At 40.2% G+C, this 212,882-nt stretch overlaps 2 protein-coding genes across 4 annotated transcripts; both read right to left on the bottom strand.

Moving 5' to 3' along the window:
• Nucleotides 1-206: 206 nt before the first annotated feature.
• Nucleotides 207-9,243, bottom strand: tmem51a (transmembrane protein 51a). Its single transcript, XM_085444623.1, has 3 exons — nt 9,083-9,243; nt 3,641-4,109; nt 207-3,172 (listed from the first exon to the last, which is right to left on the bottom strand). The coding sequence occupies exons 2-3, from the start codon at nt 4,057-4,059 to the stop codon at nt 2,764-2,766; spliced, it is 828 nt and encodes a 275-aa protein (XP_085300749.1). The 5' UTR covers nt 4,060-4,109; nt 9,083-9,243; the 3' UTR covers nt 207-2,763.
• A 3,253-nt stretch (nt 9,244-12,496) lies between these two features.
• On the bottom strand, nt 12,497-212,591 carry kazna (kazrin, periplakin interacting protein a). 3 transcript variants are annotated; one of them, XM_085442894.1, is made up of 19 exons: nt 212,505-212,591; nt 209,220-209,640; nt 187,870-188,027; nt 149,450-149,639; nt 71,993-72,100; nt 43,601-43,792; nt 29,285-29,421; nt 28,715-28,885; nt 28,298-28,381; nt 27,055-27,244; nt 25,384-25,520; nt 24,871-24,994; nt 19,097-19,299; nt 18,864-18,982; nt 16,548-16,779; nt 16,152-16,253; nt 14,274-14,440; nt 14,037-14,178; nt 12,497-13,434 (listed from the first exon to the last, which is right to left on the bottom strand). In XM_085442894.1, exons 2-19 carry the CDS (start codon nt 209,293-209,295, stop codon nt 13,276-13,278), a joined length of 2,691 nt encoding a protein of 896 aa, XP_085299020.1. In that variant the 5' UTR covers nt 209,296-209,640; nt 212,505-212,591; the 3' UTR covers nt 12,497-13,275. The 3 variants fall into 3 exon arrangements, with proteins under 3 accessions (XP_085299020.1, XP_085299021.1, XP_085299022.1); XM_085442895.1 differs by lacking the exons at nt 149,450-149,639; nt 187,870-188,027; nt 209,220-209,640; nt 212,505-212,591 and adding an exon at nt 113,285-115,530; XM_085442896.1 differs by lacking the exons at nt 25,384-25,520; nt 28,298-28,381; nt 28,715-28,885; ... (5 more) ...; nt 209,220-209,640; nt 212,505-212,591 and having other exon boundaries at nt 27,055-27,149.
• Between the last annotated feature and the right edge of the window lie 291 nt (nt 212,592-212,882).

The following is a 212,882-nucleotide window of genomic DNA, read 5'->3' as shown; positions in this document are numbered from 1 at the left end:
AGTTACAGAACACCAATTAACAAACAATTATTTTATTTTATTTTTATAAAATATTAATGTGATAAATTTGTTCAGTCTTCAGAAAAAACTCATTATCAAAAAACTAAACAAAAACAAAAAAATACAAATTATCAGAAATGCATGGTTTCACAGTGTATCTACAATAAAAAACAAAAAAAAAAAAACCAATCAAGCAATAAAAAAAAAAAAAAAAGAAAGAAAGAAAATGCAATAAATGAAACTGACAACATTTTTTTCCAGGAACTCATCTATATACAAGTATAAAAATCAGTTATGTAGTTAATTGGTCATTAGCAAATGAGGTACAGTGTTCATGTCTGCAGCAAAGAAGGTGGTTTAAAAAACAAAAAACAAAAAACAAAAACAAAACTGTAGATGAATTGCAATAACTGATCTCTAGTGACATGATAATTGTGCTGTGCAGTATACTGTATAGTCAGTTGGTATCCTTATGCATTTATCAGAAACAATATAAAACTGGATAATGAAGAGTCTAATTGAAAATGTCACTTTCCTTACAAAAAAAAAGTGAGCTGTGCAACTTCACAATATTAGTAACACTTAATGCAATTAATAAGTCATACAATTAAGCTTCAGCTGTCTGTCACGAAGAAGATATCAAAGTGTTTATACAGCTGCTGACCAAACCATTCCCAACGCATCGGCGTGTCTTCTATTTCGGCACCTTTGCTGCACACTTTTAAGGGAAGGCAAGTATACGAGTCGAGCTGCGATCAGCAAACAAGTGAGAATAGCTGGTGTTATGTTGGCACAGCTGCACACAGTCACAGAGTCTTTCTGTTTCCGTGTAGAACGCGAACAAAAACAAGCCCAGAGAAGCAGACTACACAGCTGCCTTCACAACTCGCCGTTCACCATGGCTACAGGCGAAAGCTCTCAACTATTCACATGTTCCATCAGTTTGCCTCAAACACTCCCTACTGTGTTTGCTGTTAGAGCATTGCAATGCTACGTTAAAAGAGCAACACTAGAGCTGAATCGAGTTCAACCAATGTGAATGAGATGTTTTAGGAAGTGCTGTTCTGAGTAGAAAGGTGTTTAAACTGCACTTTACTGCATACAGCTGAAGGGCAAACTTGCAATTAGCTGCCACTGCCAAAAGACTCCATAAAACGAGAAACTTTGCGTTTCCCGGAAAATTTCTTCTTCCTAGAAAGTCTCTTCTCTTGAACAAATCATGACTTTAATGCCGGCAAATCCTGCTGCTTTAGTGTAAACATGAGTTTTAACGATTACGACCTCCCAAGGGTTAAATTGGACCAGGGCCTTGTGCTCTTCCCCGTCACCGGACATCCTCCCATCCTCATCCTCTCCCTAAAACACATTTAGCCAGTTTACGCCTGAAACACCCATGGCTGTACCTTAGCAAACAGTTTAGTCCAACTTGTATGCCAGCTGCACTGGACATGACTGGTTACGTTTGAGAAGTTGTTAGACAAGCACATTTTTTAAATTTATTTCTTTTTTTAAATGGTTCCTCTTCTAATCAAAATTCTGATTAATACAGTTCAATAACTCAGTAAATGATACTAAAATCCAGCAATGCACTGATTTTGGACCATTTCACAGTTGGTAAAAGAAAAAGCAAAGAACAAACAACCTGGACAACTTAAAAAGTCAAACAGTATCCTTCAGCAAGCCTGTTTCACCTGCCTTGGGTGGAGCAAACCTGCAGAGAGTTTCTTTCAAAGGAGCCTTTCAAAAGAGAAAACTAGGATTTCTATTTTGCGAGAAATAAACATACTACCGTGGAACCATAACCAAAGATTCAACAAGGGATGCTTGAAATGCAGCAGACAGACGCTAATAAAGCTTTGTTTCATGTTGGTTCAGTAGAAAAGCTTCCGAATGAGTATCGTTGAGTAGATGCCTCACTTTAAAATGTGTAAAGAAACCCCCAGTACCAGGTTTCAGCTTTTTGAGGCAGAGACATAAAAGAAACCCTCCAAATCAAAGTCCAGTAAAACAGAAGCCATCATTACAAATGTAGAGAGACTGGATCTACAAAGCTCTGCAGACCCTCACACACACGCCAATTAAGACACATCGAAATTCATTTGATCCTAACCTCGAGAGGGCCGGGGGTGGGAGCAATACTATTGATAATGAGGGAGAGTTTCCGTGCAGCCTGATTCAGGTCAAGTCACCAAAGTGCATACAATACACAGGCGCTGTGGACCTTACAATTGGTAAACTACAGGCGGTGCTAATCCTAAGGATTCCAAGTCCTAAATGGTAGCTATATCTATTTAAATTCTCAAAACTTCACCCCACCCCCCTCTCAGGCACGTCTTAGGCTCTTTCACCATCAACTCACCCATACAGTCAGTGTACAGTGGAGGCCAGTAACATAAAGGTAATTTATTAACAGAAACCTACAATAATATTAAAAAAAAACAACAACAACAAAAAAACCCTGCATGTGCAGTTTCCTCAATCCAATGTGGCACAGTCTGATAAAGATGTGTCACAGTAAGCAAGGATGCAACAAGTATGTCCTTTACTGCCTGTATCCACTTCAGAGATCCAAAGTTTTCTCCCGTTCAGTGCTTTGGATTTCTTTGGCATGATGATTACTGTTGAACAGAGAATGTATTTTAATGCCGCTGGCCGCATTCTTCAACAAGTCATATTCCAGGTCTTGGCTTGCAAAGGCTGATCAAAATCCACAGAAGATGATCGAAATCCCACCGAATCGTTCCAAACATTATCAGCTCCATCTTAAAGCGGCGGCACTTTATCCTCATACTGCGGTGGGGGGGTGAGTGGTTCAATACTGAATCCAGCTGTGGGCTGAGAGTTATCAATGTTTTTCATGTGCAGCTTCTCCGATTTAATCCTGCGGATACTGATAGGGAGAAGCTTAAGGTTATTTTTCCCAGGTCTATGGTTTGATGCAGAAACAGCAGCAGCAGGAGGACCACTCGAATCCACGGCAGGCTGAGATCTGCTAACTGTGCCCTCTGACCCCTCGTTCTCGTACTGCACACCATCCACTTGCACCAGGTCGTCATAGGAAGGCAGCTGGGAGACGCTCGGGCGAAGGCTGCTCTGAGTGACCGGGTACTGGCCACTGCATACCGCCTCCTCGTAGGTGGGCACCGCGTAACGCTGGGCTTGCTGCTCAGCACTGTAAACATTTATGGAAATGCAAGAATAGAAATGGTACACTTTAATTACACATACTATTTAAATGCACAAACACATTATAGTCACACAATGACCAGTCCTGCACTAGCGTTGACTCACATGAGTGAAAATGATACAGCTTATATCAGGGCTGACAAAGTGATTGCCCTGATGTCTAACCCTGAGATTTACACTGCTGAAAAAGAATTTCAGCTACTGTGAGAGTAAATGTTGCTGCCTTTAAAGAAATTCTTGAGCAGGCAATAAAAACCACAAGCAGATCTCTCTCACATGTTTTCAGGTTAAAAGGAAAAAAAAAAAAAAAAAACTCTCTGGGAGCGTGCTGAATACAATTAACTGAATTTGAGATTCTCTTAATAGACACAAAAAAATGAAGAAGTCATTTTGGAAAAAAAGCCCTAATTTTTAAAAGAAGTCAAAAAGTGATTTAGTCAGGCATGAAACTCACGTTTCCCTTTGCTCCTGGTCCCTTCCTCGTGCTCCGCTGTGGTTCTGGGCCTCCCGGAGTTGTTGCTCCCTCCGTTTGTTTCTCATTCCCAGACATAATGACAGCAGGAGCATAGCCACTCCGCAGCCCGTCAAGACGAAGGCCACAGAAGACGCCTTATTTTTCCTGCCTTCACCTGCCGGGTTGCCGCTGCTGCTGCTATTGCCAAGTGGTGTTGCAGGTACCACACTCCACACAATCATCACAATACCAAGGGCGACAAGCCCAACCCCCAAAGCACACAGGGCATACTGGGAACCGGAGTTTCCATTGATTTCGCCGCTGGTGTTGTTGTTGTTGTTGTTGCTGTTGTTATTGTTACTGCTACGAGCCTGTTCGTGGCCAAGAGTGTCTGGTGGTCCACCCACAGTGGAACGCATCTTGGCAGTCCCTAGATTTCAGTCAGAGCAGCTGCAGACGAAGTCAGAAACTGTAGAGAGAAAGATACAAGGGGGTGGACACAGAATGAAAATCCCGAGAGATATAGAATATGTCAGAGAACAGGGGCCTGTTCTTCGTACCTCGCTAAGTAGGTTAGCCGGATTAGATTGTTGACGATTCCGCGTGATCTTGGATCGTTCGGTTCCCCGAAGCTCATCCGGGACTTGCTGTCATAGCAACAGAGCCGTAAGCGTAAACCTGCTCGGGAGCAGGTTTACTTTATGTAAACAGGATTAGATCGCGGCCACGCAGGTATGTCCGCTTCATTTATACGAAAGCAACAGCGATATTTTTCCACTGTTTCACCATAAATAAATATTATCAATGTAACTAAAGATAATGCAGCACTTGATCCTTTTATTGATGTCACACAGATACATACAGGTCATTTCCTAAAAAAGGGAAATGTACTATTAACATTCTATTACATGTATGTGATTATTACAGATGTAATTCATATTTCAGAGTAGTAATTGTAAATTACTTCGTGTAATCAAGATGAGAGACCACGGCTATAAAAGCGAAGGTGGATTTGGGAAGTCTGTCGCAGCCATGTCCTGTCCGTATACGCGAGCCACCCATTGCGGAAGGTGCAAGATTGATAAGGAGAGTCCTCAGAATTCAGCGTATATTGCGGGACAGACAGGATCCTTTAGCTCAGCGCGACAGTGTGCTCATAGAGAGATATCGATATTCCCGTGAGGGTATTATTTACTTAACCAACTTGTTGACGAGGGGGTGCAGGACCACCACCTGTCTTTTTGTTGCTCCGCCCTTTTCTTGGTTGCTGTTATGAACAAACTAACAGAGTATTACAGGCCAGTATTACCTTGCCAAGAGACGCAAAGCAATCTAAGAGATAAATATTACCATTCTGTAGAATACTCCTGTATTCCACTTTTACTTGTTCCCATGTTCTTGTGGGTCCTGTTGTGGCTCTAATGTGAAAGGGGATATAATATAACATATTATAATATAATATAATGCCATATGATATTGGACAATATAGTGTCATATGATAGATCTACCCTACCGCCTACTGGTGTTGGCCAGAGGGGCCGATGGCGCGATATGGCAGCCTGGCTACAACCGTAGCTGCCTCCACCAGTGTGTGAATGTGGGAGTGAATGAATAGTGGTATCGTAAAGCGCTTTGGGTGCCTTGGAAAGCGCTATATAAATCCACTCCATTATTATTATTATTATTAAATTACCTACGAGTTTGATTTGTCAGCAACTTTCTGCCAGCCCTCTCTCCTTGCTTTTGCAGCCTTTGCAGTGTTCTCTTGCGTTTTAATTAAACTCTGAAACTCCTGTAATCCCTCACTCATGAGTTCTTGCTCTGCTGCCGGAAAATACCGAGCACGCCCCTTCGACATTTTCGCCGACCAATCAGCGGGTTGCCGATCAATGTTTCTACTATCGATGCGTAGCCCCTTTTACGACACCCAGTGATGTCACATTCCTGCGTCCAGCTGTAGTAATCGTCAACAGCAGGTGTGTTCGGGGAACCGGATTAGCGAGCTCACGGTTAGCGCGATGATTTGATCTTGGATGTGTCATTTGATCTTGGATGTAGTAAGCGACGTACGAAGAACGGGCCCCAGAAGAGAAACAAAAACACATTTAAAGTTTCTAATGTGGAAATGGTTTCTTTAAAAAGTGGCTGTCTGTGAGGTTGCGTTTCAGTAACATCAGTAGATGAAGTCTCTAAAGGATATTGACTATGTTTTCCAAAAGTTAAAAGCCGAGTCTTGCAGAGGTAAAGTGTGAAGAAAAAAACAAAAAACAAAAAACAAAAAAACCTGCACACACTTTTTGATCCGTCGTGCTGAAAAGGCAGCTAATACAAACAGAATTTCTTTCCTAAAATTGTATCCAGACTCAAAGGGATTTTATACTTTGAGAGATATAAAATGTGAGGCACGTCAGCATTCAGCGCACTGCACATATTAGCTGCCTGACAGAGATACGCAAAGTTAGGCAGGGCTATTTGTCCTGATTGCTTTGGCCTTTGCACAGCTACAAAGAGGTCATTTTCCTAATCAATAGTGGCACACAGTATGGGAGGGGGGGGGGGGACAGCATGGATTAAACAAGAGGCTTGCACTCCAGCTTTAAAAACTGTTAGCCTCATTTAGGGAGATGGTCAAATTCAGATCAAAGTGTTGACCCACAAGTAAGTAATAAGGTTATAGATTGCACTCCTGAACTGAAATTATTATATATATGACAATATATATATATGCATTTATAGTAAGGAGATCAGCATCGTGAGGGTTTAATTCATAGCCTCACCTTACGCCAAAATAGTTGAATATAATGGAAATTTGGCAGTGACCTAAAAAAGAAAAATCTGACATGTAAAGGAGCTGATCATCATAATTTCTGGACATATTAAGTTCCTCACCAGCTCTGAACACGCCGTTAATGTGTTCCTGAGAATGAATTACGAGCCTCCAAAACTCCCATAAGTTCTAGTAGCAGGAAGCCTAACTCAACTCTCAATAGTTAGAGCTCTCCTTAATAAATAAGCGTCATTTCGTAAGGTATTACCGAACATGTTACTTCTGCCCAGAGATTTGTTCTTTATATGCATCCATTTTTCAAAGAAACCCACAGAACATAAAATTCACTGAAGCAAGATTCCATCAAGGCCACTTCCAGTAGGTGTGCTGAATGGAAAAAAATAAATAACATTTACAGCAGACTCACAAAGTCATAGGGCTGCTCGATTATGGCAAAAATGATAATCACGATTATTTTCACTGAAATTGAGATCACGATTATTTGACGATATTTATTTAACCCTTTAAGACCTACTATAGAACCAAGTCCACCAGAGCTTATATTATTTTTATTATTTTTTTTTTTTTTTTACATGCTGTAGTGCCATTTGTGGGAGCATTTCAAGTTGCTATACATCAATACAACTGTTATAGCCCATATTTTAATAATATGTATGCATTAAGTGCATAGTAATTACATAAATTGCAAAAAAGTGCAATAAACTACAAAAAAAATTGAAAATCGCTTTTGTTTTGTTTACATATATTTCTACTTGGAGAAGTTTAAGAGGTTTATCCCTCAAAACTTTAAATACAATAAAGTTGCAAAAAATAGTTTCCCACCACAGGAAATTTATTTTGAGTGTCTTCATAGTTTTATTTTGGAGATACAGCAATTTTTATATACTGCAGGAAAAACAAAAAACAATCCTATGATGCAAATTTGCAAAGAAAACAGCATGTGCATCATTTCACTGTGGGAAGCGTTACGAACAGCTGATAGGAACGGCAAAGCGTGTTTCTGGAATATTATGTTTTTGTTCCTGCAAGCGCTTTTTATGCAATTTTTGCAAAGCTATATGTGGAACGAAACCGTGACCGAGGACAAGCTGATGGCATAAGATGTAAGTACAACTCCTCCGGTTTCATATGCAAAACAAATTATTGCGCTAGCTTACATGGTTCAGGTTCTACAGGGATTTAAAAATAGTTATGCAAAACGGAGCGTGCTGCTCTGACGGCTTTAAAGGGTTAACAATGACTTTAAAAAAATAATATAAAATAGTGTGCAACACCACTGAAGTTTTTTTTTTTTTAAACTCTTTTCAACCAACGGCAGTCACTCTCCTCTCCAAATAACTATAGCTTTCCGAGCTTCCCTCGGGTCCTCTTAATCAGCGGTCTCCACCCTTTTTTGCGCCACGGACCGGTTTATGCCCTTTCACGGACCGGCCTTTAAGGTGTCGCGGATAAATGAGGGAGGGGCTAATAATCGGCTCAGTCATTTTTAATGATCGTTGAAAGCCCAGATCGTAATCGTGATTAAAATTCGATTAATTGAGCAACCCTACAAAGTCACATCATAAGGAGCTACACTCAGCACTTTAAATGGGCAGATAAAGATTATTACAGCCCCTGTAAAAATAAATAAATAAATCTGTACAACATTATCATCCCGTAATTTACAAAGAAATATACAGGGTTTCTGTGTCAACCTACTTTTTAATAATTCAATTATAATAAATAAGCAGTTTTGTGTTCATATTTAAAACCATAACCAAACATTAAATCAAACACTGCCCTACAAATTAAAATAATTCTCTGAAGCGCAGTGAGCATGACCAATAAGCACACTTGCACATGTGCTGCATGATTTTATTTTGCATGCTTTAGAAAGTGCAGGACGACTACTACTAGGGACTGTAAATAAATTAGGACAAAAGCGCAAAAGAAATAACCTCGAACCACTCAGGAATGTCATCGCGAAATACCCATACTATGGATCCATCCATGGATACAATAATAACAGTCTGGTTGGTAAACGTGCCCAGACCTGCTGCACTCTAAAGTGAGCCCCCCCTCCTCCCCATTCCCGTTCTAAGGAATGCATGGCATGAGAGTGAATCCAGCTCATCATGACAGCTGCAAACGCAGATACCACGTCCTACTTTTCAAAAAGTTGTGCAGTTGAGACGTGCAAAGTGAGGTCACATATTATTGACTTGCTCAGGGGTAGTTACAGTCCAATCTAACAGGTTTATTTCACCAAACAACGCAGTAACACATTAACAGGCCTGCCCACTTGAAAAGCAATCCCTCCACAGGCCCGGGCACAACATATTTCTAGTGATGTTGTCGTCATTGTCACCTAATCTAAAAAAAAGTCAACTCGACTCTAAACTAAACTAACTCAAGCTACTAGTATAACTTCAGCACTCGGGTGAGTTGTACTAAATATGACTCACAGCTGGGGGAAAAATGCCCGCGTTCGTGCCAACAATGGGACTCTTTCTTACTTTGAACCCGGGAGATAAGTAATGAGGAAAACTCAAACCCTCGGACAAACACCCTTTGAGAATAAATGATTAAATAATGAGTCGTCAGTGTAACTTTTAGTAACATTCAGCGATACATACTAACACTTCAGCGAGCAACTTTAACGACGTTCCACTCACCTCTGCATCCTAAGTGACTCCTCTTCGTGTTCTGCCTGAACTTGGGAGCTGCGCTGTTTATTATCGCACACTGTCGACACTGGCACGACTTTATGAGGCATAATTTGGTGACAAATAACGGTTAACGACCGGGAAGTTTTCTCTGAGAAGGATGGGCCCGGTCACAGAGAAAGCCGGAAGGAGGGGGCTCCAGCCACTTAGACTTCCAGTTTCATTAACTCTTTCGCTCTCGGCGCGTTAATAGACGGAGTCAGGGTGGTTCTTCACTGTCACACACGCTGTCCCCTCCACTTATCTGCTGTACAAAAAGCCGGGATATACACTTTGACAGTTAATGATCTATTATTGCTTGCGACATAAAGCCGATGGGAAACATTTGTTTGCAAATGCACAAAAATATAAACCGGAAACATCTGGCCTTCGCACAAGTCCTTAATGACTTAAAAGACAAAAGACCTATTTAATACTGAAGTCAATTTGATTTCAGTTTAACAGATAGGCGTTAAGCCAACAACAACAGACCACCTTGTTGTAATTTACTAACACACAATCAGAGCTAAATGGATAAAAACATACGTACACAAGGTAGAAAACTAAGCTTTCAACCCAGCCCAGAGTAATAAAATTAATGGGTAATAAAATTAATGACGACATTTACAGTTTCAGGGTCCAGTACAAGGTTTAGGTTGATTTTTTTCTTAACAGACTTGCCCAGTTAGACATGGCAGTGTGATAATAAGCGTTCATGTGCATAATGTCCCTGGAGTTGAAGCATTTAAATGAAATTGCATTTTGCAGTTTCAGTAGGTAGATAGATAGATAGATAGATAGATAGATAGATAGATAGATAGATAGATAGATAGATAGATAGATAGATAGATAGATAGATAGATAGATAGATAGATCTAGCCATCAATATCAGTCATTAGATCATTTATCTCCTCCTGTGGTCAGCTGGGATAAAAACAAGAGGAGACAGATGTCACTAATGTCAAGACACTAAACCTTCTCACAATGCACAGAGTGCTCCACCCTAATTCAAATGCCCTGAGGTTATATGAGCAATGGAAAGAGAGAGGGCGTGGATTAGTGAGTGTGAGCCATAATCCCAGATGAAGCACGGAGAATTCACAAATACATCAGGAATATTTCCCCCTGAGATGAGCTGTTCCAAGAATGCTTCGGGCAGCTGAAGACAGATGGTGATTAGGAACAGGAAGGGGAACTATAACAGAGGACCTGAATGGGATGTACCATCAACAGACAGAGGAAATGGCTGATATCAAAAATGGCTGGAAAAGGACAGCTTAAAGGACAACACAGAAGTCTGATCATGTCAGAACAAGAACAGGCCCCATGCCACAAATCCACAGACACAGAAGCCAACGGGACCCAATTTGCAGACTGTGCAAAGGTGCCCCAGAATCACACACACTGATAGGCACAGCCAAGTAGCTGGGATAGTGTACAGAAACATCTGTGCTGTATATGGAGAGGTCCCCAATTTCCAATATGAAACACCATTAAAGATGGTAGAGAACAACAGGATTAAGGTCCTGTGGACAGACAACAACTCCTAGCCAGCAACCAGACATAGTGGTGGTTGACAAGGAGCAAAAGACAACAGTTGTGATAGGGCCTGCAATCCCAAGGGACAGCAACATCAAGAACAGGGGGCACGAGAAAACAGAGAAGTATCAGGGGCTGAAGGAACGAGTGGAGCAGACGTGGAAGGTTAAGTCCAAAGTGGTCCCAGTGTCACAGTGTAAGAGCTGTAACCCCCAAATCGGAAGAGTGGCTTCAGCAGATTTCAGGATCTCGGTCTGGAGTCTCAAACTACCAGCATGTGTATGTGTGTGTGTACTATTAATAATAATCAAAGCTCAAAGTCATTTTCAAAGACAAGGCCTACCTGTGTAACTGTTACCTGTGTAACTTGCCCTTTTTTATCTTCAGCATACACAGTAGTTTGTATGAGTCATTCCAATCTCAAACAGATTAAAAATTATCTATAAAAATGCAAATGATTTGTTGTTTTACAACCAGTGAGATTATTAAACGTCAGAGACACAGCCCTGTTTCAAGTCCTGATAATCAATGACTTTTACTTCTTTGTAAATTTACCACTTACTGGCAGTCACGCCTTTTTAGCCCTTTGGACTGGGAAATGCAACCCTGAAGATTTATCCTGCCCACACTGGTGACGTAGATGGTCTTTGACTATTTATTTAGTCATTCGTCTGTATAATTGTGTATGTGCAATATGTCACTGATATGTTCAAAGATAAAAGATGAAAAAAACAAAGGGTTTCACGTTGCTCTGCTTCATTGTTTCAGTGGTCCCCCTGTCTCAGCTTACTAGAATGAGGACTGAAGCAGTCACTGCATTGTTCCTTTGTCATTCTGGGCTCCTGGGAAACATTCTTCCTCCTAAGCTTTTGTCTGGTTCCTCTGCTTCATCAAATACACACTCACACAATGCAAGGACAGAAATATATGTGAACAAATTGGGACTTAACCTGGTGGTCTGAATTAATCCCTTATCACTGCCAGTGTGTAATCAAATATGATGGCAGAGAAATATCACTGTAAACTGTACTAATTTATATGGCTACGTAGGCTTGAGTGTAGCAAATGAACCACACTGGCTTAGACATAGCTCTAGTAGAAATACCAGTATTTTAATTTTTCCCATCAAGTAAAACCATCCAAATCTACTGTTGATCTTAGTTTAATGGTCCTTGTCCACTAAATATTTCAAAGCAGGTAACTGAGTTCCCTCATCATTATCTTTTAATGTCTCACATTACAAAATGGCTTTACCCAACCAACCCTTGGTGGATTACAGTAAAGGCTTTAAGTGAGGCAGTGCATCTAGCCTAAGGAGGGCGTCTTTATTTGTGCTGTGTCATGCAACTATGGTACAAAGGTTTGAGTCATCATGAGTAAGAGGAGGAAATAGCATCATGAGGAACTGTCACAGCTGAGACTTGAGTTAACGTGTCTGACAGGGAGTGCAGAGCTGGATGATAGCTGCCCAAAATGCCATCAATAGATCAGTAAAATGCCAAGGTTATGGCAGATTTTATTGCGGGCACTGTTTGAGTTACAGTGGACGCTGCCTCTTGGAAAAGGGAGGGGGGGGGGGGTTTCTCAGTGACACTTTTACTGTAACAATGGAGACTCACTACAATATTATTAGCTTACTTTTCTCTGATCTTTATGGATCCTTTCATTTCCTTTTATTCCCACCTTTATAGTGCAGGCAGCCATATTATTCTTTGTGCTGAGCAGTGGAGCTTTGCAATTTATTGGGAGACCAACCCTCCTTCTCCCATCATCAACATGTCTTTTTTCTCCCCAGATTGTACTCTGGCGTTCATTGATATTCTGATGGATGCAACTAGTCACATATATATTTTAGACACCATCTTTATTTCATTTCAGTGAGCACTTTCCTTTTCACAAAAAAATACACGCTCACACATCACAGCTCAGCGATCTTTTTCTTTGTTGTTGTTGGCATTGCTCAGATATTTTATGTTTACTGCACAGTATAAAACATCAGAAGAGGTGCTACATATGCTTTGACAGAACAGTGTAAATGTGCGAGATGAAAAATGACTATCAAACATAGATTCTAAAATTTTTAAATTCAGTTCAAGTCTTTTTTAAGTTGGTTTTTTTTTTAATGCTAAGTCACATTGACAAGGCATCACAAATGGCAGAACTGAATGACACAAGAGCCACTTACACGGTTACGAAATATGAAACTTTGTTTTTTTACATTTTGTCATCAAGTGCTCTGTATAAGACAAACAGTCATTTCCCTCACTAGTCAAAAAAAACGAAGAAAAAAACCCATTTCAGTTAGTTACCTCCTGGTGTACACACAAGAATAGAAAAATATATAGCTCGAGTCGTTCATAGTCATCTTAATTCTGGCGTTGGGGGAGGGGCGCTTACTGTCCTCAAAGATGCTAAAACTTCCCCAAAAAACAGGAAACTTGTTAAAAAAACAACAACAAAAAAACAACATTTTCCTTGTTACAAAGTGCAAGCTGCCCTGTAAAGGCTAATTTTAAGATAAAAAAAAAATCACCATCCCATGTTTGCGTGCACATGGATGACAAATGTCCATGTTGTACATTGTCATGAAGTGAATGACTGGTATTGGTAGAACTCTGATAACATCACACATTGGTGACCTCGATGCTGGTGTAACCACGGATGGGGCTTCCTTCTGCCCTGGGCGGAGTGTGATCTCGAACCTCTCTAGGCAGGGAGCCATAGCTGCTATGGCAACTCAAGTCCCGCCCATTGCGAGCTTTGGGACTAAATCCTGCTGGAGGCTAGAACAGAAACAATGTATCCATTACTACAAATGACAAACAATGTATAAAGATGAATGCAGCTTCTGGGTCTGAAAAGTGAAATTGGGGTGTAACTTGATATAGCATGATGCCTGTTTTGCACATTTTTGCCCGATTTAGAGTCAATTAGCCTTAGGGCTTAGCTACTTCATGACTGACAACTTGCTGCAATAGTTGCAAAGCAGTGTCTGGGGTTTCTCATTCAGATCCACACCTTGTTGATGATGTCATGATGTCAGGGTTAAAAATAAATCCAAGACAGCAACAGCCAAAATGCTCAGGTGGAGGGTTCGTACAGGTATCCACCTTTTATGTACAGTCTATACTTTCTCATTAGTTGTGGTCCCCCTGATGACATATCTTATACTTACAGTTAATTTAATAATCAATAATTGATTTGGTTAATCAATCAAACCTCTCTATCTTCCTTCTTATTTACATGTCTTGCAGGCTGCTCTAGCAATATATTCAATACCCAAGTAATGCTGCAGAGCTTCATTATCGTCACTGTGTAATTTGTCAACACTAAGCTCTTCTGCGCTACAATTTGGCTAAAATTGAGGGAAGAACTTTTTCCCCACCTTCACAGCCCTCCTTCTCAATGAGCCTTCTTCATCGGTGTGCCGGGCAGTAGAGGTGGGAGGTCTGCCCAAAGAGTTCTGACGAAGGAGGACAGGTGGTGTCCCCAGACCTAAATGCTCGTATTCCTGTTTGGCATCCACGCTGCAGAAAGCATGGGGAAAGATCAGTGTGACGGGGGAAGCCAAAATAGTAATTAAAGACAGTAGAAAACACATCCCTGTGAATTTTCCTGTCACCTGGCTTGGCCAATTAGTGTTTTCATCTCTTCCACAAGGTGTCGGCGAACCATGTGTTTGCTGCTGGAGATTCCTAGCACCGTTGCCATCGTGTCAGTGTTGAAAGTGGGGTCTAGCACCATGACAGCCCCATGAACGCCACTGTTTAGGAGACTCTCAGCAAACTCCTGCATAGGCAGAAAAAGGCAAGTACAGAATAGTAATCTTATTTGTTCATAACATCAGATCTAAAATTCTTGGTTGAGTCAAAGAGGATATTGATATTGATTTTTTTGTCTATATCAGTAGAAGTTCCAGCTCCCTGAGGAGTTTAACCGGACGTCATCCAGACATGTTTATCTGTACACACCCGGAGTGTGATGGGACAAAGGCTGTAATCTGGCAGGTGTTGTAATCAACTGGTAGCAGTTCAAAAGTAAATGGCAAAGACCTGCTATCACTTTGTGGAGGTATGGAGCACAGAACAAACAGTCTTTATGTGGTAGTGCGTTTATACAACACAAAACAGTATTGTTACAGCCCCAGCAGGCCTGCTATGTTTTATTGTCTGAGAGTCCTACTGTTTGCTTCCTTGAATCAGGTGCCTCCCCCTTTCTGCTGTGGGGCTGGTTAGATATGCACTCAGCTGACTCAGCTTAGCAATTATAACTGAGAGTATAAAAGCTGAGGGGAGCCACAACTAAGCACCAGTGGTTCACCTGTGTACACAGGGTTGGCTTTGATTTATTGATTGATTAAACGCTTTTCTTTGCCCACCAAAGGCTTTGCTTTTCTCTCGTTTGTATTTTGTCCTTGACAGAAACAGCACTTTACCCATCTCTTTAAAGTTTTTAGTATAATCTTGTTTTGCCTCATTCCAGAAAAGAAATGCAGTACAAATACCCAGTTAAGATACTGAAGTGGAATTTTCAGGTGTCATTACATAACTTGAATCTTTATTTTTCTCACCACTTTTTACTTTTATTCACTACATTTTTACACAAATACCTCTACTTGCTGCATCGTACATTTTCATAACAGCCTTATAGGTTCAAGACATTTGAAGGGTGTTACTATTCCACATCACTGCGCATCTTCCAGATTTAAACCAATTTGAGGCTAAATTGAGGAAACAATAACACATAAAAGGCCATTTTATTGGTCTATCCATCACTGGTGCTTATCACACACGACAAGTGGTACAAACCTATGCATCATTTATCACTTTATATTCAGAGGTTACCTAAGCACTTTTATTTTACATTCAGATGGATGGATCGGGTGTGTGTGGGGTGGGGTAACTTGGGGTTCAGTATCTTCCCAAGGATGCTTTGAACTGGGGAGGATCAGTCAGCCCACCATCCAATTGGTAGACAATTTATACAATTTATTTCATAGTGGTTATTTTCTCGTACACTACCACAACAGCTGATATTAGGGTTCTTTTGCCTGCCAAATCCCACTTTAACCCCTGACTATATTCATTTTCCTGTTTAGGTGTGCAGGCCAACTCACCAATCTACAATGTGGGCAGCAGCATATGTTTTTTTCTCTGTTTATGTTCAACATACCAGATGTAATCTAACAAGTACGTTCCATAATATGACATGAGGTTGTGTTTCCTCTGCATAAAAATAGATGGTAGATATGTGCTCGAAAGAGCTACTTTTAAACCTTAATGAACTTTTATCAGCGTATTTTTAACACAAATATCTGGAAATTAACTATCACATACCCAGGACATTCTGAGATTCAGACCCAGAACCTCTCTGATTTGTTATGGCGTAACGGTAAACTCTTTAACTTTGCTAAAACTATACTTTTGTTTGCATACAAGTTTGACCTGTAAACCTATTGGCTGACATGTGTTCAAGAATTTTAAGATGAACTTTCTCTCACCTTGAGGTCAATATCTCTGATCCATTTCATGACCCGATGCATGGTCCATACCAGAGGATCCACATTGTGGTGCTCGCACTGTACCCGGCGAGCCTGTAATGCCTGAAAACCATTTTAACAAGAACTTTTACAGATCTGATCTATTTTCACCTTTACTGTGAACATCCCAAAGTACAAAGGAGTGACAAAACTAAAAGACTGAAAATCTAGACCCTTCACCCCTACAGTTTGCATTTACTTATCCTTTTAGGTGGAAGGATCACTGCCAATCAATAAAAGGTAAACTCAAAAGTAAAATCAATGTCAAGCCCCAACACCTTACTATAACCCCTCATTGTTATTTGTTTTCCTTTAATTTGTCACCCATCAGTGTACTCACTGCCATTTCTCATTTACCTCCTTGTCAAAATGAAGCAACTGCAGCAGTTCGATGCCTAGCAGCAAGCTGACCTGATGGAACTTCTTGGTGATGTTTAAGTGACGTTCGAGGTCCCGACGTGTCAAAGAGTTCAGGACCCGCCCATCTATCAAGTGATTGTGAAAGGCCTGGGAGTACTGAGGCAAACCCACATCGCTTAACCAGGCTTTTGCCACCCAGTGGTGGTCCATATCCGCAGCCTTGGACAGCCTACAGACAGACAGCATGAAGAGTTCCTTTACCTAAGAAATCACATTTTTATCATCACGTGTGGGATTTAGCCACAAAGAGTTTGAATTGTACTGACCAGCTTACACCCCCATTAGGCTGAAGTTCCTAACAAGCACTGAATGGATTGTTGCTAAATTCATATTGTATGGTATAATAATAATAAGTTTGCCATCTCTTGATTTTTCTTCTGATTTCATCATCAGGTTAAAAACTACCATACTAAAATAAGACTGTGAACATGCTTCACCACATACCTGATAAACAGTAGCATGTTACTTTTGCTAATGTGGACACATTATGTAGCTTTAAGAACTACTGAGCTGAACTCAATTATTTTTATTCAATTCATATAGCACCAAATCACAACAGCAGTTGCCTCAAGGCACCTTATACTGTATGATAAAGACCCTACAATAAAAGAAAGAAAGCCTTAAAAATCAGATGACCCCCTATGAGCCAGAACTTTGCAACACTGGGAAGGAAAAACTCCCTTTTAATAGGGAAAAATCTCCAGCAGAAGTGGGCTCAGGAAGGTGCAGCCGTCTGCCATGACCGGTTGGGGGTGAGGAGAAAAGAAGAGAGCAGACTGAGGTAGGATAAAAAACACACTGTAGAAGAACACCAGAGATTAACTATGACTAATAATGCATTGGAGCCCATCTACATCAGCAGGGAGTGTGTGAAGAGGGTGCTCAGCTTCAAGTTCCTGTGTGTGCACATGGATGCAGACCTCCAGTGCTCCAGCTTGGAGGTTATGAAAAAGGCCCAGCAGCATCTCACTTACTGAGGAGCCTCAGGAGGACTACCCTAAAGAGGGAGCTGCTGCTAACTGTCTTCTACCGCTACTCCACTGAGAGTGCGCTGACATATTGCATCTCTGTGTGGGTCTCGAGCTGCACCATAGCACACAGGAAAGCACTACAAAGGGTCATTAACGTCACGAGAAAAATCACTGGCCGCCCTCTTCCCTCCCTGAAGGACCTCTGCAGCACATGCTGTCTCAAAAGGGCACACAAGATCTTGCGGCACTGCAATGCAAATACCTGACACCGGGCCTTGTGCAATACACAGTGCACACACTGTATATTTCATTCTGCATATATGTTACTATGTATATATTGTGATTGCTGCTTGCCTTTCATTTAGCACCAATGCAGGACAGTAGTCCAATTTTGTTGTACTATTGTAGAAAGTATAACTGTGCAATGACAATAAAATCATCTACTCAAACTGTAGCTATTATTTTAAAAAAGAAGCTGAAATTGTTCACAACTGCTGTTAACAAATCAGGTAGCTGTGCCATTATTATTGTTATTTATTCTATTATTCTATTTTACTCTTTTACTTTTGATTGTACTTTTTATCTTACAAAGCATGCTGAACAATTGTGTAATGCCACATAAATAAACTTGCCTTGGCTTTCATCAAAAATTGACTGATCAATCAATCAATCTAGTTGGATTAGATTATTGGATAATGATAACCACATGCAGCCCTAAATATCACATATGTAAAGGAACTCACTGCAGAAAGTTTTTGAAGGGATTATTTCTTTGCTATAAAGCAGTTTCACAGAGAATTCTTCAAACTTTGCACTTGAAGGCCAGAGTGAGGGGGGAAACTGACTCGAGAAAGACATGCTGCTGCTAAATTTTTCAAATGCAATTCTTCAGTGCTTTAGGGTTACTGAACTGAATATTTCAAAACCCAGACACCTTGATCTTAAACCTGCTACTTGGCTAAACTGCCATACAGTGTAACTATTGGTTAAAACAAATAAGCTTATACTTGCCACATATGTGTTTATGATTCACACAGGAACAATTTAGACAGTCTTCAGTTTAGCTGACCTGCATGCCTTTCATGCCCTTAGGAAGCTTTCAAGAGCTGTAACAGCCTTGGGACTCTTGCATTTGTTTAAACTTCATGTGTGGTAAAAAGCCAGAAACGAGATCCTTCATGCATTAGGTAAATGCATGTACAATAAATCACCGACAGGTGGCCCCCATACGCCATCAAGTAACAGGCAGTTTACAATAAGGACCACTATGGCCCTTCCTTACCCTCTGCCGTTCTCAACATCTCTGTAATCTTCAATGGCCAGGCGGAGTTTCCGACGATGCATCAAATTGCTGACACCTAGACCCAGCTCCAGGTCTTCATCCGTTAACCCCAGTAAAACCTGCAAAAAAAAAGCAAAGAAACAACACTTCACAGGAGGTTAAGCCATTCAGGCCGAGAGTGCTATAAAGTAAACAATATGGAAGCATGTAGAAACCTGCAGGTGTTGCCATACCTTGCCGCTTTTGACGTTTTCTGAGCAGGTGCGGATGTACATGGGCATCGCCATGACAACCTCCAGCCAGGCCTGCACGGTGCCTGCCCTCCACAGAGACATGGGCGTTGTCCTGGCCAGCTCCACCTGCTGCAGACGGTCGAGCTGGTCCTCTGACCCGTCTGACAGGCTGAGGCGAGTGGGGCTGGAGAGGCTATCCGAGTCTGGGTGGGTAGACAAATGGGTGATGCGGTTGTGGTTGTGCGTGAAAGCAGAGGTGAGCATTGTGAGCAATGAAAAATAAAATAAAAACAACAACAACAACGTTAATGTGCTGCAACAACAACAATATATACATATAGTTTCATATCAAATCAGCCCATTTAAGGGGAAGAGGGAACAAACAAGCTTTTAACGACATCCTAAGCTTTTGGCTGCATGACAGCAAGCCAAGCGTTTGCCAGTAATGCTGTAAACAAAGTTGCAACTTTTATAAACAAGCTCCTCACTTAAGAAGTCCATTAAACCAGCAGCTGTTTGAGCTGTTGAATTAACATGACTCATCTGTCTAAATTAGCCCGCAGCTAACAGCTCTGTGGAAATATTAAAACATGCAATTAGGAGATGCATGAGAAATGTCGATGCATTAAAAGCACGTCTCTCTCACAATGTTATAATCGACTGTGAGTAAATCCTGACACTTTGAGCGCTGCCTGAATAATTCCCCGCGGTGTTTCAATGTTACCACGCTAAACTGAGCCAAATATTTTGCCTTTTTTTAAAAAAAATTATTGTTAAATTTAAGTTCTCAGTATTTCACAAGTGGTGGAGTCACAAACGAAAAGAAATATTGGCCGAGAACATGTTTTGTTTCATTGTAAAAATGTGAAAGCCATTTAACTAACCCCCGACCAGCGGGTGGCAACCTGGTATCAGGTTTGGACTCAGATGTTGGTACAGCATCATGAAATGCTCATCAAGAACTTACTGCAGCACTTACTGTGTTTTTCTCCCTTTTTAAAATCTTGTGATACAAATGAAATACTTCAAAGTATCCTGTCTTATTCCATAGTTTCTGAAAACCTCAACATTACCCTCAGCACTCAGAATACAGCCATACTTACAGGCTTACCCAGTGAGTGAATGAATGAACTTCAACCAAAACTCCTGTGACCCTAATAAGCCTTGCACAGAAGCATCCACATGACAGCTCCATGGTAACATGACTGTTCTCCTTGATGGTCACTCCAATCATCACATCCATGGTTGCTTTTTTATGTTTGTTTGTTTGTTTTTAAAGGAAAAGAAAGTTCAAGATTCTTTTTACAAACTACACAAAAACGGGTTCTTTGTTCCCTCCACCTAAGTGTCACTTCTAGCAAATAACATGGAAACCCTACTTTTTGGCAGCCTTTACTATGCCCATTGTGTGTTTACTCAAAGGAGATTCACGACTGGATGGTTCGAGGGTCTGAGTAAACTGATTTTTATTAAATCCGCCTTCGGTAATTCATCTCAACCTGGATGCTTTCATGTGCTCTCCGAAGAGAGATGCATGAAGTGACCGTACACTTCTAAGTGCCCTTCTGAGAGCAATTCATATTAAGTTGAATAGATCTGCTCTTTTGGTCAAAGATGCATGCTGGTCTGCGTACAAGGTCTGTTTTTCCTTCCGAACAGAGTCCTAATAAAGGAAATATCAGTGAAAGCAGAGCTAGCTACGGTGTGGTATTTATGTAAAGAGTTTTGTGTCCTTTATGAGAGGAGGTAAGTTTTGTATGTTTTATAAAAACCACAGTGAATTGTTTGCTTTTCCTTTAACTACACTTTAGACGAGACACTGAGCCTTAAGTGTGCTCTTCGGTAGCTCGTTTAATAGACCTTATTGCTATAATATAGCAGCATTTCTGATACCATGACTGGGAAAAACAAATGGATTACAGCTGAATGGATGACATCACCCATGTCATCCATGAAAAGCGCTATACAAATGCAGGCCATTTACCCATGGTGGCTCTTCGCTGCTTCGAGGGAGGATAAATAGAGTAGATAAACTACAAGGCCCCTTTAAGTAACAGTTTGGCATTTTGATTAATAAGATTATTTGCTATCTTGAGAGGCAGATGAGGAAATCAATGCTCATGTCTGAATGATAAATATGGAGGTACATACAGTCTGTTTCCTGTCTTCCAGTTAATCAAGGAGTAGCTTCAGCTTGAATTCATTAAAAGAATATTAAAGAAGTCATTTAATGTTTGGTAAATATGCTTATGCTTTACTGTCGTGCATCAGACGAGAAGGCTTATAAATAAGCTTGTATAGTAAATCCATAAAGTCACAGCCAGTCTTCTTATAGTCCATGCAAAGCTATGATGAGCACCCCTGCTTGTAGATTTATGTTAAGCATTTTAGCAGTGAATTTCCCCCAAACTATACTTCAGCACAAAATTAAAAGCAGCCAGTGTTTCTGAGCCAGTGACGCTGAGTATGGAGCTTTACTGTTGGAGTATACAGGAAATAAAAGAAAAAAGCCCTCAAATGCATTTTAGTGTATCTGTTAGCACTCAACTGTTTCCAAATCCCTGTCATTAGAGCTAAATTCAACTTGAAGAAGTGCTTAACTCCAAAGGTGTTTTTTTTGTGATGTTAGGAATTAAAAGACATCTGCAAACACAGTTTGCAACCCAGCACGACTCATTTTTAAAGCCACAGGAACTGGTGCACCTCGGTCCCATTGAGTCTGACTGATCGCTTCTTGGGTCGCCTCACTGTGTCGACAGTCTGATGGAGGTCAGACAAGAGGGGTCAGTGTTAGAGGTCAGGAGTCATATCAGAGCAAAACATTATTGATGCCATGTGCTGACACATATGAGATCAGATTCAACAATATGACATGGCCACATCTCCTCTGCACCAATGTTTTGTTTTTCTCTAATTATTGATTCTAATATAATACAAGAGGAAAATTTCATTTTGGCTTAGTGAGGAGTTGAAATTGGAAAAGAGAGGAAAGGAGGCCATTGGGAAGCTTTTGGGATGCAGTCCTCTCACAGATGGGAGTTGCAGGGCTGAGGGAAACTAAGGCACATGTTAAAAATGGTAAGTCCCCTCCAGCATAACAGGACAAATCTGGATTAGAGCCATATCACAACAAATGAACACGCACACACACGAACATTAATGAAGGGAAAGAGAGGAGAGCCACGTGGAAATTAAGCATTACTTATTTTATTTTAAAATAATCTTATTTTTTCTCATTTAGTTCTTTAGAGCGTAACTTTGTTGCCATGCCTTTAAAAGTTTGCTACGATCCACTTCTAAACATCTCAGGGCTTCAGAATAGAAGTCCTCCACCGAGGCCTACATCTTTGACTTTAAATAAAACTCTTTAATAATAATAATAATATTCATTTCATTTCTGCAATGTTATCTCATTTACAAAAAGTAAAATATACGTGGGAAATTAAAAAAAAAACAAAAAAAACAAAAACAGAGCACGGATCAAAAGATAAAATTACATAATGTTTTTTTTCTCTTGATATGTTGTTTCCCCATCAGCAGAGGATCATAAAAATTAGCTGAATGAAACAAAAAAGATAAAATAGCATAGATTTTATACATTTAACTGACTGTTCAGTGAATTTTTTCAACATGAGACGTTGTTCCTGTACATACAATTTGATTCATAGTGACTCATCTCTGAATTATCTTACTGATTTACCTGCAAATTCAATAACTGTGAACTCAAATGTAAAGGACGATCTCCTTACTGGATACGTGGACACGCCACGGTAACCTGGCACTCTAGTGTCTCAGGCGAGGCCAACAAATACCCAGTGTTAGTTTAATATCAGGGAGAGAAAAGATTTCCTGGGGCGTGGCAGTGCAGACTCCGACTCGATCCAATGAAAGATCGGAAGTAACGTGATGTCTGTGGAAATTCTTTTGCTCGGATTAATGCCATTAACCTTTAGTCCAAAGTTAATTGCTTTATTTTTTCCTTTTCCCAGCTATGGCTTGAACTCTACATTGGAATTTTTGCTGAGGTCATGGGGTCATGGGAGAAGGTACGCCTTTGCTTGATTGGGATGCTTAAATCCTGATTTTTAACCTTCAATTGTAGTTCATGTAATTTCTGCACCTCTTAATTGAGGTTCTGCTCATCTCTTAAGTCGCCCTTAATTCCAGAGGTCTAGAAATATTTTGACTGTCAGTTGAACACCTGCAACGCAAGAATAATTGGTGTTTATGCTATGTATTTTGTGATGATAGCTTTCTTATTTTAACGTTTCCCAGAATAATCCTGCTCCCAGTATTCATACACCAATGAATAAAAGCAGCTTAGATCCTAAAAAACAAAGAGAGATAAAAAGGCACAAAGCCTTGCAAATAGTGTGGAATAATATTTAAAAATTCAAAGTGTAATGTTCAGTTTTCTTTCTTTGCTGACCTTTGATATTTCAAATGTAATTTCGCATAAAAAGCCCTGCAGGTGCAGATTAAAACGAAACTGTGCGCAGTTCAGGATGTTAAGATCTTAAGCATTCAGCTGAGCGCTCCTTGAACAGCAAAGGTTCAAGTTTACAAATCTTATCAATTAATTTGAAATGGGGGCAAAATCATGAATGAACATGAAATCAGTAACTAACCTCTCTTTTAAATTAAAAAGAAAAGCAAACAGTTTATCACCTCTTCGGAAACATAACCAGGGAGAGATTTTTCTTTGTAGTGGGGTAACCAGGCATGCATGATTTAGGGACCGGGGCTACGTGCATGCATGTCACACATGTACCTTCTATCTGAGGAGATAGAAAACACATTTCTCACATTTCCTGTTTGGCTTCAAAATGCAGGGGAACAAACTGTTCTGCATAGAAAGTTAATTCCTCTCATAGCAGCTTCTTTGAAGTCTCTCTAAGTAAACATCAAGGATTGCCTCTGCACAGACTTTTTTTTTTTTTTTTTCAGCGGTTGAGGGATATGCACCCGACAACCGACCCAGCGGTGAATTTCAGGAGTCTGCATGCCGCCTACAGGAAACTGTTCTCATCATGGCAGTGTGGAAGAAGGGGATGGACCAGGCAGGACAATAAACAGGGAGGAGATAAAGTTAAGAGGCAGTGGGAGGGAGGGAGGAGGGACGGCGGGGAGTACGTGTCAAAAATAACAAAAAGGCATTCAGGACAAGGAGACATTTACACGCACAGAGTGCACATCAACTGTTATTTACAAGTACAGCAGTCCTTCAAGTTTCCAGTTGAGTGAAAACAATAAAAAAAAAAAAAAAGTAAAAATGTAGAGAACAATTCAAAGATCAGATAACACAGCTGTTTTGGAGGGCAGATACAACATGACATGTCCACACTGCTGCTGTATTACACTCTCCACGCTATTTACAGGGCTGTACATATACATACATACATACATACAGGTGCAATTTGCTCTTTAGGTTTACACTTCAGCGAAGCAAGACGCGCCTCCGGCTCCTGACATGGCCGTTGACCATGGGTGGCACAAGCACGCGCACACTCTCGCTCCCATACAAACCGAAGCATGCGTGCATGTGAGACTACATAAAAGGTACACACATTATTTTATCTGTACACGCTTTCGTCACACACACACACGCACACAGACGCGCACGCAAACACGCACATTCTCTCACGCATGCGCTCGGGCAATACAACGTTGTCCTCTGATAACTGCCAAAAAAAGGCTCTCCAGGTGGTTCACTCGGACGTGTGTGCTTTACCAGTCTGCATCCTCCTCTATGTAATAATCAGGTGTTGAAGTACCATCAAACAAACCGGGGTCGAGGGACTTGCGTTGCTTTCCTCGGGCGAAGACGCGCGACAGAGACCCCAGCCCCATCTTTTCTTTCTTCTTCTTACGCTTCGCCTCCTCCAGATCTTCTAGGGACTGAAAGAAGAAAGAGAAGGAGAGAGAGAGGGAGCGAGAAGGAGGAGATGAAGAGATGGGAGAAAGATGAGAGACCAGAGAAGTCGGTGAAGTAAGGGTGCAGAGTGAGCGATAAAGACCACAAGATAAAGATCACAACACACAGTGACACTTGACATGGTGCCAAGGCATGCACTTATTCAAACAACCACAGCTGGTTTTCACATACATTCAAGTCACTGCTGCGAGTGAGTGCACAACAGACTGCGTGGTGGGGGGGGGGAGGACGACATGGATTCAGCCAGAACGATGGTGGAAGGAAACAACAGCAGCCGGGCAGCAAAGGGCAAGTCAACAGTTACTACAGTGTGGCGACTACTTGGGAGGGTGCGGTGGTGGGCAGCTCTTACATTGCAGAGGGAGTGAGTCCGATGGCGCGGCGAGTTGATGTCGCTGGGTGTGGACGACCGGTCTCCCTCCAGCGCAGAGGCGTCGGAGATGATGGAGGGCTGGCGCGAGTGGCACGGGCTCACCCGCACGGCAGCCACTAAACGGGGCGAGAGGGAAAAGAGAAGAGGCTTGTTTCTTTCTTGGGTGTTTGGGTGTACCAGAAGTAGAGAACAGGGACAAAAAAAAAATCTGTTTTCTTTAAAATAACGCCACGATGCCTTTAAATAAAAATGTCTTTTTGAAAAAGAAAAAAGAAAAAAAAAAGTCTGTAACCAAAAAGCCTGAAATTATTTGCAATCAGCTGCAGTTGCTAAGCAACAGTGAAAACAGCTTCACAGAGGTTTGAGAAAGTGTGTGTGCGTGCAGCGGTGAGACTGATACATACAGTGCAACCAATTGCATAGCAATTTAGGGTTCGTGACTGTTCACACATTTTTCCTGTTTTTCTTTTTTTATTTGGGGGGAGGGGAATGTTTGCTTCTGTCCCCAATTAGTCAGCAACCTATGTGAACCCTATAACTGCCCTTTAAAAGCAACCTCTGAAAGGACTGAGATGGACTCCAACTCTGGTGGCTATGAGGCTAATTTGTCCAGAGCTTTCTATTTTAGGGTAGCAGGAGGTGACACTGCTACACTTCCCTTCTTTTTATTGCTTTTTTCTTGCTTTTAAATTTAGCAGAGCCTCTCAAACTGATGGCTCACGTTTCTTCTACAACTCCCATAATGATAGAACTTCTGTATTACAACCCCCCCCCCCCCCCAAAAAACTTGCCTATTCTTTGTTACATGCTATTTGGCCTACATATTTTGCTTAGATAACACATATCATTGCAATCCTTCGTGCAGACATCTGCACTGAAACACATGAGGATGAGCACTGAGTGCCAGCTGAATTTACCAGACCATCTTGTTTTGCAGAAGGGTTTTCGGCACTGTGCTGGCCGCTTTGCTAAAAACACACCACTGTTTTCTAGCGGTGACACAATTCAAAGTGAGTGAGCCAAATAAGAAAAGACATTTGCTTTGAATTTTTAAAAATGTGGTTCTGCAATGCGTCTCAGCCATGAACGTCTCCGCACAGAGCGGGAGCTGTGACAGGAGAGGCTGTTTCTTCTCTATCTCGTGAGGTGTGTGTAACTCAAATCAAAAGGATACTGCGGAAAATGTTGTGAGGGAGCTGAAAAGTAGAAAAGGAGGCCAAGAAAAATTAGGTACGAACAAGAAATGAAAAATGTAAATGAAATTTAAAAACGGGGCCAAGTTACTGTTTGAATTCCATAAAACTAAAGCAAACCTCAAACAAATAGGTTCTTAACACACAGCTGATCCTCAGCTGCCATAGCTGTCAAGTGCAGAGAAAACATTTGTGTGCAGCAAAGACACATAGAAGCTGTAAAGCCCCCCCAAAAACAAGAAATCTGCACTTGAAATCATACAGAAAGCGCATGACACGTCACAACTGGAACGTCGTCGTCGGGCAACAATGTGGTCATACTAAGCAGATGGTAGGAGTGAATGTGTGTGAAGCAGGTTCACATGAGCATGCAAAGGGTAAATGATGGTCAAACCGCCTCATGTCAGTCAGCTCATGTGCAGGATGAAGGTGTTATTGGTGCTCCTTGCTGGCTTACCTTGCCTGTCAGCGGGATGCCCCGTGTGGACATAGAGGGTCTGCTGACTCTGTCGGATGGCAGCAGTCAGAGGGAGATCGGCCTGCATCACCCACTCCTGGTTGTTTCCATTGACAACCGCCTCCGTGGGCATGGCCAGCGAGTGGCGCTTGGGCACATCCTTGGTCAGGGTGGCTAGCGACTGTTTCGCCTTGAGGAGGCAGACGGAAAGAAGTCATCAGTCAGAGAGCACAGTGAGCCACAATCAAAATTCTTCACTTCAGCAAACTCACTTTTGAGTGGGCTGGTAAATCTCTATTTTTTTCCCCATGTGTGTGTGTGTACATATACATGTTGTGCTCAGATTTCTATTACAAGTCTCTAAGCGCATGCAGATATGCGAGTTCTCCCCTGGGCTCGTTACGTGGCGCTTGTCTCATTAAAAATGCAGTTATATTCTTGTTCTCCTTTTGTTTGTGAAATCTTTCGCTACCACTCCTGAGAGCTCTGACAGAATATCTGGATGAGGTGCTGGTTGTTTGTATCCACGGCGGTGTAAGCTGGGGGTGTTGTTGGGGTGCAAAAAAAGAAAATAAAAAATGGAGACATTGAAAACAATTAAGCTTTTCTATAACTTTAATGAACATATTTGCTCTGTCGCTGCTTTTCTGCAGGAGTAACAATGAGCTGTACTGGAGCCTTGGACATTGTGTTTGTGCATGTTTATTTTGTGTCAATAAAACCTTTTTCTTTGTGTTCATGTTTTCTGATTATGCTTGACATGTTTTTTTTATTGCTTATTGTGCGAATCGTATCATCATGCCAAGCGGCGGCGGGCTGCAAATCACCAGCACAATCAACTCCACTGCAATCATCTCCGTCTACCAGCAGTCAAACGGTTATCAATCACAGTCTCTGTCATGCAAAACAGAATACAATCCCAAACCTTCAATGTAATCATTAGTTGTCAGACTACTGATGTTTTTGTTGCCTCCCCCAAGCATTTCAACGTTCAATTAGACCTGAAACACATTCCGATCGATTACAGTGGAAATCTGTGGGACCACCGATGTTAGGATTACTGGGATCAGTCAGGGTGGGCTGAGGGTTAGTTTAAAAAACAACAACAACTAAAAACACTAAATGAAAAACGTGCATCTGAGGAGCAGGAAGAGGCTTTCCAAAGCAACAAACAGGTCACAAATAGGAGAAAACTCCACAGGGGGCAGGAGTGGAAAGATTTAAATCTTGGGGCCTGTCTTACCGCCATGACCCTAGGAGAGTAGTCCCTGTCCACAAGGCGCTCAAACACCCGGAACTCCATTCTCTGATTGACACAGTTACTCATCTGGTGGGGGGGTTGGAGACATGAATGATGGCTATGCTGTACATTCAAAAGGCTTTCCGTGTTTCGATTAGATGCAGTTTAGGCAAAACAGTGCAGAGTGACCAAAGAGATGTACTGTATATCCCTGAACCAGGACTCAAACTATTTGTGCAATATCTTTGTTTCTTTGACTAGTCAGTCGACATTGTTATCTTAGAAGGAAAAAAAGGAACTCTAACATTAGAAATGTTCCTAAATATCTGATTCCAGAAAATGGAGCCTATAAAAAGCCAGTAATGCAGTGCTGACTCACTACCTGCCTGTCAAGTTCCCTCATTTGCCTTTCTCTCTCACCATGGCAAGTTCAGCCTCCAGCTCCTTGATGCGGTTCTCCTTGAGATCAAGCTGGGACCGCAGCATCCCCGTGTGCTCCGTGGCTTCCTTGGTCTGCCGCCGCAGGTCCCACTTTTCTCTCTCTAGGAGGTCTTTCTCTTTGGCCAGCGCCTTTACTGCATCCTCGCTCTCCTAGTAGACACACAGATCCTGATGGATTGGTTCACACATCAAGCACGACTAAACAGAACGATTCAAACAGAAAGGCAGTGGCTCTTTCTGTGCTGCCTTGTTAGGGCTTTCAATATTTCATTTGATTTTTTTTTTACCCTGAGATGACAGGAATAAAAAAAGTGCTTCTAGATGTTGGGCTTACTATGACATATTCTTGTGGCACCACATACGCACCAACATCTAAATCTAAATACCACAAAAACATTTTTTTTAAACTGTAAACATCCTTTTTTGTAACCAACCGTCTTTTTAATTAAGCAGATTAGAGCATGCACTACAAAAAAACCAAACAAACAAGAAAAAGTGGGTCTGTATGGATGCGTGTGCCTCTATACTGTTAGAAAACGGGTGCCGTACTTTTCTGTGCTGCTCATAGTTGCGTATGAAGTCACGGAGCTGCTCCTCTCGGCTCTCCAATGTGGCATAAAGCTGCTGCATCTGATTCACCAGGTCTGCCTTCTCTGCTTTCAGACGCTTACGGTCCGACTTCATGGCTGGAAGACAGAGTTTGTGGAGGGTCAAATAACTTGAAGATTTACATACTTCTATTTAGTCATAATCTACAGTGTAGATGACTGCACTTCAGTGACAAACAATAGAGTTCAGAGGATTATTACCGTTTTATCTACAGTAAGTTATAAGTGGCTTTATGTCCATGTTCGTGGACCTCCCCCATCCTACCAACGTGCATGTGGTGAAAACTGGAGGTGATCAAGAGCAGACAACATGATAAAGTAGGAGCTGGGGTAAATGTGGGTTGCAAAGAGGCTTCCAGATGTGTAGCAAATATAGACAGGCTAAAGCTGTTTAGCATCCGATAATGAGCCTATTATCTGAACTTTCAGCTGATATGGGTGGTGCTGGGATTGCAGACAAGCTTGACTTGAAAGACTTTAAGGTCTAATGCTGTTCTTAATGTTTTGACACAGCCATGAAGAATGTTGCACATTAAGAGGTGGTCTTCATTAAGGAGTCTTCTTTAATCTAACTAACAAATCTTTTCCTGATTTGTTAGTTTGTTCCTGAAGCAAATAACAATAAAAACACCTGCTGTTGCCGCTGACTATACGTTGATAGAGAGGTGGATCAAGCATGAACCCTTATGTCAGTCTGCACTCTGTTGCTGGGTTTGTTAGAGACCGAGTCCCTTTTTTTTCCTCTCCCCCCGTCTCTCTCTGCCACACACTCTTTCTAATCCTCTGGCAGCTCACCCACGCATCATGATAAAGAATATGGTTCACAGGGGTTATTCAGAGAAGCTCTAATTTTCTCAAAGACAAACATTTTTTGCTCTTCTGCATCTGCCTGTTCTCCTGCTTCCTCTTGATCTTTTTTTACCTCCTCGTGCAAGATTGTTTTTCAGAGGTGTTTAAAGTCGAGGTTCCCTCCAGCTATCATTTGAAACTGACAATACATCATTTATTTATATATTATTTATTCATATTGCATCTTTCTACTTTTGTCTTCTTCACATCAAACTGCTTTTCCTAAAAGCACAGTACTTCTCATCACGTGTTCATCTGCCTTTTTCTGCCCTCTTTTTTTCTCCCCTTCAGAACCAGCTGTGTGTCAGTAATGAACTTATATCACGGCTTGGTTAACTGCGTGACAGTCACAAGTTGTGTCTGGCGAACATGCTTGGGCAAGCGGAAATGAAGGACAGATTCAACCTCTGTTTTTTTTTTTTTTTCAACCGCCCTCATCATCCTTTCATATCTCTCCCTTTCACTTGTTCTTACCAGAGGAATCCCCAAGCCAAAGGGATACGCAGACCACATTAGCTGGCGAATGAAGACAAAAAACATCCTTCACTGACCAAGAGAAACAGGAAACCTTCCAGCACCTGCCTCAGGAAGTGAAATCAAAGCCGTCTTTGAGATGAGCCAAAAACACTTCTGCTGCCTCACATCCTGCACCTGTGATCGTTTGGCAACAGCGACCCTCCTGGTGCTGGATGCAAGAAAGCACTCACTGTGACTCTTTGAACGGGTTCATTCACACTTGCAAATCATATTAGCACTGTTAGTTACTGCTTCTGACCTACCTATGAACATTTTGAACATACAATTGTGCTCCGGGGGCTCAGACTGTTACGTTACACGCACGAATGTAGGAGAGATGGGGAAGCACTCCTGCTGACAGACATATTAATGACTAACATACTCTGTTGCTCAGTTCAAGCCTCCAAGAATTATTACCAGTTGAAACAACCAGAGAACCACCTGGGAACCATACAGAATTGAAGCTAATGTGTGTGGAGGTGGAGGAGGAGGATGACACGGGAAGGAAGCAGTTTAAGAGACTTTTCATAAAGAAATGATACACATCTGTGCAAGCATCTGTCTTATTCGCTGACTGCTGCGAATGTACTTGAATAGCAGATAATTTGAATCCAATATCACTCAGGAAAAATTAATTCATGGGTTTGAGTTAAAAGTTCAACTTTTACATTGATTTCCCAATACCTTAGTATGCCTACTGTCCATCTACTTGATTTGCAAGGACATGCTAAACCTGCTAACGCATGTTATTCCAGCCCATTTTGCATTCTCAGTCTTCAAGGGCCCCCCATAAATGTTCAGCTGGGTTATGGTTAGGTATCTGTGGACAGAAAGCCAACACTCCCTGGATTTCTCTGGTGATCAAGTAGTCCTTTCAAGGCTTTGAAATGTGTGGTCATTATCCTGCAGTAGTATGAACCCCTGCACACAAAAAGTGCAAGTCAGAGAGCATGTCTCTGAACCTGTCAAAGTGCAGTAGATTCAGTACAGGTGTCTGACTCCAGAGTAACAAAACATTCCCAGACTAAAATATACCCAGCAGTACCTTACATTGTTAGTCTGATGCATTGCATTATCTTCCCTCTTGTGTTTTGCTGCTTTCCTGGGGAAGTGGTTTAGATGCTGCTACAGGCCCACTATGAACACTACTACACAGCCTTCTTTTAGCAATTCAAACCTAAACCTTCAGTCTAGCTATGCTCTTAACACCGACAAAGCTACTTGTTGCCAAGAATAACATTTATTTTTTTTTGTATTTAAAAAGGCACCTAAATCCTTCGCACTGAAGAAAGATTTTTTTCTTTGGCCCACACTGCATTTTACAAATGTTTAGCACTTGCTTTGCAAATTGTTTGCCTAAAATCAAAAGAAATGTTTGCCTTTGTGAGAAAACTGTATTTGTGCAAAAAGAAATGTCAGCCTGTATAAGCAGAAAAGAAGCGAATCAGGACATCTGCAAAACATTCCCCTTAAAAAGTCCAACCCAATGTGGAAAATCACAAACACCTGATTACAACATCCCTTTCTACATAATATATATATTTTTAAAACTCACGGCACAAAGGCTCTTCTGATACCCGAGTCCTTGCAATTTCAAGTAGTTCAATGTGAACATCTATTACTAGAGTGTGCTAAAAGCTTTTGTCTGCCGGGCTCCTCTATGATGCTACTGAGAGACGTAATGAGTGAGCCAAGTCACTGGTTGCTAGACAGAAACACTGGACTCCTCAGGGAGCTTGTGCCAGTATTAAAAATAGCTAAGAGCAGGTTATTAACCTTATTAGGAGTGCAACCCGTTTTTTAGGATGAAAACATTTGGGGTCTGTTTCTAGCATGTTGACAACAATTCATTCAAATTATCATAATGAGCACTGACTGGCTGTGTAATACATACCCCCCTCCCCCTCCCCCCTCATTCGGAAGAACGGAATATTTTGACATTTTCCAAACTATGTATATTTGCTTTCTTGTGGATAGTTAAATAGGAAAAAAATGGATACTTCTTTCACCTGCAAGATTTAAAAAGTAGCCTCTTTGCTTAGCGCTGTGACAAGATAAAGTGGCATTTGTTGGAACAATCACACAACATATAACAAGTTAATGGGTGAGCTTTATGAATCTTGGGAGGCATAGTTTGAACCTCTTGGTGAAGCCAGGTGAGCTGTTTGTAATTCAAAGCTATATGAATATTACACATTAAGGACGAATATTTTCTTGTTAATTCTAGAGGCAGCAAGACTTTATCACCCTTGATTATAAAAGAGGGGGAAAAAAACAACCTCAGCCATGTTGTTGTTGCTCACACAGTTTGCACCGATTACTGTGGTGTGTTTTTCACATCCCACTCATTGCATCCTTCTGGTTAAATAACATCCCTCATTATCTGCTGTGCCCCATCTATGGTGGCTCACATAACAAGATTTAAGCCAGGATTACATACAAATAACATTTCCTTTCTATGTGTTGCCAGCTCACCCTTAACAATCACCTTTTCTTCTGAGGAAGACTTCTAAGTGATGGAAGTCTGCAAAAAATACACTGAATCTACAGCACTTCTAAAAAAAATGGATATCAGTAAATTTCAAATTGTGATTGTGCTGTGACCTTTAAGCTTAAGTTCCTTGGATAGCATTTTTAGCTAAAACACAAACACGCGCTCCTCTGTAAATGACGATCGCTACATTAACATTAGCCCACGACTGCGTATAACTTCAGCTCTAAAGAGAAGGGACAGGCTTTTAGTCAGCTCTTAACATAATTATTTTGGGAGAGAACAAAAGAGACATCGGCTCATTGGAGGGAGTCCATTGTTCGCGGTTTGGGATTTTAAATCTGCCAGCTGAATAATGATGTAGGAGCCTCAGAGCAGCACAGTGCACTCACCTCCTCAATTCCTCAGTAAAAACAAACTCATGGGGCTGTGTGGCGTTGATATCACTGGCATTATTTAACAATCCTCGCTGTAAAGCAAGGCGTGTTACCGTGGGATCAGACATCTTTGCGGAGAAGATATCTGACCTTTGTAAGGTACAGTGGGGCAAAAAAGTATTTAGTCAGCCACCGATTGTGCAAGTTCCCCCACTTAAAATGATGACAGAGGTCAGTAATTTGCACCAGAGGTACACTTCAACTGTGAGAGACAGAATGTGAAAAAAAAATCCATGAATTCACATGGTAGGATTTGTAAAGAATTTATTCGTAAATCAGGGTGGAAAATAAGTATTTGGTCACCTCAAACAAGGAAAATCTCTGGCTCTCACAGACCTGTAACGTCTTCTGTAAGAAGCTTTTCTGTCCCCCACTCGTTACCTGTATGAATGGCACCTGTTTGAACTCATCATCTGTATAAAAGACACCTGTCCACAGCCTCAAACAGTCAGACTCCAAACTCCGCCATGGCCAAGACCAAAGAGCTTTCGAAGGACACCAGGAAAAGTATTGTAGACCTGCACCAGACTGGGAAGAGTGAATCTACAATAGGCAAGCAGCTTGGTGTGAAAAAATCAACTGTGGGAGCAATCATCAGAAAATGGAAGACATACAAGACCACTGATAATCTCCCTCGATCTGGGGCTCCATGCAAGATCTCATCCTGTGGGGTCAAAATGATCATGAGAACGGTGAGCAAAGATCCCAGAACCACACGGGGGGACCTGGTGAATGACCTGCAGAGAGCTGGGACCAAAGTAACAAAGGTCACCATCAGTAACACACTACAACGGCAGGGAATCAAATCCCGCAGTGCCAGACGTGTTCCGCTGCTGAAGCCAGTGCATGTCCAGGCCCGTCTGAAGTTTGCCAGAGAGCACATGGATGATACAGCAGAGGATTTGGAGAATGTCATGTGGTCAGATGAAACCAAAGTAGAACCTTTTGGTATAAACTCAACTCGTCGTGTTTGGAGGAAGAAGAATACTGAGTTGCATCCCAAGAACACCATACCTACTGTGAAGCATGGGGGTGGAAACATCATGCTATGGGGCTGTTTTTCTGCCAAGGGGACAGGACGACTGATCCGTGTTAAGGACAGAATGAATGGGGCCATGTATCGTGAGATTTTGAGCCAAAACCACCTTCCATCAGTGAGAACTTTGAAGATGAAACGAGGCTGGGTCTTCCAACATGACAATGATCCAAAACACACCGCCCGGGCAACAAAGGAGTGGCTCCGTAAGAAGCATTTGAAAGTCCTGGAGTGGCCTAGCCAGTCTCCAGACCTCAACCCCATAGAAAATCTGTGGCGGGAGTTGAAAGTCCGTGTTGCTCGGCGACAGCCCCAAAACATCACTGCTCTCGAGAAGATCTGCATGGAGGAATGGGCCAAAATACCAGCTACTGTGTGTGCAAACCTGGTAAAGACCTATAGTAAACGTTTGACCTCTGTTATTGCCAACAAAGGTTATGTTACAAAGTATTGAGTTGTATTTTTGTTATTGACCAAATACTTATTTTCCACCCTGATTTACGAATAAATTCTTTACAAATCCTACCATGTGGATTCATGGATTTTTTTTTTCACATTCTGTCTCTCACAGTTGAAGTGTACCTCTGGTGCAAATTACTGACCTCTGTCATCATTTTAGGTGGGGGAACTTGCACAATCGGTGGCTGACTAAATACTTTTTTGCCCCACTGTAGCTAATGAAAACAGATCAGACATACAAGCTATTTAAGCACCAGGGGAGAGAAATCTGTCGTCGGTGGATTCAACATGAAAGCAGTCTAATGTTACTGTGGAAAAAGATTTCAGCATTTAGCAAACATTTCAACACTGACTAACTGTTGATGTGGGATTTTTGCTGTTGTTTGGGGTGAAAAAAAAGTTCCAAATTGGACATTCAACTGGTTTGAGGTTCTTCTTGAAGGCTGTCTCTTTGCTAGTCTTTCTAGCAAGAGAAGCTTTGTATTCAAGAGTTGCTTTCTAATGTTTACTGATTGGAATAAAATGAAAAAAACATCCTCAGGAGAAAGAATGAGCAAAAAAATATATACTTCACTGATGACTTAAACTCGTGACCTCAGGGTTTTTTGAGTACATTTCCTTTCATGCTGAGCTAATTGACTTCCCACTCAAGCAACAGTATTCCTGGGTTTATGATGCTGTCGTCACAGACAGAAAGACACAGGCTCTAACAGTTTAACTGTTCCCCATGAAACAAACATGAAAGAATTTAGATATACATACATGATACATACAGGACTGACAGATTGCTAAGATACATCTAAATAACACAATGGGCCTCTATGAACCAAACAAGGTTTCTTACTTAATTGTAAATGTAATAGTTTTAAATGGACTTGTACTTATAGAGCTCTTTTCTACTATAACTGAAAACTCAGTGCACTTTTTACTACAACCTTTATTCACCCAATCACATAGATTTTGTGGCTGATGTCATTTATGCGGGCATTTATGCTAGTACTGGTGCATTATGTGCTGGGATTCTTTCATATCTATTCCAACAGTTTCAGCAACCTCCCCCTGGGAATTTGCTGACATTTGTGAGTACATATTATTGAGACAATAACTGTTATTCTCTCACTGATAAATTCAAAGACTGCAGCAAAAAAACAGCTAGAAACGCACAGGTGGAATCGATAATCGATGGCTGCGTCAAGGCGATGTGCCGTTACACCAGCACACATCGAGTTATGCCATAGGTTACATCATACGTTTTCAGTGTGGCTTGTGGTTACAACATAGCAATGGTGTAGATTTCCCACTTAAGCATAAATCCCCACTACCCGGGCACACCCAGGACCTTTAAGTGCAAGCTAAACAAAACTATCTGGATAAAAAGTTGTAAAGGTGTAGGTGCATTTGAGGAAATATGTCACAAAAGCTCTGACTGTCCCACTAGCTCTTAGTTAAGAAAAACCTTATTTGCTTAAAGGTCGTCGGGTCAAGAACCTGAACCTGAAACCTGAAGAGATTCAGTGGTGCTGAGAGTGTGTGTGCTTTTGTATGTGTGCACTGGTGTTTTAACACCTAACAAGGAAAGAGGCCTTGTAGTCAAGGACAGAGCTAAGCTAAGTACAGTGTAGCGTGAAATGACACTAAACAGAGCCGGCAGACTGTGCTTTGATGATACATAGCTGTCTACTGCTTTCATATGAGCTCTGGCTTGACTTGAAGTCCCTCAGTGATAGTAATAGCCAAAGTGAAAATAGCTAATTAAAAACAGCAGTGAGGGCCAACTCCACTTTGAAACTTCATTAAACCAAACTTTGATGAGAAATGAGAGTTGCGTAAACGTATAAACACCTTTTGAGAACTTCCTGGTTGCATTCACCAAGCTGGGGCTTAGTTTCTCTTTGTAACACCGCTTTATGATTGGCAAAAATGAATCAGGTCATTGTCATTTGTGTGAGGGGCATTAAATGCAGCTCTTGGGTTGAATTGAGTGCCCATGGACATCATAACAAAACCTGCAATTGTAAAAGGTTGGCAACTACCCTCGATTACAATTATAGCGTTCACACACCAAAGCCCGGTTCACAGTGGAAGCGAACTCAGGCCTTAACATTTAAACGATGTGGGCATCACACCAAATAAAGGCAGAGAGGGAGATAAAGGAAGAGACCGCAGAGAGGAAAATGAAGAATAACTGGAGTGCAAATGCACTGAAAAGTAGCGTTCACCTCTTCTTTATTTCGTATTCATAGGCACAAGAAAATCTGCATGCAATTTAGCCGCAAACCATCTGAACCGAGGTAGGAGTGGCAACATAGCTTCAGTGATCCATTCCCAAATTAAACAGGTATTATCTCAAGTGGCAAAGAGCAAAGGAAGGAACGATCCATCTCTTTCACGCTACTTCATCACTTCAGCCGCTTGCTTCTTCATCCAAAACAAAACCACACTAAAACAAAGAAGAACTAAAAAACAAAAAAAAATAGGAAAAAAAAAAGACAAAGCTTCTCTGCTTCACAATAATTGTTGGTAGCACTTCAATAAAAAAAACCCAGGGCTCTCATTCTTCTGGGAAAAGCACTCTGCAGGAGCATCTGGTGGGATCCTCACAATATGCCAGCCTTGTGAAAACTGAGGGAAATCAAATAGAGTCAACATCTCGGCTCCAATCAACTGGCAGCATACGGAAATTGCTGTAATTAATGAGGTATTCTTAAGAACATTTGGCCTATCTTCTTTTTTTATGATCAGACTCTCTAAAACAACTATTTCCAAGTCCGTCAAGTCTTTTTTTTAGCGTTGTTACAAACCCTTTGAATAAAAGTAAAAAGAAAAGAGGAACTTTTTTTTCATACATATAAACATTTTTATTTCCTTGCACCTAGCATAGAAGAGACTTGTAAATAATTGCTGATGTGATCATTGGAAAAAGCCAATACCTGACAGAAGACAACATTTTAAAAGTGGGCCCCCTTGCCCACGATTAACACTTGAGTTACACCTAAGTACTTTAAATCTACCAAATTCCAAGATGTAAAGGAAGGCATCAAAGTCAAGCACACATTGATTACTAATGGACTCAGTATCTTTTAAAAAAAAGCGCTTGTTCGGTTGCTTAAAAGCCTGATTTAAAAGAAACTGAGAAAAAAATGATTGCGTGCCTCTATTTGGACAATTCATTGAATTTAAGACCTTTAGCTCTGGGTGGGTTCTCATGCCAACAATGATTCTGACCATTCAGAGCTGCTACTGTTTAAAAACGTGTGCCTTCATGCACTGCATAATAAGACCCAGAGCTTTTTTGCAGTAGTTTTTCAGGCAGAGATGAGATGTACTCTACACACATAATGAAAACTGAAATTACTTGTACATTAGTAATCCTCCATGTATAGAATTCTGCAAAAGTCTTGAGTCACCCCTCATTAATTTTAATATTTCCTCAGAAACTGGAAATACTGAAACATGGGCAATCATATGTGGAAATATACTCATTACTGAGTTGATGTTTGGAACTTTGATTTCTGGGAGTTTGAGTTTGTTGGAGGTGTGGTCTTAAACTTTTGATCAGCTGTAAAACAGCCTGTTTCAGTTTACTCGCTGTTTTCAATAAATTGCATGCTCAAAAGAATGTTATGTCTCACTTCCATTTCTTCTTGTTGCATGTTGGAGCTCTACTTGGAACCTTGTTAAGATCCAACCATGCAAAATATGATTTTTCCCATTTTTCCAAGTGGTCATAAACCTTTGATTGGGACTGTAGTATGCAAGGAAAAAGCAGACTTTGTACAATTATAATGAGCTTGAAAGTTGAGATTTTGTATAACTATCTTTATTCTTAAGCACAGTCTGAACCCTCTAAGCCAAACCTTCTTGTAATTCTTTTTAAGTAGTCTTCAGGAATCGTTCTCCAGGTTTCTTGAAGGACATTCAAAGCTCTTCTTTGGAGTTTATTGCCTTTTTCTCTAGAGTCCAGACCTCAATGATGTTGAGGTCTGGAGTCTGGGGAGGCCAATCCATGACTGATAGTGTCAGTCTATAGTGTCAGTCTTTTCCTTCATCAGGATGGCTTCTTGACATGCATCCTTTCGGGTCCTGTGTAAGGCCTTTGCTGGATGTTTTCATATTTTCAATGGTCATGACTTCAGATGTTCTTCTGTTGTAGATATTGTTTTTTAAAATCCTGCCACTGCAGTCTGAAGAAAAAACTTTGAAAGACCTTCAAAGCATAATTTTTTCTGATAATTCTCTGTTTCTTTCCTTTTAGAAATATTTTGTCTATTTTCTTATTACTAATTTTCTGTTCATGCTTTCTCATAACGGTATCAGCCTATTAAGATATTAATACACACAAAAACATCGTCATCAGTGTGATCCAGTACCATGTGCCAACATTGGCAGCAAGAAACTTGAATGCATTGCGAAGCAGAAGTTGGAAAAGGAACAAAAACAACAAAAGAAGGATGAAAGATGTGTTTCTACTTTCTACTTAGAAACAACTGTAAATATTGCTGAGGCCAGAGCCAACATTCACTAGCTGCTACCCACCCCAAGCCAACAGCACAAAAAGAAAAAGCTAGGAAATGCAGTTGCTGGCCTTTCACAGCTGTCTTCAGAAATTATACGTTTGGAGTGTGCAGTAGTCTCAGTGCATGAAGATTGAGAGTGACAACTGCAGACTTACAAAAGAGCTGAAACGAACTTCTGCTGTAAAGACCAGGCCAGTGGGAAAATAACAATAACATGTAAACAGTTTTGCTTCGTTTACATGTGAATGCAAATCTCATTCAATTTTCACGTCAATGTTATTTATATTGTGCCAAATCACAACAACAGCTGACTTAAGGAGCTTTATATTGTAAAAAGCAAAGACCCTACAATAATAGAGAGAAAACCCCACAGTCACACCCTGTATGAGCAAGCTATTGGCGACAGTGGGAAAGAAAAACTCCTGTGGCAGAACCAGGCTCTGGGAGGGACAGCCAGTTGGGGTTGAGGGGAGGAAGATGGGACAAAAGACACGCTGTGGAAGAGCTACAGATAAATAATAACTTGCATTTAAATGCATAGTAATTGAAAACAGGTGGCCCAGCATCCTAGGCCTATTGCAGCGTAACTATGGGGGGATTCAGGGTCACCTGATTTATCCCTACCTATAATCTTTATCAAAAAGAAAAAGCTTAATCTAAACAGTAGAAATCCAAACCCAATTCAAGTAGAAAGAGTGGCTGAGGGTCATCTAACTGACCAAGAGCTCTGACTGAATATCAGCTTGTCCTTCTGTTCCTCATAGGAAATGCCTTCCAGAGGGGGAGGGAAAACACAAAATGAAAAATAGCAACAGGAATGACTTCATACTCAAGTTCACAGTCACTTCAATTCGCCTGGTGAACTTACCCCAGCAGAACGAAACCTGAATATGACAACACCCAATTTCCTCTTGTCCTCCCACATACCCAGCTTAATTGTAGACTAGATCCACCCCGCTTAACGTTTCTGGCCCTCGTAAGCCAACCAAAGTCCGCTTTTATAAAGCTTTCATTAGCTGCCGATTACCGTCAGTGCCTGCTGGGGCTGGTAGGTTTTGGCCTTCATTAACAGGCCTGAGTCATACAAATGACTGTATGAGCCTGTGTGCACTATGTTCAGACAGCCAACATCCCGCTGAAGAAGAGATAAGTATTTATTTGATGTGTGCTCTATTCTACTCTGCCCCAGTCCATTTTGTTTTCGTTCAATTCTTCCAAAAAGCGTAGGCTGCAAGTGTCAAGTGAAATGTCGCAGCAACAAAATCCCCTGACAGCATGTCATGCTTTTGTCTGATACCAAATGGTAGTTTTTGTGTTCTGCCTCATTCCATGGGCGATAATTCTTTGAAAAAAATAATTCACTGCCACACTGATGACATCTCTGCTTGATGCCCTGCAATCCACTCTAAACTGCCTGGCAATGTTCATTTCTTTACTAACTGCAGACTCTCTGAGAAAGCAGCATGTAAGCAAAGACAGGTAGCAAATTAAAGGAAAAAAAAAAAAGAAGACGTCTGCCCGCACTGCAAATCAGTACCAAGTTGTCAGTGACCACCTTCATTATGTGATGAAGCACATCCTTCCTAATGAGAACATTTTTTTCCAGGATGTAACGCCTTTGTTCACAGGACATAATGGGTCAATGAATGGTTTGACAACGATGATCATCTTTTGACCAACATGTTCAACAGCGCTCTACTTGGACCATCAAAGCACCACATTACACAATGTCTTAGAAGGCTGGTGGGTCCATCCCTCCAGCAGTGTCCTAAAGGCTTGGACAATCAATACCAAGACACCAGTACGCTGTTTTGATGGCACACGCTGGCCCAATGCATTAAAACTTTATTTTGTCACTGGTGTGCATATTCCCAATTCAATCCTAGATAAAAAGTTAAAAAGGCTTATTTTATTTAATGACCTGCCCTCACGTTTTAGTTAGATATATGACCAAGCCAAAAACGAGACTTCAGGGAGATGAAAGATCTATGTGAAGCTAGCTATTACAGACACCTTAGTAACGTTATTTATTTTAATATCACCTTCTTGAATCTTCTACATTATGTTGAGCTGTATTTGTGTCATGCTGCACAGTTGGAGAAGAGCAGCTCGATTTGCCAAAAGCGTGGAGAGCTTTTTCTTTTTCCTTTTTAAATAGTCCAAGCATCTGCGTCTCCTCTCACCCCGAGATATAACTCCATCTCTCTAGCATAACACATGCTAATGGACCATAATGCAACTAATGGGCTGCATCAACCACACTAATACAGACACTTATGTTAACATTATGATGAATAGAAAAGAAAAGCCCGATGGAGCAAAAGGCTGCACAGGTTTTGTCTCAGCAGGAGCGGGAGCAGCAAACAAGAGATTTAAAGCAACAGGATACTAAATTGAATGCTTTGACCAAGGAAAAGGGAAATGTGCCACTTATTTTTAAAAGTTGTGTTGTGTTGTTTCCCCCAACAGGACACATTTACCTGAACCTACACTTGTTCTGCATTTTTTTTTTCAGGAGTAGCGGTGAGGAAAGGACCAAAGTGTAGAATATCAACGACAAAAAAAACAATTCCAAAAGGATGAACAGAGTCCAAAGAAACACACACACTACCGAAAATACAAAGCAACAAAAAAAAAAAAAAAGATCCACAAAAAAGGTTAATCACAGGACCGCAAACAGAGAGGCGACGCACAGGACTATATGTACACAGAGCACTAATTAGGGAACAGGACACAGACGAGGGCGAAAAAGAGGAGGAAGCAATTAGCAGGTGAAAACACTCAGGGAATCAGGGAAAGAAACAGACAGGAAGTAAAAAGTACGACAAGCACACTAAGAAAAGTAATTAGCAAAACAAACTGCGAGGTGAAGACACAAACACAGAGGGATCAAAGACAGGGGAGCACTGGAAAAAGTAAAATATTCAAATTACAACAGGAACCAAAAGACTTATATTACAATATTACAGAAACTCAGTGATACTTATTGACTAATACACACATGAGAACATTCTTATCCTGCACAAAAAACAAGTGCATATGCAAAGCTACCATTCGGTTTATGAAATATGCACACCGGCATATTTTCTTCTTTCCACTGTGCACATGTTAATAAATCAGAATCAGTTCAAACCAAGAGGCTTGTGCAATCTCCTTACAATCAGCCATCTGCATTACTGTCCAGCCCCCATTTTTCTATACAAGGAAACATGTTTATATCCACGTGAAGCTGAGCAAGTGGTGATGAGAGATGTTGTAAGAGAGAAGCCTGCACTGGACTTTAAAAACTGATACAATCGTGTACAATGAGGAAGCCAAAACAGGCTTTTTAAAGAGTCTCCATAGGAATGATGAAAAAAAGTGAAAATGCGTTCAGGCTGACATAACAGAGGTTCTGAATATTGCTTCCCCTGTGCTTCTAAAAAGTGAAACAAGTGAAAAACAAGTTTGCTCATTGAAGCTGACATGTAAAAAAGACTACATGAAGAAGAAGAAGACGGGTAGAGCACATAATCTGTCAGCCCGAGATGAAAACTTCTTCTAGAGCATCAGTGGAATAGTGCCATGAAATCAGACTGTAAGTGATGATGTCCATGTTCCAATTTTTAATGAAAAACAAGATCAATTTAAAGGTTAAGACCTACACCTTTCCATTTAGTATTTTGTTTTCTTTCACCCTTCTTTTGTTCGTAGAAATATAATTTAATTGTTCTTGTAGGCAAAAGCTTGTCACTAGATGAAACGGTCAGGAGGTGCTTGTCTTCACACAGTGAGCAAACTCCTGGGCTAAATGTTACCTACCTGTATTATTAAAACTGGTTGCTACTACCGATCAGAAAATGTTGTAAAGAAATCGAATTAATAACAAGAACTTTCCACATTTCTTCTTAAATAAAAAAAAGTCTGTGTTTCAAACAGCACACACAGTTTCTTGTTTCCTGACAGTCCTTACCTTGCAGAGCCTCCTTGGCTCGATCCAGCTCCTGTTCCTTCTGCGCCAGCTGCACACGGAGTTCAGTGGCAGAGAGCACGTCAGCCGAGCAACCTCCCTGGGTCTCCTCCAGGTCCTTATTCAACATGTCCTTCATCTGCCGCAGCAGGTGCACCTCTTCCTGGAGCTGGGCCACCTCTTCACGCAGCAGAACTGCAATTTGCAGAAAAGGAAGAGAGCTTTACCACAACGTTGCCCAAATTAGTGCAATTGTGAATCGCTGCACAGTTTTAACAGTGAATATGCATTTAAGCCAAAATAAAAGTGTTACTTCAGCAGAGAGAGAAGGGTCACATGCTTGCTGGAATTGGGTCTCATACTGGTGCATCGGCTTTGAACAGCTACATGACTGCAGAAATTGTTGTGTGTGAAATGCTAAACTGATTTAACATCACCACGGGAGGCTGCAGTTTTATTTGTTATTGAGATAATTGCAGAGCCAAATTACTGACAGTAATAAGCATCACAGAGATAGGTGCGGTCCATCAGATGAGTAGAGACAAGGCACTGATTGTGTAATGAAATTTGTCTTTGAAGTCGTCTGTTGAACCTTCTCTGTGTTGACAGGATTGACGAGTAAAGGCGGGAGGAGTACTCATTTAATATTCATTGAATGGTGCTTTAAAGTACTCCTCCCTGTCGTTGTGACAAAGACGAAAAACGACAAAATGAAAAACAACAGCACAGACTATTGTTTTTTGTTTTTTTGTTGTTTTTTTCCCTCGCAATTTGACTCGGGGTAAAAATTTTTAAAGTGCTTTCAAAGCACCAGCAGCAGTGAGAGGATTTCGCTCCCTTTTAAAACAAGCCACAACAGACAAATGTCACACTTCAATTTTTCACATTAAAACGAAAAAATAAAATCCAAAATTGTGATTCTTGGCACACTGAACGCGGGTGTCTAGGTGTCCGTCATTTATAGTCGGATGAGTAGAGTCATTCTGCTTAATTTCATGCATCCTCGGGGCAAAGGGGGAGGGTGGGGGTGAGGGGAACTGCTTTACCCCATCTCGTGCAGTTCCAGTACCAAGTGCCATGCATAAATCACACTTCATACTCTGAGACTCCAGCTCCAACTCACACTGAAAAAATAAAATCTGAGATGAATGGGACAACTAAGGATGACAAATGTCCTCTGTATTTCCTGGTCATTGTTGCACATTTGAACCAAGAATTTCAAAGATGTAATAAGTGATGCTTTTCTAAATTTAAACAGCATTACAAAAAAAAGAGAAAAAAGAACTGCATTCAGTCAAGGTTAGGATTTCTGGTCATGTAAAATTTGAACGTGGAGAAGATGATTGCAAGTCCCTTAATCAGAACCTAATCAGAAGTTTCCATGTGGAAGCGAGGCAACTGTCTGTTATCTAAAGAACGTGCTTCTGTAATCTTGTTACAGACAATAGCTCTAAGTCACTAGATGCACAGTAACAGCACTCTGCACAATGCGCTTTTAAACTGTCTTTTTTTAAGGCATTTAGGCCTGTTTGTCATAGCATTTTATATTGTTTTAAAGCATTTTAAATTCTCATGGTATTTTCATCTCTTAAGTAGACTGTTTTATACTTTATGTACTTAAATTAATTGAGCATGTGTGCAGTGCGACTTTCTTTCATTCAACTTCAAACCCTGTTTGGACCGGATCAATTAAATTAGGTGGTATATTATATATACTATATATATGTACCTATGTTTGAAATTACAGAAGTGATTGCTTGAGAGACAACAAATTTTGTTATATGTGTCACATCCACGGACAGTAACATTATTACAAACACAATGCAATGCCTCCAAATAAAACCATACTGCGTTTAAATGCTGCCATAGTGATTCCTGACATATATGATATTATGAAACATCAGAAACATCAGGGGTTCACATCAATTATTTATTTTCATTTACTTTTTTGTGATTAATGCACTCCATCCATCCATTCGCTTCCGCTTATCCTTTTCAAGGTTGCTGGTGTTAAACTGCATCATCCCCTTCTGCACCCATACCTATGACTGATTTCTTACATAAGGACACTAGAGACCTTCAAGACTACAATAAACTATGACAACAAACCATAAGAGAGGATATGTGAGCCTTGCTCCGATACATTTTCGCGCAGCATGGATCACTTTAGGTCCCATCTTGCCTCCCCTGAAACTACAATTAGTCCCACTGCTTTGCCCATATGACATGTACCTGCTTCCCAGGCCTTTTGACTCCATTAATTTGATCACTGGCAAAATGTAAAGTGGCTGAGGATAAGTGCTGCCCGCTAAATAACGAAAATGAAATGTAAAAGGGGTTATTAGGAGAAGGGTCGAGAGAGAAATGTTGGCCAGTGGAGTGTCATTACACAGAGGTATACTTAATGGACCTGATAATAGAACCACATTTTACGGAGCAACTCAAGCAGCAACACCCTTATTGGCAATCCGAGAACTGTCCCGTTCTGGAAACAGCCGAGCGCAAGATACAGTTCATGAGTTTTTAAAAATCCTATAATAGCCACAGACTCAGTTTAATTTCTTATTCATTAAGTTTGCATGTATTGATTGTGCAAAGGCAGCAACACAAGGAGTTCTATATAATGGGCAAGTATATTGAAATTGTGTGTTCAGTCTCCAATAACCAACCCATAAATACAGATCAACATTCTAATATCTAATTCAATCATAGTTATACATTATAGATGGCATCTGAGGATTAATATAGTTTATATGTATTTTTTGACTGTAAATAAATATGTTTTTATAAATGGGAAATTTATGTATACTACTCAAAATAGAAAAAAAATGTGTTTTAAACAGATGTTATGGAACAACATTGTAATGTAGGCATAAACAAGATGTTTAATATGAGGTATAGCCTCTTCTGGACATGATGCAAGCAGTCACCCATCTGTGTATGGACTGAACAAGTATCCAGATCTGCTGTTGCTCAATTGCTCAACAACAGATTTGAGTGCAGCCTGCAGCTGCAGTGCAGTAGTCATTGATGGTGGCATCTGATGATCACGTCGACCCAGGATTTCCCCAGCACGTTCAATTGGAGACATACTGGGACTAAATCCTAGCCAAGGAAGTCCGGATATACTCCTAGTTTAGAAATGTCTGTGCTACTCTGGCAGCAAGAAGGGTCCATGTTGGAGCACCTCATGACCATTCAACTCAGAGATAGCCCTCTTATGGACATAGAAGGCTGGGGCTACAGTTCATATAGGCATATAGGCAAGTTGTGCATACACTGTTTTTGTGTTCAGTAAACAAATCACTAGTTTTCTAAGAGATTACAATGATTTACTGAGAAGCAAAGACTGAAAAAAATATTTCTCGACATAAAACTTATTTCTTTTCTTCCCAGCGCAACATGGAGCTTACACAAATATAGAACAATATAGCTGTCACTCTGACTTTATGAGGTTAAAAACATGTATAGACGTGTGCACTGTATTCGAGCATTCACAATTCCCTATCTTACACTTAGAGTTGTCATGCTCTAAATTTACACCGTTAGGTTTTAATTTCTATTTTTAAGCAATGTGTTTTTAATGTATTATGTAAAATATTCACCTATACATATGAATACCTTTTGCTTGCCTTACTGAAATCCATGACTGGAATTATTTTCTGTGTGTCCATTATAAAAAACAAACTATAAGCACGTGCAATCCTGCAGTACTTTGAGTTTACAGCTACATTTTTTTATGTTAGTTAAAATATAATTTGTTGTATATACTATACTTAGCAAGAAGTAGGTAGTGTTGAGTGGTTTACACAGGTATAAATGAGAAAGACTTTGAGTCTACATTCTACTGCTAATTTGAATTTGGTGAATTAATAAATCATCATCACATTAAAAAAATACAACAATGGTTACCACCAAAAGGGCGCTTAACATAAAGAGCGTAACAGATATGTTATTGTCTAACCCTGCACTCTGGAGGCAAGCTCAGTGTGGAGTGGAGCACTCCAGATATGACAGGGTTTGAGTGTGGGGGGCAGGATGTGGTGGGGCGAAGACTATCACCTATTTTTCAGTGTCCACATAGCCTCTAGGTTAGCAAAAGGGATCAGGGTAGCGCCGCATTACAATGACAGAGTGGGAGCTTCCTGATAAGTCGTATCTTTTCTGCTCACCACTTCAGGACCCCATACAGTTCTAGGTCCTGCCTGGAAGAGGTGCCAACTTCTATCTCAGGGAAAATGTGATGCCCACAATTTACAGTGTTTATGTATGTGTAAATTTAAATAATTGGGGTATTTTAATAAATACTTTTTAATAAAACTTTAGTAACTTTTTTATATTGTACAAATACATTTGAAAATACTGCATACTTAATTTCTTGAAGTGATTTCAGTGGGCAAATGAAGTGTTTTAAAAAGCATTTAATATGATTTATAGATTGTTTAATAGAAAAGAAATAGCTACTTTTTTCTTATAAAGCTTATTTAAAAAATGTGACCCTCAGCAAGTCCACAGCATTGTGGAGTGTAGTGACCCTGAATCAGAAACAACATGATTACGGGTCTGGGGTTTTCAAATCATGTCAATTACATCATCCCACTTAGCAGCATTCACAGTCACATGAAGATATCGCGCACAAAGCTGCACTGCCACACAACTGTCAACAAAAACCTTCTGGCCTTAATTACTTCTCTTCTCAAGCAGGAACAAAGACATACAAACTAAAAACAATGATTCTGTCAGTATGTAGGAGTGTAAGCACAAAAACAGTTTGGCAACACAGAGTTGTTTATTTGAGTTTGGATTGGCGTGACTGTTCCCATCACTGTGACGAAGGACAGCCTCCTGAGATCGACTAAATTGGCTGTTGAGTATCTAATCAGAACGCTGCCCTGCTGGCAGTTGATGTGCAACAGGAGTGGAAAGGGAAGGCTGATGAAGAACTGTAATCAGAGTTTGCTGTGTGGGTTTTTTATGTATATTACCAGAGGAAATTTTTAGAACACCCCAGTTCTTCCAGTTCTTATTGAATTTCAGTTCGAGTCCAATGAATAGCTTGAAATGGTACAAAGGTAAGTGGGGGATTGCCAGAGGTTAAAAAAAAGGTAAGGTTACACAAATCTTTAAAAAAAAAAGTACATTTCAGAATTATTCAAAGAGGCAGTTTTCAGGGAACAAGAAATGCATTAACAACTTAAGCTGTTCTGCAGCAACGCAGGTTGATCAAGTCTTGAAAGGTGGTGCTACCAATTTCTGGTAGGTGTCCCAACTTTTCTTGAGTACTTACAATTTCTTCTGTCTGCATAAAAGTATAGTTGAAACACACTGTGGTACCATGCCCTTGTAAGCTTTATTTAAACAGTGATGTACTGCAGATAGTTGTGTGCTACTATAAATATAGCGAGGAAAAAGGTAGGTAACAATGAAAGAGATACAGAACATCATAACCCTTTAAAGGTTAGGTCTTTCCTACAGAGAAATCACAAAGAAAGGCAAAGTGTCAGTAAGTATAGTCTTCTTCAGCATCCAAAGGCACTAAAAAACTCTGATAGGAAGAGATCCGGTAGACTCAAAGCCACAAAGAATCACAAAACAAGTTTCTGAGAGACAACAGTTTGTCCCTTGGCCATGAAACATGAATTGGCCAGCACAGTCTGCGAACTTAAACTTCATCGAGCTGGTTTGGGATGAACTGGACGGAAGACAGAAAGCACATTTATGGGAACTTCAGCAACAGAGTGGAGAAAAACTTTCTGAAGAATATTTGGTTTCTAATTGAATTCCATAAGTTCTTTTAAACTTTGGTTATTTCTTCTATGCTTGCATTTCATAGTACAATGAGACATTGAATATCTTGATTTTCAATTAAAAAACAGGAAGAATTTGGGTACTCTTAAACTTTTGACCAGTACTGTACTTCAGATCATGTGGCTTATCGTGTGTGCAGGCAACCAATAAGCAGGCGCTAGTTTACGTCACTCTTTATGTCGCGTTTGTCACATAGTAACTTTCTCCAACTTGACTGCTTATCTGTGTTTGCTATTTTTATGATGGCATTGTGTGATGGTTAAAGTCCAGTTTATTACTTGTAAATGTTGATATTTCTTTCCTTGTGCAGTTGAGGCAATATCGCTGTTGTTGCTATGTATGGATAGAGATGTAGAACTACATATTGGAGCTAGTGTGGCCTTGTTACTTTTGGGTTACGTTTATCTTAAATACTGATTTCCAAGCTATGATTTAGTTATTATTTCATGTCATATTTCAATACTCTTACCTGTGATGTGCAATACATTTAAGTATTATGCTGGCAGAAATATAGCTGGATATATGTTACACTGTTAATGTGTTTATTGTGTTTATTATGTTATTTATTTCTTTTTAAAGTACCACACACATGCAGACAAGACTAGAGGTGTAATTTACACATTTTCAATGAAGGATCATCTGCACGGCCGCCTGGTGATCACATTGTTCATTAACAGGCAGAATTACACACTCCTTATATCCATTCCAATCATAACCTCAGAACTAGATGGGATGAGATGATGTATATATATATCAGTGGTGGCCGTCGGTTACCTCTAAGACTGGGATTTTACTCTCTTGCTAATTTGCACACATACAGCTAGGGGTCGTAGTTGTTGTTATTATACTACTATTATACTACAACAAATTGGAGAGTACTACAGTGGCAGTGCAGAGCCCACATACCCCCTCTAATGACATAATCTACATCTCTTTGACCCTTAAAGACCCTCTCATATTTGCAGATGCATAAAATGTAAAATGCAATCAAATTTTTTTCTCTTTATTTTCTTTTTCCCCCAATTACAGTTAACATCTAAGCCTAACATACCAGATGTATGACACATTTTATTTTTCCTTTTACATTATTTCCATCTGTTTTCTGTCGCTTGACTTTGTGACCCTACATCTGGGTGACTGATTACTTCTTTGTGAATAAAACTGTAAAACTGTAACTGTAAGCTAAATGCTGAGTCAAATAGGGCATAGAAGACAAGTGGTGATAAAAAGATCACGCAAACCAGTGTTGATTGCACCAACACTGAACAAGGGGAATTTGCGGCTTGTCAGATCATAAATTATATGGCACCCTCAGTTCAGACACATAGAGAAAGAAACTAATTTTGAAACAGTAAACGTAATACATAATTACTCACTTCACCAAACAGCCACCGTTACTACGTAAGTGCTGTTTAACCAGCATTATAAAGGTTGCTTCTTCCAAACTACATGTTAGCATGGTTGTTACTTCACTGCCATTTCAATTTAGAGCTAAACACACACACAAACACACAAAAGCACGCATGCACACACACAGGCAAACACCAGTGACCACTTGCAGGTTGTAACAAGATATGAACATTTATCTACTCCTTGAGAGGAATTTGCAAACCTGACCAACAGTTATTTACTCAACATTATCATTCAGCTGGACTGACTGATTTACGTTTCTGGCAAGCTGATAACTGTACTGCAACATTTACTCCTCTGTTTTCCCTCTTTTTTTCTTCCTTTGTTCCAACCAGAATATCCTGGAGGACACATCTGCTTCTATAGCTGTACTCCACTATGTTTAGCGTCTGGTGTTTCAGAGCTTTTTGCTGAAAACGGTTTCCTTCAGTGGCTGAAGGTGTGTTTTTTTCCTCTTCTCCTTTAAAGCTGCCAAGCTGTTCACCCACAGATCAAACTTACATTTTTTATTCAGAGTGGTCTACAAACACTAAGGGTCATGAACAGGAACCATTTATCTCTGGTTTGAGTTCTTAAGTGGGGCACAAACCCTGCAAGCTTTGAGGCCTCTTGGCATTTGGCAGTCAAAAGCTAGGAACATGGAATGTCTAGTTTGCACCCAATCATGGTTTGCAAACATAATCCATTTGAGACTCAAGTGACAGACGGAACAACTGAAATAGGTCATTGGTCAAACCAGCAGTAAAGCTGTGGAGAGCAAGACTATGGACAAGCGGTCTGAAAAGAAAAGCTGTTTATGGCCTTTGAAACAGACCAGAAAATCTCTGCATAGCCTTTTATAGTTCAACAGACACTCAAATGAAGCACTCAAACTCACTGCTGTTTACACTAAGACAATGAAAATAAAAAGATCTGAAAACTATGGGCTTCATCAGTCTAATAACAGAGTAAGTAATACTGTAAATTATTAGGTTTTCATGTAATCATATGAGTCTGTTCAGCTGAACTTTAACTTCATAGTAAATAAATCCTATGATAATAGAACTAAAGTAGCATCCCTGGGAGAGTTACCACATTTTACATCATTCTAAATCATGCTAAATCAAAATTAAAAATACAATTTTGAACATTACAGCAGAATAACCAAGAGGAACATGTAAGTAAATATCAGTTATGACAGCTCTTAAATGTTCTTCTTGCCCTGTACTGGGGTTGTTTACCCTCCCTGATATTTTGAATGTTTCAGTCTCTGGACTTGCAATTGTATTGGGCCTACAGCTGAGCTGTTTATAGCTTGTGTTTGTCTAAATGCTCATGTTTCTCACCCCATGGGGCATCTCCTTACTTTTCTGATATGATCTATACAAACATATCCCTAGGTGCAATAAAACTGAATTATACATTTATAGAACTCACTGGATTAACACACTGATGCAATCTGCTTTTGCACAGGTTTATCTGCCAGTTGTTAGTCAGCTTAAACTCACAAAAAAGAAAAGCTTTAACCTCCTGAGACCCTTCATCCTTATATAGGGATACAACATTTAGACTTATCTGCACTTCATACATTCATTCTGGTCAATAAAGCAATTTGTTGCCTTCTTAAACACTGGTGACTTTATTTTAAAAATTAGTTTCTGTTAAACAATGATGCTTAGTTTTCACACTTATCAGGTCCAACTAATCCTAAATAGCTGGAGACTTAAAAACATGCAGCTAAACATGCGCTCAAGTCTCAGAAGGATACATTGCAGGAAACTATAAAGTGCCGAGAACCGTTTAGTTTAATGGTTTTTGCAACGCAGCATTTACTGAATTCTTTAAAGAAGACAAATGTACAAAGCTGGATTTTAAGACCAAAATCCTTTTTCACTGGCACATTCTCAATTTTCCTAGTAAAAGCATTAACTTGGGATTTTTTTTCTTCATGTTTTTTCTCTACCTAGAAATAGTCAAAATTGTAAACAGAAATTCTTTAAATAGTAACAGTTTAAAGTGTATCTCTGACTTAAGCTTTATGCAACTGTGAAGAGCCATAGGGATTAGACCGGGGCTAATGACGACTGATCTTTGTCTCTCACTCGAATGGTGAAGGAATATGTGCATTTATTGACCTCCCTCCATCTCTGCAGTCGTTGTGTTCAGACTCCCTGAACGTACTCGCCTCTAGTTATTGTGATTCATTGAAACAGTAAATAAAATCTCCATCCCCAGCCGCTGATGGAAATGACTGCTAAAGTGTGTGCATTTGCATAAAAGCAGCAATGCATCAGCTGACGTTCAGCTGGTCCCACTGAATTATGAATTTGATCAGTGTCATTTCCTATTTATGTGATTTAAGCAAAATGTCTCAAGCCGTCTTCCTAAATAATGCGGCAGCCTAGGTGTGACAGGTTTGGTATGGTGGAAAACAATCATAAAACACCAAAACTTCTCTGGGGATACAAAATCCATCATCCTTTCTTCATGAATGGTGAAAAAAAGAAAAAGAAAATTGGAGTAGAACAGAGACCCTCTGAAAATTGAATTAGTTTTGAACTCTATTATTTTTCTGGGCCTACAAGAACTATTTAGCCACTGCACTAAGTAGATCTCCTTCCACAGGAACACACCGTGTTTCCCAGGGGATTACTGTTGATGATTATATGTCAATACAAGGCCATCTCCATCTTTCTCTGTCTCCTTTCTTTGTATCATCGGCTTACTCTTCTTTCCTGTGTTCTTCTTCCATGCTGCAGTTCCCATTTCTCTCACTTGTGCCAAAACTGCAAGCCTCACAAAATAAAGTTGAAAAAAGGGTCCAGCAATCTGTCAGAGAGTCCTGTGGCCACGAGGCAGCTGAGATTGGACCTGGCTGAAACAGCAATGGAGGTTGAAAATTGATAGGGAATGACAGTAAGTGTCTAGAGGGGGGTAATTTTTAGATTGGTTTTCCCTCTTTAGAGTGAATGGGAGAAAAAGACAAGGTGGGGTTCGGTTTTTTTTGCCTGATACTGGAGACAAAATCAATTAATGGGCCAATTGTTCCCATAGAATTCTCATTCAGCCAGCTTGCAGACTGAGGACATACAGACCCACGGTACAGCACAGAAGATGGTGTCGTTACTGTGACAGGCAGCTTTACTCCAGCACACATAGAACATAATGGCTCCAACTTATTGTGTGCAGAGAACCATGTATAAATATTGGACCAGGAACACTTAGAATGGAAATTCTAGATCGAATGTTTATTTGATATTAACTATGTAACTGAGCACATTATTATTATGCCACTTTGATTTCTCCAATATGTCTCATTTCCCAAGTCCAGTCATAGTGCAACATAATCGTATCCTTTTAAACCCTTTGAACATGCCATACTGTATGACAGGAAAATGCTGTAAAGTGCCAGTAAGCCTAGATGAAAAGGTATATGTGTAGTTTGGAAGCATAGCATACTTTATCACAGGACTAAGGGAACAACCCAAATAAGGAATGTGTTAAATAAGAAAAGGAATGAAAGAGCAGCTGGGGTCAAGAATGTGACGGAAGGCAACAGCCCACATCCTCTTATTTGTTCGCGCTTGGCAGCTAAGCTATAGCCTATGCTTGAATAATTGCATTCAAACAAACGCTCTCTAAAATCCATTCAGAGATGCTTTGCTGGGTTAAAAGCTTAAACCTTCTTTTGAATAGATTTAAAAACAAATACATTTACGATAATGCAATTAAGGGGGCTTTTTTCTGCAGGTTATAAAACTCATTCTTTTGTATCTAACTGACGCACACAACTATGTGCATTGTGAGCACCATTACAAGCCAAAATGGATGCTCTGTGGGCAGCAGTGGAGCTCTTTGAACACTTTTCAGTCCTGCCAACACTTTTGCCAAATGTCACACATATTTCTAAGTGCTTAATCATAGCAAGAAATAAAACCACTCAGATGTTTAATAAGTTAACAACTACCTAATGTTTTCTATATAAATAATATATTTTTGAACCCTTTTGACAAATTAAGCCCCACAGACTTGATGTTCGTGTTCCCTTTAAAGTCTTTGTGACAGGGCAACACTTAGGCTCCTATAAAATCTATAAGGATCAGCAGTGTTACTCCATGGGAAACTACATGCACAATACCCTTAAGGCTAATGCACCTTCTCAAGCAGAGTTTCATTTCCTCATAATGATTTTATTCCAGGAAAAAGCACTTAAGTCTCATATCAATGGCTGCGCTCTGCAGCCAGAAAATCAGAAATGAGAGATACTGAAACACCTGTGCAATCAGTGGTGCTAAGGATGCTTTATTGCCATTTGTTTCATCTAAGCTCAGCAAAAAGACTTACCGGGAAAAACTCATATGTGCTTATCCCTACACATTAGCGAATGCATGGTGGGATAATAATTCATGTTTGCTCTTTAAAAGCAGCCATTATCTTACCTTTCATTCCTATGACAATCTGAGTCCTCTGGGAAAAGTAGAGCCTTATAGTTCATATATATATATGTATGCCAGTTTGTTTTATATTATGCTATATATTTTTTGAGATTCGTTCATCACAAATATCCATTTCTATTTGAAGGCACCTATTTTTGTAATACTTCCTCTATATACCGCCACAAAATTCAGACCATGAGCTGTTCCTTTTCTTCTCCATACTTTTCTTATCCTGCCATAGTGGTACAAGTTCATTTTAGTTTCATCTGTCCAAACAATTTGTTTTTCCCTCGAGAACTGTGCGGGCTCTTTCAGATGTTTTTTTCTGGCAAAGTTTAATCTGGAGTTCTTGAGTGTATCAAGTGGTTTGGACCTTTTTGAAAACCCTGTGTAGTTAGTTTCACGAAGGTGTCTTGTGATTGTAGACTGATAATGAGACACCTACTTCTCAAGAGTCACTGACTTGGTTAGATGAGTGAAGGGTTCTTGTCCAGGTGATGACCCACCTTAGTTGTTTTCTGTGCTTTCTTTTTCTTTGGTGTTGCTGAGCTGGCCAGTGCATTCCCTTTTTTTAAGAACATACCAGATTGTTCATTTGAAACATCTGAAATGATTTTCAGATTTTTGTTTTATCTGTTCCAACTGTCAAGGAATAATGAGGGAAAAGGCTTCACTTGGCCATGAAAGTGCTTGGCAGTCAATTACCCAATTACTTTTGAGCCTCTGAAAATTGGGCCTGTGTTTAAATATGTCTGTAATTCCTATTTCAAGGGGTTTAACAATACGTCTGTTGAACCCCTTGAATTAAAGCTCAAAGTCTGAACTTCAATCACATCTTGATTGTCTGATATAAAATCAGCTGTGGTGGTGTACAGAGGTAAACTTAAATATCTGTCATTTTGCGAATACTTATGGACCCAGCTGTAGTAAACACCAACTAAGCCTAACCTAAATCAGTCCGCAGTTTATGCATCCACACAGAGGAAACATTTGCATTAATAAAGTCAGGGAAATTACATGATCATGAATATGCTAAATGATTTTTTTATGACGTACAAAAAGAAAAGAACCCAGCTGTTGATCGTGGAAACTCTGTATATAATATATAGGAAAATTGTATCAGCTGATACACATAAACTGTAGAAAGGGGACTAAATCTTCCCTTTAATGTGGTTTCAGCTGTCACCCATGATTTATTTAATATTTCAGTGTTAAATACAGTATGATCGCCAGGTACAAATGAGGTGTTAAACATCTGCCAGAAGGGCAGCAAAGGTGACGTACGTCACTTTCACACGCAGCTTCTCAAGCAAGTGAAAACACGTGCACATTTCCCATCTGGTCCCACACACATCACTCAGGGCAGACTGCCCGCATTTATATGCCTTTCATCTCAAATGAGATGCTAGAGTCATTAATAAAAGACTCTGTGGGTCTCTGTCTCACATGTACACACAGACACACACACTCAGTTTTATGGACCATTGATAGCAAATTCATCAGTGGCTCATGACGGTTGTAATGCCTAAGTCTGACGAATGAAGGCGGCCTGCAGTGTCTGCTCTGTCTGGCAGTGCTTTGCTCTGGATTAGCTAGTCAATTCTCATGAGCTGAACAATCTCCCTGCGTTGCCTGAGGAGATGACAGGGTCACGGCTGATGAAAATGAAAGGGAAAAAAAATAAAAAATCACACCTTGCCTTGGGGCACTCCATCATAGAATTCAAACTCTAATATTATATATTAACTGAGACAATGATGGAGAAAGATTGGTATTCAGGATAAGACATAAGGGAATAGGGGTTGCTATTTATTGACAACCACACCAGCATGGAAGCTTAAGCCTCCACTCCCCGCGATCTTTAGCCTCGCAAAGTATGAAAATATCTGATTTTTTAATGAGTGAGTGTTAAATGAGAATGTTTCACCCCCTATGAGGGTTCACTGTGCACAATCGATTGCTTTCACTAAACAAACTACGACCCGTTCGAATTCCAGGAATTCCAGGTTGTCATTGTTAATTCAACTCAAATGCATATAAATGACAATGTCGTTCACTGCGTGGCTTCCTGCCTTTCATTCCAACAGTGTCGATCAAGTAGTCTCTGCTTCAACATCCAAGAATCTGACATCCACATGCTGGCAAGCCCATTTCATGCTTCAAGTCCTTGGAGTAATGGGGGCCGAACTTGTGTGAGAGTGAGGGGTTAGGAAAAAAATGATCAGAGAGAAAGATAGGCAGTAATCTCAGCCGCATTCCACCACAATCTGCGTCCGCCGGTTTAAAATCGTCACTGTGGATGGTACCGGCCACAGTTTTAAGAAAGCCGCAAAATGCAAATACAGTCACTTTGGCATATGAAGCTACTACAATGTAACTGTGTCTAAAAGAAAAAAGATGCATATTCTCTCAGTTTTCTTTGAGGGGCTTTGGCAGGGGAGATTTAAAACGGTCTTTATTTTGGTGCCCTTTAACACAGTTACATAAGCAGCCCTCTTATTTTCACAGTCTGTATTCGTACTAAAGTGATAGTAATCCATGGGTTTGTTTCAAAGGCTGCAGTCATCTAAGTTAAAAACCCAAACAGTGAGATTATCATCCTTCAGAAACCGCAGATGGACAGATATATGTGAGAGCTCTTTGATTTTTCTTTTTTAATTTTTCAAATTAAGAGCAGAATTTCCATGACACGTGAAAGAAAGATGGCTTAGGTCAACAGGGACAGACGATTAGATTACTTGGTAAGAGCCTGAACTGATGGAGCGACTGGAGGAGTCCAAGATTGCAAATGTGCAAAAATGTATATCCTTTCACAAACGTGCAGAAATGACAAAGTGCAAGCTAGCAACTATCCTCCTGCCACAAATTCCTTATTAGACTATTTATCGTCCTCCAGCATTTTGTATTAGTAGGCAATCGGGTAGTAAATAAATGCTGCTGAGTCCAACCAGAGCCAAGTCTAAGTTACTGTAATTGCAGAAATGTGCACTATTTGCTTATTCATGGGGATAACTAATTAGGTGTACACTGCTATCTAAGGTGGCGTATAATGAATTGGTGCTTTGCTAAGGTGGCTGTGCTAGATATACACTACTGTTTGTGGTTTTATTCTTGGACAGCTTACACCAGACACGATGGGCATGTTAATTAGTTGCACCGGGCCAGGCAATAATAACTGTCATGTTTATGCTTGATGAGCTGTGCTGGTAGTATAAGATGTAAAAACATGCCATTCATAATGTCATGATATGAAAAAGTCTCTATCAACAATTAACTTGTGTTCTAACATCTATTACAACTATCTTCCTTTTGGTTCAATTATATTATTGCACATTGTGAATGAACACTGTGCTATTGAACTTTATTTTCTCCTGGGTGTTGCTGCTAAACACACAGCAAACAAATTAAGAATTAATTTTGTGCATGAGTGGGATAGCTAGTTAGATGATAACATATCAGATTCTAATGACACAGGAGGAATACATTTTTTGGAGATATATTGTTGGGGTTTTTTAGGTAAGCATTCAGAAGAAAATGATTCCTCCTAATGATTAGGTGGACAAATGAACTGAGACAGGTAGCTAAGAGGTGTCTGGCTGTTATTACGACAAAGCAGGTGTGAAGTGCATGCATGTGTGTTTGTGCGCATATTGTTAAAAATGACCTTTGGTCCCAAAGGCTCACACTATTCTTATTAATAGTCTGGGCCATGTGAGAGGCCAGACACTGTGTCACCATGGATATTTCATCAAACTGTTGAGTCTACAAGCACACACACGCATACACACACAAAGTCAGAGTACCTGCATCAGGTTGCCATTGTGATGAAAACCAGCAATCTATAATTTCAACAGAACACACACACACACAGACACACACACACACCAATAAACAAACAAAGTGACAAAAATAAAAACAGCCATCTAGAAATGTCACGCCAAGATGACAATGATGATTTGGTAGCCAAATTAGGATATGGAGCCACCAAAACAATCCCAGTTGATTAGATACTGGGAGGGAAATATGTAGCTAATGGTTATGGAGTTACATTTATTCAGTTTTCAAACTGACTAGCGACTCAGCTGACAGCTTCTGCAAACAAAGCCACGAGATTGAAAAGACTGTCACTGCAAATGTGTGGCACCTTTTCAGTGACTTACTGAGAGCAAGTTCTGTCATCCAGCCATGTATATTTGATGAGCTGTGGAGGAATGGACAGTGTCTGAAAACAGCACCCAACAGAGGGACCAATTTGATTTGTGACAGTGACAAAACAAGCGGCCAAATTAATCTCAGTTTTTATTTAATGCTGTGGAGTAAATGTGATTAGGCACCAAGGTGTTCAAACAGAGAAATAAATGCAAGATAATAAAAGCCCCAATCAGACCGCCTCATTGAAAAACAAAATTACCTCTCGCGCTAAGATAGTGGCAAATCAGACTTACCAAGGCGCATGATTATTATACTTTCTTTACCATTATCCCTGACTTGATTCCAACAGGCAGCTGATTATCTGTATCTTGTTCCAAATTGTCATCTGTCTGCCACAACGGGAAGAAACTGGCTGGTACATGCGAGAGCCGCTTGCTGCACTCACCTGCAGCACAGGCGCTGAAATAACTAGGACAGAAATCAGCTACAATTACGCTGTCAAAATGAGCTGACTGAAAATACATGCAGGCTCCCAGGCATAATGCACTGATTGACATAAACGCATAAATGGACGTGTGCAAGCCTTTGGAGGCACATACAGGCATCAGCACACAAACAGAGCTCACCTGATCCTTACTGAGTGTCAGGTTAGTCAGACAGCAACAGCCTGTCCTGTTTTACAGCTAGCTTTATAGAGAGTACCCATCTACGGGGTTAAGACCAATCATGTCACTCCTCTGAAGCACATGTTTTCTCTCTGGCTGACAACTGTGAGACAAAAATGAGCAGTGTAATCTGCAATGATTGGGGGTGTGGATGGTCGAGTGCTGGCAGAGGTAAAGAACACAGGTTTGATGTGGCGAGAAGATCAAAACCAGAAGATTGTGCTGCTATAAAAATTATCAACAGCTACGACCACACAAAATCTGCTGCTATGGTTATAAGTAGAAACGTCTGCATGACTAATGCTGTCCAATTCCAGTTTACAAAAACCGGCCGCAAATTACCTACGTGGTAATCACAGGGCACGCTGGAGAAATTTGAGACGGAAAGCTGAGTAACTGTGCACAATTGCAAATACATAACCACACCTGGGATAGTAAGGGTTGGGCAAAGACGGCCTTCCATATCCTCTAGGTGTTTCTTTTAGCGTAAATGCACCTCTTGTGTCACAACCGCACCTTGAGGTTAAGAAGATTTACATGACACGCTTGAAAAATATACAAGAACGAAAACAAGCTTTGCTAATCTGTTCTGTTATGTGAACTTTTACCTCTGTGCTTGGAATATCTTTAGTCCAAGGTTGAAAAGCCGCTCAGCTACCAGTATGGAGATGCAATGCAGGTATTTGGAAGCAAAACAAGAGGGGGGAAACATCTATAGTTCTTCCCACAGTTGCAGCATTTTTCAGATGTAAGGTAATTCAATACTCTTCAGTTAAAATAGTCAGAAACCGTCCTCGCTGATGCGGCGAAAATTTCCTGTGTTAATGAAAGACGTGTATTCAGAGTAAAGTGGCAACTAAGAATCTGAGACCGCAGCGTTTACATTAGAAACACAACACACTGCCTTGTTTACATGGAAAAGAAGGTTATGTGAAGCTCCCCAAACTTCCAAGACTGTTATCTAGTTATCCGCAAGTAGCAAAGCCTCAGTCACACCCTGTTCTGAGACATCCACACTAATATAATAGTGTGAATCACTGTCATATTTTTAGACTTTTGATTTCAGGTTGAATAAAATCTCTTCAAGTTTATTCCATGCAAGTCAGCTAGGAAAAGTAAAACAAGGATGTCTGTTCCCAAACTCAAACAATAGCAGCTACTCTGAGGTCATCTCAGGTTAAAGTCTCCCAACGGCTTAACACTAAAACAGGTGACTGACTACGTATGGCACCAGGCGACATGTCAGCACGATGTGCTTTCATGTTAAACAGCACCACAAATCTCCGGCGATCTGGCAAATTTCGTCAAGCAGGACAAACACAAAGAAACACTGTCTTTTCAGTGTAAGACCTTTGAATGACTGAAACGCACTTCATACTCCAGTCTAACTCTGGCTGCTGCACTTGTTCCATTCACTCACCAGACTTTCCTTGCTCCCTGTCTGATTTCATCCCCTCCCCCGAGGGGAGTTCACCAGAGGACTCCAGGATCTGACGTGCGTCCTGAGACTTTCAGGACAGACCAAATCCTAAAATTACTGTTTCTTCAGCTTCCCAAACTCAAACCCTGTCATTCTTTAATTTTCATCCCCTAAAGTCAGGCTCAGTTGACACCAGGAAATAAATCCAGGAGTTATTCCTCTGTCTTTCCCCTGTAAGTGTACCTGTTCAAGGCTACTCCCATGAATTCAATGATACAGTGCATTAGGCCCCTCCCACTTGGCTCAAATAGTTAACTAGGTATGAAGGAGGAGCTCAAAGGGGCCATGACTACGATTTTCCCACATTATTCTAACACAGAGATGCACCAATGAGGGAAAGAGCCAAGCCAAGGTGTAGTCTTACAGGCAGGTGGGTGTTAATTTGTGTGCAATCCAATACCAGCAAGCTGGACAAAACCAGGCCTGTTGACTCGCCCGAGGCTTGAGTAAGCTAATGCTTTTAAAATAACACTTAGATCATAAAAAAGATCTTTAGCACCATTAAAACCACTGCTGCTGTGGGAAACTTTTGCACAAGAAAAATATCACGTGAGTTTTCTTTCTTGTGGTTGTCGAGCAACTTGAACAGTGCAAACTAAGTGTGCTCTGCAGAGTAAAGTAGAAGCTTAGGCAACACAATAATGTTTGGATTTATGACCAAATTTGTGGGATGTTCACAGGATATTGTCGTCATTTCTGGATTAAAACATAAATCCACTTTAAAATGTAATAAACTGGATGTGTTTACACTGAATTGTTAAGGCAGTCTTTTAAAGCCTTCTGCATTGATTTTATATGCTTGTTAATATTCTGGTTGACAAGGAATGTGTACAAAGTCACTGTGACTTAAAGCAGACACAGATGCGTGCCATTTGTAATCTTTTCTTTTTGTCCAACCACCCTTGCAGTGACACGATATTTGAGGCAGGACGGTGAGTGAAGAAATGCTGATGGCCTAGTAGTTAGACAGAAGGAGCTTAGATTTTAAAGAAAGTTGATAAGCCCATGCATTAATTAAGGTTTATTCATCTTTCCGCAAGGAAAAGATAAGACCTTTACAAATGAGCAGAATGATGACGATGACTATAAAAGTATTTCCTACAATTAAAGCACACATAGGGAATTAGTCATAAAAAAGACAAAACAGTAGAACAGAGACTAATCAGAGAATAACAACGAGGATGTTGAAGTTATTTCCCCTTCATTCCACATAGTAATTAGGAATAAATCAGCAGTTTCTGTATGCCACTCTTTGCACAAAATTCATATTATATCAGGTGATTCAAAGTCAAATTTTAAGGATTTAAAATTTCTCTTCTCACTGTTAATCTCATGAATTATTTATTTATATGCATTTTAAAAACCTTACTGGCCTCCTGGTGGTGTGTTGTCAAAAACCTTCTTAAACCATAATTTAAAAGTCTACTTTATGCTCAAATTAGAAATCAAACATGGCAAAACAATGCAGCGTGAAATGTGATCAAATATAGAACAATAACTATGGAATTGCTCTTTATTATACGACATCCATAAAGTATGTTCTGGACTCAACAATAGCAAATCACAAGACTTACTTTACAGACGTGTTTGTAAAAGCCCATGTGTACATTTTACTACAAAGAGCAAATATCACAAAAGTGTCTGAGATGTCTATTGCACCAGTCTATTTTCTTCTGTTTATTCAATTCAGGGCTGGAGCCTATCCCAGCTGTCACTCTGAGTACACTCTGGACAGATCTCCAGCCTACAGCAGGGCTAACGCAGAGGGACAGACAACCATTCGCACTCACATTGAAACCTACGGCTGATTTAGAATCACCATTTAACCTAAGCTATACATGCTTTTGGACTGAAAGACAGGAGAACCCAGAGAGAAGCCTCACAATTATGGGGAAACTATCCAAACTCCACACAGAAAGGACCCACTGACTGAATCTGAACCCCAGACTTTCCTGGTGTGGAGCAGGGCTCCTAAATACCGCACCACCTTGCCACCCCCCGACTTCTATTGGAAATATTTCAAGGTCAATTAACATCTATGGCAGAAGCCTATGTTATCCACATATAAAGCACAAAGTAAAATGAACTCAACTGAATTAAATAAGCATAAATACTGACAACATGGGCACATAGAGGAACTATTTTTTGTGAGGCCACATCAAATACAAGACTTTGTACTGTGAACATGTGCTAATGTGATTTCACTTCATGATAACACACAAGGATGTTCAGCAATGCGTGGGAAGAAGTCTCCTGAGTTATATTGGAATCGAGCCACTGATTTTTTGCTGTAACTTATTTTTCCTGTACAGCCGTAATCCCATTCCACAGGATGGTAACCAATACCTTTTAATGCCAGTGAAGAGGAAAGATGGAGTTAAAGTAGCTATAAAGGAAGTCATGTACCTCTGCACAGTGTGTAATGAATCTACGGATGAGACATGACTCAGCTTCCAGCTCTGGAGAAAAGTCATTTATCGTGTACAGATGTTGGCTGTAAAAATTTCTACAATAATTTTAAAGAAATACATGGGGTGGGGGGGACCTCAGTGCAGTACCAAAGAAATTATTGCTCTGCTGTTCTTGAAATGTGAAATGAACTGGCAATTAGATTGGGTTTTACCATATAAAACAAAGGCAAGCAAGTTGGATACATCATTTTTATTATACTGTTCTTGCTTAAGATTTGTTGGGACATGCTAGAAGACTATAAGGTTACTAGTAAGAGATCCAACTGTAGCTCAAACTCAGACACTTATGAAGACAAAGTGCTAATCAACAGCTCTGTTGGGTTTCCTAATTAAAAGAATGTACTTGGCATTCACTGGCTATTTACACTACATTAAGACAGCATCAAATCACTCTTCAGGGACTGAGGAACATGGGGAAAATTAGCTATCTGTGATACACATTGCTCCACTGCCTGATGATAAAGTGATTTCCCTGTATTTTATGTGAAATTATGAATGCGAAAGAAGCTTTTCTGCATGTCCTGGATGCCTGGAGGTGATTACCTCGAAGCACAGTCCTTTAAATTAAAAATAATTAGAGCAACCAGTCTCTTTGTCTATGTGCAGTGAATTAGGTTGGCACAATAACTCAAAGAAAAGCAAGCAAAAAACTTCAAATCATGTATGTGTGTACATATAGCATGTGTGCGTACACAGTATATAAGTATAGATCTCTAATGTCAGCAACATGGTGCGGACAAAGTCCACCAAACTGGCCTTTGTTACAACACACAGTGCGTGTGTTAATGGACTTCATGTCCTCATAAATTCTCACTTTCCCTTTTCCTTCTCTCCGTGGTCTTTCTCAACAACCTTCAAATAAATCAGGATTAAATCAGTCCATAAGTCACAAAGTGTGAACTAATGGAGTTAAAAGTAGTAGTGAACTGTGAAGAAGACCAAGTAAAGAGAAGACGGTTCTAAGCAGAATGTGATACAAAAAGTAATAGAGGGAGATGTCTCAGAAATAAAGTTGTCACGGCAGTCTGAGCCACTGTAAAACACTGCAGAGGGTAAATGATCTCACGTACAGCAGAAAACTGCTGCAGCGCTGTTCTCTGCTGCTTAAAATTTCAGCACTGCAGCACTATCCACAACAAAATCAAGCTAATCAATGTGTGTCTTCTGCTGCACATATGCTTTTGTGTATCACTGGCTTTTTTGGCACTATTTCTTGCATTTTTCTATTTGTCCGGCCACAAGAAGTGGAACTGGGGACTCAGCTGCCGAAACATTTTAGCCCATCTGGTATGTGTACAAATCAGTAGGGTCAGGTGGAGGAGTGCATGGTTGTTACCGTAAGTATGAGGGACTATCAGCTCAGCAGTCGCCATCAATGATTCTTAACAACAGTTCTTGACCTGCCTCATAGTGCATTACAGTGATTGAGCGGACGTGACTAAATGTTCCCTTTAAATCCATTTGGTGCAGGGGTTTCACTTTAAAAAAATCTACAAACTATGTAATTTCCCCATAAATGCCCAAATGTTTGGATACATTTGTAACCCAGGGGTTGTAACAAAGAAACATAAGTGTTTATAATGTGTGACCTCAAGACAATATTGCTTCTTTCCTATAATTTTCTCCACACACCTCACCTTTTTACTCTTTTTTACCACAGGCAAAGCACACAAAATGGGGACAGAGATTCAAATGGAAAATTGTAACTTGAAACTTTGCATGAAGTTCTAACGACTACTTAGTACTTTTATTGACCTATTGTGTCTAAACCTAGAGTTTGGCCCACATTATCTTGAACAACACAACTGTTGTTATTTTAAGTAGAGGGACCAAACCAAGCTCGTGTTGCAGATATAGGATGAAGTGATGACCATCAGCTTTGATTTCAGGAGCTTAAAAGAATATGGTTTCTAATTGTTGAGAAATTAATATGAAAGCTGATTAACAGAAGAGGGTTATTTCTTCATTACGTTGTTTTCTTCTACGTTTTGAAGGACAAACTGAAGGTGGCCAGCTGGCTGTTCATTTCATTTCATTTCATGATCCAAGGTACAATTTAGAAATTAAACAAAACACACACACACATTTAGTATCACCTTGGCACAGTGCTAGGCTAAGGTGTAAATCCAAATCCTAATGAGGTGTAGGTGTGGATTTTAAGACTGCAAAACAAACAGAGAAACATCTCAGAAGGAGTCAGACAATATATAATCTGATTAAGAGCACAGAGCGTTTAAATTCTGGAATGAAATTTTTAAAACATGCATTTAATTCGGTCATTACAGGTTTGAGTAGATGGCACAGCACACCTGAGTGTTTCTCAAGGTGATGACAGACAACCTGCAAACTAAGTTTCTTTCTATTTGGGTTTGTTTGTAGCTCAGGAGTCATCTAGCCAGGTCATCTACTAATCAGAAGGTTGGTGGTTCAATCTCTAGTCTTCAGTCTGCACACCTAAGTATCCTTGGGCAAGATACTGAACCAAAACCTGCTCTCTGATACATTGAGTATGAATGTGTGGATGTTAGCGAGAAAGCACTAAGGTGTAGGGAAAAAAGCACGTGTGTCGGTGACTCAGGCAGTTTGTATAAAGCTCTTTGACTGCTCAAGTACAGCAGAAAGGTGCTACACAAGAATCAATCCATTCATCAATCTACATGTTATGTTTTTGACACATTTTAAAATGAATTCATATTTCCTTATCAATCAAAACACAATATTCGTTAGTGTCGTAGCAAAATAAAGTTTTGAAGTGTGAACTGGAAACTCATTAAAAAGCTGTCTGTGGCTCTTATACTTTGCATTAAACTAATAAACGGTCTGATTATTTGGCAAGAGCAGAAATCTAAATCTTTGTAGCGCCACAGCTAACGCAATGGGTTTTAATTTACACTCCTTGAACACTTTTCTTAAGAACTCTTTAAACCCATCTTAAAAATGTTTTGAGAAAGGTCTTAGCTATTACATTACTCAGTAAAACAGATGGCTGTACTGTAACCAACAAAAGCCCTGCTATAAAGTCTTTGGTCACAGATTTTCATCTGGGATTCTGAAAGCAGATGTGACTAGAGGGAAGGGTGGCGGAGGGGAAACTTAACACCAACACAAACGTTCCTGTTGGATCCCTTTTTTAACCTCTTAATGGATTATCTATGATATTATGGCTTGTTGAGTGGTAAAGACCACCCAGAAGTCTGTGCTTCAGATTTGTTTAGTTGTTTAGTAACTCAGTCCGTTGCTTGGCACTAAGTAACCAACATATGTGTTGTGTGTTGCGCCCATTCAGTTTATGACTGCAACTGCTAACCAAACTTGCTGGCCTCACCTGACAACTTGAATCTATTTAAGATAACTTCTTACATGGTGGCAGCTTATACATCAACATTGAAGCTACAGTGGGGCAAAAAAGTATTTAGTCAGCCCCCGATTGTGCAAGTTCCCCCACTTAAAATGATGATAGAGGTCAGTAATTTGCACCAGAGGTACACTTCAACTGTGAGAGACAGAATGTGAAAAAAAAATCCATGAATCCACATGGTAGGATTTGTAAAGAATTTATTCGTAAATCAGGGTGGAAGATAAGTATTTGGTCAATAACAAAAATACAACTCAATACTTTGTAACATAACCTTTGTTGGCAATAACAGAGGTCAAACGTTTACTATAGGTCTTTACCAGGTTTGCACACACAGTAGCTGGTATTTTGGCCCATTCCTCCATGCAGATCTTCTCGAGAGCAGTGATGTTTTGGGGCTGTCGCCGAGCAACACGGACTTTCAACTCCCGCCACAGATTTTCTATGGGGTTGAGGTCTGGAGACTGGCTAGGCCACTCCAGGACTTTCAAATGCTTCTTACGGAGCCACTCCTTTGTTGCCCGGGCGGTGTGTTTTGGATCATTGTCATGTTGGAAGACCCAGCCTCGTTTCATCTTCAAAGTTCTCACTGATGGAAGGAGGTTTTGGCTCAAAATCTCACGATACATGGCCCCATTCATTCTGTCCTTAACACGGATCAGTCGTCCTGTCCCCTTGGCAGAAAAACAGCCCCATAGCATGATGTTTCCACCCCCATGCTTCACAGTAGGTATGGTGTTCTTGGGATGCAACTCAGTATTCTTCTTCCTCCAAACACGACGAGTTGAGTTTATACCAAAAAGTTCTACTTTGGTTTCATCTGACCACATGACATTCTCCCAATCCTCTGCTGTATCATCCATGTGCTCTCTGGCAAACTTCAGACGGGCCTGGACATGCACTGGTTTCAGCAGCGGAACACGTCTGGCACTGCGGGATTTGATTCCCTGCCGTTGTAGTGTGTTACTGATGGTGACCTTTGTTACTTTGGTCCCAGCTCTCTGCAGGTCATTCACCAGGTCCCCCCGTGTGGTTCTGGGATCTTTGCTCACCGTTCTCATGATCATTTTGACCCCACGGGATGAGATCTTGCGTGGAGCCCCAGATCGAGGGAGATTATCAGTGGTCTTGTATGTCTTCCATTTTCTGATGATTGCTCCCACAATTGATTTTTTCACACCAAGCTACTTGCCTATTGTAGATTCACTCTTCCCAGTCTGGTGCAGGTCTACAATACTTTTCCTGGTGTCCTTCGAAAGCTCTTTTGTCTTGGCCATGGCGGAGTTTGGAGTCTGACTGTTTGAGGCTGTGGACAGGTGTCTTTTATACAGATGATGAGTTCAAACAGGTGCCATTCATACAGGTAACGAGTGGGGGACAGAAAAGCTTCTTACAGAAGATGTTACAGGTCTGTGAGAGCCAGAGATTTTCCTTGTTTGAGGTGACCAAATACTTATTTTCCACCCTAATTTACGAATAAATTCTTTACAAATCCTACCATGTGAATTCATGGATTTTTTTTTCACATTCTGTCTCTCACAGTTGAAGTGTACCTCTGGTGCAAATTACTGACCTCTGTCATCATTTTAAGTGGGGGAACTTGCACAATCGGTGGCTGACTAAATACTTTTTTGCCCCACTGTATGCCCCTCATTCCTATTCTCTATGGATGCAATCAGAGGAGTCGCCCCCTGCTGGTCATTGATAAGAACTTCATTATTCAGACCAAGAAACTATACTCAATGAGATTAGCTTTATTTGGCTAACCTGGATTTCTGGTACTAGGGTTCAGTCTGAACTGAACTGAACTAGCAACAACTAAACATCACAGCTTTACAACTAAATTTATGTTGTTTTGTGATGACATTTCAGTCATTTAAATATGACAACAGGTTAGACAAATACAGCCTGCCTCTGACTGGATTCTGTGGGATGTAGAAAGAAGAACAAAACAGGATTTTTATTGGTAAATGGTCTAATATAAGCTTGTGTTTTACTGAATTTTCTTCTTAAACTGTTTGTTAAAGCAAGCCAGCCATGCACACACATTGGCGCACACACGTAGGCATACACCCACATGTACTGATATGCATATTTGGGTTTTTTTTCCCCCTGTAACAGTATTTCCTTTGAAGACTGCTTAAATAAAGCCCTTCACAGCAGACAAGTATGATCTAGACCCTTTGAAATCCAGCTTTTAGACTTCATGACCTTTGAGTTCTACTTTTCAGAAGCCTCCTTTAATGAAGCCGTTAGAAAGCGACAAAGACCGAAGACAGTCTCACTGCTGCTCTGCTCCCTCCGTCAGCTTTAACCTCTCTGTAGCTTTTAACAGGAAGGCCAGAGGACACACAAGCACACAGATAAGATCGTTGTCTGTGCAAACTGCGGCACAATTTTCTTAGGATTCATAAGATCACATTTCTGTGGATCGACGGCTCAAAACTCCATTACAGGGATATAATCATTATGTCCAGAGTAATAAGTCTAAATTACCATTTCCCTTCCTTTCTTTGGTCATACTAGCCGGATTATGTAAAAACTGGCCACGACCTTGTGATCATGGCATACAGCATGTAACATAATAATATTGCTCTGTCCAGTTACTGCACTTATGCAAATGAGTCACATTAAAATGGCAAGCCTAGCTACTCTTGGACAATTGTGTCTAAGCATTTCTGAGTAGCTATTTCTGATGTGTGTAAATTACAATGGAGAGGCCTGGATATTGTTGCTGAAGGCAATTTAGCTGCCACTCTCCCACTGGCTGTAAGAGGGCTTCGATTGGGGCAGGTGTTTTGGAAAGTGTCAGCACATGAGAAAAATGGAAGTGCTCAGCAGAGACCGCTCTGCACAGTCACCCCCCCACACGCACAGCTTCACATTCTCCCGTGCTTTATTAATCGTTTGTTCTTTTCTGTCTCCGCCCGCTTCACCGGTTGATTTTCTCGTGTTAATCAGAATATGCCTGCAATAACGTTTCCTTATGTAATCCCTCACCTAGTCTTTCTCCTTCTCCTTGCAGTGCTCTTCAACTCTTTTATCCTCCACTTCCCCCTTCCCTGTCTGTCCTTCTCTCCTAAGCCAGTTTTCCCTGGAAGCCCTGTTTGACTCCTTCGCATTGACCTTCCTATCTAATGTGGCGCACATACCAAGCCTTGCCCGGCTGGTGACATCAGTGCCACTTAATGTGCCGAAGCAGCACCTGTCTTCATTATGATCCAGCACTCACTGCTTACATTGGTCTCTCCCTCTCCTTCCCTGTCTCTCGCTCTCATAGCACAGCCTCTTAGATCCCCGTTCTCATTCTGATGAAACTTGTGGTGATATACGTGGCCTTGGCCACTGCAGGGGTTTGGTGTGCCTACGTGCTTTTTCCTGAGTCTGCACATTTACAGCACCCAGGAAATGTCTATAGAACTAAAGGACCAGCTGCTTTATGCTCTGTAGGAGTGACGCACATATAAAAGGTTTAAAAATATGACCGAATCTGTCAGTATATCTGCTCGCTTGAGTCTCAAAAGCAGAGTTTATATGTTATCATGTATTTTATGTTTACAGTATTGAAGTGTTAATAATTTATTAAGCTGTCGGTGAATGCAGTGAAGAATGACAGAAATACAAAAGTAAAAGTACCTTACAGTTGTAATCAGGCACAAGAAACTGCAAAAAATGATTCTCGTGTGACCATTTGTGAGTGCACTCAGTACCATCGCCACACTGGCACACACTATTAGGAAGAGACAAGAGACCTGGCATTCAAATAAAGCCCTAAGCAGGATGCTCTAATGAATAAAGGCCCTGGGCGGCTGCCTGGATGACAATAAAGATCCATACTGGAACTGGCAACTTTACAAGACACACTAGTCAGGACACACTTCTGGACTGACGCCGTACTTAACATCTTTGATCTTCTATAAAAGACTCCAAGCTTTAGTGATGAAAGTGCTGGAACATGGAGACGGACTCCAGACAAACTACTAAAAGTGTTTGTCTGGAGAGCGGCTGGCGCTAATGTGAGACCCGTCTGACCACCCAGTCAGATAAGCGTCATGGGAATAAATACAGTCTTTAAAGTTAATAGGCTGCTTTTCCAGATGGCTCTCGGTGACACAAGTGACTAAACACACAGGGCAGACTGTGGTGACGGTGAAGCATGAGCTGAAGTTGGGTAACCGTTTAATAAAAAGTAAAACAATCATTTTCTAAATTGCTTCTAAGTGCATAATATTATAATTACTATGAACTTCTGACCTCGTTTAAGTGATTAAAAAAGCATCTCTTTTTATAACACATAGAGCTTAAATAATATAGTACACTTGAAACAACATGGTGGAATCAGTTCTTAGTAGTTTAAGTAATACACACTCTCATTTCTGACAAATGCAAGCCGACACTGCTGAGACGGGGGAGTAAGTGATGCGCTTACTGCATTACAAATCCTCGAGTGCACATCTTAAAGACCCTGAACCTGACATGTTTATGGATTTAATGCATTTCCAGCTGCATGTGTGTGTACATACACTATATTTGCATATGTGTATTTGGGCGAATCTATATGAACTTTCACATCCACCAAAGCTTTAACAGCAAAGCAAGCGCAGGAAATGAAACATATTTCACCTGATTAGAGTCTTACCTTTGTCCAGAGAGGCATCTGGAGAATTGAAGTCCATGAGACTGCTGATTTCAGTCTTGTAACAGAGTTCGGTAGCCGGGGGCTTCTGCCTCTGGTGGGGAGAGGGATCTAGGAGAAGAACAAGCAACCACCGGTTTTAACTTGATGAATAACATGTAAAAGGATCAATGAATACAAAGAACAATTCATTTGTATGATATGCAGTTTGCACTATAAGTATTTGGATACAACAAAGTTTTGGTAATCTTGAGTCCGCACACCACCAAGGTAGACTTTAAATCAATAAAGCTGCGATTCAAGTGCAGATTTTCAGCTATAAATCAAAGGGTTTCACAGAAGTACTGCTTTAACTGTTTAGGAATTACAGTCATTTTTAGTCTTCCAGTTTTAGAAGCTCAAAATTAATTGGACAATTAACTGACAGATGAGCCCTGTTCTCCCGTCATTCCTTGGTAAATTGTGCAGATAAAATATCTGAGGTTGGTTCCAAGTGCCAAACTTGCATTTGGTAACTGCTCACTGCAGCTTTCAATATGAGGTCATAAGGTGTCAGTGCAACTGAGTGAGGCTATCATTAAGCTATCAGAGGGACAGCAGCCAAATCTATATTCTGGATCTATAAATTCATGGACCAATAGACCTAAAAGACCACAGATGACGAGTAAAGTGGGACAAATAATTATTCCTTTGGCTAATAAAACCAAAACAAAAGAGGTAGGCATATTGTTATCAAAATCTACAATCAAAAGAATTCTTTGGATAGATGAAGCAAGAGAAACTTACCAAGGCAATGGGAGAAAAAGAAAAGTATGGCAACGTAAAGAAAGAAATCATAATCCAAAGCATACCCCATTATCTGTCAAGCATGATAGAGACAATGTTACGGCAGGTATGGCTGCCAGTGGACCCAGGTCATGAGTGTTTATTGATGATGTGACTGCTGATAGAAGTAGCTGGAGAAGTTGTGAAATGGGCTATACTCTCTGCTCAGGTTAAGCTAAATCTGCAACACTGGTCACACTGACAGCACTTTGCACTGCAAGTGGATAACAACCCAAAGCAAACTGCAAACATTTCTCAATGCAACTAAGCTGGATATTTTTCAAAGGCCAAGATGACCCGATCTCCACCCAACAGAGCAAGCATTTCAGCTTTGACTACAAGGCTGAAGTCAGCTGCAGCGGTCGGTGACGTTCATGGGTTCTAAATTTCACTGTCTGCAAGTCATTGTCTACTAAGGATTTTCATCCAAGTAATAAAAACAATCTTAAAAATTAAAATCATGTCAGTGTGAAAGTCTCTGAAATGTGGGACTATGTTTGAAAATGGTTTGAATTAAAGCTGAAAGTCACCTCAGTCAATCAAGATGTGACTGAAGTGCAAACTTATTAACATAAACAGACCGACAGGCATTACAGGTTGCAATGTGTGTAGGAACCAGAAGGATTAATGCCGCACACAACACCAACAAGTCCACAAAATCCTTCCCAGTACACACATAATCAACTTTTACTCCTCACTCCTTACACTGTAAGGAAACTGAGAGACTGATGCACACACATAAATATTAGCATTTTTATAACCCGAGTGCATTTGATTTCATGTGAGGTTCAGTGGTTTCTAATATAGTTTTTGGTTCCCACCAGTGGCATGCAGTGAATGCATATTGAATGCATTGCTCCAGGTTAACTCACATAAAAGTGTTTGCTAAAATGACTTTGTCACTTAGACGTGTACAGTCAACTTCTGCTGTCCTCTCAGTCCATCACACTCGTGCATGCATGAAGAGTTTTAGACACCCAACACTCCAAGAATGACAATTGCTACTTCAAGACGAATAATAAAGTTCTCTTAGCAAAAAAAAGTTGAAATATTTGAGATTCTCCTCTGCTCACACATACAATAAAATTCCCATTTCTGCAAACTACATCTTTTCCACTTCACTCTTCAATCTCTGCTCCTCCCTGGCCTCTACCCGTTCCTTCTGCCATCACTCCACCACCCACCTATTAAGATGCTGTTTGCTGGTTGAATTATTTGCAGTAATTGAGCACAGATGTGTCTGGGAGCTGAAGTTCCAGGGGTGGTGCTGTCATTACGGCAAGATTAGTCATCTCACTTTTTAAAATGGGTTTTATAAGGCTACAAATAACAGCCTGGCTCCCTGTCCCCCACCTAAGGTGATTGGTAAAACATGAGGGCTGTTTTTAACTGCGCATAACTCTTTGCCACCTTGCAAACGTATAATTTTTCAAACTCGCCCGAGGTGCAGCCTTTGGCACTGGGAACACAGATGTCAGTTTTTTGAATAATGTATAAATTCAAAGCTCACACTTATCTGCCAAGTTCAAGCCGTTGCTGCCCAGTAGCCTCGTGAAAATGTTTTATCTTCCCTGCATAGTACCTTTGACAGGCCCTCACCGACATTTAAAACCCAGGCAAAGGCTAAGAGTATGGTGGAATAAATGCCAAGGAAGAAGTAAACCATGACAGCTGTTTGATGACGATAGTAAGGTTAAGCCGGTATGGAGGGAAAAAAGCATAGAAATATGATGCAGACTGAGCTCAGGTATGACTTGACAATTTAAAAAAAAATAATAATAAAAAAAAATATATATATATATATATATATATATATATATATATATATTTTTTTTTTTTTTTTTTTTTTTTTTTTTTTTAAAACTGTGAATACCATCATGTCGAGCTAAAATAACAATTTCCACAAATACCTTGAACTCATTTACTCCTCATCTCTGGATCTCTTCATCTCTCTCTCAAGTTTCAAGTGTTATCCAAAGGGTATTTTGGTCATTTCAGATTACATTAGATTTTTTTTATAAGATTATGAAATGATCAAAATACTGCTAATGATTGAACAGACTTGAACACCTTTATAAAAAAAACTGGTCTGAATATCCACAAGGAAATGTTTAATAATCGTATTATGTATTATAAGGAGTGTATTAATCAAACAAAATCTGCTTACTACTCCACCATTATCTGTTCAAAAGATGACTCAACCAAGATACTGTTTTCACTGTTCAACTCTTCTTTCAGGTCACCAGATTCTTTACCTGCTCATCTTTACTGAACCTCCTTTTGTGATTCTTTAATGTTATTTTTCATTGAGTATATTCACAAAATACACCAAGAACTGGTTTCCAATGTTCCATTTAGCTCTTCCTGTGTAATTCATCTCCCATCACACTGTTTTTCTGCTTTCCAGCTCCCCTCGGTTACTGATATTTCAGATTTCATCTGCAAGTCAAAACCTTCTACTTGTCAGCTAGACACCATTCCTACAGTTTTGGTTAAGGCATGTTTACCTTCTTTGCTTCCCCTCATATCTGCCATCATCTGCTCTTCACTTACCACTGGAACTGTTCCTTCTTCCCTCAAAATTCCCGCCATCACCCCAATATTGAAAAAAACTGGTCTAGATCCCAACAATTTTGAGAATTTTTGGCCTATTTCCAATCTACCATTCCTTTCAAAAATTCTTGAGAAAAGAATTCCACTCACAATTAACTAATAATAATAATCTGTATGAACAGTTCCAGTCTGGTTTTCGCCCCTCCCATAGCACGGAAACAGTACTTATAAAAATAACCAATGATCTTCTTATGGCAGCTGACTCCGGTTCACTTTCCATTCTTATTCTCCTCGATCTGAGTGCTGCTTTCGACACTATTTCTCACTCTATACTTCTCAGTAGGCTAGCCTCTATCGGTCTCTCCCATACTCCACTAGCCTGGTTTAAATCATACCTGTCTGATCGCACTCAGGTCATTCAACTCAAATCCTTTACTTCTCAGCCCTTCCCTCTGACCACTGGCGTGCCCCAGGGATCTGTCCTAGGGCCCCTTCTTTTCATTATCTACCTTCTACCGCTTGGACATATTTTCCGTAAATACAATATCCATTTTCAGTGTTATGCCGATGACACGCAGCTTTATCTGTCCACTAAACCTGATTCTGCTCTTCACCCTCTGTTTAGCTGAACAAAATTCATGGTTCTCTTCTAATTTTCTCAAACTCAATAGTAATAAATCCGAGCTCCTCTTGGTCGGCACTAAATCAACATTATCCAGAACCAACAGTTTCTCTATTACTATCGATAACTCACCGGTCTTCATTTCTTCCTCTGTGAAAAGTTTGGGTGTCATCCTCGACAGTACTTTACCTTTCAATTCACACATTAATAATGTTACTCGGTCTGCATATTTTCAATTGCGCAACATTAATCGTCTCCGTCCTTTTCTCACCCCACATGCCACTGCCATTCTTGTCCATAGCCTTGTTATTTCCCGGATTGATTATTGTAATTCACTTCTTTTTGGTCTTACTCAAAAATCCACCCACATGCTCCAACGCGTCCAGAACTCTGCTGCTCGTATCATCACCAGGACCCCTTCTGTCCACCACATCACTCCTGCCTTGCAGCAGCTTCATTGGCTCCAATATAAATATCGCATCAATTTCAAAATACTCTTGTACACATTTATTAAGGCTATTCATCATCTCTCTCCTCCATATCTCTCTGATCTGGTTAAGATCACCGCCCCATCTCATTGTCTCAGATCTTCTTCTTCCCTTTCACTCTCCGTCCCTTCCCCCGTCTTGCAACCATGGGGAGCAGGGCTTTCAGCTGCTCTGCTCCACGACTCTGGAATTCCCTACCTCCTAATCTAAGAAATATCTCTTCCTTCTCACTCTTTAAGTCCAAACTCAAAACCCACTTGTACAAAATAGCTTATCCCACATAACCTCTCCACTCTGCTATTTTATTTGTTTATGTCTTATGCTTTTATGATTCTGTAAACTGCTTGCTTTTATGTTGCTTTTATTCTACTGTGTACAGTGACCTTGAGTATTTTGAAAGGCGCTTTCAAATAAAATGTATTTTTATTATTATTATTATTATTATTATTATTAACACTGGTTCAGTTAGTGCACACTTAAGTCAAAGGTATAGAGAGATTTCTGCTCTAAGGATTTTATAAGAAATGCTTTTCAAATTTACAGGTTTAAGATAAAAAACACATTTAACAGTAGGGGGAGAGATCAGTCAGTCTGCAGCTCTGAAAATATAAAATGTCATTTTTTTAGTCAAATTGATTTATCAGGGAGGTAGATGTGTTTTTTCGGTCACTGTTCATGCCCTTTGAATCAATGCGCTTTTGAAATCGCTGAATATGTGGGTCTAGTGTGGTCCAAGTGCTTCATATTGATCGTTAAATCTTCAGCTCAGCTCACCGAAGTCAAACGTACACTATATCAAAAGGCTGATAATATTGGAGTGCTGAAGAAACAATGAAAAATATCATCTTTTTTGTTGCTCTGCATCGCTGCATTTGCTGCACTGCACCTTGAAAGAGAGTGAAGCTTTCTGTAAACCTTTCCCTGTGCATCTTTTAAATCATGTTTGGTGTGATCTATTAAGGATTTGAGATAAGAGCATCATTTCATCTCTCTGTTTCCAGCTTCCTGTTGCTTTTTCCCCATTTCCTCATGGTCCAACCGGAATATTATCTGAAAAAAAGTATTTTTTTCCTTATTTCTCTCAAAGTGCACATATACACCACACACTGTTAAAGCATATAGGGTTTGTTTTTTTTTTTCCAATCGGGCATAAAAATGAAGAAAGCTGCACACTTAATGTGATGCATACATTATACACCATCAGAGTGCATGTCATTGCATGCCATTATTGCTCGATTTTGAACCGTCTTTACCTCCTGCACCTTTGGATTTTTTTAGGTTTCCCAACCAAAGGTCAGTCTTTCAGACTTTATTGAAGCATAGGTATGAAAATATATAACATATAAAGGCAAAAACAAAGTCTGCGTAATCCTAACGAGCTTGACAGTCAATATTTGTTATGACAACACAGCCTGAACTTCTTTAGGCATGCTCTTTCATTCCTTAAGGGAAAAAGACTTACCATTCATGTCCTACAGACATAACATGACATAAAAATACTTATTTTCACCTTCACTGTCCAGTTTCCTCAGTTTTCTTAAGGACACACTGCACACCATGTTGACATATGTCACGTTTTCCTCTAATTTCACCTTGTTGGTGAAAAAAGTCTTATAATATTTAATGCCTGTCAAACTGTGTTTAATTTGGCCTTTTTTTTGTAGACTCAACTAAAGAGCTGTGAATCAATGATGTGTTTTAGTAACATTATGGATATGAAAAACGGATAATCAAATTCTTTGTCTCAATGCATGACTAATGATTGTTTTGCCTGTTATGCATATAAGTGAATGAATGAATGGTTGCCACGTTACTGCTAGTTGCCACCTGTCTGTAAGCCCCCTTTCGAGTTAGAAGAAACTGCAAGAAAAGAAAAGCGACCTGTGAGGCTTGCCAGACTAGCCATTAGGTGGCCACCGTGCGAATATGGCCCATGGATAAATAACCGAAGCATTTCATGCAGAAAGCTGTGTTTTCTGTGGGAGAGAATAACATATTTTGGTGTGAAGTTTAGGTTCCTGAATTTCTGCAGACAGAGGACAAAATATCCAAATACTCACAATACTGAGGAAGTTCAGAAATAAATAAGGATAGTATGCAAAGTTTTGTTGTTGTTGTTTTTTTTTACCCATTTCATTTAAATTCCCCCCAAAATGAATTTCAGTACATCACATCAGAATCCAGCTCTAGCCTCATTTTTAAGCTACAAAGAAAGAAGGAGGTTTGGGGATAATAATTTGACATTCACAACACTGACTCATCAGCTCTGTCTTATTAAGTAAGAAGCAGCGTTTGTGTTTGCAGAGAGGTTTATACACAAACATAATAGCTGCAAAGGGGTTGCAATATCTCTCAAAATAAAACGTTCACGAGAAAGCAATAAACTGCGTTGCAGCAAATATGTTTTTGGTTTTTTTGTACAACTGATGAGAATTTATGACACTCTTTGACTTGGTTCCATTTTCCCATCAAACGTCCTCGGTTTGCTTTATGAATAACAAGCAGTTCAACTTAATATTGAGCACACAAGTGAGGAAAAAGGTAATTGTTCTTTGATGAAATAAATATTGATTTGGCAGAGACACTAAAACAACTGTTATACTTCATGCAGTAAATATGTACGTAATTATCAGAATCACTTTGCCGATCCGCTTGTGCCGAAAGCAATCCGACACGCACAGAACGTCACCTACGTGTAATACAGGTCCTCGCAGGCATGTTAATCACTTGTGGGAAATTTCTCACTTTCTGACACACACAGTCTGTGTTACAGAGATTTTATTCAGTTGTATGGCCATTTTTCCTTATTAAAACAATTCTTCCCATGCAATTACACGGGAATAGCAGAAAAGCAAGGAAAAAAGGCAAAGATATGCTCATTTGAAAGACATGCATCATACTCCAAAAACTATAATGTCACAGAAAAAAAGAAACATCAATTCTTCAACTCTGAAAAATAGAAAAAAAGACAGCTCCCGTAGTGAGATCAGTGTAGTGGGGTGTAGCTACAGGAAGACTAGGATGGTGGTTTTTCTGAACATGTAAACACATTTGCTTTCAGGAAGCATGTCTTAAAAGGCCATTGCATGCCAAGCACACACTACCTGCTATTATGTAAAATTATGTAAAATTAAATTAGCTAATTAATAAACATTTAAAATTTTTAACTAGAAACTAGATATTTTATTGGGTTTATTATATTTAATCTTTCCTACAAGACGTTTGAAAAGAGTTAGGTCATAGGCAACAAAAGACTGAGACAATTAATTAGGTTAACTGGAAGCAGGTCAATGACGTGACAGGGTATAAAAAGAGCATCCAAAGAGGCCGGGTCTTTCACTGTGATTTCACTGTGACAGGCTGCTTTAAAAGAATAAGAATAATGTTTCCTGTTATGAAAACTGAATGGAAACATACGGGGATTTAATCACCTACAGTTGATAATGTAATTAAAAGACTGGAAAAATCTTTGTATGAAAGGGAAAATGCTGACAACCAAAAATGAATGAGTTTAATCATACTCTTAAATAGCAGCTAACACAGCCACTGAATATCTAAACCAGTGCAGAAATTATTTGCAGATTTATCAACCGACTGTTCTGACAAACACGCTAAATATTTGCTGATTTGTCTTCTCAGATGTTAGGATTTTGAATCTGGGGAATTGTTAGTGCCATATTTCTGTTCATTAGTTATTTAAAATCATTCTAATTATCCTAAACTGTAATGTTTGAAGCATATACTTACTAATTTTTACAATGTTTCTCCTTAACCATAAAAAATGCTACAAAACAAACACAAAAAACCCACCCACCTGCCTCTTCAGTAATGCCACCTGACTGCTGATACCCATAGGTGCCTGATTTACCTTCATACATCTGCAGTAAAACTTGCATGGACAACTCAGACAACAAGAACCCCCTGTTGTTCCCCTTCTCAGCAGGGATGAAACAGGTTGCATCTCCCAAAATAAACTGCTCCCTCAAAATACAGACAGCCAAGCTCCCTTTACATCACCGAGGCTGTAGGAAGACTTACTTCAAACTACAGACATTGTGCATTTTTAAAAGACCTCGGATGCTTGCCAGCAGGGAGCCAAGTATTTCACACCAAAAACATAATCTGTGAAGCTGAGAAAAATATTCATAGAGGGCTTCAGTGTTTTATTTTGTTGTTATTATTGCTGCTGCTACCATGAATAGATGATATAGTCTGAACATGGCTGGAAGTATACCATGTTTTTATATATGAGCACATACAGCACTGCAAAAGTCTTAGGCCAGCAGTCGGTTTTTATTTTTTACTTTCTCAAGGTGCCAGCGCTTCTTGTAAATATTTGAAATGGGCTTGAGCAATAGTTCTTTAAGCTTTCTGGAGTCTTTTCAGAGGTTTTTCTTTGAATATTGGTCACTCCAGTCTTTGAACCCGATTGTTTTCAAGGGAATCCTTTTTTTATTTGTTAAGCCACTTAACACTTATGAATCATTCAATGAAAGCCACTTAACAGATAAGATTTCCAAAAACGACTAAAAAACTATCAACAGCAGATGAACAGTATCTGAAAGTCATGTCCTTAAGCAATAGGAAAAAATCTAGCAAAGACTATTGTTCACCAAAGCCTCATCAAAAATGATCTCAGTGAAGGTTGGCTGTCAAGAAGCCATTTTCAAGGAAGGATAACAGGGAGAAAAGGCAATAAAAATCAGTTATCAACAGCTCTTATGTAACAATAAATGCAAATTTAAAAAAGCAAGAACTTAGTTTTTCGACATGGCAAGGATCCCAAACACAATTCCAATAAAAACTCAGTTTTTGCCTTATATACTGTGTTTCCAAGTATATTTCTATGTATATTCAATAAACTGCTGCACCTATTACATATTAGCAAGATAAAAAGAAACGATGGGAGCCTCTAGCCTTTTGCAGTACTGTATGTCCATCACTACAGCATGTATCTATCTATCCTGCTGTAATCAACCAACACATTGATTTTGCCATTTTAACAAATTAATTGATTTTATGGTTCAAAGCTGCCAAAAGAAATGTTGGATCCATTTCACATCCTCTTTTTTCTAGCCAAAAGGCTCCATCAAGTCCACCCAGGATGGCCTCACTCTCAATGAAACACATTAACCTGGCATCATAATAATAAGAAAGAGACTTCATATAGCGGAAGACCTTATTACATTTAGTGACCGAATCGTTTATAGCCAGTCACTGTAATAGAACACAGCGACACTCTACATTTACAAAGCGTTCAAGTTCATAGTTTTATGGAGATTACTGTAGAGGTCAAGTCAGGGAGTCACATTCCAATATGGTGAACTCTGTGAGGTTATGATATTAAATGTTCTATATTCTATCAGTCCTACAGGGGAGACCAAGTGGAAATGCTAATCTCTATGGTTGGACTGTTCCCTCTCTCTGTCACACACATTCCTGTCACTCCCTCTCTACCTTGAGCCCTCTCTTCTTTCTTACTTGGCTGACTTCACCACTCCAACATCACCTTTTTTTCCTCCTGATTTCTGTCCTTTCTCTGTCACTGTTTAATGGGGTTCCCCAAGCTCTTCTTTCTTCTGAGCCTGCCATATTTTATCAGCCGGCACAGTGCAGGGAAAGGCGACGGCTGGAACAAAAGCAGACCCTAATGAGTAGTGGAGGTGATTAAGGAATGAATAGACGGCTGCTGCTGGAACCTTCACCAAGCTGCCCGTGTGCCCCTGCTCAGTCTGCAATCTGCAGATAGACACTGCCTCGCTTTTCCTACGTCTGCCACTCGCCTTTAATTTCGCTGACATTCTCTGGTTCCGAGAGTGCTGGACTTGTGATAAAGCTCACGTATTTATGCATTAATCATAAGCAGCCAGGACAGGCCTTTTCCCCCCACTGCTTCACCTGCATCGAGACCCCAATTCAAGGCACCGTATAAATGTTCGGAAGATTAATGGAACTAATGGACCTGGGGTTTGATTGCGGGGAGCCGGTGCTTAATCTGTAGCCGCCCACACTAACTACCCCAGATCTCAACATGCCTCGTTCTCAATTCACTTTGTAATGAAAGGCTGCCGAATATGCGAGGCAGGCCATTCAAGGAAGCGTGTAGGCTAGGGATGTTATTAGTTGGTATAAGGACTTAGGAGAAAATGAGCTGCTGCCTGAGAAACCAAACCGAGGAGAAGTGGGCTTTTGTTAACGCGCGAATGTCATTTTCACAGCAGCCATCTGAGGAATGAACACGTCGTCACTGTATGTAAAGTGAAAAATGTCCTTTCTGCTCAGCTCTATTACAGACAAGAGACAGGTGCCTGCCAGCACTACAGTATTTTAAAATGGCCTGAGCACGGCCACTTCCGCACTTTATCAGGAATCAAAGTACTTTGGGAGATGGAGAGCAGCATGACAGCTCATATCAGGAAACTGGATGGGGATGAATCTTGGATCCTCTCATTTGATAGGCTTTAAATAATAAATAACTTATAGCACCAACAGTTCCTCATATTTTTCCACAGTCTGTTGCAGCTGTAAACATATAGATTTCATGTATATGTAATTATAAATAGATACAGTATGTCAACTACAATTGGCTCTTAACCATTACTACACCTAACTACTAAACTATAAGCGTTACTACGACAACCCTGCCAGCTGTTTTACAGGACAATCCACATGTGGTGAAATAGTTCAATGTTCATAGCTATAGTAAGTCAAATTTTTGGAAAGACCGGGATAAATGCATACTTCAAACTGTATTAAAGAAATAAATAATTTGATGTCTTCGGGAATCCTGGAATAACGTTTTCCAAAGGCTTGCCGAAGGTTGGAGGAAAGGACTGACATCACAATCACATCTGTCCCATTATGCCAATAAGCGTTTACAAAAAAAAGAAAAAAGGTACAGAAATATTAGCAACCAGCTCCCCAAGTCCAGGCATTATAACCATATTACATTAACCAACTATATTTGAATAAAAAACAGAATCTGCGGATACTTAATAAACTAATTTGAAATTTGCCTCGAGAATGAATATGAAGATATTTGAATAATTATATTCCCGATGCAATTATGCAAAAAAAAAAAAACCTAGAAGGTAAAATTGAATGTAAATCCTCTTCAGCACCCCTCGATTTGTTCAGAATCAATTTAATAAATACCATCTATGCCAAATGTGTATTATGAACAGCTTTTAACACCAATTATGACTCAAAGAAACAGCAAAATGACTAAAGTGTAGTATTCTCTAAAGGACTTTGAAGGCTGTTGTTTCTTTTTCTTCCCATCTCCTTTTAGACTGGCAAGGCACAGTAAAAGACAATATGATGAACACTGTTGCAGTCTTTTAGTGCCACACAATGCATTATTGTATAATGCTATAATTTGCAATCCTTTCATAACATTTTATGCCAAAAGCTGCTTCAAAATAAGGCATTTCAAGTGAAGTTTTAATATACTACTGGTGTCAGTTTTATGGGTTTCTAATGGAGCATGCTACTTAGAGAGACAGATATGACAGGAAACAGCTAAGTAACTGAAATTAAATTGTTATGAACTTTTCTGCTCTCTAAATGAAAAGGAAGGTGTTTGTCAAGATTATGGAGGGATGAATATGCTTTATCTACTAGGCAAAAAGGTAAAATGATATGACTCTTGAGAAAGTATGAGCGATGCTTGCAGGGTTTAGTGCTGATTCAAAGCTATGAGGTAGTGAAAGAAAGAGGTTGACAGTCCGTAAGTGTGGGTGGCTGGCCAAGATGTGTGAAAGCTTTGGATGGCATGAGTTAGTTCAGCAAGACCACCATCACAAACATAAAAAAATCATAACGAAAGCAATTAAAGTGGTTGTTTATAGAATTAATCAACAGTTAAAACTTACTGAGAAATCAACACGGTAATCAGGACTAAGACAAATAATATTGGTGAAGAGTAGGGTCATACTAAAATTAATACTGGATTTGATATTAAATTGCAACAGTACTGAAATCACCAATGGCTGTCTTTATCTTCTCCAGTTGACACACGTATCAAAAGGGCAGTAAAGCTTCTGTTTGAACAACACTGAAGTGTTCAGCAGTTGTCATGAATGTTAACCTGCTCGGTGCGCATGTTAACGTTAGCTGTTCGACCATTAGCAATTACCCAACAGTCACATTAGCCGTCTGTTATCACTAAGGTAGTGGCTAGCCGCAATGGCTCATAATAAAATGATGACGTTAATGTGAGACCTACGCAGCCAACCTCATACAGACAGTGATAATTTAAAAGAAAAACACATCTAGAGTATGCAATTTCTGAAAAAACCACAGTGGGATTCTTGCTACTGGCAGACTTGGTCTGTAGATTGCCTCTGGTGAGAGTAAAACGAGGAAGGTAAAGAGGTTGGCTAACAAAGCTGTAGGGCTCATAAACACATGTACACATAAGTGTGATGTATCTGAGACAGCAGCTACTCTGTACCTAATGCAGTATGGAATTCTTTTGTACACTGGAAAGTGTTTACAGTTTTCTTTTCTTATGACCTTAAACATACAAAGGAGAGGGGGTTACTCTGCCAGTAAGCCACAGGTAAAAGAGAAGGCTAGCTGTTCATTCAAAATAAATGGGACTTTATCAAAGGAAATATTGGAACATTTCAGAAATAGTATGAAATGTTGAAAATCTGAATAGAAACACGTAGTGCAGAATCGAGAGGGTCGTTTTAAAGTATGACCAGTCTGTCGGTGTGAGACTAGCTAGCCAGAGAAGAAGAAGAAAAATGGCAGATGACAATAACACGTGTATAATAATTCTGCTGGAATTATTATTTTTGTCTTAAAAATGTTTCTCAGAAAATCCCAAATTGAAGCTGAGGAAAGTCTCCCAGCAACCTTATGAACTGTTTAATTAGCAATGAAAACGCCAAGTCACCAGAAACACATCACTACATCAGAACCTAAAAATATTGTTGCTTTTTTACAACATAAAATAATTGCAACATATTTTTTTATATATTCGTCTCACATTTTATTTTTGTACTATTTAAAGATAGTGATGCAACTAATATTAATTTTTTAAAAAGAGCATAAGTCATATCAATAAAATACACTAAATGAGAAGAAGACGAGAGACAAGATATAATAAGAGCTACTTTATATCTTAATATATCTTGCTGCATATCTAGTCAAGATATATCTAGTTATATCCTATTCTCTTTTTTTTTTTCATCTTTGTTGCCAATCACCATTATTTTTTATGTTACTAGCGGAGCTACAGTATTACTCACTACAACTCATCACAGTCCTCTGTCTTATTAGAATTTGCCTTTGAATGTGATGTACTGAGCATTTATCATTGCATTAAATGCCTGAATAAAAATTACTACATAAAAGAATTTATTTTGTATTTTGTATGAAAAACAGACAGAATTTGCCTTGTATTTCCTCATAACAAAAATCCTCCCCAAACTCATCACAGGCAGCACAGGCTCTCCAAACCTTGTCAGATCAGAGGCTCTTTTCTGGTCCACTGTCTCACTTCACTTTAAAATACCTGACAAATACCCATCTCTGTTTCACACTTTTGCTTTTATCTGCTGACTGTGGATCATTTTGCTCACACTAAGTCCTCTCCCCCCAAAGTATCCTTACTCCTGCCTCCAGCTTTCCCCTCATTCCTGATCTCCCTCAGTGCTTTTCATTATGCTAACTTATGCTGCCTCATGTCCGATCTGCTGCCGTGACCCGGAAATCTCATCCCCTCCGCTATCATGAAGGATCTTCCAATCCCTTAATCACGCATGGAGGAGTGAGGAGAGAGGGGGCTTCTGGAGTAGGTAAAACCAAGCAAACAAAGGTGTATCCTATGCACTGTGATGGATAAATATAACGCATCCACACATGACCCTTGTCTACATGCACTTAACACAGTTTATTCTAGTAGCTCTAGTAGTTTTAAAGTGTCACGCATAAGGATAAATGGGAGCAGTATGTCACAACTAACTGACATCATTCAAGAATGACATTACAGAGGGAAGATATCATTCATCGGAAGCTTTTGCTCCTGCGTCTGCATTTTTTCCCCTCTCATCTCTCTCTCGCGTCCTCGCTGGGAGGAGTTGAGACGTGAGGAACAGTGAAGAAAGAGCATAGAAACATTAGCCTAATGAAAGGCACCCTTCATCCGTCTTTCCAACCTTTTTTTTTGCACATTCCTGCCCTCATCCACTTTCTCCTTATGCTCCCTGAATGCTCCCTCTCATTTCTGCCATCATCTCAATCGAACTCTATAAACGACTCATTAAAATGTGCGATAAAATAATGAGGAAAATATACTTTGATTCAACTTGGGACGGGGCCATGCACTAGCCTTCCCTCCCCTTCTTCCATAACACAAGCACGAACAAGCGCAGGTATCAAAGGGCAATATTAAAGTGATGACAACTCACATCCAGGCGAGAGAAAGAAACTCAAGATCAGAAATACTGGCCATCTGATGAATTCCGTACTGTGTGAGCCATTTGTTCAGTGTTCATAGTTACCTGCTCCTTGTGGTGTGCACGAACGCTGAATTTGTGAACCCCGGAGAATCTTTTATGCCCCGAAACTGTTGCTACTGACAACCACATCTGTATTCAACATAGTGTTATTAACTGTCCTTAATCGCTGAACTGATTGCAGCATTTGAAGAAACTATGCACATTGTTACATAAAAAGCCACTAAACTGAGGCAAAGTTGAGCCGAATGCTGATTTAGCATTAGTTTCCACAATGCAGTTTTTAAATCCACATCACTCAAATTAAGTGGTTTAGATTATCATCATGTCTAAAATTGAAATTACATCTCATACATTTTATTTTCACCATCACAATTAAATAAACAGTTAGTTTGAATTCTATTTTCTCTTTTACAACCAGCTGTGATATTGCAGCTGGAATTATTTTCACCTTTATAATCGCATCGTAGCTGTGACAGACACAGACACAAAACTCGTGTGCAGCTTGTGTGATCAACATGAAGTGATGATGGATGAGTAATGGGTATGTATGTGATCATTTATTAATGTAAAAACTACTCACTACTTATGGTCCTGAAAGTCAGCCTGTTGTCAGATACGGAGGCTGCTGTGATCCTATTGCATGACGGGCTCACAAGGTTTTAATATGCAACAGTTTTTGATTTAATGAAGTATATTCCAAGGTCCACTTTGTAAAAGCAACCTGGTGCTGATGTCCTTAGATGCTCTGTTTTAACAGCTCGGTGAATGTTTTTTAGACTGCGATGAAAATGCTGTGTAGTCTTAGAAAAACAAGCCAGTGTGATGTGGCAGAAAGATTTGATGCCATATTAAAGACGCTGACTCCTGTGCAGTGGCTCTGAAAGTTCATGCACATTACATGGATATTAGTTATTTAGAAATTCTGTTAATGCAAATCGTAGCTTCGCTTATTGTTAATTTAAGTGAGTTAATGCTTTTCTAAAACTGTTATTTTAGTGTACTGGGTATATAGCTTATCATTATTGTACTATATGTACTATATACTCAATCCTTAAAGGTGAGACGTCACAGACAGACTAGTTAAGTTACCATCTCCACAAATTGCCTTAGTGAGGTATCAGCTCATAATCCAAAACAGAAAGAATAAAAGAAGCCAAACATTTAAAGCAAACCAACAAACAATAATAAAAAAAAACCCACATGCTGGTAACTGTATTAACTCTCACTTTTGCTAGTTGTTCAAATCACCACGCTGCACATAGCCAATTCAAAATGCCTCAATGTTAAAAGATTTTTATGAACGAAACGATGCAGAGGTGAATTTGACTCAATATTTTTCTCCCTGAAAATATGTAGTAAAAATGTGATATCATGTCAGAAAGGGAGACTCAAATAGCTGCCAAAAACTCCAGCCCATGTGTCTGCTCCTGCTTTAGCTCCAGGGCCACATTTCGCTCAAGTGACACACACACACACTGGCACAGGACCGTGTCAGTGTATAGCAGTGATTTAACCGCTGTTATACACAGCGCCATCCTTTGGCAGTGCAGCTGTGGAAGCAGTCTGGTGAGACTTCTTTATCAGGTTTTCTTCACTTGATTTGAAACAAACATGCATAGAGATGCACAAAGAGAGACAAAATCTACAAGTAAAATCTACGGCCTAACAGCTACAAACCCCCAAAAGGCGTGGCTCACAATGAAAAATGACCATGTGAAGTTTGGGTAAATGCATCTTTGCTTTGAGTGATGCATTTTGTCAATATTCACATTGCTGGATTGCACTTGTGAATTGGATTTTTTTCTTGCCAATTAAAGCTGTTGAAGGCAACACAAGAGTGTGCTCACTGATGGATTATTGTGCCTGAGCATGTGTGTGTGTGTGTGTGTGTGTGTGCACGTGCATGCACTGATGTGTCTGGCACATGTGTAGTGTGATAAATGTGCAACAGCATTGCCCGGAAGCAGTTACAAATGTTCCTAATTGCAAGACAACGTGCCAAAACTGACAAGTAATGGATGAAAACCAAGTAAGATAGAACAAGAGGTGTGTGTGTGTGTGTGTGTGTGTGTGTGTGTGTGTGTGTGTGTGTGTGTGTGTGTGTGTGTGTGTGTGTGTTTTCTTTATGTTTTTGCCCTATATTTTGATTCCAGTAGTATTACCTTACTGAATGTGTATTTGAAGGTGTTATTTCAAACTAGTCTGCTCACCTGAGAACTGCTGTGCAACAGAGTGATGATCTGTGTTTATACTGCATGTGGTTTCCTTTGGTGATGAGCGACTGGCTTAATGAGTGGGACACAAACAGTAAAAACACCTTAAACTACCCATGCTTCTGTTCATCTGATAGCTGAATGAAACCGAGGTGTCTGTGGCAGCTTAACAGACTAAAAAAGTATGGAACATTTCTTTCTCAGATGCCTCGCTGTGCTGTCATAAAACAGAATCAATGACATGCCACAGAGATCTCTCTGTTACCTTCTGTCCCAATGTGTGTCTGTTTATTGGTAAATAGTAAAAGAAGAAGAAGAAGAAAAGTCATTTACCTGACTTGGAATCATGCTGAATGGATAAAATCAATTAAACAATTTCACACAGCATAAATCACAGTAGACCAATTGAAATGTTTAAAATGATTAACTTAACTTTCTTCTTTTATGTATATATTTTTTAAATAAATGACAAATATTTAGTTATTGGGGTTATTGTTTTAGTGCTTGGTTGTCAACAGTTTATGGTGGCAAGTCCTTGAAAAAATAATAAAAATTAAAAGTTGATCCAGTGTTGAAATAATGGTGCACGATGTAAACTGGCTGTGGTAAGAGTAAACCTTTGTGCTGGCGCCACAGTTTACTCTACTCATGTTTTTGTAAATGATGCGCAACATACACAGCATTAAGCTTATGGCCAAGTAGACACTGAAAAGTCCGTTTGTAGGAAATAATACGTTCTCTCAGACGGTCTATTAGCTCATATCTACCTTTGTTCCAACTTCTCTCTGACAATTCCTGATAAATAATCATCATTCTTCATTCCTTTGAACCTGCTTAGACTCCTGCAGCTATAATATCATTATTATTCATATAAATAATATTTAAAAAAACAGGTTTAAGTTTGTTTCTTTCTTTATTTTATATAATGAGGTTAAAGTGATATATGCTGTAAAATTCTAGCACTAAAACGCTCTGCACTACACAGACATGGCACAGCTCAAATCCAATCCAAATCTATTTGGAACTGTTAGCTAAAAGATCTACCTTGGGTACATAGATAGAACCTGTGCCGAGATGCACATCAAATTGGTCACAGAAGGAAAGAAGCACACTCCACCCCCAGAGAGAGCAAGCAGCGCAGATACAACAAATCAAACAGGTTGCCAATGTTCCACGGAGCCCACAGAGCATGACAGCGCCCAGTGCTACACTACTTATTCAATATCTCTCTCCGCAAAACAAATTGCTAGAAAAGCAGCGCTTACCCCCACTTCAAGGCCAACCAAGTGTCGGACATAAAACTTTGGTGGGATGTTACACATTAAGCTAAATCTTTCACAACTCAGCGGCTTCAGTCATCAACTGGGGAAAATTCTGCATCATGAATACTAAATGATGATCCTGAGTTGTGGCGGACATGAGATATGGATAATGGAACAAACTGCTCTGCTCAGTCTTTCGCCAGCTAGGCAATACATTTTTCATACAGCTTGTGTGTAAAAACAGTGCAGCCTACACGTTATCGCAGTCAAAGCTCTATAGCAGAATTTCGTTGGTCTTTTGAAGGCAAGCTAAACAGTACGTGCCAACAAACATGTTTTTTTTTATTAAAAAATACTTATGTGATTTGAAGAATATCTAAGCATTTGCTCATTTGTTAAGTTGGTTAAAGTAACATACTACCCAGCTGCAACATTTAAATGAAAAGGGAAAAAAGAGCAACACCGACAGATACAGGAACATGTCTCTGACCTCGCTCAAATGCCAGATTTTATGCAGTGAGATGAAATGCCCTTGAAAAAGAGTGAAATTGCCAGCAGGCCCACACAGGAGTAGAAGAGAGCGGATGACGGGGATCTGGGTACCATGTTTAGGAAATGTGGGTGGGAAAGGTTCCTCCTCCATCAACAGCTACAACTTAGGTGGTATTCAACAAGCCACTTAACCTCCCGCCGCTCCAGTAGAGGTTCAACAACTGCAGCTAGTTGAGGAAACGCTGGACAACTCCCAGGCACAAAGTAGCAGTGGGTATGTGAGTGGGGAAAGCAGGAAAGCACAAGAGTGCTTATCATATTTACCCAGGTAAAAGAAAAAGACATCAAAACAGGCATACCATGAAAAATAGAGTCACACCTGCCATATTTATAATTTATTTTTTGGATTATCTTAATTGATTCTATTATTTTTCTTAGCATTTTTATCTTATCTCGTCTCTTATCTTCTTTAAATTCATTTTACATAGATTCACTGAGTGCTACTCGTGCGCCAAATATTCAGTTTTGCCAGAAAAGGATAAATCCTCAAATTCCATTAACTCCCCCCAAATACACAGACTCAGAAGGTCAGTGTGTCTCATAGGTCATCTCTCACTAGCCATGCTATAAATGATTATGTGTGTGGACTGACTTGATGTGAAAACCATTAAAAAGACCATTAGGAATGATTTGGCCCATGGATATGGAAACTGTCCGGTTGGATTTAAACAGTCAGTAACTCGGCTGCCTCATTGAGGGCTTCTAGCTCGCTTTAATATACACGCAAATAATGACCCGAAAGCCTCTTTAAGTTTGGCCATAACCTTGCGGCATCTCCAGATGCTTGCGTGACAGCTATTAGGTTTTATAAAGCCTTTTCATCACTCCACCAAAGCACTCAACAGCAGCACTGGGGTAGAAAACCATTCAGGTGTGTTTCAGAGATTTATCGATCTGCTAATGAGGAAAAAGTGAGCGGTGAGGTCGCTCTGTGAAAATCTCTGTGGGGGGTAGTGGGCTAGGACGAGCAACAGTCAGCACAAATCAGCATCTAAGCTTAAGCAGCGTTCTGAGCTATGGTGGATGCAGCGTGCCTACCCCTTTTGCTAAAATGTTATATTTTCTGCATCTGCTGACATATCTGTATTTTGAGCTACATGACTAAAAATAATTGCTGCTCGGAGAATAAGTAAAGACATATTTTAATTTTTTCAGTAACTAGAAATAAATGCCGGCTGTTTATATACATCATGGATATCAAGGTGTCTATTTGTCCAATATAATGCATGTGTGAGAAAGAATGGTTTCCTTCACACGGATTCTTGTCTTCCACCTAGAAAACGCAGTTTAAGGAAAAGAGAGAGGGAGAGAGAAAGTTGCTAACTTTTTCAGCTTTCAGGGAAAAGGCGAGGGTGTCTAGGTCAGTGCAGGTCGGTGGCTAACAAGCTCCTAAGAGACATATTGGTTGGGGGTTGGCGCTGAAGTGGTCACATTAGTCAATGTGCCATGAGAGAACAGAGTGGAAAACTCAGTGGCTGTAAAACTTTTCCTTCCAGCAGGACGAATGTACAACAAGACTGGGCATTAACCCTAAACTCTGGAACATCTAGTGTCCCCATATAACCCTTAAACATTGCCCTGTGCTAAGAATGACACAGTATAAATACCCAGAGGGAGAAATATATGCAAAATATACCAAACTCTATTATACATGTACCGTTTATGTAATAGCTGAAATTGGCTGTACAGCTCAGCGGTCTCATTTTTAAAAGAGTGCGTAGGATCCGTATTAAATCACAGGTGAACAGAAGAGCCAAAAATAGCACGCCTCTACCACAAAGGGAGCATTGCACGGCCCTTTCTAAATGACACTCTACCTCTCAATGTGTACATGTGGAGAAGCTTTGAAGCCAATCTCCTAACCATAAACACTCAATACAAAGCACCTAAAGGATGTTGGTGCATAGAAATGAGGCTGCTGATCAAGGACACGTCCAATCATGCGGTCCTCTTCTACTGACAATGCAGCAGCTATCCTGCAGCATTACGCACGAGTGGCACCGTGGTATTTATATGATCCGTAACTTTCCCAAAGGATCGTGATAAACTGATAACCCTCAGATACCATTTAGAAACGAAATACTGCTGAATGCATTTATTTATTTATTTATTTTTTATAATAAATTGGGTCTAGATTATTATGAGCACATATAGAAAGATAATTCTGGCAGAGCATCAAGACTGTAAATTCACGTGATCAATACGTGTTGGTGGTGAAACTGTTACAGTAAATGTAGATTTCACATACAGAATCTAAATCTAAGTTAACATTTATCTTGTTTTTATGCAAAAAAATACAAGATAAATGTTAAAAGAATTGCTCTGTTCTGCAGCTGAATGCCTGAATAGTTGATTATAAATATGATTATGATTTTAACATGAGGTCAAAACCATTTGCTTAATATTGGGGAAAAGCTAGATACTTTCCTGAATCTTGGCACCTTCAACATCATAGCATCATCTTGCACTTCAGCAGCTGAGCTGACCCTTAGCCTCCTAAGACCCGAACTCTTCCACGGCATGCATTTTTAATTTCTCTTTGATATTTGGGCATATTGGTGCCCGATGAATGTAAAAACAAAGAATTACCAGATTATTATTTTTTACCTCATTTTTGTTTTTAAGAAAAATAAGAGCCACATCTGATATTCGCTTAAAATTTTTGATAGAACAGTAGCAGTATAATGTCCTTGTAAGTGGATATCAGGCCCTTGCAGAGCAAAATTGAGTATTTTGGTCTAAATACCCCAAAATGTGATGTCCACATATGTGAATGCCAGGTCCTAGGAGGTTAATGTTGGCAGCATACAGAGCAGCCATCTCTTCTGTGCTCCCAGGTTTAGGAACGCAATGGATAGACGGTGAGCGGAATTTACTTTGAGATTTAATTTGGCTTATAACTATAGAGTCATGACTCACTGGCACAAATAATGTGAGGTGAAATGAAATGTGTGAGTTGGGCAGTTGTGATCCCTAGAATTTATGTTTACACTCTGGCTTCAATTCACTACCTCGCCATCTATGGCACTGGTTTCCTTTGTCTCAAAAATGTTCCTACGCCTCTTTCACGCTTCTTTTTGTGCATTCGACACATTTAGAAATGAGATCTCATGCCCTTTAAGTATATCAAAATTACTAGAGGACATTCTCAACCTAATCCTGCACGCTTCTTATTCACACATCCGCTAACAGTCATTCATGTCAAATTTTACAAAGCAAATGCTTTCCTCTGACAGTGACATCACCAATTTAAAAGAGTTTGTGAAGGCTAAAAGTCTAAACAACCAAAAGGGTTTACCACATGATTGCAGTACAAACACTTCTATTTGTTACTACAAAAACTGAGTACATGGAGTCGTGAACTGAAATGGGGCAGGGTGTAAATCATTTTATTTATTATTAACATTCAGTGGATTTAAGACAGGCTGATATGTCTATTTTTTTAAATATTGATGTTCAGTTTTAATTAATATGCAATAAAGTTCCTGTTAGCCAGAAACTGTAAATGTCTTTTTCAAATTTACTGAAAAATTCTGCTTTTCTTTGAACATTGACATGACTATTATTGGCTCACATTGAGATGATATGATTTACACCCTTTATTGGATGCAGTACAATCTCAAAACTGTAGGAGGAGCAAACTAAAAAAGCTACTAAAGCTACATGTCATAAAAAAAAATGCTGCTGTCGTGGTAAAAAAGATGCAAATTTGAACTCAAAATTAAAATCTTGTGACAATTTCTATTTCACAAATATAGCAGAGTGAGTAGGAGAAAATGAAGAAACCCTTTCGGGGAAGTTTGTTGTTTCTGTAAAATTATGTGGCCACAAGCTGACAGTTAATATTGGAAATTATATTGAGCAGACAGACAATCACAGGTTACAATTTAATTCTAAGTAACAATAGAGCACACGCAAACACCAAGACCATACCTCCAAGCCAGGCTCCAAGTTACTAACAATGCTCAGAAATTTACTCGTGGTGCAACATGTCTTGTTCCACAGCAGCTGGGAACATCGTAACGGTAGTGACTAATGAACGTGTACCACATGCTGGTGTATGGAACATGCTTACACTTGTGTTCGCAAACACGGTGTCACTGAAATCTATCATTTTTAATTTGGCTTTTCATGCATCTCAATGTCTGTAACAACTATTCCACAGCACATCTGAACTGCACACACTGAAATCCAAACACAATGTAACTATATTGCTCCAGGTGCACATTTTGTGCCTTATGGCATTGGTGAGTCTCTGTATAGTCTGAGTCTCCGTATAAGCAGTATAAGATTATTAAATTGCTTCATACAGTAACATTTTAACCATTCCGTATCATCAGGGGGCTCAGAAAGAGGGCGGGGTGGTACAAATTAAAGTCATTCTGTAATATTAACCATAACACAGTTGTTTGGGTAATGATCATGTTAACTGCTACAATAATATTTTCACCCTTTTGTTGTGATGGCAGATGTAATATATTCATAATTAAAAGCAAATTAAGTGGTTTTGTTAATCCTTGAAGGATAATTATGCTCTCTATTGTCCTAATGTAATAAATGACACAAAGCTAACTTCCAGTCGTAGCCTTGATACAAATTTCACATTGTCTTATGAGTTGAGGATTAATCAATTTTTTTTTAAATTATTAATCCTTTATTTATCCAGGTAAAAAATCTCATTGAGATTAAAAATCGCATTTCCAAGAGAGACCTGGCATCAGGTAATGAGAGGTGTCTTTTACAAATGACCACAGTTAGATTCATGCCTGCACAGGGATGAAGTGTACATCTACCCTCACATCTAAGTCAAAACTTGAAGAAGAATTTTTTTCCCCTTTCTTCTTCTAAACATAACTTCAGGCAATAACGTCCTTAACTTACACGAATTCATGTCTGGTTTCCCACTGACAAAACAATATCAAAAAATTAGCTTAATTGCTTTCAGCGGGAGACTGTTCCAGCATTTCCTGTCGTAATCCTTCGTATTCTACGTTTTTTCCGTTTCCCGTTTAGAGATAGCCAATGAGAAGCTTCCAGTAGTCGACTATGAGAGCAAGCTTGGTGATGTAAGCTGTCACAGCAATGTGTTACTAGGCAAAGAAGTGGAGGGAGTTTCTAAGTGCTGCGGTTACTGGGTGTTGACATTTCTGTCTGCCTGCCACCGACAAGATGGGCTGTTCTGAGTAAACACTGCCAACAACAGCAGAAGATTGATATGCAGGGGCTGCTGCTCTTTGAACCTTGGCACAGTCTGGCTTTTGACCCTGCCAAGTTGCTCTATTTCTCCATATGTCTCCATGCTATTCTGCAACTATTATTGTCAAGCTAGTGTCTTACCTTGTCAATTATTTGGCAGGGCACAGCTGATAACTGACATAGAAGCAGCTTCACAGAAAGAAAAAAATCTCAGCTGTCTGCAGATATTATGTGACATATTCTGCAACTTGTGACACAGAACTCAGTATACGGGGAAGACCAGAATGAGAGATCCCCACCACTGAAACAATCTGTTGAAAATCAAAGAAATGAAGCGTTGAAAGTGACCAAAACGTAATTAATTTACAACATTACACATCTTGTTCTTTGACTCAGTAAGGCCCCAATCACACAGGCCTAGAGACAGGTTCCTGACCATCTGGCAACCACCGGACATTTGGGCGAAAAATGAATATTTTCTGATGAGTTTCTGGATGTTGCTGGCAGCCTGTCTAATGCCCATTTATGTAAGCCAAGATACCAGTCAGTATCATTACCCTGGTATTCACAGGTCTGTAGGGAAAAGTGGATATTCTGCAGCTTGTTGGCAAATTATTGCTGAAGGTTGCTTTCTGTTGCTAGAATGAAACTGGTCAGAGTGCAGTGTTGCACTGAAAAGCTCCTTGCAGTTTCTTTGAAATTAACAGGTCATTGTGGTCACCTGTAGGTTGTTTGGAAGATGTTGACTTGTCCTTAAAGAGTTTGTTGTATCAAAGCAATCTGAATGGAACCAAAGCAACACAGGGGCATTTTTGATCCAGCGCCCTCTTTGCAAATGATTTCACCCAGAAATAGCCAATAAATTCCAATAAACACTCATCAAAGTACACATTTTTTTCCTCTAACAACCACCTGGAGGTTGCCAGGTAGTCACTGACCATTCTCTAGGCCTATGTGTCTGGGGCCTAAAATAAACTGTCATGACAATGTCAAAATTTGTGCAGGTTAGAGCAGGTTATCCCCCCCCTGTGTTTTACTGTATTATCCTTGCCCCAGTAAATATCTTCCTCGCTGCTCCCGAGTTTCACCTCCAATCCGCAATGCTGTCACCATGATGCGTTGGTTATTAGTCAGCAGTGTCTGATGTTTTGATTACTTTGAAACAAAAATGAGATCTGTGGCGTTCTAAACTATACGTCCAATTAATTTACAGTTATAATTCACTCAAGTTCGACAATCTGCACATCTCAGGGATTATTAAAATAAAAAGGAGCCACTTGAGAGGTACGGGAAACATTTGCAAATCACATATTTTTATTTAGGATGTTATATCATCTTATGTCACCTTGTCTTTCTGAGTTACTGAGTGTAGTTTAATGAGTGAAATGGTTATTCATATCCATTAAAATGTAATCTAAGACACAATGAAATCTAAAAAGGTGCATACGTCTAACTACAATGACTCAACTGGAAAACTTTGCACATTTTATTGTGGCTGGAATATGTCTGTATTAAAGATGTTTGCAGGACGTAGGGAGAACGGGAAGCATGGAAAAACAAACAGGGGAAAAAACACAAAATAAAACCAACACAACCAATAACTGCCCGAGGAGACAGAAATATGGCATCGCGGAGCTGAGTGAGCAAATCTGATCTGTGTCCTATATTTGAAATAGCGTAGTGGGGCAGTCAATCCGGCGGTCCGGTCACAGGTCACCAATGGTAGTGTCTCGGCTAAATAAAGTAGGCCCTCTTAGCTAAAAACAGTTTCTTGTAACGGATACTCAAGCAGCTCGGGTCAGTGTCATTAATACACACTATGTGGTGCAGTGTGTCTGTTTTAATAACACATTTTCACAAAGAAACAAGGCATCCCCCTCCCTACAGCCTCAAATTTCTGAGCAGGACATGTGTGGTCAAGGTTACACACAGAGCACATCACCCTCTGGGTAAACCCAGGCTCTGTGGTGTGCATTTAGTAACACAAGCCTGTTCTCTACATGCAGTACACCTGTGTCCTAGTTGGTAGCCCCAAATGTGTCGAGCAAATAAGTTCGCAGTATGGAATGCAGAGGCAGTTTGCCTCAAGAGCCACAGGAGACCCCACCCCTCATCTCCCAACAGGCCATCTTTCCTCCCATTTTTTATTTATTTGCTCATTTATAATCTCTGAGCGAAAGACTGTTAACCTGTTCCAAAGGTGAATTCTTAATGTAATCTTACTTAAAGTTTGAAATTTTAAAAGCCATCTGTCTTTGAGTGCATCTTTCTTGTTGCATGTTAAGTACTGCAGTGTTTAGGCACGCCAGGATGGCAAAGGGAACCAGAAGTAATAAAACAGCTGTGTGTCTTTGTAAACAAGCTTAGGGCCCGACCCGGCATCATTAATCCCTCTGCTGTAGGTTTGCGGGCCCTGAGGCAAGCCTGCCCCACAAACACACTCTTTTCAGGTTTGTCGTAGTCTCCGATACGGTGCCACTTTGCCTTTCTTACCTCTCAGATCTATCACTCTTTTACTCTGTCTCTGGATGTCTCTCTGGGCTCTCCTTCACTTCAAGGATACTCATCCACCAAGTCAGCATATTGTGGCAGACAAAGGTTTCTTGTGTGAGTGTTCGTTTTCTGCCAGTTTACCTTGACAGCGGAGAAGCTGTCATTCTCTGTCCCTTCAACCTCCCCCTGCATGTTCATCTGTTTCTGTTGGCACGAGGTACCAGTGCAGGCCACCCGCCTCCCAAGCAGTCAGTCTAAGGGAAAACTGATACGCTTTCACTTTACAGTTGTGAATTAATGAAGAGCTTTGATAGCAATTCGATAGGTGATTCAGAGCAGACGTAAACCATTTTTGCCTCTTTTTTATTTTTTTTAACCGCTTCTCACCTTCATACAAAAAACGAATACCCCAAGCTTTTCATTAAAGATATCATGTTACTTTCATGCTGTACATAAACGTTTCTCATGGGAATAAATTTACACAGTTCAACATTTACATTCCACAAAGTAGTATTTTAGAGGGCATTAACTTTAACTTTTTTTCAGCACCTTGGTTATATTAATTATTACACAAAAGCAAGGAGGTAGTTCAGCCAAAATAATAATAAAAAGAAATACATACAATGATTAACTACAAATAAAACAGTTCAAAACATGCTGATTACAGCTCATTTGGGACATATAAGGTTATCCAGGTAAATCTAAAATATTCTACTTCAATTCAAAACAGCACATTTAAATAAAATAGTTCCCTCCGTGCTTGTGCTTACGACACATAAATCCTTTTTTGACATTATATCCTCTCATGTAGGACAGGCAGTGTCTAAAGGTAATGTTTATCTACTGATCAGAGGATTATTTAGCTCTGGTCTGTCAAACACCAACAAAAACAACACAAATTTAGCTCTTCCAGCTGTCCACACCTCAGATAATACACTTCTACTGTCATATTTGAAAAGCAGAAACATCTGAGACATTTCAGAATAGTAAAAGTGTTCTTTTTTTGTGTGGGTCTGTTTTTGAAAATCGGTGATCTGCACTGTCACAATCCTGCGCCACTTGATGATCCTTCTATCAACTATTTCAATAACACAAACACCAGATCAATCATCAGATGCGATCTAAGCGCCCTGACGCTGAATTAAGTGTAGCATGTGGTGAGATTTACAGACAAAATCGACTTCGAGGCTCCTGAGCTTTGTTATCTCGGTGTTTGACAGATCACTTCTTTTGTGAATGCTTAAAATGAAAACCTGGCTGAGTCTGTCAAAACGCAATCTGATGCATTGTGTATAGACTCTAATTTTGTTTATGCCAGCTGACAACTTCTAAGAAGAGCAGGGAGAAGCAGATAGGTGGGTAGATGATTTGCTGAATAAAGCTCTGTTTCTCAGCTCAATATCCTGTATGTAGACTTTAAAGGGATAGCATGAGAGGGAATAAGGGTCTAATTCTTTAAGCCTCAAGTTCCAAAATCACAATCGAGATATCTCTTGTTGTCTCAGGCAGTAAAATCTCAAAGTTAACAAAGAATTTGTTTAATAAAAATTGCATACACAACTAATAAATGTCGACCAAAGGGCTCAATCCTGAGCATTAAGACCTCTGATTACCGCTTTTACCAAATAAAACTTTAAAAACCGTAATATTACACTTTTGATTATTGAAAGCCTTCATTCTTTTCATGCTTCTACTTTGCTTGTAATTGGGAGATTTGGTATTTGGTAGAGTTCTTTGAAGACATTCAGAGTACTGATGAGGGTAAAAGGACACTTTGCTCTGGAATAAGGACAAAAGGCTGAACATTTGTCACGTACACACAAACAAGATTAATATTCTAAAGCCATACAAGCTCAGTGAGGCTGTATTTGGCACAGTAGTGCTGTGATTTAATGCTAATGTCAGCATGCTATCATGCTTAGTAATAGGCTGATTTTTAGCCTGTGAAATATTTACTATATTCACCATCTTCATCTATAATTTTAACATGTGTAAGTGACTTTAACAGTGTTTTATTTTATTAAGTAAGTTAAGTTTTAGTAAGTAAGTAAAGTATACACATCAGGGGATTACAAACAATCAGCGACAACATTAAAATACTGCCCGGGTCCCCATTGTGCTGCCAAAACAGCTTTCAATTTTTGGGCCAGAACCTGTGGAATCCATCACCAGGATGTTATAAATGGTTACTTGGGGTTCTGTCCTGTGGGTTGCAAACAGGACCTGTGTGGATTGGGCTAGATTGGCTTGGGATCTGGGGAGTTTGGAGGCCATGTTAATGCATTTGGCTCGATGTCAAATTTCTTGAGCTATTCTCTGCAGTTTTCTCATGGTGTGGTTGTGTTCACCGTCTCACGAACAGAGCCCACTACTGTTAGGGAGAGCCTCGTGCCATAGGGCAGGGGGGTGGCAGATGCCAAAGTAAAAGACACAAGAACCCAAGGGCTTCCCACACAATGATCAATATTATTAACTTCCCTTGTAAGTGGTTTAATATTGATGACTGACAGTGTACACATCTAAAAGCTGTCAAGATATTTCACTCAGATAACAAAAGTGGAAAACTCATAAACTCAGAAAAGCAAATACGCCCAGTCTGTAGGAAAACATAAACTGAGACCATCTATACAGCGCATGTTAAATATGTTTCACTGGATATAAACATCAAGTACTCCAACATCATCTGTACCAAAGTTGGCAGAGATATTTCAGGACAAAAGAGTCTGACAAACGCCATTGTACTATAAACCCACGGCACCAGTGAGAAGCATCTATTTAACATAGTACAAACCAAATTCTTAAAAAAGCTGGGATGAAGTGTAAAATGATAATTAAAACAGGACGGAATGATTTTCAAATCTCTCAAACACGTATCTTACTGACAATAATACACAAAAAACATATCAGATGTTTAAGAAAAATATGGGCAAAGAATATAATGGATCTCATTTAGGTTAACTGGCAATATGTCAGTTGCATGACTGGGTTTAAAAAAGTGAAAGTGAAAAACTGCTCAGACAAACTGACAAAATTTGAAATTGTTTTGGGAAAAAATGGACACCATATCCTCTGGACTAGAGAGAAGAGAGGGAGCGGACAGTTCTTAAATGAAAAGGGGGAGGCTGCGCAGCTTTGAGACAGGCTGCTGCTATCAAATTCAGAGTAAGCATACTCTCTCAATCTAAACGAACACGTTAATATCCAAAGAACAGAAGACAAATATGTGCCTTTTCTTTTTTTAAACCATAACAGAGTAATTCACTCGACATTCAAAGTACTAGATTTAAGGCTGAATTGATTTTGCCGTCAAGCATCAGCAGGTAACCAGGATATCTGGAGTCAGTGAGTTTAATGCCCACCTTTGTTGTGACAGCCTGCCATTTTAGTCAATCACTTATCAGAGCGTGACTAAAGGCTAAGGCTCTGAGGTAAAGTCAAGATGGCTTAGCCAAGCGAGTGTGCCATTTTCAGGATAAGAGGCAAAGAGGAGTAGAGGTTAAAGCTCCATGTGTGACCTGGAACAATCCTGTCGTCTCCTGAGCTCCTGCCACAAATTGCAAAGTTGGGAATAAGGTCCACTTTCGGCAGTGCAGACAGAGCCACTTGGGAACAAATTGGGAGACAGAGAGAGAGTTGATAAGAAAAGGCATGACTCCAAATTGTGAGATTTTGTTGCCATGCTACAGATGAGAATATAACATGAGCTTGTTACATATACTAATGAGAATGTTGCAACGCATACAAGAGGATAAGGAAATGTAGTTCACTTATGCTGCCTACACATAAGACAAAATACATTCTTACATTTGTCTAAAAACAAGCTGAAGTGTGTAAGACACAATTACACAAACAGGAATTTTAATTAAGGGAATTCAGAAAACACGACAGCAAACGCAGAAAGAAATGCCTTGAGTTGACATTTGGAGAGGAGGAAGAAGAGAATAAAAAGCACATTTCTATTGGACAGAAATCCCTCAGGGATAGAGGTGGGGGTTGGAGAAGCAAAAGGCAGAAAAAAGTCACTCAAAAGCCTCCTTTTCTTTAAAAAGGAAGTGAAAGTGAATCTTTTCCTATCACGTACTATATGACAGGTAAGATAAAAGCTGAAGACAGTGACTTAGTATTTCTTTTAATACCTTCAGGTATTACGTTTGACCTGGCAGAGGAGAAGTGAAAGGTGAATATGCTTAACATTTTTTAAAAACAGAAAGGTATCACGGGTAAAGAAACAAATGTCAAAAGACAGGATTAGGCGGACATTATTTTAAAAATGACTTTTCCAAAGCAGGAATTTTCCTTCATCGACTTCTTGACTTTCAGAGCCTGAGGATTATACATTATTGCCCTTCTGTGAATGGAAACTGTTTTGGGGGTTTTGTCATGAAACTGTATGTTCCACAGCAAATTTACTTTAAATTTTCTGGTTATTCCAGGAACATTAAAAATTTTTTTACCGAAACCCAAACCTTTCTCTAACTACATATTCGATTTGTTGTATATCAGTGATCTGTTCTTCCCTGGCAATCAAAGAGCAATTTTCAACATTACCTTAGGAACCAAGTACGTTCAGCAAATTGCGATTGGCAACATCAACAAAGACTGCCATCGTGGATTAGATCTTCAATACTGACAGAAAGCAAAGCAGCATAAATAAAATAAAGTTACGTTGAAGCACACCATTGTTTTTCTTGTGACATTACCAATAAGTTTGATGTGTCACATGGCCCTCTTCCTATTGAAAAAACAAAAGTTGTATCCAAGATGGCCGACTTCTAAATGGCCACCATGGTCACCACCCATCTTGAGGAGTTTGCCCCCTCACATATACTAATGTGCCACAAACAGGACTTTAATATCACCAACCATTCCCATGTTATTACGGTGTATCCATATAAGTGGCCCACCCTGTAGATGCTTTTAATCATTTGCAGTATGCAGGTTTGCTTGTTAAGATTAATATGAAAAATGCAATAACAGTTACTTAGATGACCTCTGTTTGCTTCAGTTTGCTTGCTTAACTCTTTACCCATTATAGCAACATTTGATAACCTCCTCTGTACCTTTAATTATGAGTTTTGAAACCGCGATATATATGAATAAAGATTTGATTTGGCAAGGTTGAGGGTTTTTCCAACATTAGCCCGAGTAAGCTTTATAGGCCAAGATAATGTTAAATAATTTTATTCTGAATGGAGGCAGAAACTACTCAGTTTTGAAAAGAGAAACAAGCATTATCCCAGGTACACTTCCAAGGTGTAAAGAGTTAAAGGATGATAGTGGTTAACCAGCATTGTAAAGGTGGTCCAATTGCAGTCTGACACTAACTGCATATCTAAAGGGGTGCTCTTATAATCCAATACTTTTTCATTCACTTCTGCTCCTTTAGCAGCACATTACTGATCAATACCATCAAGAGCAAGCCGAGCCACAAGAGATTCATAGGCCCAGTTCGCCTGAAGAGTCTAAACAGTTGGAATTACATGTGACAACTTTAGCAGTCTGGAGAGCTCAGTGCATGTACAGCTTAGCAAACTGGACCTGTTACAAGTTTAGCTGCTTGGCTCATCCTGCAACAAATATTAATGAGTGTTACGCCTACAGAGGAGCAACAACAGGGTGTCAGTATCCAGCACGGTGTCTGAAGCTATGCATCTGTATTTATACAGTACTATACCCATTAATGACACTATAAAAAGCTGAACGTGTTTACTCTGTGAAATAAAAAATTGGTAATACTTTGTATAAAAAAAAAATTACATTATTAACTTTCTTCTTATCCTTCCACACATGGATGTGAACAGACCCTTCTTTCAGATATGCTGGGATTTCTGATCGCACTGCTGCTGTTCTCTTGCTTACTCTATTATTAGAGTTTTAACATGGGTGGGGCTCAGAGAGCTCCCACACACACACACACACACACACACACACACACACACACACACACACACACACACACGATAAAGGATTAGGACATTTGAATTTTTTTTTCCACAATCCAATTTCAATGTCTGAATAATCTTAAGGCTCAAGAGTTCATTGCTCTTTGAGAGTGGGTACATGCGTTATTATGCTATTATAATATCATTACATCAGTAGCAAAAAATGTTTTTAAAATGACACACATTTGTACTAAAACATTAATTAATCTTTTTTTGCCCCTGGGACAGTATATTGTCAAAAACATGTTATCGTGATAAACCTGCTATTGTGAGCCATCAGTTCATTTTTTTTACTCTATAATGCATCTGTCCTATGCAAAGTAAGAATTTTTTATGTCTTCTCATGATGTGTTTGTCTGAGCAAAACAAGCTTAGTAACAACTCGTGCAATTTTATACATATATAAAATCATACACATATATGTATAAATGTCAAGTATATGGTGATAAATGGATGAAGAGATAAGGCAGCGCTAATCAAAACAGGTCAAACTGCAAAACTTTACATCATGGATCATCATCAAATGGTGAATGACAGCAAATGCTATTAGTGGTCATGTCACATTTAGATGCATGGCTTTCCTCTCTCGTGCACCTTACAGCTGTTAATTTGAGCAGTCATCTATTTCAATAAGGCAGCCAGAATCCCCTGTGGTGGGGGAGATAATGTTTGCAGACAAGACCCAGCTGCAGGCCAAATCAGAGTCATTGATTTGGCCCTCAGCTCTACGGGACAGTCGGGGTCCCAGAGGAAACAACACAAGGGCAATTGGAAGACTCAGCTGGTCTTTTGGCCTCCCGCATTAATAATCATTCCAATTAGAAAGGAAAGGTCCACATGCTCCTCTGGTCACATAATGTCCCTTTCTTTTTCACTCTTTAAATTGCAACTTGTTTTCTATTTAATAATTTCCAGCAGCAAAGCCTCAGAAGCTTAAATGGTCAAAATTTGTAATGTTCTGTGTTAATTAAAGGGAGCATGCCCTTCCAAGTTTGAATTTTAATCTGTGATTCATTACAAAGTGAAACTGTTTTGTTGACCTGCACTCTTTCAGAACTTTTACCTTATTACTTCCTTGTAATGAGATAAATTCATGAGTCTAGTTGACTCAGCGTCTAACAGATCATTTACTTTCCATCACATTTTCATATACAGTGAGAAAAATAAGATCAAACTGATGCTCATCATACAGCAAAAAGCAGTATTTTAAATTTATTTAGAAAAAGCATTGAACATTTTTATATAATCTTTGCTCTGATCCTTCTTCTATGTAGATATAGGCAAGAAAAAGTGAAGTAACCGTAAATATCTGAAATTTTTTAATAGACTTCCATGACTTTTTCTGTTTTCCATCTTTCTCTGTGATCATCTATTTAATTCTAATCATCTTTTCCTGCTCAAGATGTACTCCTTCAGCACCTCCGGTTTACTTTTGGGATTGCATCACCTTCTTCCTTCTTACCACTTTCACAAGAGACATAAACTCATTGAACTTTTAGTCTCTCAAATATCTACTAAGTTAAACCAATGTCAAAATTTGGAAAACAACTTCTACCTGTTGGCGGATCTTCAAGAATGTGGAATGTGGATGTTTATGCCTGCACCTGCAGAAGTCAAGCTTCCCCTCTGACTTCAGATGCATTTTTTTTTTTGAGTAGGACTGGTCTTGAGTTGGGAGGTCTCGTCATTATCAGGTCTTTTTCATACCTCTTTTATGGTTCTTTTCTCACACTATACCACATGAAAAAGCATTTAGTTGGTTTTCATGCTTCAGAAAACCAGGGGGAAAAGCTTGTCTGATAATGTGCACCACTACATAATAGTGTGTTTATTATGTGTCTTACAGCATGCTCAGTTAGTGCATTTAATATTGGTGCAGATCCATTTGCTCTTCGCTGTCTAGTCATGTCTCAGCTCTATACAACAGTGTAATCTACATTGATATGCACACTATTGGAGTTTCTACAATTAGCCATCAAGTTAATCTCTGAATTTGTTTTGCATATATTTACCCTGAGCATCAATATTTTGAGACAATCCCAATTTTAAAGCTGTATTACTGTAGTGCAGAAATGATTACTCGAACAATCAGTTTGTCACGGTGAAATAAGTGTCAACAAGAATCCCTTTGTCACTTTTCTTGTCTTTGGAAATCAAATATTTAAATCTTTAGACTGCTGCGATAAAAAGATCTTTTAAGATTCTTTTAAAACTGTGGTGGGCATTTTACACCAATTTTATGGCATTTTGTAAATGAAGTCGATGTTTAAACAAAAAAAGAATATTTGAAGGTTCAAAACAAATTCAGAACCACTTCAGTTTTTCCACAGTTTATTGTGCAGTAGATTTTTATTTGTCCACAATTCATGAGACAAAGAGAAAGATAAAAGTTCAGTAAAAGTTCCCTAAAAATAAATAACTGATTTTTTTTATTTCCAAGTAATTGGACCATTTAAAACAGCACTCTATAGAAAGCCCTTTGGCACCAATTACAGCCTCCGATTTTTCGAGTACTTCTTTAACAGCTTTACAGTTCTGGGTTTAGCCACTTTCTGCTATTCACATTTGCATTTGTTAACTGATATCTTCATGTCTGACTTAGGACTTTGACTGAGCCTTTCAAGGACCTTCTGGGACTTCTCCTGAGTCCACTCTGACATCATCTGGACTGTATGTTTTGCCTCTTTGTCATGCTAAAAGGTGAACATTTGCCTGTCTCAGATTACATGCACTCTGGAGCGTGTGTTTTTAAAGGGCCTCCTGTTATTGGTTGCATTGATTCTACCTTCCCTGACTGGTCTAGTCTTCCCTATAGCTGAGTGCACGCCCAAAGCAGGCTACAACCACAATGTTTCACCACAAGGTTGGTATTAGCCAAATAATAAGTAGTGGTTGGTGTCTGCCAGACATTTGATTCTAGTGACTTTTGGGTATCCACTCACACCTCCCAAATATAAGAAGTTCTTGCTTTGTTAAACTTCTTTTCCAAACAGCTATAGGAAGAAACCTTGTAGTTCAAAAGTTGCCAAAATTGCCAATTACCATGCCAAAATTGACTGTTTGAGAAATAGATTGCGATCAAACGAAGGAAACTAAGGAAAGCATAGAGCAGAGATTTACAGAGTTTGTGTAGTGTAGTTTCCATAGTATTCAATAGAGAAATCTCTCTCTCACACAGATGCACACAGAGCAGTGCTCACAAAGCCCAGCATATTCTCAAACACTCACCGTGCTGTCTACATCTTGTCACAGATCATACTATAGCCTTGATATGTTTAACTTTTTGATAATAAAGCTTGTTATTTCTGCAATGTTGTGTATGTGTTCCCTGGTGTATCATAAACTGCTTTTTGAAATATTTTCAAATGTATTCTATCAAAATCAAAGACTATCAGGACAACACAAGTCCCCTTGTGCGGGACAGTAGATATACATACACAATATTAATAACCATTGATTAAATTTGCAAAGCACTTCCCTCAAGTGCAATTTCTAGCTAATGTTTACAAAAAAAAACACCTGTTTTCTAAAAGGGAAACTTGAAGCCAGAAATATGAATGTGCACCTTTGATATAAGATGTTTGTTTTTGTTAGTGGGGAATAAAAAAGCCCCAACTTCACTTCAGGCCAAGTTCACGCATTTTGTTTTGTCCTTCGAATAATCATTCCAGACTAAGAGAGATAAAATGCCTACAGCTGATCGTCTATCAGCTGTAACGCCTGATAAATACAGTGAATATGACAAACAGATGATACTGATGGTGCTTCAGAGGCAACGTAAAATAAATCTTAGACTAAATGTAAAGCTATAAATCTAGGAAACGTCCTTTTTCATGCAACATTTCAGTTTGTTTTATATCTAAAATTAAATTTGGTCTTATGGCACTACTTCTCCAGCTAACACTTACAGAAAAACTCCACACAATCAAAACAACCACCAAGTCCAAAATGAATCAATGTCGTGGAAAACACTATCAAATTAAACAAACTGTTTACACTCCACTTTGGAGACAAGCTGTAAAAAAAAAAGGCCTATTCAGGAATATTTGGCTTCATTACCATCTTGCCACCTCGTATCCTGCATGTGGCAGCGATTCATGTGAAGCATCTTTTGACAGCTTGTGCATAAAATCCAAGAACTTGGCTTTTTGCTAAGTGTTATGAAAAAGCAGCCGCTTTTCAGCACTGAACATATTTTAGTGGAAGCTACCACGGGGAGCCAAAAAAGAACGAGGACTGACAGCACCATTGGTACATCCCAAGTGAATGGCATCACTAATGCTTGGCTGGCGCATTAGTAGTCGGGTATTGATGCATGTGAATGGGGAGAGTAAGGGGACAGGGAGGTGGAGGTGCTGCTGTCCTAATGTGATTCAAACAACCTTTTTATAAAAGGGCTTGTCCCTATGCCAAGGGAAGCGGGTGGCATAAAGTAGTTGGTGATTACCTTAAACAAATGACTGTCTCATTAGACCCCCAGAGTGTCGTGTGCGTAGATGCAAACAGATACGCATATACACACACTCCCCTGTCCTATGAGTTTGCTCTTCCTTACACAAAAACAAACACACATATATGTTTTTGTAAAACAATTTTTATAGAGCTCCATGGTTGATCTTAGCCTTACGATCAAAACTAGATGCAAAACCCAAACGTAAACCAAACCCTGACCCAAAAAATCCAGTGTTTAAACTTGTGGAGTTGGACCCCACGAGTGTGCTCTTGGATCCTGGACCCCCACAAATACAGTGAAACAAGTACACACACACACAATCAGACATTTACACTGACATAAGCATTAGGTTGGCTTTGTACACAGAAAGGGCAGTGCACAAAGGCAATACACAGGAGGGTACAAGCCTCCAATAGACTAATTAACATCTCCCAATTACACCAGCCAACATTCTATGGTGCTCCAGTTAGCTTTGGATGATACCACACAACACAACAGAATGTGTCACCATGAACGTTTATGTCCAAACAACATCTGAGCTGCTCCCCAAAAGCCAAGCTAATGACTGCAATTAGTGTCAATAGACTCCAAGCTCGGGCCTCAGCTGGCCTAAAGATGAACAGACACTGCACGCTGCTGCCGCGCAGCTCAGTGTATGAACATTCGGAAGAAAAGATTTTACTTAAGAGAAAGAGAATAGATTGATATCTCATTACCTTAATTACTTTGATCTGTCTCAAATCGTCTAACCCATGTTGCTTCAGATAAATTAGGCCCGGCATAATCACAGCTAAGCACTCAGAGGTGTACCGCAAGGCAAAAACAGTGCGAAGTCAAGCAAGAGTACGATTAGCTATTATTTACTAATGATTTTATTTAAAATGTCAGCAATTGTAAGACGTTAAAACTAAGAGTCCCTGTATCATCTAATGTTTATATAGATAAAATTAAATGTATGATTTAACCCAACATATGGAAACAAAATGAAACCAGGAAAAGTACTGATTTGCTTTGTTGTCCTGGTGTGGGTAGACCAATTTGGTGCTTTGATCATGTAAATGCGATGGCTATTTCTGTACTCTGAGTGCAGTGTATTAGCCATTAAATTGTAGGTGACTTCAAGCTTTTAAACATAAGCCTCTGGGAGGCTGCATTAACTGCTGGGAGGATACCCAAAAAAATCATTGTGAACATCACTGATCTTACTCAGGAAGAAATGAGGTGATTGAAGAGGGTAGTCTTTGCTCACTGGGATATTGGTCTCAGCACGAGCACTAAAGCATCTGCCACCTGACCATTAGTTAAATAATGCATGGAGATTGTGCGACGCCCATCACACCGGGTGAGGTCAAAACTCAAGCCAGCAAATGCACCAGAGCTCGAGAGGCGCGGTAATGCATGCGGCAAACTGCATACACACAAACACACATGCAAAGTGTGGCTTTCCAAAAGCTTACTGCAAAAAAGCTTGCAGACATCTGGGGGATTAACAAAGGTTCTTGAGATTATATGCAAAAGGCTGAGTGTGGGCTGATTAAACACACTACCAAGAATGCGACCAAAGTTTAGGGCATGAGCAGTTCAGCTGTCAATCTCCATCATGTAGATAAAAAAAAACAGCAAAACAAGTCAGATAGTGTGAAACTTGGAATTTGCTGTGCATGTGTGGTTTCTTGAGTGTCAAACACTGAACAGCAGGAAAGATGCGCACTCTGTCCAAATATCTGCTGTCCCAAAAGTCACACTGACCCAAGGCTTCAGGAGCATTTCCCATCAGAAGCCTGTTACACCGCAAAGGCCATTTTACTCCCAGAATAGCAAGTATTGGGAAATGTAATCTTTGAAGCCTCAGCTGAGCTAGCCCGACGAAGCCGTTTTCTGGCAGAGCAACAGAAGGAAGGCTCAGGCACTGGAGCTAAATTTCAAACGACTCACATTATAGGGCAAAAGGGAAAGAAAAACTTTTACCTTGTTGGTTTGAAGCTTGGCAGTGCTGTAAAAAAGCTTAATTTTTCTTCTTTTTTTGGACTGAACAGCTTTAGAACAAATTTAAATCATGCTGATTGTAAAACTGAACCTTTGAGAAGCTGACAAAAGAGAATTCACATAACCACAGAGCACTCTACCACAGGATACTATCAAAGTGCCCAAAATCCCCCTGCCACCTTCTTACTGCCCCTTGCTTTCATCAGCTCTCTCCTGTTGTGGATAATTAACAATTTGGTAAGGCCTAATCATGTAGACATGGGAGCTGATTTGATTTAACCTCAATTTAAAAAGGGAGAACCCCTGAGACATCAGCAGGAGGTTGGTACACCAGACATGAATGGCAAAGAGATGGACGGAGAACCAGTGGGAATTTGATAACCGGCATCAGCTGCTCTCCTGGCAAGGTGACAGCAGGAGGTACCAGGACTGCTGCTGCCACAGGAAGAGGAAGTTCTGTTGTTTGGTCAAAATGATAGAGACAAAATAAAAGAACATACACGTATGCAAACTTCTGTTAAACTATATGTTGCAGTAATTATATGCTATATAATCCAGTGAGATTACTAAAGGAAGACAGCATTTAGTCATTTCAATGAGTGAGACACGTTTCTGAGAAAGGTTGGAGATACTGTGTTATATATGTACAGTACTAGGTTACAATGATGGTTTTTCTGTTAATCATATCCAAATAATAAAGACATAGATTTTAGTTTGGGATCCAGTAAACACAAGCAGAATGCAAAACCATCGATCTCACTGGACAAATATTTTACCGACCCAACAGACCACCCAAACCAGCTACGTGGTATTCTGTCCCAGCATCAGAGTATAAAACCACCAGCATGCAAGGAAACATCCATCAGCTTGTTCAAAAGCAGATCCCAAGTGCCTTGCCTAATAGACTGTGCAGCTGTGCTGTGTCTTGATGCAGCAGGAGGAGGATCTAACAAGCACCTTTTCTCAAACCCAAACTACTGTTTTTAGACATCAAATCTTTTCGGACAAAAAAAAGGGAACAATTGCTGAGAACCAGACGAAACAAAAGCCCTTTGTATGTCAAAATCTAAACAAAGAAGCGTGATTGTGATGTTTCAAGACGATCTAGTCGATATCTGTTTCGAGCATCATTGCTGAGCAGGTATTCTTTTGACAGTTTTTTTTGTGTTTTGTTTTTTTTCTCCTGTCCGTACAGTTTTGCACAGCATGTTCAGCGACAACAAGTCCATCCCAGAAATGTCAGTGTGCCAAAGTGAGGCTGCGGGATCACAGTTCATTTTTCGCCTGGTAATTCCAAAAGTCTGCAGCTTGACACTGAAGCGCGAGGATATTAAGTTGGGCAACGAAATGCGTTCAGTAGATGACAACCTTAAAAAACTGCGAGATGAATCATGATTTTAAGTGTCTCAATTCAGTTTGCAACTTAAACTGCACTAAGCCCCACCTACTTTTGACTTTTCTACACAGATACATGACAGACAGGTTAATGTGTTTTGCACTACAGTAGAGCTGAATAAAGTGCAACTCATAGCCAGTCATCCCTACCTATCAGGGCTTCCTTTAAAAGCACTGTGGTGCATTCACTCCAAACCTGAAATTCAAGAACAAACCTGGCATCAAAAAGTAGCAGAATTTGGTTAAGACTGTTTTAACAGTTACTGTCATTTTCATTTGTATGCAATGGAGAAAAGGATTAAGGTGGCAGGTTACTGTTTTTCAACCCAGAGACGGCAGTTTCATCGGTTTATAACTGATCGACATCAAGCCATCTGCCCTCGTAACGTACTGTGCAACAAAGGGTACGTGTCTCGGCATAATATCCTTGTTCGTGTGTCATTAAAAACATCCCTCCTCTCACTTAACCACTGTGCCACATCTGGTGCTGCGCGTGTCATGTCACCTTAAAGGAGAGCGTGTTCCCAAAATTTAGATTAGAAATGTCAGGGCTTTTTTATGTGACAAAAAAAAGAAGAAATCTTTTCTAATCGTCACTCTTTTCTAATACTAACAGCAGTGACATGATGCTATCACTTTTCTACTTTTTTCTTTTTTTAAATAAAGAGATTAAAGTAAACTGACTTTAAAAAAAAAATCAGAACAGACCTGACATTTTACCTTCTTTCATATTAGAAATAAAAAGTGAAAAAAAAAATCCAACCAGTCAGTTTGTCCCTGCGATTCCCAATCTCACTCCTGTTAGCCGCAGAGTATAGTATATTTTTTTTTATCAGCCATTACCTCCACCGGTTCCCATTCTTCCAGGTTGAGGGCTGATGCATATCCAACGCGGCAGCCGGTCACCAACACTACGCTGGGATGAATAGTCCGTCATCCCTGCTTCCCCCTCTCCCTCTTCACTCTGCTCTCTGCCTCTTGCCGGAGCTGTTTGCTCAGCTGTTCCCTCTCTGACCGCATTTATCCCAGATGAGCGGCACAGCTTACCCGCTTAATCTGTGTGTGAGTGCGCCTGAGTGTGTCTGTGTGCATATTCCAGGCATCCTCTCATTGCCCCCCTGATGACCATCTAAAGACACGCCCTGACCAAGGGAACCACACACACATGCAGACACACAGAATGTCACTAAGTTAAGAAATTGCACTCATGGGCCAAACACTTAAGTGGAGTTCATTTAAAGCATATCTGAGGTCCATAAAATTCCTATGAAAATAAGACAACATGATTTTGTCTGTGTGTGTGTGTGTGCGTGTTGTGTGGGTGTTGTGGCCTGTTTAAATGGATTTCAATAAACTGCGGTGTTAGCATTGTATTTTATTTCCCAGCCTCTTCCTCCTCGTAAAGCTGACGCCATAAAACAAAGATAAAGTAAAATTTGTCACCTGATTTTTTTTGGTTTAAGAAAGAAGAATAGAAATGGTCAAATTAAAAAGGGGACTGCTTTTTTAAAATCCCACTTAGAGCTTTCTGAAAGTTACATTTTTACCCTAAATGTTAGCAATGCAATCGGATACTTTTAGTAGGATAATGGCACACAGTGTGTAGTAACAAGAACGTTATTTAATCTGATTCAAGTGAAAATATTGAACTGAAAAACCTCCATCCACTTCTGGCATCTGTGAACATACTTCGTTTGTGCCCACAAATCTATATCTGTTTGCCTCTGCAAGTTTCCCTTGACTTTGCATTTGTGTCACCATTAATTACCTTTTTGCGATATATATATATATATATACTACAGCTTAGTGAAGTTGGAGTGTGTTAGTCCTGCTAAGTCTGGACATTTGCGGTATCTGTAGGGACAGAGCTCACAGTTTCCCTTTGTCTCTCGGGGGATGATGGGGATTAAGTGTGAAGACAGTACCCTAATGACTGCATTTTAATACACACTGTATTCCTGAGTTTCATGGAGTTTATTTTGTCATGAAGAAAGAGGTTATACTCTATGTATTCCACAGTACAGCACATTTTACAGGCTGAGCAGAAACAAGCAAAAACCCTTTCAACTCCCACAAATGAAACAAATGTATAATCAGGCCATTTAATATGTCTGTGCCACAAACCTGCTGACACCCCCGATGCAGTACATTATAACTACAACATAACCCCCACAGAGCCCCGTTTTATGTAATGTAAGAGTAATGTTTTGTGTGTCTGGTACAAACTAATCACATGCTTTCAGAGACTGCCAATAAACTGCCTCTTCCGGTGCAGACTGAACGGATGGCTGCTGGCTAACACGGCAGTGGTCAGACACGAGCAGCTGTTGTTGCAGTTGAACCAATCCCTAGCTACCTTTTTATCTGCTAATATGTGTGTGAGAGAGAGAGAGTGCACGCCTGCTCCTGGGGAAAAACGCGATGCGATGTCAGTGATGTGAAGCATTTTAGTGTATTTTGCACAGAAATATGATGTATTGCAAATAAAGTGATCTGTCCTTTGATGTAAGGACAGCAAATAATTACAACCCCCTAGTAGCCCTTTAAGTCTTTCATTCTGTCAGTATTTGAATAAGCCATTGCACGGCACATCCGTATCTGTTTGGGGTCTTTCTGCTTTTCTAACTCTTCCATCAGGCTCTAAAGTCTTCCATAAAGACAAGGTGAAATCTCCTCTGCTCACCCCCCGCAGACTCCCTGCAAAGTGAAACAAATAACCCCTCTCACCCCTCTTAGAGGAAACCGTGTGTGTGCCCTGACTGAGATTTATGCCACGGACAACCGAAAAGAACAGTGGGCAGCTAGGAGCTTAAATGCTGGCTTTGTTTTTCTAGACAAGGGCTGTCCTGCGATCCATCATGTTATTGAGAAAGAGGGGTGACTGGGCTGCCTCTGAATCGCAAAGGCCTACTCGGTCGATGGTGAGGAATGTGCTGCTGTGATGTACGCATGTTGCTTTAGTTCAACATGATCTGATTAGTTTACACATACTACACAGAAAAACTGCTACAGGAAGAACATGTATAGAGGGAATAACTCAAAGGAAAAGAGCATGCAGAGTGCTTTGTAACACTTTCTTTAAAAAAGAATGTGAGAGCTTTTAGGATGTTCATAGTTTAAAGTTTCTGAAAATCAAACTGTTATTCTTTATGTAATAAATAGGTCAACAAACTCCATAGAGAAACATGGTCCTATCTCTCCCTATATATATATATATATATATATATATATATATATATATATATATATATATAAACAGTTCATGTATTTATCTTTCAAAATCTGTTGAGCTCAAAAATAGCTGCATATATTATCAATGCAGAAAGGCATTTCTACAAAAACTTCTCTTAGAGAGCTCTTTCCAAAACTAATATTGGATATATATGAATACAACATAGTGGAATTAATTTCTCCCATATCCTTTTCTATTATGCAACATATGCTATGATCTAGAATCAGTCTTCAGGTACAAAAAAATGAAATAAAGAAATGAAACCAGCGAAGAAATGCCAGAAACTGCAGTTCTTCAAACTGCCACTTGAGGCTGGCTGCAAACCGAATATGTCATTAATATGTTTCCTAATTCACAGATACCTGCGAGCTGCTATGAACAAGTTCAGTTTATGTATGAGCACTGGCTCCTTAAAGGCTAAGGCCCTTAAGTTGGTGTTGAGCAAAAAAAAAGAAAGAAAGACAGAAAAAAAATTCAAACCAAAGCAGCAGAACCGTCTTTATTTTTCTATGCATTTTTCTTCTGGATCAAAACCTGACACTTGCATGACCCTCAATTCAACTAGACAGCTGGCGGTAAGAGATGGAGACATTCAGTTATGCAGGGTGCCGCTTTTGTAGCCTCGAGCTTCTAGCCTCAAGCAGCGATGAGGAGCAGACAATAAAGGTCTGTAAGTTCACTTCTATCTTACTCCACACCACCAGATTTCTTCATTTTTATAACTTTTAGAAGGCAGATATGAAACAGGGCTGCCTCACACTTCAGGTTTCACACAGCTCCCTCTGAAACCACACAAGATCTGATTCGGATTATTTTTAACATACATAGACTTATTCATTTCCATGAAATGCGCACAATGAAAATGCCATACCTGCACAGAAACTTTGGATAAACCAGTGGGTCAACTACTCTTTTTTTTTTTAATGTGACAGTGCCTCCTTCGGTGTGATCTCCCCCCACCAGCACACCACACACTGGTGTTTTGCCTCAACATGTCTCTCCAGCTTACTCTGGACCACTGCTGCATTTAATAGCTTTTCCCTGCAGAGCATTCACAGTCGATCTCCTTCAAATTGTACAATACACTGTATACCACAATTTTCTTGGTTTGTGCTACATTTTGACATCACAGCTTCAGCTCCCGAGTATTACAATGGAAATAACACATAAGCGTGGTGCCTCTGGAAATGGTGAAAAGAAGACTGGGCAGAGGCTGTCAAACACAGAAGCATTCATCAACTGTCTGCATGAAAGGGAGAAGAGAACGAGCATCATCCTGCGCAGTGAACTGAGATTTGTGGGCTGCTGTGTGGGCTGCATGTATGAGTCAAGGGGAACATTATTGTTTTGGTTCATCAGAAAAAAAGGCCATTCTGAAAGTCTCTTTGGGAAAAAAACCCCCCAAAAAACAGCACAACTGTGTTAAAAATAAACCGTGAATTTCATGTTGTATCCTGAGAGTCTTGTTTTGCATGTGGAAATTACAAGCACAGCGAGCCTCAGAGCAAAATGATGTGCCACTGAAGGATCCTGCCGGTTTTAAATATCACAGAATACAATGTGAATCTTAGAAGACGGCACTCAGCTTATGGCAACAGACTGCAGCAAAAGTTACAGCGCCTACAGCTGCCCTTTCTTAAGCTAAGATCCACTCATCAGTCTGAGTAAACCCACACATTAATCACAGTTGATGATCATTCAAAGAGTTTACAGTGGAGTGGGTGTTTATTCTCAGGATGACACTGAGGCTTTGTGTCGCGTTTAGCATGCAGGGCAATCTATCTGCCTGAGAAACTCGGCTGCTAATAATGCTATATTGAGATGCAATGGCCAGCTCTCAGTTTTAATGGTGACTGATGGGGGGCGCAGATGCATTATTGCTCACAGTTCATCAAGTTAACTTTGCACATTAGGAAGTTGAATGAGTTTCTAGGAGATCCTATCAGTGGCAATTACAGGATGAGCAGACATTTAAAGGGGGTGTGTGGGGGGGTGATGAAGAGTGGGTTAAGCCTTCGACTTGATTTGAGTGCCAGTGTCCAGCATGTAAATAGGATGCATAGGAAGTGTGTGGTCTGCTTCATCTTAGATTAAGCTTAAATTAGCTTAAATTCATCAGATAGAGTGAAAAAGGGTATCTTTATGTCATACAGGTAGGACAGAAGTGCTAGAAAATAATGACCAATCACTAGGAAAAAGAAAAAAGGGGTTTATATGCTCTTTCTGTGTTTATGATTTATGTAATATATTTCTGTCTTTCACAGTCCTTCCAATTCTCTGTACATCCCTGGCTTCAGTCTTTTCGCTGAATGTTTGTAACTTTCTTTGTCAGCTCTCTCCGCCTTCCATCTCCCCTATTTCTCTTTTCCAATTTCCTTTCTCCTCATCTCTCCTCTCCACCATTAGCTGCACTGCAGATTGCAGTAAACCCAGAAAATCCTCTTCATCACACAGTGCAAATACCATCTGCAGTGGGTTCACCCTCAGCCCCAATTAAGGTCTAGATACATGCTCTGTGGCATCTGGGATAGCATCGGACATTCTGACAGGCTGGCTGTACAATTTATACATAAACATGGCATCGGAGGGCAAAATGTCAGGTAACTGCAAAGATTCTGCTAAATGCTGTGGTTACACAGCTTGTGAAAAATACATAACTGTATGTTATTCAGTCTGTAATATGGGTCTAAAATTGGCCGTAGCATAAAGGTTAGGAGAAGGAAAAACAAGCATTAATCTTACCATTCTGTCTGATCTAAACAGACTACTCTTACATCTAGTTGGCAAAGCATGATACCGTAGGAAAAAAATTATATTATAAAGTCTATTTCTTAGCACCTGTAAAAATGCAATGTAACAAAGTCTTAAATGTATAAAAACTTTCTTTTCCTGTAAAGAGTTTTTTTTATGGATTTCACTGGGATGAATTAAGATGAAGTCAAATTCATGGAGTATAGGCTTATAGATGAATATTTCTCCACAGCTGATATTTACTGTTTGATCGGCAGCCCAGTAATCATACTAATGTTATCTATAGGCTTCAAAACATAAAGCCTCATCTATTATAAGTGAGCTAACTGTGGTTTAAAAGTTTACTGCAGACTTGCACAGTAGGTAGTTTTCTTTAAAATGTATTCAACTGTATGCTTCCAGCGTATACAGTGCAACTAAAAAATATCCAAACCTCCTCATCTTAAAAGGTATATCAACAATATCCTCTTGCCCATGCTGGAGCCCTTTCAGTAAGTGTTAACAAGCTTCTGACACTTGGATCTTTGCCTATTCTTCTCATGCTTCTTTTTTTTTTTACTGAGGTTTGATAACATTTGTGCTGGTGCTGCTTTTTTCTGTGTCCATTACTAATACTTTTAATGGCATTTTAAATCTGGACACCAAATACCAGGATATCCCTGGATTAGATACTCAATTGCAACATTATCACTACTAACAGTGCTGTTTTTGCCTTCTCCAGCTAACACACAACCATACACATAGACCCCTGCACTCGCTAGTTCTATTGTTCACGACGCTGAATAACACTCTGAGAAAATTAGAGAGGTCAGTAAAGCTCCAGTTTCAAAAACATTTTATAGAAGTACAAAACAGTTATGGTATGTGTTACCTAGTCTGCTCACACATTAACTTTAGCCGTTTATCTATTAGCAACTACCCAGCAGCCACATTAGCAATCTGTTAAGCTAGCAGCTATGGCTAACAGCAACAAAAATAACTTGTTTTGCAATGTTTTATAATTTGTTAGCAAACATCACGAGTCCTGCCAACCTGTAACATTAATAGACAGTGTTAAAAGTATCATACTATTTCTTGTGTCTAAAAAGCGTCATGTAAGTGTTAAGTTCACATTGCCGTCTAGCAACCAAACATAGCGCTAAGTCACCAGAAGTACAACACTAACTCAAAAACACTTAAAGAATACTGTTGTCTTTTTTGTTTTTAATTTTGTAAATTTTGTAGAAAATTTTAAACTTAAATCTCTCACATTTAATTTACAGTTATGTAACTAATTTGTTTTGCATGGCTTCAATGATGTAAAAACATATATATTGTCATTGATGTTTTTGTTTGTATTATTCTAATCTTTCTAAAAAAAAAAAAAAGAAAGAAAGAAAACAACACTTCATAATAAGTTAGCTCGGTGGTAGGGAAAATGGTCTTGAATATTGAGTTTTTTCCTGGTTATTCTGGTATTGTCCATATTTCTTATCAAGCTTCACTTGATTTAAAAGTGTGCTTATGATCAGTGTTGCTGGAGAATCTAATTAACACAGACGTTTAGGTTCACCACAGAAAGATTAAGGTCCTCCTCAAACCAGTTGGATATTTCTAAAACTCTATGATGGCAGGTGCAAGGTCAAGTTTGTCAGATCCTGCAGCAGCTCTCAGCAGCCTATCCAAGACTATTGGTACTGTGATCTTTTGTTAATGAGCTCCGCCTTTCTTGCAAAAGAGAAACAGCTGACCCAAAGTGCCCAAGAGTCCTAGCGTTGGTTAATTATTCCATAAAACAGTAGCCCTAGTTCAAGTCTATCCAAATTTCTTTGAGTGTTTCAGTCAACACTTGCTGTTGTTTTTTGTCCAGCCAGAAATTCCTTAGTGATCTTCTTATGTTTAGCAAACATTTGTCCCTACCATCATCCAGTGATCTGTTATTCAATCTCCCGAAACGCAGGGACTAATGACACAGCTGAGGCCACTTGACAAAATTTAGGGCTCTCTCCCATCACAGGGCAGTTTGCTGTAGTGCCATATGTCTCTGTGGAATCCTTCCAAAAGTGTTTTCTGAAATGCTCAGGGTCTTCAAACTCTCACGCAGAGACACTGACTCTCTCGCCCTCGCTCTCAAATTAGGCTTCATCATTAACACACTTTGAACTAATCAGCAGCTGAAGCAGTCAAAGGTCATAGTGAGCTGCCAAAAGGTTAATCATAAAAATACTTTTAGGTCTCACAGACTAGCAGTGAGCTTTAAAATCAGTTAGTTTTGATAGGGGTAAAAGAATAGTGATGTAGCAGTATTAAAATATCCTGCTGATCTAAAATACTACTACTAATACTCATTTTATTTCTTCATTTGTTGTATCGTTTAATTGCCAAAGACCTAGTGTAAACAGAAGGTGCTTCCATTATATCTACCACAATATTTATTTTTAATGGTTTTGTAGGTAAATATCTTGAAATTCAAAATGAGTGCTGCCGTCACTCTCTGTTAGTCCTGTGACACACTGTTGACCTGTGTACCCAGCGTCTCACCCTTTGACAGCTGGGATAAGCTCCAGTGAGTTTCATAAGCAGTTAATAAAATGAACAGATGGATGGATGCATGGATGGACACATTTAAATATAAATGGATACATTTAAAATAAAATCATAGTTCGACCCATATGCTTAACTGGTGAAAGGAAAGCAGAGGTTTGTACAACAAACGTTCCTTCACTCAGTTAGCATAGAGAAGATATTATGACACAAATGTTGACTACTTTGCTCAACTCCCCTCGCTCTTTACCTTATGCTCTGGTTTAGTTTGTAAATGCTTTTAAACTGGGCCCTCTAAAGTTTTGTACATTGTATCAGATTCAAAATTGTGACATTAATGTGGATTAATTTAGATATGTATGTCTTTACAGTCAAGGTTTCTTTTCATTTCAAAGACACTGTCTTATACAATAATACTGGGTAGGCTTAACGTTGGTTTACTTATTTTTCTTTAGTTCCCTAGTTTAGTCGTAGAGGAAATTCGCTGCTTGCAACTAAGCCACAAAGACCTCCATTTTGTGATATTTCCAAGACACAGCTTCACACACACACCAGTACCAAATGTGACCTACAGTTTACAGTAATCTCACAGTGCAAGAAAGACAGACTTGACAACGAAATGTGACAAAACCACCCGCCTATGCTTTGTGTGTGTGGGAAGGTGCCTCAATATGTAATTAGGCAACTAGTAATGACTTGTGACTCTGAAGCAGCAACTGCACAAGAGAGCCAAGGACTCAGTGCTCAAAGGCACAAATAATGTCATAGCAGCTTTGTTCCCTCGTCTAGAATTAAGAACATTAATAATTAAATCGAACAATAAATGGCGGTGGCCCCTGGGGGAGGTGAGAAGGGGTGAAGTGGCAGAGAACAGGCATCACAAAGAGGGCACAGCGCTAAAAAAAACAACAACAAAGTCTTAAATAATATAACCAAACACGAATTTTAAATCTGCATCCCCTTAAGGAACACACAAGCAATTTTGCATTAAATATGGTGAGCTATGGCTATATGGAGCTGTTCATCTGTGGCCTGGAAATAAAAAGAGGTTATGTAAGTTCACCCTGGGACAAAGCAAGAAATAAAACACTAAAATGACAAGTTAGAGGCTTAAAGCTAAAGTAAAACAAAGTGAGATGGGTGGGAAGTGATATGAGGGTGGTCCGGCGAGCTTAATGAAAAGGACCTGGACGAAAAAGCCGGCAAAACAACAAGCACCCACAACATCCTCAAAGACTGCTGAGTCTTTGTGGTTGCAGATGGTCAAACAGACCCCTGGGATTGTTGACCTTGGTATTGTTTACTCTAGCCAGGCTCTTCAAAGACACTGGGCGAAGGCAGTGCCAGCAACTTTACCTCAGTCTCCATGGAGACGGTGTACTTTTGACTGGGAACTTTCCAGGCTCATTACCAGATGAGGTAGAGGGTTCTACCTCACTGCTTTGCTCTGTTTGCTTCCTTTTCCACTTATGGAGTCACAGAAATGCACAAGCGAGTGAAAGACAAACAGAGACAGAAGAAGAACAGAGATGGGAAATAAAAGATGGGAAACAAAGCACTGCCCGAGTGAAACTGCAATTTACAGAAGGATGGGAGGGAGGAGGAACAGCAAATGAGGAGGAGAAGTGAGAAATGAAAATGTAGAGGGATGAAGGTAGGGAGACAGAAAGGTTAACGGACAAGGAGAACGAAGAAGAGGAATGACTAAAGGCGACGTTTCTTAAATGTCATCCATCCGCGCAGCTTCAGAACAGCCGGTGCAGTGCTAATGGCCTGTAAGGAGAGAAAGGGACAGCAGAGGGATCGAGTGGGGCACTGGACTCGCTGAACTCGAGGTCACATTTTTTAAAAAGTTGTAATTATCTTATTTGGATATTGTATGCGCCCTTCTCACATCAGTTTAAACCATTTTTTTTAAATACATAATTGCAACATAAGAGAGCATGCTTTGGGAAGTCATCTGCTGATGACCTCACTCACACTTATTTCTTATTTCTTTACAAACTGTAGGCTGCAATATTTAAAAATGTGAATCACTGAATAAAGATCTAGAATGAAAGGCTTTATAATAGAAAAAAGAAAGAGAGAGAGAGATGACAGAAAGGCACTTGGCCACTGCCGCAGACCTTTTGCACGAAGCGAGTTAGACTAATGGAGCAGAAAATATAAGAGTCATGAGCCTCTTATCTAGCTACTAATCAGAATAGCAAAACTGAAGGGAGATAACAGGGAGGAAAGAGATGAAGTGAAAGAAAATAGAGAGCAGAGGAAAGCTTGAGGGTTCTTATAATCTTCATCCTTTCCAATCACAACCCCTTCTTAGTCTTATCAGCATTCCTAAATGCGCCCCATTATTAGCTAGCTAGCTAGCTCGTTTACCGTTGCCGTCTTTCTGCTGGGTGCCTCTCTATCTGAAATCCAGTCAGACAGCTCCATTTAGCATGTCCGGGGCCAACTGACTTACAGGGGCCAACATTCCTTCCCTCCTCGTGCCCACCAGTACTCTCTACTCCAGTTTAGTTTTGATCTATTTCTAGCCCTTCACTGCCTCTCCCTCTCATCACTTCTTCTCATTTCAGCCTCAGTCAGTGGGCACTGCGGAATCCTAATGAGCAGAGAAAACTCACAATACATCTCTCGGTGCCCTAAGCAGCATGTACCCTGACACAATCAGGGAGGATCCACAAAGGTGCAACCATCACGCACACCTATAGAAGGCACAAATGGGCTCCTCTACATGATTGAGAGCTCTGCATTTTGTGAAGCTGATAACATCTGGGTGCTGCGCAGACTTGTGCTGAGGCATGTGCATGAGCTTTGATAGCGTAATCGTGTGGCTATGATAGCTGTACTGCTAGACTGGAGGCAAACACTTAATCCTCAAGCAATGCTCTGATCTGTGGCAGTAAAGCAAAGCCCCCTACAGCCTCGCAGACTTTAGGGAGCCAGCAACAAGGTGCCACTAATGTTAAGAGACTGTTATTTATAGGGAGCTTTTCTGGTCCTATTGATCACTCAAAGTGCCCTTACACGACTGAGTGCCACATTTTACTCATTCCCACAGAGAATCGTATAAGGCTTTAATAATCACGTACACCGATTGAAGCCTCTGAGGCAATCCGGGGTTCAGTATCTTTCAACATGGACCAACATGTCACACAGACTGTAGTCCAGATACTTATGGCTTGAATTATATATTTGCATTAATATTTCTGTATTTCAGAATTTAAATCGTTAAACAGTGGAATGGAAAGAAAATCAGAAGCAGCATCAAACTGAAGCTGTACCAAATACTTCACACAACATGGTACGAGAGGAAGAGCATGAATAACAATGGTTAAGGACCACAAGGAAAATGGAAGTGTTTCCACTGCATAATCACAAGTCAGTTTTCTCTTTGATAATGATGGGCCCTTTGTTATTAAAAGTGCATATTTATCTTTCAGTATCTCTGAACTGGTCAGTGAAGGCCAGGCTGGAAGCACCTGAATAGGTAAGTGTAAGCAAAAGTAAGCAAGACCAAATCAACACTGGGACATATTTTCGTTCATAAGACAGACACTAAGAATTGATATGCAGTCTTAAAAGACACGTCCTTGCAAAACAGCTGGATTCATGCAAGATTCCCAGAATTATGATGTAGAGATAAAAAAAATTTTTCCAGTCTTCAACTTTTACAAAAAAAAGTGATTACCTCTGAGTGGCTTATCTTCAAAAAGAAATAGCAAGACTACATGTTAACAATACTTGACTAACTACACTGACTGCTTGGAAGCTTGTAAGATTGTTCTATGGTTCATTGATCTGACTGCATAAAGTCAGACAGAAATGGGCTGTTATCGATGGCTCATCCAATCACCTGCAAGTGTTTTGTGAAAGCACCAGCCCTTTTCCAAACAGTTTATGAGGACAACTGAGCAGATGGCTCTGTGTAATACACCATATGGCACATCAGCAAATAAGTGAAGTGCAACAAAACAAATCTACAGCAACATGTGTCCAACACCTTGACATGACTTTAATCAGGCCTGTGCGATAAGAGAAAAACGTGCAATGTACGATAACATTGTTCAATATTACAATGACAATAGGACAATAGTATTTGGGGATATTGGTTGTTTAATTTTTCTCTGTGAATAAACTAAAAATGTGAAATTGTGGTTCATAAAGGCTACCGTAAAATACACTAACAAGCAAGAACTCTATGAGGCCTACAAACAATGAAGCACTGATACACTTAGGCTTGGACTGTGTAGTGCATAAGCCTGGAAGCACAGCTCTGACACCCCCAAGCAGCAGAGCAATATCTAAGCACTAAGCCTGCTGTACGTCAATGTTGTGGACGGAGACAGTCATTGCACAGCCTGGCACATCACCATCGACAAAGATCAATCTTCTATAAGGTGAGACTTTATTCTTCCTCACAAGCCATTTTATCCACCAATAAAAGCTGTTTATTTATCCTCTCAAGTAAGCTATGCAAAGAGAAAACACTGATCACATTACAAGCTGCAGAATTATCAGACTTTGAAAGGTTACGAGTTCTTGGCAATCCATCAGAGAATCCAAATAAACTTTGCATGAAGGGTCCGATTATGGACTCTGGAATGAAAGCCAGGATCCTGTTTGGTGATTTGAAGGATTTAAAATCTAATATAAGCAGCTTATTGCTTTGGATACAAATGCATGCAAGCATCAATCTCTAGGATATTCTTACAATAACAAGATGTACTGACAGATATCCAAACACAGCTACAAGCACATATCTTTAATATGACACTGTCTGGTAGAGTAGAGTCAAGTCTTTATTATGACATTGGGTTTTTATAGTACAGTAATTATAAGTACACTGGCAGTTAGCAGCCAAGGACTTCTTTACAGCAATTCACAACTCACAAGCTAAAATAAACACATCATTTTCAGGGTAAAAATTCAAGTATCTCCATGCACTAAAAGCTGCACATTTGTGCTACACTGACCTCCATGAGTTGATAGTTTCAAATCTGTTGCAATATGTGATACCGTCAGTGCATGACACAACATTTAACTATAGGCAAAAATAGTCTGACGCCAGTGCTTATTGATAATGATAAGTAAGTTATTATGTCTGGTTGTAGTTATTTCTAAAACATAAAAAGGCAGAAATGAAGGCTATGTTCACACTGCAGGTCTTAATGCTCAATTCTGATTTTTTGATCAAATCCAATTTTTTTTGTCTGCTTGTTCACACTACAAATAAAATGTGACAGCAAACGCGCTCTAGTGTGAACCCTCAAAGTGGCCCGCATGCACAAAATAAGACGTCACACACAACCCGCTCTGTTTAGATCCAGACCAAACAGTATTGTTTGACTTGTTTCGGACTTTACGTTTACCAATTTTGCTTTAAGTTATTTTGTTATTTTGTTATTTACATATGGCCTAATAATTATCCTTATTGCTGTTTTAGGGAGGATTGATGCTTCAAAGGATAGTTGCAGATTTCTGTCAGAATCTGCAGATAATACAGTACAAAAATGTTTACGTTTCTCCAACGCTGTCTTCCCAACAGTTTTACTGACATCTACACTGGATGGCCAGGAAGGGTTCGTGATGTCTTCTCGGGCGCTTCTCGGGCGCTGATAATTGGCATCTGTCTTATGTCAGTGGCGTAAAAGACAGATTTAATGCGACATGACCATTCAAACAGCAGTCGCTTTCTAAAACATCAGATATGTATCGGATTCAGTACCACATACGAAAGTGACCCAGGTCGGATTTGAAAATATCGGATTTGTGCCGTTCACACTGTCATACCATGATCGTATATGGGTAGCATAGGGTCAAAAAAGTCGGATTTGATGCGCTTTCCCCTGCAGCGTGAACGTAGCCTAAGTGTCTCAGTCTCTTTTAAACTACAAAAAAAACCCTGACTGGCAGAAAAATGTGTTCCAGTTTTGATTCAAAGCTTATTAGTGCCTGCCAATATAGAAGGAATACCAATATACCGACTGATATATCGGCCAATATTAGCTATTTGTTGATACAATGTTACTGGCTTTTGTGATAGCCGATAAATGAAGACATGGAGAAGACAATGAAGAAATTTTGTAATGACTGCTTTTTTAATACTTCAGTCATCCAAAGCATGCAAACTAATCTCTTATACTGACTTATATTTACTGTTATTAACATTTATGGACACGGGGGGAGAAACAAACCAAACAACTACAGAAATATTTTGGACCAAACCTTTACAGACCTTTTTGTATGAATATTAATGTTTAACATCAGCAAAAAAGTAAGAAAGAAAAATTTAATGTGGCAAAGACTGAATTAACACAGTGATAGCACCATAGCCCAGTAGGTGACTGTGGAATTGTCTTTTTTTTCTATAACAACTGCATTATCCATGAATCTGTTCAACAGCAGCATCAACTTCCTTTCAAGGTAATAGCCTTGTAGATTCTGACAGTGAAAAGCTGTAGCATTGTACTTTATGGTCTGAACCAGAAATCAATTCCATCTACACAGCCAGGCACATCAGCTAACGACCACAGAATATCCCAACAGACAGATCACTCACTGCACAGAGTAGAACCCACAAATGCTGCACGTGTGTCTGTGCGCGTGCATGTGTTCATCCATGCAGGCATTCATGCAAGCACCAATGAACCTTGCAGAAGGGCTTCCAGCCACCAGATCCATATTAGCCTTATCATAAGCAAGACCCACAGACTTAAATACACTCAAGTCCCAAAAGAAGTTTTAGAAAATATTTTATTGGGATAGGAAGTACCAGTTTTTCCAGCCCATCTGAATCACATCCTTCTAGGCTTTGCAACTCTTTCTATTAAAGCTAGCATGTTTTTTTCTGACAGTGCATTGGAAAACTGTTTGTCAAACTCCCGACAGCGGTGCTTCTGCTCACCTGACTCATAGGCAAGCATTTTTTCAGATGTAAAAATGCTGAAACTTTTTCAGTGATACTCAAAACCTATGCAGTATTTTACCCCACTTATAATATGGAACAAAATCATATGTCAATCTCTGATATCCACCCCTAGACCTTTTCTTCTCCGAATCCCCCTCAAAATAAGTGGTGCTTGGTCAGCCCTGTACCACTTCTAAATGATAGAGTTTGTTCTAAACTACACCACAAGGGTTTTAATTACCCAGATGCACTGGAGAGCTTTACTTATAATCTGCATCTCTGACAAGCAAATAAGTGGATAAATAAGTAAGAACGTCATTCCCTGAGGCTGACTGAGTCAAAGATTCCTCTTGATATTCCCTAAGATGACAAATCCTTGTTTACAGCATACGTGTTTCAAAAAAAGTGGCTGATAGGAAGAATCTGCAACCTACCAGCTGTCAAACCAACAACTTCTCTTCTGAGAGGATTAAGACTCAAAAGGTGGGGAGTGACTGACACAGGGGGGAAGCAAAAATCTTGCTCTCCCTCTCAACTTCCTTTTGAACTCTGGGTGAACTCTCCTTGTTTGGATGAGAGCTACGAGACAAAGCCTCTTCACTCGAGAGAGACTACCTCTAGACTGACACAGCAGCTGGCAGTACCTGTCTATTTGTCATGTCTCAGATAAAATCCAGCTACTAAGATACAACCAGAACATGCAGGAAATTTTTAAGAGTTTTTATTTTTTGTTGTCCTAACAACGTTTCTAGGGCTTGATGCTCAGCTAAGTAGTTTTTAGAAGTTTTTGTGAGTTTTTGGAAGTTTGTCTGGCTCAAGAGTAAAAAGGTGGTCCACCACCAGCAACACTAGTAGCACCAAGTGGAGCTTCTCCACAAGAGCACGGGTCAGAGTCTACAATGCCAACTGGAAGAAAGTACTGGCAGTTTATCCACTCGCACTTTGTACTACAAATTTTGTAGCTTTAATAAATCATTTCAAGAATAGATATTTACAACAGGGCACAGGCAAAACTCTTTTTTTAATGAAGCAGAACAAAAATAAATTAGACAAGCCACACATATAGGAAACAGGAACAGAAATAAACCCACTATAAAAAACACCAATTACATCATAACTTGTTTTAAGAAGCAAATAAAAGTGATGGACACTGCTTGGATACAGTAGTTATTTTTATGTCCAGATTAAGCGTAGCTTGCTTAGATTATTTTTAGTGCAAGAGGCAACATTTACTACAGCAGTTAGTACTGGTATCCTGCAGGTGGACCCCTTGCAGGTGAGCTTTTCCCATATTTCAGTGAATGGTTTAAGAGTGACTTAAGAGTTGCTTAAGTCACGTGTCAACTGATCATGTTCATCCATTTTTCTTGGACACTGAGATGACTGATGTAACGTTTGACTTTTGTAGAGTTTTTGTATTTGTGATTTCTGTGTTTGTAGCTGCATAGTTTTTCGTTGTTGCTTTTTGCTAACTATAATGATGATGAGAAAACACGTTTCAGGTCATTTTATAGAGAAACGAAAAAATAAATGTAACAAGTAGTCAAACAAAATACTTTCTCCTGGGAGTAATTAAGTAACCTACTGCATTACTTTAAAGAAATGGGCTCTGTGTATTATGTGTAATAGATTACTTTTTGCATTACTTTACTACATAACAAAAGCTGCACCACAGTGAGTGACAGGATAGTGGAACCAGTAAAACACTGTTCCCCTAACATGGCTTGTTAGAGCCTTTTTTTTCTTTTATATTTTCTGTCCAGCCAATTATTAAATTTGAATGAGCTAATCTGCATTCACAGAAAATCTTGAAAAGGATTGCAAGATGACAAAAAGGGGTTACATCTTTTTAGAGTTTAAACCAACTGTGAGAAATCTCTAATTGCCTTAGTTTAATGTAAATGAGCAACTTCAGCTATCAACTTAAGGTATGACATGCTGGCACAGAATACTCAATGCACACCTGCACTTTCTTTGACAGTTTGCCACCTATTTTGTGCTTGAAAAGGTATGAAAATGAACTTTAATTTACGGTTGAATATAACTGATTGAAATTTGTTATAAAAAAAAATAGAGTCATTGTTAGAGCCAATCTATAGAGAAATATTTTTGATACTGTTTCAGTTATTGTTACATGTTTAATTTTGTATGATATGTTGTTAGAGAATAAATGCTGCGTGTTTAATTTGTGTCGGGTAAGAAAACATTACAGCGCATGTGTTGTAGCAGGTTAGAGTGAGCCAGGAGGGCAATGGAAGTGTGCGCTGTAGCAGCAAACAGTTTTTTGACCGTGACATCTTTTGTTTGTATGTACGAGTCAGAAATAAATCTGAACAGCTCACATTAAGAAGTGGAAGAATTATTTTTTCAAAGCTTGGGACAGAAATTCGCCACTACATAAAAGTCAAAAAACTAGCGAGTAACGGAGGAATGTTTTCCGCGGTGGAGCCACCGACTGAGACATAGAAAAGTCACCGGATCGTCGGCATAAGGACGCCTACATACAACAACACGGCGAACAGCTAAGTAAAAGGTGTTTTGTCAGATGCATCTTACCTGTGGAAGTAGCATAAAGGAGTTTATGCAGTACACCACCCGACAGCTGTGCCGAAGAAAATCATTACGGCTTAGCGGTGTTATATGATTACAATGGCGGACGACATTAATGACAGTGTGGGTGTAGTTACGCGTGATGGCAGCCAGAGGGCGATGACAGACAAAGGTCTGGAGTTCAAACTGCATCAGCTCACAAAGGTGAGAAGAGGCAAATTAGGACAAGTGACAGCACAAGAAGATGAAACTGAGCGACTTTTGAGCCATGAAATTCTGCCGGCTGTAAATGATGTGAGAGAGGCACTGAAAGTTTACAAGAAGTTGTATGAAGAGTTTCAAGAATGCAATTATGCAGTGTTGCTGTGTATTAATGATGAGGAGGAAAAGGAGGCTGACCAACAACTTTGGTTTCAGCCAATGTCAGAACGATGTTTGCAGTTCATTAATAGAGTTAATACATGGATTGAAATACAAACATGTGATCAAGAGATAACTCCCATGGACAGTGCATCCAGAGTGTCAAAAACATCTAGAGTGTCAAACAAGTCTAAAGTATCCAACACGTCAAGGGTGTCGACAGCATCGTCGGAGCGCGTCAAGGAAGAAGCTAACAGAGCAGCTCTGATGGCACGAGCAGCGTCTCTGAAAGAAAAACAGGCTCTAGAGTTAAAAGAAGCAGAAATTAAAGCTGCAAAGGAAAGACTGGAAATTGAAACAGCCATTGCAGTGTCTACTGCCAAAGTGAAAGTGTATGAGGAATGTGAAGGGGTTAAGTCTCAAGTGAGTGAAACCAGACTTACGGTAATGCCACGTCGTGACCTCCTGAAGATGAATAACGAAAATGGTCATGGCAACGTAAAACACACACCAGGGAAGCCAACAGAGATAGAGAGGTCTGCCTCTTGGAGGAATCCTGGTGATCCAAGTACTGCAGCAGGGGCCATGCCTAAGACACATAGAACTCCACTGCAGGGGCCGAGCCAACGCCAAGATGGTGTCTCACTTCAGGAGACCAGACCAAGTGAGCTTTATCAAGTTATGCAGAAACAGGCAGATATCACAGAGATGCTTGTAAAGAACCAACAGCTGGCTCGGTTACCACAAAGGGATGTGCCAGTGTTCCACGGAGATCCTTTGGAATACAGGTCGTTTATGAGGGCATTCATGCACGCTATTGACACCAGAGCTGATAGCAATTCAGACAAGCTATATTTTCTGGAGCAGTATACTCGAGGCGAGCCTCGTGATCTTGTGAGGAGTTGTCAGCATATGCCTGAACATCGGGGGTATGAAAGGGCTTTGCAGCTGCTTCAAGATAAATATGGAAATGAGTTACAGATTGCTGGCACGCTAATTGAGAAGGCATCGAAGTGGCCACAAATTAAGGCTGAAGATGGAAAGGCGTTGAGCGCATTCTCTGTATTCCTGGTGAGCTGTCGTAATGCTATGGAGGATGTGGACTATATGGAAGAGATGGACAACCCTGCAACTATGAGGGTCATCATTTCCAAGTTGCCATTTAAAATAAGAGAGCGCTGGAGAGTCCATGCATATGATATCCAGGAGCGGCGCTGCAACAGAGCAAGATTCACAGAGCTGGTGGCCTTCGTTGAACGCCAAGCAAAGATCATGTCCGACCCACTCTTTGGCGATCTTGAAACAGCAGTGTCAGACAAGGTTATAAAAAAGCCACAGCAAGGAAATAAGTTGAAGAAAGACATTAGACATGGGAGCAGCTTTGCTATCAAGGTTAACCACGGTTCAGAAATGGACAAAAGAAGCAGAGTTAGTAAGAACCGGAGTGACCTTTCACTCAACTGCGCCTTCACAAGACCTTGCATGTTCTGTGGGAAACTTCATACACTGCAAGAGTGTTACAAGATTAGAGAGGAGACTCATAAGGATAGAGTGGACTACTTGAAGAAAAACGGACTTTGCTTTGGATGCCTGCTAAAGGGTCACATGAGCAGAGATTGCAAAAAGAAGATGGTGTGCGAGGTTTGTTCACTCAAGCATCCAAGTTTGTTGCACTTCTCAAGTTATGAGGAAGAGAAGCCTCCCGATGAGGTCAATATGGGTAGCACTGCTAAAGGCCGAGCAGGGTTGTCTGAAGAAAAGGAGACAAGTGCCTGTACTGGGGCTGGAGGCAGCTGCGTGCTTGCCATTGTACCTGTAAGGGTGAAGTCCTGCAAGAGTGACAAGGCTGTGGAGGTTTACGCTTTCATTGACCCAGGTAGCGCTGCATCGTTCTGCACCAAAGCCTTGGCAAGGCAGTTGAAGGTGCAAGGCAGACGAACCGAGCTAACGTTGAGGACCATTAATTCCAAAAGTCGAGAGGAGAGTTATGTGCTCACAGAATTGGAAGTCAGCAGTCTGGCAGACAACAACTTTATCGCACTGTCAAAGGTCTTCACACAGAAAAGTATTCCTGTTTCCAGAGAGAACATCCCACTCCAGAAAGAGGTTGACAAGTGGCCGTACCTACGCGAAGTGAGGTTGCCTCATATTGAGGCTGAAGTGGAGCTTCTCATTGGAACTAAAGAATACACCATATTGGAGCCATGGAAGGTGATCCCAAGTGAGGACAATGGTCCATATGCCGTAAAGACAGCACTTGGATGGATTCTGAATGGACCACTCAGAGAAACGGATACTGCAGCCAATGATGTACAACCATGTGCTATTGTGAACAGAATAGCCATCGACAACGTGGAACAACTGCTTGTACGACAGTATAACCACGACTTTCCAGAGCGTCACTGTGATGATAAAGCAGGAATGTCTCAAGAGGACCACCACTTTATGGAGTCTGTGTCAAGCTCTACTCGTCTCACTGATGGACACTATTCCATAAGTCTTCCTACGAAGAAGTCGTGCGTTCAGATGCCGAACAATCGAAGTGCAGTGTTACAGCGTGCACTGAGCCTTCAGCGCAAGCTGAAGAGGAATCCTGCACTCCATGAAGAATACACTGCCTTCATGAGTGACATGTTGAGCAAGGGATATGCCGTTGAGGTTCCAACAACACAGTTAAACCGCAAGGATGGAAAACAGTGGTATATTCCCCACCATGGGGTATACCATCCACAAAAAAAGAAGCTGAGGGTGGTCTTTGACTGCGCTGCCAGCTACCAAGGAGTTTCACTGAATAGTGAACTTCTACAAGGGCCAGATTTAACAAACTCATTGATCGGAGTGCTGACACGGTTCAGGCAAGAGTCTATAGCCTTTACAGCAGATATTGAAGCAATGTACCATCAGGTGTGTGTCCCGGATGACGATGCTGACCTGCAGCGCTTTCTGTGGTGGCCAGCAGGGGACCTCAATCGAGACATTGCTGAGTACAGGATGATGGTGCATATCTTCGGTGCGACTTCTTCTCCCAGTTGTGCCAACTATGCACTGCGAAGAACAGCAGAGGAGAACCGCAGCAAATCATCACCTGAAGCTGTAAGCACAGTTCTGGAAAATTTTTATGTTGACGACTGCTTGAAGTCTGTTGCCACGGAAACTCAAGGTATGGAGTTATACACAGACCTCACTGAATTGTGTTCTGGTGGAGGATTTCACCTAACGAAATGGACAAGCAACAGTCGTGCCTTGCTCTCATTCATCCCTGAGCATGAGAGAGCCAAAGATGTCAGAGACCTGAACTTGAACCATGACCTGCTGCCTATGGAACGTGCTTTAGGAGTTCTATGGTGCCCTGAGTCTGACGCATTCAAGTTCAGGATTAACATCAAAGAAAGACCTGTGACGAGACGTGGAATACTTTCCGTCACCAGCTCCATCTACGACCCACTGGGATTCCTTTCCCCAGGAACTCTCCCCGCAAAAGTGATCTTGCAGCAGTTATGCAGGGAGGGTCTTGCTTGGGATGATGAGATCCCAGAACAGCTCAGTCATAAGTGGAACAAGTGGTTACAAGAGCTGTGCCAGCTGTCAGAGGTAACCGTACCCAGGTGTGTGAGACCATTGGACTTCGGTCCTGTTGCAACAGCACAGCTCCACCATTTTTCTGACGGGAGCGAAAGTGGATATGGAACAGCATCATACTTGAGGATGACCAGCAATGACGGACGGGTTCACTGTACGTTAATGATGGGAAAATCCCGTGTGGCGCCCCTGAAGCAAACCACTATTCCACGAATAGAGTTGACTGCAGCTATGGTTGCTGCAAAGACAGACAAAATGTTAAGAACGGAGCTTCAGATGAATCTTCTTGAATCTACATTCTGGACTGACAGCACAACTGTGTTGAAGTATATTGAAAATGAAAACCTTCGCTTCAAGACATTCGTGGCCAATCGCGTTGCGGTCATTAGAGAGCTAACAAATCCCCAGCAGTGGAGGTACGTTGGTACAGCAATCAATCCAGCTGATTGTGCATCCAGAGGGCTTGCACCATCTAAGCTCATGAAGAATCTAAGCTGGTTCCACGGCCCAGCTTTCCTGAAAACCCCAGAAAGACAGTGGCCAGAAAGACCTGACAAGGAAAGGATTGATAAAGATGACAGCGAAGTGAGGCATGCAACCATGGTACATCTCACAAATGCAGCTGAGAATGTTCACACGTTGAACAAGCTGATCAATCACTATTCCAGCTGGCATCGAGTGAAGAGAGCTGTGGCATGGATGATCAAACTCAAAGACTTACTGCTACGACGATGTGAAAAAAGGAAAGAGACGTACGTTAAACAGAAAGAACAAGACAACGAATCAATGCAGACAACACTTACCCTGAAAGATCTGGTGCAAGCTGAGACAGAGATCATCAAGTTCTGTCAAAGTCAACAATTCCAAGAAGAGATCACCATGTTAAAGAAAGGCAAGTGTGTGACAAAGACTGGTCACTTGAGGAAACTTGATCCCGTGATGCAGGACGGAGTTTTGAGAGTTGGTGGTCGCCTCGCAGCTGCTGGGATGCCAGAACATGTGAAGCACCCAGTCATTATCCCAAAGGGCTCACATATCACCACACTGATCTTGCAGGATATACATGAGAAGATTGGGCACTGTGGAAGACTGTATATGCTTTCACGGCTGCGACAGAAGTATTGGATTCCATCCGCTAACTCAGAAGTGAGGAAGTTTCTGTCAAGGTGCGTAATCTGCAGGAAAACTAGAGGCAAACCACTGGAACAGAAGATGGCAGATTTGCCAGAGGATAGGCTTCTACCTGATGAACCCCCCTTTTCTAATGTTGGGGTGGATTACTTTGGACCGTTTAATGTGAAGCATGGCCGCAGCACAGTAAAAAGGTATGGTGTGGTGTTTACCTGCCTTACAACAAGAGCAGTGCACATTGAAATCGCGCACACTTTGGACACTGATTCATGTCTGAACGCCATCAGACGCTTTGTGTGTAGAAGAGGTCAGGTATCTGTCATGCGTTCAGATAATGGCACCAACCTAGTTGCTGCTGAACGGGAGTTACGCGAAGCCATTCAAGAGTGGAATCAGTCAAAGATTCTAGATTGTCTCATGCAAAAGGGAATCCAGTGGATATTTAACCCACCCGCTGGTTCTCACTTTGGAGGGATATGGGAAAGGCAGATCAGAACCGTGAGGAAGGTCCTGAGGTCTATACTGAAGGAACAGTTGGTCAATGATGAAGGTTTACTGACACTAATGTGTGAAGTGGAGTCAGTACTAAATGACAGACCGCTGACTACAGTAACAGATGATCCAACAGACCTGGAACCACTGACGCCTAACCACTTGCTACTAATGAAGAAAAAGCCAGGTTTGCCTCCTGGACTTTTCAGAAAGGAAGACTCATACTCCCGCCGCCGTTGGAAGCGAGTGCAATATCTTGCTGACTTGTTTTGGAAGAGGTGGGTGCGCGAGTATTTGCCTATGCTTCAAGAGCGTCAAAAGTGGACTCAGGTCAGAAGAAATGTAACTGTGGGGGACATTGTAATGGTGGTCGACGAGTCAGCGCCAAGAAGCTCGTGGATGTTGGGGAGAGTTCTTCGTGTCATTCCAGATGCTAAGGGTCTGGTGCGGCGTGTGATCATCAAGACAAAGACTAACACCTTAGAAAGACCCATTGACAAGCTATGCTTGATCTGTGAGAATGTCATGTAACTTGGAATGAGAAAATACAGTATATGTTCTGATCGGTTACAGGTTTTGTGAAAGATAATTTGAATGACCATGTGTGATACAGGAAGTGTTAATTAGGGGTGGGTTTTTATAATCGATTCATCGATTAAAATCGATTCTGGCTTGGATAACGTAAAATCGATTCATTAAAATCCTGAATCGATTTTTTAATATAAATTTATTTTGTCCGAAATGCCAGAATCTCTGGTGACATCTCACAAAATTTCAAGAACCACCAAACAGTAAATGAGAGCAGGTACAGGGATTCTGCACATAGACTTAAACACAGGGCGTGACCCGCGGATCAGAATCAGTTAGATGTCGCCTTTCTCACAGTCGGGGCTGAAAGTGAAAGCCGACAGCTCGCTGATCCGGGTCCGCGCTTTGTGTTCACGCCCTTTATGCGCTGATTCTAAGGCTGTTAGTTTGATCTCTCTCCAAACAATATTGACCGAACCAGCAGCAAAAGAAGATCCAAACGCTTCACATAAACATCGTCATGAATTCACTCTTTTACTGTTTTGCTTCCATTGCGATGCGCAGCTCTCTCTCTCTCTCTCTCCCTCTCTCTTTCTCTCTCTCTCGAACAGTTTTGCTTTCTTCATTATTCGCTTGCTTGTTACGCACAAGTCTACTGTTGCTTACAGCGCTGTCGGCCGCTGTTTTTTTCCCTTTTACATTCTTCCGAAAAGAAAACCTCATTTCTGCTGTTCAATACTGAACAAATTTAAACTTTTTAAAATTATTCAAAATGCAAAATGCTTAGCCGTGTCTCTAATAAAACCGCTGTAACGTCAGAGGTAATGTTCATTAATTAATGGTTTTCTTTCGTTTTTGATGTACTGCAGAATATTTTTATAAAATCCCAGGCCAGGAAAATCACCTACATGTTTTTCTGTGTTTTATCTTCAGCTACTTTGACACAAAGGCATCTGCTGTGATGCTCACAGCTTGGATAAAGTCTTGCGAGTGTCAGCTTCCTTTTTATAGATACAAAAATATGTAAATGTACTGATCTGAATTATATTTCTGACTGTCAAAATTTCCCAGATTTAAATTGAATCGAATCGAATCGAATTAAATCGAATCGTGGATCGAATCGATTCGGGACCTTGTGAATCGGAATTGAATCGATTCTAGAAATCAGTGACGATACCCAGCCCTAGTGTTAATGTTATTTGGCTCTTTTGTAAGTGTTCGCTAATTGTCAGTCTTCACGCCCTCCAATTAGGGGGCTGGAAATGTTAGAGCCAATCTATAGAGAAATATTTTTGATACTGTTTCAGTTATTGTTACATGTTTAATTTTGTATGATATGTTGTTAGAGAATAAATGCTGCGTGTTTAATTTGTGTCGGGTAAGAAAACATTACAGCGCATGTGTTGTAGCAGGTTAGAGTGAGCCAGGAGGGCAATGGAAGTGTGCGCTGTAGCAGCAAACAGTTTTTTGACCGTGACATCTTTTGTTTGTATGTACGAGTCAGAAATAAATCTGAACAGCTCACATTAAGAAGTGGAAGAATTATTTTTTCAAAGCTTGGGACAGAAATTCGCCACTACAGTCATTATTGTAACTTATGCACATACTTTAACCAATGTATATGAACTACTATAGACAAATGAACGTAGAACAACAACTATATTATAATTGAACATGCAGCATTCGTAGAATTTAAAGACAAGCCTGAAGACGAAGATGCACCAGAAGAACTGAAATTCGAGTGACTTTTCAAATAAATAATAGAGGCAAAATAAATTTTAAAAATCTGGTTAAGACATGTGAAAAACTAATGAGGTAGAGGATGAAAAGTACACCTAGACAGGCAGTGTGTGTACCTGTGAAAACAGAACCGTAGGCAGTATTTTTAGCCTTGCTATGAAAGTGAAGGTCCTCACATACGCACACAGACGTCAACTTTTGCACTGCATCTGCATGTATCTGTCTGTTTACGTACATTAGTGTAAATAATGTTTCCTCCCCTTCAGCATGATGCCAGGCCTGTGATGACACACACATCTGCTAACCAACACCCTCTTCCCTCCCTCCCTCCCTCTGCCCTCTACATCTACTGTGCCAGTCCACTGGAGGCTTTATCCAATTTGTCAGGGTTGGCACACGCATGGATCAAGATGCCTCCCCCTCCCTCTTTCTCCCCCTCTCTCTCTACCAAGTCATGCTGCTTCGAGACAGTCTCGCCTGTGCCAGCGGGCATTACGATACCTGATGGTGGCTCCCACCTGCCACCACTGTGACATCTAGCCTTGCCCAGTCTGCCTCTTCAACCCAGCAGGCACCAGCTGGCTGGACAGTCTGCGTGCTGATAGATGGACAATTGGAAGCTGGATGATCACTCAGATTCACAAAAGCCAGGCCTGATTAACTGACTAGAACAAACGTAAACACAGCATTTTATCTGTTTATGCTGGCTGTTGCTATGTAGAAGCAAAAAACAAACAAAAAAACCCGGGTAAGCTAACAGGATTTTTTTTTTGCCTCTTTTGGTTGCATCCACACACACAAAAAAGAAAACTAAAAAACTGGGGAACCCTTTTACGATTTCCAAGTAGAAAATGTAAAAAAGAAATTTAGGGAGATATGAGACAGGACAACAATACAGGAAATGAACTCCCTTGTTAGATTCGATTTTGTAATTTCATGCCTAAAAGCTGCAACTCTGACAGCTTGCAATTTATGAAGGTTTGCATAGCATATAAGACTGATAATGTGTCTGCACCCACCGACTTCTGGCTGTCACCAGCAACACTCATAATGCATCTAATGTGATCATAGACAAAGAAAGAAAAAATATTTCCCTAAAATTACTATTAGACAGCTAAAGGGTTAGGTGGTATGTCTTAATAATAAGCTGCTCTAGACTCAAAACCACCAGCAAGATTTAGGGGCTCCATTCCAAACAGTGTGCTAAGTACAAAATGTGGGAGGTGGATGGGAGTATTTAATACTCAAATAACTACCTTAGTGTCAACTGTGAAAGAATACCTCTGCACTCCCACCGATCCTTGTCTGTAAACATTAAACGTCAACGGCTTTGGCCAAGAACATAACATCCTGTGCGCTTTTCCAAGAGTAATATAGCAATTTCAAGGCAATGCCTCACAAACACTTTGAAACAGCTCCCTTGACTAGTCCTTCTGTGCTGCTGGAAACCGTTTGACACATGAGCAGAGGCTTTACAGAATCACTGATCCGAGATCCTACTCTATTTGTCAGCTCTTAATCGGTTGCAGTGGGATACGTGCAAGGAAAAATCTGAACCCAGACCAGTACATATGTCTGAAAATGCTCCGAGGCGAGGCAATGCCTCTGCAGTGCATTTGCAGTCATTCTATTCAGTCATACCTGCAACCAAATTTAGCTTATCAGCTTCGGATGCACACACTTATGTATCCCCTTGCACGGATGAAAAATGAACACCCTGAAGAAGATGAATGCTGTTTTACATAACCATGTCATTATTAAACGCCCAGCTCTTGCTAAATTATTATTTATCTATCATAAGGTGGTACAATATATTAACACTTTATGCTTGCCAAAGTTTGTTTGGATGTGCCGTGGGAATAATAAATGATATTAATCTCAACAGATCAATTAACGTCTTGTTTGGAAACTTAATACTATCTCAACACTTGAAGACTGCCGAGGAGTAAGGGTTGACATCAAGTTGCGGATCATCTCCACATATTGGTCAAGCATTTTGTTATGATTACATGCATTGTAGGTCCAAATTAGCTGAAACTCAAATCATGTACCACTACCGCTTCAAAGAAATGTGAGATGAACAGTGAAAATGTCATTATATATATATATCATTGCTGCCGCTGCAACCCATCACCTCGCCACACCTCATTGTGAGTAATTGCTGACAAAATGTTAGGCAGCCCCTCAGCAGACCAGACCCCTCCCCTTTCCCCAGTTCCCGTCATATCACATCATTTGAATACCACTGGGGGGGCTCTTTCCTCATCTCCTATCTGAGCCTATTAGTAGCCATTCTCTGGGGCTACAGAGCAAACGTATCTGCTTCCACTGTGCAGACTTTATACATCAGCATCCCATCCAATGTAAATTCACTATAGCCTATATTCAGCTGCTCTAATTTCCCATTTTATTTCCTTTATGATCACTGGATCAGTGAAAACGACGCCGTTACCAAAGATTCTCACCCACATTATCAGGAGGAACAAGTTTGTTCTGAAATATCTGAGCTCCCATGACGCACATTAAAAAGAAAGGCCACAGTTGCAGTATAAAAACAATGATGTCCACCACCCACGATCGCCCACTAATGAAGCTTTTTATCACATTAATGAGAGTTTTAATCATTGTTCACAGTAGTCTACTCACGTGGTGCACCATTTATTACGCTGGCCTGTCTACCTCATAGAGCAAAAGAATATTCCAAATCCTCTCGTAAATATGGGAAAAGTTACAAATTCTTTGTACTTTTGCTCTTTCTCACCCTCTACCTCCACAGTTCTGCAAGACAGAGCTCAGAATTTGCACTTCGTGGCATCTGAATATGTGCAAAGTCACCAATTTCTGAGGACACTTGCTCGAGCCATCTGCCGCTGTGTGCGAGAGTACTGTTAGCATTACTTTCCAGCAAAGGCAAGCTGGAGGACAAAGGGCAACATAAATTTACATTCCAGAGAGCTGCTCCAACTCATTAATGCATACTACAACGTGACCAACCTAAAACATCAAATATATATTGTAGACCTGACCTACCAAAATGAAACGAAGGGCAGTGGACTGTCTGTTCAAGCGAAGAGTAAATAGTAGCGGAGGATAGTTTAATTTCGGGATGTGGGTTTAATTTGTATGTTTTTTAGTGTCAGAACGAATCACTGCTAGTGTCTCGAGGTGTGTTGGTAGCTCATAACTATCTGGAAAACACTTCTTCTGTCACAATGATTTGTGACAAGGTCAAAGAGACCTGTGTGTGAGTCTGTGTATCTATATGTGGAAGTGCTGACGATGCACAGCCACTCTCCGGCGAGCTCAAACTTGACATACTAACAGCATATCACACCCAAACACATCATTACAGCATCCTGGCTAATATTATATAGATCTCCCTTACGCTGCCAGATTGTATGGGTCCTGTGATTTCTGGGGCGGGGTCTATGCAGATCAGGCTTGTCTCAGCTTCAGTCAGTTTGGGATCTGGGATGTTGTGCTCTTTGGGTTGATGCCCTACTCTATCCAATGTGTTGGGGCAAACTATCCTGCTGGGGAAGGTTTCTGACATTAGGGAATGCCATATGGCTTGTGCTCGGTCTGTAAAAATGTTCAGGGCACGGTACATTATAACGTAGCCTACAAGTATACTGGGACCAAAGGTTTGCCCAGAACAAACATTAGTGTATGTTCAAAATGTGATTTTTTTAGACCACGCCAAGTCCTCAAACCCACCCCCCTTTCTGGCCCAGTCCCAGGTGTTGGGCCTAACAACTTCTCTGCTAAAACGACGGCTTGATGACTACACTCGTATGTTAATGAATGACCTCTAAACATATGGCTACAGACAATCATCACCTATCTTTAACATCCTATTTACGAAAGTACCTTCAAACACATTCATGTTTCAGTATCATCATAGAATAAGCCTGGGTCATTTGATTTGAAATAAATACCTTCATTTGGTGGCGATTCCTTATAAACATGGGATTCATTATGAAAGTTACCGCATTTGATGCCACAAGAGGAGCTAAATGCCAAAGGCAACTGTGGCGGATCCAATTTTTGTGGCACTTTTGAGAAATGCTCTGATGAGTAACCATCTGTTGGGTAACTTTGTCAAATAAATGACTATAAAACGTGCCATAAACATGAAACCTGAGGAGGGCTATCATTTTTCCTCACACAAGTCATTAGGTTTCTCATCGCCGTAGACAGAGAGGGATTCAAAAGCCATCTCCATCGACAAAAGAAAGAAAAAACACTAATGAGATTTGGTGCCATTTTCACAGTCTGAGGCAACTGCAGTATTTTATGAGCGTATTAAACTGGAGGGTTAAATTGGGCCGGAATAACCTGAAATGGCGTTAACATTACCTTCAGTTAACGAGTAATTAAAGCTGATAGCAAGGTTAATGTGTGTTTTTTTTAGTTTATTCTTTGTGTGCTTGTACATATAGTATTTTTGTGAAATGTCTTACAAAATAAAATGAAGCACACTAACTTTGTGTTATTCTGAGGTTACATGAGTTTACAGTTGTGCACTGTGTTGGACACACAGTGCACAACTATAAACATCAGTTTATGATGCTGAGTGGATTAATTCACTGAATTCTACATTTGACACTACACTAATAACATTGAATGGTTGGAAATCAGCCTGCATAACATCTCCTGAATTTATTTGGCTAAATCCACAAAGAGCAGTGAAAATGGGAGAAGCACCACAGGTCCACTGATCACAGTCTGTACTCAAAGAAAAATCCACACGTTATTATTTCACTCGCTTATTTCTAAGTGATTTCCCCACGCTGCACAGCTACGCCCAATCTGACAAACACCACTTTAATCCCCATGTATTACCATGCTATTGCTTTCCTATAGCTTATTTCGTTTTTTTGTTTTTCAGTCACGGAGCGGGGACCCTACACCAAATGCTCATTTGAGTGACAGCAGCTTCACACCAATAGCTCTTCGTCAAATCAATAAAAGTGAGTGTGAAAGGGTACGAAGGTAATGGCATGTTGCAAAATGTCAACTTTTCCCAGACACTGCCTGCAAAGACAAAATACAGCAGGAAATCAAATTCATGGAAAAACCTGTAATCTATGTGAGGACATTCTACACTTGAATGACTCTGCAGAGATTTTGACAGCATCTCAACTTAACAACAAAATAAGAGAACAGTGGAAAGGTTCTCTTCACTGGGGCTTGAGACGGGAATGGCAGTGACCAAACATTCAATGCAACCTTCAGCTTTGCTTACAATTCTTAATTTTTGATATATCCCTCAATTTTACTAAAAGGTTAAAAAGAAAATCACTAGAATCATTACACCCAGTTCTGAGGGTACTAATTTAAAATAAGTACACTAAGCACTTGTATGTTAAAGTAACTAGTTGTAAAACAGAAGACATCTTCTCCCTGTTCTGTGTATATATATGCAAACCAGGAAACATGAGGGCATCACTTGTGTTAGCTTAAGAACAAGTACTCGCTGTACACCAGACGAATACAAATGTCCAAGCTGCTCTTCTTGATGGTAATGAAGCATTTACTCTGGAAGCAGTGTCTCTCCAATACTGACAACTGATTGGTAACGCTGCACGCAGAATGGCGGGAGCCCCACTGAGCAGAAAGAGATCTGCACTCACGTGTAAAAATTGCAATCACAGATAGGGTTGCCAACTCCCTGAAAAATAAATAAGGGACACCTCGTGGCCAGGGCCGGGCAACCCAGTTGTCTTCACCCTTCCCAGTGTGGTAGCTCTTTTTTTGTGTGTGAAATTATTTTTTAACCATTTGACTTGAACTTGATTTAAGCAGATGCATATTCTTTGTGATATGACCATATGGGAAACAAATGATCATTTAGCCATTTATTTTTAGCTCACAATGACAACATTAACACAGTAAAACAGGTCTCTTTCTTAAACAGAAGCCTGTCATGCTTAACTTTTGAGAATATAAGTAAATCTTTCTTTAAAAGAACTCTGTCCTACTTAACTTAAAATTATATAAATTAATAGAAAACAATAGAACAAAATCATTCTTGTAACAGTGCACATTTAGTGCATTTAGTACAGTTGGCTTCAGTTGAGGTATTATTTCAGCTTTTCTAAAGCTAATCAGCTGCTCCTGTTTGTAAACCCACTTGTTCCCATGATTACGCATCTTAACTCATCATCATATTCATCTATGTATTACTTTTATGTATTAGTGATCTATTTGTTGTAATCATCTATCCTTGCAGTTGTTTATTACACAAAATAAATTATATTATCACACTTCTGGCCACATAGCCCTGATATTCACCGCACATGCCCATATTAACCTTAACCAGAGGGTTTAAAAAAAACAAACCAGTGTTTACATACCATATCTGCTTCTGCCGTGGCCTGGTGGACAAAAAATTGGTAAAGGGTTCCCCGAGCTTTCATGCCCCTCGTGTTCTTCATGTGCCCACCAATAGAAGCATGCCTATGGAAAAAGTGCGCCGGCACACAGTGCAGTGCGCTTTATAGGTGTTATCGTGCACTTTTCCAGCCAGGTGTTTTCCTTTTCCCATTCCTCCCTGTACTTTTGCAGCCTTTTTTTTTTCTTTCTCTGAGCGAACAAACATTGCTGCTCTAATGCTGGGCTTACACTGTGCGATTTTTGGCCCATTTTGAGCCGATTTTTGAGTCGTGCGACCGATTTGGTGATCAGCCCGATTTTGGCCTTCATCGTGCGTCGTGTAGTATACGTGGGGTAACGAGAAGCGATTAACACCTCACGACCAGCTCCCGATCATCAATCGCTCGTGAGGGTGTCACCGCAGCTGCTCACGCGCAAACACGTAAACGTCGGTGAAAAAGACGTTGCAGCACGGCTGTGCAGCGTGTGATCTGGACACAAGCGATGGAGGCACAACTTGTAGAACTTTGGAAAGCTCATCCGAGCCTTTTCCATGTGGCATCACAAAATTATCACGACCACAACAACCGTGAAAATAGTTGGATTTACACTGCTGCTCAATCACAGCTGCCTGATCAATGTTTTTCATTAGCAATTTAGCAAAGTTGATGTGGTGGTGTGTCTGTGTGAGTGAAAGACAGAAAGAGCGAGCGACAGATTTTCTGTTATAACCTTCATTTTATGGAGGCACAGTGTGCCGTCCGAGACTTGCACCGCAGTGTCGGCGTTTGTTTCCCTGTTGGCCATGCTTGTTGTTGTGGTCATCGGTTGTCTTCCGGTATTTTCTCCGTAAGCGACCTTTCCTCAACCAATGAGATGAGCGGTAATCTGACTTGTCATACTCGAATTGTCATAAGTGTGCTGTCAGCTCATTGGTCACAAAGCAGGAGAGGGGCTGGGAATTATGTTTTCAAACAAAGCGTTAATTCCATTAAAAGTTATAGACTACTTTTGATTCTCACTGTATTACGGGACAAAGTGCGTCCCTTATTAGCTCAATACGGGACGTGTACTTTTGTTTCTAAATACGGGACGATTCCGTATTTTAAGGGACGGTTGGCAACCCTAATCACAGACCAAAGTAATTTTGCTGAAATGCCACGTTACCTTAGTAAGCCTGAAAGATGATACTAGGGAAGTGTTAGGAACAGATGGGGCATACATTTTTGTTTCACAGCAAGTAAAACATAGGACTCTCTGTTACTCTCAGTGAGATTTGGAAGTTGCCAACTGGTCCTTCCACATTGCTGGTACAGGAAAGCTCAATCGCACACAATGTTGTACTGATGAATGCAGGCGGCGTCGCAAGAACACATCAGCTTGAGAGTGCAGATATCCCCCAGCTTGCTTTAAGGTGTAATTATTGTAAGGTTAAACATAAGTTAAACCAATACCTGTGAAGTTGCTGTTATATAGCACCGGCACCTATTTCATTCCAATTCGAGTACTAGCTAATAGCTTTAACAGAATGAGTAGTCTTGTTACATCAAGGTTGCTCTTCTCTTCCATCTCCAAAGGAGTAACTGCTTTTTAAGCAAATACCTTCTTGATATTATTAATCCTGTTTAATGTCAGTGGCCAAGGAGGCTTTTTCATGAACAGATTTAAAGAACACGAGAGTTCTCAGTAGCTTTTTAACATGCAGAGTTTGTCTGTGCGTTCATGATGTACAGAGACAGCAAATGCTCCATGCTAAATGATATAATAGCCTCTACTCATTCTTGATATCCTGGATAAGCCTTCCTGAATGATAAACATTTTTTTTGTGTTTTCAATTATCGAGTGGATAAAATCTGTGATTAACTGAAATGATTGCGACATCATGTAAAGGTTTTTGATGAGTTTCAGACAGAAAAGCATGACTTTTGTGTGTTGGCAAAAAAGCTCACGAATATTTGGCTCTCTCTCTCTCAACTACCCCGATTGTATGAGTCATTAAGTACAATATGACTGACCTTTGAATGATTCATAACTAAACATCCAACCAGCGATGGTTGAGATATAATTAGTGACGATAAATATCCAATGTTGATCCACAATGCGCTTTTATTAGTGTCAGCAACTGTCAGTAAACTCTGGGGATCTTGGTGATATCCCACCATGTATGAAAGACTCTGCTAGTGAAAGTAAATAAGAATAAGAACCAGTTTAATGTGCCAGCACTTTGAGTAATTACTTTACCTGTGCTAATTGTGCCGCATATAATCAAAGTAACCCCAACGGATCCAGTGTGCGGTTATATGTGTAGCACAGAGACTAGAGTAAGAAGATGGAATGATTTTTTCCACATGTATGCACCTTGACAAAAGTGTATGTGGAAAATAAAAAGTCTCTTGACCACTATGAAAAAAAGTAAAATAAAAGACATCTCAAAAATACGTCTATCCAAAGGTCATCGTACAGAAATAGGGCAATATGAGCATAATATGAATGGGCTTTTCACTCACCCAAACTTTCCATAGCGACATTTTCTCCCATATACAAAGATAAAATGATGCCAACTCATGCCACACACAGGCAGAAGCTTTGGGGTCAGTTTCATGGATGCTTAACATCCTTCAGAGTTAAATGCGGTGCTTTCGGGGACCACGAGGAGGATAAGTGTGAGCTCAGAGGACAGATAACATGTTAGGGAAGATCATTTGAGGAAGACAGTGAGGTCAAAGCTTGTGGTCTTTTTCTGTGTTTTCTAAACAGTTGTGAGCTTGTAATTCTCTGAGGAAAACTACTAGAAGATGATCAAGTACATCCAATTCCTTATAACTTTGCACTTGCCAGGAAGAATGAAACATGCAAATGTAAGCCCCCCCAGGAAGCAGGAATGCAATTAAGGTAAGCTAGCCTACTAGCAAGGTTAGTGCTGCTGGATCTGAAGTGCCAGATAGCACCCCCAACACAGCTTCCCTCAGGACTCTTACTCTGCCGGCTGTGCATTGAACCGGCGACCCTTACCACACACCTCCCTTCTCAACACAGCCACTGGTGATAAATTACCTAATCCTCCTATCCCTAGCTGTTTCTATTATACACCCTGAGCCTGTAAAGAACAGCTACAAGGAGAAAAAGGGGGTTGAGAGAACAGACAGCAAGAGGTGGGTGTGAAAAAAAAAAAAGAATAGACTTATTGACAGCAACACAATGACAGTGGGAAGATGCACTGGGCAAACAAAAGCAGGAACTGGCAACCATAATCTTCAGTATCAAAAGGACATGTGTGCATGTCATTTTTGATGTTGAAAATCGGGGGCACTCAGAACCACTTAGCACTGCATTTGCAGATAATTGTGTCTGACAAAATACATCTTCTAAAAGATCCACAGATAGGGCTCAGCGTCTCGTGGTGTATCATTTCAGAAGCATTGGGAATGTCGTAAGAATGAGCAAACCAACAGTGTTTTTCTGCACTCTTTAGGACGTTTAAAGAATATTCACACAGATGAACGTGATTCGTGCACATCACTCAGTCATCATTTCAGCTGAGCTGAGAAGCAGCAACCAAAGGACAATGACATCAGTGCTCAAACCCTCCCAGAGGAGTGCTTGTTGTCTCTCACGCTGGTACACAGCAGGAATGTGAGCATGCATCAGGGTTAAAGGGATAACGCAAGGCACATACACACTGACAAAGAAACAGAAAGGCTACAGTGTCAGTCCACTGAAAACAAAGCTGACACATGACCAAACAGTTCCTGACCAGCTGTATACGACAGCCTGTGTTCAAATTTTCCCCTATTAAAAAGCACCACAGAGGTCAACTGAGGACCAAATGACTCACTGTCTTTGCTAAAGGAAAGTTCACCAACAGTGTTTTAATCTAAGAGTGCAGTACAGCAGGTCTATTACTGAGCTTGATTTCACAAGTGTCTGCGAGAGATGTGGTTTCATAGTAGAGTGCTGCCAAAGCCCGGATGGCACGCATCCTATCAGACCGCTCACTGTACCAGCTGACTGCTACGGAAAGAGCAAGAGTGTGAGAATGTGCGTGTGCCAGAAGTTAAAGGGACACGGCAGCCCATGGGCACACATTTAGCCACGCGTGCTTATGCAGTCAGCCATGCTTATGCATGTGCACAGAAACAAAAACTCCCATCTGTTTCCTATCTATATGTCAAACTGAGTAGATAAAACTTGGAAAAGGGCAAATAAAGCAGCTGCAACACACACACACACACACACACACACACACACACACACACACACACACACAAACAGAAGGCAGCTTTCTCTATACACTGGGCAGCCATTCAAACAGCTCTCAGTAACAGTAACCAACAGCAACCCTAAAACCAGCCCCCTTTCCCTTCCTCCTCAAGAGACGCAGATCCATTGCCCGGTTAGGGGAGAGCCGACTGAACTAGCACACAGAGTGCCTGAGAGTAAAAAGAGGCTGTAACTTTACCCACTCTGTCCTTACTGAAGTGCAGCACTACCCCCGCCCCCCTCTCCTCTTAAAGGTTAAGGGGGTTAATTATTCAACATGAGAGGGGATTTTAAGGGAGAACTGAAAGTGGACACAAGTCAACATAAACCCCTCTTTTGTTCAATTCATCCGCTCTCTCGCTGACTCTGAAATGCACTTATTCCCATGAGCAGAGGTATGAGTGGAGGCTTTTTTCACTCTTGGATGTCCTCCATGATAAGACGCACACTGCAAGACTACACTCACACACAGCTGAATGAGAGCGCACTCATCCTTCTCCACATGTTCACAGCTTCTCGGCAAAAAGAACAAGAAGACACCGTCACTTCACTCCCAGCGTGGCTCTCTTACCATTGTGGTTGTGCTGCAGGGTCTCAAGCACGCTGGCAGAAGAGTCCGTCGCTCCCAGCTCGGCCAGTCTGCGGCTGGTGGCGCTCAGCTCTGACCGCAGGTTGGTCACCTCCTGGCTGGCTGACTGAATGGCCCCATCGATGCGCTGGGCAAGCTGCTTGTTGTCATCCATCATTTTCAGGATTTTTGCCTGAGGAAGAGAGGGGAATCCAGACAAGGTGTCATACTGACAAGTTGACCATTTCCTGGGAAGGAAGGTGCCCCCAAATAAATTCCTCCTTTTTTTTCCCCTGTTCAGATTGCTCCTTTTCCCTTTTTGTTTTATGAGAAAGCCAAGTTAAATCCTCAGAGCAGTTAGTCCTTTCCCTTAAAGAGAGGCGTCCGGCTCAGGGGAAATGTGTGTTTGCTGGAAGGAGTGTACGTTTCAGAGGCTGTGTGTGTGTGGTGAGAGTGTGTCAGTGTGCAAGCATGCCTGTGAGTGTGTCTCTGAGAGTTCGGTAACAGCATGAGTGTGTCTGTGTGTGCATTAGAGCGCCAGCACTGCCCCTGTGAAATGTGCTCCCTGCAGCTGACTGTTGAAAGGACACAGAGCATTGAGAGATGACAAGCGCCTTTTTAAATGGACTGTACCATTCGCAGAGAAAGGCGAGGGGGTGGGGGAGCACGCTAGGACACATAAGCACATGGAAAATCAGAGTCTCTCAACACAGCTGTTTTCAGGAGATATTGTCTGAGGTTCTGGGAATGCGTTCATTGCTGAACAAACTCGCAACAAATTTCTGTAATCCGGTGAAAAAGGACTAAATCGAAACACTGCAGCTTTTTCTCTTTCTAACTTTCTGCATGCAAATCCTGCACAGGACTTCTGGACAAAGGGAAGGAAATCATTAGTTTGACAAAGGAGCAGTTGTGTGGAGAAAACAATAATAGTTGTGCAAACAGGGCTTTTTTTTCACATTATCACAGCGAGGTATTCGTCCGGCAGACAAAGGCGTTTTTTGAAGCCCTGCTCTAATGTTTCAGGCTGAAGTTAAAGAGGAACATATTCATCCCTTCAAATGTGCTCTAACATTATCATAACACATTTTGATATCCATTGAGTCGACTCGGATATTATTATGATAGGAGTGTTCAGAGTAACTCAGTTAAGATTTGACATATTATTCTGTATAGCATTAAGCGGGGGGCTCTGAATGCAATCATAGGCTCCTTCCTGCCTATCCTTTAGGCTAAGAATGAGCTTTAGCCCAAGGCTGACTGCCACATGTGGAAATGTCCTACATGCTGTGTGACTAACTATGCAATACATACTTTTTTGTATCTGTATCCAAAATCTATGCTCTGCCTTCATAATTGTAATTCTTCTTGCTTCCTTCTTTCCTTTGCAGTGCCACAGAGGGGTATCTGCAGCGTGGCTGTGAAAACTGCTGCTTATATATTAGAAGTATTGCAAGACAACAACATTACTTTCAAAATGTAAAGTATACCCCAGAAACTGAACAGGAGACAGACTGATTGCGGAAGCTTTCTATATAGAAAAGCCTCACGACGAATCCGGTGCAGCCCATTTGTAAGTGAGCAGAGCTGACAGGGAATAAACATGTTTCTCAATAGTCATCGGATACAGGGCTTAAAGGATTACACTGCCTTTCTTTTTATTGTCACTGCACATGTAAGCATAGTTTGGACCCATTTCACATCATGCATTAGCTTGTTATTCTTGTACATGAATATGCAGTATTAAGTGAGCAGCTTATCTGAACCAGTATCAATAAACTAACAGTGAACACATGAAATCATCGCTCTAAAGTCAACTGAGTCAACTGTTTTGCGACTGCATCTTTCACAACTGTGACTTCAGTATAGTGATCAATATCATATTTTGATTCCCAACCATAAATGTGGGAATATCTGACTTTCTACACAATCTTTTTACTCATTAATGATAACTTCATTAGGGCTGCACCACACGCACGTCTTTCCAAAGATATCAGCCATCGCCAGTTTTTTGACTCTTCCTAATGCTGACACACCTCCAACTGTTTTGACAGCAAGCACTTATAATTAACCTCTCTGTATAGTCATCTTTTCCCTTTAGGACTGAGAAAACCTGCCTCAGTTGCCAACCTAGCACCCCAACTCCATCCTGCTATTTTTCAGATATAATCTGACATTGGTCTGCCAAAGCATGCCCACTCACTCAGCAGTACAGCTGTGTTGTTATTGTTTCCCAAGGTTGTATGAACTAAGACCCCAACCTATCCTGCATGTGGTAAACACAGATCAGCCACGGCACTGCACAAGCCTGGGTAGCGTGCAACTGCTGTGTACCGTAGCCTCAGGCGCTCTGCGAGTGTGTGGGCCAAATATTGAGTTGCACACGATTTGCTCAAGAAAAAAAACCCCAAAAACTTAACTGACCGCTTAGACTATGCAGGCGAGGAGATTTAGAAGAAAACACACACACACATCGTCCACCCGTTCATCCATCTGCAAGACACGAGTCACCCCTCCCTCTTAGTAAGTGAACATCATGCTGTTATTTATAGACGACCCTTCCGCCGCATATGATACATTAGTCACAGAGGAGGGCAGGCATAGACTCATACACACGCTCATTCTAACACACATACACAGGGCAGCTAATAATCCCAAAGTCATCTGATGTTCATTAATGAAATTCAGCTCTTGTCAGGAGTGCTAAAAGTCAACTGGGCCCTTTTGGGTAATCAAGATGCCGCACTATCAAAGTCTTTGTATCTTTCTGTACAGTCCTTTACTGTTACACTAGAGCAGCGGTCCCCAACCTTTTTTGCGCCACGGACCGGTTTATGCCCGACAATATTTTCACGGACCGGCCTTTAAGGTGTCGCGGATAAATACAACAAAAATAAAACTAGTACCGGTACCGAAAAAAAGAAGATTTATTCATAACACACGTGAAAAGACCCAGGAAAACCGAGTTAACGATAAAAACGATAACAAAATAACGCTGAAAACCAATAAAAACCCTGAAAACCATACATTTCACACCTGAGCCTCTACTCTCGCGGCCCGGTACCAAAGACTCATGGACCGGTACCGGTCCGAGGCCCGGGGGTTGGGGACCGCTGCACTAGAGTATGTCTATAAAATATGCTTATACTATATGCAGGTATGCACATTAGGAATGGTCAGGCTTTTCAATTTTTCAAATAAACATTAAATTGAATATAGTTTTAAAATTTTTACTACAATTTGTATGTGTTACATTATGTATTTCTTACTACCAGCGCTCGGTAGTAGGTTCTGTGCTGTTACCACCAGAAGATGGCAGTAATCCATGTAAGAAAAACGTGTTGCTAGACTAGTAAAACGTGGCTGACGCAGTGAGATTCCACGCTAATGTACTAAGAAGACAGACCCCTTGGGTTTAAGGGCTTTACAAATGCAATGTAATGTAAATGTCATGTTTTATCGAGCAAAGTCTGTTATTATGTTTTTACAATGTCTTATTCATGGAGCCATATAAACATGAAAATACAAGTTACATGTGACTTTGGATTCTGCCATGCATTAATAAAGCGGTATTTCCATTTTCCCTCAAAAAAATAGCCTACAGCAATAAGGGGTCTTGGAAAGAATTGGAAAGTAGTTTTCTAACTGAACTGTGGGAAGAGTGTGGATGAGCTGATTACAGTGGGTTTTTCTTTTTCTTATAGAAGCCAGTCTTGCCTCCGCCTTTCCAGTTATTTCAGGCTGTCAAAAATAAGCTCCTCTATAAACAGGTGGGATAATTTTTATTTTCATGGGCTTTGGGACATAAAAACACTAAGGATAAAATCACCAGTTGCTTCAAAATAAGGTTGAATGGTTTTGGGGGTTCTTTACACTTCCCTGCAGGCTATGTACAAGGTTTTGTGACAATGCAGTCATGTTTATCAGAGCCAGAATGATACAGGATTTTTAAAACCGATGCTAATATTTGGTCATTTAAAATGCGATATTTTGTTGTCTGTTGGGTTTATCGCTACGTTTTTTTTCTTTCAGATGCATGAAAAATACTCAGATTACCCTAACTTTGTTATTTGCACTTATTTACGCTTTGCCTGACTCTGCTTGGATTAGCTGATTGTTGTTTGTGGCTTTTTGCTAACAGGGAAAGTTGCAGAGTGCTCTCTGGTGGACAAAGTGTGCAACGTCAACACTCGAAACATGGCTGGAAGGTGTTTCTCCTGTCTTTTCTTTTATCGGCAGTTAAAAATGCTATCAATAATCTTTCAAATAGCTAACATCAGCCAATAAATCATTTGTGTTTTCTATTCCGCCAGAGCACCAGAAACATTTGCATTAGCCAGGAAAGCAGTGTGTCGACTTACACATGTCTGCACTTTAACAAGTAGATACTGAACACATGCTAACACACAGTTGAAACTGTCATGTATCTTGACGTGCATCACTGCAAACAACAGTATCGGTTTTCCTGTTTAGCTATTGATTAGCTCCTTGGTGGTGCAGGCCGAACCACCACCATTTTTTGGTATCTGGGAATTCTTCCATTGATTTCTACACAGCAAATTCAAAAGTGTTAAATGTTTTGGTGTTAATAGTCTTCTTGCAAAAGTAGAGTTAATTTTACTCTAAGCAGAGTCACATTCTTTTAATGTAACTCTGAGGTGTAAAATGATAGTAGTTAAAATCGAGTGTTAAAAATGAGTGTTTCTCTGTCAAATCTGGAGGTGTTACAATGGAAACATTAACTCTTGACCTCTTAACTCTGAACTCCTACAGGGGCTATGACACCAATAGAGTAAATTCACAGACTCCGCCCCCAGCACGGCTCCAATCGAAGTGAAGTGAAGCCGTTTCAGAACATTTTGCTCTACATATTTGAGTTGTTTGCCATGCTTGGTAAGTCATTCTTTCAAAGATTGTTTCAATTATTATTATGAGCTTTTACTTCTGTGGCTCTTTGGAGTTGAGACAAAGCTGTGTGAAAGGCATTAGCCATGTTGCTCGGTGATAGCATAACATTCTGTTTTAGCTAGCTGAAAGGTATTGTTTGCGGGCAAATACCACAGCCTTGAAAAAAAGCTTGCATGTGAATTTTCAGTCAAACTTTTGGTCAAATACACCTAAAACAATGTCTAGAATGTGAAATGTTGGTATAATGGTGCTACTTGAAGCCTGAAACCGATTACTGGATTATTTGTGCCATTAATTAGTGTCAACTAATTTTTATTCAATCTCCGCACAGGATATGCTTGTGAAGATGGAATATGGGGGAGAGCAGAAGTGCGTTGAAGTTCCACAAAGGGATGAATGAAGGACATGCATATTGTATTGAAGAAATAAGTGATGAGAATGCTGTTATTTGCATTTACCATGTCAGACCTTTTGATAAACAAAATTCTAATGAAAGTGAGAACATGTATACTGTTACATCTTTCAGAAAATGTTTTGAAATTGTGGTGCACAGTTCAGAATAAATGTTTTTCAAAAACCATTGCATCTTTTTAGTAAATGTTTATTTCCAAAAGAAATTTCTAGAAGTTCAGAACAGTAAAATTCCCGCTTTTTAGAATGAATTAGAAGATAACTCTTACGTAGTTAAACTAAAATACTCTTTGAGAGTTAATATATAAACTCTTAACACCAAGTGTTAAATTATCAACTCCAGACAGATTTGGTGTTTAACACTAAATCAGAGTTAACGTACCAACTCTCCAAAAAGAGTTAAATTAACACTCTCTGGTGTGGACCCATATAGACACTTTAATAGTGTTGAAATCAAATCCGACAGTGTTAATTTGGACATGCTGGATTTGCTGTGTAGTCAGGATTTGTTGAGCGTGACATCTCTTGTCATTACCTGAATAAATCTACCATTTTCCTGCTTGTTATGTTTGTTTTCTTTGTTTATTTTTTGCGTAACCAATTAAAACACATATCCTCATGTTCCAAACATGAACATATGAATTTGTGTGTCCCATACACGGGCCATCGTTTCAGTTTCTTTCTTTGTGTCTTGAATGTGTCTGCTGGTCACTGCAGTGAATAGGGACCAAGTGTATCAGTAATTAGTGGGTGTGCTTTGAGTTAGGATTACCATATGAATGGTGACAGTAGGGAGTGGGATCAGTGCTATATAACCACTCATCACTGTGCTGCAGCACCCTGTAGACATTTTACAGGCAAGTCACTGGAATCAAAAGTCATAAAAAAAAGTTTCAGGACAGAAATCTGTATGCAGTAGTTTTTTAAGCCTCCATGATTACATTTTTTTTATACTTACATGGGCAAGATTTTGTTGTTGGGCAATAACAGCCAAAACTTACAAGCTTTCTCTACCATGGTATTTGTTGCCTGGCAACAACAGGAACCAAATTCAGCTGTGCTAACAAAATAAACTAAAGAAAATTCCTACATCTGTTACAACTTTTGACAGTGTTTGCTTATGAATTGTTTTAAGTGAGTTTCCTAGCCTCTGTTCTCAACTAAAAAGCATTATGTTAGGAAAAAAAACACTGAACAAGTCTAAGTACATCTCAAAGAAAAAGACAGCTATTTTGCTAGAAATTAAATTTTACACTATTCTTTTGTTTGCCCTCACTCTAGCATAGCAAATGCATTAACTCTGCTTTCTAAATCAACTCCTAAATAGGCGCAAATGATAGGATATAAGAGAGTGTTTATAAATTTGGTATAAATCATTTTTCCTTTGACTTGGTGAAGCTCACAGTGGTATGTGCAAATGAAAATTTTCTATATGCCTGTCTTTTTTATAGACCTGTCAATCAGACAACATTCAAAGAGGGTTTTTTTTTTCCTGTATTGCCTCATATAATTGCTAAAAGATTCAGCCAGGCATTCAGAGACTGAGAGGCGTTATTTTATTATTTCTATAACACTAAGACAAGTGCTGCTAATCACTGGGTGTGCCCAAAGGGAAGTTTTTACAAAAGACACACAGACTACTAATCTATATGCAAGTGTTCACTCACAGTCTTTGTTGGTCTGATAGCAAAGGGATATGTGAATAGACATTTCTTGTAATCCGAGCATGACACCATTCCAAATCTTGTAACCTCCAGAAAGGAGGGTGTTCTATATTTTATAGTACTTTGTGCTTTCAGGAGTTTGCCTCTAAGTCAGGGACCATTGCTTTACCGATAATCTAAAAACAACGTATAGATACCTGCACCACAATCTGTGCTTACTGCCTATGCCCCTGCAATGCAGAACTTATGGGCTGCACCAAAATCACCTGCCTATTGATAGCATCTGGAAAGGCCAGCCAATGAGGTGGAAAAGGTGCTGTAATGCAGGGCCAGGCTGATGTGAATTCCTGCATTTGTGGGGGTTTTTTCAGGCAAAAGGAAATGGTTTAATGTCCCCAAAGGAGTAAGGAAATTGAGTTTTTGTAGCTGAACGCTATCTTCATGCCTTATCAAGATCATCTTATCGCAGGGGAAGGGGGGACTGGACTTAGCAGGGAAAGTGTTACCTCTCCTGAGTCAGATCACACGGGACACACAAAGTAACAAACACACACTGTGGTGGAAAAGTGGAGGATCACGCTGAGGAAAAGACGACGCACAGAGAGACATACACTGACAGAGCTGTTACCCAGTGAGACCTCAATATGATTCAAGAGTGTGTGCACTAATTATAACTAATTTAGTGCAGAAAATCTTACATCTTGCTACAGACACAACAGACTACACAAAGGAAGGAAAACAAACGTCTAAAATTCCAAAACTTACTTAATGTTTGGAGTTTTTTTATTCAGCACCACTTTGTAGCATGCCACTATAGAGACATTTTATCTGCTGGGTTGCGATTTCATGGAATGCGCATTTGACTAAATGTTTTAGCGTAGGTTTAGTTGGGGCAGCGTACAGAACTGAGCTCAGCCAGCAAATCTCAGTGTCAGCCTACAGTACATCAGCTGATGGCTCAGCTGATTCCCTTCGTATTTGCAAATCTAATGTGCAGCGTGTTTTTTAAGCTGCTTCAGATTCTTTGCTCACCCACCTCCGCCCTTCATGCTTTTCATGCTAATTCCCAATTTACTTGATGTCGTGTCCACCATGATTGATGCCTGCTCTGTTCTGTGAAGCCGGTCTCGCTGCCGCTGCTGTAGCAGGGCAGGAGGTCCCAAAACAGAGCCATGTTGCAAATATAATTTACTGCAGGTGGAATAACAATCTTATTGTGACTAAACCTTCTACTCTGCTACAGTTTACTGATTGTTTACAGCTCTCCACAATGGAGCCACTCAATTTTGTGACCTAAGGAGAGCAGACCACCTCCCTAAGCATCGGTGTTTCATCTGAACAGAATTCACAACTCGAATATAAAATGCTTAATATATATATATATATATATATATATATATATATATATATATATATATATATATATATATATATATATATATATATATATATATATATATATATATATATACACACACACACAACTTCATCTGTTATGGAAGATAAGACAAACTCTGACAGTGATCGGGTCTTAATGATTTGATTACTGCATGATGCCTTGCTGCTTTGTGCCAACTTTTCTTTAAAAGCACATTGATCCAGTTATGAGCCATCTTTCAATACAAAATAGAAATCGCACAATCTCAGGTGTGCATAAAGCATCATTACTTCAAAAACAGGCAAAGTTACTGCGTGATATAGGAGGTGGTGTAAGCTCATTACACAGGAGTGGGTGTAATCTAGACAAAGAACAGACGCGAGCATTCTGAAAACACAGAATTATGTTCACTGTGCTGTTTATTCTCAACCCCGAGTGTCCTTTACTATTCAAACTATGTGAAAATGGATATGACAGAGCAGCTGGAGGATAGGAACAGACGACTCTCAGTGCAGCGGTAGCTTTCTCTCTAACCCCAAGAGATTAGCCGGACAGTTGTATAACTGAAAGGTCATAGGTTTGATTCCCACAGGTATTAGTCTGAGCAGGTGAGCCGGTCAGTGTGGGCACTTTCATGAGGTTATGAATAGGTGTAACGACATCTCAAAGAAAACGGCAGTCTGGTTTGGTAACCTATTTTCCCTCGAGTCGTTTTTACAGTGTAGGAGATGAAAAAGAGGTACGACACAAAAGTAGAAATTAAGCAAGGGCCATCTTCCACCAGTCAGGAGCGGTTTCAAAAGATAATTATATACAGTTTGCATTTGAAGAAAAATTTGCGAATAACAAATTATAAAGGGAAAAAATTAAATAGACCACAGCTAACCAAATGAATCAGAACAAGACCATTAGGAAGGTAAAGGAAAAGTCACTAATTGGCTCTTAATTCAATCAACATTAATCAAAAGCTCGCTTATACATCACGTATTACAAGACAGGTATAAATGAGAATGAATAAGTTCACTTTTGAAAAGGATGAATCGTTTTGAAGACGGCAGCTTCAGCGTAATTAATTCGTGTAAGTGCATTAAACTAGGATTAGAACTTGAGGGGCTCTCAGGTGCATGCTGGCCAAAGCCAGTGATCCCACTCCCAGGCTCCACCTCTCCAGCTGCTTCGTGGAATTCACCCACCTAGGGAGTTTTTAGGTAATCATGCCTCGATAAAGGAAAATGTCACACATATTAGAAAAGTGAATAGAGAGAATTCTACCACAAATAGACCATACAGAGTTGGATATAGAGGCAGAGAAGAAGAGTTCGTGACTGTATGATTTTGTATTCATTTGGTATTATCAGCATCGTTTCCAGTATTTATAGTGTTCCAAAAAGCTTCAGATCTTTAAAGAGTAAAACAGTTTTCTGCAGTTGGTAATTTGGCTGAGGGAAAAATAAAAGGTTACTCTGAGCTTCAGAAATTTGTTGCAGGGATGGGAGAACTGCCAGCAAAGTCTCTCCAGTCACAATCCATCATGAAGTCACCTCCATCAAGACTTTATGGTAGAGCAGGTAGGACGAGACCAGTCAATTTGACAGGCACCCTTGGACTCCTCCAAATGGCATTTAAAAGACTTATGAGGATAAAAAAATAATTCTATAGTGTGAGGAACTATGTCTTGCTCACTATGTTTGGCAAACACAAAGCACTTCTCATCATCTGGCTATAACAGCATCCTAAAAGTGATGCATGATGGTACTGGGGTCATCTCAGAAGCAGGGTGAGAACAGAAGTCTTAACAGAAAATCAGGTCCAGAGCGCAGGGACCTGTAGCTCGGCTCATGACTTACCTTTCATCACAATAACACAACAGCAATTTTATCTGTATTAAATCAATGTTTGCAAAAAACATACTGTTTCATTTCACCGCATATGATTACTCAGCCAAATTCACAACTACAAAAAAATCGATATTTCTTTAATCTGTAATTCTTTAAAGAGTCTGCAGCCAGAATCATCTCCGTGAGGCAGACGACTCGTGTCAAACAAAGCTACCGGTGCTGTGTGGATATCGATGCCTCCGCCGTCCTTGCCACCATCAGCACTGCGTGTACTGCCAGCTAAGGAATAAAATACACAAATACAGCCGGGTAAACACAGTTTGTTGACACATACAGATAAGTTTCCCACTCTGTCTGACAAGAGGTTTGAGGTGAGGAAGAGTGTTACTGGAATAATTCGCATTTCATCCCAACTCTCCCAGTTTCTCTAATCTCTTGTTCTATTCACACTAAGCTCCTGTTCATATTTTCCTGCCTCCACATGGTCACTGACAGTGTGAGGCACATCCAGATAGCAAAGGAAAAGAGATATTTTTTTCTGGGAAAGCCATAAGTAAGCCGGCTCTGTGGTTAAAGCTCTGGGGCTAATCTCCGACACAAACAGGTCTATGGGCTTTGATGAGAATTAAGATACACGTTCCTTTGAGGTGAGACAAGAGAACAAAGATGCCACACTGGGTTTTTGGCAAAGGATATATATGTATATACACATATATATCCCCTTTTTATTTTACTACTATCTACTGAAGGCTGTGTTTGTGTTAGGAGTGGCTGAAGGAGATTTTTTGCCAAAGCTATCAAATTAAACCAAATATATGTTATGAAGTATGTTATTATTATTATTATTTGATATTTTTTAAAGCATTTTAAAAGTCTTTTTGAGCCTCATCTCCGTTGCCTTTTATTCAATCATGAAAGTGGAAAAATCTGGTCTTTTAATCTTAATGAAACACCTTCCAAAGGTGAACCTGGCAATGGTGCACTATTGAGTGAAATATTGAATAATAAGCCTGCTACTGGCAGGGACTCACTTTTGATCATGTTCAACGGGGTAGGAAGGTGAGGGCTTAACTGGCTTTTAATAACATACTAACTACTCATTTTTGTGCTGTCTAAGAAATGTTTTGGAGCCTAATTTTCAGATTCTTTCTTTCGTTTGTGTGATGTGATGACTACTTTGTGTTGTTCAAAGGACTGGAAACATTTACTGTAGCCAAACAGAGTCAAATTCTAGCTTAATTCTAGGTTTTGTCACATCACAGACAGAAAAAAAATCAGGAGAAAAAACATACATTTAAAATGCATTTCATGACAGCCAGAAAAATCACTCCTGATCAGCGTCAGTGGCTGCTGACTTGAGCTCACAGATGGTCAATTTTTCTTGCTAAAGGGAACGCGTGGCGTCACTTGTGATGCTGTTAATGTTCTGTGAACTAAAATGCCAGGATGAGCGTTCAGTAGTTAATTGTAACTGTTTATATGTCAACATGTAGGTCCGCCTCAGTGTGCGCAATGGAGAATAATTGCATGTTTCAGGCTGAGGAGCAGCTCTTGTTTCTTCTGTTTAGTATGCAGCATCTGTCGTCCCTGTGACGAGGACTGAGAGAAGCACTGTTCAGGTGCTCTGTGGTGTGGGGAGGGGGGCCGCGGTTGATGACGGCTGGCTTGATGCATCCTTTCAAAACCATTTCCCCTCTAAGGCACAGCACATGGACGTCAAGCTTTTCTACGCTTCGACAAGAATGATGGCAAATAAATAAATAACACAAATATTCAAAGAGATTTTATACTAGCAAAACACTTGATTGGCGTTTGGAGTTTTATAGATATATAGCACCTCTCAAAATGAAACAAGAAAATAATACTTTTAACTTCTGAGGAATTTATTCTGATTTATATGCTGTTAGTGTTTGTTTTGATTTGTGTACTTAATGTAGCAGATTTGTAATTACCAAATAAAACACCAATAGAAAATCATTTTCGTTTTTTGAGGCGTCAGAGCCCTCTACATTTGTTTTGTCCTTGGAAATTTGGCACGACAGATTAACTTCGCTGTAATTTGATCGGCGTATTATCTGTATGGGAGAGGAATATAAATAGTTCATCATTTAACTTCTTCCAGCAGAGTCTGGGCTTAAAGCAGAAGGTGGGCCAAATATATTAGATACTGCTTTGCAACATCTGCGATTTCAGCACCCCATATATTACCATTAGTCCATTAATCTGTGTACTTACATGAAACAGCATAACCTACTTAGCACAGAGGACAAACGACTACTCGTTCCCCTAAGTTTTTATAGTCTGGTCATTTGCTATAACTGCACATAGGACAACTAACACAGGAATGACTCAGCGAGGGTTAGAGCTAGCTCCAATAACATGTAAAACACATGTAAGTACATTGTATTTTATGGCACATAAAATACAATTTATTGTATTTTCACTTCAATTTGAAGCCATGATCAGTCTTCATCATGGCTATTTTCATCAATAGATTGTTTAACTTGGAAGGAACAGTGCAAAATTCAGTGAAACAGAATTGGCCGAGTGCTAGTGCCGAGTATAAACAACCTGAAAAATACAGCACCAAGCAATCATCACTTTTTCACTGACTTCATTCAAACTCTGAGGCTTTTCTAAACACAACAAAGCGTCCTGAGTTTCTCATGTTTGTGTCTGTGCAATCCCACTTCCACACTGCTCCACAGAGAAAGCAGACTGGTCAAAGGCTGTATTTCTGAACTGCGGTATCCAGTGTATGATGAGCCAGTGATCCACAAAATAGTAAGGACAGGGGCCGCGTGCCTTCAAATTATTCGAGTTATACTAAACACTGCTGATGACCCAGCTCCATTTTACGCTGCAATGACAGTCTACTGTGCTCTGAGCACTTTTAAATCAAAGGTGACCTACAGCTCGTAACACACAAAGCTGCCGCTTCTGCTCAGCTGATCATGCTTCTGTGTAGGCAGCACTGTAAGCTGCTGCGTGCACATCGTTTATGGGTTAAGATGCCTCACTCTCTCACACTGCTGCTTAGTTGCATTTGCCTGTTTGTAGTCACACTTCTAATATCTCATGTAAGCTGATCACGTCATGGTAGTTCAAGTCACATTTATACAGCTATAAATGTAAGACTGTAAGATTTATTACAGTAAATCAGCATCTACAACTGCAATATGCTGCTAAAATTTAGGGCATGTTAAAAAAACGTCGTTTATACTGTATTATATGTCATATTTTCCCAAAAAAGCTGGAGGTGGTAACTGGAGAGAAGGGGATGGATGGATGGATGGATGGATGGATGGAGTTCTTTAGGTTATTGCTGAGGTGTAGGGTTGACCTACCGCTCATTCTCCCATATTTTAGAACCAGACTCAGTAACATTTCTTCAAAATGGATTATTGCTCCACCATGCAAACACACACCATAAGCTAAATTTTATTCGAAAATAATAAGATGATGACGGTTAATTGTTTATTTCACCTACAAAATTCCTACATGCTCAGCTCAGTGCTCAGTGAGTTAATCAAGTGGCACATTCCAAACTTGATTTTGGAGATGAATGCAATTCATATCATTGCCTAATGATGTTTATTCATTTGCAGAATTAAATAGACTCTCGTTGTCACAGTGCAGATTCAAATATCTGTACCAGATATGAAATGCGGGCCTGAACTTGAAATCCCGTATATGTATCAGATTAATACAGATGTTTTGCTGATGACACCTCTGCCTGTGAAGGTTACTCGCATATGTATCCTCTTCATATTTGAAAATACGTCCTCCTGTCTACGCGGTGCAGGATAAAAGGTCATCTATGCTTGACCCCAAGCTGTCGGAGCGGCACACTGGGTCGACAAATGGCTTTGGAAATAAAGTGAAGAAAGCAGCTGCATTAATGGAGCGGTGAAGTGTGAGCTTAAAAGCACGATTTTTAAAAAGAAAACTCTTGCAGAGACTAATCTGTGTTTTGCCAATGAAGACATGAAGAATCAGTGTTTGATGATGCCTCGCAGCTGCTACAGTACCAATCCAAAGTTCTGCTTGGTGGGATTGGTTTGCTGCCGGTGTATATAAATATGATTTTAAAAGAGGGTGAGGAGCTCACAGTCAGCATTCTGTGAAGTCCCCCCCCCCAAACTGGTACCTCAGGAAAAAAATAAAATTAAAAACTAGACTCTATATGTATGTGTGTATGTGTGTGTTTACCCAGCATTACCAATAATAAACTTGACTACTTAGCTATACTCCATGTATCGTGTTGAACAATCTGCTCCTTAGTCCAATCATCCTGTACCTGCACCCACTAAAGTAGCACTAGCCACATTCCATAATACATATTGGGTATCCCAATCAAACAACAACAAAAAAAAGACAAACACAATGGCGGTCTCCCACTAGCACTGTTGAAAAAGACACACGCATCAGGGAGTTTATTTCTCACTTCGAGCATGAAGGGAAACGAATGTAGATTATACCAGCGGGAGAGCCTTGTTCACATACAACAATAAAGGATTTATCCTACAAAAGTTAGCGCGCAAAAGTGGCTAGATATCAGCTGAACACATAAAAAAGTATTAAGTTGTAACATCCCTATGTTTCTACTGCTCTTTCCTACTGTGTGTGAAAATTATACATGAAAATGGCTCACTTGCCTGTCCTCCACTTTATAGCTTGCCCTCGCTGAGCAAAACAGACTCTTTCACCAACTAACCAAAACATAAACTACAATCTGTGTAAACCCAGTTATATTGAGATTTATTGAAAATTAGAAAGATACTCTTTATGTTTCCTCATCTACTGTGGCAACTCCCCACACGCACGTTCACTTAGAATAGTCCAAACGTGCAAAGATGAACCTGTGTGTGGATGTGGCTGCAAACACCTAGACACGCCGGTGTTGCAAATGCTTGGTACACGCACTGGATGCATGTTACTGTAGCAGGACAGATTCAATTTAATATGATCTATAACACTGATACTATTAATTGACTGCATTATTGGAAAAACAAGGTAAACGTCGTCTTGCATACGATCCCTCTGACCACCCTCGATCCCCGAGGCCATCCTGCATCAGCACAAACCTATTTCTAATCATTATTTTTTAATAGCAAAAGTTTCAGTTGACTTAATTTGACCTCTATTGTCAAATAACTGTGATAAACACGGCAGCTACCGTGCATGACTCCCACAATTCTACTTAAATTACACCAGCGATACAAGACTCACAGGTGGACCTCAAAGGCACACAAGTGATCCATCTGGACGAGAGGTCTGGAGGAGGAATTACCATGATTTATGGCCTTGCTCACTGTTATTTACTACTTGTGTCAAAAGCAGCCAGATAGGAGGTGCCTCATGGGAGCATCCCAGTGAGGACAGAAGAAAATCAAAGATAGATAAAGTGTAATTATTCAGGGGGTGGAAGACAAAGAGACTAAAAAGGAAGAGTACTGAAATCCTACCTTTTGTCAAATAAAGTGTGTCCATAACTAAACACAAAGGTTCAATAAACTCAGTTAGAGGCAGCAAAGAAACAGTGGAACAAAGATGCATTTCAAACGTCCTTTTTTGACAGCGGGATATAAACTTGAATAAGAAAGAAGAAACAATGTGTGTGACGCATTCACCCTTTTTTCAGTTTCTCCAAAAAGGGAGAGGAAATAATCGAGGAAGTGTGCTCTGCAGGGTTCAGTCAAGTGAATGATCAATATTCAGCAACACTCCTCTGTGATGAGTCATTCAACTAATGATACAGGCTGGATCAATGGTCTGCTGCTGAAAAATTCCAGCTATTTTTATTCTGAACTTCAAGCACACTCTCGACAAACATAATGAATGTTTCATGATGTAGCACCTATTATGAGAACACCATCTTACTGTGTCATTCTCCTCCTTTTCTGTTAAAACTTGGGAAATTTGTCTAGATCATTTAAAGGGCTTAGGCAGAATCTCATAGTTCACGGTGAATCACAAGGCAGAAATAGTAAATAATGTTCGTGTCAAGAGCAAAGCTGTGGCCGGGGACACTTTGATATCTCCTTTGTCATCATCTAATGCGTTCTCATTTATTTTTTCTCTTAAATCTAATCTATCTCGCTATTATTTTCCATCTTGAATTAATTCCATTTGCATCACAACGTCTTAGAAAGCCATAAAAACATGTCATAAAATCTGTAAAGGTAGATTAGAACTGATTTCATTAAAGGCCAAAGAGCTTCAATTTCATCCTTGCAGTAACTGAGCAGTAAGGAGCACGTAATCAAAAGACAAGCAGGTTCTTCCATTATATCGCCGCTGTTTACATACTGTGATCATCTGACCTTTTCAAACAGACCCACGGCACGGCAAACACATGGAGGAATTCAGACGCAGAAACTATGACCTTTTTTTAATTTGGCAGGCGCTCGGTCTGATAGTGAAGTTATCAGACCTTTCCATCAAAATTGAATCGACATCAGTTAAACATGGCCGGCCATTCTATCGCTCTCCTCGTCATAGCCGGGTAATGGACCCCAGCAGAACCCTGAATAGATCATGCAAATTTTACCTTAGCCCCGGTCATTTCCATTTCCTCCAGTTAATTAATGCACTAAACATATTAAATTTGTCTTTGAGTACTAATTGAAAAATGTCAATCATTTTCCTGAACAATTCGCCTGTTCGTGATTGGAGTATGACTAATTTCTTATAGAGTGTCTGGAATTGAAATGTAAATTACTGAGAGCCATTAATATCCATATGCAAACCCAATGGAGACTCCCGGCTCACCCTTATTTGATAATGAATGGCAGTGTCTACACTGAGAGGCCACACTGCAGCTAAAGGATGAGCGCCGATTCTGCAGTGCTGCCATGCATTACCCCCCCTCATCACCACCACTTCCTTATCTAGTGCACAGAGTCAGGCTCTCTATGGATTTCTCATTCATTCTTTAAATAACACACATTTTAAAACACAATTAGAATGTGACTAAAAAACCAGTCATATCAACATATTGATCGATATACTTTTACTTATTGATCTCTCTTTCTATAATAATCCACAATCGATGCATTACCAAACAGCCCAAATAATAATACTAAATATAATAATATGAACTATTATTATTATTATTTTATTAAGTGTTTTTACAATACAACATGCAAAACTATTTATCCCACGTTTGGGATTTACACAGACGATATAACTCAAGGCCTTAGGCTAATTTTTATGTGCAGTCCTCCTTTTATTTTCTCTTGTGACACCAAAAAGTACCCAGTAAATATTGGAGGCGAGGGCAAAAAATATTACTCTTAAAAAAAAAAAGAGTAAAAAGAATGGCAAAGGTACTTCTGATTAACACTCCTATGAGAGATCTTCTCTGAGCTTTTCTAAAGGAGAGCTCTAGTGCTATGGATGCAGCAGTCCAAAACAGGGTTGCTTTATAAAGTATGAGTTAACAGAAAACTTGTTTAAATCCAATCTGTGACTGTTACTAAATGGTAAATGGACTGGTACTTATATAGCACCTTTCTACTCATTTTAAGCACTCAAGGCACTTTCTACTGTAAGTCTCATTGGTAAATCGCCTGTATTTGTATAGCGCTTTTACTAGTCCCTAAGGACCCCAAAGCCAGTCATCCACCCATTCACACACGCATTCACACACTGGGGCGCACTGACAGAGGCGAGGCTGCCGGACACTGGCGCCACCGGGCCCTCTGACCACCACCAGTAGGCAACGGGTGAAGTGTCTTGCCCAAGGACACACCGACCAAGACTGTCTAAGCCGGGGCTCGAACCGGCAACCTTCTGATTACAAAGCGAACTTTAACAGTTACACAGCTCAGAGTTCAGTTTCTTGCCTAAGGATAGTGCAACACATGGACTGTAGGAGGCAAGGATCAATCCACCCAACCTTTTAAGTAGTAGACAAAACACTCTACCACTTGAGCCACCGCTACCACAGCTTCCTTTCTCCAAGCAGGAGCAGAATCCCCAACTCTGACATCTCTTCTTGTCTTTCTTTCAGCTTGTAAAGAGCTGTACTTTTATCATGATCCCTAGGATTGATCATGCTTTTGAGCTTGTATCCTTACATAGCTCATATATCTGGGTTTCTGTTTTTCTGAATTCTAGTATTTGCAGTTTTAATTCTGGATCTTGCTGGATCTTTATTTGGTATATTTTGGGTCCCTACAACGGCTTCATTATTCTTGTAATACTTTACAGTTTTGTGATATTGGTACCTCCTGTCTTCAGGTTGTTATCATTCCTGCCTCCCCAGTATTTCTCTGCATTATATTCAGTGTGAGTTTCCTTGTCTTTGTACTCAGCTAGGTTCAGTCTTGTTTTACTTTCTGACTGAGAACCTTCACAGACATTTTACTTTGAAAGTTAGTTGTCTCTTGTAACTTGCTTTGAATTATAATTCCTGCCTGTGATTGACTTCATTACTTTCACCATGTCTCATTTCCCTCCTGTTCCCAATTGCTAACCTGACAACTTCCTTCACTATAATGAAAGGAATAATATATGTTGTTTCGAACAAGTTATATTTTGAGATCCATATTTCTTCCTTTGTCATTTTTTTCTCATATTATTGCAAGCAGGATGATGGTCATATCCACTGACACTGTCCTCAAAGTCTTTTAGGACACTGAACATACACACGAAGGCATACATACTATACTCGACTGGGCAGGGTTTTGGGTTACCTTAATTAACCCTACTAATTAATCTTAATTAGCCTTCAGAGTGATTACTACAACAGCAGTGCATGGTTATATATAGTGACTGCATTCTATGCTTAAAGACAGAGGATCTTCAGCATATTACAAACAAAATGTAGGAAGTTGCAATGATAAAAATCCAGGAAAACAAATAAATAGTCTAATAGCTTGCCAAACAGATATATAGGCCAGCAGGCAGATACCAATATTACAGAGATTGATCTAGCAACTGTGATATAGTAAACTGCATGCTTGCTTCAGGATATTGCTCTCACTGCTCAGAGCGGAGGTCTCGCTGCTGCTGCTACTGCTGCTGCTGCGGCACAGATAGATACGAGCCATCTGCAGCAGCTTTCAGCATGGTAACGCGTCCCCATCACACAAAAGATCCAATAACTCATGCCAGATCGTCAGATGCTACACAATATTACCTTGATCCAAAAGTGTTCCCCCAGGAGCGACACTCAATCAAACTAACTTGTCTTTTGCCATCCAAATCATGTCCTACTAATAATGTTACACACTCAAACAGGCTTACAGGATTACAACAGTCTCTGGAACCTAGAATCTGTGCTAAAAACAAACATGAAAAGGACCTGCAAGAAGATTATTTCAGCGTATATGTATGAGGCACTTATCATGTAAAAGCAAGAGCATTTGAGCAAAGAAACCTCCGGCTTTTATTTTAAGCATTTTATTTTATTTTACATTTTTACAGAATATTCATAAAGGCAGCTTTAATGAAGCACATGTGATGATGCATTTAGCAATTTTCGATCGCCCCACTTCACCGTACCACCTCCCTCTGAATACATACGAGTGACGTGAATAATGTCCACTTATCCAAGGGAGGCAGCTGTTAACTATCGATAATGCAACGGGCATTCGTTTAGCAGTTCGAATGTGCTGGTGTGTGTTTTGAGTTTTCCGTTCCCAATTACAGATAGCAGCCGTGCTTGTTTGACTGACGCTAAATGACCCAGGGGAAGAGGACACAATTGCTCGCTGAGAAAGTGAGAGTCATTTGTTCTAATTTAATATTTATCTATTGAGAGAGGCTGAGTTATCAGAAGGAGCTAAATTGAAAGACACCCAACCGTGCCCAGACAGAGTCAGCGAAAAATACCAAAAAGCAGCCAGCTTTCATGACCCTTAACAGAAGCTAGGGAAGATGTATGGGACAAAGACAGGGGCAGTGGATAAGTGAAAGACGAAGAGAACAATGAGGTCTTTTCACATATTAACAAGCACTTTAGCTTCTTCATAATGATTTTGGCTCAGTTTGAATGCATCTTTTGGAATTCAATTGTGACTTACACAAGTATTAAAGGTGCGGTCAGTCATTTTTTCAAAAGTTGTACTCACATTGATAGGTGTGTAATTAAATCTTCAAACAAACTCCTCAATTAACAAACTTCGTAAACTTTTACATTTAGAATTAAACCATTAAAACACATAGAAGCAGGCTGTTTAATGTCCCACCACCATGAACACGGTAGCCGAAATGGACTGTTAGCTAACAGCGACTAACCACAGCTAACAGAGGCTAACAGCAGTGCTTACCTCAACAACTCAACTCCATATCATTTACAGAAGTGAGATTCAGTGACTCGCCAATTTGTATCAGAATCCTTTCACAGCTTCCTCCAGTGTAAACGAACATGGACACATATTGAAAGCTGAGGTGAACAGCAGACTGAAAGCCTATACTCACTACAGATGAATGGCCATCATAGCTGTTTGTCCTACAGAGGTTACCGTAGGAAAACAGGATTCAACTGACTTCAGTTTGAAATCTAATGACATGTAGTGGTGAGATACACACTGTAACTTTAAAGAACTCTGCTAATCTTGCACAAATTCTCGGCCTCACTACTTTATTTAACGACACGCAAACAAAAACACTATGGACTGTGAGCACAGGGAAGTCCTGTTATCTAATACTCAGGCAATACTGTGTTCACAACGAGCGTGTAAGCTTTGCAGTCAGGCTCAGAAGGGCTCATAGGAAAGTGAGACCTAATCCCATTTAGTCTGGTGTTTAACCACGAGGAAATCTATCCCATCTACTTATACAGTCTGTAATCGCTGTTCAAGATCAAAGACAAGACCGGCATCTCTCTACGTCAAGTAGATGGAAGAAAGTACAAATAAGCATTTCACTACATATCGTACTGTGTATGACTGTGTACGTGACAAATAAAATTTGAATTTGATTTAAAGTTTAGTTTCTGGGGAGGGGTTTCATCATTTTGCTTTTGCCTTAAAAAGTGATTTTTGTATCTTGACAAAAATCTGCATTTTAGTCTAAAATAATCAAATAAAAATATTCATCTTAAATTTTAATTTACTAATCAAGTTGTCAAGGTGGGGTTTGTTAATGGCTTTGATGGGATTATTAATCGACAAAAGCAATGCTCAGTGTGAGCTCTAAAATTGTGGGTGGTGGAAAGCCTGGTGGTGGGAAGGCTGATTAAATGTGTAAATGTGGGGAATAAAAGCATGCTTTCCAGCAGTGTAATATTTATTGTGAAGAAGCATTGTTACAACAAGGACAAAATCGACCAAACACAATTCTTGTTGCTTTTTGTGCTAGGTATATATATATCAACCATTTGAACATTTTCTTAGGTATCATGAGAAAACGAAAGCACTTGGCACCGAATTCTGTTGATATTTTGTTGCTTTTGGTCCTGTTGCTGATAAATTTCATTAACATGTAAGCTTTACTAAGCTCATGAAATTCTTTAGGCTGCTTTGTCAAGTTTTCTGTGTTGCTGTTAATGTGTTCAGCTGCCAGAGAGGGGAGGGGCTGTGTGTTTGCCTGCCTGCAGGTTGTTGGTATTGATACTGAGCGTCTAATCCAACAGTAATTTTTAGTATTGATTTTTTGACAACCACTCAGCTTAAAAGAGTAGACCTGCAACTATAATGCAGCTAATGGCAGAGCATGGTAAAAAAAAAAACTGCAGAATTCCCCTTCAATGAGTACAACTATGTTGACATAAACAGCTGTTAGACAATTACTGGTAATTGTTTTCCTCGAATACTTAAAAAAAAGAATATTCACACCAAACTGTATGTCAGGATGACTACTCCTACTGTTAATTCCCTAGTTGTTATATTTCAGTTCCTTTACAGGTGGTAGTATCCTTGCCGCTAATTGCCCCAAGGATATTACCACTATTCAGTGACCTTGACCTCAGTTGTTCATAAGATTATACTGTAGTGTCTTTACAACAGAAAATTGTAATTATTTTGTCAAGATGTACTGTGAGGACTGAAATTACACTTGAGTTGCCACCGCAGAAGCACGGCTGAAGACTACAAAACCTGCCAACAGATTAGTTTTTGTAATCATAAGCTGAGTCACCCTGACTCAGATAACATAAGGCATGCTTATAAAAATGTGTTCAGTGATTTGCCTGAATTGCATTCTTTCATTTCTAAAAGCAAGCCTTTACTTAAAGTCTCTGAAGATAAAAAGAGACATTATTTTGTGTCGTACTCAAGGCCTTCCACTCTTAGGCTCACTTGGACTTTGAAAAGACACGCTGCACTGGAGAAGAATTGAAAAGAATCTCACCTCACTCAGTACCAATACCCAATAACAAGAAATGATAAATATGAATTTTGGACAATTATAACCCAAAGTCCAAGAGTTGCACTGGCTATTCTTATCTCAAAGCTTCCACCAGATCCAATAAGCTTTTTCCCACAGCTGCGCTACACTGATAAGTTCTTCAGAACTCGTGAAATGGAGAGGGCTGGCCTCAATTCATGCTTGAACACAACATGCTAATGATTCCAAAGATAATGCAATCCTTAATTATTTTTTCATTATGAGGCACAGAAAAAGCGATTACTCCAAAACTAAACACTGCTGAGCCGTGCATTGTTAAGTCTGTTCTCCATTTATTGAATTCTTTAAACCTTGTTTAAGAGAGAATAATCCAAAGTGATGAGAGGGCTTTGATACCAGCACCAGAGCTTTTCAAATTATGGATTAGACGAGTATGAACTGTTCTCTTTGTCATCTCTTGCTGAATCGCCTTGCTGTGTTTACTAAAGCTATATGTGTCCGCAACATGACGCACCCTCCTCCCCTTCATGACATATTTCAAAAAGGTTTTATCATCTTTCAATCAGCGTGGTCCAAACTGGGGCTTTTTTTTTTTTCCTTTTTTCTCCATCAAGCCCGACGTGATATGAGCTGCTAAAGGCTAGCTAAAAATGTTTTTTAAAAAGAACCCTATTATGTTAAAAAGTGTAAAAATATCTGATATAACGGGAAATCTATTTGTGCAAAGACATACAGTTCATCATAAACTTATTGATTCTTTTCTGTGTAAGCTGAAATTTGATCACACACTTTTACCAGAGGCCTATAGCAGTGAACCTGACCTGTTTATTGGAAAGAAAGTGTGTACTTTATTGTACTTTATTGAGCCCCGTGGGGAAATTGCTCTCTGCATTTAACCCATTCACTCAGTGAAGCAGTGGGCAGCCATTGGGCGCCCGGGGAGCAGTGTGTAGGGACGGTACCTTGCTCAGGGGTACCTCAGGGTAGCTGTTAAGGGGAATCGAACCCCCGACCTTCCGATCATGGGGCAACCACTCTACCTACTGAGCTATCCCTGCCCTATCCCTATCCCAGACTTAACAGCTATCCCTGTTGTGTCGCTGTGTGATTTTTAGCCCCACATATTAGTCACATGTGTGCAGTGCACATTTCCAAATCTTTCCATTAACATCTGCCCCCAGACAGGCTGCACAGTTCTCACTATGTGCATTAGCAGAAACCAAAAGTTAGTTTATTGTAGTTTTGCAGAGACTGTGATAAAACTCGCTGCTCCTGTTAATGCACTTGAACCTTAGTTTTCAACAGCTGCATCTGGCCTAAAAACTGTCCGAGAGCAGCTCCAAATATCAGCCTCTAAAAATGGTAATAAGGGTCTATCTAGAACATTCGGGTCAATTAAGTGTACCATGTTTAACATGATACTTTGCAGACACAAGGGAAACAAGCACAATGTATTTGTTATGAGCCACCTCTTTCATAAGAGATTTCAAGCTTTATGACCTAAAATACCACCTTGATATGAGATGTTGTTACCAGGGATACTATGCTGCTATTCCCAGCACAAAAGCACAAAGACAAGGAAAAGGTTGGAACAATCACACCTACATATGAAGCAATTCACCTGTTGCAGGTTACGTAAAGGGGCACAACTTTTGTTCCTTATGAAGAGGCATGATTATAAAAACAACTGATCTAAATTTGGCCGATCTTCTGTACAAGGTTGTTTGCACCTCTGGACTTCTTCCAGCAAATGTCCCACTCAGGCTATATTAAAATCTAAGGTTCAGGGACCCAAATCCAAATGTAAGCAAGCAAACATGACCCTCATAAAGGAGTACTCTGGAAAGCTCTTCACCAATTGACCTTCATACAGGGCCTCATACAGCAGATTTCCATTGGCCAGATTTGACTCTGGATTAACCACAAAGACAAGGAAAGACACAATGACGAGTGAATACCTGAAAGGGTCCACATACCTGCTAGACAGAGTGTATTGCATTAGCTGGCTGCCTTCAGGATGTCTGTCTTCCGTTCATTTATCAATACCTTTGATCCCCAAAGGAACCTGTATTTATAATTGGAATATTTCATAAAGGATCATGAACCATTCAGTGGGAGCTTATATATGGATGCCTCTTAAAGACTTTAACCAAGTCTTTACCATTAAAGGAGTACTTCTAAGTAGCAACACAATCTTTTTCCCACAGAAAATGCAAATGCATATTCTCTAATTAGCATGCAATTCAATTTTATATTCTGCCAAATTACAACAACACTCACCTAAAGGGTTTTTATGTTGTAAGACTTTACAATTAAACAGAAGAAAGCCAAACAACCAGACAACCCCCTATGAGCCAGTACTTGGCGACAGCGGGAAGGAAAAACTCCCTTTTAACAAAATGAAACCTCTGACAGAGCCAGGCTCAGGGAGGGGCAGCCATCTGGAAGGCTCCCAGAAGCCTAGGCATACTGCAGCATAACTAAAGTCAGATTCAGATAATTTGTAACCATTTGTTTTATAAAAACTCTTTCACATTTTGAGGTAAAAGGAATTGATGTCTTTAAAAGTAATTGTAATTAATAATTGAATTAATAGTAAGGCTTCTATGAGCAGTCTTGAATAGGTCTAATAGACACAATGTAAGAAAACCTTTAAAACCTGCCCACTCTGCCTATCTCAGGGGCTCCTCCAGAATTTTTTCACAGGAGTGGCCATATGGGGCCATATGCTATTAATTGATATCACTAAAAATAGGTACATAAGAAAACCAAAGACAATAAGTATTAGAGCATGTAAAGTGTGAACTGTTGCCTGTCTCTCTGTTGGCTCTGAGATGTACCCCACCCCCACCCCCCACCCCGGCCTCACCAGAAACATCACTACAACTTAAACCAACTACCATGCGAGTACTTAGACTAATCACCTGGTGAAAATCTTGTGTTAATTCTCCCTTTTTAACACAATAATTCACTCTAATATTATGCTTCTGTTCTGATCAGCTCCTCCATATCCCCACTTCCTGTTTTATTGTGTTGTTGTTTTTGTTTGTCTTTGGTCTGTTCCAGGTTCAGCTGCCTCAATTGTTCATTCCTTGGTTTCTGATTTGTATATATGATTGTTATCTTGCTTTTGTTTTTAACTTTTTTCTGAATTAAGCTCTAGAATATCTCCTTGACTGCACACCGAAAAAAGATTCTTATATATTGTTGTAAATGTTAAATGGACTGGTACTTAGATCTTTCGTCCTTCTCAGTTGAGAACTCAAAGTGCTTTCAGCTGCAAGTCTTATTCACACTATCACACACACATTCATACAGCCCTTTTGTCTATGACTAACCGCACAGACACACACACAAACACCGATGAAGCATTGGGGTTCGGTATCTTGCCCAAGGATACTTTGGCGTTCAAAGTGGTGGAGTCAGGAATCAATCCACCTACCTTCCAACTGGTAAATGACCCAATCAGAAGGTCTGAGGCACAGCTGCCACAGCAATCTTATCTTAGTGTCTCTGTTGACAAAGAGTTAAGTTACTGTTTATAATAATCCTTCACAGTTCATTTTTAGAATAAATTCTCTCTATCCAGAGACATTGGATAGAGAGAAATCTGCATTGACGGTATGACTCTATGAGATCAGTTCAGGGTGAAAAAGCCAGAAAAAGCCTGAAGTGAATGTTGAAAAAAAAATGGCTATGCACACTTCTGACCTGATGCAGCCTTCAAGCCTGGATAGTGACACTGACCACTACTGAATACTCTCTGAATATTTGCCAGAGCCCCAGCTCTCCTCGCCAGTGAAAAACAAAGTTGTTACAGTTTAACATTGAAGTGGATTTTTGCTCTCTGTGCAAGTTGAGGTCTGTGGTAAAAATGCAGATGCTACAGGCCAAGGGTCAGAATGGAATTTCCAGGGAGAGATCTAAAAATAGGCATCTAAAAACAGCCTTGCTAATTTTAAAATTCAAAAAAAAAAATTAATGGGTGGAGTTTTTAGAACTTTAAACATAAACAAGTGATTAATGCTTTGATGCATTTCAGCTGTGTCATGAGGGTCATGTGCTACTTCCAGTAAACAGTGTAGCTACAAGTACAGCACAGAAGTGCATCAGAGGAAGCCTGATATAGCTGTGAAACCACATTCCTAAACTGAGTGCAAAGCCTTTGATCATGAAAATGGCTGTTTCTCTAAAGTAATATGGAGGACCCTAGGAAAGGGGAATAAAGGGAGCTAAAAGAGGAAGGGGACAAGAAAAAAAAAACATCTCACACAGACACATACGGTGTCTAAGGGAGATGTTCTGACAGCTGTGGTTTCTGCTTCGTGGACATCAATAGATGATTAAAATTAAGGTGAGCACTGCACCTCATCTGCATGACATCACTGAAAGAACAAGTCCTTCACAAGAAGATGTAGATAGTTATGTATATACTGCACTATAGTGGCACGCTTCAAAGGCCTGCAGGTGATCCACATATTCAAATAACCATAAATATACAAGTAAATCAAATTAACTTCATGCTTATGCCATTATACCAAAGCACACACATCTACACAAGCCAACAAAAACAAAGCTGATTTTTTTTCTCAAAACAGATTAAATCATGAACATACTATGAAAGTGCTTGTCAGACAAGCCAGGTTGCCTAGCAACCCAGATATGATTTTGCCAGTTATGCAAATATTTCCAATCAAGATTCAAAAGCACATGTAATCAAGCTGAATGAATTTCCCCTGAGCTCCATATTCCTGTCTATTAGAAAACAATTAATGTATTTTTGGGCACTTTGGCCTAACAGCATATAGTGCTCTAACACCAACACATGGACTCACAGTCAAGAAGAAATAGAAATGATCAAAGGTAATGACGAGGCTTTAATAAAAGCTAAATATTCTGAGGGATTTTGACTGCATCCTGCATGCTAAATCTGGTCATCAGCTGTAGTCGTCGTCAAGAACACATTTCATTTGTGAAAACTGAATGCCTAACAAAGGCCCTGCATCATTTTGCAGAGTTTTTGGATAGTATAGTAGCATCTCTTTAGTTACTAATAACCCCTATCAGCAAGCTCAGTCTGGTTTCCATTCAACAGTACTGAAACAGCTCTTGTTAAAATCAGCAGTGATCTGCTCCTTACGTCTGATGTTGGCCTTCTCACCATCCTCATCCTCCTTGAGTTTAGTTCTGTTTTTGTCACAGTCTCCCATCTTCTTGTGTTAAAACAACTGGCTAACACTGGAATAAAGGAAATACGTACAACTCGATTTTTCTGCAAAATCCAGAACGTCTTCCCCATCCTATCCTCACTTCCTGCCTACAGGCTATCACCACTTCGATGACAGTCAATCAGCTCAAACTCAGTGGCAATAAAAGTGAAGTTATCCTTATTAGATCGACTCGCTTTCCAAAACACGACCTTTTGTGGTCTCTATTGATCTTTGTCAGGTCCACACTGTCAAAAGTCTTGGAGTCATCTTGGACAATACTCTCTCCTTTAATGCCCACATCAGTCATGTCTCACGTTCAGCCTGCTTTCCACCTAAGTAACAATTCTGCAACCTCCACTCAGCTTCAGCTGCTATCATGGGTGCCAGAGCTTTTAGAGCATATTACCAATTCACCTTTGTCAGCCAGACTGTTTGACACAGTTCAAATTGCAGGTCAAAGCCCATTTGTTATCATCAGGATATAAGCTATAACTATCTTTTTTTAATGATTTACAATCATGTTATTCCTGGATTTTAAAATTTTGTGTTGTAAGGTGACCTTGCGTGCTTTGAAAGGTGACAACAAACAAAATTGATTGTTGCTATTATTATTATTATTATTATTATTAGTAGTAGTAGTAGTAGTAGTAGTAGTAGTAGTAGTAGTAAAAGTAGTAGTAGTAACCATTTGATGCAGCCAAATCAATTGGAGCAATATTCTTTATGGCATCAAAATCAAAAACAAATGATTTAATCTCAAAACAGTCTTTATTTAACTGTTTGCCCAAATCTGACCTCAAGCTTGTGTTTCACTTTGAAGGACAGACCTTTATCTCTTTCCTGCCCCGGGAGGCCGCAGAGGACAGTTAAGTCAATGCTCTAGATGTATTCAGAGACCAGCTCAGAGGGTTAGCAGTCACAAAATCTCAGAGGCACTGGATACCAAATCAATGAAGACTATTAAGTATGTTGTGTTTCTATTCCCAAGGCTAGTGTATGTCTTTGTTAGAGCTAGACCATGACCTTTGACAGAAAGGGTTAAAGCTTGGGGAAAAGAGAGTTTGATAAAAGATGGAAAATATGTAGCGTGTTACAGGACTGCCCAAGCTCTTAGCTCCCCTTTTGCTGATTTAAGTGCACTTCCAAATCAATAAACTAGTCATTTTCAGCATTCGTTGTAGCGAGTTAGAAACATGCCAATATTTATTCCACGTAATGGGTCTTTAGAAGTAAGGCGAGCGCAAAGATTCTCTGGGTCTCTACAGACTGCTGTGGGAGAGTGCTCACAAGTTTACCACTACAAAGATGTTCACACCACACCACAAGCAGACACACTAACAAATAAATCATTGTGGCTCATGGAGTCCAACGCTAGCTCAAATTAAAAGAGAAATTCCAGCATTTTTTTAGGCTAAATGGCTATGCTAAATTGCAATAGACCTTATTATTAAAATGTATGTAAAATAACTACAGGTATGACATCATAGAAATCACTAATGAGAATTTGGTAAATTTGGTTAAATAACTGTGAAAAAGATATGTAGCCAATGAGATGTTTTGCAGTTGAAAACGTTTTCTTACTTGTTACTCATTTATGTGCTGACGCAACAGACAAGCTAACTCGCCAATATATTGTATTTCCCCTGACAGTTCATGGCTTACACTATACTATTCAATTCAATGAGCAGTTTAAAACACTACACTGAGATGTTACCAATTGGTTTTGGACGCCTCAATGCTTCATTGTTACTGTTGTGCCGTCAGCGTGTTAAATTAGGTTTATGGAATACTGAGTTATAAGCTAATGCTACCAAGCCTGGATAGCAAGCTGACACACTAATTACTGCTATACAATGAAATAATAAAATAACACATTTTCAAGGATCAGAACTTAAGGACAAATTTCTTTTATGAAACTTTTTTTTAACTAAGCAGTAAATGTCTGTTTTAATGCTGTAAAGCTACGCAGTTGATTTTCAAACAGACATCAAACACATGACATTTCCACAAATACAAAATATACTCAAATATGGATATACAGAGACTCACACGACTCGGACAGAAAAAAAAGTGGAGGAATTTCTGCCCGCTTAGCATCCGTAAAAACCTGACATACATAACTATAACTCCAGACCTGGCAATGTATTCACATATTGAATAAATTGGCTCCATATTTTACTAAATTTATTAGTAGAACCATTCATGGTGCATCTTATTTTTTCCAATTTTATATTTTGAATCATATCTCTTATCCAATGACTGTAAGTTGGAGATTTAGTGTCTTTCCATTTAAAGAGAATTCCTCCTTACTGGCTAGGCGGATAAAAGGCAATGACATGTTGTAGGTACATTGGAGGGTTATTTATACTATCTGGGCATGGTATAACACCAAAGATGGCAGTTATGGGGGAAGGCTAGATACTACAATTAAATGTGATAATAATGTGATAGAGAAAGATTTCCAGAAATCTACGAGCTTTGACCAAGACCATAGCATATGATATGTAGTCGCCGGAGTCTGGTTGCATCTGTTGCATGTGGGGTTAATATTTGGATATATTCTGGCAAGTATAGCTTTTGAATTATGTAGATGGTGTACAACTTTAAACTATATTAGCACATGATGTGTGCAGATGGATGATGTATTCTCCCGCATTCTTACACTATTTAGAGTTGCTGGTTTTTCAAATGTTAAGTTAGTTTTAGGTTTATATCATCCATTCAACCATCCGTCCTTTTTTTTAACCTCTAAGTAAATTCAGGGCTATGGACTGGACTCAAGAGGCAGAGTACACAGTTTTATGCAGAGCCAAGCGAGAAAGACAGACGATCATTCATGCTCACATTCACACTTACAGCCAACTGAGAATCAAGAATTAACCGAGCATGCCCGTCTATGAACTGTGGGAGGAAGCCAGAGTACCTAGAGATAACTCACACAGGAAAATGTCAAATTGGAAAGATCACCTTTTCATGATTTGAAATGATTTTTTTTTTTTTAAATTACAGCATGATCATGAAGCTCTGCTCTCTCAATACAAGCTGCCATGGATATATCCATTTCCAACACTGTTGGCAAAGCATTTTTTCCACCTGCACATCTTACCAACAACCTTAGCCTGTATTCATCGGCTACCTTGTGGATTAGGATGTGTCCAAAAAAGTTGGGGAAGGACAGCCGGTGCTTCTGCTTTCGTACCTTAAACTATGCTCACTTGATGCCTGTTTACCCAGGTCCACCATGCCAAACTGTGGACCACCACTGATTTTGACCATTCACTCAGTACAAAACATATAGTACACACCCTGCAGAGCAGCCACTGAACAGGAGTCAGATCACCAGCAACTTAGTGTGTGGTAGACCCAGCTGAAAGGACAGCATGAGCCACCGAATGGGCTGTAACGTCCAAATGATAGAACCCAACAAAGGTATGCAGTGATGCCCAACTAGCCGTAGCACAAACATCACATACGGGAACCCCTTTAAAAAGAGCTCATCAGGCTGCCATCCCCAGGTGGAATGAGCTCTCACACCCTGGGTCAAAGTGAGGCCCTTGTTGCTGTATGCAAGTGTGACAGCTTCTATAGTCCAGTGGGACAGCCTCTGTTTTTACAATGCTCTACCTTTGCCTGGATTAGCAAATTGAACAAGCAACAGCTCAGTAGCTCAAACTCCATTGAGCTATAACCTGCAGGAATGACCTTGGGAAAATATGCGGCATTTGGGCGCAATACAACCCTGAGGTCATCAGGAGAGAACTGTATGCAAGAAGGATGCACAGACGGAGCATCCACGGACCCAACTAACCATGGGTTTTAGCCAGAGAACCCCTTTCAAAAAAACATGGCAAGGTTATGTGCACCTGGTGTAACCACGTCAATGCCAATATGATAAGCAGATATCGCTGCTAAATAAAGGCCTTACAGCAGCTCCTGCAGCAACGTCAAAACATCCACAATAGAGCAGTGGAATGGGGGAATGTGCCTGTCCTGGCACCATTCCTCAAAGGCTTGCCATTTGCCATTTGTAAGCATATAAGCCTCTAGTGGATGAGGCCCAAACACTCTGGATTGTTGCTACCACGCTTGGGGGCAGACCGTTAGCCATCAAATTTGACCTTTCAGCAGGTAAGCACAAAGGCAGCACAAATCCAGGCGTGGATGAATCACTTCTACTCCTGCCTGAGAGAGGAGGTCCCTGCGGAGAAGAAGCTGCCAAGCTTTGCTGCCAACAGACTGATTATCTCCACATACCACAACTTTGTTGGCCACCAAGGGGTCACTAGAACAAGAGAGAAAGGCTGCTGGGGTACTCTCTCTAAAACTGGAGCTATAATTTCCACTTGGAAACAAGAGAACGTCTTGTCATTGGTGCGCTACACATCCATGTCCATGGCTTCATCGTTGTCAGTTATGGAGAAGAACAGGAGGCAGGAGGCAAAAAGATCTACTTTGCCTTGCCAAACAGATCCCATATCTGGGCCACTATCAAAGGGTGCATCCTCCATTCCCATACAGACCCCTACAGAGAAGAAATGGCCGCAGGTTCTGATGGCCTGGAATATGGGTGGGAGCACGTCATTCCCTGCCTGTTTATGTAAGTGACCACTGTTGAATTGTCCGTCCTGACTAGGACATGCTGGTCCCTCAGAACTGGACAAAAATGGTTGAGAGATAAGAAAACTGCTAGCAGCTCTTAGTGATTGATGTGCAGCTCCCGCTGTGCTGTGGTCCAGATCCCTCTCACTGATCCACCATTGCACAGAGCTCCCTGCCCATTTAGGGAAGGATCTTTGGACACCACCTTTTGAAACAACAGCCTCACAATCCAAGAGCCCTTGTGCAGCAACCTCTGGAGGAGGCAATGCACAAAGGCGGTGAGATCGCTGCCAGTCTGTGCTCCGACAAATGTGCGCGGCTGGAAAGCGAGCAGATCTGCTGACTCGGGGTTAGTGAGCTCTTTTGAAAGTTTACAGAGAAACCCAGTGCCTGAATGTGTGACAGAACCAATGACAGCTGTGTCGCCACCGGCTCTCTGGAGCAAACTACGAGAGCCTATGACTTTTAATTCACCTGTACTCTCTCAACCTGTGGGCTCTGAATGCTGAGAGCTGCAGAATGCTTCTGTAGAAAGTGTGGCCCTTTCACAGCTACCTGTGAACTAGACTAATCTGTTTCTTCAGCTGCTTACAATCTGGGTGATGAGGAGCTCACTCCTTCTTTTAATGCATCCTGTACATATAAATTGGACTTGGCTGCACTGCTTAGAATGAACACTGAACTCTTTCTATGTAACACTTTATCAAATAGCTTACTGACACTTTAAAACTCCTAAACTGACTTCTTTTCAGTCTAAATTCTTGGATTAGACATGTCATTTAGCATGTAAATTATTGCATCCTTGAAACTTTAACCCCTTACTTTAAATTTCTTTCATGCATTATACACAGTCCAGATATCGATAACAATCGGCATAAAGTACAATCATATACCGTGGTCTTTTTGTCATACTGTTTTACAACAAATGATCAACTGCGATTACTACACTGATTATGAGAGGCCAAGCATCAGTAAAGGACCAAGTTTTCTACGTCTGTATTTCTTACTGACTCATGACAATTTCCATACCATTACTGTTTCACTCTACCAGATAGCTCTTTTCTCTGCAGGCAACATTCAGAACTGTATTTCTATAATGAAATGGTTTTCAATTTATTCCTTACAAGATAAGCCGTCATTTTCAATCTGCTCAACATACAAGTCCACCGGCTAGAGGAGTAATATCATGCATCTCACACTGACAATTCAATTTTTTTGCCCCCCCTCCGCCAGAAAGCTGATTGCAAGTTCGAGATAAAGAGTAAAAGATGCGATTTTTATGTATTCCTTCTGGATCCTATCTGCTCAGTGAATGAGATATCCCTGGACATTTCATTGAGTGCTGTCCCCTAGACCGCAGCAGCATGACAAAAATGACAAGGGTTTGACCTTGTCTGCATAAGCACTATCCCTATGAATAATGTTCCGAGAACAGGCAAATTAGCACTTTGAAGAAAGGTAAACAGAAACAGGAATAAACCCTTCAAAAATGTGAAAATGACAGAGAGTACAAAAACATGACCTCAAGTTTATGCCTGCTGCCTTTGATGTGATAGAATCATTGTCAAACTTAAAGAAACCAGTGAGGCTGTGAACTTGAGTGAGCTAATTCTAGCGATTTGAAAATATTGCTAGATGTTTTGACAGCAGGGCGAAGCCGTGGAAACACTCGGGCTCGTTCCAGCATTAGATGCAGACAAAACTCCCTTTGAACCAAATTAACCAATTTCCATTCTCATTTGTCACACTCTGGGACTGAGCCGGGCCACAATAAGGCATCACCATAGCAGCGCGCAGCAGTTTATCTGGCTGGCCTTCATTGGAGCAAGGCCTATTAGACGAGGCCTGGTGGAGTCAGAGGACGGGTTGAGAGGGCAGATGGGACTAAGGTGATGTATTATGCATGGGTAAAAACCATGCATTTGCGGGCCAGCTGAGGCCCCAGTCGGAAAGGGACAGACTGACCCAGCCAGACCCATCAAACATTTGTTCGCTCCGCAGCACCTCCCCCAGTCCTCTGAGACTGAGGGCAGCCTGCTCTCTTGCATGACCCTGGGCATAAGTCCAGCACTATTGGTTAATATATGTGGAAGTCAGTCATTTCTGTTGAAATATTAATTTGGACACTTCCAGAACTGACATTTAATCAAATACAATAGACTTGGATTTGAAGTCTGCACTATTATCTTAGCAAATGCCCTAATTACAGTACTAATATATTTTAGGGGGGGCAGTTAAACAAAATGTAAACCCGCTAATTGGTCTATTATGTATTTATAGAAGTTATACAGAAAATATATTAAACTGTAGAAAGTCATTTCTTATTTCTAGATTGATAAGACAAGGTTAGAAGAGAATATGAGGGGTTTTTGTAATTATACTATCTGATGTGTTGACGAGCTTCTCACTTATTTGGGCAGTTTACTGTGACAGCAAGCTCTTTTGACACAATACATACACTGCAACTTTAATTCAAAATTACCTTCTAAAGAGCAAGCAGCATTTATGGATTTAAACAGCACTGTAACCATGTCATTGAGAAATAAAGCCTTGTACACTTTACAGCCGTACAAAATTGATTCTCTCAGAACAGGCAATGCTAGCTTTATTGATCTGCTCTGTGCTCAATACATATTACAAAAGGCTCACAATTACCGGCTTTCTGCGGAAATTTCATTTCAGGAAATATCGATCCGATATGTTTGTGCATTCATTGTTTTTAAGCTTGAAAATTTTAAGGCTTGTCAAAAACGATGGCTGTGCTTTGCTTTCTCTCTGCCGACAGACGTGTCTGCGGCTCTCCGCTGATGATTAGAGCACAGAGGAGGTTGAAGAGGGCCAGATGTATCAGCGTCTCTGTTCAGTCGCTGCCAAAGTCACCTTTACTGGCCTCTAAACTGTGTCCATACCCCTACCCCACGTCGCACACCCACTCCCCAGTGCCCAAACTGTACGTTTCCTCCCTCTCTTCAATCCCTGCCACTGATGAATGACAGCTCACTTAATGTAGTCACAGCTGAGTACAGCACAGGGAAGGAGACTTAGAAGGAGGATCGCTGGCAAAAGCTCAGCAGCCAATCTCCTCCCAGCTTGACTGCAGGATACACAGCAGATGGGCCTTTGGTGTAAAAGGGATGGATCCACATGAAGCAGCTCTACAGTGAGCAGTTTGTTGCAGGACAAGAGTAATGACCATAGTCTAATGGTATGTCATAATACTTTTTTTGTAGAAAACGAAAGGCCTTCCAGCAGCTCCTGCAGCAACGTCAATTTTAGGGGTTCGGACCACCAGCCAGGCAGAAGGTGGAAGGAAAACCTAAACTGTAAATAAATAAATATGGTCCAACTACAGTTAAGTTGTAACAAATGAATATACCTGTATAATGACACAGTATTCAATGGTAATACGCACAAATGACTGATCCCTGCTCATCAAAGCTTTGCCGTGCGCTCCAACGTCCATCGCGCCTGGCTGCTTTGCACCACAGCTTCACCACCACCGCTTTTATCTGTCAGTCTGGTCAGTGAGCAGTGATTGACCCTCACCTGTCATAATGCCAGAACTACGTTGACCATAAAGGCTTCCCTCTGTGAAGTTTGAAATTTGTGAACACATATGGACCTCTGTAAAAACTGACAGTTGAGTGAAAGTGAATTTTTAATCATGCGCTTCCAATTTTGACTTAACACGCCGATAGCAGAGCCCTTTTTTCTGTCTGTAGTTGGCTAAATAAATTCTGACCACGAGAGAGAAGAAAGGAGACCGCCTCTTTTGAACTTCTATCCGGTCGCTGATTTCTTTGATCAGGGCTCATAAATACTACTTTAACTAGAAATCACTACGATGCTGCAGGACTGCAGATGAAGTAATTACTTTATAATCACATCTTCCTTTAAGAAACTGAACAAAAACACACGTTAATGTCAGCAGCAGTCATCTGCAGACCTATTTACATTAATTTTACATTACAAAACCTGCCACAGCATAACTGATGAACACCAGACTTGTATGGATTGGGGGTGAATAGGTCGTTCTTGAATAGGTTTCTATTTGTTCCCTACTCATTTGGTTCTGTCTAGTAATCCACGCTAACTCTAGCACACCTATTGTGATCTTAATTAAAATAGGTTGTGTTAATTTATTTATGATTATTTTGGACAAAAAATTTGAATAACAGATAAACATGGACGTTTTAAATTCATGTGATACCAAATAAAACTTTCTATATTCTCAGTATTACGACATTGGCTACCTAATCCTGCGTAGAAAGTGTTGTTCTGAAGAAACAAGAGTGGACACCAATCTATCAACATCTGTTTTGTGATATATTACCTAACGAAAATGATCAAAAATAAAAGAGCAGGGAACACATTAACAAGACAGAGTCTACCTTGTTGAAAGATAGATGGATGCTGATGAGATGATAGATGAAGTGAAGAAGCTACAAAAAAAGAGTTCAATGTCAGCAGTCAATCAGTAGTCTGCACGTGGCTCCTGTCCTTTTTTGTTTCTTAGCCTCAGCGAAAAAGACACTGAGAGTATGGAGTACAGATTGTTTGAATGTGTGTGGTAAGCACAGGTATTTAACCGTTTTAATTCATGACTCACAAACAAACAAATAAAAAGAAGAAGAAGAAGAAGAAAGCCAAATAGAGAAGCAACCATTAAGTGATTAAGTTTAAAAAAAAAACCGTCATTGCAGAACACAGCTCATGACCATTTTTGTTCGACAACATCTGTTAGGCTGGAGCTTAATTTAAATTTGTGTGATGGGAATACAAATGACACTGTAGCAAATTAACACAATGAGCATATGCGTATTAGATCGCAAACAGCTCAATCACACATTGCCAATTCAGTTGGGTGCATCCTCCCTCCCCTAATTGGAGCTCTTAGGAATCCAGCATCTCATCTCCTCCTCTTCCCTAACAAAGGTTATGTGAAATTATCAGCCAGCACAAGAGCAGAACAAGAGGATAAGGCTGAGGGATGGGAAATACATGCAAGACTGCGGATGTCTTCATCTTCACAATTTCAGTGACGCTAGCTGGCCACATATATCAGTCTCCAGGCATTCTTGCAGCTATTTTCTTAGATGACTGACGCCCAAGAAAATTCATTTGAGGACAGGAAGGAAAGGAATGTGCGACGTATTTCTGGTGAGAAGTGAAAATCGAATATTGCAATATTTTGTACAACCATGACGCATTCAGTAGATCTGTTTCTGCGCTGCAAGTATTTGAGTAGAAATCGACTCGGATGCAGGAAATGTAACCTTGTTGTTTCACCCCTATTACACACAGTCAATATTTTCATTTCATCTGAGGCCCCTTTGCCAGAGAAGCTCAGGAACAGCTTCCCGTGTCTTTGCAAACAATCTGCACTGGTGCAAAATGAAGCATGACATGTACTTCCAGATACAAGTCTCCCCAGCCTGAGCACTAACTAGCTATTTCTCTGTTGTCATTTTGTAAAATCCAAGCTTCTTTTCACCAGATTATCCGGCACCTTTGTAAAGTGGATTGTCTCTTATTAATCCTAGAAACAACACAGGATAAAGCTTTTTTTTTCCCAGTTAAAAATGGCACAAACTAATTTTATAACTGTCAGAACTGAGGTTACATTTTTTAAATTGATTTTTTTTTCAGGAAGACCAAAAGCACTCAGTTCGTGGCGAATTTTTAAAAATCAATTATCTAAATTGCAGTTGGCAATTATCATCCAGTGAGACAGCTTGGTCGGCTGCAGTCCTCCATTTCGAGGGTTTTAAGGATTAATATCAAGGTAACTTCAGAACTTGTGTCATGATCACACTGTGAAAAAGGCTTATCAAGAGACACTCAAAACATGTGGTGCTAAGAGGGGGTGACACTGACTTAAACCAGGATGTGTTGCAGTACTAGAGCACTTTGTGCATCAAAGTTTGCCAAAAAGAAACGATTACATTCATCGGCATCACGTTCTTTGAGCATTTCACCCTGGGGCGGGACCGGGCATTAACACCAACCCCGCTTTGCTTGGTCTCATACTTGCGACTCTACTAACAGTTTCATGAGTCGCGAGTCTTTCTCTGCCTTCTTTTAAGCTAAAAAATGTGCTTTTTTTTCTGTGTACCTGAGCATCCACGAGGAGGTGCCTCATGAGGGTCATGGACTTCTGCAGCGTCTCCTTCTCAGGAGGGGGAAAGGCATGCTCCTCCTGTTCTACGGACTTGGGTCCAGTCACCATGAAGTTTGCAATCTGGTCATTCAAGCTGTTCAGAGACTGCACAGCTAGAGGGAGACAAAAAAATAAAAATTTAAAAAAATCATCTTTAATAAACAGTAAAGATGCAAGCTTGTCTTTTTTCAGTCTGTTTCAGTTGGTGAGTAAGAATATTAGTTATTATTGTGGTGGATTTAACATAAACTGAGTCCAGGCATGCTTAAATTGATCATAAAGTCATTTCCATACTAGGTCACCACTCATTTCTTCTTCTATTGTGCATGGATTACTGAGCAGGAACAACAAAGATAACTCAGTGGGAGAGCGCGCTTTCCTACTGTCACACTGTCACTGACTTTCTCCGTCAACGCCCTCTCTTGTCCAGAATGTTCCATGTCGGCCTGAAAGCCATCCTGTTTTTGTTTCCCTGTTCTTGCCCTTGTGTGTCCCTGGCAAACCTCTCCTTCCAGGTTTCCTCTCCCACATTAAAAACTCGCCTTCCCTACTGTACATCCGCATTCTCTCAGATGCACACACACAGACACACACACTTCCTCAGCACTCTTCCCATTTACCATTAACCGACCCTGGGTCCGCGAAAGGTCGTCGCAAATATTTCCGAGTCCACCCACATGGTGGAAATGTTGGATAATTTACAAGAGGCAAAAAAGAAGCAGGTTTGGTGCTTTTTTAGCATAAGTGTGGTCTGTATTTTGTCAAAGGCTATTACACCGACCCCCTAATGCCTCACTATCCATCTAAAACCTCACACTTCCAACTCTGGCAGTTAAAGAGAGACAGAGGTGAAGCGATCAAGGATTGACCTTGTGTCCATCCGACCTTCTGTTATCTTAAACAAGCACGGATCCACTCAATCTCACCTGTTTTGCTTTAAACGTGCACTGGCACATTTCCTACAAATAAAGAAACCCAACCTGCTGAATCTAGAGGAGCTTGATGATTTTAGGGCAAGTATCTGGATAGGGTCTTTTCAGGATGCAAATAAAAAAGCCTCTTTTAGACACAAAAGCCCACGCAAGGAAAGAGAGAGAGAACGTAGATTAAAGTGTTACATAACAAAAAAAAAAAAAGAAATCTTTCACAGTGGCTGACATTTTCAAGCAAACACGCATTGAGTAGGAAATTTGACAAGTCGGCGCTGAAGGCGGCGGAGATAAGAAGGCAACAAGGGGGTTGAGGAGGAAGACTGTGTGCCCTCGAGGTGAGAGTCAAGAAGACATCAGAATAATGAATACAAGAGTAGGGTGCTTGTCGCCCGAGTTCACAGACACTCTAGCCAGTTCGGCGCTCTAAACACTCTCTTTACACGTAAACAGACAGACTGCAGTAAGCTTGAAAGTTTTTCCTTTACCCTTTTCAGCTTATATCTAATTGGGGTTGATTCAAATATAAAATGCTCCATTTCTTCCTCGCGCTAATTTCTGCATATTTGCACTCAAGTGGAAACCACACAGAGTCACAGTGTTTATGAAGCTGGTTTGCCCCTTTGGCAAGGATGTTAGTTCAGTTGCTTCCTCTTAGTGCCCTCTACTGGCTAAGTAATGGACATGCAAGTGAAAAAATAATTAAAGAAAAGCAGCTAAGAAAGGTGGATAAACCAATAAGACAAAGTGCTTTACGTGATTTTATTTTTCGTGCTATTGTTATATGTGCACTCCATTTTCCCACTGATCATGCTCTGTATACTAGATTCCATGATTCATTTTTTCCAGGTGTTTCTGGTTTGGCCCGATGAGCAGGAAACTGTCTTTCCTTGTCTCTTCCTCCTTCTGCCCCAACAGCAGCTTATGATTGTATTGTTTAGAGTTATGTTTTGTTTCTGTTTGATTCTGATGGACCCAGTACTTTTGGCAGCTTAGTTTTTGTTAGGTTTACTGTTAATATTTGTTTAAATTAGACGAAGGATACCAGACTGGGGAAGAAAAGTGATTGAAGTGATGAGCTGTTTTAAGCCTTGTTACATGGCACTTTAATTTTTGTGAGAATGTGTGAACTGTAGCCTCAGCTTCCTGTTCTTAGAGTCTCAGTCAGTGTGGTCTTCTGCAGCTGTAGCCAATCTGCTTTAAGGTTCAACATGAGATGCTCTTCTGCATACCTTGGTTGTCTTGAGTGGTTGGTTGGCTCAAAGCAGTCTGGCCATTCTCCTCTGACAACAACGAGGCGCTTCCACTCAGAAAACTGCCATTTACTGGACATTTTCTCTTTTTTGGACCATTCCCTGTAAACCCTGGAGACAGATGTGTGCTAAAATCCCAGCACATAAGTAGTTTTAAAATACTCAGATCAGCCCATCTGGCACCAACTTCAGTCACTTAAATCTCTGCTCCTCTGATCGTGTTGGACGTCTTTTGTAGAGTCCCTTTCTGGGGGTTGTAAAAACCCTACATGATTAAAACTTTTTTAGACACCATAAATACGCTAAAAAAAAGCACACAAAAACAACACAAGTGTTTTTTGAAGAGACAATAACGTGACTGACCAGCTGCAGAAGTGACAGGAACCAAAACATGCCAAGGAGATGCGACTGAGATTCACTTAAAGGACGCCGAGGATTCTTCGATGTTGTGATGGAGAAAAAGATGCAAGGAAATGTGTAAAGGCATGATTCGTATAATACATAAAACATGCTATTAGCTGTTTGCAACATTTTTTTCTAGTTCCCTTTTGTTTTATTCAACTTCTCTTGTGTTTTGTGTGCTTTAGCAGCATTTTTACCCCTTGGCTACATAAGGCTGATGGTGTATTGTTGCCACGCTGCTGGGTGGGCGGGCAACATGGACACCAAAGTTTGTTAATGCAATAACTCAAGAACGAAGCAAAATACGAGTTAAAATTTGCTACTATAGGTGTATCTACTGGAAGTGTTTCAATCTCAGTGAATTCAAGCACAAAGTCAAGGTCAGAGGTCAAGTTTTCTGAAAATCTTATAAATGTGATAAATTGATAAGGAAATCACCTAGGATTTGAAATTGATATCAGAGTGTATGTACTAGGAGGCTGAGGGGTACCACTAGCCAGTATTTTTCTATTTGTTGGTGTTTTCTGAAGTTGCAGTGGATTTGACCCCACCTTACCTAATGGCTAATATCATAGCTATGTAAATGGTAAATGGCCTGTATTTATATAGCGCTTTACTAGTCCCTAAGGACCCCAAAGCGCTTTACATATCCAGTCATCCACCCATTCACACACACATTCACACACTGGTGATGGCAGCTACGGCATGCCCTCATTTCATACCGTTTCCCTGTTTGTCTCCCTCTATTGTGTTTGTGTTTGCTTAAAGCTTTAACCCTCCTGCTTCTATCAACTAACCTGCAACTCTGAGACACAGAATACCCACTACACTGTCAGCCAGATTGTTCTTTCTCTGTGTAGCACTAACACTACACCTAATATCCACTCAGTAAGTTTGGTCCCCAGTTTAGTAACTTTTCATCTCACTGTGCTGCAGGTCCACAACCTTCTCTCCAGCAACCAGCCAGCATCCATTAGTAGCACACTTTCTCAGTCTCTCACATCCTGCTGGCCTGCGTAGGTCTCAGCTACACACTGCTGCCTCTTCACCCTGCCGCTCTCACCACTCGACTCATCTGGAACGTCAGTTATTATCACTGCAGAAGTCAAAAACCTTCTTACACCAAATGCTTTGTGTCTCTGTGTCCTATCAGCTCAGTTCCTAACAAGCTGCACTACAATGAAGCAACTTTTATCTTAAATTCAAACTTTCAACATCATTGGAAACATAAATTCAATAATGCGCTTACTATTATTATTATTATTATAAAAGTGTTGCACTGGATAACATACTACTGAGGGCTGTCTTTGTCATTTTGTGTTGTCTTTGCGCTGGCATGAAAGAGCAAAATGTCAAATAAAATGCAATCCAGTACGACACCATTTACAACAACCTTAAAGTGAAAACAGGCTGAATTAAACCTCAGTAAAGGAGTTAAATAGATCATAAAAGTTGAGTTTACAGTGGATGTGTCAATGAATGAATTGGATTGTAAATCCAGTGCCAAATACAGAGCACATATAGCAAACTAAACTATAACCCACAGTGTCAGCCTATTATGACAGGAATAATCTACTCGTTTATTGCATAAGAAGGCAGCAGCTGAAAGAAGATTTACCGCATTAGAATCAAAGGGCTCTACGCCGCACGATGACAAACTCACAAAAAACTCACAAAACAGATTAGACGTATTGCCACTGCGCCGTAAGCACCGCTGATAAAGTAAAAATTTGAAGCGATTGATCAGCAACACTACACTATGTGTTGAAATCGATTCAAGTTCTTTGCTGCAGCACACACACAGCAACCTTTACCCTGCATGTTCAACATCGTGTCTGGAGCGTTCGGCCGTCAATACTGCGATCATTAAGCCTCTAAATCAACGAGGTAGAACAAATAGTTTGGAGGCATTTTGTTTTACTGAGAAACGATTAACCAGATTAATGAAGCACAAAATCAATGAGTTTCTTGAAAGGTGTTATCAACTGAAATCAATTCAGAATCCACAAACATGCACAATTCATCAAGGACATCTCTCTCCACATATGCACTGCACTGTTCTTTGCCATAAACCAAATAGCTAGGATTATTGACTATAGATCTAATCCTATTACCTTGCTCAATAATAATAACTGAAGCTGCTGCTTAGATGACCTGAACTGTTTCTTCAACAGTAAAACGTGTCAGTATAACACTTTAAAAAGCTATAACCGTATAAAACATTCCAACAGTGGAAATTCAATAATATTTACTTATGACATTGTGCAAAGTAACCTAATAAATCACCGCAATGACTTTGCTGGTGAGGATAAGGATGCAAAACACACCAAACTGCAGGGATTGTCATTCAGTGTCTTCATCTGAAGCCTGAAATAGATCTCACCTGCAGCTTGCCGTCAGCAAATGTGAAAACTGATGAAAGTGAAACAGAAGTATGCAAGTGGGAGACGGTGAAAAGAAAGATGAAATTGCAATAGTTAGGTTACAATAGATGCAACAAAAATAAAAAATGTCACCCCAGCTGGGCCCCAGCACTTTCTTCCTCTCTCGTTTCCTCATTCTGTCTTTTCTCTCTCTTTTTTTCCTCACTTTTTCCGTGTGTCACCAGCACAGCAAAAAATCTCAAAGTGTCCTCTCCTATAGAACGGGAACGGCACAACAAATGAGTAGGAGAGGCCACAGTGGCGTCCCATCGGGCCTTTATCTCGTCAGGAGGGAGAACTGCCAGAGGAAATAAGATCACTACCAATGAAAAAAATATTTGAAAGAATATTTGCAGCAAAGCTAATGGGATAAGGTAGTAGTCGGGCTAAAGTCAAGATAAAAGGGGCTTATTTCATGGGAATTGAGCGTGGCACACATGAAATCACGGTGAAATGTTAGGAAATATGAAAAATGATGAGCCCAAAATCCATTGCTTATATATGCGGCTGTACACACAAGCAGAGCAGTGTCATACTCACCCAAGTTATTTATTTTGATGTGGTGCAATACGCATAGAAACAATACACATAACTGTACACAGCATGTGAATTAATGTGGATACTGTTTCAAATTGTTTTTGGGGTTTTTTTGCAGTCATGACCTAGAATGTATTTTAGAAGAGAGGAAAACATTTGGTTCATTCTCTTAGAATTTAGAATATAATTCAGTCCAAGCAGTGAATAACATTATCATACATTTCTTATTCTAATGTAATCTCTTGAGGAGGATTTCTAGTACAACTTTCTCTATTTGCCAAGGGAATGGAGCAGGACAATGTTGAAGTGTCAAATCTCCATACCGACTAACTATTTTTAAGAAACTGTCATTTTCATGATGAAGTTCTGGAGCTGGTACGTTTGCTATTTTCTAAGCAGTGGCAACACACATTGATGCATTTTTGGCTTATTTGCAGCACTTGTTTACCGATTTCTGCAACAAGGGAAAAAACCAAAAACCAAGTCTGAGTAGTCTTAATAGACCAGTCGCTTTTCTAAAATCATATTTTTCACAGGAGTTCGCTCTAAGGCACTTAACAGCTACATAACAGGGGCACAATTCTGTGTCTAGCCAGGGAGCAGTCATTCTGTGTTCGCACTGCTGAAACTAATTAGTTTGGTGCTCAGCTGGAAACTTGTGGTTTAGTTTTTGCACAATTAAGCTCAACATAAAATGATACACCTCTTAAACATCTGGCAAATGGAGCAGATGGACTATATGAGCTATATTCAAATATGAGATCATAAACAGCATCATTAACATTTTAATTACAGTTATTTTAGGCAATGGGAAACTTGTCAGGTCCCGAGAAGCATCTAGATGTGAATGAATAATTATGAGTATGTAGTTTAATTGATTTTCTTGTTGCCACGGCGAAACTTTCACTTTAATGTCACATTTGGCAGGACGAAATATTGACTAAATCTGATCTCAACGTGCAGCAAAAAAGAAATAAGTGCAGGAACCCACTAAGCAATGAGTCACACGGGCAGAGTTAAAACTGACCAGACGTGAGGTATGTAGAAGCTGAGTGGTGCAAAATCAGACATTTTACACCATAACACTAAAATACTTCCATAGAAAAATGATTTGCCTTAGTGGCAGTGCTAATACAACACTGCCACCCAATGGCAACAATAAAACACCACAACACTGCCCTCCGTACTAATCTTAATGCCTGTGAACTAAATGTTGTCCAATGCTGTCTACAGCAGGCACATAATTTAATCACACTGTAAAATGAATGCAAATCAGGCAAATCACTGGGGTGAGAAATATTGCCGGGATTAACCTCGCGTAACATGAAAAGGGGCACAGCAATTCATCAAGTCGAGCTCAAGACTGCTTGGTGGGATAAAGATGCGCGATCATTAACATACGCACACGCACAAATTTAGCTGTGTGCCTAGGTGATGCAGTTATCGAAATGGAGGAGAATCTGGTAAATATTTTAACACTGTGAGCAACAAAGACATCAAGCAGGAAAAAAAGTGACATCGTGGATCGCTCTGTATGTAGGTTTCCTTTACCGAACGATGGAGGCGATCTCAGGCCGTATTCATAAAATGATTACTCTATTACATCTGTAATGTAAATTAATCCTAATCAATATGAGGAGTCCTACTCTTAATTCACAACATATCAATGGACTCATTCTAAAAGATGACGAGCACGCTGTTGCCACATTATGCATCTAGAAAATGCACATAATGTCATCCCACCTTTGGTACCCACACAAGATTTACATGCAGATGGTAAAGAGACCAAAGCGGTGGAGGAACACACTACATTCATTCGGCAGTGCCAAACCCTGGGGGTTCTGTAGCTGTGGAGCACAGAGCACCAAGCAGAACGCTCATCTCTGCAGAGCTCATTAAACTCCACTAATCATATCTGTTACTGCTGGAATGGGTGGAATAAAGGGAGAGAAGCAGAAATGGGATGTGGTTTCCTGGAGGTGGTTAGATGTGCACTTAAAGTGTGTTGTGTGCATGTGCATGTTCTAAAAAAAAGAAAGAAAGAAATAAAAATCTGGCACTGGCTCACCATATCTACCCATTTCTCCATGCAGCGGAGAATCTACCCCCCTCAGTTTTACATTTCTGTTTCTGCCGAGCCTTTCGTCGCTCTCTTCTTTCCTCTCTGTCCTCATTCTGTTGTTTTTCTGCTCCAATTGTATCAATATCCTCAACTGTTAGATGAAGGAATTAAAGGGCAGCTTCAGGTGATTTCACTACTAAAGAAAATAATCTGCTAACTGGACACAAAGACAGGCAGGATGAAAGCGTGTGTATTCACTACATCCTCTAATAACACGGCCTCATATGCGCCGTTTTGGCTCATAAACAGATGCTTAAGTTAAAAGGAAAAGCCTCATTGTCTGTTGCTTTGTGGTCTGCTTGTTTTTGATTTTACTCGCTTGTACGCCTTGAGAAGATTTGCGGAGGGTTTTTACAGATACTGGGTGGTCTGAGAGCATCCTGCGCGCAACGCATCTCTGAAGTACAAAAGCTGTCTTTGTAAATACCGTCAAAGTTTGGATCTAGGACAAGTACCTGGAGGCAGACAAATCTTCACCTGTGCTCGATGTAAAAACAGACGATCATTTGTTTGCAGAGTCTGACAGACAATAATGATTAAAATATGAATCCCAGGGTAAAGACCTCTGGCAGACGTTCAAAGTTTAAACCTCTGTTGACTCAGAAAACATTATTTCACATCCAAATTACAACTTTTTCTTCAACACAGTGCTCTGCTGCACTACATTTTTCTCTATATTGTGTGAATTTTTAAGACAATAATACTCCCACTGTGAAAATACTGCTCTCTAACAGGACTATGCACTTTCACTGAACTCACATGAACAGTTAATGGCTAACAAAAGCATCAGTAATGTCACGTAGCACTGGAGAGAGCACCCAAATGCCGGATGCAGAGGCAGGCAAAATATACAGAAAGCAAACTCTCTGTTGGAAAAGAACAAAAAAGCAGATACAGAGAATCCCATTAGCCATTATAACACACAAAAAAAGACACACAGGGAACAAGAGGTAGCCTAACACAGGGCAAAAAGACAACCTGACAGAAAGGAGAGGGGCAAGAGACACCGCAGCCAACCAAACACAACTGGTGAGTCACAAAGGAGGGAAATCAGACTCAGGTGGAGACAATCAGGGACGGCGGCGGGTTGAGGTGGGCGGCTCGGTCTAAATATCGACAGTATCAGTACCAACGCTGGTACTGGTATGCATTGGTAAGACTACACATCTTTGGAGCGGGAGTCACAAGTTAGATTCCCACCCGGTATCCAGTAAGATTCCTGGCTAGACCTAAAAAACCAAGCCCTGGAATGGCGCAGCTACGTCTTCAGCCTGTCCGCAGCTCGGACACAAGCATTTCACTACATGTTGTACTCTATAATTGTGCATGTGACAAATAAAGGTTCTTTGTTTGTTTGCTTGGATCAACGCTAGCGCAATAGGGTTGATACCTGTTTCTATCTGAATGAATTATTATTTTTGGAAATGAAAAACTACACCTCAAACAGACACTATGTCATTTTGTGCTGACTGTCATGTCTATTTTATGTTTATCCTATAGCACATTTAAACAAAAGAAGTTGACTCTAAGTTTTTTTACATACAGGCACATTTACATATCAGGTCTTCACAAACCCAGTTTTAAAATACATGACAAGGTGAAAGGTGTGTTTTGAATTTGCAAACTGATGACGATTCATCTCATAAATGAGCCTCTGCTCTGAAGTATAAACGTCAGTAATGATCGGCACTGGTCCTGTGTTAAATTTGCAGTACTGGAAGTAACACAAAGACAGAAAGGCAAACAACAAGACGCACGCATTGTGAAGCAATTTCTAAAATAAATCAGGAAAGAAAAACAAGACAGAAAAGGAAAGTAATAAACGAGTAACACAGGTAACACCAAGGAAACCAAAGGAGACACTCGGCAAGCATGAGCATTCAAAATGTCAGAAAGAACATCAAATAAATCCAAACACAGACTAAAATTCAACAAGTACAGAAAAAGAAAGCAGGGCCTTAGTAAGTAAAAAGAGGGATGACAGAAGCTGGGTAATCCAGGTATCTAAATAAATAATACAGCATTATGTATTTAGATTCCAAGATAAATTCTCACTCCCCACAAATATTAATATTCATGGAATATACAGCGTGTACCGACAAAGGTGTTGGTCAGTGAAAATGATGGCAGTCTAATGTGAGTAGGGGGCGGTATGAATAACACTTGACAAGACCATTTGCTTTCACTGTCATCCCTGTCGATTTAGCTGCGGGGGCTGGAAGCCGCTGCTGCCACAACACAAACAACAGGGATTACATGCATAATGACAGTCCTCCAACAGGATATGTGTTTAAGTTTAAAGTCAAAGGTGCGTTTCATAAGGGGGGCTTTTATTTAAGGAAACCGTTCACTTAAATGAGATTAAAATTGTTTCAGAGCATTAACAAGTCCTGTCGGTTAAGCTGCTTTTGTACAAGTTTTCCTGCAGCAGTTAAAACGACACGATGGAGATGAAGAAGTGCTTAGGTGATGCTGATTTTGGTTTTTTCTTTTTAGATTTACATACTTGCTCAGAAAAGTTATCTGAGGACAAAGGTGTTGGTCATGTCTGTGCATCTCACTCTGGCTTCGGAGAGAGAGAAAATACGGTGTGAATAAAATAATCTGGATGATTTTAAGTCAACTGGTCAGTTCACATTTTTCAAATTTAAATATATTTGAACTGAAATATTTTCAAAGTTTGTTTCCTTCCGAGCAGTGTCACAGAACTTGCACTTGAGTCAACACCGACTAGTGTGTGACAAATCGTCGGGGTCAGCTCAGTCAGTCCTGTGCAGTTTTGCAGCCTGCTGTGCTGTGCAATCCTAACACCTCAGCGTGAGTGAGATTACTCCCTGAGGCAGCAGGGGCCTCTGATAATTATAGTGGAAGGTGAGAAGTTAAGCCTCGACACATCCGAAAAATGAAACATATTCCTCTAACCTTAGCTGGACAATAAAGCCCATCGACTGTATTTAAAAGGAAAAGCCAAAAAAAAAAAGTGCAAGTGACACATTATTGAGTATTCAGCCATCCATAAAGATTTCCTTGCTAATCACAAAGAAACATACATACATGAGAATGTATCTGCAGTCATTTTGCCATCTTCATTCTTTTTTCAGGATTTGTATAGATGTGGGGAGATGCACACAGCTGTTAAAGGCACCGTATATTATTGAATGCACAGTACAGTCAGAGTCAAAAGCAGTCTAGCTACTGGCCTTCTTTCAAATTTCATAGTTTAATCTGTAACACATCAAAATATGATTTTTTTCTCCCTTTATGTAGGGAGAGTTATAAAAAGGAATCACTCCTGAATTCATTTACTATACATATTTCACACATAAAAAGTATCAGAGGGAAAAATGCTGTATTCTGTCTAGAGCTTCATCAATATAGGATTATTAAGACCGATACCACTACTGATAATATATTTAATATCGGACGATATTCTAATATCTGGTAAGCAGTGTTGGTCAAGTTACTTGAAAAAAGTATTCCCCCCAAAAGTATTCCTGTTACTTTACTGATTACTTATTTTCAAAAGTAATTAGTTACTTAGTTATTTTTAAAAAAAAATGATTTACAACCTGAATAGGTAATAAAGCAATAGATCTTTGAGATCTAATAGATCAAATTACCTTTTTTGCTATAGTAATCCCTTACTTATTCGTTACTTGAAAAAAGTAATCGGATTACAGTAACGCGTTACTTGTAATGCGTTACTGCCCATCTCTGCTGGTAAGCCTAGTAGTTTATTTACTTGGATCAGATCAGCAGGTTGTCGTGTTCTAGTTTGATGTTTGATGTTGTATTGTGAGTGCCCCCTGGTGGGCACATTATGCAAAATCAACACTGATGACATCGTGGAAAGGAGTGCCTTCTTTACCTTTTGATTTTCAACTACTAGTACTAATAGTAGTTATAACATTACTTCAGCAAATAGCCAATACTGGCCGGTAATACTGGCTTGCCGATAAATCAGTCAGGCTCTGACCGTGTCCAAGAAAATGTGGAAGTCAGCTATTTGTGAGTTAGATTGATATTTGAAATTGTCAAATGTCATCAAAACTTATTTGGCAACATTTCAGTCAGCTGAATATTTTCTCAGATAATTATTCCTGAAAACTTCTCATTTCGTGTCTTCATAGTCACTGCAGAAACTACTGCTTCACTTTGAACGTGCAACACTCGTTCTATAATCCTGTATGTGTTTGGGATTAAAGTCTAAGCTTTTATCGCTCATCAATGATCTCTCGTTTCACAGAGGAAAGCTCAGCGGAGATGGATTGTCTAGATGGGAGAGCACAGATGCCTGAAGTGAGGATTTAGAAGCAGAAAAGTGGAGGATTACAGACTAGGATTGACGTGATTGGCAGACGAATCAAGCTGCTGCTGCTGCTGACACATCATCCACCTGCCAATGAAGATAAATGCAACCATCACAAAAAAATAAAGAAATAAAAATAAGCGTCATCTCAATACCAAAGCATGTGAAAAAAGCTGTAAAACAATCACAACTACAAATATAATCAACTTTGTGTTTGGTGAGGATTACAGTGGCCCTGTCAAGGAGCCAGAGGAGAAAATGTTGGTCCTTAAATACAGCTCCATAAAGTTTAACTGACAATGTCAGGTTTTATTCTAAGCTTCTCAGTGTGAACTGTGCCTTCAGCTTATTGTACACTGTGGAAAAAACCCACGAGTAAATTAATACAACTAATGTCTGCACTCATTTATCCCAATGCAATTAAACTTAATGTGTAGTCTGCAGAAATTTTGTAATTAAAACAAAATAAGAAGAGAGGTACAAAATAAGAGTGCAGGCTTCCGTCTACTGGCTAACATCCAACATTGCCAACTTGTGGCCACCACTGTGCAACCCCACAGGCTCATAGGATGATCTCCGAACCGCTGTGAGCAGATGGTTGGTTTTGTGCACCTGTCCCCCACCCGATGTCAAGAAAAATCAAGTCCCTGCAGTAAGTTTCACTGCGGACTGTTTATTTTGTTGTCAGCAATGCCTGTCAGCAGCAAAATCTAACTTGGCTGTGCTGCTGCAAACAGAGCATTCACGCGGCTGCTTCAGTAACTGAATGTGCAAAGCAGAAAATGCCACACACTTAATCAAGAGCTAAAAATTTTAATGATTCCCCAAAACTAGGCAAAACAATGCTTTACCTGCATTCACATGTGTTAAAATGATTCAGTAACACATTATCTTTTTAATATCAGCTCCCACATGATACAGTATTTAATCAGATTAAAGCAACCCTCTGGACCCATTATAATGTTATTAAGTAATAACTTAGTCCCTATGATATTAGTGCCTTTGTTTAAAGATTTTATAAGTCCTACTTAAAAAAAAGCGTATCTGCTCATTGTGCAAATATACAAAGTCCACCTCTGAAAAACAAATAACTACACGTGTTTCATCACACACCAGCAGAAAATGGCAGCATTTATCAGTTTATAAACTTGTCAAGCTCCTTCTTTCAAACACATGTGATGCACATTCTGCACCCTGCCACCTGTCTCCTCCATCTCTACAGTGTCCATCTATCAGATTTGAAAACAGCACAAAATAGCACAGACACCGCCTCATAGTTTGCCAGGTTAAAATATATATATGTACTTTCACTTTTATATGTGAACATTTTACTTTTAAGTTGGTGCGAAATGTTGAGAAACTGTTGCGTTTTCCATCCAAGTTAAGCAAGACTCACACAAACTAGCATGCAATTGTTTAGCACGCATGAACTAAACTGCCTACTGTTGCACTGTTCAATTAATCAACCACAAACATTAGCATTAACATTTGGTAATGGTAAATAAAGCCCCTGTACCTTAAAGCAGCCAATGTTCCCTCTAATTTTTCATGTGTTTGAGCAAACACACAAACTCCAGGAGCGGTCCCTTGGACCACTGTGAGCAGCAACAGACGTGTGCACTGTGGTCACGCCAGCATCGAATCCATCCGAGTTACATGGTTTAGTAAAATAATCAAATTACAGCATTTACATTTATGTTAGACTACTTTTAATTAACTGCTTTAGCCCACTTACAATGAAAATTTAAAAAAAAAATCTTGTTCATGACCTGTGTAGCATGTTAACACTATTGGAAGTAAAAATAATTTGAACTCCAATTTTGAAAACACAACTTTCTTTTGTTTTTTTTTTCATAAAGCTCTGACTTGTATTATGAGTATGAGTCTGTGGTCTGGGAGAGTCCTGTAACTCTCTGTCTGCAAAATACAGAATATAATGACCAACGTTGGGCAATTAATTATATAGTTACTTCTTCAAAAAAGTAACTGAGTTTTGCAAACAACAAAGTTTTTTGCAGCTGTTTACCTAAAAATGCAGCCAAGGCGTTTTTTTAAATAGCAGGCCTGACAACAGGAGATGTATCACTGCTGTAACACCTGTAACATTCAGCAGTCGCCTCATTGTTCTGACACACACAACAAAACTATTGACTACACTACACACTAACTACACAAGATTTGCGCTAAACGTCGCAAATCTCTTACATCTCAAAACACTGCCGTCACTCCTAAAAACTGGTATAAAGTCCACACTTTTTCCATCAAATGTTCCATCTGTCCTGCTCACATCTCCAATGGTTGTACACGTTGTCATTAACGTGGCTTCGCTCCACATCAGCCACGCCGCTTTGCTAGCTAAAACACCGGTGTCGGCACATAAGGACGCTGTCATAGCCTGTCAACGACGTTGATTAGCTGCGTATATACGAATGTGAATCGCATCATTGGCTGGACTATGGGATAAGGTAGCATCGTTCTAATCCCATACGGGAGCAGCCAGTCACTTACTGACTAACACTGCAAAACTGAATTGTTAAAGTTTTCATTTTAATTTCAATTCAGGTTTAAAAAAAAATTCGTGCGCAACGCGTGCCAGCAGTGCACAAATAGAGGGAACATTGCTTATGTGTATTGCTTTCCTCTGTAGTTCAGTATAGTAATCTCAAGAGCCCTTGGCAGCTAACCGTTAGCGCTCCTTCTGTGTTAGCTTCAAAATCTCTTCATCTTCTCCTCTTACCCATATTTTTGTAGTAAGAGATTTCCTTACTTGAGTTTTAGGTTTGTTTCTTTGTTTGTTTTTCTCTCTCTTTTTTCCTACAGTGGAAATGTTTTCAATTGCACAGCCTATTTCCTCTCATTTGTGTTTGGTTAGCCTGCCCTCTCATACCCATTTTAAAGCAGGCTATTTGGTTCAGTGGCTGCTTGTGGCTGCCGATAAAATAGCACAATGTTTAGAGCAAAATTGGCTTCCTCAAAACACAAACAGAAAGATAATAGCACAGAGTTTTGTTTTCATTTCTTAAATCTGGATAAGTAGCTCTGAGATTTCTGCCAGCACTTTAACACAGCAGATACATTTGACTGTGCAGATTTTACTAAGATGATTTGGCAGCATTTTTTCTTCTTCCAAGGATGGTTCTTTAAAAAAATACATTTAAAAAATAGTTCAAAAAATAAATAAGTAAATAAATGAGCTATCTCTCTGAAGAAAAAAAGTGGTTGTTACACTTTGTGCTTTCTGTTACTGGTACAATTAATTTTTTTAACTTTTTTTTTCAAGTAAATGCAGACAAAACAAATTCAAAACAATTCATTTTCTACATATTAGCTATACTTTAGCATATTACTACAGAAAAAATATTATTCTCTACTTAATATATCCCTTTAACACATGTATAGGGCATTATATCATATGCTTTACTGGCTTTTAAAAAATTACAAGTTCAAGCTTCATATCTAAATAGCTCAGGATTTAATCTGTGCATTTACATTTCTATTGACTTTCTGCTAAAATGTATCCCAGTACTCCAACAGTTATGAGTGGAGCAGCCGAAGGAGAAGCTAAATATTACAGACTGTATTAACTGTGACTTCTGTATGAAGCTCCAAAGTACAGATCACATCACAGCACCATGTCTTTGAGGGCGCTTGTATGGTACGGCTTCATTATACTGCAGCACTTTCCACACTTTCTGCATCACATCTTCACAGCATCAAACATGCTCTCTGTTTAGGCTGTCATTCTCCTGTAGATAAATATCGCCAGACTACAGGTTTATGGGTTTTTTTGTTGTTTTTTTTCCCCCCGCTTGCTGCTTCTAAATCTGACTCCTGTGAAAAACGATAAGGGGGAAAAATAACACAACAGTTTTAAACATATGCAATCTGCATTCACGATCACCTCTGTGTGTGACAGGCTGTGCTGACACAAACTTTATGTTGGAATTGGGGTACACTACAGGATAAGATGTGCCAAGAAAGAGCCTGCTGACCCTAACTCTGTTTTCAATCAGGCTCCTCTGGAGCGTTCTGATTTATCCCAGGGCTAATAAAAGCTGGGGATGCCAGTTCTATAAGCACAGGAACAGCTAGGGATGTGTGCATTATAAATTTTTCAGGATGTACCAGGTGTGCCATGGTCTGCCGCTTAAACTAAAATGACTGCACTGACAGCATTTTTCCTCTGCGAGCACTGGCTTCTGAATAATAAACTCAGAAGGTGGATGTCTGCTATGAGAACGATTCCCAAAACAACTTCATGCAACATGTTTTTCTGCGACTGAGGAAAAGGTTATAGTGTTTCAAATAGGCCAACATGGATATTATTTCTCAAAAAAGAAGTACTTGCACAGTTCATCGGTCTTCTGCATGGATAAGTGAGCACAGTCACATGTGATTCAGATGCCCTGCTGTGATTTAGCTTCCCGGATGCCAATATCATGGCCATCTGAAGATAAGTCTGCCCAGCGGTGCAGACGAATGACCTGTGCTCATCTGTATTTGACCAGTCAATACGCAACCTAGACAAAAAAGTATGTGGAGGCGTGTTACATAATGATTTCCCCTGTGATGTATACCTCTATTTTTGTATTTAGTTTTTAAACTGCTGCAGGCTTGAGATTAGACGTTAAACCTTGTGAGATAATCGCCGTTTATGTTCCGTATACACTACACAAGATATTCCAAAAACGTTATGCAAAATAGCACAAGGTGAATGCAGCAGAATACAGTACCTTAAATCCAAAAAACAATGCACTGCACAATACCTCAGAGGGATCAATATTGAACACTTCATCCACTGCTCTAATTAAATCTGCAAGGTAAATCTGAAAACACATGGCAAAGTCAAATCAAAAGTCCTGCAGAGTCATGATTGTGTGGTCACTGTCAGTACATCAATTATTTTCTGCTCATGTGAAAACTGTATGACTCATCACGTTTGTTCTGTGTGATTTTTCTTTCATCGCACATCAAAATGACAGCAGATGGAGCGTGTTGGTGCAAAGAGCTGACCGATCAAGGGGTTTCCTTTATGAGTAAACTAAATACATTGAAACAGCCCAAATCCAAGACTCACCATGTGCAAAAAGAAAAAAAAGTTACCTAGCTGAGTGCACACACAGACTGCACCAGCAAACCTCTTGCAAAGTGACTCCGTCTACATGATTAGCAACACCAGCAGCATGAAGCTAATCTCTAACTGCAGGAAAGCCCACCGGGTAAGGAGGTGTGAGGAATCTGTGAGTGAGCTGGAACCATAACACAAGTGGAAGAAGGAGAGGAATTAATCACTTCAAAGAAGACCAAAATATGTTCTGCACCTGCAGTGGTCATGTATTAAAATTTCAAATCACGTCCACCTCTCCTGAGCGGGGATTTACCAACGGTTTATTGAGGTATTAGGAAGATATTCAAGGGTAAAGTGACAGGCAAGAAAGGAAACAGTGCTTCCAACTTTGCCAAAAAACTGAAAACATACTCTGCGCCAATGTTTAAGTTGGGAAAGTCTTCCATGTCACTTTTAATGGAGATAAATGTTTCAACAACAAAAAACAAAATCTACGACTGCGTGAAATAGTTCAGCAGTTTAGGAATAATGTTTCTATAATATCATTGACAGATTTAGAAAATCAGGAGAATAGCCTCCGTACAAGGCCGAGGCTAAAAACTACCAGTGAATGGCCCTCAGGCAGCACTGCATGGCCTCAGAGACAATTCTGGAAACACTTTTACACATTTGCCAAGTGAAAACTCTAACATGGAAATTAAAAACAAAAGCACATTGACTGGGTTGAGTGGGCTGAGGTGACTTGGAAAACTCATGTGGTCCAAAAAGCTGAAAGTCTTTTTGGTACTCATGAACAACCGAGAGCCCGAGTTATCGATGAATAGCTCAAAAACTGTGATGGGAAGGAGGGTAACTCCTACGGCCTTGAAGGCACCATTTAGCCCAAACAATAAGGGAATGCATGTTTTTTTTAGCCACGTGATGTCATGCAGCACAACAACCACAGTTACCTCAGTTTCCTGCAGTCGTGACCTGTCACCCAGTGAAAACACTTGGCACATTATGAAACAAAAAGTTAAAACTGCTGAGCAGCTGAAATCCAATATCAAGCAAGAATAGGAAAACATTTCACTTTTAAAACTTCACCAATTGCTCCCCTGAGTTCCCTAAAGCTAAAAGATAATACTGTTAAAAGAAGACGTGGCACAGCAGAGTTTCTAAAAACACCTCAGTCGCAACATTTTGTTGGGTTTTTTTTCCCAAATGAAGAAGAGATTTTTCCATCAACGATAATATTTTTCAACTTTCCATTTCTACCCTTTTCAATATGAGGGTTTATATGATTTGCAAATGACTGTGTTCCATTTTTATTTTCATTTTCACAGAGCCTCAGCTCGAAATGGTCTCAGAGAAGGCAATTTACTTACGGTATTATTCCAGCTTCAAACACGACAAAGCCCGAATCAACAAATAAAGAAATGCTCAGCAGGGGGAAGCCAGTGTAGTCAAATTTAGTGTTGGACATTAATCGTTTTACACGGCGATTTACTTCCGACCTGACAGGGGTTAGAAAGGAATTGGGGCTGAGAAACAATGTGGGACATGAAAAAAACAACATGAATGTTGGTTCCTACGCAGCAACAGCCGGGAGGATTCAAATCATTTTTGAGCTTCTGTAGGGTCTTATTGGTGTCTAAAACAGGTCAGAATTGTCTTTTTTCTTTGTTTTCCTCAAGGGAAACAAGTCTTTTAACTTCAATTAAAGTAACAAAAAGCAAAGAATGCATCTGACAGCACACACACCTAATTTAATGGGTAGCGGTGCTCTACCTTGACTGGTTTAACCTTGGAAAGTCACTGACGTCAGAAATAAACTTTCCCAGAGTAATTCAACTATTCAAAAGCCAAAAATCTGTTGTCACGCTCCCCGAACAAATGGGAGCATCGGCTGCTGAAGGATTTTATTTATTTAATTTCATTTTTTTTGACAACACGTCACAAAACTGAACACAACCCAAATCACACCACCAGTGGGGAATAAGAGAATTTATTGCAGGATTACGCACCTGGCAGTGCCACGTGAATATGATTCATGAGAAAACTGTTTATTCTGCTCTGGTACCACCAGAAGGTTGTTAATATTCAAGTCTTTGGGCATGTGCAACACTCATGGAATGGATTTTCTCTCTGCAATTCAAACAGGCCTTGATATAGCTGAGGGACTCCTGATCCAATGATGGGTGACAGCCAAAGATAACAAAATAAAATAAAATCCCCCTATAATTACTGTTCCGATATTGCAAGCCAGCGCCACTGTGGATTAGCCTTCCAACAGCTGTGCAACAGTATGTAAGGTTGTTGCTAAAAATAGATTAAAACAGCCATCTCTTATTCACACAATTTGCAGCCTGCTCACTTTCTTGCCCCTCTCCCCGCCCGTCCCCTCCTCCTCCTCCTTCCACCTCCCCCTTCCCTTCCCTTCCCTCTCTCACATCCGAAATCGCAGACATGCAGCACGAGCTTCAAAGAGCATAGATAACTTGGGGTAGCGCAAGACAGGCTGTAATTCATCACAACACATGCAATGATAATGTCATCTTCACAACCAGAGAGTGGCATTTAGGTTTAATGCACCCGGCGCTCTCACCTATCCTGTGACTGATAAGTAGGCACTGGGGGAAAGCGTCACAGTTTGACTTGAAGTTATTATTCGGCCGGGCTTATGTATAATAAATATACAACATAGGCTGAATAACAAATGTGGATATGTTTCAGTAAGTAATAGAACGGAAACAAATTGCACAAAGAAACCCTGAAATGCCTCTAAACGTTTAACCAGTCATGTCTTTTTCCCTTGATTTTCCACTGCGTTAACACTGCCTGCTGTGTTATTCACAATGCCTGGATGAGCACCTAAGTGAGTAATCATTTCAGTCTTTCAAATCAGAAAAACCTATCCAATCCTCCTAATTACCACTTAGGACTCCAAGAAGCAGCTATTATAAAATACAAGGAGTAGTTCTATTAAAAAAAGTTTACATTGTACAGTGTGCCATCACAGAACATTTCCAATGATGGGAAAGATGACTTTTGTTCCTACTGCTAAACAGCATCTTAAAAACAAGACACGATTTCCTGATGAAGGAGAAGACAAAACCCGAAAGGGTACAGCTCAATTAAACACACACACGCAAAAAGAAAAAGCCAGCGCTCCTGTTTTAAAATAATATTTCTGCACCACAGAGGATGTATATGCGCCCAGTTCAATCTGCAGCAAACCTGTGAGAACTCAAAACTCTCTGCTCAGGTCTCTTAAGGCCAAAGGCTTCCATTTTCTGTTCTGGGGATTACGTGACACTTTGCAACAGTTCAACCGAGGCAGGTTTTGTCACGCTGTGAGGTTTGATCGCAAAACCCAAATGTATGTATGGAGGCAGAAAAATATCAACTGAATATAGGAATAATTGTTTAAACAACTACAATCTGGACTCATTTACTCAGAAACCTCATATTGTAAATGCATTTTGTCAATAAGGTAAAATGTCCTAAAGGTTTACAGTGACGCTACTCTGGCTGGATAAAAAAAATAAGGAGTTATTGCTCAGTTATTCCATTTGCTACTATTTTACAGCTGCTCGTGCTGTTGTGTTCAATTAATGAGCTGAATTTTCTGCGGCTGATCTCGTTCTTTTTTCTTTTTAGACCTGTGGCATGTTCAACCAGACGGAGATCAAAGGATTGCACCCATGAAAAAGTGAGCTTCAATCCCACATACCCACCTCTCACACGCACAAGTCGGAGCACACGCATCTTCACACATGACATTGCTCATGTGTGTGTGTGTGTGAAAGGAGCATCACAGTCTATCAACAGTAGCACACTCTGGCCAACTGCTTTACACTCCAAAGGACTCCATATACTTTATAATATATATATTAAGAAAATATATATATATATGTATATATATAATTACAAAACTGTGTGGAGGCAAAAATATTAATACCCTCGATAACATGATTAAATATGTTGAAGGACCTGAAGGATTAATTGCACTCGAAGCGTCGAAACAAAGTTACATTAAAAAACGATTTCCTAATTGCAAAAGTAGGACGCACATTTTGAAATGTTGCCTCCCTAAACACCTTAATTTTGCATAACCGCGTTGCTGTATTTTTATTTATTAATTTTTCAGAATAGGCTACTTTCAAAAAGCTTACCGAATATAAATGAACAGTGCATCCATCCATTATTTAAACACTGCAACAGTCAATCAGAATCAAACAGGATGCACAAGATAATTTAGTGTTGATGTTTGCACTCACTGGCTTGCATGAGCTGACCCTGACGCCCAAACACCTGGGAGAAAGGGCTTCGGCTGCAGGTGAGCATCTCCTCCATGGCTGGGCTCCTCCGGTGAAGTGGCGAGGTCCTTCGGCTCAAGAAGAGAAAAGTGGAGTGAGAGTCTGCCTCGGAGTGTGGAAGGTTAGCGATCACACTGGACCAATCCTCTCCTCTCCTGTCTCTCAATTGACTGCTAATTTGCCTTTGAAGACACTTCACAACCTCTCCCACGCCTTTTCCTGGGATGTCATTTGCTTTCTACAGCTGCCTCCCTGCTGACTGCAGATCAGTTCCGCGTCTTGTTGCCTCAGATGCCGTCAGAGTTGCTGCTGCTCTTCGGCTGATAGGAGATCTGCGTTGGGTTGCTCTCAGCCTGCTCATTAGGGCTCTAGTGTGGCGCTGCTTCAGACAGAGAGCATAGCAAACACAGCATGAACAAAGCAAGAGAGAGAGAGAGTCAGAGAGAGCAATGAGAAGGAGAACCCTGCTGCAGAGAGAAGGCAGACTCTCTCCCCTGACGAAAGCAAGAACAGAGATGACTATGTGTGCATGTGTGTGCATGTGTGTGTAACTGGTTTTTACATTATTCTGTAGCTGCTGCTACTTGAGACTTTCCATGGCTTTGATTCCCTCTGTCTACATAACTGGTTCAAGGTTCAAGGTTCTTTATTTGTCACATGCATAGTTATACAAGTATAACACACAGTGAAATGTAGCCTTTTTTTTTTTTTTCAACTGCTTCTCTTTAATCTAACTGTTGAGAAGTGTTAAGTTGAGATGCACTGAATGTAAAATACATAAAAATGATGAAGAATGATATGGCACATGTTCATAATCTGCACTTATAGATGCACTATAAAGCAACGGCAGCATACCCAGTGTTTTGATTTCGTGCGCACCTCCCCACACTCTTCTCATATATTTGACTCCAAACTGAATTTGGTTCAGCTACCATTCTTTCTTCCCTCCCTTTCTCCCCCCTTACATTCATACTTGAGGATTATCTTCCAAATATAGACAGAGAAGACTGCATCTCTCTCTGTGTCTCACTCACACACAAACAGTCAGGTGTATGCAGGTTTTATGCAGCACTTTGCTTGTGCAAGCAAAACGGCTTTCACGAGTCCCTCGCAAGGCAAAAAACAGGGATCCTGAAGATAAAGCTCGACCGCGAGCACAAAATAAAATCGGTTTCAAACTAAAGGGGCCAGTGGATCATTAAAAATGGATCCGCATCCTTTATTAATGTCCTCGTTACTGTGCCTGTTCTGCTCCCGCATTAAGAGTACGCAGAGAGAGGAAAGAAGTGACTTTTACAGTAGTACTTTATCCTTGTATCCTGTTGGTTTTTATTACACCCACAAAGTGCTGCTTGCTTGGAGGGACTTAGCTTCAACTCGTAAAGCCAGTGTCACATCCCTCTTAGCTTTGAACTAACAGTTGCGAGAGGCGGCAAATGAGCGGCATTAGGATCTGCAGGGCTACATGAATTTTACTTCCCGAGATCAAGATTCCAGCCAAGGACAAGTCCGACATAAGTGACTCTGGCTGCACCAAAGAAGACGTTGAATTTGACTCAAATAAACATCACAATAGCCAGAACAAGCATGGCCGGAGGTACTGTGATGTATTTTTTTCCTCTCATCTCTCTTCACAAAACCGCTGTGATCCTGACGGGTCCTGTCAGCATTTCATGTTTGTGCACATCCAAACCTAATCCGTACTTCCAGATGACACACTGCATCATTCAAAGTCTACCAAGTCATTTAGGTTTTTGACAAATAAGACGCAGGTCAGGTCTCCGACCCACCCAGAAGTAGGGGGAAAAAATTGCAATCCATCTCTCAGTTGTTGGAATTTAATATTGTGCATCACACCGAGAATAAGTGATGAAATTAACAAGAAGAAGATCAAAAGTTTCTCCTTCTTAGACTTCTGCGTGGCTGTTTTTGTTTTCAATCATCTCTGATCATGTTTCCTCACTTCTCACCAGAGCTTCCTGTGAGAATTCGACATTGCCCTGGGCTAAGATCTTCAGCTGTGTTGAGCATACAAATGCAGCATCACAGTTTGAAGTTACTGCTGAGCTTGTGAGCACTGGGAGTTCTCGCACCTCAGGGCTATGGTTTGTCACTATACGTATACTGGCATGGCTCCAAGCTAAAAAAAATCACCTGCCAGGCACTGCTACTTAAGGCACCTGAAACCTAATCCCTTATTCCCAAAGAGTGTAATTGGACTTGTTTGAATTCTTAATTACTTAAAGAACATCAAGTGAGCTAAATTCCTTTACACATGTGCTATAAATCCTAAGAACTACAGTATCTGACAGCTCATGGATTTCCTCAGTGCAATTACAAAGCAGCACTCTCACCCATATGTGTTCAATTTGAGTAAAATCCATTTCCTGGAGCTTTTGAATGTGTCAGAGAAAAAAAAAAAACCTCCAGTAAAAACCCCAAACCATTTGTGTTCATTTGACTCAGAACCGCTAAAAGCTTCTAAAGAGTGAAAATGTGAGGTTCACCAGGTGGAGAACAAAGCAGCTTTAGAAAAAACACACACAGTTTACTGCACCTATTGCTGCTGAATCGTGTGCATCTGCATTACACTGCTGGCTACAGCCATGACACAAGGGGCTGCGGAAATTACAGCGATATGTCAGCGTCACAGACTGATGTAAGCCACTGCTACTGTTTCCTCATAATACCAAAGAGTCATGAAATAAAAAATCTTTCCGCTCTCTTCATATATTATTTGCCCCTGGGCTTATCATTTGCCCACAGCAAATAAAAGATTCAGCCTAACTGCCAATTTCAAATTAAACTCACGCCCACTGCACTGCATGTTAATGAACAATTACATTTAGGCAGAGATTACTTTTCGTCCGTAAATGACTGATGGTCAGAAACTTGGACCTTGTCTCTACAGACAGGAGAGAGCTGCTGCCTTTCTGTGGGTAGGATTTCATTTTTAGCCAGCACCCCTGTTAAATTTGACTGGGGCCTGTCTCATTTATATTCAAGAACCAACACTTTGAAGCACTCAGATGATGTTTTCTTTGATCACTTGTAACTCAATGGAGAAACACATTTATGATCAGGTCCTCCAGTTTGAGACACACATGCACAAGCACACAGATGACCAATACCTCACAATATCACACAGATCTGTCTGGGTTAAAGTACAGACATCGAACACTATGAAAGACCGAGGCAACTATGTAGGCTTTTATCATAATATAGATAACAACCTCTTTAACTTACCCTAAAATCTGAGTTGACTAACTCCAAGAAAGGAAACCCTGCTTTTACTGTCCAGGAAATGGAGATCAGTCACCCAGTGCCTGTGCAACTGTGATTTTAACTCAGTCTACAGTCAGACCAAAAGCCACCTTGCCAAATTTATTTACACAGCTGTGTGGCCAAAGGCAGGGGGGCCAGCTTGGGTATGGTTGTAAACATTAACCTCTTTAACTGCAGCTCAATTGCATCCCTTATTATCTGCTACTTATAATGCAGTTACAAAATAATAACTCCGGGTTTTCCTAATATCATTCACCACTGAAAAATATTTTGGTCTGTTAGATATTTCAACAGCATAGGCAATTTGACAAAAGCAATTGCTTGTGCTTACCAATGACT

Source organism: Copadichromis virginalis, linkage group LG20 (assembly GCF_057382275.1).
Source record: "Copadichromis virginalis isolate Kocher_CV1m ecotype Utaka linkage group LG20, C_Virginalis_male_GT1.1, whole genome shotgun sequence".
Taxonomy (NCBI): Eukaryota; Metazoa; Chordata; class Actinopteri; order Cichliformes; family Cichlidae; genus Copadichromis; species Copadichromis virginalis.
The sequence above is the reverse complement of the archived record's forward strand: the minus strand, read 5'-3'. Positions and strand labels throughout refer to the sequence as shown.

Bases quoted from the DNA above. Each gene is read 5' to 3' on its own strand.
- tmem51a (XM_085444623.1), bottom strand. From the start codon at position 4,059: ATGCGTTCCACTGTGGGTGGACCACCAGACACTCTTGGCCACGAACAG. The intron at 3,173-3,640 runs GTGAGTTTCATG...AAATGTTTACAG, and splicing joins GACCAGGAGCAAAGGGAAAC to TGCTGAGCAGCAAGCCCAGC.
- kazna (XM_085442894.1), bottom strand. From the start codon at position 209,295: ATGGAGGAGATGCTCACCTGCAGCCGAAGCCCTTTCTCCCAGGTGTTT. The intron at 28,382-28,714 runs GTGAGAGAGAAA...CCCCCCCACCAG, and splicing joins TGGAGGCTGAACTTGCCATG to ATGAGTAACTGTGTCAATCA. The intron at 13,435-14,036 runs GTGGGGAAAAAG...TTTCTGTTCTAG, and splicing joins TGAGAAGGAGGGCTGTGAAG to CCTCCAGCAGGATTTAGTCC.